This window comes from Cryptomeria japonica, chromosome 9, assembly GCF_030272615.1.
Source record: "Cryptomeria japonica chromosome 9, Sugi_1.0, whole genome shotgun sequence".
In the NCBI taxonomy this organism is placed as follows: Eukaryota; Viridiplantae; Streptophyta; class Pinopsida; order Cupressales; family Cupressaceae; genus Cryptomeria; species Cryptomeria japonica.
The window spans coordinates 537,397,327-537,685,684 of record NC_081413.1 but is presented as its reverse complement, the minus strand read 5'-3'; the positions used below and the strand labels follow the sequence as shown (position 1 = coordinate 537,685,684).

The 288,358-nt window shown below is 37.2% G+C and overlaps 1 protein-coding gene, 1 long non-coding RNA gene and 1 other non-coding gene across 3 annotated transcripts in view; 2 read left to right on the top strand and 1 right to left on the bottom strand.

The window, feature by feature from the left end:
- Positions 1-118,300: 118,300 nt before the first annotated feature.
- LOC131077104 (uncharacterized) lies at positions 118,301-238,602 on the bottom strand. Its single transcript, XM_058014533.2, has 7 exons — positions 238,275-238,602; positions 212,892-212,965; positions 198,810-198,909; positions 120,367-120,489; positions 120,212-120,263; positions 119,180-119,659; positions 118,301-118,980 (listed from the first exon to the last, which is right to left on the bottom strand). Exons 1-7 carry the CDS (start codon positions 238,473-238,475, stop codon positions 118,874-118,876), a joined length of 1,137 nt encoding a protein of 378 aa, XP_057870516.2. The 5' UTR covers positions 238,476-238,602; the 3' UTR covers positions 118,301-118,873.
- Positions 238,603-252,850: 14,248 nt separating this feature from the next.
- TRNAS-GCU (transfer RNA serine (anticodon GCU)) lies at positions 252,851-252,932 on the top strand. The gene has a single exon. It is a non-coding gene; the product is annotated as a tRNA-Ser (tRNA).
- A 34,325-nt stretch (positions 252,933-287,257) lies between these two features.
- LOC131077103 (uncharacterized) overlaps positions 287,258-288,358 on the top strand; it is a 2,340-nt gene continuing 1,239 nt past the window's right edge. Inside the window, exon 1 of the long non-coding RNA XR_009113545.2 lies at positions 287,258-288,358. This exon is cut by the window's right edge and continues 801 nt beyond it. This is a non-coding gene — a long non-coding RNA (uncharacterized LOC131077103).

Below are 288,358 nucleotides of genomic sequence, written 5' to 3'. Positions count from 1 at the left end.
CTTCATTTTCCTTCGTAGTTTCTTCAAGTTCTCTTGCATAAAAGGCTTTCCAATCCGATTTGTCAAATGATGGAGCAGATGATGTTGATGCTTTAAAGGCTAAATCTGTCTTTATAGTAGCAACAGGACCAAATTCCTCAATTTCAAAAGCTGAAAGTTTTCCAATCAATGTATCCCTAGTTACTAATGTATTAGGCATTGTTCTCAACTCATTTATAGCAGTAACCTTCATTTTATATGCCGGTGGCAATCCTCTTAAGATTTTTGAAACAATTTCATCCTCACTCAAGATTCCTCCACAACATTTAATACCCAAAACAATTTCATTTACTCTTTCCATAAAGGCAAAAATCCTTTCATCTTCTTCCATTTTTAGATGTTCATACTTGACTCGGAAGCTTTCAAGTTTTGCAATCTTGACTGTGGAATCTCCTTCATTTAGTGTTTCCAAATGATCCCAAATAGCTTTAGCAGTAGACCTATCTGACAATCCCATGATTTGTTGATTTGATAAAGCACTTAAAAGTGCTTCTCTTGCTTTGCAATCATTCTCCTCATCTTTAGCTAAGGTAGTTGGAGTAGTCTGACCAGCTATAGCAGCAGTATAACCATTCTTTGTAACTTCCCAGATGTCCTTACCAATGCAATTCAGATGTGTCTCCATTCTGATCTTCCATATCCCATAGTTGGTTCCATCAAATTTAGGACTGTCCTTCCTGAAATAATTAGTAGACATTGGATCTCCTCAAGTTGTTAAACTTCTGCAAAAACAGGACTAAGCTTTGATACCAATAGTTAGGTCCCAGAGACAACTGAGAAGGGGGGGGGGGAATCAGTTGTCTAATAATTCAAACCAAAAACAACTTAACCAACTTAATGCTTAATACTGGTAAACCAGTTAAGTATGCCGGTAGACAGTGTTAACAGTTAATTGCTATACCGGTAAAGATTAATGCATGAAACATAAACATAAAGTCATCCACAACACATAACACCTATATTTGTACGTGGAAACCCTGTAAGGAGAAAAACCATGGTGGGAAACCTTACCCACAATCAGATGATACTACCGCAGATAGTAAGTGTACATAAATGGGGTCTGCACATGCAGAAAGGCCAACAACCTAGAGCTCATTGCTCAATCACAAAATGGGAGTCACACTGACTACAGTTGGATGGTTAAATCCAATAAGAATGTACTGCACAAAATAACATCTTCATATGCTGGATTCAGTACCGGTGTAATGCTAATATGCTTTCACAAAAACCTAGCTTCACCTTCAAATGATGTCTTCATGTATACCTCTGCTTAATCTCGCATATACCTTCACACAATTCTTTTTCGCATTCCACATTCGATCTTACATTTATACCATAACCTAAGACCAATTTTAGTAGGTCGGCTCTATAAGATATTACAATAAAATCATTTTACAATCAATATAATATCCGATGCAATAACCGATTAAACATGTCGGCTTAATGCATTTACAACAATAATAAATCATCTTCATAGCATGCCATGTTGATCTGGAAAAGATAAACCTGCCGGTGTAACCCTAGGTAACCCTGGACCTATTTGCCGGTAAAAGAAAATATGCAAATATGATTATACCAGTGATTAATTCTTCAAAGCAAAGTGTCCACACGATGTCTTCGATATTACCAGGTGTCTTCCATATCATTCCAAGTGTCGGTGATCATTATATCCTGCCAGTGAACTATATACCAGTAACTGTGCAATAGTTACTTGCTTGTCGGTGAATGCTGTTGGATCTCCAAAGTGCTAGTGTTTTAGTAGGTGTTGACATCAATGACAAAACCATACCAAAATACCAACAGTTTCAAATTGAATACTTTACCAATAATTTAATTGATGTTGAGTTCCAACATAAAGTGACTATATATGTTTTAAATAAGCAAGCAATGATAACAATGTGCATGTCATTGGAATGCAGCCTGCTAATTGTGAAACACCACCTGCACATGAAGGTCTAGATGTGCATCCCAGTAGTGGAGGTATTCATTTTCTATTCAAATTTATTTATTTAGCTATTAATACAATTAAACATCTTAATTTGTAATTAGAGTAGTAATTAATGTAACCTTTTTTGTTAATATTTTAGAGCATGTAGTCGGTGGTGAGCAAGTGGAGCATGATCTGGGTACACAACATCAAGAACATGATGTTCCCCACTCAGGTAAAGAGGACCGCTGTTATTGCTTTAAACAAATATAATTGCAATTGGTGTTCAACATCAATGTAACCTTTAGTATTTCAACTCCAGATGATCTAAAGGGTGTTCAACATGTTGAGGTTGAGGTTACACAAAATGATGTGGCCCCATCAAGTAAATAGCACAACAATTATGTTCTCTAAATTAATGAAATACTTGTAACAATAATAATTATTTTTTTTGAATTTAACCCATTTCTTTGTTATTGCAGAGGACCCCCCTTCGCTTCAGTGTCCTCATCCTCAGTATAGGACTAGGCATACATCGAGATCACGAGCAGTTGGTGGAACATCTGCAGAGGGGGGAAATGATGAAGAAACCGATGTTCCACTTAGTCTTTTCATAGCTTCAAAGAAAAAACAAAGAAATAAGTGATTGTAATCTAACTTATTTGATAATGGCTGATTTTTATGTGTTAGTGAATGTAATTATGTGCTAATTAATGGTTGTGGATGATATGTGTTAATTAATATTGATGAATGTTGCATGTTAATTAATGTTAATCAATGTTATGTGTTAATGAACATTATGTGATATTAATGAATGAATGCTATATTTTATTAATGGTAGAAAGAATGAATGAATGAATGTTATAAGATGTCAACATGGAATTTAGAGTGATGTTAGGAGCGGGGGAGGGGGGGGGTGGGGAGGGGCCAAATGAGCTTCCACCTTCATGTGGTTGGCCCTGTTAAGTAGAGAATATTAAACTATTCTCGAAACCAAGCGAAGCTCAACAAGATAACATACTTTTCAATATTTCATTATGTTGCACAATTAATCTTATTGAATAATGTATATTGAATCTTAATTGCAGGGTCCAACAAAGTCAACGCGAACAACAACACCACAAGTTGCTGGGTATAATGAACTCCCATATTGTCTTGTTTGTACACAAACGATATGAGTTGCTTCTAGTGTTGATATCCAAGGTAGGACTGCAAAAGTTATGAATATACCTCATCCTTGTAAGTTTTTTTATTACTTGTAAGTAATGAATATGCCTCATCCTTGTAAGTTTTTTTATTACTTGTAAGTCATGAATATTGCTCTTTAGTTGATTAAAATTAAATGAAAATCTTTAATGAATACACAAAACTATATACATATGTAGGCGCACCATGGTTGAGATGGTCCAACTCCCTAGTCTCACTCCACGACTAAGCTCATGCCATATCTAAATCAAAGACATCTCAAATACATCGTCGGTGGAAAGCTGCAAAATGCCATTTTCATACATAAGAAAGACATACACAATTGGGCACAATCACCAAGAGAACGGTAAAAAGTGTGTTTGAGATTGTATCATGGATGCTTTTAAGGATTGTATCATGGATGCAAAAAATCTCTTCATTAATCCTTGACTCATGATTGCTATAATAATTTTTTAGATTTCTCATGTCATTTGTTGCACTTCTTCACTATTTTGGACTGAGTTTCAACTATGTATTTGCCTTGACTTATGACTCTACCTAGCTTTGTCCTATCTTTGTAAGCTTCCTCTTTGAATTGTGGTTGTATCTTTGATAATATCTTTTTAATGTTGCACTATTTGTAAGGAGGGCAACTCCTAATGCATGTTGCAAATTGTGTTCTAGTGACTGAGACTAACCTTTTTGTACTTGATGTTTTTGACTAGTTGTCATAACCTCTGACTTTGATGCTTGTGCCTTAATAGAACTAGATGTTTCTTGTATGCATACTTGGTCAAGGACTTCATTATGATGCTATAGGGCTACAAACTAAGATTATTTATTGTATTGAGTTGCACATTTGACATGAGTTGCCCTATGACTTCTATGCCTCTTGAGGTTATAAGGTGTTGTTCTTGTCAAGTTTTGACAATGTTGCAACAATAACGCGTTATTTGTTGTTAAGGTTTGAAAAGACCTTTTAGAAACTTATACCCTGCTCTTTTTCACTCAGTAGACTTGATTACTGTCATTTTATTTGGTACTAGGTATGACTGCCTACTGGCTTTACTATAGACTGCAATCTCTCTAGACAGTATTTTCTGAGTGTTGTTGTTCTATACTTGACCATCTATTAGGAAAACATAGCTGGAAATGTCCAAAACAATTAATGAATGACTGCACTATCACCAATCTATCTTGAAGATTTGACTACTCTTTAGATTATGATTATGACTGTCATGAGACTGCTCTATCCCCATATGAAACCCTTTGTTCCCACAAATCAATGCTTTGAACTTGACGGCAACTTTATAGTGATCACTGTCTTTGTACAGTAAGCTTGCTACTTTCTCAACTTTTGATATATTGGAGGCTCCTAGGATGGTTTCTATCTTATAGTCACAATACCTTGCTATAATTTGCATTTCAGATCACTGCTCAATGATCATATGATGTCTTTGTCTTTTGAATTTAACTCTCGAGCTTGCTCTATTTCTTGACCTTTTGAATAATTTTGGGCCACTATTCATTACTTTTATTACCCTATATGTAAAAGACCTTGCTCACTGCTTCCTGTACTTGATCTTTATCTGGTTTGTGTCAATCCTACTATTGCACCTTTTCTATTTATGATTGAGATTTGTTTTGGGATTAAAAACTCTTGATGATTTCACTAAATGACTTTTGCATGACTGTACTTTCTAAGCTATCCTAGGGAACAAAACAGACCTAGGGATTTGCTCACTCCAAGGAAAAAGAAAATCTAGCAAGACAATCAACCCTTTTAAATAATATGTGTAACCCTTATGGTGAGCAAGAAAGCATTGACAAACTTATAGATGTTGTCATAACACAAAGCTAAAACTATATTATTTTTTTATAGATAATCAGATTTCTCCTTTAACTCGACTTTTGCTTGAATCATTACTGTAGGCATATCCAATGCATGATTTAAATAATAAGATACTAAAAATTCTAAAATAGGGTTCTGAAAACCCTACCTCCAAATGTGGATATCTATTGTTATGACTATGACAATTTATCTCCAGAAGCTTTGATGCTAACTTCTATCACGCCTAAACTCTACATGTGGTTTGCATGGTGTTGGCATGAGGTGCTTTGTAAATGTCCTTATGGATTCTCTTCATATTTTTATGAAACTCCTTCATCGAAGAGGAAAACCTCTCATTCAAACTTTGAAGTAACCCCTTGACTGTTGCATGCAGTCTTTTTCTTATAAACCTTCCTCCTTGCGGTGACGTGCTAGGACATAAACTGAAGGTGTAGCTTGTGGAACATATTGAGCATCAAATCTGAATTAAGTAAAATATCTTGATTTGAGAGATTAAATCATAGAAGCCATCTATCTTTGGAAGAAATCATCATTTTCATTGATATCGTAATAACCCATAAGTTATCGAACAAGTCTAATAGCATTCTATCAAAATATCCAAAATTCAAATAGTATCGATGAGACCCAGCGATGTCTCATCGATATAAAAAGGGTATCAAAGGAAAGATAACACCGATGAACTCTAAAAGGGACTCATCAAAAGCAATGATTCCACCAAAAGAGGATGTCGAAGAAAGCAAAGATGGTTTTCATCAACGGGAAAAGGCTTCTGAGGAAATAATACCATCGATGCAACATGAAGGAAACTTATCGAAAGAAGCGTTCTTATCGAAAGAATGATATCGATCAAACAGAAGGAAGCTACATCGATAAAAGATATCGATAAGGATATGAGTTTCGAGGAGGCTAAAAGACATGTTACCGATATGTGTGGTTTTACCGATGCAACTTTATCGAGGAAGATTACTAATGAGCTCATCAATGAAAGATGATAGTGGAAGAAAATCATCAAAAGAAAGATGGCCTCGATGAAACAATAGACCCATTCATCGAAGGAGTGTAGTGATGTTGATAGAAAAAGTGTTTCAATGGAAGGATAAAGGAAGTTATCGAAGCCCAAGGTTTCTTCGACATGAAACCCAATGGACATCATATATATATCGATGAGGAAATAGGTTTCAAGGAGGCTAAAAGGCATGTCTCTGATATGCGTTGTTTCACCGATATAACTTTATTGGTGGAAGATGACAAGAGAGGATAAAGAAAGGCTTCAGTGAGACAATAGATCCATTCATCGATGGGGCATAGTGATATCAATGGAAGAGGTATTTCGGTGGAAAAATAAAGGAGGTTGTAGACACCCAAAATTGTCCAGTCTAATTAAATAAATATTTTATTTATTTAATTATCTAGGCTTAATTCTTCTATTAATTAAATAAATCTTTATTTATTTAATTAATTCATTTATCCTCTTCTAGCCTTATTTCTCATTTAAATAAATATTTTATTTATTTAATTGATCCCACTTCTTCTCTTAATTAAATAAATCTTTATTTATTTAATTAATTCATTAACCTTTTCTACCCATGACACATGTCATTCATCTCTTAATTCATACACTACTTACCCCTTTCATTATTTTATTATTTCTTTTACCTACCCTCTAATCATAGCCGACCTCCTTTTACACCTCTCAATCTTATCCCTCCATTTCATATAGTGTCTTCTATATAAGGAGATGCTTCCTTCATTATCAAACCCCTAATGAGCTAATGAGCTAAGGAGCTAACTACTTGATCAATTGACTACACTACGATCCTACTTGCAACCACATTCCGTTCTTTGTTGAGCTCTTGTGCACATAAAATCTGAGAGCAAATATATCAAGCAAGATCAATGGAGATAGGAAGAATGGAGATCAAAACCCTATTGGACATATGATGGTATAATCTTTGTGATTTCGTTTGATTTGCATTGTCTTAGGTAATCTTCATATGTTATGGTGGATCTTTGTTGATTGTTAGGCTAGGGTTTAGTGGTTGAATTCATTTAGCCTTTCAATATCGTTATTATCGTTATCCATTTTCACCATATACATTTTGGCACGCCCGTTGGGACTCTTGTCCCTTTTGCATTTAACCTTTTGTTGTAGATTTTGTGTTTGAAGTTGCAGATCAGGCATTTCCGACAACGTTTTCGACATTTTCGCATCTGCATACTTTCGGATCGCGTTTTTAATTTTCTGGCGCGTCTGCGACATTTGGAATCACGTTTTTGATTTTCTGGCGCATCTGTGACATCTTGAAGCGCGTCCGTGTCATCAACAAAATTTTATTTTGTAGGTTTCTGAAAGGCGCGTCTGTGGTACGGAAACGCGTCTGTGTCATTTTTATCCGCGTCTGTGTCTGGGAAGCGCGTCTGTAGTTTTTATCTGTGTCTGTGTCTCACAGAACTGCGTTTGTGTCACAGAGTCGCGTATGTGTCAAGGGTAATCGCGTCTGTGTATCACCTGTTTCAAAATTTTGAAATTTTTCATTGATTCAGTTTTCGGATTTTGCATTTAGGGTTTCAGATCTGGTTTATTTTTGGACTAACATTTTCAGATCTAGCTAACAAAATTGGTGCAGCTTGTCTTGGAAGCAAAATCGTTTGGTTGAAGGCCCCTATTTTCACAAAGTATTTTGGGTTTTAAAATTTACCTAACTTGTGTGCTTGCAGGAAGGGGTGATCATTTGAAACAACACAAACTACTAACAAATCTTTGGTGCAGGTCCTTGGCAAGGGTTTTTGGATTTTTATTGTGTGCCTTGTTTTCATAGACTAGCAAACACTTCCATTGGTGCACTAAAATTGAATCATTGTCTTTTGTGTCTTGAGCAATAGGCTCTTTTTGTTTAATCTTTAGAGGGCCTGTCTTCCCGTGTGGTCATTAGGACTACTAGTGAGAAGAGGACGACCCAAGTGGTAGCGAGGAAAACCCACGTCATCCGAACCACTATAATCAAATGTATTCATGGTGAAAACTATGAATAACGTGTGCTGATTAGTTCATACCGACACTATGTCTCCCCATAAACCCGTTTGATCAAATTTATTTGATCAGTTGTAGGGCGTAACCCCTACCGGCTGGGAGCCTTCTGTATTTACAGAGCTGAAAGTGCCGCATTTATGGCCACACGAGCGGATGCCCTTACTAGCACCATTTTGTTTTAGAGGCCCAAATCCTTCTAGTTGTTGGGACAGGAGGTCGGACCTCTGGTAGCGGCCCACACACATACGGTTCTTAGTAGAAATACAAAGTTCGCCATGGGGAGTTTTCATGGGGACTGATGCTTGGCTGACCCGAGAAGTGAGTGCCGAGGGTGGAGCCAGTGAGGTCAAGCATCTAAGTATCCGCTCTGAATAGCGTAGCCTCGGGGGTAAAACCCCATGTGGGATCAACAACTATTGTCTTGGCCAGCCATAAGAATTGTGCTTGACTTATGTTAAACATTCAAAACATTCAAGACCAAACAACAAAACATTGTGTCTTTTGTGTCTTCAAGTGTATGCAAAACATTTTTACATCAAACAACACACTTTTCTTGGAGTCATTTTGAGTCTAAACACTTGCAAACATTGGGTCTTCATCAACACTGTGTCCTCTTGTCATGAAAACAGTCAAACAGTCAGATTGGGTCGCAACAAAACAACTTCACAGATTGGAAAAATTGCACAAAATTTGCAGAAACGCGTCTATGTCGGGCATAATAGCGTCTGTGTTGTCTGGCCGCATCTGTGACGGACAGAATTGCGTCTGTGTTCCAATAGTCAACATTGCATTTGGCAAACAAAAAAATCTCAGAAGTGCATCTGTGTTAAACAGAGCAGCGCCTGTGTCGGGAAACCGCGTCTGTGAAGTATACAGGCACATCTGTGTCCAGAATTGAAAAACTGTTACAGTCCAGCAAACGTAAACAAAAAAATCTCAGAAGTGCGTCTGTGTTAAACAGAGCAGCGCCTGTGTCGGGAAAGCGCATCTGTGAAGAATACAGGCACGTCTGTGTCCAGAATTGAAAAACTGTTATAGTCCAGCAAACAAACACAGTCAGTTTCAGAATTCTTGAGCTTCCTAAGTCATTTCTCCAGGGTTTCATTTAGCATTCAACCTATCTTTGGGTCTCACAAAGTCCATCATTGCTTTACACCTTACATTACATTCACAATTGTCTAAACTTGAGTCAAAAGGTAACTTGCTTGTCCTCATCATACTTTGTCAACACACTACATACAACAACACTTTGCTAAGTGGTCCCTCATCAAGGTTTCTTACCTTTGGGTCTCATTTGGTCTTACTTAGAGTCAAGGTCAACTTACCTCATCAAGAGAAACTATCCTCTCTTTGGAAGTCACACCTACTCTACTACATACATACTTGGTCTTACACTTTGGACATTGCAAGTACACTTCAGACTCATTTACATTCCATTCAACTCTTGGTCTTCCATACTCTTTCCATTTTTCATCTAGTCTCTCACATCTTGGTCAATACCTAGTTCATGGTTGAAACCCGTCTTCAAAAATCTAGGAGAGAAACTAAAGAGGCTCAAGAGTCCGCAAACATGAGTTCTTATGAGTATGACAATGATATCTTTTTCAATTCTGATCATACTACATTACCTGACATGGATGTCTATAGAAACAATCCAAATGTGGAGAACATGGACACTATAAACAACAATGCTACACACAATGACAATGTGGACAACTTTTCAGTACATTCAGCAGATGTGGAAGAATCCATCATGAATCCCCATTTCAATTGATTGGTTGAGGAAATAATGAGGAGGGATAGACAATACTTCTTACAAATGATGGCACAAAGTGGAGCCAAGATACCTCATGATTTTGACATGTCTCAAATAATGGAACATAGACCTTTGCAACAACCTCACTCCAATATGGATCAAATGAGACCTAAAAGTGGAGGAAGTAGAGGACCACATATGGTACCTGAATCACCATCAGCTTTGCTTCAAAAACTAGAGGTCCCACATACACATGGTCAAACATATGATACTCACCTTCGCAGACCATTATGGAAGTCTTATGGAGAAAAATATGCTCAATCACATATCAATGCTAAGGATCAACCACCAAAACAATTGGATGTTCAAAGGCATGCTCAAAATTTGGACACAAGGAAACCTCATGTCAAATTTGGGGGCAACACAATGGAACATGACATGCCTGTAGAATATGGTATACATGCACAAAATAGATATGGTGTTCCTCAACATGAATCTATACCAAGTGGTCCATATACGCAACATCATTATAGACCTCCTCCATATGAACATGTGTATGATCAATATCATCCATACATGCAACATGCACCTCCTCCAATGGGTACCTCAAACATAGGATATGGTCCAAGAAGTCGATCTCCACCTAAGAGCAGTTTGGAACAACAAATCAGGGCCTTACAAAAGAAAATGGAGGACATAAATACACCGAAGCCAACATACACAATGAGAGACATATGTCCTTATCCATTTGACAAGAGCATTCCAATGCCTCCTTTTCCTACACACTTTGTGACGCCTAAATTTGATAAGTATAGAGGAAAAGGGGATCCTAAGGCACACATAAGATAGTTTTTCACAGCTTGCATTGAGGTAGCAGCATAAGAGACATATTTGATGAGATTATTCCCATAAAGCCTAGGTGATCAAGCTATGGAATGGTTCTCCCAACTTCCACCTGGAATTAAGTCATGGGGTGACTTAGCAGAGGCATTTATTCAACATTTCTCCTACAACATAGAGACAGACATATCAGTCACTACTTTGTCAATACTAAGCAAAAAGAGGGAGAGTCTTTTGCATCATTCTTACAAAGATGGAGAAATCTAGCCAGCAGATGCTCTTGTGAAATTCCACAAAAACAAATGGTAGAAATGTTCACCCAAAACGTTAACAAAGAGATTGGTTATGACTTAAGGAAAGCTTGTTTGTCCACCTTCAAGGACGTCATTGAAAAAGGCTTAGCAACAAAAAACGTCCTAATTGAACAAGGAGTCATTAAGATATTCAAGGAAAACAAAGATGACTTTAAAGGAAAAGACAAGCCAAGATTTTGGAATAAAAACAAGAACACAATCAATGATGGTGTTGTCGATGCCAACACAGTGTGACCCAAATTCATTTTTTCTGGATCAAGTTCTACAAACAATCAAGTGAATACTCAAACAACTTCCAGATCACGAAGGAAATACACTCCATTGGGAGAACCACTTGAGTCAGTCTTCAAGAAGCTTGTGGCAAACAAGGTAATCACAGTTCCAGATTTTCCTCCATATGAACCAAAGGTTAAACCAAATTGGTGGAATGATGATGAATATTGTGAATTTCATAAGAGCAAGGGTCATAAGATAGGAAATTGTCATAGACTGAAGAACATCATACAGGATCTCATTGATAGAGGTGACATTGAGATTGAGGGACATTCGTCTAATCAAGAACATGAGATGTTTAAGGAACCATTCCCAAAACATGACAAGGGAGAAGCTAAAGTCACAGATGATCAACCAACTATACCAGAGCATCTTACAATTATGATTCAACTATTAATCACATTTCAATGGACAATTATGTCTCTACCATTATCATTAAGGACAAAGCGTCCGAGAATTCTACTCAGAGACCCAGGATTGTCCTAAAAGGTGTTGGATCTTCTTCCGAACCTACCTCTGAATGTCATGTTACAACTCGTCGAGGCAAAATCACTTTGCAAGGTGCTCCAACTAAAAACACAACCTCCTCATCAACCAAACCTGAGTATGACCTTGTAGAACAGTTAGGGAAGACACCCGCGCTCATCTCCATTCTTGAACTATTACGCATATCTCCCGCACATAAAGCTATTCTTGACAAAATCTTGAGAGATACTGCTGTTCCTACTGATCTAAACGTGGACCAGTTTCAAGCCATGGTGGGATACCTTTCCATTCCACACTCCCTTAAATTCACAGAAGCCGATGACACCTTCGTAAATCAGCCACATAGTGCACCACTTCACATTGAAGCCTTCCTACACAAACATAGAATAAAACGAGTCCTGATAGATGGAGGAGCAGGTCTAAACATTTGCACATTAAGAACTATCACACAATTGGGATATTCTGATAAAGCTGTGAATTCTACAAACAAGATCACCATTAAGGCATATGATGATGAAGAGCGTTCATCCAAGGGTACAGTCATCTTACCTCTCAGAGTTGGACCAGTTACAAAGGATGTGGTCTGTCAAGTCCTGGATTTAAATCTCACTTAGAACATATTGTTAGGACGTCCTTGGATCCATGAAATGAGGGCAGTTCCATCCACATATCACCAATGCATTAAGTTTCCTCATAATGGAGTGGAGGTAACAGTTAACGGTGATCCTAATCCATTCATATATTGCAATAACCTGAAATCAAAGACTGAGACCATCATTCCTAGTAATCGGGAGGTTGTTCCTTCATCGGCATACATTGAGCCTGAGTCATTAAAACCTTCGACATCCAAACAAGGTGAGCTTAGAGGCAAGTTTCAGGACAAAGGCATGGGGGAATATACTTTCAATCAGACCATGTACTTAAGACAAGTCATGAGTTCCCCAAAAGAATATGGAAGACCACATCCTAACAAGCAAATCTCCATCATGACGCTCAAATGGGACCCTACTACCTTTCAAAGATGGGGTGAACTAGAAGAGGAAGATTTATACCAAATGCTTTTCAGAGACAATGAAGAGGAAACACAAGATCATATCAATCTACCATGTGAGAAATATGGCAAAGGCTTCAAAATTCTACAAAAATTCGGGTATGATGGAAAAATCCCTCTGGGGTTACGAAAGGAAGGCATCATTGAACCTTTACAACCTGAATTGACTTTCAAGAGGGAACGCTTGAAAGGACTTGGTTTCTTAACTCCTAAGGTCCACACCCAAAGGACAGAAGAAGCCTTGCAAATCAAAGCTGCCAAAATGCAACAAGAGGATTGCTATTCCAGAGATTCCAATGAATGGGAATGGGGTTCCGACAAGTCTTCCAATGACTACGAGCTCACCGAGACATTCAGAGAGCTAGAGGAACCCACAGAAGAAGAGAAGTTTATAACAAGTTCAGAGTTGGTCAAGAAACAACCCACGAGGAGTCCACACAGTCCTCGTCTCAAGGTTCTAGGTTGAAATCACATAGGATGAGAACACTTGTCTCAGAGTGCACTACTAGCAATGATAATTTGGATTCGCTCGCGATCGAGACTGATGAGGAGAGTGCCATCGATGACCTCGATAATTACCTTGAAATACCCGAATATAACTGCATCTTCACTCTTAGCCCCGCTAACTTCAAAGACATTAACGGCCTTCCCCTTCTTCACCACCAACTCATTGACTGGGATCATGAAGGACCTACACAGTTTGACACATTCCAAAATGATGAAGCTTTTATTGACTATCTGGGCATACGAGATGATCTTCCCCCTGGAGACCATAAAGTGGGATACACTATAGAACTCAATAGCGTGGCATATTTTGGTGAGGGTGTCGGACCTTCCAGTCGCAAAAATGTGAAAATAAGAACAAATCAAGGGTCTTATGGTGAAAACCACACTGTGGCGCTGTCTAACCCCAAAAAAGTAAAAAGAAAGGACGTATCTGAGGGTGAAAACCTCTCCGAGGCATCCGAAGATGGAAGGCTCAACATTCTCCCCGCATCATATGAGGAAAAGTCATCCATGTTGGTAAAGGAGACTATCAAAACAAACATTGGTACAGAAGAGGTTCCACACAACATATTCCTAGCTCAATCACTGACAGAGTCCGAAAGGTCAAAATTCATAAGTTTCTTCAAAGAACGACAAATCAACTTCGCCTGGTCATACGCTGATATGCCTGGATTAGATCCAGATTTGGTAATGCATCATTTGACAGTCAAACCGGGGGCAAAACCAGTAAAACAGAAATTAAGAAAAATGCATCCACAGGTGGCATTACTAGTCAAAGCAGAACTTGAGAAGTTATTGGATGTTGGATTCATACGCCCAATCGATTATCCTGAATGGATCTCCAACTTAGTACCTGTTAGTAAACTAGATTGCAGCATCAGAATTTGCACAGATTTCAGAGACATCAACAAAGCTTGTCCAAAGGATGACTTCCCATTACCAAATATTGACTTGATTGTTGATCTTACAGTAGGTCATGAAATGTTATCATTAATGGATGGATTCTCTGGTTATAATCAAATAAGAATCGCGCCCGAGGATCAACATAAAACATCATTTACTTGTCCGTGGGGAACTTTCTGCTGGAATGTCATGCCTTTCGGGCTAAAGAATGCAGGTGCTACATATCAAAGAGCCATGACTACTATCTTTCATGATCTCATGCATGTAACTGTGGAAGATTATGTTGACGATCTCTTGGTCAAATCAATAGACATAAATACACATTTGGACATACTTTCAGTTGCCTTTGATCGGTTGGAAAAATACAAAGTAAGATTAAACCCTAAGAAATGTGTCTTTGGAGTAACCTCCGGGAAGCTCCTAGGATTCATTGTATCCAAAAGAGGAATTGAAGCGGATCCAGCAAAAGTCAAAGCTATCTTGGAAATGCAACCACCAAGAAATATCAGTCAACTTCGATCCTTACAAGGCAGACTCCAGTCCATCCGAAGATTCATAGCACAACTGGCAGATAAGTGTAATCCTTTTCAGCACCTGCTAAATAAAAACATCAAATTCAAATGGGATGACAACTGTCAATAGGCTTTCCAGACTCTCAAAGATTATCTTCTAAATCCGCCAGTTTTGATGCCACCAGTTCCAGATCAACCACTGTTACTATACATATCAGCTACTCCAACAGCACTGGGGGCACTCTTAGCGCAACAAATCGTTGAAGGCAAGGAAAAAGCAGTATACTATATCAGTCGCACATTGGTGGGATACGAGCTAAACTACACACCAATTGAGCGCGTATGTCTTGCTGTGGTCTTTGCTTCACAGAAATTACGACATTACATGCTTACTCATAAGACAAAGTTAGTTGCAAGGATAGATCCGTTGAAATACCTTCTCAATAAGGCAACGCTTACTGGGCGACTAGCCAAATGGGTAATGATACTGAGTGAATTCGACATCGAGTATGTGGACAGAAAAGAAATAAAAGGACAAGCCATCACAGATCAATTAGCAGATGCTCCCATGATAGATGATGTTCCTCTAAGTTCAGAATTTCCAGATGAATCCATTTTGACAATGTCACACGCAAAGCCATGGCAGCTATACTTTGACGGCTCATATACATAGCATGGGGTAGGAGCTGACATCCTCTTTATAACTCCTCAAGGGGATTCTATACCAAAATCATACCACTTATCATTTCCTTTCACTAACAATATAGCAGAGTATGAGGCATTAACAACAGGATTACGAATTGCAGTTCAATGGAAGATCCGGGAACTTCATGTTTTTGGGGACTCCCAACTTGTTATCCGTCAAGCAACTAGTGATTATCAAACAAAAGATGAAAAATTAATGCCTTATAAATAAATGGTGGATGGTCTGAAACAACATTTCACAAAGATAGACTTTGAGCAGATACCAAGAGAGCAAAATCGAGCCGCAGATGCCATGGCTACAATTGCTTCATTGATCGATTTACCTCCAAACGAGACCTGCTATGAGTTCTTGGTGGATAATCTTTTGGTCCCTTCATATGAGATAATGCCTACTGAGATGATATGCGTTGTCGGTCCCAAATCCCAGTTATATGGTTTCATTTTCACATACCTACGTGACAATACTTTACCTCCTGATCTATCAAATAACCAATGTCGCACTTTCATTCGCCAATCCTCTCGATATGTCATTTTAGCTGATATCCTATACCGGCCAGGTCTAGATGGCACTCTTCTTAGATGTTTAGAAAGCAACGAAGCTCAGATTGCGTTACGGGAAGTGGATGAAGGGATATGTGGTCCACATGCTAGTGGTCCTACCTTGGCCAAGAAACTCATCAGGACTGGATATTACTGGCCCAATATGGAGAAAAACTCATATCAGTTTGTCAAGAAATGTAAGCAATGTCAAATTCATGGAGACCTCATACATGCGCCAGCACAAGAACTTCAACCACTTGCGTCTCCTTGGCCCTTTTGTCAATGGGGACTCCATCTCATAGGCAAGATTCACCCTCCTTCTTCCAATGCTCATAAATTCATTATCACTGCCATGAAGTATTTTACAAAATGGATTGAAGCTGTGCCTCTTACACAAGTTACTAGAAAATAGATTGCTACATTCATCCTCAACTATATCATTTGTCGATACGGTATTCCTGTTTCCATTATCACTGATAACGGGCGTCCCTTCAAAAATCAGGATGTTCGTGAACTCTGTGATCGCTTCCATATCTCTCATCGTTTATCCACACCATATTACCCCCAAGGTAATGGCCAAGCTAAGGCGTCTAACAAAACAATCCTTAAAATCCTAAAGAAGACAGTCGATGATGCTGGTCGTAATTGGCATATTCAACTTAATCCTGCACTTTGGGCCTACCGCACAAGTGTCCGTACACCTACAGGAGCTACACCCTATTCACTAGTCTATGGTTCTGAAGCCATCTTGCCTATCAAGGTCGAGTTACCCTCTTTATGGGTCTCTTTGCAAAACATCATCAGTGCTGAAGACTACAGGGTCTCTCGCTTACAAGAGCTGGAACTATTGGATGAACGAAGACAAACTGCTTATAGTCATCTCAAGGCTTACCAACAACGAATGAGTCGCAGCTACAATCACAAGGTCAAGCCTCACACATCTGAGGCAGGTGACTTAGTCCTCAGAGAAAATCCTAAAAATCAACAAGATAGAGAGAAGAAGGGCAAGTTCGAACCAAACTGGTTTGGTCCCTACATTATTACAGCAGCATATGGATCTGGTGCATATCAGCTTTCAACTACAAAAGGTGAACCTTTGGAGGATCCTATCAACAACATGCACCTTCGCAGGTTTTACACATAGCTCTTCAGAGTATCCTAATTCAGAAAATACAAAAAAAATCAAAAATTTCAAAAATACAAAAAAAAAATTATAAAACAAAAAAAATCGTTACTTGGTGAAAACCTGGCAAATAGGCACCTTGTGACACAAAAAACATTGAAAAATCGAAAAAAGTAAAGAGAAATAATTTCGTCCAACGGTGAAAACCACTTCGGTGGCGCCCTGGGCAAGTACCATGGTGAAAACTGGGTCACCAGTGCCATGCGTAGAGACATTGCTCCTCCCTCCTTCAGAATTCCACTTTCATCCTTTCACTTTGCACACACCCACAACCTATTCGTCCATAATAAACTTACCCATTCCCATCATGGCTTGTTATTGATCTCCCTAAGATTGGTTAGCCATTCATAATAAACCTCCCTTTTCATCCCTTTCCATCCATAATAAATTAGATCCTATCTGTGGCTAAGGCAAATCCTACGTCTAGTAATGGGTGTGGAACTGAGAACATCACATGTTTCAAGGAGTGCAGTTTCTTCCAGCTTCCTTCAGTCTATCCGCGCACAATCCGCAATAAAGTAACATTTGCATCGCAGATCCGCAATAAAGTTTCATCTTCTCCGCAATAAAGTATCAGTTTCATGGATTTAGTCAGTTTCAGATGAGACACAACAGCAACAATGGGCTTCAACAAATCAAATCTTTCAACAGACTCAGACAACATTATGGTTCAGTGCTATTTAGCCTTTCTGTGAAAGTAAACATTGTGACCACAATCAAATAAGACTTATAGAAGTGACAAGAGACACTAAACTTGAGGACTACAGTGGGTGTTGGTGTCGAGTCTTGGTTTTCTTTTGATTTCATCTTTTTTGGTGACATGTCTCTTAGCTTTTCCAGGATGTCTCTGACTAGAGATTCTATCTCCAGGATGTCTTTGACTAGAAAGGCGACGATGGGGTATCGTCACCTATTTGTGTTTGCTGTCTGTGGGTTGTCTCTTAGTAATGCTATGACTTGTCCAGGGATATGAGGACACTGTGAGTCTAGTATGAATTGGGGCATTCCTTGTTTGTGACTATCTTATCTCCATGCAAACAGGTACAATGACTTTCTGGGTCGAACATATGCCTCGATTGTCATAACCTACTTGCCATAATAAAGCTCAATGATGATAACGCACAAGAAGCTCTTTCACTTTCATATCTTCTGTCTTCCATCCCCCTTTCTTGATTGACTTCCATCATCCTTCTCGAGTCCGCATAGCCTGCTATCACATGACTGAGTATAATGACACACCAAAAACATTTGCATTTCATGTAGTTGCACCTACATTACCACATATAAGCATTTCATACATACATATAGATATCACAACTGCATCACATCCTGCACACAACACCTGTTAGCACAATAATCATTTGCATTATCATATTCATCTGCACTTCATACGTTTACATTTGCATTGACATACACATAAAAATAAATAAAAAAAATAAAAAATATTGCATTGCATCATATACATATTTGCATCCACATCATAAGCATCACATAAGAACATCTCATCACATAGGTACACATGCATATAGCTGCCACAAAGATGAATCATCTCATATATATAATCAAAAGTGTCATGATACAATGATGTCAAAATCATATGGCTACAAAAGCACCCGCAGGTGTCTACAATACAAAATGGTACAAAACTGATATATAGGGAGCCCTCTAAGGCTATGATGAACTCCCTCCCTCGGAGCCGCCTGGCCTTGGTGGAATCTGAGCCCCTGAAGGACCCGCCCCAGAATCATCCCTCCTGTCTCCTCTATCTGGTGGTGGTGGAGGACCCATGACCCCACCACTCGATGCCTGTCTCCTCTGACTCCCTCCCGTAGTTGTCGTTGTACGCGACGGTCTATGGAAGCTCCTCGCCCACTGATCTGTTGACACTGCACCATAGTAGAGGTCCCTCCAGTAGGCTATCTCCTCTCCTGCCCACAGGACATAGGCATATCCGGCCCCTGTGTCCTCTGTTGCCTGCCTCCCAGCCCTCAGTGCTGTCTTAGCCTCTATGTAGCGCTGGATAGCCTGATCCCACTCTCACTCAGTATCCCTGAGCCTGGTCCTAAGCCGATCCCTCTCCCTCTCCCTCTCTAGATCTTGAATCTCATCTGCCTGGCCCTGGCAGATCTCCCTCAGATCCAACAACTTAGCCTCCAATGGGTCAACCCCCTCTGCCTCTGCCCCTGCCTGTGGCTCCTCCTCTGTGGGTGCCTGCCCCTGTACCTACCCCTGTGCCTATACTGGTACCTGTTTCTGTCCCTGTCCCTGTATCTGCACCTGCCTGGGACCCTGTGCTGCTGGCACCTGTAAAGGCAATCCACCGCGACCCCTCACCACCCGAGCCTGTCTCTCCTCTCCACCCTCCCTCCGAGGAGCAACTCACCTCTCTCCAACTACTCCTCTCCTCCTCCGTTGGCCTCGACCCCCATCGCCTCCACCATCATCCTCGTCACCACCACCATCTCCCTCCAGTGCCTCTCCTGGATCTGTCAATCGGGGGAATGGATGCTCTGCCCAATATGCTGTATACTCTGCATCCATCCCGGCGTCCTCGATCTCAGGCCACATGTCCCAAGGCAGAGGTATCATCTCCACTAGCTGAGTCACTGCCTGATCATATGACAGTAGTGGCCCAAATTGTGCCTGATCTCTGACTGTGCGGGCATACATGCCTGATCCCCGGGGCATCCTCTGAATCCGACTAAACTGTCGGCCAATCCTGTCTACCAGCTGCCTCTCTAGCACATAGGGCATCCGCCCAATCAGGTACCTGCTCCGAAAGGTGTACGGTAGCTCAACTGCATCATCCTCCCACTGCTCGTAGCCCAGATATGGTCTCCATGTGACCTCATCAATGTCATCAATTACTCACTACCGGTACTCTAGCCTGCCAATCCGCGGCTGTGATGTAATCATGTCATACAAATGTACAAAGCTGCATCTATAACCTCTGCCCTTGAAGTGTATCGGTCGGGTAACCGACAGATGCTTGTAGGCCCATACCTACAGCAATGTCACTCTGTAGCCCAATCCCACTGATCCATGATAAACAAACTGATGCAGCTCGTAATACAAGTGTGCCAGCACACACGGTCCCCAGGCATATCTGGTATGCTGTGTCATCAGCGTCTCCAGTGCTCCCCCCCAGCCCACAGCCAATCCCCGTGTCGCCCTATCCGGACATAGGAACCCATTGATAGCTCCTCCGATCATTACCAGCAATGCTAACCCTGTGGCTGTCATGGTGTCCCATGCCACGTGTCCTGCCCTCATCTCCAATCCAGGGTCCTGAAATACCCGTCTCAATGCCTCCCTGTCTCCATCTCGATCGTATGGGATCAACTCCCCATCGATCGACACCCGCAGAATCCTGTATACATCCTCCAGGGTGACTGTCATCTCACCCATAGGCAAATGGAATGTGCATGTCTCAGAGTGCCATCTCTCAGCCAGCGCAGTCAGCAGTCCCATGTTCGCCCGAAACTCAGGCACATAGAGTACATGTCTCAAACCCATCTCCTCGATGGCAGCTCTGTCCTCGAATGACAACTCAGGTTGCAACCTCTGCGTTGACGGAAATCTCTCCCGTGACTCTAGCATCGACAAATACTCCTGCAATCAAGCAAATCAATCATGTCAGTTATAGTGGCATTCATTGTTTATCACAAAATGCTACTTTTTATCTAAATGCATATTGCTATCTATTCTAGTGACACTCACTGTTCATCACAAAGTGTTGTTATTTATCCTAGTGGTACTCACTATTCATCACAAAGTACTACGTGTGTGACACTCCCTGTTCATCACAAAGTGTTACTCACATTTGCACTCCCTGTTCATCACAAAGTGCTGCTCATATTTCAGTACTCCTTGCTCATCACAAAGTACTCTATCTTGGTACTCACTGTTCATCACAAAGTGCCTTGATCTATCCTAGTCTTCCTAGAGGACCTGCTTGAGTGTATCCCCTTAGCAGCTTATCCAATCGACAACGTATGTTCATCACAGAACTGCCGATTTGACCTAGAAGATGCAAATTCATACTTTTCAAACGCAAACGCGCTTACATGACATAAACGCGCTCAAAGACTGCATAGACGCGCCTGAACAACACAGACGTGCCTGCCTGACACAGACGTGCCTATGCTCTGCATAAACGCACCTAGTTGACATAGACGTGCCTTCTTAGCACAAACACGCCTGAACAACACAGACGTGGCCACAACAGAAGCAGACGCGGGTCCAGACATAGACGCGCCTGGCACAAACATAGACGTGCCTAGCGAACACAGACGTGCCTGACACCAATGCAGACGCGCCTAAACATTTTTTGACACTTTTTAGACCCTAGTCTAAGCGCATTTATTACCCTATTCGACATGCATTAATGACAAAATTAAATGCGTCAAAGTACGAGGAGGTTTGGTGGTACTTACCGGCTCTCCTGCCTCTGCTGGCCTCTGAAATCGGCGAACGCGGTCGAATCTGTGAGTGAAAGCCATCGCTGCTGACTGCTCCTGCTCTATTTTCTCTCTACAATATGCTCTTGTGGATGCGTGGATGACAATGAGGATGTATTTTCCCCCGTGGTCTATCTTATAGACTACCCCTAGCCTTCGTTTCCCGAGTCAGTCTTCATTATCCCGTGACTTTGTCACTTTATCCGGTCAATCCATTCTAGCCTTTCTTTCTTATCGAGAGATTGTCTGCAATCTTTTTAGACATTTTCATCCAATCTCTCGAGGGGGCATATCATTCCCATCCTAGGGCAACTCTGTATCAGTTCATCTTATCTTCTTTGAAACAACGCGACAAGCCGCATTGTCTCAAAGAGGGGCAAAATGTAGACACCCAAAATTGTCCAGTCTAATTAAATAAATATTTTATTTATTTAATTATCTAGGCTTAATTCTTCTATTAATTAAATAAATCTTTATTTATTTAATTAATTCATTTATCCTCTTCTAGCCTTATTTCTCATTTAAATAAATACATTTATTTATTTAAATTATCCTTTTCCTAAATTAAATAAATATTTTATTTATTTAATTGATCCCACTTCTTCTATTAATTAAATAAATCTTTATTTATTTAATTAATTCATTAACCTTTTCTACCCATGACACATGTCATTCATCTCTTAATTCATACACTACCTACCCCTTTCATTATTTTATTATTTCTTTTACCTACCCTCTAATCATAGCCGACCTCCTTTTACACCTCTCAATCTTATCCCTCCATTTCATATTGTGTCTTCTATATAAGGAGATGCTTCCTTCATTATCAAACCCCTAATGAGCTAATGAGCTAAGGAGCTAACTACTTGATCAATTGACTACACTACGATCCTACTTGCAACCACATTCCGTTCTTTGTTGAGCTCTTATGCACATAAAATCTGAGAGCAAATATATCAAGCAAGATCAATGGAGATAGGAAGAATGGAGATCAAAACCCTATTGGACATATGATGGTATAATCTTTGTGATTTCGTTTGATTTGCATTGTCTTAGGTAATCTTCATATGTTATGGTGGATCTTTGTTGATTGTTAGGCTAGGGTTTAGTGGTCGAATTCATTTAGCCTTTCAATATCGTTATTATCGTTATCCATTTTCACCATATACAGAGGTCACCGAAGCCCAAGGTTTCTTCGACATAAAAACCCGATGGATATCAGATAGGTATTGGTGAGGAGACAGCCACAGTGACCGAATACAACATTTCGATGAAGGGAGAAAATACCTAGTCGAAGTAATGTTCGAAACAAAAGTGTTAGTTGACGGTTATATGTTGAAAAGCCATGATGCTTGGTGATAATGTATACTCTCATATAAAGGAGGGAGCTTTTGTAATATGGAGGAAATTTAGAGAAAGGAGTAGATTATAGCCTCAGGCTTACCACTGTACTATTTTGGCGAATATATATAATATAATCAGTTGTTTTTCCTTTGCATATGTGAGCTTTTAGTAGTGGGGAAAGGAGGAGGAAACAAAGACTGTTCCAGATTCTCTTCTATCATAGTCGTGCAAATGTTGCATTCGAGGGGTATTTCCTTCCTCGTTTCCTCTCACATCAGGTATGTATCTATTTCATATCCGATTGAAATGCAGAGGTTAATCATGTATCACTAATTGATTGTGGAAATATTACTCATAGCTTGAAAAGAATCTTGCTCTGATAGCTGTGAACATACTATCATGCCTAACTGTGATTATTCTATCTTGCATAGCCATGAAAATTCCGCCTTGAGTAGCCGATGTATAACTATTGCATGTTCATGATCTTTCTTGTTAAGATAAATTGTAGAGCCTAAATGATTTACTCATTCATTATCAAGTCTTGAACTTAAGGAAGATAAATTTATTCACAGATATAAATCATGACGATATTCTATTACTTTTCATCAAATACACTGTCTTACCTTATTCATAAGAAAATTGAATACTGCATTCATATCTTGTGCATAGTATGGTTGAGTAGCAACCTTAGAGCATTCACTATAGAATATGATTCCTAGCCCACAAGGGCATAATAGCCGAATATTGCAGCTATTCTATGTTTATTTGTTTTCCACTCTTAACTCATAGTTCAACCGAATATGGTTCATCTTGGAATCAATGCATATCGGTTATAAGCAGATTATAACCAGTCTCCATGGTTGCAAGACCTGAAGAAGGATTCTTCTCATCGATTAGATGCATACTTTTGGGAATATACAAAGACAAAAAAATATATTAGAACCGTATTTTTTGTTGAGTCATAATATGATGTGTTAATTTAACTAAATAAGGGAACCAATGTTGTATTAGGTTTAATTCCATGATGATAGTTGAAGCTTGTTAGAGATAGGGGATTTGTAGCAGTTGGCTTGTTAGGTTATGTCACAATCCCATGAAGGTCCTTGTAAACCGTTAATGTTAGTAGACATGAGACTGTTATGTAATGAATTGGATCAGCTAAACCTAGAAGTTTTGTAACCAATGAATCAACTGACTCAAGTGTATGTTAATTATCTTATGATGGTCATTTATGACCGTTATTCTTAGTAGACATTAAGCAGTTCATTAGATAGTTGGTTAGTAAACCAGTGAGTTAGTTGGCTCAAGTGTATGCTATTTATCATATGATGGTCGTTAATAACTATTATTGTTAGTACACATTAAGCAAATGGCTTGTTTAGATGGTTGGTAACTAGTGAGTTTGTTGAGCTCAAGAATTGGATGTACAAGTCGAGCAAGGGAGGTGAACACTAACAACGCATTGGTGCTTGCAATGTTAAAACCTTGGCCAAGATGGTGATTCTTTATCTAAGTGATTGTTAGATCACATGAACTAGATACACCTACTAGTTAGATGGTCATAGTAGTTAGGGGTTACCTATAGTGTGTGACTGACTAGTTGCGTGTAGGTTTTGAACACCAAAATCAGATGGCCAGATGTAAACGAGACCCAATCCTTAGAATGCACCCTCATGAAGGGTTGGGTCTCTTCCAATTGGAAGGGGCATGGGAGACTGGCAAGTCTACGATTGAATGGAGAAGCCCTTGATGATGCTCTCCCTATTCCAAACTATGTTGAGGCTTGATACAAAAAGTTTCAATTGGAAAGTTAAATGAATTGTAACCTCTGAACCTTTATCTCTTCCCTCAAAAATGAAACTTGCCATTTGAATTCCTTTCTCATATTGATTAGCTTAATAATATTTGTTCAATGTTTTTTATCGTTAAAAGATTACCTTCCTTTTAGATAAATTAGTTAGATTCTTATTATGTTGAAGAACATTTAGCTAGTTTTCTCCTTCAACTGAAGTAGTTATGTTTTATTTTGAAGTGCTCAATTTTTTATCTTAATATAGATCACAATTTATTTTCTTTAGGTATAGAATTAATGGAATATTACATATGGTATCAAAACAACCAAGTTTGACATTGAACCTCAGGCTTTCCACCTATAAACAATAAGGTAGAAAATTGAAATGAAGCATTTTAGTGAATCCTGGAAGTGGATTCGAACCATTGCGGATTACTGCATTTTTCTGCAGGCAGTTGCTTGTGATATTATCTAAAGGAGATAAGGTTACTTGTGTTCTTCTAGTAAAACTCTGTGTTTCATATTGTAGATTTGAATAAAAGATTTACTTGTGAATTGTAATTGTTCCTCATATTTCTTCCTTGGTTGGTCTCTTAAGGTTAGAGTTAAATTCATTCAAGCAATTTACAATAAAGACATCGAAGTAGAGCTCATAAGAAACAATAATTGACAGACTCATCGAGAGGGGGTGGGTTTAAAAATTGTCTCATAAGTTTACACAATAAGTCCTAAAGAAATATAAAGACTCTATAGCCCAAACAACAAAGAAAGGCACTGGTCATCTATAAAACACAACCCATCAATTCATACTTTCACATAAAGAATAATAGGAGTAGTTGAGTAGGAATTCTAGGGTAAATTAGCAATAGTGTATATATAAATTTCAAGCACCAAGATCGAATAGCTTCTACAACAAAAATCTTGAACTCATCTGCTATATCTCCATTCTAGGAACTGATGCCATTCTGAGATAGGGGGAAGTCAGATCAAGACACTAAATCTGCTATAAAAAGCATTAGTTGAAGGAACAACTAGTGAGTAGGTATACCCACCTAGGTCCTGCAGAGCCTAAAGTGAGAGAGTTAGTAACCAAATAGGTTCACTCTATAAGTTGGCCGAGTCAATTGGAGGGTTTGATCATAGGAATTGGCATTTCCTTAGAACCTATCCAATCTGTTGATTTGAGACCCAACATAACCCTAGCATAACTTCTAAAAACTGGCTATAAATGGTTCTTTTCATTTGAAAAAGAATGCAAACCCTAAAATCACATGAAAGCTTATACTTTTAGCTTTCTATTTCCCTCCAAGCTATGCATGAAATTGATTTTCTTGATAATCACGTGGAAGGAGGCCTTTAGAAAACTTTTGTAAATAAATAAATAATTTTATTTGTCTTTACATCTTTTGAATTAAAATGCCTTTTCAAGTGAATTATTTTCCCTCCAAACCTTGCATTGTGAAATCTCATCCTTTTAAATAAGGTCAACCTTATAGACACCTTCAAGGTATTTAATAAATAGACATGAGGTATATAATAATTCTATTTTTTATCTCTTGAAGTCAAAAAATTGGTAACAAAGTCACGCCTTCAAACCTTAATTTTTAGATAGTTAAATGTCCATTTTACATTTCTAAAAAAATTGGAGGTCTTATGATATTCCACGTGATGGCTACATGTTGACAAAGTTACCCCTCACAACTACTGGTCCCTCTCCCTAATAGGGTATTTGCATGAAAACCCAAGTCCAGCTATGTCAAACCCGAGTTTGACTCCTTCAAACTCAAGTTAATCATTGGTCACATGTAGAACATGCATTTGAAGACTTGACTGACCTTCCCTCCAAAGTATTTTCTTTTGGAAAAAACTTTTTCTTTCATGAAGTCACATGAATGTGCTTCTTTTCTAAAGTTTTTACAATATAATCATAAGAATATAGCCCTTCTTTTCATTTATAAGGTACATTTGAAACATTTTGGAGCCTTTTAATGAGATTTCCTAAACAACAAGGACCTAGGACCTTAGAAAAGACTGAAATAAGCTTTAGGATATTAAAATTTAGACTCAAAGTATGAAGATGATAACAACAAAAAAACCCCTATTAAATGCAATTGACATATAAATGAAAATTGGATAACAAAAATAAATAGGGATATAACATTAGGTATTATAATAATATCATATGTGAAAACAACCAATAATAAAATCAAACCAAATGATATATAGGATTTGGTCATATATGTATATGTAGATATATAGATATATACATAATATGTATATGTATATGATGCTCTGGAAAAAGAAGGATAGTTAGAAAAACCTATTTGATTGCTACACACACAAAGAGAAGCACAAGAAACAAATGTTAGTCATTAGGGTTAGCAAATCAAAGATTAAACACTATCCTAATCAAGCATATCAAGAAAGACACTACACAACAAATAAAAAGCTTAATGAATCTAAGAAAAGCTTAACTCTGTGGTCTAACTACTGGAGATAGCAAGAAACTCTCCAACCAAAGCAAGGGAGACAAAACCAACAATCTTTGCTTAGGGAGGAGCTCTAGACCCCAAATCTAAAGAAAGAAACAGAGCTAAAGTAAGTGAACTAGATAACAACAAGAATGTAAAGTGCACCCCTGATTTGCTAACCAAAATGCTCAAAATTAAATAAAAATCTTTAATGAATACAAAAAACTATATACATATGTAGGTGCACCATGGTTGAGATGGTCCAACTCCCTAGTCTCACTCTACGACTAAGCTCATGCCATATCTAAATCAAAGACATCTCAAATACATCGTTGGTGGAAAGCTACAAAATGTTATTTTCATACATAAGCAAGACATACACAATTGGGCACAATCACCAAGAGAACAAAGTGTGTTTGAGATCATTGTCCTAATTGTGGTGTGGTCATGAAGAGGTTGACAAATTTATGATGATCTCTTCGTGACCACACCACAATTAGGACAATGATCTCAAACACACTTTTTACCGTTATCTTGGTGATTGTGTCCAATTGTGTTTGTCTTGCTTATGTATGAAAATGGCATTTTGCAGCTTTCCACCGACGATGTATTTGAGATGTCTTTGATTTAGATATGGCATGAGCTTAGTCGTAGATTGAGACTAGGGAGCTGGACCATCTCAACCATGGTATGCCTGATCATATTAGCTTGAAACCATGTGCCTCATATTAGCCTCAAACCTATGCCCCTACTAGTAGGTGGGGGGGATAGAATATCATTCGCTGTACATATCAATGACTGGATAATAATAATTTTTTTTTAATAAAAATTATCATCGTCGGAATTACGACGAATACCAAGCTTTTGACCAATGATGTAATCGGCGGACATACAACATTCTCGTTAGTGAAATGTTCTTGAGTCGTCCCACTTCTGACTCAAACCACACAAACATCCGACGAGGATGTTGTACACGCGACGACACTTCGTAGTTGGACGGTCATCGATGTCTCCGAATGGACCAATGACACAAGCATCAGATAAACAGCATCACCGTCAGTGCGAAACTCCAAATCGTCGTCGGCTTTGCGACGAAATCTACTGATTTCGATGACTTCTTTGACCATTGACAGAGTACATTGGATTTTTGTATTTCTGAGGGGCATGGCATCGTTGACCAATCTGACGTTGAGTTTTCGATGGTTGATTTTGTCAGCACTTCGATGAAAATTCATCACAAATCCGACAAACGGCCGTCGGAAATCAACTCCGAATGTACTAGTGACACATGCAGATTTCATGCCCTATGATGATGATACTATAGAGGAGCTTGAGTATATCAAAGGTCTTCCATGTTCTAATGGACCAGAGGCCTATCTTCATGTTTCTACTCCTCACATTGAGATCCCATCTCAATCATCTTCATCTTTTGTTGCTCTTGATCAGGTTGGCATTGGCTCATGCATATCCCCCATTCATTTAGTGCAATAGAAAATTGTTCTTCTAGACATAGCTATTTGGGATTCTTATCTTACAAACATATCATCCTTCTTTGTGGAGTCTCATATTTCAGATCTAGAGGACTATTTTGAGGATTTTCATCTCCTTTTTTACGATAGCCACATCAATGGTGTCAACTCATCTTTGTCGCCCATGGATCTTGTTCTTCATCAGGTTTTTGTAAAGTCTTGATTCGTCACCTCTTATTGTGATTGGGCATGCATCTTATTGGTTTTTGGAATCATCATCTATTATGGATATAACATCATTTGAGTAGTAACCTGAGGCACATACAGTCTAGGTTTGGATTCCTGCATCTTCCAGTTTATGGGAGTGGATTCTCATGCTTGCGGGGAGTGGATCATGTTCTGTCTTCAAGCATTCATCATTGGCACAAGAGCTACTTCTACATTGGGGGGATTCTTATCCTCATTATCTCTTAAATGGGGGGGATATTTATTGTACTTCTGTGACCGACTCTGTACTCGGGGGGTCACTTGGAGTCCTTCATCTTAGTCACATGTAGTACCTTTTCATTGCAACTCTAACTTTTGGAGAGGGGTTTTTTCCCATGTTTTTTTTTCCTTTTCTCTGTTTAGAGAGACCCCATTGGTGTGAGTTGCCTTATTTTGTACATGAGTACCTAATCAGGCCTTAGTTTCTAGGACTCATTCATGCATGCATTTTGCATTCATCATTAGCTTTGTAGCTTATCCCTAACTTAATCTTAAGGGGGGGTGTTGTAGTAATTTTAGGACATTTATCTAATTATTTATTAATTAGGTCCTTTAATTTTTTTTTCACTTAAGCTAAACTTAGGTATTTTATTTTATCTAGGTGTTATGTGTTTTTAGTTTGAGCTCACTTAGAGGCATTTCTAGTTAGCTTTTTTAGCTTGTAGTTGAGCTTAATTTTTCTCCTACTTTGCATTGCTTTAGTTCTTCTAATTTACGATTAGGGCATCTCTTGCTTTCTATAAAGCAAGTCATTCATTCATTGTAATTGTGCCTCATATATTGTGCCTCCAATATTGTACCTCCAATATTGTGTACCTTCAATTCTTTTGTGCAATATGTAACGTCCCACCAGGATACCCCGAAGGGATTAAACTAAAACACTAGAAATAAGGGCAAATAATTATTATTTTTAATCTTAACAAGTTTAATTAGACAAAGAGTTAAAAATAAGTTTAGATTACACAATGAAAGACTTAACTTAACACCTAAAGGGTTTCCCAAATTGGTTAACTTGGTTGAACACTAACTTAGATTAACATTAATTAATCCAATTGAGTTGATTAAACTTAGAGAACATAATTATACTCAATCAATGGTTAATTCATCCAATAGTCTAAAATATAGAAAACATTTCTAAGTTCATTCATTAGGAAACTAACCATTACATCACATCTAATATTCACATGAAACATATGCATTACATTAAATTTCCATACATACATTGTTTGCATCAAAGGATAATAATTACACTGCATTCCATTAATCACTAAGTTACAAGAATCAGATAATGTTCACATCACAATTTACATCTTGCCATGAAGGCATACAATTTAATAATTACAACGACCATAAAAGGTCCATGATATACAAAGAATGATCCATGACAAAAGGGATACAACTGGATAACAAGACAGTTGAATCCAATCTCAACTAGTACACCTATGACGCCAACTCCACAAGAAGGGATAAACACACTCGATGGAAAGTGGCACTACCACCCGACCATGTGACTCAAAAAGAACAACCCCACCGTGCTAGGAGATAGAGATAAGACCCACTAGCAACCTATAGGTATGCACACACACATGGTCAAAATCACAACATCGAGAAGACTCACATGAAATAAAACTTGCAAAACATGACTCCACATCAAAACAGGTGAAAAACAACAAGACTACACACTAGTGACCATAAGGGAAGAGTGTCATCACATAGCTTGGTATGGTTACCCTAGTAGGCCTCCATAGGTCTCGACCCCCATCTTAGGTTACCCTGGTAATCTCTCCCGAACCCCCGGCCCCATCCAAGTCTCATGTGGACCCAAACAAACCTTTCATGAGGACAAGGTTGTTGGTTTTCCATTCCAGGCCTTCTCACTGCACCCTGAGTCTGTATTAGCACTCAAGCATGTGCGAGGTAAAATTATCTTACTTAGTGTTTTCATCTACGAAGCCCCCTAATGAATTATTAAGTTATCACTTACTTAAGTAAACTTTCAATGGGTTACCTTGCTAACTACTTTGGGTGCGACCCCCAATCGAAAGCCACTCTCCCTTATGACACTTAACAAAAAATCATACGAACTCCCAAAACCAAGGTATAACATGAAATTGTACACGAAGTTCAAAACGATAGAAAACCACTTTGCCAAATAACACCCTTATACAATGTTAACCAACTGACAATTCCTTGACTCAAGACATGAATAGTCATGAAGACCACCACATGACAACATCTAACAATCTGACCAAGGACTTGCAGTTTCGAAAATAAATGTGAATACAATAATTAAACATGCATCTTCACTAATCTAAATTGACAATAATTTTCCATTTCGTTTAAAATACAAGTCAACCAAGGTTTTCTAATTCATTTATATTTCCAATTACATCATAAAAAATATCACCATCTCACGATAAATTAAAAACCAAAATTTCATTTATATAATTATACATATTTTCCAATACATATAAAAATATAAATTAATTCAACTAATATATATATATATATATATATATATATATATATATATATATATATATATATATATATATATATATATATATATATATATATATATAGAATGAAAATATTATTCAATTTCCAACCAAATCTATTTTTCATTTTCCATTTTTAAAATTCCCCAAATAACATATTATTTAATCCACTAATATATATATATATATATATATATATATATATATATATATATATATATATATATATATATATATATATATATATATAATGTTTATTAAATAATATTTATTAAATTAAATATTAATTAAAATAAAAATAAATAAAAAACTTTATTAAATAAAAACTTTAAAGAACCCCCCCACGTGGCTTTTTACAGCCACGTGGACCCCTTTACATAGGGGTGGCCTGGCTATGGGGACCATATCATGGTCTCCCCACAACACATGGTTGTGGAAGGCCATGACATGGCCTCCACCGCCATGGCTCCCTTCCCATGGCTTGGGGGAGCCACGACTCCCCAACCATGGGTCGTGGGGCCCATGACACCCCAAAAACCCCCAACAAAAAAAATTATATTTTATAATTTTTTTTTATAAATTTCTTTTTTAAAACTTCAAAACCGTATAGCCCAGAAACGTACAAAACTCAGAAATTTCTGAGTCAAAAATAATACAATAAAATTTAATAATTTTTTTTTAAAATATTACTTCTCTTAAAACAAACCCCTAAAACAAAGTAAACTCAGAAATTTTTTGAGTTAATAAATAGATGATGAATATATATATTTTTTTGAAACACAACAATTTCCAAGCAGCCAAATTTGGGCAAATTTTGCCAGCATAACCCCATACGGGGGTGAATTTCAACCAATTTTCAAACTTTCCCCAAATTAAAACACAGTATAAAAACTAATTTTCTATTTTATAAACAAATGGAAAACTTCAAAAATGAAATCTTTTTTCAAAAACATAGTGAACAACCATTCACAAGTTTCAACTTGAAACTAATTTTTCAACAAATAAGAAATGATTTGGTGAAATGAAATGAAACTAAAGGGTTTAAATTCCAAATTTGAATGCTATATTTCCCTTTCCAACAAAACTAAAATGAGTTTGCAACAGATGATTTCAAACACACAAAGATTTTCTTCAAATTAATAAACTTGGAAAACAGAGGTTTAACAAACACCAACCTTAATAAGAAGATAATCTGAGAAGAGATAAATCCTACAACTGAACAAATTCCTCAACTAGAAATAAAGACCAAATTTCCAACCAAAAATTTGTCCCCTTTTCTACCTGTGAAAAACATAGATAAATATAAAAATTTTAACCTAAAAGTCTATTCTATGTTAAAATTATTTCTAACCAATCAAAACTTTTCTCATAAAGTGCATTTCCAAAAATGCCTTTCTCCTCAAAATTTCATTTTTCAAATATAATTAAAATCTCAAATTCATTTCAAAAAGTCAATGATGGAGATATTTTCTTTTTTCCAATTTCTAAATAACTTTTCAAAAATGCATACACATTTTAATTTCACAATTTAAAATAACAATTAATCAAATTCCCTAATTTAATGAATTGAACCAATTGATTTAACAATTTATAATACTAAGGGGTCCTAATTGACTTTTATCCCTTTATTTAAATATGCAAATCAAATATATTTACTAATTAAATACTTTAAGATTTAATAATTAACTTCACAAAAAGCATAACACGCAACTCAAGTAAACCAAATAAACACATGACCCACATACCAAACATAGGGAACTGATGAACGACTGACGATGCTCACTTTGAGCAAGACTAGGGTTAATTGTAGGGCCTTACAACTATCTCCTCCACTTCCATCAAGTCAATAAGGTATCCTCAGACCTGTGAAGCCAGGTGGAGATGACACCTCGTACCTACACGGTATTTGTACCTGCAATTTCCTGCATCGACGAACCACATGTGCATATATATACAAACACAGTAGACACATTGGTGAAGGAGAATCATGACGTTCGTTGTCTCACTAAAGTGAGTGAAGGAAAATCACCTTCTCGCACCCCATACACTTACAAGTATGAAACATGTATATAACGCATCACACACATAAAATAAATGCATTAGTCCATGTTAGTAATCCAATAAAATAACATTTAACTATCAAAAGGAAATGTTGCATGAACAACATACATTGCAACACAAATTAAAGCATAACACATCATAGCATAATGTCTGAGTAAAATATCACAATATAATGTATCCACTAATATCCACTAAAAAGTCAACTGAAGTCAACACATGAATCTAAAAAGTCTGATCAAGGGAGGGGTACTACACAATAATAGAGAATTATCCAGGGTTGTTATAGAGCATGCAATCTTTGCTTGATTTGTTTTGTTTTGTGTGACATGTGTTTTGCCTTTAGATGATTCTTGGCTCCTATGGTTGATCGTCAACCTCTACACATGCAAGGTAATATCTTCCCTTGGTTGTGGTTTTTGGGTGCCCAAATTATAAATTGAAAATTTTTCAATAAAAAATTTGTAAGAATTAGCTATGGAGGTAGCCACACAAGATCTAGAGGCTAAATGGAAAGCACAACAACAAGAGATATAAAATATGACAAGAATACATTGTATTTCTATCAATGATGTAATCGAATCCAATACATGTACATAGGAGACCCCTTGGTGATATAGCCAAGGTGAGAACATAAGAATGAATGAGATAATGACTGACAGAGTAACCTAATTGAAAAACTGTCATCTCACCCAAAGTGGATAGGTGATACTTTAATAGCACCATAAAAGTTGGATCACCCACCAAAGGTGGAAAAGTGCATCCACAATAGGTCGATATGATAAAGTAATAACATGATAAGTCCATCAAAAGTGGAAATACTCCAACAACTCCTATGTAATTCCCTAAGTAAGCTTAAGCCAAGTGTAATTAGAACCAAGGTGAGAAACCACCAAGGTAAAATACCTTAATTACATCAATACCCCCCGTTAAGTACAACTTAGTGAGAATGTACACAAAATCCAATAATGCAAGATGGGTCCCAACTATTAGGCCATGTTAGGTACCCATGAAAAAATGCAATGCAATCTCTCAAAAATAGAGAAAGGGAGAAAATAAAATGTTGAAAAAACTGCCCCCCCCCTCCCAAAAGAGAGATGAAAATATAAAAGAAATCTCAAAGAAGAATGATAAGGACAAAACCTCATGTGAGGAAAAAGTTCCCCCCGTAAGAGAGAAGAAGAGTGACCAAGTATCACTAGCTCAATGTAGAATGTGAACTAATTGTAGATGCTCCAAACTACATGAAGAAGCTTCTCCATGAGTGTCGAACAACGTTCCTCCCCTTAGGAAGAAACAAAACAAACGATGTATGTATGAAGTCTCACCAATCCTAAAAGGAAGATATATGAAGAAATCACAAAATGTACGGAGTCTCTGAAAGCTACTCAAGTGTCCCCATGTCGATGCTAGAATTTTCCCCTTCCAAATCAAGTATACTAGGCCACACTACTGAAAAAGACAATCTAGGATCTAGTGAAGATGAATATAGAACATGTTCCTAAGACTCAAGTGTCTCCTCTAAAGATAAAGCGACCTCCTCCAAATGTTGTACATAAGTATCCACAATCACATCAAAGTCGAAAGAATGATCATGTAGAGAATGAACAAGAAGGTTAGAGTGCTCCCTTGAAACAACTAAAGAAGGATCATCTCCATGAAAGAGAAGATGAATATCATCAATGATGTATTTCAAATATACAATGTAGGACTCCAAAAATAAATTTGAATTGTCTATCAAGTAATCATCCCAAGAAACTATAGCTAGAAGACAATGTATATCCTACTACACTAAATCACAAGAAGCCAAAACTGTAGCAACACAAGCATCATTAGGACCAATAGTAGATGTGATATAAATAGGAGGAAATGGAATACAAGGATCAATAACTAGATCACATGTGAGAACAACCAAGTTCAAGTAACCAAAGTTATCCTTAATATCGGAATTCACACTAGAAGTATGATCACATCTAAAGAATCAAAGTCATAAATATGAGCAAAATCTAAAAAAGGAGTACAACTGAGATGCATGATCCATCATCTTAGTAGCAATGATAGATATACTCTTCAAGTCTCTAATGATAACTTGATTAGGAGTGAAATCCATAGTCTTTCTTGTTTCACCATGAGTGATTTGATATATGGAAAAAATATTATTTGTCAAGTAAGGTACACATAACACATGATTGAAGGTGTTATCCCCAATATCAATAGATCCCTTCCCAATTATATTCATATATGTATGATTGCCCATGAAAATAGTTAGCATGTTGTAAGGCTTAAATGAAGAGAACATAGATTGTGAAGATGCCATATGATGAGAAGCTCTTGAATCTAGAAGTCATCTCCCTGAATCATGACTTATAGTAGCGCAAAGAGATTGTCCTTTGTTCTTACGTTTCTCAGAAGTGTGACTCTTGTACTTATCAAATTTTGCTTGTTTGGAAGAAGAAGCTGAAGTAGACATTCTAGAATAAAAATTGATTCTATTCTTCTCAAGAAGATTCTTCAATTCATCAATATCCTTCTTGTAACAATGGTGTTAATCATGTCCTAACTTCTTGCAATATGCACAAGAAGGCTTTTACTTCTTGTTGGAAACTTTTTGATGACTAGTCACCAAAGCACGTGTCTTGGATGACTTGATAACACCCATTGTGTTCAACTTTGCTTGTTCAAGCTATAACATCTCAATGAATGAATCAAAGTATGGTGTATTATAGGCACTCCCCATTGTCAATCAATGAGTGTGGAAACTAGAAACAAAATGTTCATACTCAGAAGGAAGCTTGCCCAACAAATTGAATACCAACTGTGCATCCTTGTTCTCAATGCCACAATCCTTGGGTCGTGCTCTTAGATAAGTTTCTCTAGTGACATAGTCTTGGATTGTATAAAAATACTTAGGATCCAAATTTAGGAGATCAATTTCAAGTGTGTATTGTCTAATCTCATTAGCTTGACCATACAATTGATCAAGTTTATCCCAAGCTTCCTTGATAGTCTTACACTTTTCAATATGAAAGATAAGATCAAGTGATATATATTTTCTCAATAATCCAAGAGCGATGGAACTTTTGATGAGCTATTCCATTTTTAGATTAGGATCAACTTTAGGATCTAAGGGTTATCAAATTATTCCATAAGCATAATTATTTAAGCCTTTTCCCATTAGTTTACTCCATGCATCAACTTTCCAAGTTGCATAATTATGTGGAGTTAAAAGTGGAAATTTAGGAGAACCAAAAATTGAAAACCAAAAGAGCACCAAAGAGAGAGATCTAGGCACAAGCACACAAAAAGACACCCTTAAATTCACTCAATCAAAGACCACCCCCCATCCCCCCCCCTAAAAAAATAAAAATAAATAAATAAATAAAGAAATATAAAACAAAAAATAAAAATGATGATTTGGAACTTTATACTTAGTGTGATTATAATGGCTACTTGCAAAATAAGGAAAAGTGGACTTCTGATTCTTTTCCATTCTTTTGTATATACTTAGTGTGTCCTTTGTATATTGATTTCTTATTTTACCATTCTTTAGAGCCTATTTCTTATCTGAGCATTCTTTAGAGCCTATTAAACATGTGAACAAGGAAGATCAAGAATAGGATGTTGAGGGTTTCTAGGTGTACTAAAGATGGGATTAATAGTTTCATCATGGTGTAGTCTCACACAGATTACCATTTGTAGACTATAATTGTTTCTCAATGTTTCAACAGTTTTTGTAGGTTTAGTTGAGGGCTTGTGTGAGTTTATATTTCTAGTTTTTTTTGTATCTTTCATGACAGAAAAGAGGATTTATTTTGATTTTATTGTATGTTTAGAGAATATATTTTATTATTACAAAACAATTCTCCAAGTATTGTGAAGTTTCATTCAAAACTATGCGATTTTAGTTGTGCCTGCTAGCACCTATTTTGGAGTATTTTGGGTTTCACATAATCCTAATTTGCAGAAGTGTTTTAGCACACATGAGTTTGTGTTTTTTTTGTATGTATGCATTTTTTCATGTACACCTTCAATAAGAATTTTAGTGCGAAGTTTAATGAGTCATCTAAACAATTGTTGATGTTTTATTGTGTGTATTGGCTTCAGTTTTAGTCATTGTTTTGAGTCACGTTGCAATAGATATATATCAATGTTGTGAGACTTATTTAATAGAAAAAATATTGTAAAATCCACGTCAAAATCTATTGTAAACATTTTATACCATTTGCACAAGTTTTTAGCTTCAATCTAGTGTAGTTCATTATACATGTTTATTTACTCAATTTGTGTGTTTTATCTTTATTGCAAATATGATTTAAAGATCATTGAAGGGTTTTAAATCTGATCATATTTAGTACAAGATATACTATGGAGGTATTAGAGCTAAGTTCTTGCTATCCTGGGGGTTTCCACCACACCTAATCACCTAAAACTTACTCTAAACTAATAATTTTGAATGGAAAAGGTGAAGAAGTGTCTAAAAATGAGCCTAAAACATGAAATGAGGTGATGCACCATAAATTTTAATGACTTGCATTTTATTGAGCATACACAATGTGATTAAAAATCCAATACACCATACGCAACTCAAAAACTAACATATTTTTGCATGTGTTTCATAGAGAAGTTTAACATTCATGACAATATTAGAAGGAAAGTTTTCATAGCTGAAAATTGCATAAATCTGATAAACATAAATATGACCTAGAAAAAGATGCACCATTGTATAAAGAAAAAGAGAATGAGATAACAAATTGAGGATAAAAATATTTTATCACAAGAAAAGTTCAGACATTAATAATATTACACAAAATACAGCTTATGAGAAGGCAATAAATGACCCTAAAACATAAAAAATGAGGTGATACACCATAAATTTTAATGACAAGTACATTTGCTTGAGCATACACAATGCAATTAAAAATCCAATACACCATACACAACTGAAAAACTAACATATTTTTGCACAAGTGTTTCATAGAGAAGTTAAACATTCATGACAATATCAGAAGGAAAGTTTTCATAGCTAAAAATTGTATAAATTTAGTAAACAAAAACTATGACCTAGAAAAAGATGCACGATTTTTAAAAAGAAAAAGATAATGAGATAAAAAATTAAGTATAAGAAGCTTTTATCACAAGAAAGGATTAGACATTAGTAATATTTCACACAATACAACATATGAGAAGGCAAAAATGACTCTTTATTGATCAAATAGGTATAAAGATTTTGTACAAGTCTGAAAATTATTCTACTTCTTCATGAAATATAAATTACAATATAGGTTCTTTGCTGAAATAGATTTTTAGTTAAAATGCATGTCAAAAGAGATGTAAGAACTAACTAAAAAAAGGCATGAAAGTTGTGCTTTATAGAATGCAAGAACCTTCTACATCTCAAGAGAATGTGATGAATAAATAATGACAAGAAGGACGTGTTACTTGAGTTTGCTAGGTCAAACTCCCTTGGACATCCAACTTGCTACATTAAAACAATACTTGGTGTCTCTTCAACTTAGTCCACTTACACTTTAAGGTATTTGGTCAATATTTATGCAAAGTAGACCATCCTTTCTCATTCATGGGTCTGCTATAGACCTTGACCATGTTTACCATAAAATTGGCTTAATATTAATAGAGTTTTATGATTTTTATTTATCTGTCTTTCTCCTTTGCATTTAAAGTAATGTGTGTTTTAATCTTCTTTCATCTACTTACTCTTGTATAATGCTCCATGTAGTTGTTTTCTATATCTTGGATGCTCATAGGACTAAATGTTGAGTGGACCATTACTACAATGAGTGCAAGTGGACTAATCATCCATGCCAAATATTGCAACTAGCTTCCAAACTCAACATTGATAGTCTCTAACTCTACCATACTGCTCACTACATTTATTCTTATCTATATGGAATGGCGATAGCACATTCATACTTTATTGGATAAAACTTGTAAATCAGTTGTATAGAGAATTTTACAAGAACTTCATTGTTTCCCATTAGTTATTGCATGGATCAATACAATAGATTCCCCTTGAGCAGAAATAAGACATAAATACAAAATGTTTTACCCACATGATGACTATAATCTCTTCAAAACATGATGAGGGTTCTTAAGAGTGAGAACAACACACCTATCCTTTTTATGTGCATGAACATGCATGGGCTTTGTATAAAAGGATTTTTTATGATGTTTAGGGATTCCTCAATTGTTCCAAGATCTCTTTCACTCTTCACCAATGCATTCCAATGAGCAACCACTAAAGATGTACATCCTTCATTGCTGAAACTAGAAATGATGTTGTAGAAAACTAGAAAAAACCCTTTCAGAACTCCATTGTAAGCCTTACAATACATTAGCTACCATGATAAGTCAATTTTTTTGTGCAAACTAAAAAAAGCTAGAAAACCTAATAAGAACCGACCTATTATAATAAAAACTCAACTTTCTCTTTTCAACCAACTCCCTCCAAAATCGAAAATGCATGGAAAAGACACAACTAAGATAATAACAAACTAATACTCCTTCCATGTAGGCATTAAATGAGATTAAATAATGAAAAAGACTCATTATTTCATCCTTTTTCGGTCTTTTTCAATATTTTAATCACTTTTAAAAGTTCTAGATCAAGAAAAAGTCATAAAATTATCCTATTAAAGGCTACTTAGATTATTAGACAAAATAGGCTAACAATTATAAAGGTCATGGTGGAAACTATAGAGTGTTTGGATAAGGTATACATACCATAGATATGTATACTCCTATGTAGAGTGTTTTATGCCACTATTGAAATTTTTATGACACTTATTGGAGATATATAACTTATCCTTATGTTATTGCAAGTATATGGAAGGTGCTTTGGTTTACCACAAATTATCGTGATATTTATATAGTTACTATAATCCATGAGAATGGTCATGGTTTTATTGCAGGAACCTTGTTTGGTAGATCCTCTTAGATTAGTAACTCCTACTCATGAAAGAATGGTCTTGATTGCATTAAGTCTAGAAAGTAGGTTTAGATCCTTGACTTATAGCCACTATTTGGCTAACCATTTAGCTATTTGTGGGAGCTAAACCTTTGTAAAATTGTGTGTAGGTATAGAATAGTTCTACATAAATATGATTTCTTAAATGTAATCTAACAATAGGTGTATATTTAGTCAAAGTAGTGAGATTTACTTGTATGGTGACTAAAATATAGGGAACTAGATACCAATTTAATTCTTTTGGGATATTGACCACATTATCCTTTGTTTCTACCCATATAAGAAAAAAACCACACTTAATTTGAGAGTGACTTTCAATTTTGTTAAAGAGTTTACCTAATGGATGATTTTGACTTGTCTAAATAATATGCATGTATTGGTGTGAATATTATTTCCCAATTATCCTTAACACATGGGAATCCATAGGCTTACTTGAAACCTAGATGGACTATACCACTAGAATGTTTTCTTGATGATGTGGTTGATCCATAAATACTCATTCAATGAGTTCTAAAAATTAGTTGATCAAAGATCTCCATTATGCTTCTAAATTAGCTATTCATTGTCACATGTATCCCCACTCACATTGATATGACCATTTGAAACAAAGAATTGTATTATGATCGTTCTTGAAGCTAGATGTTGAGGCTCATATAATATATCATTTTAATAGGTCATTCAAGATACAATATGGAGATGAGTGTTTTTGATATATCGGTTTCATTATTATTAAATTGATTCTCATACTAAGGATACCTATAAATGTTAGGGGATGTGTATCCTTATATTTTACACTAGGAAGAAGGGTGTATATATCTAGCTTGAATACCTCCTTAATGGATGTGTGAAGAATATGTGTACATGAGAATGAATTGTAGAAAGATTCACATGTGAAGAACACAATAAATTTTAAGAAAGTTTACAAATGTGGTTGTGGGTGGTGCAATGTACAAAAATATTTCATACCCTATGCTAGGGCCCAAGATGATACCTAAGGGATAACTCCTTATATGAGGATCTTGTCGAAGTAGTAGGTACTATGTGATTTTGGAATCTTATGAGATCATAGAATGGTGAAAATATTTTGATAGATATAATTAAAAAGTAAATGTATTTTAATTCGACTATTCATTATGTACATGATATATCCTTGAGAAAGGTGTATGGATACCATATCCTAGTCTAGTTTTTTTGTCTTCTACTTATTTACCTAGCTATTAAATTATAAATATGTACGTTTATAATTTACATAGATTCATGCCATGAAGCTTGAAAGTCATGTATAAAATTTAAACCATTTCATGTGTGACTCTTCATCTCCTACCAACTAACTGGTGCGACATTGAACCATTTTTTTGTTATACAATATATTGCTAGATGATTGGACATATTATAAATGTCAAGGGTACCACCTAGATTACCGCAATCCTAAAAATGTACCACTTGGAACACCAAAATAACTACATTGCTCATTGATATTTGTTTCATGCTCAAAATCATGGAGTAAGAACGTATGAACTACAATTTGTAGTTTGGATTTAAAATGTATTAGACCCTACAAAGGTCATGGTCAAATTATAGTGTTTAGATGAGCTATGGTTGCTATAGGTGTGTCTAATCGTATGTAGACTATCATGATCTAGACTATTGGAGTTTATGCAACAATTTCTAGAGATAGATGGATGGTCCTTGAGTCAATATAGGCACCTAGAATATTCTCTAGTGTATTATTTAGCATTATGATGTTCTTATGGTTATATTAAGCCATGATAATAGTCATCATGTTATAGCAGGAACCTTGTTATCTAGATCCTCTTATATTAGACCTAGATCCTTATAGATTAGACTCAAATTATTTTAGATGAGACCTATATTCTTGTATATTAGACTTAATTCATCATAGATAAGATCCAAACTCTCCTAGATTAATCACCTCCCCTTGAAGATTAATGTTACCCATTGCTTCAATTTATGGTAAGAAATATAGAAATAAATTAGTAAACTACATCTTTGAGAACTTTTTTATTTGGGAAGGTACACAACTTATTTTAACAATCTAAAATTTATCCAATTCCATTGGAATATTACATTTTATATTGATTTGCAGTTTTTGAGGAGTCTCTACAATAATGAAGGTATCCAATAAATGTGAATAGTAATGGCACAAAGTTATGCATGTAAAGGTTAGATGTAACCCAAGGTAAAAATATAGATTAAGATTGAAGGTATTATCTCCTACTTGCTTAGTGATGGTATTGGGCATGTACCAAAATGGACGAAGCTTATTGCAAGGTCCTATCATTCTTTCCTTTAGGTGTAGCTAGACTTGATCACATACCTTAAAGTCTTGTCATACTCAATGTGTGTCATGACACTACTTGTAATTTATATTATCCCATATACAATGGTTTAAACTTGATAAATATGTTGATATATATTGTAGTGTCATAAAACTGCGACCCTTACAATTTTCGATCACATTAGGGTCTTCATGTTGGCGAATTGAATTCCCAGGCCTGATTGGACACCCGAGACTTGCTCAATCCCCAAAATTGCACTTTTTCTGCCCTCTGCACTGCCCAGAACCTGCTTTCTATCCTGGATAAGGGCCCCTAGGACAGGGGTGTGGCACCCATGTCCCTGCCTTATTTTGGGTCTCCCTCTGTCCTTTGCATTTTCAATAGGAAAAATTTCCCTATGTCAGCCTATGATGAAAAATCAGTCAATTAACCCTAATTGACGAATATAGAAGTTGCATTTTCCCTCCTATTTGCATAAAAAAGGTGGGAATACATGAGATCATGCATTCAATCATTCAAAAGAATTCAAGAATTCCTTTCAAGCATTGAGCATTCTCAAGTCTCCCTTCAAGGATAGGTGTTGCATTCAAGTCAAGGATTCAACCATTGAAGAGGAGATCCCTTTCAACATTCAATTTCACAAAAGCAAATTCTATATACATTCCTATTGCAACCTCCCTTGATGTGATTTACATTTTAGTCTTTCATTTACATTTACTTGCAAGTACTTTCTTTCATCATTTGGTTAATTCCAAAACTGGGGTTTGACCTGAAGGTAAACCCCCAATCCCAACCCCTTTTCCTCTCTTTTCTGTGTGTAGGTTGTAGGTGCGCAACTGTATTTGCAGGTTTGGACTCCATTCACAAAGGCAGAAAACCCATTCGTTTCGCGATTTTTCGGAGGACCATGTGTACTTTCAGCATGTTCTGACAACTTTTCCTCAAATTCACAGGGCAACTTCGTCTCGGCATATTATAGCTAGATCCAGGTGCACAACTTCATCTCACGCTTCTATTTCAAGTTATAATCAGTTCTTTACTACTTTTACACTTAGTCTCAAAACACATAATTCAACCATTACTCATTCTAAAAGAGGGGTTAGCTTCTCATCTTCACACCATTTTTAATTCATTTAGTATTCAATCTCTCTCCTAGATTGGATCTAGTGAATTATCCCCCCTCTTTTAAATTTAATGTGCATGAGGTGATTGAAGGGAAATCCACAGTGAAACTTGTTGGTATTATGGATGAATTGATTATGTGTTGCATTGATGTTTTGTCATTGATGTCAACACTAGCTGTTATGGTTGGTTACAGGTAGACAAGTTTTGGTTACTGGTAGAAGATCTAGTGTTACCGGCAGAAGAGACTATTTGTTGAACACTTCCGACATGATTGGATCAATAGAGTATGTATGATTTCATGTGTTCCTTGAGCATATTTTGGTCAGTTGGTATTGAATTGGTAATCGGATCCTATCATACACTCTTGTAGACCCTTACCGACATTGGTTTAAGGTTTTACCGACAGAGCTTTTACTGAGGAATCTTGACAGGATGCATAAGTGGTGTTGGTGCGGCTTCTACATGTATTTCAAGATGCTGAAGATGTTCTTTGATCATGCTTCAACTGCTTGAAGACATTGCTTTGGCGTGGTGGACCCAGAATAGGTATGGTGTCTATGTAGGTTATGGATCGGTATCATGTTAAAGTGTACTCTACACGTTACCGAGATGTTTCAGAATGTTCTATGGATTGGTTATTGTTGTTTTGGTCTTAAGCCGACATGGCATATCATTGTAATATGAATTTATGTAATGATCTTATTGTAATATCTTTAGGTGGCCGACCTAATTGGTTTAGGCCTTAGGGTTAGTATAAAATGATGTAAGATCTCATTGTAGATCATAGGATGGGAATGTAAATATATTTGTGGTCTTGAAATGCAATATCATATACGAAGGAGATTTGGTCGATGATAGGTGATTGAGTTGGGATTAAGGAAGAGGTCAAAGGCCTCCGGTATTGAGCTTAACCGAGACTGTAATCAGGCATGGTAGATGCTATCTCTGGCAGTTCATTATTTTGGATTGTTGTCCATTTATCTTGAGGTGGTTTTAACCTCTCTGTAGTCAGTGATACTCTTTTGTAATGAGAAGTACGCTCTAGGTAGTGTGCCTTCCTGCATGTGCAGGCCCCTCATTGTATCACATACTTTCTGCAGAAGTATCATCTGATTGTGGGTAGGCTTCCCATCATGGTTTTTCCCTTTCCGGGTTCCACGTACAAATCATGATGTTATGTGGTATGGTTCCTTTGCATTGATTATCTGTTTAATTTTTAAGTTGTATTGTTTACCGGTATCTGTTTCTGCTTTATCGGTACTTAATCGGGTTAATGGTTATTAAGTGGATTAATTGATATAATCTGTTAACAACTGATTCACCCCCCCTCTCAGTTGTTCACCGGTTATCCTAACAAAACTTTCATCTCTTGGAGGGAAGAATTTTTTTCCTCTTTGTCTTTCCATCATTCCCTTTTTCCCCATTATATATATATAATGAATTAAACTTTCTTAACTTTTCTTTAAGATTGAATGAATGTTGTTGATGGTGGAATAGGATAAACTATGTCAATAGGTGCTTGATGTTAGAAAGCATATCAAGCATAAAAGGAATGTGTGTTGTAGAGTTATAACTACATTTTTGTAGCTATGTTTAATGAAAGGAATACTATCATACCAAACATGTTGCTACTTCATGCATTATCATCTTGTTTATCACTTCTATCTAGCCATTAATTTGTGGAATTATTCAACTTTATGTCTAGCAGAGAAAAATAATATTTCCAAATATTTCTTAAAATAACCTTGTAACCGTATATGAAAAGATAGATTTGTGGTTTTCAAAATGGATCCAAAGATGTTGAAAGTAAAACCGAGTTGCTTCTATATCTATAATTACTATCTTGCAAGGAATCAAAATTGCCCCTTTTGAGAATCTATCAACTACTACAAAAACACAACCATTACTATGCTTAGTAATATCCTAAGTGAGATTCCATGGCAATAAATTCCAATGGTCTCTTTAAAATTGTAGATAAAAAATGTACAAACCTTTCTTCTTGTTAATTGATCTAGAAATTACACATGTAATAGAAGACCTAATGTATTTGGTGATATCAAACCTAAGATATGGTCAAAAGAAGTATTTTTGCAACACTACATGAATCTTTTCAACCCCAAAATGTCTTTCAATCTTGCTAATATGATCCTTCCATATTAATTTTTATCTTCTATTAATATGGAATATTTTTCACAAGTTCCTAAAGTGTTATAGAAGTCCATCCCACAAGTAGAAATATGAAACTAAATTATTGTGAAGAGAATTTTGATAGTTAAATAAAAAAGCCTTATTAATGTGATATAATTATGACCAATCATTGAATTCATCTCCACATGTGTCAAAAATAGAATGGAGAGATTGAATCAATAGATGACCTAGATGATATTCAAATAGACTGATACTTTGCTTCTTATGGTTGATGTTAAAATGGAATTGTTGAAGATAAGGGGACAATTTTTTTTATAGCACTCTTGTTGTAACTTATTTTCTATCTATAATAATTGAAGAAACTTGTGATTTGTGTGCATCAAAATATCCTTTCCTAAGCTATGATGTTTTCAATACTCACATGCCTAAATAATGACATAAATCTTACAATCATATGTTGCATAGTTCTTTACTAGTATGGTTAACATTTAACCATGGTAGGAAAAGGTATGATCATGTTGAGTGAGGACTAATCCAAGTGCATATTTTGATACATTATTCTTGATCTTAAATTGTTAATGAATATATGGTAACGCATGTTATCTTATAGAAATTACTATTTTCAAGATAGATTCTTTAGTTGTGGCCAATATTGAATAACTTGAATTTTGATTAGGTCCACATGCACTCCCCATGCATCTACTATGAATCATATATATTGTACCTCTCCTATAGAAAATGAGAATTTCTTCATATTTACATACAACTTATATTTATGTGGAATGTCAAGCACACGCTCTAGATATGGTGGACATGCTTATTCCATGTTTTTATTGAAAATTTATATGTCGTATAGGTAGACTACAATAAATGAAGTGGTGAATGACCTAAAAATATCATTGATTATCAACATAAATATAGTTATATCATTGTTTAATCCCAAAGGCATGAATAAATACTCAAACAAACCACCTCTTTTCTTGATGGTTATCTTCTAGATAAATGTAAGATTAATAAGACTTTGATGATACCTAGGTTTACAATCAATTTTGGTGGATAAATTCGTATTGTGGAGATAGTCCAACATGTCCTCAATCCTAGAATAAGGTAATGGTTCTTTGGTAAGAGCTAGTTGAGAGATATCTAATCAATGAACAACCTCCATGTTTCATCCTTCTTCTATGTATCTTGAGCAATTAGGGGAGTACAATCCAATGAGATAAGCTTGTTATTTCCTTTATCTATTTGTTATATAAACATGATCTAATTAACAAAGAGGAATTAGGTAGAGGTACCTCAATAATTAAATCAATAGCATGTCTTATTGCACAATGTGTAGGCACTCCCTGTAGTGATTAAATGGTATCTTTTTACTCTTCCAACTTGCAGTATATTTGTGATAAATGTATTGTTGTTGTAAGAGGAACTAAAATATGCTTTGATGTAGCAAGGATTTTCTTATGTTAAATTCTTGCCATCAAGAGAACAAACTTCTTACTAGAACTTTCTAGTTTCTTAAATTGTTTGCTACTAACAAGTGATAGTTTTGGAACTAACTCTATTATACAATATATCTTATCACTAATATCTATTATATCAAATTTTGGATTTAATTCGTAGGATACATGTCTATGGTAAAGATATAGTTTCAAAAGTAAAACATGGAATGCCTCTAATAAAGAAATATCATAAGGATTGTATCTTGAAAAGGCACAATGTTGTACAATAATTGATATTTTTAAATGATGAATTTCTTAAATCCCACATTGAATCCTACAATTTAGAGTATGGTTTTTGGTAGGACTTAGTTAAATTTTTTATATTTAAATAAATTCAATATAAATTAGGCTCTTCTAACTTCCATCATCAATAATGAAGTGCATTGGTTAACCATTGATCCACATCTAACAATTTGGAACAATAATTCTTCTTTCTCTTTGTCTACAAGGGAAGTACAGATGATTATCAATCATAGAACTATGTTTAGATTCTATACTTACATTTTTTTAGTTACATAGAATTGCTATCCACGACTTCAAGCTCTGCAAACAGATTCTTTTAAGAGCAACATTCTTCTATGGAATGAGACTAGAATCATGAAATCTATACCACTTTCCAGTCTTAAAATACTTATTTTGGTCATTCTATAGCTACTAATTCCTTTATGAATAGCATTTAGACTCATTTCCTAGTTGTAATTATAATTGGAAGGTGTAGGATAGGTTCTAGTAAACTACCTTGAATCTCCCATCTTGATCTTTACTTTAGCCTTTGCTTCAAATCTGTGCAAATTGAGGAGATCTATAGAAACTTTGTATCCAATTGAGTATATGTTCTTAAGTTTGATTAGTACAAGTCAAAATAAGATTTTTATTTGAATTGTGAATACTCATTTTTTACACTAAAGTATGAAAAGTACTTGTATATTCATGCATGGCCAAATGAAATCAACCCTACTGATGAGCACATCAATCCCTAATTAAAATTTATGCAAAAAAGCTTGCACACAAACTCAATGGATAAGATATCTACTAATTAAGTAACCACTCGATTCATGATGATGGTTCATTTAAATGTCAACCTAGGGAGATGTATATTGACACAACATAAATAATGTATGGACAATATTCTATTCTTTAGAAATTGAGATTCTGGTGTTACCTATGTTGGCAATTGACACTCATCCGATGAATTCTAATGCATGGATAATGGATTAGGGTTGTCATTGATGGCAAATCTCCTTGGAAATCCTATCTGGTAGTCATGGTTCTTGGTAACTGGCGGAGGAAGTGGTTTGGTAATCTGTCTCCGGTATTTCAGGATAAGTAGAGCAACACTTTTGGTCCGAAATCTTTGCGGTGATTAGATTCGTTCATGGGGTGATAGGGACAACATGTAGGAATCATTTTGATATTATTTGATTGATCTGCATATGTTTTGGTGATCCGGTCTTAGCCGACACTCAATTACACCTTACATTGCATATTGTGCTTGGTTGACTTGATGAATGTTTTATTTTTGATTGCGGATATATATGACCGATGTGGAAGATATTTTTGAGGTATGGTATTGCATGATATGAGTGAGTTGTAATCGAGAAACCTTTTTGGCGCAGTTTCACGTGCATATTCTTGAATTGGTAGTTGACTGAGAAGTAGAACGAAGCAGAGTTGTAGAGGTGTTACAATCAAACTTCTTGCATTTAACCGGAACTCATCCAGGCATTGTTTGGTGCTATTTTTGAGTTCAACAATTGAAGTTATCATTGCAATTGAACTGTAAGTTAGTGAGACTTCCATATTGTAATTGAACCTTTGGTTCTAGGCAGTGTGCTTGAATGCAAGTGCATTCCCCTTATGTAATATTAATGTACTCCTGATCACAGTAAATGAATATTGTGGGTTCCAATACCACTGTGGTTTTTCTCTTTCCGGGTTTCCATGTAAAAATCTTTGTGTTATGATTTTGTGGTTGATTATCTTGTGTTTTTGCATTTTACTTTCTTGCATCTGCTTCTAGTGGTTTGTGAATAAGATTGAAAATGTATTTACCAGTAGAACACTGATTCATCCCCTCTCTCAGTGTTCCTTGATTCCAATAATTGGTATCAGAGCCTAGTTCCTTTGAGGAAACCTAACTTTTTGAGGAAGGTCCAGGAGATTGAATCAATGGATTATGGTTTGCAGAGACAACTTTGTGTGGCTCTTGAGGGTCTTGATGTAGCAAGAAATAAAATAAGTTCCTTAAAGAGAAACTTGAATGCAACTGAAGACTTCATTAATGATTTGAAAGATCAAGTAAACACTTCAAGAGACAAGAGGAAAAATTTGATGGACAAGATAAAGGAGAAAGAAGAACAAACCATGGAAAATCAAGACAAAGTTGATGAATGTGATAAGCTTGCTAGAGAGAATATTGTATTGAAGAATGAGATGCAATCCATTGTGATAAAGTTGACTAAGGAGATTGAAGACCAGAAGAAGAATGAAGAAAGTTTGAATCAATCATTGAAAGAAAGATTAGATGAATGCTTCAGGCTTACATATGAGAATGATCAATTGAAGCTTGAGTTGACACAATCAAGGAATAATGGTCAAGAACTTGAAAGACAGATTGATGCCCTAAGAGATGAACTTGCCATTGCAAATGAATACAAAGACAAATTCAATGCTGGCTCAGCAAGGATAGATGAGATGCTGGAAAGTTAGAGACATGGAAAAGACATGCGAGGACTCATATTTGATAAAGGTGAATCCTCCAGATCTGGACAAAGCAATGCAAATCCTAATCATAAGAAGAGAAAGAATCCTCCGATAAGACAGTCTAATGCCTATAATTTCAATGGTAGATGTTTTACTTTTAATAAATTTGGTCATATGGAAAATCAATGCAAAAGTAGGATGAATAATGGAATGAATAATATGAACAATAGTCCTACCTTTATTGGTCAGTGTTTCATATGCAATAATTTTGGTCACAAGTCAAACATGTGCAGAGTAGTAATGGACAATTTTTCAGGACAAAAGATGTTATGCTTGTGGGATGTTTGGTCATATCTCTAACCAATTTAGGATGAGACCAAATCAAATGAATTTCTGACCTATACAGAGAAATGTTGTTTGCCATGCATGCAACAAAACCAATCACATTGCAAAGTATTGCAGAAGCAAGAATAATGATCTAGTAAACAAAGACAAATTAGATGAGAAAGTCCAAGCAAAGGTAGAAGAGATCTGGAACAAGCATGAGAAGATGTGGGTCAGAAAGGATGAATCCAAGACTGACAGTGGATCTGTACTTGAATATGGTGCAGGATCTTCATCCAGTAACTAAGGCATTTGGCCTTAGGGGGTGGCATCTTCAAGCATAATCTTGCAGAACCCCCTGGAGAGATCTGTGATTGATCAAGGTTGATTGCAGATGCTTGGAGATGTGATGCAGGAGCATCCTCGGTCGATTAGCAATCTTGCATCAACCACAAATATTTCCTTTCAGTTTAGTTCTTATTTAGTTAAGTGTGCAGTTTTTTGTGTTCTTACCAGTTGGTACCAGTAGTTGCTTGCTTTTCGTGGAAGATCTTATTTTTGGTTTCTAGGTTGGTTCATGTGCTTAATTCCATATTTTCAGTTCATTTGGATTCTTTTCCGGTCATTTATCGCTTCTGGCTGACTGTTTCTCAGTTCCGGGATAGTTCTTGTACTTACCGGTTGGTTTTCCTTCATTACCAGAGTGATTCTTGGCGTGTGGATCTATTTTGGGTCTTGCCTGAGGTTCTTTGGCATGTGGCCGACCATCTTGCTGAATCACACTTCTTGGTTGTTATTTTTTGGAAAGATTTCTTTAATTCTTAGGGCTGACCTAGTTACACGTTTCATTTTCTTGCATTGGTAAATGTAATCTTCTGAGGCTGACCCAGATATGTTCTGATGGGTATATATGATATTATGTAATCATTTAGAGGGGAAGAGGAAGTATAATTTAGAATAAGGATTGAGATTCACATTTAGTGATCCGGCTAATTCTTAGAGTCCCGGTTGGATTGTATCTGGTTGATAGCTTGCATGTAACTGGTTAAATACCAGATGTTCTATGATGATTGTATGATGATAACCGGTTGTTTACGAGAAGTTCTAAGGCAATGATATGATCTATTTCTGTAGCCTTGCTATATTTCTTGTTGCTTTTGTTGTGTTACTCTTGTTGCATAAGCCGGTTGATTCTCTTTGAGGGATTTATCGGTTATGGCTGCATCAAGTGATATCAGAGATGGTTATGAAATGGCTAGTGGAATAGTTGTTTGCAAACATTCGGGCATTCCATTTGGGTGGACAGATCATCAATTGGAGGTAGGCTAAGCGTGTGTTCAATAGATCGCTGAGGGGAGGCAATTAAAACTAGTAGTTAGATCATCGAGTTGAGGCAGTTCACCGGAGTGGAAGAGGAGATTTTGCTTAGAAGGACAAACCCCCAGAGGGTAGAGCAAATGATGGAAGACTTCAAGAATGAAGTGAGGAATGAAATCCAAAATGCTTTGGCTGGTTTGCAGAGAAACCCTGAATCTGAGGATGAATATGAAGAAGCCGATGAAGAGCTTGAAGAAGCTGAAGGTCCAGAAGATGAAAGAGAGGAAAGATTCCCGAGAGCAGTGGTGCAAGCAAGTAAAGTTCATAAAGTTGAAGTTTCCAACTTTTCCGGAACACTGAACCCGGAGGATCTAATCGATTCGATCAGAGAGTTCGAGGATTACTTTGAGTTTGAGGATGTCAAGGACCCACAGAGAGTCTAATTGGCACAGAATAAGTTGAAACAACATGCTTCCTGATGGTGGAAAGAATTGCAGAATGACAGAGTGGAGAATGAAGATCACCTGGTGGAGACAGATGGTTGCAAGATTGAAGGCCAAGTTCATACCGAGAGACTATGAGTTGGAATTGTTCAAGAAGTTGCAGAACCTGAAACAGAGAAACGTGACTGCGAAAGAGTACACTAAGGAATTCTACAAGGTGATGATTAGATCTTTACATAGAGAGATGTACACAAAAAAGGTGGAGAGCTACATAAATGGACTTGAATTTAACATTCAGGATGAGATGAGTATGTTGAGGGTTTCTACAATTGAGGAAGCTTACCAACATGCTTTGAAGGCTGAGAAGAAGATGAGAAGAAGACAACCGAATAAAGGGAAGGAGAAATTCAAGGGACATATAAGTACAAATATGCAAAGTGTTGAGGAAGAATAAAAACCTAAGTGGAGTAAAGAACCGAAATAGAAAACACAGAGGAAAGACAGTAGCAGTACCATTAGAAAATTCCTCAACAAATATTTCAAGTGTGGAGAAACCAGACATAGATTGTATGAATGCAAGCAGGTAATAGCAAGAAGTTGTGTGGCAAATGAGGAACTAGAAAGTGAAGTTACCGGATCTGAATGTATACCGGAGTAAGGAGAACCCCTTATGTTTAGAAGAAAGGATATCAGATCTACTCAGAGGAAGAGTCTTTTCCAGACTGTGTGCAAATTAGGTGGTAAGTATTGCAAGGTTATTATGGATACTGGGAGTGCTAGCAATTTGGTATCTAAGAAGATGGTTGTGAAGCTTGGATTGAAGAGGCTTGAGCATCCTTGTCCTTATGAGGTAAGTTAGTTACAAGATGATCAAAAGATAGAAGTAAAAGAACAATGTTTGGTGAATTTTAATATTTGGCCTTTTAGGTATGAAGTTTTGTGTGATGTTTTATCTATGAGTGATTGTCATGTCTTGTTGGGAAGACCTTGGCAATTTGATAGAGGAGCTATTTATGACTGTAGAAGAAACCTAATCACTATTGAGAAAGATGGGAAAAAGTTCACATTGATTTCTTTGAAGGAGAAAGAGAAGGAGGTGAAGAATCTGAACCTTGGAAAAAGTTGTAGTACTAAGAAACCGGTGGCAGAGGTTATACCATAAGGTGACTTGAAGAAAGATCTGATAGAACTGGTTGCAAATGTTATACCAGGAGGGTGACAAGAGTTTGTAGAAGGACCTGATAGATAAACCAGATGACAGAGAGCTTATGATGACAAGAGTTTGTAGAAGGACCTGATAGATAAACCAGATGACAGAGAGCTTATGATGACAAACCGGATGAAGTCTTATGGCAAAAAGAAATCAGAGTTGCAGAAGAAAGAAAGCGGTAAATAGAGAATGTGCAGATTTGAAGCAAAGGAAGAGAAACAAAGAGAGTCAGGGGTTAGAGAAGTTGGTTGAGGCACTGGAGGAGATAAAGCAGAGGTTGGCAGATAAAGAAAATGTTTGGATCAGAAATGAGCATGGGGACTTTATTCCGAATCCTTTTAGATGTTCATGAGTTGCCTCTCATTGAACATCTTCTTTCTACCTGGGGTGTCTGATGCAAGAGCATCCCCGGTTGATGAGCAATCTTGCATCAACCAAAAATATTTCCTTTTAGTTTATTTCTTGTTTAGTTCAGTGTGCAGTTTTCTATGTTCTTACTTGTTGGTACCGATAGTTGCTTGCTTTTCATGGCAGATCTTATTTTCGGTTTCCAGGCTGGTTCATGTGCTTAATTCTAGATTTTTAGCTCATTTGGATTATTTTTCGGTCAATTATAGCTTTCGGTTGACTGTATCTAGGTTTCGAGATAGTTCTTGTGCTTACCAATTGGCTTTCCTTCATTACTAGAGCGATTCTTGGCATGTAGATCTATTTTGGGTTTTGTTCGATGTTCTTTGGCGTGTGGCCGACCTTCCTACTAAACCGTACTTCTCTGTTGTTATTTTCTGGAAAGATTTCTTTAATTCTTAGGGCCGACCTAGTTACACATTTCATTTTCCTGCATTGGCAAATGTAGTCTTATGAGGTCGACCCAGATATGTTCCGGTGGGTATATATATGATATTATGTAATCATTTAGAGGGGCAGAGGAATAAGAATTTAGAATAAGGATTGAGATTCACATTTAGTGATCTGGTTGATTCTTAGAGTCTTGGTTGGATTATATCCGACTGATAGTCTGCATGTAACCGATTAACTACCAGATGTTCTATGATGATTGTATGATGATAATCAATTGGTTGTCGAAAGTTCAAAGGCAATAATATGATCTATTTTTGTAATCTTGCTATGTTTTCTTGTTGTTTTTGTTGTGTTACTCTTGTTGCATAAGCCGGTTGATTCTCTTTGAGGGTTTTACCAGTTATGGCTGCATCAAGATGATTATCCAAAATTCTTCATATTGATCTTGGAATCTGGTTGAATGGATTATGTTGAACAGGACATCCGGTTGAACTTTATAGTTGCATTTATTTCAAATTAAAGTTAGGGTTTGCGAAGTTAAAAGGGGCAAAATGTGAATCATTTCTCACATTGAGAACGAAGAGTTGAAGCTGCAGAGTGAGGCAAACCAGTTTTCAAGGCAATCAGAAGGCTTGAGGTGATCCAACAAAGAGTTCTTGTGCATCCAACAAAAGAAAAAGGTATTTATCGAAGCGTTTAAACCCTAAATTTCTTGAAATGGCGTCTTCTTTTATTGATACACCTTTGGTAGTAGAAGTTTTTGAGCGAGCAAGGCCGCAATTCAAAAGACATCCTTTTAAGTCTGTTGAGGATGATCCCAATGGTGATTTTTTGTCTGTGCCATACAGAGTTTTGTATGTTGATGATGTGAGGGCATACATTCACTGTTAAATTGAGGAAACCAGAAATAAGGACATCTTAACCCTATATACCGACCGCATAATGGATGAAGTTAAAAATCCCAAGCCGGAATATGCACAGTTGCAGAGGAAGGGTTTCACGCAGTTTGTTCACTTTTCAAAATTTGATGAAGATGAATGGGTAAGATACATTTTGAGTCATGTTCACGATGAATTCATATGGTTGGACAGACCCTACAAGATAACCAAGTAGGAAATCCATGGAGTCACATGTCGACATCAAACCGATGGAAAACCTAATTTGAGGAAGGTAACAAATCCAATCGTCACAAATCTAACTGGTGCTCAATTTCACAACAGATCAATAATAGTTGATGATATCTTGGAGAATGATATTAAATTTGCATAAATGATTATTGGGTACAAATTTTATCAATCTAGCAGATTGAATTTTGTCTCAGGTACTACAATATATGCAACCTATCAGATGGTAAAAGAGGACATGCAGTATGATTTGTGCACAGTTATTCTTGAAGAGCTCCTGAGAAATCTGAAGAAAATAAAAAACTGACAAGAAGAATGTCTTCAAATTTGGTTCACTGATTGTTTGTCTAGCCCTGTACTTCATGAATGAAATCCCCGTCAAAGGCAGAGTCTAATGGGCATATGAATTACCGATAGCTACTCAGATCAATCAAGGTTTGCAGAGATTGAGAAATAGAGAGAATCAAATAGCTTCCCTATGGAGCTTCTTCAAAACCTTCCAAGACAGAATGAAGAATAGAGTAAGAATCACTAAGGAAGTGGTAGACAAATATGCAGACACTATCTGCTTCATGGTCGACAAGGATCAATGCCATATGGAGGCTGTAGAGCCTAGGAAAATATGGATAATACCAATGGGTAATGAGGTTGATGCTCAAACTCATGAAGGCTATGCTCAACATCTTCCGAGCAAACCGATTGACCCTCAAGAACCAAAATTTGGCACTTTCAAGGAAAAAGATATGGAAATACATAAGAAATTCAATCAGCCTGAAAGGAAGAGAAAAGTAACAAAGATGGCCGAGGTTGTGGCTGAGTAGATGGGCTTTACTAAAGAAGCTATTAAGAAGGCTAAGGAGAAGAAGATTCAGATGAAAGCAGATATGGAATCAAAGAAGCCTAAGATTGAACCGATTCTGTCTAAAGCAAAGCCTAAGGAGACTAATTCTTCTCCCACTCTAGTGAAGGCGTCGACAACTCAAAGCTCATTTAGAAAAGGAGTGTTGAAGAGAAGAAGAAGCCAAAAAGAACCTATGTCATTGTATCTCTTGTTGTTTTTGAGACAGTGTCAAATAAGGAAGCAGAGAAAGCAAAGAAGAAAGGATAATTTTCCAGAGTAATTAGGAAACCACAGTCTGATGGTGAGCCAAGTAAGAAGACAAAATCTGAACCCTCTCTAACCGACAGGCCTAAAAGAGGAAGAAGGCTAAAACATAGTTTGATACGGATCTTGAATCCGGCAAGGTGGAAGGTAAATATACCTTTATTCCCCCATTGACTACTAAAGAATTGATTGGTGAAATAGTTAAGGATGGTAACCTCAAGAATATTAGTGAATACTATGATGATCTTGATGAGAATGAGTAGAGGGAAATTGAGGAAGCTGATGTGTTGCATTTGCATAACTTCAACAAGTCATTAATTGAGTTAGAACATAGCATTCTGAAAGATTTATATAACATTCTTGATGCTAGAAGCATAACTGCAAGCAAATTTGATAAAGAAATGAAAGAGCGTGAATTGATAAATATCAGTGCTTGCATTTCACAAGAAGAAGTTGATAGACTCATGGAGTTGGCCAATAAGAAAGAATTCAGAAGAAAAAATAGACTAAACAAGCTCATGGTTGGCAGGATTGAAGAAGTAAGAAAAGAAACTAAAGAGATATGGAAAAAGTTTCTAAAGATCAATCGATTGCCAATCAATGATGATGAATCACAGAAGGAAGATAATTCTCATCTAGAATTCCAGGCCGATGTAATCCTTGATGTAGTAGACAGTCAAAATCCTTCAGTTGATCATGTGAAGATAGTGGAAATGAAAGGTGATGAGGCCCAAGAGACACCTAAAGATGATACTGCACCAAGTGGTGACACCGGTGCACAAGAAAAGGATAAAGAAATAGTTCATACTGAGTAGGTACTAGAAAAGGATGCAGAAAGAGAAGAGGCAGAAAAGGACAAGGCACAAGATAAGGAAGAAGAGGGTGATACGAGAAAGTAGAAAACTGACAATGTCCCGGTAGTCATGGCAATTTGCACTCCTAAGGACAAAGGGAAAATAATTATCTCGTAGATCTCCAGTAATCTTGATAAATTGCTTGATATTGGGCAGATGTCTCTAGCTGAAAGGCTGGTGGTTGTTGCAGTAGTTCAAGCTCAAGCTAGTTAGGACTTGGTGAAATCTGATAATGAGGACAAGAAGCTGATTGAGATGTATGTAGGTGTTTTACAAAAGTTGGTACTAGAACTGAAATTAGATCCAAACTCCAACCCCTCTGGTAAGCTGCTACAGTTAATTAACAATATCAATACTAATTTTGAATCAATAGAAAAACCAACCACCGAGAAAGTATTGGACAAATTCAAGGAGGTGCATTTGCTAACTTTCTGGAAGATGATTGAAATTGATAGAGTTAGAGTGAACAAAGGACTGCAAACTATCTCTGAGGCATTGAGTGAAGGAGGTAAGATATACAAGTCATTCCATATACTACCCAAATTCACCTCTAATATAGATAAGCAAATCAGTGTTTGCCAGTGAAAACTTGATAGTATATCTCACTTATTTGATTTCAATGTAGCCCGTGCGAGTAGTGTAGAAGGTCAGGTGATGGCTCTAATAGATCAAATCTCAAGCCTAAACTTAAAAAAGGATAGGATACTGAGGCGGGTTGGTGAACTCCGAAACCTTATTGCTCCCCGGATGGACACCATGCTGAGCAACAAAGTTGATTTCTTGAAGACAATGGATCAACCAAAACTGTCAAAATTGAAAGATGTGGAGATATATGCCTATGTTTTCAGTACATTCATCACAATTTTGGACAACTTGAAGAATGGGTGGGACACCCACTTAGGATTTTTGAAGACCATTTTTGCAGATATCTTCAAGTATGTATAGAATATCTGGTATGTACCCTTGTATGTAAGTTTTTGAGAAACACCCCAGCGTTGGTATTGTTTTCAAAGAGGGAGAGTAGAGTGAAAAATGTACAAAATGATACAGGATTTTGAGTTTTTGGTCTAAGGGGGAGCCTTAGAAATTTTGATCCGGCATAATGGTCTCAACACTTAATCATTTTTCATGAGTGTTTCCATCAATGCCAAAGGGGGAGATTGTTAGCAATTGACACTCATCTGGTGAATTCTAAAGCATGGATAATGGATTAGGGTTGTCATTGATGACAACTCTCCTTGGAAATCCTATCTGATAGTCATGGTTCTTGGTAACCGGTGGAGGAGGTGGTCTGATAATCTGTCTCCAGTATTTCGGGATAAGCAGAGTACTTCTGGTCCATAATCTTTGCAGTGATTGTGGTGGTTAGATTCATGCATGGTGTGATAGGGCCGAAACGTAAAAATCATTTATACATTATTTGGTTGATCCACATATGTTTTGGTGATCCGGTATTAACCGACACCTGGTTACACGTTACATTGCATATTGTGCTTGGCTGACTTGATGAATGTTTTATTTTTTATTGTGGATATATATGACCGATGTGGAAGATCATTTTAAGGTATGATATCTCATGATATGATTGAGTTGTGATCGAGAAAACTTTTTGGTGCAGTTTCACGTGCACATTCTTGATCTGGTAGTTGATTGAGAAACAAAATAGAGCAGAGTTGCAGAGGTGTTATAGTCAGACTTCTTGCACTTAACCGAAACTCATACATGCATTGTTTGATGCTATTTTGGAGTTCAACAATTGAAGTTATCATTGCAATTAAATTGCAAGTCAGAGACTTCCATATTGTAATTGAACCTTTGGTTCTAGGTAGTGTGCCTGAATTCAAGTGCATTCCCCTTAGTAATATTTATGTACTCCTGATCCTAGTATATGAATATTGTGGGTTCCAATCCCACCGTGGTTTTTCCCTTTTTGGGTTTCCAAGTAAAAATCCTGGTGTTATGATTTTGTGGTTGATTACCTTGTGTTTCTGCATTTTAATTTCTTGCATCTGATTCTGGTGGTCTGTGAATAAGCTTGAAAATTTATTTATCGGTAGAACACTGATTCACCCCCCCTCTTAGTGTTCCTTGATTCCAACAACCTATAGGGAAAAATAAAACATAAAATACAAGGAAATAAATGATTTTTGAAATACATCAAATAGATCTAATCTAGAATTAGAATGCTTCTCAAGATAAATTAGAAATTAAACCTTACAAATATAAGTTAAAATCTATAAGGTGATGAATCACACTAAAATCCTACAACAATTGTATGCTAGATTTAAAATGTAGGAACCTACACTATCTAGGATTGAGACGTAGCTATAGTCCACCTTAAGTGGACCCTTTCTTGGACAAAATCAATTCTTCCTCCCTTCCTTTGTGTGTGCCAATGACTAGATCAAAGTGATTCAAATGCATACAAGAAATAGGAAGTGAAAAAACTCATGGGATGAAAACTTAACCTTCGATTGATCTCATTAAGCTCTATTACATTCTGAAACTATATTCAATCTCCAATATTCACTATATGTAATGCCTGCCAAAAATACCCTAGAGAAACTAGCCAACTAACAAGGAAATAGAGAAAATAATATTTTTTTAGAAGATCTATTACAACACATACACTAGCTAAACACGATCATATGAACATACATACGAAAGCAAAATTAACTTACATCACATAGATTAACATTCCCTAGGGTACCTCAACATCATTACTTAACATAACATTAAGACATGAAGAACATCATATAATTCCATCACATCATTTCCTTCAATAATCCTAATATTTATTTCATCTAAGAGCATAGGAAAGCAATCATTTAACTACACTATAACGCATACATGAAATATATCCCATAATTACTGTCAATACTTTAGGTTCATTTTAGTGCACCAAAACCAAATGTTCCTAGCTACTATATTTCTAACAATTAAATATTCCATAACAACTCTATAACATAACCAAGTCATTTTAATAAAAGAATCCACACAAGTCTTTTCATATTACACATCTCATAATACAATTAATACAAATGTGATTGATACCAGTAAACATCCTCTATTCCAATAAGGAATCATAAACTCTATCTACAAGAATAATAGTCTAAATTACAGATCTTGTCTTACACAAAAGGATCATCACCAATATACATCATCCTCTACAATAATGAATCATATACTCTAGCTAAAAATATAATTATCCGAGGTACATGATTACAATGATGTCTTATAAACACAATACATACATGATAACTACTTCAAGAATCCATGCACAATTTGAGGAGATAATGAATCCTCAATCTCGCACATGATCATCCAATTAAGAAGATCCCAATGGAATAAGGCATCAAACCACCCAACCATGTGGAACCAATAAGGTCCACCCCTTGTGCTTTGGAGAAAGACATAAGGTCCCACACACACACTAGACCTAGGCTGACACCTAACAACCATGGAACTCTAACAAGATTAAACATAACCAAAAGATCAAGAAAGACTTAATCATAAATCACAAGGATACAAAACCACCCGAGGCTGCCACCAAAACAAGGCTAAGGTACTAGGATGCATATAGGGAAGAGTGTCATAAAATGCTATCACAATAAGGGTTTTCCTTCTCTAGACCTTGATGCCTAGTGATATCCATGCAGAACAAACTCAACCTTCGAGAGAAAAAGGAGTATGGTCATGCCAACCAAAGGCCTTCCCAATCTCATCTTGAGCCTAAAATAACACTTTAGGCCATGAGTGGGGCTCCACGAATCATATTATTATATTTTTAATGTGAAAGCTACTACCCAACCCTCTTAGATTAATTAATTAGGGTTATCACTTGTTACTGAAAAACCTCCAATGAGATTCCTTGGTAGTCCCTCTCAAGACTTCAACACTCATTTGGAAGCAACTCCCCTTATCATGTTCTTAAACCTTGGGGTATAACATAAACATACATATAAGGATCTCCAAAAGAATCACATAATATATCCACCCAAAGGATCCCTATCCAAATCAGAATCAATACACATATAATTTTATATTGCCATATTACAATAGCCTCATATAATAATCTTTCCATGAACCAATAACCTCAAGCATGGTATATCCAAAGTATAATTCCAACAATTCACTGCAAGATAAATCAATCCCTCCAAAAGACCATATACAACACATATTCATCTCAGAAACAAGCAAATCAATACTGGAACATAGGGAATCACAAAAAACCCAAATACCAAGCGTCTAGTCTGACAGACTACACAAAATGACACAAAAATTAACTGACATAGATAAAATTAAAAAACGATGCTTATAAATGATTAACTAGCGCATTCACATAAAACTCTAGCGCTTTTGTAAAATATTCTAGCCCATACACAAGACTGTCTAGTGCATTCAACCCAATCAGTGACACATATACAATAATTCTAACGTATTTGCAAGATAAACTAGCACATATGATACACAAAATGATGCATATGACAGATTAAGTAGTGCATACAACTAGAGAAATAGCACATCAATTCACCATATTATCACATATGTGACAGAGACTCAAATACGACTGAGACACAAATTAAATTAAATGATTAAGTTCAAAAAAGATACATACATAGATTTCCACTTCAAATATAGGTATGGAAGGACACTTGCAACCAAGATACATAAACAATAGCATGAAATAGGAAAGCCAAAATCCATAAACACCCAAATCAAAAGCAATAACGACTAACTAAAACCTAGAACTTCATATACCCCACAACTAAAATGAAGATGTTAATTATCAGGAAGGTAAACACAATATAGCCTTCAAGACAATGAAAATCAATCCTTTTCTACAACAACATAAATAGGGAGGAAAAGTATAGGTTCTCAAATGGAATCACGACAAAATAATTCTCAGAATCTCAATAGTACCGAGAGCCAAAATAAAGGATTTTAAAAAATCACAATACTGCAAAAGACACATAAACCTCCTTCCTACATACAACAATCATAATTTCTCTTCCAACAAGCGTGGTGCATACAATCTTTTACTTTCAGACACAAAATGCATAACAAATCATATTAGAATCACCGACTTGGTAAATGAAGAAATGGTCAATGAAAAAATTGCAGTGGAGAAAACACAACCAAGCCAAATTATCCACAACCAACCAATCCTTCCAACACAATCACAACCAAAATCCCAGCTTTAAAATTCAATCTTCAATCCTCAAGAATTTGCAAAAAATCCATTCAAAAACCAAATCTAGAAATCCAATATTTTTCCAACCAAAAAGAACCTCCCGACAATCTCAAAACTCCATATTTAAAATTAGCCAAAAACATACCTCATCATTGCCAAAATAAAAAATAAATGATGATAATAATAATAAACTTACCAAATAAAACTCTCAAAAGCCAATAGTAAGAAAGGGTAAGTAAACAATAAAACACACAGATAAAAAGGTTAAACAATGCAATAAGCCAATAAATAAATAATTAAATCAAATGCACAAATGATATAAATGCTCGACTAAATATACTTCCCACAATATAAATATTAATTTATTATAAATTGCAATTAAATAAATATATTTATATTAATACCAATCATAATAATTAATTTAACACCAATAACTATATAAATCAATAAATTAATAATTTAATTAATAACCACAACTCCACAAAGCATCTCTACACATGATTAAATAAAATACTACATTACTTCTAACAAGGCAACTCTACCCGAAACACTAGGACTGACAAGATACCAACTAAGCCTAGAGTATGTGATAGGGTCTCATGTCACCTTCGATCAACTTGCCATTGGGATTAAAGACGCTCAAATATGTGAAACCAGGTGGACTCAATGTCTAGTACCTACAATCCTACATAACACCAAGGTCTATACACGACTTATACATTACATATACAATAATCAAACAGGTGAAAGAGAGTTACGACATCACACCTTGCTCATGAATGAGTGGTATAACATCATCCCTTTCATGTCCACAACAATAGCACAAACAAAGCAAACATGACATCGTCAATATCCTTAGCATATCCAATATAAACATGAAGTAAGGTTAGCACATAGAAAGCTATCACCATAAGTAAATATAAACCACCATGTGCATATAATGAGTGCTCATAAATAACCAAGCATATGTCCAACCGTCATAATAGTCCTGAATATATCATCATCTACATAAAATCATAATATATCAACTATCGATATACAATGTCTAGCATCAAACTAAAAGCATCTGAAATATAAATAAAGCCATAAGTATCTATCAAGAGTGCCATAAAGGAGTCTAAACTAGGTCCACAAAGTCCATCGATACATAAAAAGGAAGATGAGACATGGAGGGGCACTACACTATATGATATATATTTTGTTATTGTTGCTATATAAAACTACTACTATTACATTCAACATATTAATCCCAAAAATATAGGAGGAGGGTGATTTACTTAGAAAGTAACAATTAAATTAGAAAACTTGTTCATGGATAGGTAATAATTACATTCACTTTGAGATAAAACAATAATAATTACACATGCTCATAAAGAAAAGTGTTGAAGAATATATTGAGAAGAACAAGGATGAGTCTATTGACTTATTAAACTTTATGTGCAAGCTCCATCCATCCATCCATGAGAAATTTTGACTTGTTCACCATCTACCCAAATATTATTTATTCATTTCTTTGTTGCAATCATACTATATGCAAGCTACAACCGCAACTACATTGGTAGTAAATACTAGTTATTACACGCAAGTGGCTAACTCTATTGAAAATATTTTGCTACACTAAAAATAATTTGTGAGCATGATAATAATCATAATTAAGACAAGAAATGTTATATTATTTTAAAAACACCATATTTAATATATAACATTCAATAAATAAGATCACATTAAAATTATGGTTTACTAAGGAGTTCAAGTCAAAAAAAATATATAAACATGTAGAATGTGTAAGTCAAAATAGGGGATAAAAAGTATTGATACTTATTACCAACTATAGTAATGTTCAAAACACTAATGTTGGCCTCACATTTAAGTTCTGAATTTTTATCATCCCGCTAGGTGGAATGCTCCAATTTTTGTGCTTCATTTGGAATGTTGGTCACTTTTTCCTCATTGCTCATATTGCCATTATTTTATGATTTAAGGGATGTTGATTTGACCTCAAGGTTTGAATAGAATTCTTCTATCTCATCCCATAAAAGATCTTATTCAAGCTCTTCTTTACTTTTTTACATGAAAGGAATGATTTTGATCTCATAGCAATTATCTTGAATATTTTTTAAAAACATCAAATATCATCTCCTTCAAGAAAGAGTTTTGATTTGATATCATGTTCAACTTGATGAACAAACTCATGAATCTCATGTTCTTTAAAATCTAAAAATAGGACTATCTTTGTGTTCTTCTTCAAGATTCAAGGCTTCAATCTCATACTAATTTTCATGGGCCATTAACCCATCAAAGTCTTTAACATCTTCTTGTTGCTCTAAATTTGTTGTTGATGTGAGAATGGTTATATTGTTCACAACCTTGTCAACAAAGTGAGGCAGCTGATAAAACCAAAAGACCAACTCTTAATTTTAATTATCACGTTCAAAGTCTTGATGTTCTAGTTGATCATTCTACTAATGTTTTTGTGTGTACCTTTCAACGTAAAGAGTCTGTAAGGAATTATCATTATCATTATTTTCATTTGATTACATCCCCAATAAATTGTGCACAAGTTGTCTTTGCAATTGAAAACTCTCACCACATAGCTTTTGCACTCTATTCTTTTTCATCCCATCAAAAGAATGAGAAAAAGGAGTCAAATAAATCAAAGTTTAAAGGATTCAATATTGGGCATGAGTCAGCATCCTCTACATGTGCATGATGCTCATTGTCAAATTAAAACACTAGACAAACAACAACAACCTCTTATTCTTCTTGGAGGGGAACAAGCTTTTTCAAAGGGTGAGGACTCCTAAAACTTAGAATTTTGAGCTGAGGAGACTTACTTGAAGATTGAAAAGTCTTATCTTGTTTGAAACTTTGAATTTGAATTTAGAAATCTCCTCTTTCATAGGTTGATCCATTGCTGTAAGACTTGTTTGAAAATAAGAATGTAAGAGATTGATTAGATTTCAAGTGCTTTTGTGCATGGGAAAGAAATAGTTTCATATGCTCTTCTTTATGCCTTTCTTGTGCCTCCAAATATTTTGTTGATATTGGCATTGGTTAAATTTATTCATCCTTATCAAAAAATAAGTTGTCAAAGAAGATTGCCAACTCGTTTTTATCACCTGCTTGTTTAATATATTACTATCCCAATCGATTATGACAATCTTCCTCTTGTAGCAAGTCAAATTTTTTGATCTTCATTTTTACATAAGGACTCAAAAACAACAAGATGTTCAAGTCTTTTTCCCCGAACACCTCCTATTTCTCACTAAACCAACTTGCCAAATAATAGGTCCTCCTTTGAAAATAAAAATAGTGCTAGGAGAAGAAAACTGAGTTAGTAAAGGAATTTGAATGGTTTGAGTCTTTGGAAGAGAAATAAGTTTTTGACGGGGTTGTTCTTGAGGGACAAGAGGATTGAATTTTCATAGGGATATGCTCTTGCAATGAAAGGCTACATCTAAAACTTGGAATCTTAAAACAAAAATTGCAAGAGAATTATTTCTCTATTTCCTTACATGTTCTTCCTTATCTACAACCTTCTTAGCAAGATAATCTTCCTCATATATTTTTTGTGTCTCCATCTCCGACTATTGGTGAAGGTAATATTCAAGCCAACTCTTCCTATTACAAGTAAAAATCCCACTATCTTTCAAGAGCATATAATTATTCTTGAATATCCAAAACCATATCCTTAAGGTGCTTATTTGTATCTTAGGATTGAATATAAGGACACACATGTTTTTTATATTTAAAGAAACAAAAACAAGGGTGTTGACCCTTAATACAAAACCTTTAGGCAATGAGAAAAATTAACCAAGGGAGAAATCCCCTAACAAATGGTCAGATAGGAAAACAAGAAAGCCTGTAAGACCAAAAAAACTAGCCAAGCCCAACTCAAGGAGGGGTAGAGACACCCAAGCTTTGACAGGGAGGGGTTTGAACAAGGGGGGAGGACTTCCCCTTCTGCCTTCGAGGAACCATAGTCCAAGTGATACAATCATTAGGACCGTCAAGAGAGAGATCAACCGAGAGTGACTTTGCAGGGTTGTAATAAGGAGCAACAATAGAGTGTTGATGTAGAATCGTAATAGGCTCATGTGAATTGGCGACAAAACTATTGCAGAGGAACAACATCAAGAGAAGAGATGGTAGAAGTGGTAGCATTAGGAGCAAGTTCAGTAGGGGTGGAACGAGGCTGCAAATCAGGATCAATAGGAGTTGAATACTCATGGGTAACAACAACAACATCATCATCGTTGGTATTGAGTGGCTCACTAGCCGAGTCGGTAGCGTAGACAGTCAAGTGATCCAAAGTGGCATCCTTCCACCAAGTAGCCACACCCTTGTGATGCGAGAAGGAGAAATTCGATGCTAAAGGACCCGTGGAAAAGCATTTTCTGTTGTGAAAGGGGAGACCCTCAAAATATAGCGGTTGAGAACAAGGCTTATCCCTGACCATAAGGACCACATCCCCAGGGAGGGGCGAGGAGATGTCAATATCCACCAAAATGCGAGCAAAGGTGGAGTGGCATCATCAACCAACAAGAAACGGTCAATAGAGTTGTTGATTGCCTCGTAGAAAGAGTGCTCCCAAAATTGAAGAGGAAGAAAGGACACACATGTTGATTGGTCATAAAAAAGGATTTTTGAGGTTGATCAAAGTCATATGCAACCTACCAAGAATGCTAATGAAGGGTGGGAGGGTGGTAAGCATATTATGAATGATGGTACTTGATTTAGCAAAGGTATTTGACATAAAACTAGGAGTAGTCCTAGTTTGAGATAATTGATAGAGAGGCATATAAATCAAATTTTCATAAAATAGAGAAACTGTACAAGACGTATATCCATGAACATTTGACACGATGAAACATTCAAAGAAGATATAAAATTATTTAAAAACTTCAAAATGATAGCAATCATATTTTCTCTTTTGTAACTAGATATATAACATAATTTGAATTGCTTAAACTAGTAGATTTGAACTTAGGGTCACTATGGTTGTTGAAGATAAATTCCTTGACAAGAAAGATGTCCTAGATAAATCACCAAAAACCCTCAATGGATGATGCTAGGATCATCAATTGAGTCCCATCAAGGTGCTAATATTTTTGTCACATTGGAATGCAGCCTTTGGAGGATTGGTTAAGTTGCTTCTCCATCTAGTTGGTACAATGGAGATATACCTAGGTTGTGTGTGACCTATGAGTTGGAGTGAATATCTAAAGAGGTTTGGTTCCCCTAGTGTAACACCTATTCTACTACTACTGCTACTACTACAAGGAAAAGGGATATAAACTATATTTGAAACTAAACTTGAAACATAAAAAGGAGGTGATACACCCCCCTATTAATGAAGTTGAGAAGATTGATCTTCCCTTTGATTCCCAAGATGGTGTGAAATGGTCTGCCCTTGTCCCAAGATAGATCAAAATAAATTTTGATGGGGCCTCTAAAGGCAATCTCGAAGTGAGTGGAATTGGTTCTATTATTAGAAATGATTTGAATAGGACATTGGCAAATAAGTATGTGAATATGGGATTAACAACAAATAATGAAGCAAAATTTAGAGCAAAATTGATTGGGCTAGAATATGGATATGACTTGAAATTCCTCAATTAGCATTTGGAGGACGATTCCTTGATTGCAGTCAATGCCATTAGGAAGAAGTTACACCAAACTAGATGTTGCAAAAATGGATATCAATCATATGGGATGTAATTGGGAGCTTTGAAAATTTTAATATCACATATATATAGGGAAGGAAACAAGGAGGCAAATGGGCTAGCCAATGTGGCCGCATTGTCCACCTGAGTTGATAGGTTTGCTGAAGTTGGCAGGGGGTAGTTTGTTCCTTCTTGTGGCATAAGGTGTTGGGACGATCTCATGTGAGCTTTATGTCATCTTTCATGTTGGTATCAATGGATTGTACCTCCCCAAATTTGCTATCACTACATTTAGTATTTGTGACGGACACACGACATCCTATCGAGATTTTGAACTTTGAATGATGTCCAATTGTGTTTGGTCTTGGGTGATGACTAAGTATGTTGGAGTTGGATACTAAAAAGATGATGAGTTAAAGGTTGGAGTGCTTTGGATATGATACCACTGCAAGGTCTCTTAGCAGGATGTATTCGCCATTTTTGCTAGGGATAGAATGTGATCATCACACTTCATGCCCCTAGCTTTAAATGGATTCTATGGCTCCTTTTCCTACACTTGGTTTTTTTATTTCTCTACGGAGTAAGGTGCTAGGTGGATTTGAGAAATGGATACCCCAATTTGATTTCTATGTAAGAAGCGATAGATGACCTTCCTTGGAGATGTGACAAAGAAGAGATTGAAAGGGGTGATTAGGTTGAAGCCTGAGTTGGTGGCTCATGCAGTTAAAATGGTATTAGAGGATGACTTTCTCAGGATCAAACATCAATAAAGGGTGGATAATGATATATCATTGATGTTTTTGGCCGCCTTTCTCAATGTGGGTGAATCCTCAGAGATGGCAAATTCAATTTGCCAAGGAGTGATACAAAATAAATTCTTAGGTGGAATTGGGGATGTTCTAGAGAATGTGATGATGGGAATACTATGTGATTCAAAGGCAAGGTGGGGAGGCGGTGAAATATCATTTCATCTCCTCAACGTGCCTTGCATCTCTCTCTCATAAGAAATTGGTGGTCGAAAGAAGAATTTTATTTCTGAAGCAACAGTTGGACTTGGTGCTAGAGGAGGATGGATGGTTTCACAAGTATATGATGGATGAAGTCCTAACGGAAGAAGGCACAATGAGTGTTGGTGGTGAAGTGGCATCTTTAGTGACTGGCAACAAGGGACTTCTAGGTGGGCTTGGTGGAGCAGAAGTTGCATGAGGACTATGGGCCCTCATGCCTGGTTAAGGCAATATTCGCAATCAAATATGAGTTGTGAAAGGGGTAGATGGCTCTATGTTGTTTTTGTTTTCCTTTTTGTCAGTTAAACTTTGTATGTAGGCTTGGTTATTAGGTTGTTTTTGGTATATTCCATAGCGATGAAAGTATGTTTGTACTAGGGTGTTGATAGCATATATTTGTACTAGGGTGTTGATAGCATATATTTAATATATATGAGTGCAACCTCAAAGTTGTTTTGATCAATCAAAAAGAAAAAGAAGAAAAAGGAGGTGATACACCAAATATTTACAAGATTGTACTTGTTTTAGTATGCTGAGTATGACTAAAAAGGCCAAATGACAATGCACAATTAAAGTTTCAACCTATTTTCATAATTATTTCATAGAGAGTTTTTGAATTTATGATAATTTTTCAAGAGGAATAACATTCATAGCTAAACTTTTAAACATACAAGTATAAACAAAACACAAACTATGACTTGCAAATGAGTTACTAGTATATAAAGGAAAGAAAATGAGACATAAAACAAGGATACTTATTTTTATAATAATACAGAATCAATTAAATTACAAAAAGATGCACACTACACAACTTTGAGTAGGCATCAATGGCTCTTTATTGATCACGACAACATTATTCAACAAATATACAAGTTTGTTACAAAAAATGTTTCTAAAATAAATCCACTGAAAATACTTGATAGATCTTGATTATGAATTGTCTCTACAAATCTTATAAAAAAACCCTTGTAAAGTGGTGAAAAATTAGGGGTTCACCCAATAATGTAGTAAAACCACTAATTTTTGCTTAGGGACCATTACATTAGGGAAAGATGGAATTTGATAGATCTGTTTAAAGGACCAAAATTTTCATCAGATTCCAGGGGTTTTAGATGTGCCTCTTCTTTACATTTAGATTGAATTGATTTGATTAATAATTCTCAAATTAGGGTAAATGTATGTAAATTGAAGCAATTATGCATAAACAGTGAGCTACAGTCGTCAAACGGAGCCACAAACTTGCATTTGAGCAATATGTGAAAGTTTGGATCTGTTCCCAGAAGGTTGACCTGAATCGTCGAGATCGGAATTCCTGTCGCTTTGTTCCTCCGAACTTTTCATCATTCAAAAGGAAACCTATTCATCTCTATGAATAACGCCGATCCTGAAAATTACAACTTTGTACCTGTTCTTGCACATAGTAGAGAATGGAAAATGGTAGGGAATAGGGGTTTGCCTTAGGTCAAACCCTGGTTTTGGAATTAACCATGAAATAGAATTGAAATGTAAATGAAGTACTACAATGGAAATGATTTCCTTTTGAGGGAAATGTCGAAAATGTCTGAAACACTAATGTTAGTCCATTTTATGAAGTTTTGTTTGTCTTCACAAGGAATTAAGGTTTTATGTAGAGAGACTTCATAAAACATAGAACATGTGTAACATGCAACAACCTATGCAAATTTGAAATAACTACTTTTACATCTTTGTAGCAGAAAAGGAGGGAAAAACTACCTTTTTTTTTAACATCAAATACCTGAAATGAAACTAGCTCTTAACTAAAAGCTTGAATTAAACAAAGATTTATGTTGTAAGCATGAATAGAAGATACAAATGTAGCTTTAAACATTTCTATTAAATTGAAAAGAGAGGTTTAGAAAATACATTTCTCTAGATGCCAATATTTTGAACTTTCATAACTTTATCAATTGACCAATGAGAAGGGAAAGTATCATCAAGGCGCTTTTTCTCCCAACCACGGACTTACTAGTCCCTCATTCCATATCTGACTAGATTGGCCCGACCCTTTGTAGGGAGGTAATGAAAAGTCTAACTCATACCATCTGGTCTGGAGGGTATTCCTACATAGATCTCTAGTCAGTCATACACTATAGGCTACCCCTAACTAGTATGACCTCTGACTGAAATGTGTATCTGGATTAACAAATTGGTTGATGCTTACAAAAGTAACATCACCTTGGTTGAGGGTTTCTATGTAATTGCATTCACACTAATTCGTGAAGTCAATTATTCATCATCTTGCTTGGTTGAATTAAATTCCTGAAGGTATTCAAGTCCTCATATATGTCTCTATGCTACTGCATTCTGACTCTTTTAGGCTCATTAGTTGTTGTTTATGTTTGGACCGAAGTTTCCCATGCTAGTCAACAAACTTGAGGTGACTTTTACTCTTATAATGTAAATTATCTTTTGTCAAATCCTAGATTAATTTAATACGGAGTCATACATGTGCCCTTGAGCTAGCAACCTGCTCTCTCACAAGTACAACAGTCGAATAGGTTATATTTCACAGAGTCTCAATGTTGTTTACACAAAATAAGTAGCCCATACTTGGCCTTTATTAATTGGTATCTACCATTAAGTTGCAAATGATTAACATATGATGCCCTTTTTCACATATGAATGTTACATGAAATACCAAATAGTCAATACATGTCCATAGTCTGGCTTGTTTGAATTTATCGACCATTACTCTACCTCATCCTGAGGTTAAAGACCTTATTTTATTTTAGATGTAAATTGTTCCCTTCTAGTTTTATTGTAGCCACGGTTTAAACCGTTAAACTTACCTTCGTGTGGAAAAGATGAGATAGACAACAAGTTGTTGTCTCTTTCATCATCTTTAGCTTCTATGCTTTGTATGTATTATGAGCATTTGTGCTCCTACTATATCTTTTAACGAAACTATATATATTTTTGTATGAATACAAAACTTCATTAGGAAGAAGTGAAGCTATGTATTTCTATACATACAACTATCTGCATTAAGTAGCATTATAATCTCCCTTGTCTATCAAATATTTTCACACTATAGAAGGTTTGCTAAATGTCTAAGTGCACCTGTAGCATTATTATGACCAACTGGATAAATGAATACTGAAATACTAATCTTGCATGTCGTTTCTTCCAAACTGAAGATAAATTAACCATCTTGGTAGATGCCCTAGTATGAGAACCTCCTTGTCCCAAAGGTTTTCAAATAGCTGCAATCACGCTTAAGTGTGGAATCAAAGTTCCACCCTTCTCGGCTGCAACTTAAATTTCTCGGGCATAGGCTTGTTTTAGGATTTTAAGTTTTTGGTTGATCATTATCACAACCACTTAGCGACCAATTGCCACTCATGAACAAAACAAAAATTAAGCAGACATACATTAATTCATAAGTAGTTTCCTATTTTTTTCCTTTCTCCATTTATGGCAACATGAGTTTAATTTACAATAATGCCTTAGTTGTAAAAAGGTAAGATAGGCTATAGAGATACCAGCTCTCTTGTACCCTTATTATTCATAAATTTATCATTCATACCATGACTCTACTGTCACTACAATGTCTACGTGCTCTGTTATACTGATATGCTAACTACAGTTTTTCAGTCCAACTAAGGAGAAAATTAGCCATCTTATCAGGCAGGGTTAAACTCAAGTTCTAGAACAACTTCTTAGTTGAAGAATACTATTCACCTATTGTATTCCACACTGTTACTGCTAAGAATGGAATCTAAATAGCTTATTCATTTCCTTCTTACATAAATTTATGTATTAATGCAACCTCAATGATTATAAAAGTTTAATTGAGAAGCCAACTGAGGTTCCTAAAACAAGACCACAAAGACCAGTTTACAATCTAGGCGAATAGGAACAAGACCACAAAGAACAGTTTACAATCTAGGCGAATATCTTTCTATTCCACCTAAGAACTAAATTTTTCCATATAGTAAATGCACATCCATACTACAAATTCTTAGCCATATTGTGTATACATAGTCATGCTGTAAATGCTCAGTCATACTGTGTATGTACAGTCATGCAAATTACACAGTAAATGTGATTTTTCTACTGTCCCAAGAATCATCACAACCTTACCTTACAATGTGTAGTGGAATGTATTCTTCCTTTACAGAAGAAATAACCCCAGCCAAACAGTATAAGGCATGGTGATTATATTTTTGTAACAACAAATATAAGCTACAACCTCCGTGTAAACTACACAGTGAATATTAATCTCTTTTGTAAACAGAATGATAATCATGGCCATATGTTCTAAGATACTAAAAATGTATACATTCTTCCCTTATCCAAATGATTCAATTCACAACCATCCCATAAGGAGAAATTTTGAGTGTATTATTCTACTCTTCAAAGGAGGCCTTCACAACCATGTTGTGTATTCACATCATGTTCATATACATATTTCTTATGCCAACAAGAAAGAAGACAGCTATACATTTAATAGCACTGTGAATGTAAACTTTTCCTACTTCCCAAGGAATCATACACAACCATACTTAGTAAAACTTTACAAATTTACTTCTATCATTCTGCCATTTGCTCAATACAGAGTTAAACTAAATCTTTGACACTTTCTTTCAACCCTTATCCTTTCAAAAATCAAACTCAAGAAAAGAATGTTTGCACAAAGCCTTGCTAGGCTTGGGTATAAGCTACATGACCTGGTGTAAATAGGTGAATGTGATCTCCCTGTGGTCTCCTACCGATTTTTCTAGCTTCCACGGTAAGTTCTGGAAGTCGCCTCTTCATCTTTTTGCTTTCCCTCACTTAGCAAGGAGAAATCCTTCACAAAATGAATGCCCGTAGGTTTTGGAAGTCGCCTCTTCATCTTTTTGCTTTCAAGGAGAAATCCTTCACAAAATGAATGTCCATCTCCTTGTTCCTCTATTCTTTGCAAAAACCACGAAAGGTGATTGTGAGGGAGGGAGCAAACTCTTCACTCTCCCAAAATATGTCTCGTTCCAGGAATACCAAAAAAAATGCCCCTATTCTTTCCTCGTATCCTCCTTTTCACGCCCAAAAGAAAAATATCTCCTCCCCTTCCCACACCAAAATCATGCCTAAAAACCCTCTACTTCGTCGCCAAGATAATGGTCTCCCAATAATGCCTTTGGTTATTATCCTTCTAGAAGGTTCGGGTTTTCTTTTACATTTCAGTTGATTAATTCCATTGTCAATGAATCTCCAAATAAAAGGAAATACATGTCGATTATAATTTTGCCACTAGGGTGGTTCTCTTGCACATATCACTCATATTATGCCTGATAATTTTCATGAAATGCTAATAATATGGGGTGATAAAATATTTTGCAACTTCCTTAAAAGTATTGAATTTATAGAATTACCAAGCCATTCGATACATGGCTTGGTGCCAAAATAATAAACTTTCTTTGTTTAACATTAGCATTAAAAAACACACACACACATATGAATTTATATATTCCATGTAAACATATCTATGCGAGAACGTATACCGATGTATTCATTTTGATTTTGATTACGTACATATACATACTTTCGTATACAAGTATTCACATATGATATATATATATATATGCAAACAAACACACACACATTTACGAATAGATGCCAATTGCAATAATAATAATAATAATAATAATAATAATAATAATAATATTATTATTATTATTATTATTATTATTATTATTATTATTATTATTAAGTGAATTAATAATAACTTAGCTTGAAATACCCATTCCAAGACAAGATACGAAACCTAAAACACCTATTCTAATCAAAATAGGGTTACCTGATACAACAGGTTGACGAAAAACATGATCAAAGAAAGGCAACTTGACTCAGCTTACAGTCATGGTTTCTTAGATGGCATGAGCTCTCTTTCATTTACCTCTGACCTTATGATACTTCCCCTCCCTTCTTGGAGGACGGTGAATTCCTACACACACTTGGCTGGTTCAAACAATTAGCCTGAAATCTTGTCATAATCTTGACATTTCAAAAATATTATCAACCAAAGTGAAACATCTTAAATGTCATCATGCTAAATAGCAAAACATCAATTTTAAAAAGTAGTGAGTCATCATTTCATTGTACGAAGCACAAATTCCATCTAGGGCATCATCATTAAGTTATAATATATCTAGGGAATCATCACTCAATTATAACATGAAACACCTAGGGCACAATTAACATCACGTAAATATTGCATAAAACAACTAGGGCACAAACAACATGGCGAAAATGTAGTATAAAAATAACTAGGGCACAAATGGGATGCAACAACATGAATGTCATCTCCATTGCTTGAATCTTGACTTTACTTCTACTCCAATGCTTCAAAGAAGATTGACTACTTTCTAACTTGAATTTGAGACCTTGAATTCGAATTATGAATGCTTGATTAATAGATTAGATATCAAAATGAGAGGGGTAGACCTCCTTTTATACATGCTAGGCGAGAAACAAATTAATCTATCGACATGAGCCGATATGAGATCTAGGTTTCTGCTCAAATCATGTTACCATTATGAGGCCCCAAAATGACCCCTTTTGGAGAGGACTAGGGCGTTGGGTGCTCTGGTCCTAGACTTCATAGTCCCAGGATCTTGGGGAAGGAAATGCATATGATGAAAATTTGAGTGAAATACATAGTGTGAGCAGAATTAGGGCTTCAATCAGACCTGATGCCCTCCTAAATGGCACAAGATTAGTCCAAGATCAATCAACACAAAAACACACAAACCATTAGTGTTAGTCAATCGAAAACTAATCTAAAAAGGCATACCAAAAGAGAGACTAAAAGCATGCAAGCATATTTAACTATCAAAGCAAACATGATGAGGCATCTCCAAATACCTCCTAACATACTCCTAGCTTCTTCTCCCTTGTTCCTCTCCTCTCCAAGTTCCAAAATAGTGTAGCTCTCAGCAGCTTTTTGCACTATGGATGCTTATGGAGGATTGAGATTTATAGAATAGCTCTAAACATGAAATGAAAAGCTATTTTTATGCTAAAATGATGTGTTTTAACCAAAAAGACAATATTTAGTTATGCTATTGCTAAATGCTCTCTAAAATGGCTATAGTCTAAATGCATACAAGTTTTCAGGATCTGGATTATGAAGGAATGGGCTCTATTTATAGAAAAAATGGAGCAATGGATGGTTGAGATTGAGTAATCTCAACAAGGGTCAGGATTGAATGATTTCAAATCCATGTGAGGGCTTTCAACCCAATCCCAGGATGACAAGTGTCAATGTGATATAGGTTGAGAGGAGAGGGAATAAGCATTAAATGCCTGACATGACTCTGGAATTTTAGAGTCAAGGTTGGTTGAATGAATAAACTCTTTATTCAAAGAATAAAGCTTTTATTTAATGGATAAACTCTTGTGCAAATGTGAAATGGATGAATATGGTCAAAACAATAAATGTTTGGGGAGACAAGTTTGAAATAACCATAAATGGTTATGTAAGAGACATAAATGGTCATGTAAGAGCCATTAGTGGTCTTGGAAGACTTTGGGGGGTTAATTGGTTGAACACACAAAGCATTAAATGCTTTTCAAAGACTTTGGAGTCTTTGAGAAGTGACTCCATTTTGCTTAGGAATGTGACAATAATTAGGGGATGGATTAGGCTAATCAGGAAGGGGTTAGAAGAATCTAGAAGGGGATTAGATTTTGCAAGTGGATTTGGTGGGTGAGGGACAATAGGATTTTATTAAAATAAAAATTCATTTATTTCAATAAATGTGTGCAAGTTGCATTTGTAGGAAAATGCAAGTGGGGGGGGTTTTAAAATGATTTAAATAAATGTTAATTTATTTAAAAGAGGAAAAGGGGGATTTAATTAAATAAATTGATTTTATTTATTTAATTGATGGGAATTTGATTTAATGAATTAATTAAAATAAATTGAATAATTTATTTAATTAATAGAAGAATGTTTGGGGATGAATTAATTAAATATTAATTTAATTAATTGATGGCTAGTGGATTTTTAATCAAATAAATACAAAATATTCATTTAATTAAAATGGACAGATTTATGTGACTACATTTGCCCCTCTTTGAGACGGTGCAGTTTATCGCATCGTTTCAAAGAAAGAAAAACTGGTGTGAAGAAATGCCCCATAAAATGTAAATTTAATGGGTGGTATGCCCCCTCGAGAGATGGGCCGAAAAATTTTGAAAAATCGGGCGATCTCTCGAAAAAGAATGAAAATTGGCGAGGTGATAGAAGAGAAGAAGTTAGGTATACTGGTTAAAAATAGAAGAAATCGGGGGAAACATGGAGAAATGGGGGGCTCGGGAAGTTCACGGGGACCACGGCGATGAGCGGGGCGAAGTTACGGTGACGGCGGGGGGTATAAATGGGGTGAAAGGGGGTAAAATAGGATCATTTGTGACCGCGACCAGTTGAAAACTATAGCTCTGACAGTGACATTTGGAGGAGCAAGGAGGAGCGACGATGCCGTTTCCGATCACCGAGCACCGATTTGAGCGAGTCCGCCGGTACCAGCGCCCAGCCGACTATGGACCAGCGGTACGCAAATTCGAAAACTCACTTTTTTATGCATTTTTGGTATGTTTTTAGCTAAGTCCAAGTCAAGTCGGAGCAAGAGCGCTGGAACTAGGTTTTTAGCGCTTTTGCTCCATGAATTAGCGCTATTGTGCCGCAATAGCGCTTTTGTAGGCTAGTTGTAGCGCTTTTGCATGAAGTTAGCGCTTTTGCAAGCAAGTTTGAGCGCTTTTGATAAATTAGCGCTACGGTAGGGTCAATTGAGCACTATTGATGTTTAATAGCGCTATTGTATAGAGGTTTTAGCGCTTTTGATTAAATAGCGCTATGGTGTAGTGAATTGAGCGCTTTTGTATTTTAATAGCGCTATTGTAGAGTGGTTTTAGCGCTTTGGTTTTTGTAGCGCTATTGTAGGGCTTTTTGAGCGCTATTGATGTTGTTGTAGCGCTATTGTGCAGAATGAGCGCTTTTGTAGATTAAATAGCGCTTGTGCTTTAGGATACAAGATGCCCCAGTTTCGAACAAAATAAGACTCCGGATGCCTAACGATTGATGGATGACGAGGTGAAGTGGGAGTTGTTTTGAACCAGAGCAGCCTGATGAGACTTAGGTCATTTGTTAGGAGAAATGCCTGTTGAAGTCTAGGCGGCCATGATTGCTTACCTGTTGAGACCCGAAGATACTTGATCAAAGTATCTGATGATAGTCTAGGTTTAAACTTAAGAAAGTTTGATAACAAAACAACTGATGGTGTTTGGATGAACGTTTATGTGCAGGAGGATCTACGCGTGTTGCAGTTACGCGAGCGCCACCCTGCGACACAGGGGTTGCGAGATCGTTTGACTCAGATCGAGATAGATTGTATTGCGGCTACTGGGCTCTATGAGGTGATGCATATGCCCGTAATTCGGATGAATCACGACCTGATTACAGCTTTAGCAGAGCGATGGCATAGTGAGACATGCACGTTCCATCTGGCTCAGGGCGAGATGACGGTGACTTTGGAGGACGTGTGGCGTATTCTTCGGATTCCGATTCGAGGGCAGCTGGTGACGTATGATCGATCCTGGGGGACAGTGTCTTGCCAGAGGATTTTTGATGAGGACGTATTCATTGATGATGGGTTGATTGCCTGGGAGGATATAGCGGCACTATATGAGCCCCTTCCAGCAGTATTGTCAGGGATCGTGGGAGGGCTTCTGTGTCCAGACAGGCGGTCACATGGATTGGCGGTCGGATGGGGACAGGTTATTGAGATGATGGTGACAGAGGGGACCCGATATGCCTGGGGGCCGTGCGTGCTAGCGCACATGTACCAGGAGCTGCACGAGGTAGTGTACCGGGGGAGAGGTTCGCTTGCAGTAGGCATGACGCTGCTGCATGTGTGGGCATGGGAGCATCTACCAGTGACTCGACCAGTGAGTCTGAGATTCCGAGCCGTAGACCAGCCCTATATGTTTATGTATAGTGGTATGATGAGCCAGCCCCACTTGGGGAAGCTAGAGTGGTGGAGGCGAGCATTAGATGACCTAGATGCAGTGATCTGGCGGCCATACTTGGAGTGTGAGCCATGGGAGGATGATGCGGAGGCACTACCTTATGTCTTCATGACCCGATTCCTCATTGGGAGGACCTCTTATCACGTAGAGAGACAGGTGCCAGGACGGGTTATGAGGCAGTTTGGACGGCAGCAGGGTCTGCCGAGCGGATCGGGAGAGTATGCTTGAGTGATTCGAGAGCGGTATGCATGGGGTCCAGTGCTACCGTATGATCAGGCATTGGCAGAGTTCCGGACATTGCAGGCGAGGCCATGGGATCTACGACCGAGGGTCGTTGATGCAGGGGTTACAGCAGAGTATACCCAGTATCGGGCGGCGCACCCGATCTGACGGATATCAGATCCAGCGGAGCCGATCCCAGCGTTTGAGGATGAGAGGGGACGGGGACGGAGAGGAGGGCGAGGAGGTGGTGGTGGTGGAGGAGGAGGTGGAGTAGGAGCAGGAGGAGGAGGTGGAGGAGGAGGAGGTGGAGGTGGAGGAGGTTTGGGGATGCCGAGGCAGCGGAGAGGGAGAGGTGGACTACCTCTGCAGATATCACAGGGACCATTGATGCAGGGAGGAGTGCAGCTGAGTGGGAGGGGGATGGAGAGAGAGATCCCAATGGATACAGGTGCAGGAGAGGGTGGTGCAGGGGAGGGACCTAGTGGAGGGGGTGATACAGGTGCAGCAGCCATGGATATAGGGGAGGGAGCTACTGGGGATCTGCGGGAGCACATGATAGGTTATTTGCAGACCCGGGTAGAGAGATTAGAGGCGGAGATAGCAGCTAGAGATGTGCAGCTATTTGCACGTGAGACAGAGCTGACAGTGGTGCTGCGGGAGAGAGATACTGCGGTGGAGAGTTTAGCGGAGCTGCAGGAGAGAGTCCGGACTGGTGCGCAGGGGCCGTCAGGGGAGATTATGAGAGAGATACGGCGAGCACAGGCGGAGATAGAGTACTGGCGTGGGTTATATGACCAGGTGGTACCGATTAGCCAGCGAGCTCTCAACTATACCCAGATGCGGCAGGCCAGATCCGAGCGATCACAGAGGATGCAGAGCAGTGGGGGAGTGATGGGTCCTTTACGGCAGGAGAGATCAGGGGATGCAGGAGGGAGTGGGGGTTCGATGAGGCCTCCACGGAGAGATGGATCAGGTGGGGCCGGTACCAGCGGTGGAGCAGGTAGGGGGGGGCAGGTACAGCATCTGGCCAGAGCGGCATCTGAGAGAGCATTTTTGCATACATGTTTTGTATCATTGTCTATGTTTTGGACTGTATCTTGGATGGCTCTTGGTAGCCGATTTTGTAGACTTCATTGTACTCTGATATATGAGATGATATATATGAGGAGATCCCATATTTGTGATGATTATGCATGTGATTATGTATGGACGCTTATGCATGATGATGATTTATTGCTTAGAGGTATATGTGTTCATGGATGCATTTGATGAGATGTTTCTTTTATGCATGTTTTTATGATGAGTCATGATGTGAGATACTGACATATGAATGCAGGATGATATGTTCTTATGATGAGTTATGATGTGAGATACTGACATATGAATGCAGGATGATATGTTCTTATGATGAGTTATGATGTGAGATACTGACATATGAATGCAGGATTATATGTTTATTGATGTTTGTGAATTTTGATGTGCTTCATGTATGGAATGCTATGATGATATATGCTTATGCCGGATTTTATGAACAGGTTTTGATGATGTTTCCTATTGCAATGTAATGATGAGATGATTTATTGCAATGGTTGAATAAATGATATTATGTATAAATATACTAGGATATATATGCTTATGTTTTTGATGGATGAACAAGATTGTATGATGTTTCCTTTTGCGATGTAATGATGAGCTGATTTATGTGATGATGTCAATGCAATGGTTAGATGAATGATTTTATGTATGGATATGCATCTAGATGTGTTTAGATGAATGTAATATGGATAAACAAAATGTTAAGTGAATGCATATGGATAAACAAAAGGTTAAGTTCAAATGTTGATATGATGATGTTGAAATGAATGCAGATGGATAAACAAATGTAAAGTGCAAGTGTTTATATGATGATATTAAAATGAATGTAGATGAATAAACAAATGTAAGGTACAAGTGTTTATATGATGATATTAAAATGAATGTAGATGAATAAACAAATGTAAAGTACAAATGTTTATATGATAATGCCTAAATGAATGTTTCTAAATGCGTTTTAAATATGTTGGTAAGTGCAAATGATAATGGGATGATATGATAACTAATGGGGATAATAACTGCACCTTAATGTAATGATAATAAATGCAATGTGAATGAATTCTAAAATGAACATAATAAGATGCTTATTAATGAATGAATGAATGCACTGTGTATCTAAATGGATAAATGGATGTGTGTAATAATAAGTTGATAAGATGATAATGGATAATTTACACTGGATGAAATGTTTAGTAAATGATTTAAAACAATCAAAGACAATTTGATCCCATGAATGAATCTAATTATTTATGATTGGTGCAATGATGAAAATGATTTTGTTTAATGAAAACTAATGGCAACAATGAACTATATGCAATGTTTAAGTTTAAAAATGACATGAATGGTCGCAATGCAAGATGCACCTATATGCAAGGATGATATGATTATGCAAGGTTGTTTTAAGACTTTGCATAATGCATTGATGATGTATCAGAGTACTCGGTCGTGATTGTATCCAAGACCAGCTTTTATTAATCATTTTTACATGTAAAAGCCTACATATGAATGAATGGATGGGTGATATGCAACGGAATGCAAGATATAAATAGATGAGGTGAAATGACGATCCATAGTGCTCTATTTTCATCATTGAGCTTTAAAATGTTGGAAGAGAATACAAGCATCTTGACACAATGATTCAAGATGACCTGAGTATTTCTTTCATGGATTTTAATATAGCAAGTTAATACAAACGACTTGATATAAGGGTCAAGTCGACCAGAGTATTGCTTGCGGAACAGACAAGGATTATCTCCTTTCGTGCATGACTTGGATCGTCCTCCTTGATCTTAGGCTTGATCAGATCCTGAGACAAGTACATACCGTACTAAAAAATAAAACCTTTATCCAATTTGGAGGAAGAGGAATCAAAGGATGAGCATTGTACCTGCAACCAAACAGTATATACATAAAGAATAAAGAATATGGATCCTTGGTAATGGTTCATGTTCATATGGTCGAGGTATACGCTGTAGTCAGCAAGCCGTAGTGATCTATGACTGCATTTTGCATAAGATCACGTAGCTTAGTGAACTTCCCACGTAGACACCATTAGTACATGCCCCAGAACTTCATCGGAAATAATGCGCAAACGATACAAAACAATGCTGAAAGATCCCGATACAGATAAACAAATGAATTACTCACGAATCAACCAAGCATTTGATAGCTTAACAGAATTTTCTTGTCAAAGAAAACGTCATCTTGTCTTTGTTTTTGATAAGGAAGGATGCATCCTTGTGTTAAAGACAGTTTGGTTTGTTGATGTTGATTGTGTGGTTGATTGGTAAATGGTCAGTGTGTGAGTAGTTTGTCAATGTTTGTTTTGGTATCTGCATAGATGGGTATGTACAAAGTTTTGTCATGTTTTTGTGTAATTTTCAATGTTTTCTGATGTTTTTGGATTTTGTGAAACAATTTTGAATGTTTTTGGTATTTTGAGAGTCATTTTTGAATGTTTTTGGTATTTTGAGAGTCATTTTTGAATGTTTTTGGTATTTTCTGATGATTGCCTGAATGAAGAGCGTAATGATATATAAGACAATGTAGAATCCACTTCCATCACGAGGGTAAGAGTATTGCCCCCAGTTTGTAGACCTGACTATGAAAAGGTGGAATGCTAGATGTATGTGTGCATGAATGTGATCGCAACAAGCCTGAAAGATACTGGAGCCATTGCCTTTACGAGTGGCGCCTGTTTGCCAGGTTTTCACCATCGTACTTACCCAAGGTGCCACCGGAGTGGTTGTTCACCGTTTGGATGCATGATTTTTCTTTACTTTTTTTTTGAATGTTTTTGTATTTTCTTCAGGACATTTTCTGAATGTTTTTGGTATTTTTCTGATATGTAGGGGAGCCTGATGCTCTGTATACCTTAGGTATAAAACCGTTTGAGGTGCATGCTGTTGATTGGATCTGCGAGCGGTTCTCCGTCTGATGTAGCCAACTGATATGCCCCGAACCCGAATATAGCAGTGACAACATATGGGCCCAGCCAGTTTGATTCAAACTTACCCTGATGTTCTCTGTTTGGTTGGTTGCGAGGATTCTCTCGTAGAACAAGATCACCTACCTCAAATGTACGAGGTCTAACTCGATGATTGTAGCTTCTGCTCATGCGCTGCTGATAGGCTTTGAGGTGATTGTATGCAGCTTGTCGTTTCTCATCAAGTAACTCTAAGTCCTGAAGACGGGATACTCTGTAGGTTTCATCATCGATGAGATTATGCAAGGAAACTCGTAATGATGGTATCTCAACCTCAATAGGTAAGATAGCTTCTGCACCATAGACCAATGAATAAGGAGTTGCACCTGTAGGGGTTCGAATGCTAGTTCGATATGCCCATAGCGCTGGATTTAGTTGAACATGCCAATCACGGCCGGCATCATTGACTGTCTTCTTTAGGATCCTTAATATGTTTTTATTAGATGCTTCGGCCTGACCATTGCCTTGTGGGTAATAGGGAGTGGAAAAGCGGTGTTGGATATGAAATTTCTCACAAAGCTCACGGACATCCTGATTTTTGAAAGGGAGACCGTTATCTGTGACAATAGACATGGGTACACCATACCGACAGATGATGTAGTTGAGGATGAATGAGGCGATCTGCTTGCCGGTGACTTGGGTAAGTGGAACAGCTTCGATCCACTTGGTGAAATATTCGGTAGCGGTAATAATGAATTTATGGCCGTTGGATGAAGATGGATGGATTTTACCCACAAGATCAAGACCCCATTGACAAAAAGGCTATGGTGTTGTGATTGGTTGCAGTTCTTGAGCTGGTGCATGTATTAGGTCGCCATGAACTTGACATTTTTTGCACTTCCTGACAAAGTAGTAGGAATCCTTTTCCATAGATGGCCAATAGTATCCAGCTCGCATGATCTTCTTGGCTAGTGATGGACCACTTGAGTGAGTCCCGCAAATTCCTTCATGTACCTCTTCCAAAACCTTTGTTATCTCAGCTTGTTCCAGACATCGAAGGAGAGTACCATCAAGACTACGTCGGTATAGGGTTTCGGCAATAATGGTATATCGAGCAGTTTGGCGAATGAAGGTTTTTCGTTGGTTATTTGATTGATTGGGAGGAAGGGTGTGATCGCGGAGATAGGTGTAGAACTCACCATACCATGGGGATTCTGAACCGACAAGGCGACATATCATCTCGGATTCAGGGATATCATAAGCGGGAATCCAAAGCTGTTCTACCAAGAACTCGTAGCGTGTTGAATTCTGTGGAAGATCTTGGAGAGATGCGATAGTAGCCATAGCGTCAGCAACTCGATTCTGATCTCTTGGTATCTACTCAAAAGTGATAGTAGTAAATGATGTCTTTAGATTGTCCACCATTTGCTTGTATGGCATGAGTTTATCATCTTTGGTCTGATACTCATCTGTTGCTTGTCGAATGACTAGTTGGGAATCGCCATATACTTGCAATTCTTTTAATTTCCATTGTATGGCTAATCTGAGTCCCGTGATCAAGGCCTCATACTCTGCTATGTTGTTGGTGCATGGAAATGTGAGCCTGTAAGACTTCGGGATGCTATCACCTTGAGGTGTGATAAACAGAATGCCTGCCCCCGAGCCGTGCCTAGTGTATGAACCATCAAAGTATAATTTCCATGACTGTGCTTCCGTAATCATGAATATCTCTTCATCTGGAAAATTGGAAATGAGAGGATGATCACCTATGAGGGGTGCATCGGCTAACTGATCTGCAATAACCTGACCTTTGATAGCTTTACGGTCCATATACTCAATATCAAATTCACTTAGAATCATCACCCATTTGGCCAAGCGACCTGTCAATGCTGCTTTGCTGAGTAAGTACTTGAGTGGATCAATCTTTGCAATGAGTTGTACCTTGTGTGTCAACAGATAGTGTCGCAATTTAGTGGCTGCTAAGATTACTGCTAGGCAAGCTCGCTCAATAGGTGTGTAATTGAGTTCATAGCCAACCAGTGTGCGAGAGATGTAGTAAACAGCACACTCTTTACCTTCTGCATTATGTTGTGCTAGTAGTACACCCAATGCTGTACTTGTTGCTGAGATATAGAGCAATAATGGTCTACTTGGATCTGGTGGCATCAACAATGGTGGATTCATGAGATAGTCTTTGAGTGACTGAAATGCTTGCTGGCATTTGTCATCCCACTGAAAGCGGATGTTCTTGTGTAGCAGATGTGTGAATGGGTGACACTTATCGGCTAATTGTGCAATGAATCTGCGGATGGATTGAAGCCGTCCTTGTAGCGTCCTTAGCTGACTGATATTCCGTGGAGGTGGCATGTCCATTATTGCCTTAACCTTTGCTGGGTCGACCTCAATACCTTTGCTTGAGACAATGTATCCTAGAAGCTTCCCGGAGGTCACTCCAAAGACACATTTCTTTGGGTTGAGTCGAACATGATATTGTTCCAGTCTATCAAAGATTTGATCTAAGATATGGAGATGTCCTTCTCTTGTGAGTGATTTTGCTAGTAAATCATCCACATAATCTTCCATCATAGTATGCATCATGTCATGGAAGATGGTGGTCATTGCTCTTTGATAGGTCGCTCCTGCATTCTTTAGACCAAAAGGCATTACATTCCAGCAGTATGTGCCCCATGGACATGTGAAGGCTGTCTTATGTTGGTCCTCTGGTGCGATCTTTATTTGATTGTATCCCGAAAAGCCATCCATGAGTGAAAGCATGGCATGTCCTGCTGTTAGATCCACTATGATGTCAATATTTGGAAGGGGGAAGTCATCCTTAGGACATGCCTTATTCAGATCTCTGAAGTCTGTACAAATGCGGATGCCCCCTTTTGGTTTGCCAACTGGTACAATGTTGGAGATCCATTCTGCATAATCAATTGGTCTAATGAAACCAACATCCAGGAGTTTCTTGAGTTCTGTTTTGACTAGCACTGCAATCTGGGGATGCATCTTACGAAGCTTCTGCTTGACAGGTTTGGCTCCTTTTGCTACTGTGAGATGATGCATGACTAAATCAGGATCAAGCCCAGGCATGTCTGCATATGACCATGCGAAGTTGATTTGATGCTTCTGGAAGAACTCTATAAATTGAGGCTGTTCCTTTGGAGTGAGAAGAGATGCCAGATGTATGATATGAGGGTTTTCAAGAGTCCCCACATTGTATTCATTGGTTTCCTCGATAAGAATCGTTGATCGTTCCTGTTGTGTACTAGCAGGGAGAATGTCAAACCCTTCATCCTTAGGCGCCTCAGAGAGGTTTTCACCATTGGATACGCTCTTGCTTTTTACTTTTGTCGGATCAAACAGCGCCATAGTGTGGTTTTTACTGGAAGATCCATGTTTTATTGTTATATTTTTGCAGCTGAAAGGTTTGGCATTCGCCCTGAAGTATGCTGCGCTATTAAGTTCAATGGCGAATCCAGCTTTGTGATCCCCGCTTGGTAGATTATCCCTTAATTCCAAAAAGTCAATGATAGCCTCATCGTTCTGGAAGAGGTCAAGACATGGGGGATTTGGTTGGTTCCATTCAATGAGTTCAGGGTGGATAATGGGCATTACTTCATCGATTAAGTTAAGTGCGGGAGATGTATCAGTGAGGGTTAAGACAGTGTGGTGAAGGTCGTTGATGGTACTCTCCCTGTCAGAATCAGGCGTAGGATGAGACGTAGGGTCTGTGGAAGATGTTTCCAGCTCAGGTACCCAAGTGGTCTTTATCTGTGCTTCTCCGTAAATAGGGATGTCTTTGCGTGGCGGAGGTGGTGATGTGTCTTCCTCATCTGAAGTGTTAAGCTGTACAGAATCAAATTCCCACTCATGTGAGTCGGTCTCTGAATCACTTTCCAGCATCCGATTGCTATACCATACTGGGATGTCTTTGGAGTTAAATACTGCAGGCGTGATTGGTTTATGTACCTTTGTGGTGATCGATGCTGTAGGAACCGTGATGGGATTTAAAAGATTTGTCACTGGAAGTATCGGCAGTGTTGATTTAGTGGCTTCTGTGGGAATGGCTGGTGCCATAGATGTTGCTGTAGGTTTCCATACAGTTGTTGCTACAAATGGTGTGGCTGATGGGATTACTGGTTCATTTGGTGGGATGATTGGCATTGTAGATGGTTGTGGTAGGTTTGTGAGCCTCGATGGGGCAGTGGGGATAGTGTTTGATGGTGCTTTGATTATGAAAGGTGTCCTCTTTGCAGTAGGTGGGCAAAATGGTTTGCTGGGTTTTCCTTTGAATTTGAGTTTAGGAAGGATCTCTTTTTCAAAGCCTAGGCCTGTATTACCTTTGGGTTTGAATTCTGGTAGCAGAGGTTCATGTCGTCCTTGTTTGCAGGATCCCAAAGCACTTTGACCATCATACCCCATTCTTTGCATAATGAGGAGGCCTTTGCCATATTGTTCCGTAGGAAGTGTAACTCGCGGTATGTCAGTGGTGATGGGATCTTTGTAGATCCAGTCCGCTAGGTCCTCATCTTGTGTCTCTTCCTCTTGACTCTTTCCAAGGATGAAAGGCGTTAAGGCACATGCAGGCGTGATTAGTGGTTGCTGGAGTAACTGCTGTGGTTTACCATGTGTTCTAGGAGAAGTGGGCATTTGTCCCACACAAAAGAGTTGACTCAAGTTGTATTCTCCAGGACCTTCCTCTGCTACTTTCATTTTAAGCTTTTCTTGCTTGGGTATAGGGGTGTTTGAACTGGCAAGAGAGGCGGGATTTACATATGATGTGGAGGAAATGGCTTCCCTATTATTAGGAACAGTAATCTCTGGTTGATGGCTGATATTATGGCAAAATGCAAAGGGATTTGCATCGCCCAGGATTGTGATCTCTGCACCATTATGTGGGAACTTGATACATTGATGGTAGGTAGATGGAATGGCTTGCATGGCATGTATCCAAGGTCTCCCTAATAATAGATTATATGGAAGAGGAAGGTCCAGAACCTGACAGATGATGTGCTTTACCACAGGGCCTACTCGGATTGGTAGTACCACAGCTCCTTTGGATGAACGCTCTGCATCATCATAGGCCTTGATGGTGATCTTCTTGCGAGGATCCACTGATTCTATTGCATATCCCAATGCTGTGACCAATTGTAGTGTGCAAATGTTTAGGCCTGCTCCATTATCGATCAAGACTCGCTTGATCCTGTGTTGGTTGACAAAGCCTTCAATGTGGAGTGAGGCGTTATGAGGTTGTTGGAACGAAGAGTTGTCACTTTCGGAAAAAGTGAGACAAGGTGATGACTTTAGACTTCCAACCATGGCTTGAAATTGGTCCGTGTTCAGGTTTGCAGGGACTGACGCCTCTTGGAGTGCTTGATCCAAGATTGTTTTATGAGAGGGTGACAGACGTAAAAGCTCCAAGATGGATATAAGCGCAGGGGTTTTGTCTAATTGTTCCACAAGATTGTACTGCTTTGGGATGGAGGTAGTGCCTTGTGGAGCTGCCTTTATGGTGACCTTGCCACGACGTGTAACAACATTGCAATTTGAGGTGGGATTTTTGAAGGTGATAGTTGCAATTTGTTCGCTGGCATCATACAGGTGATTGACAGTGTAATTATACGCAGCCTGCGTATAATCAGTGGTATCAGGACTTCGTCTGGAAGTGGAAGGACCCCTTTGATCTTGTGATGGAAGTGGATTCTTGAACATCTGATGATCATTATTGGTTGTTTTTGGGTCATGCCCTTCAATTTCAATTTCTCCTCGGTCAATAAGATCCTGAATGAGATCTTTCAATCGGTGACAATTACTTGTCTTGTGTCCTCTTCCTTGATGGAATTCACAATGTTCAGTATCTCTCCACCATGCCGGTTTGACCTGAGGCTCATAATTTGATAACTTAGGTAGAGTGATCAAATTCTGAGAAATGAGTTGTCGCATCACTGTTTCAATGGGTTCCCCTAAGGGAGTGTATGTGCGTTTTTGTTTTTGTGGACGAGGTCTTGGTTCATCCTGAGATGTGATGCGACCTTGATTAGGAAGGACATTTGTGTTATTTTGAGGTGGAGGATTTTGTCCTGCAAATCGAACCACAGGTTGTGCATTTTGGATAGTTCGAGCATCCACAACCCCATCGTTGACGATATTTTTATTCTTGTTCCAGAAGTTTGGTTTATCGCTATTGAAGCGCGGGCGAGGACCATCTTTTGGTTCATTAAAGATTTTGATGAGTCCTTTCTTGATGAGTGCCCTTTCACATTTTAAACCCTTGGTGATCATATCGTTAAAGGAGTCTGTGTCTTTGACATCCAAGTGAAATTCCATTTCTTCGTTTAAGTTGGAAATGAAAATTTCTACTAGTTCTCGTTCAGGTAACTGAAGAGAACGTCTGCTAGACATTTGGTGCCATCGTTGCAGAAATACTGAGAATAATTCACCTGGTTTTTGTTTGGTGTTGCATAGATTAGCCATGGTGATGTCACGTTCAATATTATAAGAGTAATGAGATAGGAACTTCTGGATGAGTTCCTCAAATGTTCTTATGCCACCTGGTAGTCGGGAAAACCATGATGTGGTTGTTCCTCCCAAGCTTTGGGGAAAAAGGCGCATTAAGTATGTGTCTTCATATGCGACTTCGAGACAAGCGGAATGAAATTCTCGGACATGATCGCGGGGATCTCCCTTTCCTCTATATTTTTCAAATTTGGGTGTTTCAAACCCGCGTGGAAAGGGTGGCATATAAAGATTCCTATCAAACGGATAGGGACAGATGTCATTGAGTGAGAATTGATTGGTCTTAATACCACTATGAAGTTGTTGGGCGAGATTCTCGACTTGTTGCCGCAACATCTCTATTTCATTTGGAGGAGGAGGTGGTGGGTTACCTCGAGGGATGTTATATCTGATGGGATCTCTACGCCTTTCCTCCTCATGGCGACTTTGTCTTTCTGATGCTTGCCTTAATTGGGCGAGATCAAAGTCAGAGGGGAGTTTGGCTCCTTCTTGAGCAAGTCGTAAAAAGTGAGCATCCGCATTGCTCCTTAGTATTTCATCAAATAATCTGTTAAAATGAGGGTTATGCTGAACCCTTTCGATTGTTGAAGGAGTGGGTGTACTTGGGTTTTCATCATTCCCAGTTCCTCCAAGTGCTTCTTGAAATTCATTGAGGTTGTCCTCTTCTTCCTCAATTTCCATTTCTCGTTGCCTTGATCGTGATCGGGTTTGAGCCATTTTGTTTACAAGTTTGGTTTTGAAGTTGATTGAAGATGATGATGAGTGGTGATGAAATGCAAGATTGATTGGTTGATGATTTGTGTTGTATGGGGATCTCTAGCACTTTTAAGGTAGATGTAACCGAAATTCCTTTCTTTGAATTGCTTGTTTGCTTGATAAGTTTGGATGTGATAAGGTGTAGAGAAATCTGAGATGTGTTACAGATTTTGACTACCTAGCAATGAGAGGATTCACTCATGAACTAGTTTTAACCTGCGTAGATGTGTCTCTTAGGATGAGCTTATCCTAGATGTAGAAACAATCTAAAAGTGATGTGATGTGTTTGATTTCAAGCAATATCTAAAAAAGGAATCTTGGGACAAGAACCTCTTAATGTTTTGAGAGTTTTGGGATGGATTGATGATGGAATGATAATGTATGAGTAAGATGATGGATGTTTTGTTTTTAACTTCAATAAAAACTCTGTGTCACAAATGGGACAAACTCTGTTTCTTCCCTTTCAGGCATTGGTGGCACTTCTCGAGCTGTGTTGTAGGTGATACAGATGTTTGGGAAGAAGTTGGGATCAATCTTTCCTCCTTGATTTTTGTGATAACTCAGAGCTCTATATTGCATAAAAGCTCTGCGGTTTAATGATTCAGAATCAAATTCGTTTGTTTTACCTTGAAGGTATAGACGCATGCGATGTAGAAAGACTCTATGTGAGACAAAGATTTGTCTATTGAGATAGAAGAATTTCCTCCTTTTGATTAAAGCTTTTGAGCTTAATGGTCTTCTTTTCAAGGTAATATTCTGATGACACTTCTTCTTTCGCAAGATGTGAAGAATGGTCATAAAAGTTGTGACTCTGTGTTGTTTGTACTTTGTTTTTGGTATTTTTGGTTGTGTTGACAGATGTTGGATGAGTACTTTGTTTTTGAAAGTGATTTTCTGATTTTTCTTTTGACAAGAAAACAAAGCAAGCACACAAACACAAGATTGTAGCCTCAAAGGCACAAATGAGTATGGGTCTAGATCAACCCAATCCTTGGACTTGTTTTTGACCCTTCCTTTAGATTTTTTTTTAAGGTGTAATTCCAAAGCCTGAAGTCGGCTCAATTTGCACTAGGTCTGTAAAACGAACACACTTCAAACACTCTTTATCCCTATGGTCAAATGGCCAGTTGTGATAAATTTAGCCCACATCTTGATATTTCTTCGACTTTGGTACTACATACCTTATGAATCCCGCCGTGGCAGGTAAGGATGTGATATACTAAGTCTTGCACGAGCATAACAAATAGATGATCCCTATGATGGGGGAGTCACCACTTTTATCAAGCCACAAGTGACTTTTCAAAAAGCTATGTTTCTACTCAAGGAAATATGTATGGTGAGTATCTTGGGAGCAAAACCATCTATGCTCTTGCACTAAATTATACCTCAAATATCCTCAATCAATAGAACAGGTGGGATACTACTTAAAGGTGTTTAGTCATGTTCGATGGCTTTGGACATAAGTTCATTCTGCAGTGACTCACTTAAGAGCCTTGTAACTGGTGGTGGGGCCCATTTGTCCTTTCGGCCAGTTACACTGTAGGAACAGCTATACCCAAGGCTACAGCTTTTGCTCTCACCTGATTTCTATAGCGGCTCGAAGGATTTACCGCTCGAGGTCGTTCCCAAGAGTATCGATCTCTTGGCAGGCCTCTCTTAAAAAGATAAAATTTTGAGCGTTACTAACACTTTTCTCTTGCACCTAGGACCACGAGAGCCAAGGGAGAGGATAGTGTGTGTTAGAAGTAGGACCACTCGACTGACTTTTTGTGCACAAGCGTGCCGAACACGTAAAACACTTGTTCCTTTTAATCCAGCATTTGCAAATGTGATCTAACTATTTGGAGATGATGCTCCAACAGCCATGGTGTTCTTTTTAACTTCAAAGCAATATGTTTTGTAATCTAGAAGTTGAAAGTCCTGGTCAACTTAATGAAAAACACGATTGCATGAAGGAAAATTTGTTTTTGCCAAAATGAAGACAAGTGGATTGTTCTTTTTACTGCACCAAAAAATTTGAAGTGTGGATTGTGATTTTTAAGTCCCAATTGATGCAAGAAAATGGAATTGTTTGGTTTTAAGCACCAAGTAAAGTGTGTTTCCTAACTTGCAAGAAAACAAATGTTTGAATTTTGTTGTTCTTTTTACCTTGCAAATAAAGAAAGATGAATTTTGTTTTAAGCACCAAAAACAAATTTGAGGTTCATTTTATGCACTCCAAAATGAGATGTGAGGTTTATTTTAACTTTATGCAATAAGGGAAAAATGAATTCTTTTTAGCCAACTTTTTAAAGAAAGTAAAAAAGAAAGATTTTTTTTTTAGAGCATCTACTAACTCCTTTCCCTGCACACAAAAAGATTAGAACCTGCACCTGGTCAATAGTCAAAGCGTTAGTGTGGGCTTACACAAGCCTAAATGCTGATTTTGGGTTACAAAGCGAATTGGACAACACTCTGTCTCAATAGCGCTATTCTGTTTTTTTTTTTTTACAAAAGCGCTAATTAATACAATAGCGCTAGTCTGCGGTCGCAGAAGCGCTATTTTACACAGTAGCGCTGAAATAATAGAAAAATCCGGAAAGTCAAAAGCGCTAAAATAGTTGCAATAGCGCTAGAACTGTGACAAAGGCGCCAGAATGGAATCAATAGCGCTAAAACTTTTTCATTAGCGCTATTATATGGACAATAGCGCTAAAAGAAAATTTTGCAATAGCGCTAGAACGTGTTCAATAGCGCCGAAGCGCGACCTGTGTGGCAGTTTCAACAAGCAAAAATGTTAATTTTCAAAAACAACAATCAGAAGGTTGCGTGTTCGATTCACGTCGGGTTCACCAAATGATGCCCTCCTAAATGGCACAAGATTAGTCCAAGATCAATCAACACAAAAACACACAAACCATTAGTGTTAGTCAATCGAAAACTAATCTAAAAAGGCATACCAAAAGAGAGACTAAAAGCATGCAAGCATATTTAACTATCAAAGCAAACATGATGAGGCATCTCCAAATACCTCCTAACATACTCCTAGCTTCTTCTCCCTTGTTCCTCTCCTCTCCAAGTTCCAAAATAGTGTAGCTCTCAGCAGCTTTTTGCACTATGGATGCTTATGGAGGATTGAGATTTATAGAATAGCTCTAAACATGAAATGAAAAGCTATTTTTATGCTAAAATGATGTGTTTTAACCAAAAAGACAATATTTAGTTATGCTATTGCTAAATGCTCTCTAAAATGGCTATAGTCTAAATGCATACAAGTTTTCAGGATCTGGATTATGAAGGAATGGGCTCTATTTATAGAAAAAATGGAGCAATGGATGGTTGAGATTGAGTAATCTCAACAAGGGTCAGGATTGAATGATTTCAAATCCATGTGAGGGCTTTCAACCCAATCCCAGGATGACAAGTGTCAATGTGATATAGGTTGAGAGGAGAGGGAATAAGCATTAAATGCCTGACATGACTCTGGGATTTTAGAGTCAAGGTTGGTTGAATGAATAAACTCTTTATTCAAAGAATAAAGCTTTTATTTAATGGATAAACTCTTGTGCAAATGTGAAATGGATGAATATGGTCAAAACAATAAATGTTTGGGGAGACAAGTTTGAAATAACCATAAATGGTTATGTAAGAGACATAAATGGTCATGTAAGAGCCATTAGTGGTCTTGGAAGACTTTGGGGGGTTAATTGGTTGAACACACAAAGCATTAAATGCTTTTCAAAGACTTTGGAGTCTTTGAGAAGTGACTCCATTTTGCTTAGGAATGTGACAATAATTAGGGGATGGATTAGGCTAATCAGGAAGGGGTTAGAAGAATCTAGAAGGGGATTAGATTTTGCAAGTGGATTTGGTGGGTGAGGGACAATAGGATTTTATTAAAATAAAAATTCATTTATTTCAATAAATGTGTGCAAGTTGCATTTGTAGGAAAATGCAAGTGGGGGGGGTTTTAAAATGATTTAAATAAATGTTAATTTATTTAAAAGAGGAAAAGGGGGATTTAATTAAATAAATTGATTTTATTTATTTAATTGATGGGAATTTGATTTAATGAATTAATTAAAATAAATTGAATAATTTATTTAATTAATAGAAGAATGTTTGGGGATGAATTAATTAAATATTAATTTAATTAATTGATGGCTAGTGGATTTTTAATCAAATAAATACAAAATATTCATTTAATTAAAATGGACAGATTTATGTGACTACAAGACCTTAGGGGACGAATGCCAAGGTGAGGGCCCAAGTGAGGACTGCAACTAGGTTATGTTGCATCTACTAGGCATGCATGAAAAACTAATTCAAAAATTGGTGAAGAACATATGCATAGAGAAAAATGAAGCTTGCCCTGAAAAACTACTAGCCCCCTTGGCATGTGAGAAATCAAACTCCCTATTTTATCGCTAAAGTTGTTGTATCTAGGTGTTGACGGAAGAACACTTTGACTATAAAATTCTATGCCCTTGTATGCAACTATAGAGCCTCCAATCAAAAACCTCAATTTCTCGTTTCTTGCCAATGTTGTAACCAGTGTTTTGGGTGTCTTAATTGCCCTTTAATGCCTTAAACAATTACTTGCATGTGTATGTGACATGCCTTGAATGCATTTAAACTAAAAATAACTCTTTGTGGCATTGGATTGGATTCTTGAATGATTGCAATATTCTTGGAATCAGTCGAGATGAACCATTCCTTACCTCTAAATCTCTCAACCTTGTATTACCTTTCTCCTCAATTTATTACCCATTGAGGGTTGCTCCTTTGTTATTCTTCTATTTTCGTTTCATAGGCTCTTGCAATATCCAACCAATTAGAGGTTGTGGGTTCCTTGGGAATCTAGAAACTTATTAGAGGTTCATGAGATAATTAAAACCTAAGATAGCTTCAATGTCCTATTTTTATTCTCTACTCTCTATCACCCTTTTTCTTCCTTTAACAGGCCTCAAAACTTTCATCTACTTTCTATCACCCATTTTCTTTCTTTATCAGGCCTCACAACTTTGCTTTGCTCATTATTAACCCTTTTCTTTCTTTGTTAGAACTTTATTTATCATATGGAGCTAGGAATATTTTCTTTTGGAAAAAGTTGGAAATTTATGCCTCCTTTAGCTCTTATTAGGTGTTAAATTTAACATTGTTAGGGAGTTTATCCTTTGTGGAAACTAGGTATTGTGCACAAGATGGAGGGTTCCTACCCCAATAGGAACTATGCAAGTGTTCAACCCCTCTTCTCATGTCATGACATTTTGCTTCATTAAGAACCAAGAATCAACTCCTCATTGAGGGTTCCTTCACCTTCAAAAAATTTGAAATAATTTTTCAACTTACCCTTTATTGCCTTTTGTCGGGGGTGTCCATCTCGATGGTAACTAATAATCATTCATTTCAAATCATCGATCTTTTAGTTTCTTTCATCAAGGTTGATTGTGAGAACTACAACCATCAAAGGGTTCTTGGGTTCTTGAAACCCACTTAACCTCTAACAAGCTTCTATCAAAGTTTTTTTATTGATTGGGAAGTTTCATGAAACTTCCAATCGTTGGAGTCTTCAAGTTTTGGCATTATCAAAATTTCATTGCCACTTATGATGTTGCACAAAATCGAGTATAAAGTCGGTGTTTTCCTCATTGGCAAAACTAGTCCATTCGAGAATTGCAACACTATTGGGGGTGCTGTTGAGTAAAGGATTTAAATGAACATGACTAATTTCAAGGTTGTTAATTTAAATCAAAACAACTATTAAATTAGTTATTTCTCATTAAATAATTTTTGAGGCCACTGCATAAATAATTTTCTTCTAATAATTATATGATCTATAAATTTAATTGTATAATTTTATGAATAAATATTTGCATGCCTTCTCTCATGGAATACTCTAAAGATAATAACTCTAAACAAGATATATCCTAAGTTTTCATCGACTTATTATTAACTTAAACAACAACACCATCACATAACCAACACACTATAGTGGTAACCCCATCTGTAATTCTATTTTTTCATCGATTAATAGCAACTAGGGGTTGCACCCTTAAATAGATAACAAAAAATATTACACAGTTTTGCCATAAGCTGGAAACCAAAACATCATTAACTCCCCTACTAACCACTAATAATACCATACAGTCATTAAGGCTTTCTACTCCTATCTTAACTAACATAACATACCAACCCCCAATTTTTTCACTAAATGCCAAAATGGTGACCCTGCTATACACACTATGGCAATACTATAGACTAGAATAGATATACTGGGACTATTACTTATATCTTATCCAGACTGAACCTGATGACACAACCTTCTAACCTTTCTTTTACATCTTCACACTGGACTTCACAAGGTACCTCGGGTCGCAATCTACATGCACTGCTAGTTCTTCCTCCTTCAATATCTCCAAATTAACATCACCTCTATCTTCCTTGATGATTGGTCCAAACTCTTCCTCCCCCTCCACATCATTTATGAAACCTTCAACCTATTTGTAGTTCTATATCCAACCCTCTTGTTCATTGAGTGCAAAACCTATAACCTTTTTAGGAAGAAGATGTTGTAGGGAGATTGCATCCTTCATATCCAAGAAGAGTGAAGGCTCCATTTAGAAAATCAAAGGTAACATCCCCACTTCCCTCCCTCTGCTCAAGACCACATAATAAACTTTTGGGAGTGGGATGCACTTGTCTACATCAAAATTCTCCAAAACATCTTCAAGCTCACCAAGAAAAGGTTTTTTGATCAATTTTTAACACATTAACCTTGCCATTTCCTAATGGATCATTGCCATGACATCAATTCCAGGCCGACGCCGTCATATCAAATCCTTAATGCAATTGGGTTCCTCACACGAATGCATACACTTTTGGGGCATAAAAATAATTACATCTTGATGTGTTGACCAAAGGATCTACCATCACATTAGCCTCATCTCAAAGGTTTTAATCACCTATCAATTTGATTCCTTCAACACTCACCAACATTGAGATCCCAAAATTCCAGCTTTAACCATCTGCTAAGCTTCTAGTTAGGAGTCAAGCTTTGACGAATAGCATTAATCATAATTGGTGAATCATCTTCCAAATGCAAACATTCTACTTTCAAATCTAGACCACATTCTAAGCCTAATAGAGCAGCTTGAAATTTAGCGATGTTTGTCATTACTCCAACAAATTCTGACCTCTCTTCGAGGACTTTGCCAGTATGATCGTGCACTGCACAAGCAACCCCACTTGGGCTAGGATTGCCCTTGGATGTCTTGTTAAAATTAACCTTTACCCAATCAAACTCAAGCTCCTTCCATATGACATCATCCCAAGGATTTTGAGAAAGGTCACCCTTTCTCAAACCATTAATGGGGAGCGTTTGTAATTGTATTATACTTAAACTTTTAAATTTAAATTATAATTTAGTTATGCCTATGTTAGTAGGTGTGTATTATAAATCATTAACTATAAACATTTACAGATCTTTAAGTTTATCTCATTTTCACTTCAGAGTAAAAAGGGAAACTCCATTATGATATTCAAAATGGATCCTACATATAGGTTTTGCAAATCTATAATCAACAAATAAAATGAGATTTTTATTGTTCAAATAAAACTGTGTTGCTAATATGTTAGGAAAAATGTGTCTCAATTTTGTAATTACATAAGGAGACTATTGATAGGTGAGCACAAGAGGTGGAGGGTGAGGGGGGAAATAGGTGGGGGGTTGTAGGGGAGATATCCCCTATTGGGTTTGGGGGGTCTAAGTGAGGGTTTAGAGGCAACACCCTCAAAAGCCACATTTTGTGTATATTTTATTATTTTAAATCTACACCAATTATTACTAGGTCTCAAATCTAACAATTAATATTATGTTGTTTTTGTTTCCCTAGATGGCAAACCAATTTTTATGAGGGCATTGTCTAATGGCTGTGCACTGTGATGTATTCTAAGAGCTTGATAGTGGTTGCATTGCCTTCGGATCTATGATTGGTGATACTCTTGTGAGAATCTCATTCCACAAGCAAATTGTAATCTTTGTGATGCTTGAAAAATATATTGAGCAACTTTTGGAGTGTGGAATTTTTCTCCTGAAAGAGTTTTCTCCACATAAATAATTGTGTTGTGGTACACATGATATTTATGTTTATTTTTTATAATTGTTGTAAAGATTTGAAAGGTTTTCCATTACCATCCTCTCAATATTAGTGTGGGGAGTTGTTTGACTACCTTAACTTCTTTACATCATTAGTGTTGAATATATTGAATGGAATCCAAGGATGAATAAACATAATCATTTTTTACTTTCAATATGCCTTCATAAACTTTTTATGTCCAAAATATTATTGGCTTCTATTTCACTATACTAGTTGATTCAATGTGCAATATGCATGAAAATAATTCCTAATGCAAATCCAACAAAAAAAAAAAAAACTAAACTAAACATGAAAAGTTAATCATGGTGACAAGCCTAACTTGATGTAAATAACAAAAATTAATTCATAAGCAACAAATTCAATATAAATGTTCCATAAATAGAACAAATCTTATAGAGTATTATAATATAGGTCAAGGTTTAACTTTTCCTTTATTTAACTTTGGATTTGCCCTCCCCTAATGTATTTATATCTTTGACATAATCATTAGCCTAACCCACTAAACTTTGAGATTGCTCCTCCTCTAATGCAATTGGTTCTTTCAAATTATCATTATCCTTCCACACTAAACTTTGTAACAACATAGGGCTTTCTTCAGCATGCCATGCCTCCTACATTTCAGCCAAAAAAAAATGAACACATCCACAACCAGTTTCAATTAGGAAAACTAATCATTTTTTTCAATAATACAAAAATGACATACTATATGCTTCATTTGGTGATTAAAAATATCCTTAGCACAACTCCACATGGAACAAGCTAAATTCAACACACCATAATCTAGTCAACATGTGCATTAGCCAATGAAATGCCCAAGCTTGATGTTTAGCTTATTGCAACTTTGACCTTAGTCTGCTTCGATCTTGTGATAATGTGATGGGACAGAAAATTAAACAAGTTTTAAAATATTTGCAACAAATGTGAGGAAAACAGTTTTTTTAGACACTCAATCCAACTTAGCAAATGAAATGGACCAATGAAAACCTTAGTGCACAAATCTTTCTCAATGTAACTTCTATCTTGACTTTCCCTGCAACAATGTGTTATTGTTCTTTTCTTCCTTGATTGAAAAGATCTACAACTATTTTGTCATGAGGTGGGGATGGAAAGATTTATACTCATTGCAAAATAGATTTAAAAGAGCTAAGCTAAGGGACTAGAAGACTAAGAAAACTCTTTTTGGGCTTCTAGTGATTTTGATGGTACTATACAGATGTGATGTGTGGGGTAGCAACACTTCAATAAGAAAGTAGAGACAAATAGAGAGACTACAAAAACAATTAATCACAACTAGCCTCAATATTCATTCAACTATTCCATATGAGATTGTCTTGGCAGAAGCCAAGACTTTCCCTGTTGAAGCATCAGCTATGTTTTGGTTGTTAAGTTCTCCAAGAAGATTAGATAACATGGAGACTCATCATTGGCCAAAAATGGAGGCTGGAGAGAAATTAGATAGAAGGAAGAGCACGTGGATAAAACAAAACATCAAGTGGATGAAAAGTGAGGTTTTAACATAAGTGAATGTCCAAATAACAATGAGAAAATAATAAATTATGTGCAAGAAAAATTCAAAGAAAGCAGGTGGAAAGAGCTACTTGGGAGGAAAAAGGAATAATATATCAAACATTTCAATCCTACATATGAAAATACACAAAACACCTACATAGGAATGGAAAAAAAAAGGAAAAAAAAATGTTAATTGCTCAAATAAGAACTAGTTCGCACCAACTTAGACATGAAATTGGAAGATGGATGATACCTAAAGAGGAGTGGGAAAACAAAAGGTGTAGTTATTGCACTCAAGAAGTGGTAGAGACAGAATGGTCTTACATCATGAAATGTTCAGCTTACAAGGATATCTGGATCAATTATATTGAGACACTAAAAGTGAATAACTTGAGCACTTTGTTTGAAGAAGAGAAGATAATAAGAGTTGTAGATTTATTGGTCAAGATACATACCAAAAGATCCAAGATGCAGAATGAAAAGGAGATTTAGGTGTGATGTTTTGAGTTGTGCAAACTTTTCTTAGCCGGCTAATCATGGGTTCCATAGGCTACTTGGCCTCATGGATGTGATTAAAAACATTCATTCATTCCATGTGTCCAATTACCAATTACCTATTGATATAACCATTATTTACCTTAATCACATCCTATCCATTGTCATGGTTTATAAGCCAACAGAGAATGGATCAAAGTTTAAGCATGGTCTTAGAATTGGTTGAGGGTTCTAGGTGTTCTTGGAACACCCAAAAAATATCTTTTTATTTTCACCTTCCTCACTATCATTTTTTTTCAATGTTTGCCTTTTTTTCTCTTCAACATCTTCCTTTCATTTTTGTCAGGTGTTCATTGGAAACTAAGAACCAATTAGAGGTTCTTAGGTTTCTAGGAACTACCTCAAGTTTTGACCTACACCAATTAGCCAATTCCCCTACAGGTTCTTATCTCATTTATGTTCTACATATCATCCTTAAAATGAAAGGATAAACTAAGGTTGTTAATTAGAGCTTGGGAAATCTACTGAGGTGCTTGGTTGGTGACAAGCCTAAGCAATGGTACTTGGTACTACCTTAGGCTAAATTTGCATATGATGACACTACTAATAAGAGTACAATTAAGGGCCTCCTCTTCAATTTGTTTATGAGAACTTCCCTAGAGGCTTTTCAAAACCAAGGGAGCTTGCAAATACCAAGACCATGTAAAGAATGTTGAAGTGAAGAGTTTGACAATTAAATGAAAAATTAACTTGGGGTAGCTAACAATATAAATAGAAAGTGGATCCAAAAAGGAGAAGAATTCTAAAGTGGGAAACATTATGTTTTCACTCTATGGAAGTAAAGATTCTCAAGTCACACTTATAACAAAGCTTAATTGGAGGAAATTTAGACCTTACAGAGTTGTGAAATTTGTTTTACTAAATGCATGAGATATAATTGCCAATAAGTTTACACATCTTCAACTTTTTTCACTTTTACACATACTACAAAGAAGAGATGACACAACAAGAGAAAGACTAAACAACACCAAAAAGGTAGGTGGTACAATTATCTATAAGAGAAAGAGAAGAGATTGAAATAATTTTAGATTCTAAAGTGATAAAAAAGACTAGAGGTGGAGAATAGAATGAATATTTGGTGAGATGGAAGAATGAGTGAGAAGAGCATGCTACTTGCTTGAGATCAATAGAGATTGAAAAATTTGTTGTAGTGATAGAATTGATGATTTGCAACAACATGAATTTTTGGTAGTGAGCAACAACTCACAAATTTTGTTACCTACTTATTTTTGTAGGGGCATTGCATTCCCACCTATAGAAAGCAACGTTGATTTCATATCTTAATTGTTTAAATATTAGATTTCTACAATCGTTGATTTTTTAGAGCTAACTCAACATCCTCCCTAATCATATTTATAAATGTAGGAAAAGAAGAGAGAGAGAATTTGGTAGGTTTAAGTGAAATTTGGTTAGAATCAACATTTAATATAAGATTTTGGTGCCCAATTGTAGGAAGGTAGGTAAAAACTATGAAATATTGAGTGATTTAAGAGGGAAGGAGTTTAAGAAAAGAGAAGAAAAGAAAACAGGGGAGCAAATTGCAAGGCTCTATGTATGTGAAGAAGGGAGAACTCTGCATACTACATGAGATTAGCTACCATTCTTCCCAACAAAAACTAATATTCCTCCCTATACAAGATAAGAAAGGGGCCCTCATATGGAGAGAAAAAAGAGACCATAGGTGGGCTGCCACTCCAAAGATTCCAATATTTTGTGCAAAACAACTAAAAATAGGTGAGATCTAGAAAGTAAATAGGGAGAGTTAAAAAATTTCTTTAGTGTTTGGGTTATCCCAAATCTATGTATGTAATTGATATTTACTTTTTGGTTACTGAAACGAGAAATAGTTCATTCTTCATCTATCTCTTTTATGTGTTAATCTTTTCTGAGCTCAATTGATTTTCTAGTTTATTTGTATAGTGTCGTAATTGTAACCGATACAATTCACATCTCATATTTGTGCTCCTACTTTAGCGTGTCCTATCTCCATTCCCCCCAAGCTCGTTTTGGCCCCTTTTACTCCGAACCTGATCTCACTTGTATACATAGCTAAGTGGACCCCATCCTAGGGTTGTCTCTCCTTCATTTATTAGTTGCATATCTTACTTTTGGAGGACAAGGGTAGTGTGGTTCCCTTGATTGGACCATGACACCATGGTGCCCTGATCCTCCTTAAACAAGATCCATTTTAAATGTGGGTGGGCATTCCCCTTCCCTGATGGATTTTGGTCCTCATGCCTCAATGTGACCATTGGAGGTCGGCCTAATCCATAATTTACCTAGGGAACCCTATATAAGGACATCCTATCAACTCATTTTCACCTAGAAGACTCCAATCACTCTTATACCCCATCATTTGTGCATCTGTCATCAAGCATTCAAGGTAGAATTTCATCTGACCATATCCTTCAACCATCATGGAGGAAAGTCATATCAATCTTCGTGCAAGCATGTGTGTTTGATTAGGTCATTCATGTTCATGTGTTTGTCATGTTATTGCATTCAACATTTATGATCACATCTAAAGAGCATTGCATCATCAATCTTCTATATACCATTACAGATCTGAGGTATATCTTCCAACATTTACTTCAATATTTATTTTTCATACTTTAATTCAATTCAAGGTCAATTCCTAATCTGGAGTTTGGCCCAAGGTAAACCCCTATTCACAACCCTTTTCTCTCTTTCTGTGTGCAGGAAATTGATTCAGGAGTTGCGATCGAAGATTTCGATTAAGTAGAGGATGACAAACAAGTTCAACTTTTACAAGAGAGAAAAGAAGAGGAAAAAGGTGACCTACCACCACTCGAGAATATTGCTTGATCTTCCAAAAATGGATATTGTGCATCTTCTCAACCCAGAAAAGATCCCATTTGCCTATCAGAGAGTTACATGATCAGAGCAACCTACCAGACTAATTCCGACAATTTAGCTCAAATTTCCAGCAATAGGTTTTGATTATCCTCTTCTTGTCAAATATATGTCTATAACTCTATTTGACATCTGCATCATTTTGTTATTGCTATTTCACTTTAATTATTCATTGCCTTGCCCTAAACTTTACAATACAAATCCAATTTCAACTCAAAAAGGGGAGATAGCCTATAGGTAAATTTAATTGATATCTCAACCCTTTTCCCTAATTGAATTGTAGCTAGATCTATTAAATTTCCTCCCCCTTTTCAATGTAATGGTTTATTAGGTAAGATTAGTGGTTTTATTATCTTAATTGGTGAAACCCTAATTTTACCACCATTACATTTTGGCGAACTCGACTTATCTTACATTTCCATCTTCTAATTTAGGGTGTTTCATAATGGAATTCCCTAAATCTAATTGGTTTTCTATTTCACATGTGATTACATTTCTTCTTAGTTATATTTATCAAAACCATGTGTTGGATAATCGTTTCTTTCACTTTAAATTATTTATTTTCATTCATAGTACTCTTGCATATGGCATCATTTGAACTTCAAAGATATTCCTACTAGCAAATCATCTCTTAAAGCTTTTATACATGTTGTATGTTGTTTTATGATGACATTCTTAAAAAAATGCATTACATATGTAGGTCACATAAAAGCTTTCGTAGATAATGATAATCCTAGAGATGACATTGAAAAGGCTAACATGTGTACCTCTACTAGAGTATCTCATGTGAATGAGGAAAAAATCAATACTCCTATCAATGATCTCTCCAATGGAGAGAAAACATTAAAGAGAAACATGCCACCATATTTTTATCATACACATACTCTAGTCCAAGGGGGGCAAGGTCAAAATGTTGGTGTATCAATCTCTCTAGATCCTCCTTATTCTCCTAGAACTTATATTAACCATCAACATATTTGTAGGCAAGATGATGTTATTCATTTTATTCATGATCTATCTCCTCACATAACATTAAGCAAAGATGAAGTTAGATGATAAGGACCCTTCTTCCCAACCTACCAAAGAGGACATGAGTAATGATGATAGATATGAGAATTTCCTTACAAAGGATATCCCTTCATCTAATTATCCCTTTGACCCTTCTGTGTGCCCTTTCACTACAAATTTTGAAGAAATTCATAATGAAAGACATTCTCCTTCACAATTGAGAACATCTTATGAAGTTGGATATGATATGATTTCAAAACAAGGCTATAGAGGACAAGGACTTGGAAACCATGACCAAGGAATTAAGATCCTTGTAGACCATCCCATGCAATTTACTAAAGAAGCCTTGGGATATCCCAATTCTCAAACATCTATGGAGGATGCTCGTAAGGTTCAAATGCTTAAAGACTATTTTGCATGACATAAAAACTATCGCCCACCAAAACATCCTTCTACATCAAATAATCCTCCTCCTTTACCATTTTTATTTGCCTCAAGAAAACAATCCTTCTCCTTCCACTAGCACACCTTGTCCTACATCTCAAGAGACAATATCTAGTCATATTGACAATAAAGAAAAAATAACTACTAGAATATTTTGGAGATTGAAGTATGATAAACATGTTGTATTTCCTTTCATAAAATATAGTAATAAGAACAAATATGGTGATGAGTATTGTGGTTTCATCTTTGTTATTCTCATTCTCTTGGAACTTGTAAATCTTTTAAAAAAATTGTTCAAGACCAATATGATCGAGCTCACATAGCTCTTACACCTGATCTTGCAATTTTTTCTTGGTGAAGAGGTATTTCTTTAGCACTCATTCACCTTATTATGTTGCTCCTCACCTTATGATATTAGTAGTTTAACTTTAATGGGGGCTCTTTGTTGTGTGTGGTGATGCATCTTCAATCCCAATCATACTTGGACAACAACATAATTCTTTCTTGCCTCCTCACTTAGGGAGCAACAATAGTATATTCAACTCTATCCTTTTTTAAGATTGCCTCTTCTTTTAAGTTGTATTTTTCATAACTTGATGTCCTTTCTCGCATTGAATTTTCCTTTGTGAGAGTACATGTGTGTTCCTTGGTTAGGACCTATTCTTTGCTTGAAGTGGTACATCTTTTATGTACAATCTCTCTTTGGAAGGAGTGTAATTCTTCTCTTTGTCGTTATGCTTGGTGGACATTGATTCTATCTTCTATCTCTCATCCTTTCTATGAATCCAATTTTCCTAGGATGAGTGGTGTTTGCTTATGATACTATATTATTCCTTGTGTGAAGTTGTTTGTTTGCTCAAGGTTTGTACCCTTGAGAACAACCTCTTCTTCACTTGATAATGTATGTCTATTATAAATGAACCCCTCACTTTGGGTCAAAAGTGTGCTATCCTTCATCAAGATTCCATTTACCTAGCAATAGGGGGAAGGTATGAATTCTTGCTCTCCTTCCTTTCTTTTGGTCAATGATGTTATTTTTGTTCAAAATCTCCTCTTGGAGGTAGGTGTCTTTGAGCAAAGATATCTTCCTCCTCTTCCAAAGGATTCCCTTTACACTTGTTGCAAGATATCTCTTTTTACAATTGTGCTGCTAAAAATTAGTGTCAATTGTAATAAACAAGCACATAGATGAGACAATAATAAGAACTAGGAAGCAAATTGAAAACTAAATGAAAGATGCAAACCAATGGCCTCATTTAAGATGTCCCATCTTCCTCTATTTTTGAGGACCTTGAAGGTGTTGGATTGTTGGCTCTCAATAAGCAATGACCTCCAAAATGTCAACTCAAAAGTTGAGTGGCTACATGATCATGATAATGCAAATGCATGAGGCTAAGATGATTTGATGCATGATTATAACTAAGATGATTGATTAAGCTACATGATTTGATATCGAAACTAGATTAACATGATAAACACTATGTTAAACATGATCTAATTGCCAATTATGCTAATTGATTAGAATATAAATTTCTATAATAACTATGATGTAAGGGATTTCAAGAGGATTGATTGATGAAAATGAGGAGTATTTATAGGATTTCCAAAACCAAAGCTGAGGTGGTAGGAATCGATGGTCAGGATTCGATTTGGAGATATCAAAGGCTAGGATTGAGGAAGTTGGAGAAGAGGTTGGAGGGAGGGACACATGTCATCTTTGTGGTGACAAGAGTCAAGGAATCTCTAACAAATTGCCCACAAGAAGGCAAGTGTCAAAGGGGAGAAGACATGTGGCAAAGGTGCCACGTGTCTCCAAGAGGGAATATCCAACCCACATGAGGTTAGGGTAAGGAAGTTAGGATTTGCAATATAGTATAGGGTTAGTTAGACCCAGGATTAGATAGAATGGGTTAGGTTAGGGGGTGGTTAGGCTAGATGGTTAGAAGTTAAGAGCCATGTGCTCAATTTGAATTTAGAAATTCAAATAATTAGGAAAAGGGATAATTAAACTCAACAAACTTGGATTTGTTAATTTTAATTACGAGATTAGAAGAAATGATTTAAATGGAGGGAATTAATTAATTTAGAATTAATTAATCAAAGGGGAGACATGAAATGAACTAAATAAATCAATTAATTTATTTACAAGTAGATGAATAGGGAAATTAATCAAATTACTTGTGAACTCAATTAATTGGGAAGGGGGATTAATTAAATAACTGCATATTTAATCAATTATCTTTAGGCCATTTTTAGGTGTATACAACAACTATCTTTTCCTTGCTTATAAGAGTCGTGTCTCTTTAGATTGGATTTATGTACATTGTTGCCTAAAGGATATCTCCTTGGTGATGAAGGTGTGTATCCTTGTTTCCAGCTTCCTTAAGACATCAACACACTATATTCACATCTTAAGGGGGGTAGGAGTGGAGGAGGCATACATCACACCCTCCTTGTACCATATTTTTAATTTTTTTATGTCTTATACGGGTTGTTGCATGCTCAAAACCAAACCTCATTCTTAGATGAGATGCTTCATTCTCAACGTGGTCCTTTTATATGTCTTATACAGGGTGTACATGCTTGAAACCAAACCTAACTCTTAGACGAAATGTTCTCGAAACCAAATAAGAAGCAAGGTGTGCATAAACACCTCCTAAACTAGTTTTTATGAGGAAAGCGTTTTGCAAATTTAAAATCTTTAACAATCACAAAAAAGTAGAAACACATAAACATAAAATAAATAATATACTATAACACAAACATGTAAAAAATCCTTTTTGGGAAAAACCCCCCACTCCGAAGTAGCCCAATGTATTACTCAATAAACTTAACAAGATTACAATACATTTGTAAAGAAAATCTTCAAAGGAGATTCACCAAAATATGATTCTAGAGTGATTTCAGCAACATAATGGTACTACAAATTAAGCATACCAACTACAACTCCAAGCACCAATGTATAGGCAAATTACAAACTACAAGCAATTTACCAAAAATAAGTGCCAAAACCTTGACCCCAAATTGGCACAATTTCCAATGTCGACCGTTAGTAAAAGATCATTTGGCTATTATTTGCAATTTTGCATATTCTCTTACACTTACATTTGTCATAACTTATCATAGCAATCTCCTCAAGTTGGACATTTACCTTCAATAGAAAAATGCTTATGAGTGTTGGTTGAAAATTTTGTACACTTGGGAAGGCATGCAAAATTATGGTTTTAGCCACAACGTGTGAGTTAAAAACTCTCCTAATTCTAAGGGAAGGCTCCCCCTTTCATACTATCACAAATTAACTATAACATATAAACACTAATCTAACTTGGGTGAGACAACATCCTTTTCTCTTTTTTCAGAAAAGATGATACTCTTTTCTCTTTTCAGAAAAGAAACTGCAACTAGAGTAATAAATACAAAAACTTAAGAAGTTTCAACAACTACAAAGATGCTTATATAAAAGGAAGCGAAGTTTCAATGAAAGTGCAGTGTCTTTCGTCACTTCCTCAAGACAAGAATGTAGAAGCTCAAAGTCTTCACTCTTCTACTGTCCTATCAACCTTCCAAAATAATAAATATGAAAACAACGTATAACATACAACAATTCAATGTTTATTGATATGATGCACCTCTAAACTAATATAAATATGAACAATTACGAGCACAAAGTCTTATAACTTCTCTCTATTATGAGCACTTGGCTACGATAATTTAATCCTCAATATTTGCAACTCAAAGTCTGCAAGAAATTAGATTAAAACTCCTTTCAACAACCTCACTATGATTTCAAGTATATGCAGAAAAGTATATCACTGAAAAATAAGAACATAATAGATATATGAACAAGGCCTCAACACAAAGTTTGAAACTCAAATGTCTTCTTTATATTGTTTGAGAATCCAATTTACAACTATAAAACATAGCCTTTATCGTTGTAAATTTCTGCAAAGTTTTCTTGATTGTCAAAAAGATAAAAATTACATAGAGCACCCTCCAATATATATATATGAGAGGGGCTGAAAGAAAAAAGTGGGAGAATTCCAACTAAGACTTATTCCACAACTGACTATAACTAACTATGACTTATTCCAAATTACAGTCCTATTGTCTTTCAACTTGTAATTTGTTTACATGTAATTACAAGTTAGAAGAATACAAGTAATGTGACTACTTGTAATTACAAGTTTTGATATTACATGTAATTTGTCAAAAAGGGAAAAACATTCTACAACAAAACAAAGACATAAATCAAGTGTCATGAGACACTTCTTGTTCTTCTCTATTCCTAGCCATGAAAGCTTGAAACTTGCTAATTGATTCATGCAATTCATCAAGAATTGGCTTTGATATATTCCTTGCAACAACAGTTTTGATGATGACATCGAAGTATCTCACCGTTGCTATTCTATGTTCTTCAAGAACATTCTGCATCTTATCAAGGAAAACTTGGCAATTCACAAATTTATTGATTAAAGTCACTGTAAATTGCTCGGATTCAAACTCCTGATGAAGCCTTGACACCAACTCAGAGAGTATCACATTTTCAGGAAGCAACTCTTCATCTTGACTTACCATTTTGCAGGACATTTTCTCAAAATTGGAGATAATATCATGTCCCACTTCAGTACTCATTTCTAGAGCAACTTCTATATCTTTAATTAAGTCCTTGATAACTAATGATTTGTTGATCATAAGTTCTTCAAATTCAATGTACCTTTCTCTATTTGGTATCACAATGTTGTTGCACAAGATTTCCAACTTTACTTGATCCATTTCATGCCAAACTTCCAAATCTTTTTCAATGAATTCCAAACTTTTCTTAAAAGCTTCTAAAGTCTGGTTTAGCTTCATCTATGTTGCCCTTACATTTCCCAACACCTATAAGGCTTTCTTCACCACTTGAGTAATTTGATCTACTAGTTGATCTACCCAAGAATCAATAGCTTTTGCCTTTTGAGCAGCTCTTTCAACCTGTTTGATGGATTCCTCAGAAGTAGAAGAAGTCAAGGGATCAACCTTTTCTGAAGAATTGGTGATATTTTGGATCACTAAGATGAGTTGTGCATTTTCTTCTTTGAGCTTATCCTTCTTTGCTAAAAGCACGTCATAACTTTGAATTAGTGAGGCTACCAAGTTATGAGCATCATGCACTATTCCAACAAGTGTTTGCCTCCCCAGTTCCACTCTTGTGAACCTATAGTTAGACAACTGCATTTCTCCCTGTGGCTTATCGGTAAGAGGTTCTGCCACTTCTGCATACTTTATCTTGTTACTATCTACAACCACTCATAAAATCGTTTTGGCTTTATTGGCAACCTTTGGATTGGATTTCTAAGCTGCTGAAAATCAAAGACATCAGGAGAAATCTCTTGCTTTTTCCTCTTTGGAGTGATTGAACTCAACCATGGGGGCAAATCTAATGAGCTTGCATTTGTAACAACAACTACAGTTTGTGTAGAAACAGGCTTTGCCTATATCACAATTGTCATTCTAGGGGAAGCTTCGATCTAAATAGCAACAAGTGTTTTCTCAAATGACACATCATGCCTGGCTTTAGTCATAAACTTATTGAAGTTTACGACAGAGGTATCAATCTTGTGAAGTGACATACTCGATAGAATGGTATATAAAGGTGTCATATCGAAAACATTCTCCAAGTTGTCATTTGAAGCATCCATAGGTGTCTCTTCTAATGATGATGTTACAATGGTACAAATAGATGCACTTGGCACAACAAGATCAATGTGAGCCGTAGAAAAAGAATCCACATTTGTGTCTATTGGAGACATAGGGACATCCAAAGACAATTAGGGAATGGTCATATGAAGAGAATCTAAGTTCAAAGTAGTAGGAGATTCTAGAGCATTCTCCTCTTGTGGTTCATCCTCAAGGTCAATGACTTGAATTTGCACCTGGGGTTTCTCTTTTCCTTTCAATGATACTTCTTCTGGTGGAATAACCAAATCTCTACTAACTCTTAGCTTGATTCTAGTATCAGAGGAAGAAGCACCCTCTTTGGATTTAACTCATCTCAAACTTGTGCCCAACTAGTCTTCTTCAATCATCCTCTACCCCAACCTTAATCTTTATGGTTTTAACATTACTGATTTTCAGCCAAGCATTGGTGTTAGCAAGGATAGACTAAAATCTATCAAAGATTGAGGTACATTCCTTCTACGAACATTAGACAAATTGAAGAGGAGTCTCTACAACCCTTTGTTCTATATACTTTGGATCAAGTGTTTTCCCATCATCTACCATGCCTTCTCAAATCCGGGTCAGATTCAGATCTACAATTTTCTCCAAGGTAAGTTTGTTGTAGTCCATTTTCCTAATGTCTTCCTCTGTACGAAGATCAACCCAGATATCCTCAAGGCAATGGACATCAGTGAAGGCTCTCTTGATTTTATCTTTCATCCCTTGATAATAAAAAAAAATTCTTGCTTTGAACTTCTTCAACTTGATTTCTTGAAATTTTCTCTCCATTGCCTTAGCCCTTACTGAGGTGGTCAAAGAATATCGACCAATCTACAGTGGATTATGTGAGGATATATTGATACCTAACTTATGTTGAGCTAATTGGATTGCATGAACTATCATCAGCTATCTAGCCAATTCCATCAGGATGATCCTATCAATAGGATATCTTGGAAGCATATATGGATGACCTTCAAAACAACCAACTCTCATATAAGTGAAGGTTGGGAATTGAAAGAAAATGCATCCATACCCATTCACTTTATTCTAGGCTACTTCAGACACTCTTTTGTTCTTAAGTGTCTTATCAAACAAACACATGAAGTGACCAAATAAGGCATCCTCCACCCTCCTGTAGTGAATCCTGCTAGGCCTCAAGGTGAGTTGATCATAATATTTCCATATTGGTACCAACGCCCTGTCACCTTTGGTAGAATGACTTGGAAATTGTCTTAGTGGCGCATATGCATACTAGGTAAGAGTTGCTCACATAGGTTATCACTAATCACTTCACCCCAGAAGATATGAGACTAAGCTTTTATCATGACCACAATGTATTTATAAATCCATATCTCAAACACATTAGATTTTTTCAACCCCATTATCCTGCTTAAGAGTGTGATCATGTCACTGATTTCTTCAATGAAATCGGAATGGTACAATTTAAGCCATCGAGAGAAACATGTATTGAGATTCGTAAGCCACTTCGAATTGATATGCCTTGCAATCTAACCTTTTCTAGTTGTAGTGATCAAGAGCACCCTTCATGGTAATGTCTGCATCTATTGGGGCAGCAAGAACCTTAAAGATTTTATCAATGGTTTCCGCATCCAATCTGATGACACTATTCTCATCATCATCCTTGATCGTTCTAGATCCCTTGTCAAAATGAGCAACACAAGTAGGGACAAATTTTGGTTCCAAGGCAGCCACTTGGAAACTGGAAACCAAGTGAATATGACTATTCAAAAGCAACTACATGCTATGACTTAGTGACCATTCTGCTCTCTCAAGGAACTCAAACACATCAACGTGCCCAATCTCCCTATCTTTAATTTCATTGACAAGAGAGCTCACTTGAGAAGGAGAAATCTCATTTTGGTACTTGCCATATTTGTACTTCATCTTCTTGTTTGAAGGAGACACTGGTTCTTCATTGATCAAGAATCTGTAACACTGCAATGAAAACTCCAAAGAGTTAAGACATCTTCACAAGCTATTGGGGAAGCCATAATACCTTCTTCAAATGAAAGAGCTTACAAAACAATGCTAAACCTTGACTTATCATGAGAAATTGTTGGCATTGTGTTGTCATTGATGTCAATGGGTATAGTTTGGTACCGATATAGCAGGACAAATGGTATGGGAGAATAGTTGATATGCAGTCATTGATGTCAACTGGTTTGCATGGAGTAACCACCAATGAAGTGACATGTTGATTCTGATGAAGAGACAAAATGTTAAAAAATCACATGAACACTGGAGGGGAAGTATGTGCAGGCCACCGGTATGCTATTGGATGTCAATTTGCAAGACTCCCACCAGATTAAGAGATGTCTGACAGTGAGTGTGCTCAATCGGATCATGTGTGTCTGATTGAAGATGTATGTGATCAATGTCAGCTAAGGCATGCCAGTGCAATTCCGGAAGCAGAATGAGATGACAAGGATCCACTCCCACCGGTAAGTGGTAATACTGAGCTTATCTCCCAATATGCATGGAATGTAGCATATCTCTCTGAGATAAGACAAAAGAATTAAAGACGGGTTATTGAAGGCTCACACCAAATCAACCAGTGAAACACTAAGTTGCCTTAGGTGCATGAGATCAGAGATATGCACTGGATCAGCCAGGTAGACATGATGAGTTACCGGTACAAAGATTGAAGGATGTGTTTGTCACTTTGACAAACTAGTTGATAGGAGAACAGGTCAAATGATGAAGAAGCCAAGGTTGAGCAGTTGCAGATAGAGAGTGCAACCAGATTGAAGATGGAGTTTGTTGAAGGTTGATGACATGGTGTCATCAAGGTGGTTACCGGTAAGTATGTCCACCGGTAAAGCTAACAAGGTGTAGAAGTGAAAGGCTCTCATTGATTGAAGATATGCATGAGGTAGGTTGGCAAGAGTGCTGATTTGTCTAGGTGCTCCACCAAAAGAGAAGCAAAGTGTAAGGTTGAAGACAGACCGGTTAGGGTATAACTGACAGGGTCTGTGAACCAGTAGATGAACCCGGTTGTGTGGTTGGTTGGTGATCTTGTCTGGACCGACACAGAAGACTTAGCAGAGGTGGATGCCGACGATGATGACACGTAGAAGATAGGTGTCATGCACACTATGGTCGATGAAGAGTTGTGTGTGAGATAGGTGGTGACTGGTCGACATTAATGTCGATAGCGTGTTTCACAGGTCGAGAGTAGAAGAGTGTGGCTCGAGACTGATCAGAGGACAAATATCTGATTTGATGACTTCATGATCGAGGTCGAGTGTCCAAGTGCTAATCAGGGTTGGTGAAGCTATCTGTGTGATCGTTTCATAGGTGTTTGACAAGTGCAAACTGAAGAAGGTATCGTGTTTACCAAATAGGGCAAACATGTTTTGAATGCAGCAAGATTGGCGGAGTCTGATTGATCCGTTGCAGGTGGTCGATCTCTGGACAGAGATCTAATTGGATTTGGTCTGCCTCAAAGTCGATGAAGAAACCCTAGCGGGTCAGAAGTTTGAATGTCGGTCATGGCAGGAAAACTCAAGTATAAGTATGCCGACTCATGATTGAAGATGATTGATGATGTTGTTGCATGAGAGAGTGAGGCTAGTGAAGGAGAGTCGATCAGTCAAGTACTCAACAACAATCTGAGAAGAGATTGAGTTTGAGAGAGAAGAATCAGTTAGAAGAGTTCAACCGACAAGAGGAAGGTAACTGGGAGTCTGCCATTAAGTCTGAAAGAGGAGTGCACCGGTGGTGATTGAACCGGCCAAGAAGAGCCTGAGAAGATTGCAAGTAAGAGAAGAGCACAGTGAGAATCAGAAGAGAACCGGTAAGTTGAGAACCGACAGCAATCAGAAAGCAAACAACTGACTGAGTGAAGAAGACTGGTGGTGGCTAGCAGCAGTGTGACAAAGAGGAAGGAAAACCGTCAGAGAGAAAAACTAGCAGAGAAGAAGAAGAGGCTAAACCGGTAAAGGTGCAACAGAGAGAGTTGTAGCAGGAGATAAGGTTGCAGCAGTGAGAGGGTGAGCAGAGAACCGATAGAGAATTGGAGAAAGGAGAACTGGTGGAGAGTTGAATAAGAGTTACAAAGTTCTTTTGTAACGAGGATATTACTTTTGTATCTGATATATGTTTATTGTAGATCATTGAGTTGGAGCTCAGTGCAGGGGTTGGTGCTCCTTGGATTGGTGCCTTAAAGAAAAAGTGGTACTCCTTGGGTTGGTGCCTTAAATGTTGCAACCAAAGTTTTCATTGTGAGGCTGGATTGTAGCAGTAGTCCCCAACAACATTTCTCACCGAGGTTTTTCCCATCTTGGGTTTTCCTCGTACATCTGATGTTATGTGATGTCCCTTTTATGTGTAGATGCATTTGTGTCATTCTCCCATCTAACCAGTATGTCTGCTTTATGATAGATCAGTTAATCGATATATACACATAGGATAGAAACGGGAAAAGATTTGGAAACTACAGATTCACCCCCCCCTCTCAGTGACATCTAGTGTTCAACATATATAACATGGGAAAGGGAAAATGAGTGGACAAACTAGAACAATGTGTTATGGACAAGACATTAATGGTGACATGGGCAAAATTTTGGATCTTGGAAAGCAGAATGCAAGGGCAACGAACTTGGAATGTACAAGTGGAAGAGCCCAAGTTGGGGAAAATATGTTGAAACTTTCACTTGCAATCGAGTCTTGGAGACTCGAATGCAACTGAGCTTGCAAAATAGGTATAAGTTTGCAATCGGGTTTTCAAGACCCTATTGCAAATGTGCATATAAGAGTCTTAGCAAGATAGATACAAACTAGCAAACAAGGCTCTAAGATCCAATTGCAAGTAAGCACATAATGGAAAAATCATATAATGATGACTTGCAATTGAGTATTGGAACCTTGATTGCAAGTGCAATCAAATAACACAAACAACGAACTTGATAAGCATGCTTGCAATCGTGGTCTTGAGACCCGAATGCAAGTAAAGGATGAGCACATTACGTGACAAACTCACAATGGAAGGATAATGCTTGCACACTTGCAGTTGGGGTTCTCAAACTCAATTGCAAGTGTGGTATGATAAATAAGCACAAATCAATGCAAGCAACTGGCGAAGAAACTATGGAAAGGAGGGACAAGATACTTGCAATCGGGATTTTGAAACCTAATTGCAAATGAAGAGCAAAGATGAAACAAAGACTTGCAATCAGGTTTCAAAATCTTGATTGCAAGCATCATCTGAAAATCACAGGAGAAGACGCAACCACACGCACTTAGAAATAAGATGAAACACAATGCATAGTTAGGTTGCAAAAACACTTACCCAAAGCGTTCGAAAAAACGTAGAGACAAGAACACAACAAAGGCAAAGAGAAAAGAACACAGCAAAGGCAAACTCACCATAGACATGAAAGACCAAGAAAAAGGAACAAAAAGAAAGCATCACAAGAAACATACCTGGAAAAGAGGCGAAAACGAAAGGGAACACCCAAATCTCAAACATGATTTCTACTTGAGCAAAATGAAGCAAGAACATCCCTTTCAAAGACTCATATAGGTGTTTGCAGAAGAACACACCTTTTGCAATGCAAACACATCTTAATGAGGCTCCCTTGAAAATCGCAAGATCAAAGTGACCAAAATGCAAACATGAAGATGGAAGGGTGAATTGGGTTTTGACAAATACGATACAAGCAAGAAGATTTTATTCATTTAAAGTAAGGTAAACTTGTAATCGGGTCTTATAAACCTGATTACAAGTGAAACACACTTTATAAAAAAACTAACTTGTAATCAGGTCTAACTTGTAATTGGGTTTTTGAGACCCAATTACAAGTAAACTTACAAAAAGTTACTACTTGCAAAGGGGAACTTAAAACTTGATTTTGCACAAAAAGCAAGGAAAACGAAAACAAAAAAACGACAAAAACACCCAACAACAAAAATACGCAAACAAATACGAGTTTCGAACCCCATAAAACATGCTTTAGCTAAGAATACTACGAATTTTGAGCAAAAAAAGTAGGGTTTGTCAATTTTTGAAAATTAAAAAATTAAGACAACAATGACATGCATAATAATGCTGGTCAAGATTTCAATGTAACCTCCTGCATCATAAGAATATATCATATGTAATTCCCATCATGATAACCTTACACACACCACAAGGTGCTGACACATGGCCAAAATGCCACCTTAATATGGGAAACCTACCTCTTCATGTGAGGCAAAATCCATATCACTTCCAAATGGGATGCCAACTCTCCCACATGAAAAAAAAAACTCCACAAGACAAAATAGTGAATGCAAACAAAATTATTAAATTTGGATATTAGGAATGTAAAGTTGACACCTTTTCGCAACATAACTGCTTCAAGAGTGTGGCAGACTATGCCTTTGGTGCTGCACATTGTGCAACACCATCTTAAAAGCTTCAAAATTTATCATAAAAGTTGAAGCAATTCACTTACAAGTGCAAGGTAAGCTCAAACAATCACAAGCAACGTAACAGGTTGGACTTAATATAAGACTAGCACAATCAAAGTATAACTGTACTTGGGGAAAGATGGGCTCCATAGGAAAGCAAGAAAGCTTCATACCTATAAGGTATGGTTCTTTTGAGATATGAGTTAGTAATAGAAGCCTCCATATTGTTCTTTTGAGATATGAGTAAGAGACAAAACGTTTTGAGATTAGACCAACCTCCATTGATGAGAATATATATAGTAGTAAATGTGGATAACTTAGGTTTGTTCGAGGCTGCAATGTTGGACAAGGAAGAAACAAGTCTCAGGTTGCCTACGCTAGAAGACTTGACACTTAATGCCCTATAATAGTTTAGTTGCAAGAAGCAATCATACTGTAGTAGAAAGTTTGGAAAACAAGGATAGGAGCATAAATATTAGCAAGTTGGGCAGAAGAATCAGCTATGAAGCAAAGCCAACTTGTATTCCAAGAAAAAAAATGGGGGGAGTAATTTCCTTGTCTCGTCAAAATATAAAGTTTTGTAGATCAAAAACCTCCTAATAGGATGGTGTGATCCTAACTGGATTGGTTGCAATTTAAAATAGTTAGCATCTCCATCCCCCTTTTCAAAGGATGCAATAATAAATCCTAGTGCCTTAGACAACAAACATTCCTATGAAGCTACACCAAAGGAAAAAAAAAGTGCAAAACAGTTCTTATATACTGCCGTTATAATAGTAATAAAATCTTCTTAACTTGTGCTTCTTGGAAACAATATCTGAATATAATTGCCACTGCCAAAACATATACCTTTGAAATATCATGGGGAACCCTATTATTATCATCTCAATGAATTTGGTTTATTGAGAAATTTTTCTCACTTATTCTAATCGCTTCTCCCCTTTGGTACATCCTATTACTTTTCTTTTTCATAGCCATAACTCTCTCTCTTTCATAATGAAAAGTTAACACTAGAAGGTGCCATTTTTTTGCCAAGATCTGCTCTTATATGTCCAATATCTCTTTCTGTTTCCAGACAGTGCCTGTCTACACACTCGTTCTCCAACCTAGAATAAACTCAGTTGTATGCAAAAGTTATATGATAGAAATAATAAAAGATACACACCAAGGAACAAATCTTTTGATTTTTCCTTGTTTTCACATTATCTCTGTCGAGCTTCTAGTTTTTATAGAAACTTTTGTTCACTTCAGTAATATTTTTCTACTCTTTCTCCCAGAAACTATTCAACAATTTATAAGACAACAATGACAAAAATGTTCGAAGGGTATAAGCATCTGTGAGGTGCTCTATTCAAGTTTAATCCAACACTGGGTTCATTGCATTCAGCAAATTTGTGGTATTCGAATGTAGTTTTCAAATCAGCCTCGAATCCATTCACGAGGCTTGCAAAGAACCTGTAGCATTTCAGCTTCTGGGGATCCAGAAATTGGTTTTTTATCATACTTCCAGGACACAAGAGGAGGTGCTGCAAACAATGTTTATAACTATCAGTTGGGTTCTACTCCTTTTGCAATAGCTTCATAGAAATGGTTTAAATATAGTCCTCTGATGAACATATCTTCTTATTTAGTTCTTTCCTATCATTCCATTTTACTTGCATCTTTCCTTCTTTAAATCTTTATTATTTTCTCACATTTGATTTAAACAGATTAAGAATCATATACCTGAAACCATAATGGATTCAATTCTTCCACCATCAAGACCAAACTTAATGCCACGGTCATAAAGAAGATTAAATTCCAAATATCTTCCACGTTGAAGAAGCTGCCACTCTTTTTGTCTCTTGCCAAAGTCCCGAAACCTGGATTTGTTAGCAATGGGCAAAAAACTTGATGTAAACCCTTCTGCTAACTCCTTTATGAACCTAAAAGCTTTCTCCCTCCCACTTATTTTAGTATTATCCTGAATATTGGCTTCCTTTCTATCCGTAGCCAATAATGATTTATCCCCAGCACCACTCTGCTCCTTAAAATATTCCAAGTCATCAAAAAATATCCCCCCAATGCCACGGTGCTGCTTCCTTACAGGAATATAAAAGTAAGCATCACATTTAGATTTGCACTGTGAATAAAAGGATGGATCATATTTATCACAAATTTGCTTGAGGAAATGGTGGAAGTATTCTGCATCCTCAATATCAAGGTCTGCAAAACAAAATATCATCATCAATTTATCAGAACATATTCAGTGTTTTGTACATTTTTTTTGCCTCATATCAAACAAACTCAGTAGAAATCAATTTAGAGATAAATTTCATTTTTTCTTTTTTATATGATAGTTCAGAAACCCTGTAAGGTGTCAACTACTAGAAGTGCAGTAAAGATTTCTAAAAAACTATTCCATTAAAATGTTGCATGAGGCCTGTAACATATGCATCATAGTTCTGGTGTAGTTTATTCATCTAAAATTGCCCAAAATATTTCTCAATCACATTCTGTTCTATGGAAACCTTAAATTTTAAAAAGGTTCAATTTATCACAAACAGAATGCGGTCATAGAAATTTACAAATCTATAGTCAATATAGGCAGTGAAACCAATCGAAACACACACAAAAAAAAGAGTGCATATTACTATTTTATTTCAGATCTAAAAGCAGAGAGCTTTATTATGCAAATTTCTGATTAAAATACTTTCTAAGAAATATTTCAAAATTCTATGCAAATGCTTGCCTGTTAAAACCCACAACAATACTTACAACAAGGGGTAAGATCAGCACCACCACCAAACCAACCAGAGCCTCCATCTATCTGCACATTGTTCAATGTCTACATAGACTGGATGAACAGAAAAAAAAAAACTATACATAACACACAGTTACATAAGGTTTACTTCTAGAATTGTGCACACAACCTCAAAATATCGCACATCTGCTCGAAATGTTGGCACATAAGGATTTTGGGGGTGAAAAACAAGGGAAAGTGCCCCAGCAAAATAATGACAACCAGCTTCGATTTGTCCACGAGCGCTCATAGCCTGCACAGATTGAACTCAATTTTTAAGTCATCAATGGCATTTGTTACTTTGTATGGGCTTTGCACTTCTAATAATTGCTGTTTTCATGGATATTTAATTCATTCATATCCTAATATTCCAGTTGTTGTTTCATGTGTGCACCTATCTCATACTATTTTAGTTTGTGTAATGATATTCCTAGTACTAAAGTATTATGAAGTGCTTACATATTTCCAATATCCTTAATAGAATCTCGTAATGATTTTCATATTACCTACCACTACCTTACCCTTTACCCCCCACTACCACTTCCATCTCCTTTATGAAGAGCACACAGTTATACTGAGGGAGTGAATCAGTATAATGAAACTTTTCAATTCAATATTTTATATGATAGAATCAATCATTAAAAATAATTTTGCATATGAACACAATAACACAAAGATTTAAGTGGAAACCCAATGCGGGAGAAAACCACTGAAAATGAATGCTATATATTTATGTTCTTTTACAATTTTGTGAGCACCAACCCATTGGAAGCACCAACTCCCTAACTCTGTTTTGTGATAACTCTATTTTGTGAGCACCAACCCACTGGAAGCACCAACCCCCGAACTCTGTTTTGTGAGCACCAACCCACTGGAAGCACCAACTCTCTCTGCTTTGAAATTGTGAGCACCAACTCACTCTTCACAAATCTAATTTTCCATCTTGAACATGTTGCTGTAACAATGGATGATGGACAATGGTAACACTCTTTAAATCTGCATACACATCTTCATACAAATATGTCACAATTTCTTTCTTAAATCTGCTGTAAGCTGATCATAAATCTGCCTTACTCTTCATTTCAAATCTGCATGTGCTAAGTTTATATATCTGCTATTATATTCTAAACTTATGCTCTTGAGGACTGATTGTTCATGTTTCTCTTTGCACACCTCTTACTTCACCTACATGAGGTATACTTTCAAAAATCCACAGTTTTATACAAAGTATATATATCCAGCATATCAACATCCTTCTCAAAGCATTTTTAAAAATTCATATATATATGTGCTAGTTCCACCGGTTGCAAACCAACATGACTTTTAGTTTGAAAAGTCATATCCTTCAATATTTCAATAACTTCTTTTTGTTAAAATCTATTAATAAACTTTTTACGGGAGTATTTGTTTGCCAAACACTTTTGTTTATATTAATAAACTCTTATGCCACTATACCTTAGACAATACTTTTCATAATAAACAAACCACCGAACTTAATGAAGCCCGATAATATGTATTGTAAAAATAAGGTATGTAATTTATTTACGATATTATTTTCTCCCAGCCGGTATTAAGTAAGTTCCACAAAACACAAAGTTTAATAGTTTTTGTTGTCGAGATTTATTTTTCATTTTTAATTTTGCCGCTCCATATCTATCTCCGCTTTAATTAATTTAAAGTGTGCCGCCGATAATATTGTTCAATATATTAACGCTGATGAGGTGCCGTAAAAAATACTTGGTTAATACATCCGCCGTCAAAACATTTTTTCGCTTTAATAAACTTGCCGCTATATTAATATATTTGCCGATAATTATAAAGTCTTTCCATATTATATATCGGGTAATAAATATATCGGATTATTTATAAAGTCTTTCCATTAATAGTTTTCATTTGATTTTTATTTTTGCCTTCAGATAATGATATAGATACGAACCATGCTCACCGTAATCTTCTGCTTCATCGTGCTGATTTGCCAGGAAATTTCCAAACCAACACCCGACTCTAGGATATATTTTCGATACTTTCATTCTTTCTGTGATGTCATTTTAGATGCTTCCTGCTTTCAATTAATTTGACATCAATGACAATACTTGCATCACTTTAGCTTCCATCTCCTTCCACTTCCTCTACCTCCCTACCTTCACCTACCCAGCCCTCTTCCCATCCTAACATACCCATCCACTACCCTTCACCTTCATTTACTCCTACCTCTACCTTCCCATACATTCTCTAGACCTCCCTTTATTTCCTTACCCACTACCCTTCCCTTAGCATACCCATCCACTATCTTATTCCCCTACCACCATACCCTTTTCCTTTACCTACCACCCTACCCAATCCTCATTCCATCTTAGTCTACCCCACCTTTACCCTTTCCACTACCCCTTATACCTCCCACTCCACTTTACTCCCCATATATCCTTATCCCTTATACCTCTTCCATCTCCTTCCACTTCCTCTACCTCCCTACCTTCACCTACCTAGCCCTCTTCCCATCCTAACATACCCATCCACTACCCTTCACCTTCATTTACTCCTACCTCTACCTTCCCATACATTCTCTAGACCTCCCTTTATTTCCTTACCCACTACCCTTCCCTTAGCATACCCATCCACTATCTTATTCCCCTACCACCATACCCTTTTCCTTTACCTATCACCCTACCCAATCCTCATTCCATCTTAGTCTACCCCACCTTTACCCTTTCCACTACCCCTTATACCTCCCACTCCACTTTACTCCCCATATATCCTTATCCCTTAGACCTCGCACATCCTGAATCTACCTTCCCCCACGTATCTCCTACTTCCATCCTCCATATCCCTTATGTCTCCCTCTCCCCAACATCCTCTACTTCCCTTTCACCCGTGGCACTTTCCCTACCATTCTTCACTTCCACATCCCACTTCACCTCACATTTCTCTTCCCCCATGTCATACATGTTTGGGCCCCACCAACTCTAGGATGGAGATTTTAAAGTTTTTTAAGACATTGTGATTTCCTCTCCCTCTCTACCGTACTTGGGCCCCACAAGCTCCTGAGGTGGAAATTTATACGTTTCTTTTTTATATTAACAATGCTGTTTTGTATGCTGGATCCCACCAAGTTCTAAAATGAAAGAAGAAAAAGGAAATATTTTTTAAGGCATTTTAAACAAAAGGGAGCATCCACCTCACCATTTCTTTTGACCCCTAATAGCTCCAACACATGCCACGATGAAACACAAGGCAAGAGGTGGCAGCATTGAATAAGGAATGCTGGCCTTTGAAGTAAAAGATGTGTCATCTAAACAAAAACATTGGGGTGATTTAAATTCAAAATTCAGATCATAAAAGAGCACAAGTAAATGACAAGGCAAAGATACGAATCCATATTTGAAATAAGATAAATCAGAAGCAGAAATTTGATCAGAACAAACAAAAACATTGGGGGGATTTAAATTCAAAATTCAGATCATAAAAGAGCACAAGTACATGACAAGGCAAAGATACGAATCCATATTTGAAATAAGGTAAATCAGAAGCAGAAATTTGATCAGAACAAGGTGTGAATTCCAGAATTGCAGAAGCTCATTTGAGAAAAAAGGCGAGTTTGAATCACAAATTAGATTTCAGATAAAAGTGAAGGACTCAGAATAAGGATGAAAAGTCACATTCAATCCTACAGAGGCAGATCAAATCAGAACTCTGTCTGAAGCATGAAGAACTAAGAAAAGAAGTTGATGTTGTTACAGGATAAGAAGAGATGGTTTTGAAAGAGAAAAGCTAGTAATTTACTTTTAAATCTGAACAATTTCCTTGCAAGCTTGATGCATTTCAAAGACCTAAAATATCGTTTACAGATTTGAATCCTTTTCAAAGTTTTTCATAATAAATTTAGAGTGTGAGGCTAAGCTCTTGATTTCCCCATCATAATTTGTTTGCATTGACAATCATGATTCATAAGTGTTTTTCTTTTCAGGAATCATTACAAGGGAGATGAGAATGAAATGGTGTAAGGATATCTCAACAATGCAAGGAGTTGCTTTACGATGAGGAATTCCACAAGGACATCAAAACACACAAAGACAAGCATAGATGAAGAACATTCAATAAAAACGGTATGAGAGACGAAGGACTCTACAATGCAATGAAAAATAGTTCAACCACTTGGAGGTCTTCACAAGGCACGTGATCAAAGCTATCAATAAAGATGAAAATGCCGATGTGCTGATGTGCATTAAGGACTAAAATTCCGATTTTCGCTGTGTGGAGAAGGCTTTTAATCCCGACAAGTCATTGTGTTTGTACAAACCAGCCTGCAAATGCCGATCATGTTGTGCAAATAAGCATCTAAAGGCCGATTTGGTGGTGCAATTAAAAGCCTAGAGTCTGCTCAAGAACAAGTTGTGCTAATGAGACCCCAAATACCACCTCCCTTGTGCAATTGGATGTCAAAATACCGAAATTCTTGTGCACATGAAGCTCAGAATGCCAGCTTGATTATGCCAACAAGAGATAAAGTTCAGTCATGAGGAAAATTTTGTACAAGGATCTTGAAGGTTGCTGGATGCTTGTGCATTAAACACCAAAATTTTGACCCGTATGTACATAACAAAGGTTAATTGCTGCCACATCAAACATGATCCAGGCAAAGGTTTTTATCAAGTCCAAATGAAGATCAAAGTCCCTCCGAGTTGATCAAATCCAAACAAGGCTTGAAAGGCCGCCATAGTAATGAGATGCAAAGATCTTCAATTTGGCCGATCAAGTCATAAATTGCAAAGGTCTTCAATTTGGCCGATTCATTTATGGATTGCAAAACTAGTTAAATTGGCCGATCATGTTTTGGTTTGCAAAGGAACCTAATTTGGCCGATCAAGTGGAGAGGTGCAAAAGGAGTTGATTTGGCGCAAAAGGAGTTGATTTGGCCGATCAAATTCATGAATTACAAAGCAATACAATTTGGCTGATCACACCACCAACTGCAAAGGAGGTCAATTTGACCGCTCATTGCCTTGAATACAAAGGAACCCCAAATATCCGCCAAAGTTGTCTATTGCAAAGGTGCTATAAAAAGCCGCTTCTAAGCAAATGTTGCAAAGGTGCTATAAAAGACCGCCTTCAATCAAATATTGCAAAGGTGCCTTAAAAGGCCGCTTAGACCAAATGTTGCAAAGCAAGTTCAAAAACCCGCCAACATTGTTAGGTGCAAAGGAAAGCTAAAAAGCCGAAAGTGATGATCAAAGTGAGGAGGTCGGCCTTCAAGGATGAGCGCTCCCCCAAACAAAGAACGAATTAAAATGTTTTTCTTTTAGGATGCAAGTCGGCCTATGGAGAGTTGAAATAAGACACATCCTTAGCCCTCAGCTATTGAAATAATAGCTAGTTCGGATCAAATATAAGTATTACTTGTATTGGGCTGGACCCAAACGCATTATGTAACTTGTAACCATTAAGGATGTTGATATGTGTATGTAACTTGCAAATGTGAAAATTGGGCGTGACCCATAATGTAACTTGTGGGTGACTAATTGGCCTATCGGCCTTGGTCACATTAAATGTGCAAAATTAAATATAACTTGTAATTTGGTCTGGCTCTATAATGGGCGATGTAACTTGTGGATAGGGCTAACCCTATATTGAACATTGTAACTTGTAAATGCAATGGGGCTGACCCTATATTGGACGCCAAGTTTAGGTCATCATATTATTATTAATTGATTATCTTTGTGAGCCAACCTAGGATGAATTAGGTGGCTAAGATCACATATATATACAAGGTTCATTCATTCATCATTACACACAATTGAAGACATCGAATTACATCCTTGATCAACAGCGAAATTATCCAATCAGCGAATATAACTACAAGGACAGCAAATTGCATCATAAAGATCAACGAGCATATCCCTATGGCAGCGAATTCATCTTCAAGAACAGCGAACTAATTCTGGAGCAGCGATTATCATTTATGGTCAGCGAATTGACTTCTTGATCAACGAATGGTCCTATGATCAGCAGCAACAAATCATTTTCAGTCAAGTATATTGCATATAAGTTCATCATACTGCTGTGTATATGCTGATGTTCATATTGCTTCAAGTGTTGAAGTAGACTTGTAAAGTCACATATTGATTATTGCCTAATATAAAATGAGATTAATTGCTGGGTTTTTCACCTCCAAGAGGGAGGTTTTCCCAGGGTACTCTTGTAATCTATGTGTTCATTGTGTTATTTCTGATTATTGTTATCAATCTGATCTAAAATTAACATGGTATCAGAGCCAGGTTCCTTCTATAAGGCCTAACAGCTTGAAGGAAGAACCTGTACTTCTTCTTGTGCACATTAGGGTTGAAGAAGTCTACGGTGAATCAGAAAGTTCAACAACAATGTTTGCTTGACAAATTGAAGGCATCGATGGGACGATAGCAAGAATAAGATTTCAGGTGTTCTTATTCCTCCATTCTCAATTGTAGGGTCCGCTTGGTTTGGAGATTTGCATCTGATTGCCTTATTTTTATTGGTGTCTTATCTAGTGCACAAGGTTCTCTTTCTTATTAACTACTTCATTTGAGGGTGCTTTCATATGTCGGTTTGTGCACTTGTTTTTCAGATCTTAGTATTCCTTTTATTCCTTTAAGGGTTACATAACTATCTTCCTAGGGTTTGTAGCAATCACCCTAGTTCGAGCTTTGTTCTTGTGTTAAGAATTTATTTTAATCCAGTTTGAATTATTGAAGTTAGTATTTGGTTATGCCCTACTCTCTATTTTGAGTATGTTTATCTCTCAACCTATTTGATGTGGTTTGCTATGAATATGTAATGATCCGAATTGATGCATTGATCTAAATACATCATTGGCACTTAACATTTCAGCATGTGTATTCAGATATAAAACTAGGAGTACTATGATGGATATAACAGCAAGCACAAATAGGAATATTGAAAGCTGAATAAAATTATAGGAGATTCAGAAACATGGAACCTTAGTTGAAAACATATAATGTCCTCTAATCATTGGTGTGGTAGGCATGTAAAGGTAATATGTCTTAGTCATCCTATTTAGTATCTATGCCCAATGATGACCCTTCTATCTTCTTCTGATGATACTTGCTGCATAATTCAGATGCATCATATTCTATCTAAATCTTGAAATGCTTAATAGTCTTGCAGGTGTGTCTCCTAACATCATACGGACTATAGTCTTTGTTCTATAATAAGGTTGGCATGTAGGACTGGGACTGTGTAACACTTGGTTCTCTTCAGCTCTTCATAAAAGGTTCTCATGTTCTTTGTTATATATTTATTATAACCTTGCTCTGCTCTTCTTGTGTAGAGGATTGCCTTTAGCTCTAATGCATTTTTTGTCATGGCTTTCACTATCCTCACATAATATTCATTGTGATATTATCTCTTCAATTTGAGCATACTACCTATTACATTTTTGAAGTATTCTCTTGATGATGAACCTAAGATGAATGAGGTATCTAACTTATTGAAGTTGTCTTTTGATCATACGCTTGTGCTCAACTACAATGTGTATCCTTTTCAGTGGTTGATTCTCATATCTGATTTTACGCATTGGCTGGAAAGAAAATTTGGCTTATATACCTTGCTTACGGATTTTGTAAAATGTTAGATTGTCAAAGTTTTCTGAAGTCATACACTTGCCTTAGTTTTCTTAGATATGATCAAGCACAGTTAACTCTCTGTTATTCAACTATGGAAAAACAATTTTACATTTAAAGAATGTTGTGTAGCTTTACACTATGATTGAGGTTGATCATAGACTGGCAATATCCTTTTGAGCAATCTTGGCATATGTTGTCAATGGTGGAAGTCTAGTCAATAAAGAGATATTTAATCATGTTGATGCTTCTCTTCAAGATATTCTTGAATTACCATACCTTCAAGCTTAAGAGGGAGCGATGTAACTTGTGGATAGGGCTAACCCTATATTGAACATTGTAACTTGTAAATGCAATGGGGCTGACCCTATATTGGGCGCCAAGTTTAGGTCATCATATTATTATTAATTGATTATCCTTGTGAGCCGACCTAGGATGAATTAGGTGGCTAAGATCACATATATATACAAGGTTCATACATTCATCATTACACACAATGGAAGACATCGAATTACATCCTTGATCAGCAACAAAATTATCCAGTCAGCGAATATAACTACAAGGACAGCAAATTTCATCATAAAGATCAGCGAGCATATCCCTATAGCAGCGAATTCATCTTCAAGAACAGCGAACTAATTCTGGAGCAGCGATTATCATTCATGGTCAGCGAATTGACTCCTTGATCAACGAATGGTCCTATGATCAGTAGCAGCAAATCATCTTCGGTCAAGTATATTGCAGATAAGTTCATCATACTGTTGTGTATATGCCGATGTTCATATTGCTTCAAGTGTTGAAGTAAACTTGTAAAGTCACATATTGATTATTGCCTAATATAAACTGAGATTAATTGTTGGGTTTTTCACCTCCAAGAGGGAGGTTTTCCCAGGGTACTCTTGTGTTCTGTGTGTTCATTGTGTTTTTTTTTGTTATTGTTATCAATCTGATCTAAAATTAACATCAGCGCCTATATAAGAAAGTATTCTTGTTCATTTCAAAAACATCATTCAAGGCAATCAACAATATTCCAGGGAAGCAATGATCGGCAAAAAATCGCGATTGATCGCGATTAATCGGGAATCGCGCTGGGTCCCGATTTTTTCCCCGAAAAAGTTGTGAAATACGCATTGACCGCGGGTCAACGATTTTTTGCCGTTTAAACACGATTAATCGCGATTAATATCTGGCGATTAATCCGAAAAAAATAAAATCGCACGAAAACCCTAAAAACACGAAAAAGGCGCCAAAGTTTTGCAGAAAAATCTACAAATGGACGCCGCCTCCCTATTGTTTTTCGTCCAAAGTCTGTAGGTCGAAAATTTGAAGTCTTTGTTCGTCATTAACAAGGGCCAAAGAAGATCACCAAGCCGGACTGCGCAGAGGGATTTCTTACGGTGATTGAAGAAGATCACCAAGCGGACTGCGCAGAGGGATCACCAAGCTGCAAGCCAGCACTCCATTCATCCAGCCTTCGAGGTATTTACAAAATATATTTTTGTTTTACAATTTTTTTTTTTATAGAATTTAATTAATATTATGTTTGTTTTATTTAATTTCTTAGTTTGTTTTATAGAATTTATTAAATTTAATATACTGTGTAATAATTTAACTGTTAAATTTATTATACAATATACAGTATATTTAACTGTTAAATATATTGTATATTGTATAATAAATTTAACAGTTAAATATATTTAACAGTATATTTAAATTCTTAACTATATAATAAATATAGTTTAATTTAATTTATTAGTTTGACTTTGTTTTATAGATAGTATAAATTTAACTTTTAAATTTAATATATTGTTATATTAAATTTAACTGTTACACATATACAGTTAAATTTAATATACTGTTAAACATATACAGTTAAATTTAATATTAAATTTAACTGTATATGTTTAACAGTATATTAAATTTAACTGTATATGTGTAACAGTTAAATTTAATATACTGTTAAATTTAATATTAAATTTAACATACTGTTAAACATATACAGTTAATTAACTGTATAATATTAACATACTGTTAAACATATACAGTTAATTAACTGTATATGTTTAACAGTATGTTAAATTTAATATTAAATTTAACAATATATTAAATTTAACCGTATATATATTGTGAGTTAAATTTAATATAGTATTAAATTTAACTGTATATATTTAACAGTATATTAAATTTAACTGTATATATTTATATACAGTTAAATTTAATATACTGTTAAATATATACTAATAAATTTAACAGTTAAATTTAACAGTATGTTAGTATATATGTAATAATATAACAGGTTAACTAATCAACCCCTAGCCTAAGCACATGGTCAAATAAAATTACTTATTTAACTAATTCACTTAAATTTACTAGTATAACTGAAGTAGTATGAAATTAATAACTAAAGTTGGTCTGTAGTTGGTCTGCAGTTATTTCATACTAGATTTCATACTACTTTAGTATTACTATTTCTAGAGACCAACTTTTGAATCAGAATTAAAATGCAATTATTATACACAAGCCCAACCCTAGATCCCTCAAAATTTTAAGACTTGAGTGTAATGTTTTTACAGATCTGATTCTTGATCAGAATGCCGCGTCAAAAAGACTTTGCGTGGACACATTGCACAACAGTTCTTGGTAGCACGAAGGTCAAGTGCAATTGGTGTCTAGAAGAGATCAGTGGTGGAATTTATCGTTTCAAATGGCATTTGTCCAAAGAACGAGGAAATAACACTGTGATATGTAAAGCATGCCCTGCAGATGTCTCGTATCAGGCAAAGCAATCTCTTGACGGGATTGCTGAGAGCAAGGCCAAAAAGGCAAGAATTGGGGTTGACCTAGGTTCTAGTTCTGCAGATCCCAGGACGAACCATTTGGGTGAGGAGGATGGCGAAGATGGGAGTTTCAGGGAATGTGGGTCAACTCCTAATTCTATAGCACGTGGACTAAACACAGGTGGAGGAAACATTAATGCTTTCTTCCAACCTCGTACTACACCAGGATCACAAACCACTTTGGAGAGTACAGGATGGAGGAAAACTGTCACTGAACAAGCAAAGAAGGCAATTGCTAATTTTTGGTACTCCTCTCACATGGCATTCCATGCTTCCAGAAATCTATATTGGCAACCCATGGTAGATGCTATTGCAGCTGTAGGACCTGGGTTTCAAGCCCCATCCTATGAGTCATTGAGGGTTGGTATGTTGAAAGATGCAGTAGAGGATGTTCAAGATGTTGTTAAACAACATCGGTTACAGTGGGCTAGAATTGGTTGCAGTATCATGTCAGATGGTTGGACAGATAGAAGGAACCGAACTCTCATTAACTTCCTTGTCTCTTGTGAGATTGGCACTGTTTTTCTAAAATCTGTGGATGCATCTAATATGAAGAAATCCACAAATGCATTGTTTGAGATGTATGACGTGGTAGTTATGGATGTAGGGCCACAAAATGTGGTTCAATTTATCACAGACAATGCTGCTGCTTGTGTTGCTGTAGGGAGACTTCCGACAGATAAATACCCTTCTGTGTTTTTTACACCATGTGCAGCACATTGCCTTGATCTAACCCTAGAGGACATTGGAAAAATAGAATGGGTTAAGGCGGCCTTTCAGAAGGCTCACAAAGTTACCAAATTTGTTTATAATCACACGAGGGTTTTGGCTATAATGCGCTCTTTCACAGAAGGCAAGGAGCTAGTTCGACCAGGGGTGACAAGATTTGCAACATATTTCCTTGCATTACAAACATTATGTGAACAGAAAGGTAATTTGAGGCGAATGTTTGTTTCGGCTGAGTGGATGGAGTCTGGCTTCACAACTCAAACAAATGGCATAGCAGTGGCAAAGTATATGTATTCTACCACCTTTTGGGAATCAATTGAGCAGATTGTAGAATTTTCAGAGCCTTTAGTAAAAGTCTTGAGACTAGTGGATGGGGAAAAACCCCCCATGGGATATGTGTATGAGGTCATGGATAGGGCCAAGGAGGTGATAAGGAGTAAGCTGCAAAATAACAGGGATAAGTATATGCCATTGTGGGACATAATTGATAGGAGATGGGATGGACAGATGCACACTCCTCTCCATGCTGCAGGATACTTTCTCAATCCTTTGTTATTCTATAAGACTGACTTCTTGGAAATTGATGCTGAGATCAAACGAGGATTCTTCAAGTGCTTGGAAAAAATGTTTCCTGACTTGGAAAAATTTGATGCGGCTACGATAGAGTTGGAAGTGTACAAGCATGCTAAGGGTTTTCTCTCTTCTAGGGCTGCTATACAAAGCAGAAAGACTATTCAACCAGGTAGACTATAAACTTTTAACAATCTCTTTATTTTGCCAACGTGCTCATTAAGCTCGTTAAGATTTTAAGATATTAAATTAGTCTTACAATATCATCTCCATATGATGTGTTTTTCAGCTGCATGGTGGGCTTCTTTTGGAGACGAAATACCAAATTTAAGGTGGATGGCAGTGCGCATTTTGAGCCAACCGTGCAGCTCATCATCTTGTGAGCGTAATTGGAGTGTTTTTGAACACATGCATTCCAAAAAACGCAACCGCCTATCACAACAACGGCTGAATGACTTGGTATTTGTTCATCACAACCTTCGCTTGAAGATAAGGAAAGCTCAAGGTGAGAATATTAATATATAGTTGTAGTTTTTGAAATTCTATTCACTATTCACTTTTCATTGTGTTTTTCACTTGTAAGGGAAACACTAATTTGTACATGGGCAAAATCAGGAACTATTGAGGATGGCTTGCCAATTGACCTCGATGAGATATATCCAGAGTGTGAGTTGATTGCTGCTGAAGATGTTGATGATGATGATGATGATGATGATGTTTATGATGATGATGATGTTGTTGCTGATCGTCCACTTGAGACTGAAGATTTTGATATCATGAGGCAATCCAACTTTGATCCTCAATGGATTGATCGAATTAGGACAGGCTCTCACCCGGGAGCTTCATCATCAGAGCCTCCTGCCCTCTAGCATGCCATTGCCTACATTTGACATTTTGGAATTTTGTACTTAGTTTACAAGTTGACTTTGTTCAAAGTCACAAACTATATTGTAATTGACATTTTTTTTGTGCAACGTAATCGGTGATATGAATATAAACAACGGAAATCTATTTCCTGCAATTCATGTGTTCAAGTGTCTATTTTTTTTGCCTACAATATCTCTATGCTATGGAAATGCCTTAATATATATAAAAAAAGTAGTTTTTGATTGTTTTTCTACAATTTTTTACGTTTTTTTGTAAATCCGATTTTTTCCCCATTTTTTGAAAAAATCTTATACTTTTGATTTGCTGATTAATTCCCCAAACGATTATTGCTTCTTTGCAATATTCTGCTCTGCAAATTCAAGAGACAAGCAAACTACATCTTCTAAGAGTAATTTAATTCTGATTTGCATCTCTAAATCAACAATTTTGAAAGGTGAATTCTACGTATATCAGCATTTTTAACAACAGATTTTGATCATTTCATTGATCAAAATACATTTTCAAGGAGGGAGTGATTAATTTGAGGATTTTTTAAAACTCGACTTAGAAGTATTTTCAGTTCAATTGAGGGCAGACAAGAGGCAGAATTGTGTGAAAATTCACGTTGCATCAGACTTATAACAAGCACAAAATCAGACATATAAAAGTGTAAGGTAAGTGAAGTTAATATGTATTTTATGTATTTGACAACTTTTTGTTTGCCTTGCACACGATTAAGTAAGAAATCAAGGACAAGTCAACATCAAGATCAAGCTCGAGTCATGCAAAGCAGATATCAAAGTCAAGGCCCTAAAGCATGGAGGAGACAACTTATTGGACGACGATATGTTTTACAATCTTGAATTCCTTTTTGGAATCCAAGAATCAAAGTCAGTACAAGTGAGGAGTCAAGTAGATCATGAATAAGGGAGGATCGATCATCATCGTCACATTGAGCAAACAGAATGATGTTGAATATCAAGAGGTAATGCTCAACATTCCTTTATGATGACATATCAAGTCTACAAGCAAGTTGAGATGGCATCCTAGTCATCATTACATGAATCAAGAGGTTCCACATCAGCATGTCCAGATGCAATGCACTTGACTCATCTTATGGAGACAAACTTTGAGCTACCTAACCTCATATTTCTTTGGTTCACCTTCAATATTGAACCTAAGTGTAATTTTCTCATTGGTCGAAAAGGAGTTCATTGTAACAAACCCTAATTAGGGTTTCCATTTTGTAATCTCAACCATCAATCTGAGCCATTCATTGTAAAGGGCTATCTATATAAGGCTTAATTTTCTCATTTGTTAATAATGAATAGTGAATAGAGATTAATAGCAAGTTAACAATAGTAGAAGAACAGAAAATAGTTAGCAATTAGAATAGAAGTTAGATTAGGAGAAGACAATGCTTGTTGCCAAAATCTTGTTGTAAAGAACATTTGATTTCATTGAAGCTATGGTGAATTAATGTGTCATTTCAATAGGTTGCATGGTCTTTACTTTTCAATTCATTTACTTTCATTGTTGATTAGATGAATGATGGGAGTTGTGAATGATTATGGTGAAATTCATTTATCCATACCACTAGCAATTTGCTGATTGTAAGTGTTGGGTCTCAAATCAACAGATTGGATAGGTTCTAAGAAAATGCCAACTCCTATGATCAAACCCTCCAATTGACTTGGCCAACTTATAGAGTGAACCTATTTGGTTACTAACTCTCTCACTTTAGGCTCTGCAGGACCTAGGCGGGTATACCTACTCACTAGTTGTTCCTTCAACTAATGCTTTTTATAGCAGATTTAGTGTCTTAATCTGATATCTCCTAGTCTTAGAATGGCATAAGTTTCTTAAACAGACTGATTTCAGATGTGTGTATTGATCTATGTATCTTACAAAAGTATATATGTTACACTTTGGCTAAATTACCTACTATACCTACTCTACTAATCCTAATGCTTAAAAGTAAAGGGTGATTGGTATGGTTAAAGGGTTTGTTTACAAATGATCAATGCCTTTCCTCTTATTTGGGCTACAGAGTCTTATATTTCTTTAGGACTTATTGTGTAAACTTATGAGACAATTTTTAAACCCACCCCCTCTCGGTGAGTCTGTCAGTTACTGTTTCTTATGAGCTCTACTTCAATATCTATATTGTAAACCGCTTGAATGAATTTAACCCTAACTTTAAGAAACCATCCAAGGAAGAAATACAGGGAACAATTACAATTCACAAGTAAATCTTTTTTGATCCAAATCTACAATATGAAACACAGAATTTCACTGGAAGAACACAAATAACCTTATCTCCTTTAGATAATATCACAAGCAACTACCTTCTGAAAATATGTTAACTCTCAACACATATGAGAAAGAAAATGCAACTGGTTATTTTTGATAAAAAGTTTAAAAGTACAAAATTGCCTCCACTTCTTGTATCTCTATTCTCCTCTCTTTACATTTTACATCACACATATATATGTGGTTGAATGGTTTTCATACCCCTTTGGGTGAAAAGACAGCCCCCTTTTAAATTAAAATAATTCCAAATCCCGAAATTGCCTTAGTTTATGTAATTAATTGTCACTTTACAAGTTGTTTAGGCATATTAGAGGTATTTTAAGGCTATTTTATGGGTATATAATGGATAAATGGTCTTTAAATGATGTAAATACCCCCTTTGGTGCTTCACACTCCATTTTTTATGCCCATTATTGTGTTTATGTTATGGTTTCATATTGTGCAACAAATATAAAACATATTACTTGTACCTTTTCAATATATATATGTATATATATATATATTTAGAATTTTTCTTATTCCTTGTCTTGGAATTTGGAATTCTAAAAATTGCAAAATTTAGGATTCCAACAGTAAGTTTGCCTTGTGTGGTCAATTGGAATTCCTAATGAGCTTAACTTCAATTCCTATTCACACTTTGATATGCATTGCCTTGATGGTATCCTTGTTGCTGATAGTAATTTGAATATCATGTGCTTACCTTAGGAGATTGCACTAAGCTTTGTGAAGTTGTTGCTTTGCATGTAAAAGCAAAGCTTAGTTGAGTTTCAACAAAGATTGTCCATCGTTCTTACATTCTTAGACTTCTTAAACCCTATGTCTTTTGCCATTTTTTTAAGTTCCAGAAATTCATGCATTCATGTACAACGTAAGGCCCATTGGAGAAACATCAATCACAACAGACAACTGTGCTTATCCACACGTCGACCTGGCATTTGGAACCTTGGAGTTGTCTCATTTGATCGCAAAGCATAACATTTGAGAGACTTTGTTCAAGAGAAAATAAGATACTTTTGGATATTTTATTTTGTGTTTGATGGTGCCTAAAAAACACATCAACAGGTCCTAAGGGGTCATCATTGTCAATCCTTCTTTTCTCCTTTTCCATGTCATAGGTAGTTCTTGGTGGGGTTGCCTTTCTTTTTTAAGCTTTTTTCAAAATTTCTCTTCATAGTATCTGATCCAGCAGATTTGTAGCATATGGTAGCAGTAGTTCTTTTGATGGTTGAGTTTCATGTTTCATTATTAAGAATTTGAATATATGTAATCATGCTTTCATCTTATAGTGAGTCTATCTAGGATATCGGGTATATTTCTCTAGATCTAGTTATTACTCTTCTTGCTTGTGTGGACAGAAAAGTGACTCTCTTGATTTGATAAGATATCCATACAGGTGTCTTTGACCAACTATGACATTTCCTTTATTATTTTTGAATGTTTTTGGCTGTCTGATCATTTTTAGGAGTCACAAGATGCTCATTGTATATTGAATTTGGTTTGTTTTGATTCTTTTTTGTCATAATGACAACTAACATAAAAAAAATTCGATAGCAACATAGATATAGACAGTTGACTGATGCCTTCCAATATTAAGGGGGTAGAGTATTACTTTAATATTGTAATAAAGTGTCTGCGTATACTTGACAATTATTTTAGTTTATAATAAATTGTGTACACTCGTCAAAATCAGAATATGGAACAATAAAACACTTGATGATATTATATTTTTTCAATAGTAAACTGCAATACATTTTTATACATGCAAAAGATCCAAGTTTCCAACTATGTTCCTACAAAACTGCGACAGATTTTGACAGATAACTGTAGCTGATTGACAGCTAACTAATGATTATTGATAGCTCACTAAGAGATGAATGACAGTGAACTAAGACTCGTGACACATTTACAAATTTCATTAACACCTAACAGTAATGTTGGAGCGTAAATGCCAATTGCCAACAATCAATTACTATAGTTAGTTGTTAATATGCGGTAACTACGTCTATATATAGAATGTAACCATTCACTATTTTTAGCATATCATAGTTAATATAATCCACATGAAAACATACACCAGTTTCTCACATCTCATTTTTTGATTATATCTACACAATGGTCAAATTGTTTCCACTCTTGAAGACGAGTTTAAGAAGGATGCTCACAGTTAGTGGTACATCTATGGCCAAACATTCCAACACCTACAATATTTTATAGTCAAAATTTTATCACAATTGTTTATTTTTTTATCTAGATGACCATAGTTGAAAAACTTGGAATTGGCAATAACTCGACAAATTTATCAAACATTTGAAAATACACAATTTTTTATAATATTCTTCAAAAACATACATATATATTGAATGTGTAGAACATAATACTGATATCCATCATATATAAATCAAAACTTATGTTCAAAACATATCATAGACCACAAAACAAGTACAACCTCTGAGTACATATTACTTTCAAGTTTTGGTATCAATGAAATTGATAAATCTACAACTAAAGCTCAAAAAAGTTTGTTGTGGGTATTACTGAAGTAGATGGTATAGCTGCAATATCCTCAATAGGTGCCTCAACAAGTGCTGCATCCATAGTGATAGGATCAAGATGTGTACATGAGGAAACTACCTCTGTTGGCTGACCAACCTCGACTTCGACCTCCTCATATGCTGCCACTTCTCATTTAGCTGCCTCCCTCTCCAAATCAGCTAAGTCATCATTAATTAACAATGGAACCACATCACCATCATCATGCTCAACAATCTAATCTGAATATGGAACAATGCCATTAAGGTTGAGTTCTTCATGTGAACCCTGCCCTTGTAGCTTCTTTTCATGCAACTGGAGGTTGTAACACACATACACGAGGTCATTCAAGTGCTTTTGATTCAACCTATTACACTTCTTTGTGTGAATGGCCTCGAAAAAATTCCAATTGTGCTCACAACTAGCAACGCTACAAAGCTAAAATAAAATGCGGATGGCAAACTTTTGAAGATTAGGCGTTGTGGCGCAATAATCTACCCACTACAGAATTGCAAGGATAACAATTGTCATTTATAACTTGGTAACATAAAAATTGAAATAAATGGTAAAATAAAATTAAACACATGTTATTTTACTTGGTAGCAAGGTGTCTCTCCTATGAGTGCAATCGTTTGAAGAAAACAGGACTCCTTTGGCCCTCTTACAGCTTTGCATCTCATAAAGTATGATGTCTTGAAGATTAACATTATCAACCAATTTCTCAATACATGTATTGAGACCAACAAGAACATTTGCATCTGCTTTGAAAGGGGGCGACTTTCAGCATTGACATGGGAACACTTGAGCAGAATTCAGAGACTCCATACATCTCCATTTTTCTTCCCTCTAATTCCTATTCTGAATGGGACACCTTCCTGAATCTATACTTGGTTTTGTTTCTTCCCAATGGGAGGAATGTTGTTTGTAGGCATTGAATTATCTTTTGTCTTCAAGCACTCACCATTCTTGCAAGAGATTACACATTATGGGGGGTTACATAGTCTCTTCTTCTCTCTTATACATGAAACTTTTTCCTCACATGGGGTTTTGTCTTTATCCTCTTCTTGAGGGCATTTTTTTTTTCTCTCTTTTGGGGAGGAGTTTTGTCCCACAAGGTTTTTTTTTTAAGAAATTGCATTTGCACATAGGTACTTAACATGGCCTAGTAGAAAAAACCCATATTTGCATGTTTTTATGTTTGTTGTTCTGTGTTGGTGTGAAAAGGGGTATTTGAAATGTCCACCCCTGATTTCTTTTTTCTGAAACATGTTTTGGCAAGTTCATGGAACCAATGAAAGTTGTTTGTTGTTTGATACTTTCAGATTTCATTCATGATGAGGAACATACACAAGATGATATAATTGTAACATAATATATAAAGCAATGAGCTGATAGAAACTAGTCTTCATTCAATCAACATTAAACTCATTTCAAACATTACAAATCAGATTCAATACATATTGCAGACCTGCTATAGTCTTCCGAACATGAAAAATAACACTTGGAAAATAGAACAACACCAAATAGGCGTCCAAGTATGACAAAGACGATTCTTGGAATGATAATACAAGCCTTCCAACTCAGTCGAATCTGCTTCTGCAATTTCTATCTGCAATCAGCAATGTTAAACTCCAATGCTCAGAAATGCATATTTAGCTCTACCTCCAATAACCATGTACTAGCAAGGCAGAATGGTGCCTATCTAAAGGGCAATTTGCATACAAATTCAGTTCATCAAACCCAACATATGAATGCTCAAAAGGTGGCACCTAGCAATGAGGAATGCAATGAAATGGTACCCAAAATGAAACCTTTGTCAACCACCAAGTTATGAGCATAAATATGAAATCTAGTTACTCTGAAAAAGCACACCAACACATTGAGAAAGCCTCTAATCTCAACAAAATTCAAACCACTCCAAGAAAGCACACACCACACCAAAAACCAAACACCCATATCAGAAAACTTCAAAGATCTTCATCTTCTTCAAGCTCACAATCACCCACCACCAAGCCAAAATCACTGAAAAATCTCAAACCAAGAACACCAACCAGCTAAGGTGGATATTTCACCATCTAGACCAGCAACCAAGAAGAGGGTTTTCGTCCTTAATTAGCAAAATAACTCCCTGAGCTCATTCTAGCAACATCTCCTTAACTTGTCAATTCATCTATGTCCAAATGAGAGCTCAAGCTCACATTTATAAAGTGCAGGAAAACTTAGGGCAACTCACATTTGAATTTGAATTAGTTTCCCTCCCATTTCTCTTTATGAAATGTCATGAAATTCACCCTAAGAGGTTTGAGCCCTTTGAGCTCACATGAAAGGCATTTGAAAACACTTTATTTCATCCTCCAATCTTGGTGTCACTTTAGGAGGCAAATTAAAAAACCTTTTAAAATATTAAAACATCTCCTTGCCTTGGCATCCTGTTAGGAAATCTAACTTGCATTTTAAAAACAAATTGTAGAGACCACTTTCCTAGGTGTTAAACAAGGGGACACTTCATGAACAAATCACCCTTCACTTAAGTTATAAAGTAAAATAACACTTAGTGAAATAAATCAAATATCAACCTGTCAACCATAGAACTCAAGGCATTGAACTGGAAAGCATTGCATTGAGTTCTTTTGAGTTAACCTATTAGACACATACACAAGGTCATTCAAGTGCTTTTGAGCCAAGACCAAGTGCCAAAAGTAGCACTTACTAAAAATAGCCATATGCTAAAAATAGAAAATTTGTTGGAATACTCAAAACACATCTACTAGAGCTCTTCACAAGACGATGAGTCCCTTAACAACATCCACTTAGCCTACAAGAACCTGGGAATAGGCTAATGGAAGCCTCAAACCAGAGAAACGGGACTCGCCCGGACTCGCCCAGACTCGGCGAGTCCGAGTCCGAGTCCGAGTCAGGCCTGCCGAGTCCCAGGGGCTCGGACTCGGACTCGCCGAGTTGGCGAGTTTGGCCCAAACTCGCCAAACTCGGCGAGTCCCGAGCCCTGGACTCGGCCGGCGTTGGCATAAGTTAAAATGCAAAAAAAAATTAGTTTGCAAAGTTTTTTTAAATCCGTTTTTTAATGTTAATTGTCTTCTAGCCCTAAAAGTGACTTTCATTTCATTCACTTGCAAAAAAAGGAAGAGTAAAGTGAGTTGGGAAGAAAAACAAGGGTGCATAGAAGAAAAACCAACAAGGAGGAAGCTCAAGTTTTCTTCAATTTGTCACATTGGAGCTGCATTGTGTTTCGATTTGGTGCATCAAGAGTTGGATAGGAAAAGTTTGCAGCTCATTTCAAGCTTGTTGTAAGAGGTAAGATTGTTTTGTTTCTTGTATGCAAAAATTCCATTTTCTATTCATTTATTTTGAAAGTTTTACATTTTCTTGTATGCAAGATATTTTGTATGTTTGTAATTTGTATGTAGCATGTAGTATGTAGTTGTACTATGTAGGGTTGTATGTAGGGTTTGTAAATTTTTTTTTTTTAAATTGTAGGGTTGCAGCAAACTTCACTTTATTATTTGCCTCAACTTCAAGTTTCACAAAACTATCCTAAAATGTCTACTTCAGCTTCTAGACCCCCCATGAGAAAGGACCCTGCTTGGAAATATCATGAGGATTTTCCAGGGCAAGGAAAGGGGCAAACAAAATGTATGTTTTGTTGTTGCAAAACAATATTCCATGGAGGTATATATAGGCTGAAATACCATATTGTTGGTGTGCGTGGACATGATGCCGAACCATGCCTAAAAGCAGTCCCTGAGGCTGTACGTGATTGTTATGTAATGGTTGAGGAGATTGAAAGAAAAAAGAAACAAAAGGAGGATCGAGCGGCCATTGGGAGAGAGACAGTTTTAGGAAGAGGGACACAGTTAGGTTGTGTTGGAGGCCCTTCTTCCTTACGTCCATATCGTCCCACTTAGTTTGCTACTACTGGTGCTTCCGTTTCTGCTTCTGCTTCTATAAGTGGCAGTGCCACCACCAGTTCTCATGCTCCCACCACTAGTAGTTGTAGTGGGAATGTTACCATTGGACCTAGGATTCGTAAATCTAGGTTGGATTCCTTCTTTGTGCCTCACACTACTCCTGGGTCCCAACCATCGCTTGAGGGCATGGGTTGGAACAAGGAGGTCCATGATGCTGCTAAAATGGCAGTTGGCAGGTTTTGGAGCTACAGCTGTATTCCATTCTTTGTAGCCAGGTGAATGTTTTACTAACTTTTATGTTTGATAACTTTGATTGTTTTAATTTTTATACTTAACTTATCTCATTGAATTTTTATACTTAACTTATCTCATTGAGTTTCTTTGCGACAGGTCTCCTTATTGGCAACAAATGGTTGATGCCATTACCATATGCGGGGCGGGGTTCAAAGCCCCTAGTGAGAGTGATTTGAGGGGACCCATTTTGTCTCAAATAGTGGATGATGTGAAAAAGGATTTAGATGAACAATGCCACATATGGAGCACTAAAGGTTGCACCATCATGACTGATGGTTGGACAGATAGGAGAAATAGAACTCTCCTTAATTTTCTTGTTTCTTCTGCAGGTGATTGATTAATTTTAGTTTCATATAGTTTTTAATTTTTAATTTTTTATCTAATGGTTTATTGAATGATCATTGACCTAGCTTTTTTTTTTTAATTTTAGGGGGCACCGTTTTCATCAAGTCCATTGATGCCTCCGCCCATTGCAAGAATGCCACCTACCTATGTAAGCAGATAGAGGAGGTGATTGAAGATGTGGGTGAGGAGAACATGGTACAGGTGGTGACCGACAATGCAGCAAATTATGTTGCTGCGGGTAAACTTTTGATTACAAACTAATTTTGTTTGCAAATTAATTACTATCTTGTAGTTTGTACGTCCATTAATTACAATTTACAATGCAACAAATTATGTTGCTGCAGGTAGACTATTGATGGAGAGGCACCCATCTATAGTTTGGACTCCATGTGCTGCTCATTGCATTGACCTCATGTTGGAGGATATTGGAAAAATCCCATGGGTCAAGAGATGTATAGAAAGGGCAAGAAATGTCTGCAAATTTGTATATAATCATTCATGGGTGTTGGCTCTTATGAGACAATACACAGAGCAGAAGGAGTTGCATCGTCCAGGAATCACAAGATTTGCCACAAACTTCCTCACATTGCAGTCCATGCTTAGGCCTAAGTCTGCCTTGAGACGTATGATTGTTGGTGAGAAGTGGTCTTCCTCATCCTATGCTACCACCCCTGTAGGGATAGAGATGGCAGACTGCATTTTTGATGAGCAAGGCTTTTGGGTCCCTTGTGATGAGATAGTGAAGGTAATTTTTTTATAAATTCTACAATTTAACTTCATGTTTTATAACTTATTATATGTATTCTCTTATTTGTTCATTTTTCTAAATTACACAATATTTTCAATTTTGCAGTTTGTTAAGCCCTTGGTGGTTTTGTTGCGAGTTGCGGATGAAGATAAGCCCGCAATGGGCTATATATATGAGGGCATGGATAGGGCGAAGGAGGCCATCAGATTCGTCTATGGAGCAGATGAGAGCAAGTATGGTCCCATATGGGAGATCATTGATAGGAGATGGCATCATCAGCTTCATAGGCCCATCCATGCGGCAGCCTATTATCTGAATCCGGCATTCCGTTTTATCCCTTCTTTCAAGGCTGATGCGGAGGTCCTTAATGGGCTATATGCAATCATGGAGAAGATGGGACCTACTGGTACTTCTCAGATAGACCTTTTTCGAGATCTACAGATGTTCTCAGATGCACAAGGGGAGACCTTCTCTCGTCCTATCGCCAAAGACGATAGAACAACTATGATGCCAGGTAAAAATAAATTGTTAGGCTTAATTTTAGTTTTATTCAATACTATATTGTAACTTGTTAAATGAGTTCATGAGTGAGACTGATTTTATTTATTTTTCTCATTTCAAACTCAGATCATTGGTGGAACTTTTTTGGCCCAGAGACACCAAATGTTCAGAAGTTGGCCATTCATATCAGCGCATCAGGTTGTGAGCGCAATTGGAGTATGTTTGAGCACATACACTCCAAGAGGCGCAATAGATTATCTGTGGAGAAGATGAATGATCTCGTCTTTGTTCACTACAACCTCCGCCTGAGAATGAGAAAGAATGCAACAGTTGACATGTCTCCTATCATTCTAGATGAGGTTGATCTTGAAGCAGAGTGGGCCAATGAGAATCAGACAGCTCCTGGGACTCCTACAGCTGTATTTAGTGATGATGACATTGATTGGATCGACCAGGTAGATATAGAGGCTGAGGCTGTAGCCATGGCAGAGGAGGAGCAGAGAGCACGAGCAGAGACAGGAAATACTGAGACTCAGAGTGACACAGCTGTTCCTGATGTTGGTGAGCATGACACAGCCGTTCCTGATGTTGGTGAGCATGGCATGGTGTCACGGGGAGTGACTATGGCTGCTGAATCATCCAGGACCTACTTTAAACGCCTTCGCAGGGGGCCAAGGCGAGAGGGTGCACGGCCCTCTGAGCCATAGGCTTGTACACTTGTAGTTGTATTTACTATTTACTATTTACCTTTGGTATTTGTATGAAACATTTGATGATGATCATATGATGACATGGATTTTTTATTCCATGAGTTTTGTAATATTGTATACATTTGACAATATTTATATATCTATGTTTGTTATTTTCTTCAGCTACAATTTGCGTTTATGCTTATGTGATTGATGTATACTTGTGTATGTAATCAAATGAGCCAAGTTTAATGATGTTTTTGTGTCTTTAAGGTGTATTCAATAAAGGGTGTCTGAAACAAGTTTTAAATCTTTAAAAATCTCTAAATTTCTTGAGTTTTTCACTTTCCCGAGTCCAGCCGAGTCTGGAGCCAAGTCTGATGCCGAGTCCCGAGTCCTAGTCCAAGTCGGCCTTGCCGAGTCCGAGCCGAGTCTGAGTCCCGTTTCTTTGCCTCAAACTGAACTAGGTGCAAGAATGGGACAGTAAAGTCCTCCCTCACCAAGATTGCTTGTCCTCAAGCAATGGCAAATTTAGATGTTGTAAATTCTTCTCATTGTCCCATGTAGCATCCTCCACTACCAAGTTCTTCCACTTCACTAAGCACTCCCTAATAACCCTCTTCCACAAAGTACAATCCCTAAAATCAATCACTACCACTAGAATCAATATCAATTTGCCTTCCTCATCGAAAGGAGGCAACTTGTAGAGGGAATCACATTGCATCCAAGTGCCTTTTTAAGGTGAGATACGTGGAAAACATTCTGCACCTTGCTACTCTTAGATAGCTCAAGATAATAAGCCACCTCTCCAATCCTCCTACGGACTTTGAATGGTCATAGAAGCGAGGCTTAAGATTCTTTGAACCACTTCTTGAGAGTGGACTGCCTATAGGGTTGCAATCTCAAATAAACCATGTCTCCAACCTCCAAAACTCACTCAATATGGTGCCAATCAATGTACAAATTTTGCTGATTTTGAGAATGCTGTATATTATCCCTTAGAGAACTCATCATGTCCTATGGTCTCTACAATCTCTAGAAAACAAATCAATGAAGTTGGGAGCTTCATAACCATACAAAGCAAGGAAAGAAGACATCCTAATAGTCATGTGAAATGTAGAGTTACAGGAAAACTCCCCAAATGCAACCACTTAATCCACACTTTTTGTTGCCTTGAAACATAATTGCATAGGTAACCCTCCACCCATTTATTAACAATTTGTGTAAGTTCATCAATCTAGGGGTGATAGCTATTGCTAGGTGTTAACTTTGTACCACATAATTTGAACAACTTGTGCCAAAACAAACTCATTAACTTGTTGTCGCTGTCACTAATGATGTTCCTAGGTGTCCCACAAAGTCTAAAAACCTCTTTAAGAACAAATTTGCCACGTGTACTGTTCTATACCTTGCTGAAATGGCAAAAAAATGAGCAAACTTGGTCAATCAGTCCACTAACACATTCGTACAATTCTTCCCTTGCACCTTGGGAAGCCATGTAATAAAATCCATTGAAATGACTTTTGAGTAGGAATAGGTAAGGGCAGCAATAGACCAGCAGGGTAAGTATGTTCATTTTTATTTTGTTGGCACACTTAGAAATCGTGAACATACTTAAGAATGTCATCCTTCATCCCTTTCCATAAGGAATCTCTCACAAATCTGCCTATATGTCTTATAATAACCAGGGTGACCAGCCATTGGAGTGTCATGAAATGTGTTGAAAATCTTTGTTTTAACCTTGGACTCAAGAACTAGCAACAATATTTCCTTGTAGAAAATAAGACTATCCCTTACCTTGAACCTGTCATCTTGTAAGGAACCATCTAGAATTCTATTAGCAAGGGCATTCCTCCAATCCTTACAGAACCTGTCATAGTAAATGAGACTATCCCTTCCCTTGTACCTTTCATCCTATAAGGAACCATCACTACCTCTAGAATCAATATCAATTTGCCTTCCTCATTAAAAGGAGGCAACTTTGTAGAAGGAATCATATTGTGTGCAAGTGCCTTTTTTAGGCAAGATTTGTGGAAAACATTGTGCACTTTGCTACTCTCAAATTGCTCGAGCTAATAGGCCACCTCTCGAATCCTTCTAGTGACTCTAAATGGTCATATAGAAGCGAGGCTTAAGCTTCTTTGACCCACCCTTCTTGAGAGTGGACTGCCTGCAGGGCTGCAATCTCAAAAAAACAATGTCTCCGACCTCAAAAACTCGCTCAATACGATGCTAATCAACATACAACTTTTGCTGATTTTGAGCATGCTATATATTATCCCTCATAGACCTCATCATGTCTTGACTCTCCTGAAAAAGATCTTTGGTTCTAGGTACTCTACAATCTCCAAAAAAAAATCAATGAAGCTGGGAGCTTCATAACCATACAAATCCATGAAAAGAGACATCCTAATTGTCAAGTGAAATGTGGAGTTGTAGCAAAACTCCCCCAAATACGATGACTTAACCCACACTTTTTGTTGCTCTCAAATATAATTGTGTAGGTAAACTTCCACCCATTTATAACAATCTTTGTCGATCCATCAGTCTAGGGGTGGTAGCTAGTGCTAGGAGTCAACTTTGTACCACATAATTTGAACAACTCGTGCCAAAACAAACTCATGAACTTGTTTTCCCTATCACTAATGATGTTCCTAGATGTCCCATTGAGTCTAAACACCTCTCTATAGAACAAATCTGTCACCTGTACTGCTATATACCCTACTGAAATGGCAAAAAATGAGCAAACTTGGTCAATTTGTCCACTACCACATAAACACAATCCTTCCCTTGCACCTTGGGAAACCATGTGATAAAATCCATTGAAATGCTCTCCCACTTCTAAGTAGGAATAGGTAAGGGCTGCAATAGACCAACAAAACTTGGCATTCACAAACATACTTAAGAATGTCATCCTTCATCCCTTTCCATGAGAATCTCTCACAGATCTGCCTGTATGTCTCATAATAACCAAGGTGACCAGCCATTGGAGTGTCATAAAATGTGTTGAAAATCTTTGTTTTAACCTCGGATTCAAGAACAAGCAACAATATTTCCTTGTAGAAAATGAGACAATCCCTTACCTTGCACCTGTCATCCTATAAGGAACCATCTAGAATCCTATTGGCTAGGGCATTCTTTGCATATTTAGCTTGTATTTGTTCCTTCTAATCTGCTGCTATCTCTGAAAAATGCACAAATGTCGCCTTCTTTGCAATGCATCAGCCACTATATTCCTCTTCCCCTTGACATATTCAATGTCAAAATCATGGGCTTGTAATTTGCTAACACATTTTTTGCCTTTCATTGAAATCTTTCTAATTTAGGAAGTATTTGAGACTATTGTGATTTGTTTTAACTTTTAACAATAAACCTCCCTCCAGCAAGGTATTGTCTGAATTTGGCTAAGGCATGCATTATAGCTAACATCTCTTTGTCATAGATACCCCCTTTCACTACCTCTCAACTTCCTACTCTCAAATGCAATTGGGTGTTTGTTTTGCATTAGGACAGACCCGATACCTTCACCTAATGCATCACACTCAAGCTCAAATTGCTTAGTAAAATCTAGTGTAGCTAAAACTCGACTTGTGCTCATCAAATACTTGAAGTGATCAACAATTGTTGCATTATTTTGGACCAAGCAAAGGATCCTTTTTTAGTTAAATCTGTAAGTGGGGAAGCCAACTGAGAAAATCCTCTGACAAACCTCCTGTAAAAACCACATAGACCAAATAACCCCTTCAACTGTGTAAGATTAGTGGTGGAGGCCAATCAAGGATAGCTTTGATCTTCTCCAAATCAACACTAACTACCCTACAGCTGATTATCTGTCCAAGATATAATAAGTTTGTCATCCCAAATTCAAACTTGAACTCCTTAGCAAATAAAGACTCACTCTCAAGGATACCCAAAACCTCATCCAAATGCCTCAAGTGCTCTTCCCATGATCTACTGAAAATAAGTATAAAATCAAAACAAACTTGCATAATTTCTTACGAAATATCTTGTTCATACATGACTGAAATGTAGCAGGTGCATTAGTCAAACCAAAGGACATAACAAGGAACTGAAATTGGCCAAAGTGACATTTGAACGTTGTTTTCTCTGTCCTCTTTGACCCTACTTTGATGGTATCTAGATCTCAAATCTATCTTAGAAAAATAGACTGCTCCATGTAGCTCATCAATGAGCTCATCTATCTGTGGGATGGGGTACCTATTCTTAATGATTTTCTTATTCAATGCCCTGTAATCTATGCACACACGCATAGTCCAATCCTCCTCCTTCACCAACACAACAAAAGAAGCAAATGGACTCTTACATGGTCTAATATGTTCCATATCCAAAAGCTCTTTAATTGCTTTTTCTATCTCATCCTTGTGCCTCTTAGGATGCGTGTATGGTGTGGTGATAATTGGTTAAGTTCCCTCTTGTAACTCAATCACATGCTCAATGGCTCTATCAGGAGGCCTACTTGGACGAATGCCATTGAAAACCTTGCTTCGCTTGGAAAACAAAGGTTGAATGTTTGGAGGATATGATCCCTTCACCTCCTTTGTAACTGTGGGCAAAATAATGCACTTCACTGCCCACTCTACTTGGTAAAAAATCCTCTCCATGTGTCGTAAAGATACTATATGTGGCCCTCCATCAGAGATCCTCCTCAAGACCACATTCTTACCTTTTGATATGAATTTTAACTCCACAATTTGAAAATTTAAGTGTGATCTCACCAACTGATCATAGCCACCACATTCTCAACACTACATATGTATCTCCAATGCTCACCACATGGAAGTCATCCTTGTCTTCATAGTTACCCAATTATTTACTCAACTATGGAATCATCCTAGTGAAAGTAACTGGTAAAACCATCTGCAACCATCACCCTGAAACCATCTACCTCGTGTCTAAAGTCCCCTAAGAGCTACAAGTCCATCTATGAAATTATGAATGGCACCTATATCTATCAAAGCAATCAATCGTTGTCCACCTAGGACTCCACGAATGCGTAGGGACTCATTCTTCTCAAACCATGAAGTTGGGCAAGCTTCCCATCATTCTCCTCTTTCTTTCCAAGATTTTTTGAAGTCTCTTCCTCTTTTTCATCTGAATCAGATTTCTAGTCTGATTTTTCTGATGAAGATTCTTCTACTGAATAGTATTCTATCTTGCTAACTTTCCCCTTTGATGCACACTTATGTCCTAGGTTTCAAGGCTCCTTTCACAAGAAGCATAGATTCTTTTTTTTGTATTCATTAAGTGCCTCTCCATCAAGATAGTGATTGATTTTTTCTGCTGATTGGAGTCTTTTATGAAATGATTTTTGTCTTTCTTGTTTGGGAATGATTTGGATTGAAATTTCTCAACCACTAGGCCAACTCAGGAAGGAAAGTGGGTTGGAAAGGCCTAAGAATGGTGTTTGACCCTACTACTATAAGTTGCCTCTCGTTTCCACTTTGTCGATTTGTGCAATTACTTTCTCCATTAATAGTTTGACTTCCCTATGAGTTTCTTTGTGTGTTATTTGGTGTTATACTTTGTCCAATCTTTCCCAAGAGTTGAGACATCATATCCATCATTTTGTCAAACTTCTTTTCAATCCTGGTGTTAGAGCTAATGGATCTAGCCCTTCCCTTACATCTATCTGCCAATGATTTTTCCTTTGTTCTTCGTGAAAATACCTCTGTTCCCTACCACTCATAGATGTATAGCTGAAAGATGTCTAACACAGGCTAGCAAGAAAGTTAAGCTCTAATACCGCTGAAATATCCACCCCTAAATTTTTTTTTTAAATCTGTTTTTGGCAAGATTATGGGACTAGTGAAAGTTATTTGCCATTTGATGCTTTCAAATTTCATTCATGATGAGGAACATACACAAGCATGATATAATTGCAACATAATTGTGATGTCCCCTCCTCATTAGACTTCATCTCTCAGCCGGATTAGCCTATCAATTGACCCTCGTAATAATGGGGTTGGATAGAGGGTCCATTGTGGCAAAGACCTAGTCAATGAACGGATTATTTTCCTACTCTAGAGCTCAGTAGTTTCAGACTTGGCATTTGCAGGGGTTTCAGGGCTCAATTTCTCATACTTACTATTTATAGTAAGTCAGGGGATGATTGAGAGGGACCCTTACTATTTTTAGTAAGGCAATCGAATGCACAGTGGATGCAGCGGTTTACTCCCTGGTTCAAACGGAATCAAGAAATAATGAGTATTCATGGATTTATGTTATTTTAATTATTGATAAAGTAATACTTTATTAATAATTAATCATTTAAGGCATATTATAAAATAATGTTATAATTGCACTTTATATGAAGGGGTCAAGTCATCATTAAAAGGGGGCCATAATATTTAATTAACTGTTGGGCACCTAGACCAAGGAGACTTTTATAAATGCAAACTATAAACATAATAAATGCAATTTAATGGCCTTTTAGAGGGATCGATTTCTTAACGAATATATATGAGGCTGCCAGGGAAAAGTGATCTCATTATTTTGTGCATTTGATAATTTCTTTGGAGACTTCATTGGGCATGGAGAACAGAGACAAGGGTTTCTGCAATTTCCAAAGCTTTTTGGCATTGGAGGGCATAGCTTCTTCATTGCAACAGCAATTTGAGGGTGTGAGATTATCATCTGAAGTTGCTATACAGTTGGCTTCATCCAGGAGTCAGGTTTGTGCGAATTGCAGGAAGAATTTCAGAATTTTCAATCAGTTTTAAGGATCTGGCATAAGGAGGAATTAAGTCAGCATTTGAGGGGAATATTTGCAAACATATCAAGGCTGTTCGACCTACTTTTTGCAGCCATTATTGCAGAAAGGAAGGCGCTAATGTCTGAAGGGTGATTTTGATCAAAGAAGGCATGATAAATTCCGAGAAAATTAGAGAGAGGGCGTTGGACCTTAAGGAAGACACTGGCATCGATTTCGAAGGGATGCACATCAGATTTTGGGAGAATCAAATCATCTTGAGGCTTCTTTTTACCAGCAGAAGCACAGAAGTAATTTGCTCATCTTTTAATCGAGTATGCATGTGTGTGTAAAGACTTCAAAGATAAATGAATAATTGAAAATATATGGTTTCTGTAGTCATTACTTTTTGTATCGATTTAGTTTTCAGTTTTGAGTATTCCTATGTTTTTTATTCGCATTGCTTTTTATATCAAAAACACAAAAAGAGTACAAATTCAGAAAAAACCAAAACAAAACTTCATTAGTTTTCATCAGAGAATTTGAATATCACCGTCAGAGAGGACTTGGGGTTTTCATAGTGGTATAAGAGCGGTTTCCTGCCATCCTTTAGGTTTAAATCAGATTGTTAATGCAACCAAGTGGCAGGGAAAGAAGATATTATCAGAGGGAGTCCCGAAAAACTTGGCAACCGCCACAGGTACCTGTAGGAAAAATAGTATCTAGATTGATTGGTACTCATCAAGGGTCATCTTCTAGTGATACTGGACAGGTTGCAGGTGTGGGTGATAGAAGGGAAAATAGTCCAGCACGGGATGAAGCCAGAGAAGTGAGAGAAACCTTGAGAGGTTTACATGATGGACAGCAACGTGTAGCTGATACATTACAATAGCTCACTGCAGCCATACAGCAGTTGACTAATCCCAGGAGACAAAATCGTTACTAGGATGACAATAGGAGTGTGGTTGGGACTCCTAGAGCACATAGAGCACCTACTCACACCACTGATAGGCCTACACAGCCCACCTTCATGAGGAATGAACCAGAAGAAGGTGTTGGGGAAGAGAACAATGTTTCATTTGCTGATAATGTCATGGTAGTGCATGATGAATGGAATTTACTTCCCCCGGAAGTAAGGGAACATTTAAACTTTGACCAATTCATGAGTCAAAGGAGGGAGCACCACAGGCAAGGCAAGATAGAAGGTCGTGGAATCAAAACAAGAACCTAGAATATGCTACCAGTAAACTCACCTTACCAATGTTTGATGGCATCGAGAAGGTCACAACACGATCGTGGATTCATAAGTTGGACACTTACTTTAATCTACGGCCTATGACAGAGAGGGATGTAATCAAGTTTGCGACATTGCACTTGGATGGCATGGCTCATGACTGATGGTACAACGGGATAGTTACCATGCAGCATAACCTCATTACCTCATCTCAGGAGTTTGTTGATAGGTTGATTGAACACTTCGATAAGAAAGATCCGGAGACAAATTTTAGAGATCTAGCTCAGCTTAAGCAGGTTGCGAGTCTGGAGAGTTACATTGGAGATTTTCAGAGGCTATCAATTATGGTTCCCAACATTTTAGAGCGAAGATTAGTTATACTATTTATTGAGGGCCTATTGGAGCCTTTGAGGGGATGGATAAAAGCTTTTGAGCCACTAACACTGTAGAAAGCAACGAAGAAAGCTAGAAGTATGGAACTTGCAGCCCCACAAAGCAAGTTCTTGTCTAAGGGATCCTCTTCATATAGGGAGAGCAAGTCTTTTCCTAAAAAACAAGGAATATCAGATTTTAAGGGAAAATCTACAGCACCATTTGACCGAAAAACACTCAATGATTTGCGTAAGAAAAAGTTGTGTTTTTACTACAAGGGCCCCTATGATGCAAATCATGATTGTCCATTGAGGCCTAAGGGCAAGGCTAATCGTGTAATGTGGGCATTCTATGAGGATTCTGAATCTGAAAATTCGGACCAGCAATCTGATCAAGAGGTATCCGAGCCAGAAAGGTTTGAACATGAGCCTGAAAAGTTAGGAAAAATGGATGCAAATGACGAGGAAGTAAAGCTACAAGAGGCACGTCTCACTAGCATACAGTAGGAGGGTTCATTCAAGATGTGTGGGGTTTTAGCTGGTCAAAAGGTTATCACCTTGCTGGATACAGGTGCCACACATAACTTTATTGATGCTAGACTGGTTGAGAGGCATGGGATTCAAACTGAAGAATTCGAGGGTATAAGGGTGACAGTTGCAGATGGTTACACTCTTAAGTGTGACAGGATGATTACAGGTCTTCCTTTGCAGTTGAATAATTGTGAGTTTAAGGCAGATTTTTATGTAGTAACTATGGGAGACACTAATGTGGTTTTGGGAATGAGATGGCTTCATGATATAGGAGAGTTTACCCTTAATCTTTGTGAGATGGAGATGAGATTTAAAGTGGATGGAAAGACTCATGTGTTGAAGGCCATCAGAGATAGTAGTTTCAGGATGATATCATTTAGGAGGATGGAGAAACTTATGCGCCACGATATGGTTGAGTGGGAAGCAGAGTGTATGTTGATGCCATCATAGGTGGAACAGCAAAAACCAGTTTATCATAAGGATACAAAAGTTGAGAATTAAGCATGCTAAGTTGTTCAGTGACATTCCACCCGGTAGACCTCCAAACAAAGGGATTGAGCACATAATAGAATTGGAGGAGGGTGCCAAACCAGTGATGATCACTCCTTACAGGCACCCAAAGCGGCTGAAAGATGAAATTGAGAAGACAACTAAGGAGTTGCTAGCTATGGGGCACATTAGGCCAAGCAAATTTCCTTTTGCTTCATCCGTAGTTTTGGTGAAGAAAAAGGATGGTACCTTTTGGATGTGCATTGATTACAGGGTCCTGAATAAGAGGACAATTAAGAATAGATATCCCATTTCCCGGATTGACGAGTTGATTGATGAGCTTCATGGTGCTTGCTTCTTTTCGATAATAGATTTGAGATCGGGATATCACCAGATCAGAGTTAGAGAGGACATTGAAAAGGCAGCATTCAGATGCCATTGTGGCCATTTCGAGTCTGTGGTTATGCCATTTGAGCTAACCAATGCCCCTTCTACATTCCAGGCTACTATGAACAGGGTCTTTTGGCCACAGTTGAGGAGGTTTGTACTTGTCTTTTTCGATGACATTCTAGTGTACAGCAAAACATGGGAGGAGCACCTTAGCCATTTGGATACAGTGTTGGGTATTCTTGATAGGGAATCCTTGTATGCAAAGGAATCCAAATGTGATTTGGGTATGGCAGAGTTGTATTTGGGCCATATCATTAGTGCAGAGGGAGTGCGGATGGATCCTGACAAGATCCAAGCAATTATTGAGTGGCCTACCCCAGAGAACCTCACTCAGCTCCACAGATTTTTGGGTTTGTGTGGTTTCTACCGCAGGTTTGTCAGTGGTTACTCACGACATGCAGCACCACTTACGAATTTGATGAAAAAGGGGGCGTTTGTTTGGACTCCTGAGTCAAAAGAGTGTTTTGAGAAATTCCAACTTTTGATGACTACATGTCCAGTCCTCGCATTACCTGATTTCACTAAGCCCTTTGAACTTCAATGTGATGCCTCGGGTGAGGGCATTGGCGTAGTGCTTATGCAGGATAAGCACCCTATTGCTTTTGAAAGAAGGAAGCTTAGAGGACCTGAGAGGAGCTTCAGTATTTATGACAAGGAGATGTTGGCCATCATGCATGTGTTGGCCAAATTCAGGCAGTACCTTGTTGGCAGTAAATTTAGCATTAAACTGATCATAACAGCCTGAGACATTTCCTAGGACAATGAGATCACAATGATCGTTAGCAAAAGTGGGTTAGTAAGTTGTAGTTATATGACTTTGACATTGTCTATGTCAAAGGGACACAAAATGTTGTTGCCGATGCTTTACCTCGCCGACCGCATTTGAGTTCCATGGTTGAGATTTCAGAGGATTGGAGACATCTGATCATAGAAGAGTATGTCGAAGACACTTGGGCTTCGGGCATTGTTGAGGGTTCAATGCAGAACAGCAAATACACAGTTGTGAATGATCTTATAATTTACAAGGGAAGAGTTTTCTTGACTCCAAGGTTAGAAATGAAGTGCAGAGTGTTGAGGGCCTTTCATGATGCGCCCATGACAAGACATCCTGGATATTTTAAAACTTATAAGCAAGTACGGGAGCGTTTCACTTGGAGAGGTCTTAAGTCAAATGTTCTTCGATATGTGAGAGAATGTCGTGTTTGTCAGCAAAATAAACATGAGCATACTTATCCTGCAAGGTTACTCCAACCACTTCCAATTCTTGATAGGAAGTGGGAATGTTTGTCTATAGATTTCATTACGGGCTTGCTGAAGACCCAAGGTAGAGACTGCATATACGTGGTTGTCGATCAGCTAACTAAGTATGGCCACTTCTTCCTGATTACAACCACATATTCAGCTGCACAGGTAGCAGAGTTGTTCTTTCACGAGGTAATCAAGTTACATGGCTTACCTCGAAGCATTGTCAGCGACAGGGATAGTTGGTTCATGAGTCATGTCTAGCAAGAACTCTTCAGACTTTGTGGAAGCGAGCTTACTCTGAGCACTAGCTACCACTCACAGACAGATGGCCAGACGGAGATTCTAAACAAATGGGTGGAAGGATACCTCAGGAATTATTAGGAATTATATAGCTGGACAGCAAAAGGCTTGGGTGAAGTGGATTTATCTATGTGAGTACTGATATAACACAACTCACCATATGTCGATTCAAATGACACCATTCATGGCACTATATGGGTATGAGGCGCCTAGTTTCCTTGATTTACTATTGAGTGATGGTAGAGTGCCTAGCGTTGGGGTCTTTTACAGGAGAACCAAGACATTATGAGGACTCTTAAGGAGAACATTCAGAAGGCACAGAATCAACAAAAGCAATATGCAGATCATAAGAGAGTAGAGTAATCCTTTGAGATAGGGGATATGGTGTATCTAATGCTACAGCCCTATCGCCAGTCCACTCTCAAGAAGAGTGGTGCAAAGAAACTCAAGCCACACTACTATGGACCATTCAAAATTATCAGACGTGTGGGTGAGGTGGCTTATGAGTTAGAGTTACCGGCCGACAGCAAAGTACATAATGTCTTTCATGTGTCACGCCTCAAGAAAGCGTTAGAACATTGTGTTGTTCCTTCTGCAGTTTTACCACCCCTAGATGATGAGGGGAAACTGATTTTAGTACTTGAGGCCATCTTGGATGTCAAAGAGAGGCAGTTGCGGAGGCGGGTCATCAAGGAATATTTGATTAAGTGGAAGGATTTGCCAGTAGAGGATGCTACTTGGGAGAGTGAGGCAATTCTGTAGCATCCCGAATTGAGATTGCTTAGGGACAAGCAATTTCAGGGAGGGCGGACTCTGATGTCCCCTTATCATTAGACTAAATCTTTCAGTAGGATTAGCCTATCAGTTGACCCTCATAGGCTAATTGGGTTGGATAGAGGGTCCATTGTGGTAGAGACCTAGTCAGTGAATGGATTATTTTCCTACTCTAAAGCTCAGTAGTTTCAGACTTGGCATTTGCAGGGGTTTCAGAGCTCAATTTCTCATACTTACTATTTATAGTAAGTCAAGGGATGATTGAGAGGGACCCTTACTATTTTTAGTAAGGCAATCGAATGCGCAATGGATGCAGTGGTTTACTCCCTGGTTCAAACGGAATCGAGAAATAATGAGTATTCATGGAGTTATGTTATTTGAATTATTTTTGTATCAAGCATCATATAAACAACAGTTACAAAATTCAAGAGTTTGGGCTGGAAACCTTACAGCCAACTAAAGAGTTAAAACTTAAGATCCAGGAGCTATATCAGGCAAAGACTCAATACATGATATACGATCATTTACATAGGAGCTGAATTTACAAAATTACACAAAATGATAGACATGATCAAGCATCTCGGGGAATACAACTAATTGAACACAAAAGAGGAAACAGGGTCGTTGTTGTCGCCCACAGGGGGGAGCCAAGTAGTCCAGCCTAGCTCTCCATTGCACCAAACCAGCACATTCCCATCAGCAAACTGATCTCTGTAGGGGTGAGAGGGTAGTCCTTCCAGCTCCAGTTCAATGAAGTCTTCTCTCTGTTGCCGTGCCTCCATCTCTTGCATGAACCTCATCAGCCCTTGCTCAAAGTGAGTCTTATTGCTTCCCATGCGATCCCAAGTGAATCCATGTGAGAGTTCTCTTATGAAAACTAGAGTAGAGCCATTCTTTAACCACCTGTCAAATTTGTCTTCCTCCAGTCTTAGTACCACTATGACCTGCATAGCAACAAGGTATCGAATGAGTCTCCAAAGAGACTCAGTGAGGTTCCTACTCAAGAAATAATGAGTATTCATGGATTTATGTTATTTTAATTATTGATAAAGTAATACTTAATTAATAATTAATCATTTAAGGCATATTATAAAATAATGTTATAATTGCACTTTATATGAAGGGGTCAAGTCATCATTAAAAGGGGGCCATAATATTTAATTAATTGTTGAGTGCCTAGACCAATGAGACTTTTATAAATTATTAAAGTGCAAACTATAAACATAATAAATGCAATTTAATGGCCTTTTAGAGGGATTGATTTCTTAATGAATATATGTAAGGTTGCCAAGGAAAATCAATCTCATTCTTTTTTGCATTTGATAATTTCTTTGGAGACTTCTTTGGGCATGGAGAACAGAGACAAGGCTTTCTACAATTTCCAGAGATTTTTGGCATTGTAGGGCTTAGCTTCTTCATTGCAACAGCAATTTGAAGGTGTGATTATCATCTGAAGTTGCTATACAGTTGGCTTCATCCAAGAGCCAAGTTTGTGCGGATTGGAGGAAGAATTTCTGAGTTTTCAATCAGTTTTAAGGGTCTGGCATAAGGAGGAATTAAGTCAGCATTTGAGGGGAATATTTGCAAACATATCAAGGCTGTTCGACCTCCTTTTTGCAGCCATTATTGCAGCAAGGAAGGCGCTAATGTCTGAAGGGCGATTTTGATCAAAGAAGGCATAATAAATTCCAAGAAAATTAGAGAGAGTGCGCTGGACCTTAAGGAAGACACCGGCATGAATTTCGAAGGGATACACATCAGATTTTGGGAGAATCGAATCATCTTGAGGCCGCTTTTTACCAGCAGAAGCACAGAAGTAATTTGCTCATCTTTTAATCGTGTATGCATGTGTGTGTAAAAACTTCAAAGATAAATGAATAATGAAAACATATGGTTTCTGCAGTCATTACATTCTGTATCGATTTAGTTTTCAGTTTTGAGTATTCCTATGTTTTTTATTCGCATTGCTTTTTATATCAAAAACACACAAAAAAAGTACAAATCCAGAAAAAACCAAAACAAAACTTCAGTAGTTTTCATCAGAGAATTTGAATATCACCGTCAGAGAGGACTTAGGGTCTTCACAATAATATATAATGCAATGAGCTGATAGCAACTAGTGTTCATTCAATCAACATCAAACTCATTTCCAACATTACAAATCAGATTCAAAACATATTGCAGACCTGCTATAGTTTCCCATCATGTAATGACTCTTACTATAAAGGCCACTAATAAACCCCAAATCTGAACTGAGACAATTTGTCAAACACTTGGCATGCACTGAATTGTTTTGTTTGTGATGTAGTGTTTCAATATGATAGTTGTTTTGAGCATCAAGTACAATTGAGATAACAATACCAATATTGAAATGTAACACAATAAACAATAATGAAACTCTAAATATTCATGCAAGGACTTCAATGCTAATATATCATGAATTTCCCAAATTCTGATTGCATTGTTCAGTAGACTAATTTTCTAAAAATGTATGACTGTTACAAACTCTTACACATGAGCACTGAATTTATGACAAGAGAATGTATAAACTATCACACATGAACAATGACCTTGCAATGCACCTTCTCTACTATATCAATCCAACTACAAGATAGCAATGTCTGATTACAATGGACTGTTTTCTGAATACATATATGACTGTTACAACTGTGCACTTCTATCATAAAAATTGACAACAAAAAACCATGCAATGGAACCTGGAAATCGCTCCTTGAACTCCGATTATGAAATGCTGATGAAAGGAGGACTGGACTGTCCCAAGAATGCCCTGCTGTCACTACCGTACTGTCCCTGCTGCAGGTCGTACCTGGGCCGTACTGTGCGGCTGCAGTACCAAATTTTGAGCTGGGATGAATTCAAAACCCTTATTCACCAAATACAAGCCCTCAAATCAACCTTCAATTGAAATCCAACATGAAATGGCTGAGTACCATCTCCAATAACGCAACCCTTCAGAAGATATTTCACTTCCTCAGTTATGCTAATCTAAGGGAGTTATCGTTCCCAAAGATCAATGATATTTGCAGGCCTTCAAGCTCCACAAATGCTCAAGTAGATGCACTAGAGAAAATAGACTTCGATGCCAAATGAGAGACCCATGGGGTCTATTTATACACATAATAGAATCTTCTAGAAGCCTCTTAGTCTTTCTAGAAGTATCCATAACTTTCTAGAAGTATCCATAATAGAATCTTCTAGAAGCCTCTTAGTCTTTCTAGAAGTATCCATGACTTTCTAGAAGTATCCATAATAGAATCTTCTAGAAGCCTCATTGCACTTTTTAGATAAAAAGTTACTTCATAAAATAAAAAGTGCACCTCAATAACATTTTGGCCCCAAATAAAAAGTAATAATAAATATAATGTCTCCAAGAGCATAATGAGCCATCCAATCACCAAATAAACGCCAAAATGACTCTCTCATCACAACCATCTGCCTACGAGAGTCTGGAATAGGCAAATCCACGTAAAGTGTCATGTCATACTAAAGAGGGGACATGACACATCATGAAAGATAACACTCAAAAAATAGAACACCAAGTAGGCATCCAAGTAAGACCAAGGCGATTCGTGGAATGATAGTACAAACCTTCCAACTTAGTAGAATCTGCTCCTGCAATCTCTATCTGCATTCAGCAATTTAAACTCCAATGCCAACCACTTTTCAGTGCTCAAAAATGTAGATTTAGCTTTACCTCCAATAACCACGTGCTAGCAAGAAAGAATGGCACCTGTCCAGAGGGTGATTGGCATAGAAAATTCAGTTCTTCATCAAACCCAACATACGAATGCTCAAAAGGTGGTTCCCAATAATGAGGAATGCAATGAAATGATACCCAGAATGAAATCTCTGTCAACCACTAAGTTATGAGCATAATTATGAAATCCAGTTACTTTGAAAAAGCACACCAACACATTGAGAAAGCCTCTAATCTCAACAAAATTCAAGCCACACTCCAAGAAAACACACACCGCACCAAAAACCAAACACCCATATCAGAAAAATTCATAGATATTCATCTTCTTGAAACTCAAAATCATTGAAAAATATCAAACCAAGAACAGCAACCAGCTAGGGTGGATGTTTCAAGTTCAACATTGCAACCAGCAACCAAGAAGAGGGTTTTCGTCCTCAACCAGCAAAAGAACTCCCTGAGCTCATTCCAACAACATCTCCTTCATTTGTCAATTCATCTATGTCCAAATAAGACCTCAAAATCGTAGTTATAATGCAAGGGAAAAGCTAGGGTAACTCACATTTGAATTTGAATTACTTTCCCTCCCATTTCACTTTATGAAATGCCATGAAATTCACCCTAAGAGGTTTGATCCCTTTGAGCTCACAAAAAAGACATTTGAAAACACTTTATTTCATTCTCCTATCTTGGCATCACTTTAGGAGGCAACATAAGAACCTTTTAAAATATTAAAACATATCCTTGCCTTGGCGTCACATTAGGAAGTCTAACTTCCCTTTTAAAACAACTTGAAGAGACCGCTTTCCTAGGCATTAAACAAGGGGAACACTTCATGAACACATCACCCTTCACTTAAGTTATAAAGTGCTTTGTAAAATGATTATTTAAGTGTATCAAATATCAACCTATTAACCATAGAACACCAAGGCACTAAATTGGAAAGCATTGCACTTTGAACTAAGAGGAGATAGAAACCAAGACAAGTGCTAAAAATAGCATTTACTAAAAATAGCCATATGCAAAAAATAGAAACTTTGTTGGAATACTCAATAAACATCTACGAGAGCTCTCCATGGGACACTAAGTCCCCTAACCACATTGACTTAGCCTATGGGAACCCGGGAATAGGCTAATGGAAACCTCATGCTGAACTAGGTGCAAGAAAGGGGCATTACAGTATTACCTAACTAGTTCCACTATTAGGTCCCTTTCACATCTTACCACTTAAATTGTTTCTTTGCAAATCAATTAATAGATTTTGACATATTGTTCTAAATGCCTATCCAACCAACAACGAAGCCTAGCTATGATCTATGAATGAAATCACCATTAATCTCCCAGATTGGATCTTTCACCAATGTAGAAGATGTTCCTTGCAAGAGTTTTCATCCTCACAAAGCCACAAGATGAACAAGTTCAACCAGCAAGAGAAATCTCCAAAATATTAAATCCCAGCATAATGAAATGTGCTCCAAAATAACACTTATATAGCCCCTTCAAAACCCACGCCCTAATAGGGATACTTTTTAATTTTATTTAAAATCCTTATGTTTCCCATAAGTGGCACCCATCCCAACATAGTCTTTTATTTAATACTTGCACCTTAATTTATCACTTGGGACCCATTAAGTCAACAATTAAATAAATCAAATAAGATAAATATTTAATTTAACTTTATAACTTAATCGTTAATTAAAAGCACTATACTATATCAATATTAACTGCATCCATTGATAAATCTATAAATAGTAATATTAACTAGCTTAGTCAGTGCTCCGACTTGACTTACTAAAAATAGTATGGGAAAACTATCAAAAACCACTCCAAAAAAGGGCATTATACAAGTTTCAACCACATTAGCTCAATCAAACACCTGTCATTGCCAAAAGCTGGATCAAACTGTCAACATGAGTCCCCTCACCCTAACTCATTAGCGTACGGGAACCCACTAAATAGGCTAATGGTCCACCATGTTGAAGTGCTTAGGAAGGGGACATTACACTTCGCCCTCCCCAAATTGCTTGTCCCCAAGCAATTCCAACTTTGGATGCCATAAAATCTACTCATTCTCCCATGTTGCATCCTCTACCAGCAAGTTGTTCCATTTGACCAAGTACTCTTTTATGACTCTTCTACAAAGTATGCTCCATGTACTCTATAATGGCATCGAGAATCAAAATTAACTTCCCCCCCCCCTCATCCAATGGTGGCAACTTTGATGAGGGAACCACATTATGCCTAAGTGCCTTTTTGATAAACACATTATGCATTCAACTACTAGCCGGTAACTCTAGCTCGTAAGAAACCTCTCCAATCCTCTTGGAGACTCTAAAGAGACTATAGAACATGGGTTTTAGCTTCTCTAACCCACTCTTATTGAGAGTGGACTGTTTGTATGAATGGAGCCTGAAATATACCACGTCAACCGCCTCAAAACTATGCTCTATCCGATGTTGATCAGCATTATACCTTTATCTGATTTTGTGCCTATTGCAAGCTCTCCTTCAAAGATTTCATAATATCTTGACTCTCCTGCAACAAATCTCTTTCCTATGGAACTCTACTACCCCAAAGAACAAGTCAATAAAATTAGGTGCCTCATACCCATACAATGCTATAAATGGTGACATCTTGATAGACATGTGACAAGTAGAATTATAGCAACATTCTCCAAGGTGTAGCCATTGCACTCATGCTCTCTATTGTCCTGAAATATAGTCCTTGAGATACCCCTCCACCCTTTTGTTCACTATCTCTGTCTGCTCATCTATCTACAGGTGGTAGCTTGTGCTAGAAGTGAGTTTTGTCTCACTCAATCTGAAAGGTGTTGGAAATATTGTCATTGATGTCAAAGATACAAAAACCAAGTTCTATGACTAATATTAAAGGAAGAATAAGGAGATTGTTGAAAAGTTGTCATTGATGTCAAATAAATAGACAAATTGTCATTGATGATTTGAAAAGAGTTAAAGGAAAAGATACTACAATTACTAATGCAGAGATGTTTGAAGAAATACAAATATGTAACATAATTACCATTAAAGGGTCAACTAACAAAGAGAGCGGTGATTTAATCAATATAAGATGCAGCAGTTAAAGACGATAAATAGCAATCATCTTATAAACAACAAATGAATACACAACAAACTGGTCAAAAGAATTCCTCGGTAAATAAACAGCAAATTCAGATCCTTATAAAGCAGCAATGGAAAAGAATAAAGAAGAAAGAGTAATATAAGACAAAAGAAAAGAGAGAAAAAGACAAAAATCAGAAAAAGACAAATACGAATAAGACAGATTAATATGCAGCGATCCAATATGCAAATAGTTAGTCAACAACAGAAACGGCTTACCATATGACAACATGCGATTAGTTTGGTTATCTCTAAACCAATCTTTAGAGTCAGCGATTCATAAAAGGATTATTCTGTAGAGGGTGCGATTTACTAAACTCATGAAAAGGCATTAAATAAACAATTATTATGTTGAAGAGTCAACTCTATGTTAATTAAAAGGGCAGCAATTAAGTAAAAGATAAGTAATGTCTCTTCAAGGGAATAGCTATTCCAAAAGGCATAACCTTTAGGGGACGAAGGTATAAATGAGAGAAATATTTGAGTTAGAGAGTGTGTAGAATCTGCACAAAAAGAAGATATATCTGATCATATACACCAGCAAAAGAAAAATAACTATAAGTATTAAGAAGATTATAGGCAGATTTATAAAGAGTTTTTGAGCAGACATATATGTAAGTAGTGTCTTTAAAGATAGAACAAGCAAATACACCAATTCTTGAAGAGCAGACTTGTGAGAAGGATAAGTGTATAGAAAGATTGTGAGAAGCATTATAGGCAGATTTAAAGATAATATAAGAGCAACATTATAGCAAACTTGTGAAGAGAGTTTTGTGGCAGACTTGTGATCAATTTGAGAAGGTGATTATAACAATTTGAAGAAGAGAACTATAGCATCATTTGTGAAGAATAAGATCATCCATCATCCATTGTAGAAGCAACATTGACAAGGTAGAAATTCAAATGAGAGGTGGGTGCCTCTAAGTGAATGAGGAGTTGGTGTCTCTAGTGAGTTCGTCCTCACGAAGTGAATGAGGGGTTGGTGCCTCTAGCGAGTTAATGTTCAAGAATCGAATGAGGGGTTGTTGTCTACGAAATTTGTAAAAGAAGTATTTATAAAAAAGTTAAGTTGCCGGTTCGGGTTCAAGAACCCGGTTCACCAATTCAGCAAAATCTATAAACAAGATAGAATGTCACATAGCATCATATACATCAATTTCAATATCAAAATAAAAATATCGAGTTCAATTATCATAATTTCAACAATTGGAACTTTAGTTTTAAAGTTTAATCATCAAATGGATTCTCTAAATCATCAACATCATCATTCTCATCATCCTCATCATTGACATTAACATTAGATGAACCAATGCCAATGCCACTTGCACTTGCACTATTAGTGTTCTCGCTTTCCGAGTCCTCAAATGCAACAAGTTGAGAAGTGACAGCATCCAAGTCAGTATGCTCCGGCTCTATATCCCACATCTTTGACTCCCCTTGCTTGTAGTCATGTTGCTTGTGTTAAAGGAGACACAAGTTGGAATGCACATATAGTAAGTTCTCCGCTCTTTTTGATTGCAATCTATTGTGCTTTACTGAGTGGACGAAAGAATATGTGCTCCAATTTCATTCTAATGCAGATGAACTAGCAACCTATGAAGACAAAGTAAACTATAAATAAAACTTGTGATAGAATAAATATTCATTTATTGTTAAAAACTTATTTGTGATACAATTTTGATTGTGAGGGGCTGCAGGTTTTGGAAGCATTGGCCATGGAAGTACCACCAACTATGAGCATCCTTCTTAAACCTATGACAAAGGGCGTCAACACTTAGACAATTTGCGTTCACAAAATCTATGAACTCGGTTGTAATCAAATCTCGCAAATCATCTTCATGGAAGAGTCTAAGGAATGCTGCCTTGTACCCTTCTAACACTTATGAATCTCTCCATGGTGTAAGCCTTCTTGGCATATCAAGAAACTGATTTCTATAGTACTTTGGTGTCAATGCATAGTCTCCTCAGGGTCTTGCTCTTTTGCACTTATGATGCACTTCATCTACTCAAGCATTGAGTCAATGCCATCATAAACCTCTCCAATGAAAGGCCTATCCATGTTAGTGCAACAAATCATGCCCATAATGGGCTCGGTGAAACTAAGGAGATACTTCACACTATCCCACCATGAGTCATCCAATATCCTTTGCCTAATTCTTGTTGCCCTCTCAGTATTGCTTTGCTTCCATGTAGCCCAATTTTGACTGATCACCATATTACAAAGTGCCACTTTAACTTTCACAAGTTGTCTCAAGACGATTGTGTTAGATGCAAAACGGGTCTCTGCAACCTATAATAGAAATTAAAGCCAAAACGATTAAAACATAAAGACAAACTCTAGAGAAGAATACACATTACACAATCAAATTACGAACATTGAAAATAAAAAAATCAGAAAATGTAAAATTAAATTACTACTTCACTTACCTTCAATAGCTCCAAACTTGAAAAAGATCTAAAAATCCCTCGAGACATGTGGTGGTTTGTGATGAACATCTGGATGTCCTCAACCTCTAAATACACCTCTTTAATCCAATCAATTTTATTCCCAATCTTTTGTAGCATAAGATTGAGTGGACTGCATAAGGTGTCCAAAAGATATGGTGACAACATTCGTCAACCAACAAACCAACAACTCTACAATTCTTTGTGTTGTCTATTATGACTTGAACAACATTACGGGGTGCCACTACCTCAATGGCAGAGATGAGAATGTCTACAATAAATTGCCCATCTTTTACCAAGCCCTCACAATCCACTGCTTTCAAAAATAGTGCCCCTATAGGGGACATCACTATGACATTGATCAAGGGACGATTTTTGGAATCTTTCCACCCATCTAAAACAATGGATACACCTATCTCAATCCATGAATCCTTTACAAGCTTCAATGCATCTTCGACCCCCTTGACCTCTCCTTCCAACAAGGTGTCACGTACCTTCTCATAACCTGGGCCCTTATACCCTCTTGGAGCTTCATTAACAATTTTCAACATCCTTTCCAATATGTGGAGTGAACAACATTGAAAACCAACCCATTTGCATATATGCATCTTGCTACATCTTGGTCAACAATGTCTTGACTCTCATTTTGAAATACACTTTCGAAAGGCCCTTTTGATCTGTTGCGTACAATGGGTGCTTCACTTTCAAGCTTAGCTGCGTAAAAAAATGGGTGACTTTCTACTATAATAATGGGATTAGATGGGGGTTGCATTCCCTTTGAATTTTTTGAACGGATTGATTTTATCTACAGGATTCTCTCTTCTTCTTCTTCATGCTCCCTAATATATTTTAAAATTGTCTCTTGTAGTATAGGCACACTTTTTTTTTTCAGGGCATTTTTTTATGCCTCTTCCTCGTATTCCACACAAATGACCTACCCCCAGAAAATATGAATATTACATTCTACATCACATCCCTAGAATTTCCAAAAGAATCCCCCACCTCCTAGAAGCAGTCGTATAATATCAAAATATTTCCATAGAGAAGAATTTAGATCTAACTTGTGTTGTTGTTGTTCATTTGTGCCTATAAAGGAACAGGTAGATGCCATTCTAGTTCTTATGGAAATAAATTTTATGAACACATTCAAAAACAAAAACAAATGAATGGAGAAAAATAGGTAAACTAAATAAATAATGTTTCATGTTTGTGAAACAAAAATGGAAAAAACTAACCTCTTTCAGCCAATGGAAGCTTGCAAATGAGTAGGAATGAAGCTACAACACTTGATCAAGCTTCAAAAATCAATCTTCAACTCCTATTTGATGCTAGAAGCCAAAGTTTGTTCAACTTGCACAACTTCTTGCAAAAGAAATGAGAAAAATAAACCTCCCTAAGTGTTTAAAACTCACTTTTAGGTTTCATTTTGCTTTTAGGGCGAATTGAACTTCAAAAAATCAAATTAAAAATAGTGCGCGGATGTCTAGGTTCACCCCAGACGAATTTACACACCTAGGCATGCACCCTGCCTAGACCCACTACTGGACTCGGACTAGTACCCAGTTCAAACCAGACCGATACTAGGGGTGCCAAGGGCCGAACCTTGCAACTTAGTATAAAAGCATTAATTTGCCATGGTTTTCTCCAATTAGGGTTTCCACGTAAACATTGTGTTATTGTGTTCTCGTGTGCGTGATTGTTGAATTTTAGTAATTGATGCTATGATTGATAAAGTTTAAATTGGTAAAAATTGTTGTTATACTGATACCCCCCCCCCCCCCCTCTCAGAATAACTGCGTGCTCAACAAAAAGTTCCCACCAAAAGAGGCTTAGGAATTTGTTATCCTTGTCACTCACTATGCTCCTAAGCATCCCATGAAGTCTGAAAATATCCTTGAAAAATAAATCAACTAATTGTGTTGTAGTATATGTTACAGAAATAGAAAAAGTGTGCAAATTTTATCAAACTATGTTTTACAACATATATACACTCATTGCCCTATATCCTAGGAAGCCCAATGATGAAGTTCGTGGAGATACATTCCCATTTCTAATTAGGAATGGGCAAGGTCTGAAGGAAACCAGCTGGATAAGTGTGCTCATTTTTATTCAAGACACTCTTTGACATACTTGAGGACTTTGTTTTTAAGTCATTTCCATGTGAACCTCTCTATGATTTGCATGTAAGTCTTGAAGAATCTTGGGTGACCACCATAGGTGCATCATGGAAACTCTTCAATATATTCACCTTAAGCTGTGAATTAGGCACCAAATAAATTCTCTACTTATAAATGATTAGCTCATTGAGCACTGTGTACTTATCATCATGAATAGTGCCCTCAATGATTCCTGTTTCCCAGCAATTCTTAGCATACTCTACTGAAATCAACTCTCTCCAATCAGCAATTATCTCAACCAATGAACACAAATAAGGCCTCCTGGAAAGTGCATCAACAACTACATTTCTTTTCCCCTTGACATAAGCAATGTCAAAATCATATGCATGAAGTCTACTTACCCACTTCTATTGTATATCGTTGAGATCTTTTTGGTTCATGAAATTTTTGATGCCATTGTGATCCATTTTGATGCTGAATTTGGCCAAAGAATGCATGATGGCCAACATCTTCTTGTCATAGATGGAGTATCTCTTCTCCACACCTCTCGACGTTTGGCTCTCAAAGGCTGTGGGATGCTTCAACTACATTTATTTTCCCCTTAAAATAAACAAAAACAATCTCCTCTCTTGAAGCATCACAATCCAACTCAAAAGGTTCTGAATCAGACCACTCAAAAGCTCCCTTCTTTGTCAAATTTGTAAGTGGGGATGTAGTCTGTGAAAAACCCTTAACAAATCTCTCATAAAAACCACACAGACCAAATAATCCCTTAAGCTAAGTGAGATTCGTAAGTGTCGGCCACTCAACAATATCCTTGATCTTCTCGGGACCAACTCTCACTCTCCAATATGCTCTAAACCTCCTAGAGATGCCTCATATGTTCTTCCCAAGTTTTACTAATTACCAAGTTATCATCAATAAATATTAACACAAACTTTCTTAACTACTTCTTGAATATCTGATTCATGAAATTCTGGAAAGTAGCTAGCACATTAGTCAATCCAAAAGGTATCAACAAAAAATCAATGTCCAAAGTGGCATCCAAACACTCTCTTCTCTATATCCTCTTTCAATATGATCTGATGGTAACTTGACCTCAAATCAATCTTCGAAAAATAACAAGCATCATGCAACTCATCTATCAACTCATCAATCCTAGGAATGGGATAATTATTTTTTATTGTCTTTTCATTTAGAGCCCTATAATCAATGCACATCCACATTGCCCCATCATTCTTCACCAAAAGTAAAGTTGAAGCAAAGGGCTCTTGTTGAGTCTAATGTGCCTCATCTCTAGTAACTCCTTAATAACTTTCTCTATCTTATCCTTACTCCTCTTAGGATGTTTGTAAGGTGTAGTAATCACTGGTTTGGCACCCTCATCCAAGTCTATCACATGCTCTATCCCTCTCTTAGGTGGCACTCCTTGTGGAATACTCCCAAACACTTTGCTATGCTTTGATTGCAACTTTTGGATCTCTAGATGATAGTTGTTCTTTTGTTGATCTACAACTGAAGGCATGCTAATACACTTTGCTAGCCACTCCACCTGATTGTGTCTAATCAAACGTTCCATTCTCTTGAATGATACAACTTTGGGACCCTCATCTAATAACCCTCTCAACACTATCTTCTTCCCATGCGATTCAAACTTGATCTCTATTTTCTACAAATTGAATAATTCCACAAAGAGATGGAATCCGATACATCCCTAAGACCACATCAGTGTCCCCTATATTCAACACATATAACTCATCCTTCAACTCATAATCTCCTAAATGTATGGTCAAATTGAAAATATTATGAGTACAAGAGATCTTGTACCTCTCTTAGCCACAAAGCCCTTGTTAGGGGTTAATAACACATGTTAGTTTATAGTTGGTTGGAGTGTTTTATGTTTTGTTATGTATGAGTTGCCGAGAGGTTCTCGTGGGGTAGTTGGTAGTTGTGACGGTTGGCAGCTTGCCAAACTGTCAGGTCTATATAATGTATGGATGGAACCTCGGCAAGTTAGCATTGTACTAGCATATTTGGAATACAATAAAGATATCATCATTCTGCCATAGCTGTTTTGTAATTGTTATCTATGCTTTAATATACATGAATGTTCTTGTTATATGAGTTGTTGGTACGTGTGGAATATCTCTATTTATCCGTGAGTTTACCAACCTCACCATAGGGACTAAACATTTTGGCACCATTGCCTGTACGAACCTGGAGATAACCATGGCTGCAGGCAGAAGGAATTAATGGATCGGCCATTCAACCAGCAATTAACTGTCGTAGATAGTGACACACACGAAGAAAGAACTGAGGAAGAGGCACGATAGGATCAGTTGACAGCAGACTTGGTAGAGTTGTGGGACATGTCGGTCACGCAGTACGTGCAGAGGGAGGCTCGAGAGAGAGCCGTCTCTGAAGGCACAATATGTGGCGAATTCACCGTCAACACTCCCGTCTTTGATCTGCTCGGGAGCATTCCAAGGTTGCTCGCCAGAAATCTGATTGCACTCCAAGACTGAAGGGAGGAAACTGCACGGGAACTCCGTCGGCAACAAGTACTGCAAAGGTACGAAGAGTGGAACCGTAGGGAGGAAGAGAAAAGGGATACAAGCCGACGTCGTACTCCCGGCACTTAATGCCCCTATGGCCAAACAAAGACAAACGTACCACTACCACCGAAGGAGTAGACGAGGGAGCTGTACGGAGATCCCTCCGCATAAAAGAATAGGCCGAGCTGTAAGGAGTCTTGAGAAACGTAGAAGAAGTCGGAGTGTGATTCGGAGTCGTAGTCGGGAGAGACAGAGACCGTGTACATGGAAATTGTTGGAGGAGGTCGCCAAGAACCTGCCACTTCCAGACGTAGCAGAGGAGGATCTCGCCGACCAGGCCCCACACTCGACGTCGAGTGAAGACTCTAGAGCCGAGTCGCAGAGCAATCCATCGGAGTATTCTGAACAAGGAGAGGAGGCGATATGGGATATGCACGAAGAGATTGCCAATATCTTTGAAACGACATTATTCCGCATCAGGAATTTGTCCTTGACGGAGGAAAACAAAAGAGGGTCAGACACAGAAACCCCGAGAAGTAGGGACTATAGGAGGGTGACCAAAGCCCTGAGGATAGGGGTGGACGCATAGAAGGCTCATGGACGGAGCAATACAGTCCAACTTGGTCAAACGTGTACGGTACCATCCAGGCACAGAATACCTTCCAGGCATATAATAACTTCCAGGTGCTACATAAAACCCTCCAGACGAAGACAATGGCACACACTCCAGAGCAACAAAAGCTTCCAAAGTTCATGGGCGACGGGTTGGAGGACCCCGTATGACATTGTAAGACATGCGTGACCATCTGGGAGGCAAATGGCCAAGATGACCGGGATTATTGGTTGAAGGCATTTCCGGCCACCCTGCGAGGAATAGCAATTGACTGGTATACGGATCTGGATGACCAGTATTAAACATCATCGAACAACTTGAAGAAGGCCTTCCAGGAGGAGTTCAAACTCCTACGTGATGACAACGAAATCGTGGCAGAGATTTACAATACCAAGCAGGGAAAAAGTGGAAGTGTGCGGGCTTACAACAGAAGGCTAAGGGAACTACTGAACAAAATGGAGAACCAATCGGCTGATGGCTTGAAGAAGAGATGGTTTGTCAAAGGACAGGTACTGTCCCTCAGACGGAAGATGAAGGTGGTCCCTCTGCCCTCATATGACGAAGCATACAACCGTGCGATGGATATTGAAAGTGAAACTAAGACATCCCAAGGGAAGCGTCGAGTGAGTGATGGTGATAGTACGAATGAAGACAGCAACAGGGAATCTAAGACCGTACAAGCACTCTGAAGGGATATGATGAGAATAATGAAAGAACTGAAGGCTAACAAAGAAAATGGCAAGGAGAAAAAGGAACTATGGTGCATCGACTGTAAGACAGAAGAGCACACTAAGGGGAGTTGCCCTCGAAAAGCCTTCTGTGACATCTACCAAGTAATGAGACATTCCATCAAGGAATGCCCGTACAACCTGAAAGCACGGAGCACCCAAGTGCTCTTCATCCAGCCCGACCAAGTCACACCGCCAGCGACACCTCCGAAGCCGCCAGCAAACTCGAACGCCTCTCCAGGAGGGTACCGAAACAACCAGCGGGGTAACAATAGGTCCAACAATAACACGCCAAGGAGTAGAATTCAGTATGATGCAAAAGGACGACCCATGATCCAATGTCGGAAATGCAACGAATGGGGTCACTTTGCACAGGAATGTCAAAATGGAGATAGTGCGGGGAGTTTGTTGTGCAAATGGTGCGGTCTAGGAAATCACGAGGAAACAGAGTGTCCAAAGCAAAAAGGGGTGAATATGCTGGAGGTAAAGGAACTGGAGGAAGGTGTACTAGCAATCACAAGATTGCAAAGTAAGAAAGCCACGTACCTTGACCCTTGCACGGAGAAGGAAAGACTCCGGGAGGCCAGGGCAGACATTGAACGTGAAATGGCAGAAGAACGGAGGGCCTCGCACCCGACTACTAATACTCCACTTCGGTTGAGACAGGAAAAAACTATTATTAAGCAAATGTTACAGACCACTATACCCGTACGGGTATTCGACCTCCTACAGACCATGTCGCAGTTGAGGATGGCCTTGACAAATGCAGTTGGTGACACCACTACCGACCAAGAACACCGAACGGCAACAGAACCATCTAGTATGGCTCCAGTGACGGAACCTAGTATGGATGCCATAGACCCTATGCTGCTCACAGTAAGCATTGGACGAAAACCTGACGTGGTAGAGATGGAGATAATGGGGCAGAAGCTCACAAACACCATTGTGGATGGTGGGTTTGGCGTCAACGTGCTACAAGAAGAAACTTGGAGGGGTCTTGGCAAGCCTACCCTCTAGCCACCAACATTCCACCTTGTTGATGCGGATCAGCACGACATCAAACCCCTCGAGACTCTCATGGCACAAAGGTGGTGAATGGTACACAACAATTCTTTCTGGACTTCGTGGTCATTCCACTGGAAAGGAAAGCGTACAACGCCCTCCTCGGAAGGGGATGGCTGATTATGGCCAAAACCAATCATAACTAGAAAAAGAATACACTCTCGATTGAGATTGAGGGCCATAAGTATGTGATTGACCTGAGGAACCAGGCCGTCAATGAAGAGCTTGCATTGTCTGACTCCGACTCGGATGACTCAAACAGATGGGAATGGGGTTCCGAAGGAGACAAAGGAGGGATGGAACCCAACGAGGAAGGAGTGTTGGAATTGGACGGATGCTCTGAAGATGGAACCAGTTCATTGGCCGGACTCTTCCATTGGCAAATGGAGAACTATGAGGTATTCCACCCGGAGTGCCACATGCTGCAGATATGCGAGATTGGGGAATCAAGTGGCAGTATGGAAGAGCAGTCATTTCCCTCGGAGTACGGTAGGTACCAGGAAGGGGTGGCACAGGTGGATGACACACCAGCCCACTGGTTTGAACGGGACAAACCTATCAAGTACGAGGAAACTAATGTGAAAAAAGTCAATCTAGGCAAGGACGAGGACCCGCAAGTGATACTCGTAGGGGATGATTGGAACCCCGTACTAAAAGCGGCGGCTTTTAGGATATTCTTGGAGTACAAGGATGTCTTTGCCTGGACTTACAAGGACTTGAAGGGGGTACCCCTGGAACTGTGCATACACCGCATATCCCTCGTACCAGGATCCCAACCCGTACGGAGGAGGCCGTACAGGATGAACAAGAACTACGCGGCTAAGGTGAATGAGGAAATCAACAAAATGCTAGAGGCTAGGATCATATTTAAGGTGGAGACAAGTGACTGGGTCTCCCCAATCGTTATTTCCCTCAAAAAGGAGGCCAACCAGATAAGGATATGCGTGGATTTCAAGTACCTAAACGTAGTAACAATCAAAGATCCATTTCCAATACCGTTCATGGACACCATCTTAGAAGTAGCCAGGGACGAGATATACACATTTCTGGATGGGTTCTCCGGTACAATCAGATAAGTATTGTGGAAGAAGATAAGCTAAAGAGTACCTTCATGATGGAAGATGGGGTGTACGCCTACAATCACATGCCCTTCGGGCTATGTAATGCACCGACAACCTTCCAGAGAATAATTCTACACATCTTTGACAAAATGTCAGTAGGGAATTTCAAGGCGTTCTTGGATGACTGGTCTATTTTCAGTGACCAGGACACTCATCTGAAGGCACTCGAAGAATGTATGGAGAGGTGTCGGAGAGCCAGGCTAGCTCTCAACCCGAAGAAGTGCAGGTTCATGGTGTCGCAGGGAAAGCTCCTCGGCCACATTGTTTGTAAGGAAGGACTAAAGACAGACCCGAACAAGATAGGAGTGATTATCAATATGGAAAGCCCGATGGATGTAACAACGGTGAAGTCATTCCTAGGCCACATTGGTTACTACCGGAGATTCATTAAGGGCTTTGCACAAGTTTCCTGCCCCCTAGACAAGCTGACAAGGAAGGGGGAGTCATTCGTATGGGGTACGAAGTAGGAAGGAGCCTTCAAGGAACTGAAGGATCGGCTGGTGAGTGCACCAATCCTGGTGTACCCGGATTGGAATAAAGAGTTTCACGTACACGTGGATGCCTCCAACTTTGCCATTGGTGCCACCCTCGCACAAGTGGGAACGCAGGGATTGGATCACCCTGTCTTCTTCGCCAGTCGACTTTTGTGGGACTAAACAGCCCTCATCAATGACATTATGAGTGGCACCTGTATCAATAAGTGTTATTATTTGCTGCTCTTGTAGCACACCTCTAACCTTGAATGTAACTATTTTTGGGGCACTAGAGAATTAGGCAATCGTACCTCCACTCCTTTGCTCTTCTTTTGATGAGCTTTCTTCTTCATTGCTTTTCGAACTAGATTGCTGATCTCATTTTTCTAATGCAGATTCTTCAGCTAAAAAGTACTCTAATTGCTTTTCTTTAGCCTTTACATTGCATTTGTGAGATGGGTTCCAAGGGTCCCTACAATGAAAGCACAATTTCTTCCTCCGAAGATCATTTAGCTGCTCATTATCCAACCTATTAGACTCATTTCATGACTAGTTTGATTCCCTATGAAAATATTTCTTATCTTTATCCTTCTTGTGAGGGAATCCCTTAGACTGAAACTTGCTTCTAGAAGTAGAAGCCTCCATGTGTCTAGCCTTCTTGATGGCTTCCTGCAAAGTAGGTGGATTGAGTGCCTTAATTCAACCTCTCAAGGGATCTGTAAGGCCATCCATGAAAAGAACCATAAGCCTCATCTCTAAAATATTTGTGAAAAACACTGAAAGTCTCTAAAAATCAGCCACATATGCATCTATACAACCCCATTGTTTCAGCTGAGCTAATTCTTTGAAGTGCAACTCCAGGTCCTTCTTGTCAAACCTCTCAATAAGTATTTTCATGAACTCAAAATAAGAAGTGATATGGTCATGACCCATAGTGATCATCCCATGATGCCACCACTTGTGTGCAATACCATCCAGGTGTATCGCCGCATACTTGATTGTTTCTTCTCCTAGCATGAGATTGAGCTAAAAATAAGTATCTACCTTCTACACCCAAGCTCTAGATGAAGTCTTCCCTAAGCCATCATAGTAGTGAAGGGTTAGTTTCCCAACCTTCTTCTACAAGTTATAGTTATTTGCTCTTCTTCTAGCATGGAGACTATGCTTCATTTTGAGGTCAATGTAGTCTCTGACTGATATAGCAACTTGAAAATCTGGACATCCATCTATCCAATCCTGCATAAATTGATTCTGCAAATCTGTGACTTGAAGTTTATTTTCAGCTTGTGGTTGAACCTTGGGTGGAAAAATAGGCATAAGGGGCCTGGAATTAATTGTTCTTGCCCACTGATTTGCATTTATGTTATTGACTAAGTTATCCCGCTATCCATTGTTACCACCTTGTTTTCCAATTGCCTCCATTAAAAATCATCCACATTGTTATTGTTGTTATTATTCACTCCCATTTGTTTGAGTCATTAATTCAACTAGCTGTACAAGACGCTTATTTGTTTCTTGTGCTCTTTGTATTTGCACCCTATTGCCCTCTAAGAAGATTGTCTAGCATGTTCAAGAATAGTTCTCCATCTTTCACTGACGTAGATGTTCTTTACAAGGGTTTTCGTCCTCACAAAGCCATAGGATGAACAAGTTCAACTAGCAATAAATCTTCAAAATATTAAATCTTGGCATAATGAAATGAGCTCTAAAAACTCACTTATATAACCCCTTCAAGACCCACACCCAACTAGGGACACTTTTTAATTTTATTTAAAATCCTTGTCTCCCATAGAGTGGTGCCCATCCCAACATAGTATTCTATTTAGTATTTGCACTTTAGTTTATCACTTGGGCACCCATATAGCCAATAATTAAATAAATCAAATAATGATGAAGTTAAATATTTAGTTTAACTTTATAACTTTATAACTTAATCGTTATTTAATTTAAAAGCACTAGATTATATCAAATATTAAGATATCAATATAAACTGCATCCATTGACAAATCTAAAAATAGTAATACTGACAACTGACTTAGTTAGTGCCTTGGCTTGAATTACTAAAAATAATATAGGAAAACTATCCAAAACCACTCTAAAAGAGGGCTTATGCATGTCTCAACCATCTAAGCTCAATAAAACACTTTTCACTTTCAAAAGATGAATCAAATTGGCATCATGAGTCTCCCAACCCTAACTTATTAGCCTTTGGGAACCTGTTGAATAGGCTAAAGGTTCACCATGTTTAAGTGCTTAGGAAGGTGACATTACAAAGACTGTTACTTAGATAAATTAACGATTGTCAATTATCTTAGAGATTGTCATCATAGGATTTCGAATAACTTTTTTACTAGAGTATGTATTTAAGATAAATAATTAACAAGTTTTTGTCTAGACGACAAAGAATTTATTGAATCAATATTTCCGTTGGTGGGTAGCAGTTGAAGAGGAACTATTTGGGGAAAAGTGACCTTACAAGGTTGTGCACCCACTCTTTGCAATTCCCACTAAAACTATATATGCTACACCTTGATCCTATGGATAAGCGTATGTAGATAGTTGAATATATGAAGGAGGTTCCTAGTACTCAAGTTTTTTGGAGTGCAGTTGGTATTTAATCAAATTTCGATAGGCCAAGTTGCATTAACCTACTTAATGAAACTAGAACATAAATACAAGATTCACTATATAGTATTTACTCAAAAGCATAGTTGAAAAACTTAGACTCGGCAATAACTCGACAAGCCCAAAAAATTTTAAAACTCGGGACTGGGCAAAAACTCGAGAAAAACTCAGCAATAACTAGAAAATTTTATCAAACATTTTTAATACATAAATGTTGGAAAACATTCTTCAAAACACACATTACTAAATTTGCTGAGCATATTACTAATTTCCATCATATATAAATCAAAATTAGAATTTAATACATACCATAGACAAAAAAACAAGTTCAACTCTAAATTAGTTATAATGCCACTTCCACTAGCCATGTCATATGTAGAAGTTAGCTCATCTAAAGAAATTTTCGGCAAGTTGTGTAATAATAACATCAAAGTAGGCACACTCAAGATTTATATCCCAATTCCCTGTCACCCCCTCATCGTAATCAAGTTTTTAATTTGACAAATTCCAATAACTAATGGGGATTTGGGAGTGGAGAGCCCAATGAGGTTGAGGGGTAATGCCCCTCATGGGGGTCTAGGGGCAATGCCCCCAGCGTGGTCAAGGGGCAGCACCCATTGTCAGGGTCGAGGGGCAGCAAACTAAGGCCAAACCTTTACCACCAATAAAAATCACATTTTTTTAACTACAAGCAAGAAAAAATAAATTATATGAATCTGAATGAATTTTTAATACAAAACTCAAGATATTTTGCATTTACTTGCAAGTTTTATATGAAAAAATTGCCGTGAGTTTTTCAAAAACTTGGAGAGTTTTCGGGCGAGTAACTCGCCTGGCATTTTGACTCGAGAATGCTTGCTAGTCAAAAGAGGTTTTGGAGAGTTTTTCAACAATTCTCAAAAGCATTCTGGTTGAAATTTTTGCATCCTTGGGGCTTTAGGATGAATTATGAGGTGGGATGCAAAAATAGTCATATAATTTTTAAATCTTAGTAGGTGGTGATCTTAGCGTTTTTCCATCTGGGAGAAGTAGTCTATCATGAAGACTCAAGATACGGATTGTGTAAAATTCTTCAGTGAATTTTTTCCAATATTTTCACTCTTTCCCCGTGGACATTATATCAAACAGTTTGCATGAATGCTGGTTAAAATTTTCAGATTGCAACTATGACAGTGTACGCCAATGATTTGATCCTTAATGGTCATTATTTGCATTCATGATTCACTACTTACAACATTCAGACCATTGTGTGTGTGTGTATACATATATTTGACTGAAAGTAATGTTTACACAGTATTTTTTGTTCAAAAAACTGCTACAAATGAATTCACCATACAATTAACATGCATGTAAAATTCTGACATTTTTATAACAGAATATGATGACATCAGACTGTAATTTTGAAAGATCCCTGATGGATCCTCTTGCTGATCTGCTGTAGTTTTTAAATTAATAAACTATATCTTCCTGTGATGCCTTTGATTTGTTTTAGAGAATAGACATTAGTTGCAGAAGGTTTGTTTCTTTTTGTGTATTTTGATAGTTTTCAAACAAGTAATCAATAATGAACAGTAAACATGAAAGGAGACTGAAAATAAATAAGAACATATAGCCAAATTCAGAATTGCTACAAGCTGTACCAGACAGATTTCTGATTTGTAAAACCAAATAATAATTCCAATGCAGATCCAAGGAACTTACATCCAACAATGATGCCAAATTGAAAGGTGAATAGTGATCATGAATCAAGAATACCTCTAAGGCTGAATACATGCATTCCTTACATTCCACGTGGGATGTACCTGCTGCAAATGGCGGCCCTAAGGCTGCAAGGATCACGCCCAAGCTGAAGAATCAATCTGCCATGCTGAAACCCTTACTCTGTAACCTGAATCCACAATGAAGAATGGCGTACTCAGTCTCAGTCAACAATGCACTCTGCCTGAAGAATCCAATGCCAATAACTGCTGAGGGCTACGTCCCAGCCAGTCCAGATCTTGGGGTTTGCGTCTGTTGTGCGTTGCACATGCTCCCTGTCGCTGACAGGGTCCCCCTTCCCTTTTTTTTTTTTTTTTTTGAGCCTTTCGTCTTCACCCTATTGAGTTTCGCGCAGAGCCTCTCGCGTCCTTTCGAGCGAGCCCGCGTTCAATCCATAAGACAACATTTTTAGCAAAAGAAGCCAGTGATTCCATTAGGCTAGTCTAGCCCTCAGACGTGAATTCCAAGAGATTGTTCAAAATTGTGAAATCGCCTTGAATAGGCGTAAGATGATAGAGGTTGGCGAAGCCCGCCAAGCAAAGGACAGCGCGTCTGAAGGTTGCATGAGGACCCAAAGTTGCCTTTTTTCGCGTAAGAGCGATGAGATAGATTGCATGATGTTTGTTCTTAAAGAGTTTACAAGATTTGAACGAATGACGATTTTTGCCAGCTAGTGGAGAAGGAGGAGCGAATTTCCTTGCAAAATGCCAAGGTTGACAAACTCGCCCAAGCTCACACTTCTTGAGGAGAAAAGTTAAAAATCGCCAAAATACCCAAGAAGGGCGAATTTTGGACTTTCGGGCCAAACTGAGAGAAATTCGTAAAAATTGGCAAAATGGGCCTAAGGTCCGAAATTCGTAAAAATTGGCAAAATGGGCCTAAGGTCCGAAATTCGTAAAAATTGGCAAAATGGGCCTAAGGTCCGAAATTCGTAAAAATTGGCAAAATGGGCTTAAGGTCCGAAATTCACTTAAAATTCGCAAAAGTGCCTTAAGATCCGAAAGTAAAAGTTGACGAAACTCCTAAAAACGCCGAAATTCGGACCTTAAGGCCGAAATGCAAAGAAAATGAAGTTGGCAAAAACGGCAAAGGGTCCGAAGTTCGCAAAAGCCTCGTGAGTGCCGAAGTTCGCAATTTAGGAGGTAAAGGGAGAAAGTAAAGTTTTCAAAATGCCCCCCAGCCCCCGAAGTTCGCATTTCAGAGGAAAGCGCATGGAAAATGAAGTTGGCAAAGTCCTCCAAATCGCCAAAATTGGCAATCCACCCCCCAAACGCCGAAGTTCTCAGGAGCCTCCCACTTACCGAAGACCACGATTTAGGGGATAGGTCGCAGAATTATAAAGTTGCAAAGTTTAAAACGCACCCAAACTGCCGAAGCTGCGAAATCCCTAAACCCCGAAAATCGCTAACAGTAGGAGGGGTGTAGAGTGCGAAAACTATAAGTTTGCCAACCATATCGTTAACCCGAAATCGCGCCATACAAATTCGCATTTGGGAGGCCATCAAGAATCACGTGGAGCTCATGCACTCGGCAAGAGGTTTCAAATCGCCGAGGTTTTCAAAACGCCTATCTTTGACGCAGTTTGAAAAGGCACGCAAAGGGTTAATTGCCCTTTCGTCTAAGGTAAAAAAAAATCGCTTAGTCTAAAACTCAAAATTGCAAATTCTTTTCCAACCGCAGCCGCGAAAATTTGAATTAGAGAGATAACCGTTGGAATTCAAAATTTGCAGAACTATCCATTCGTTTTTGCAGAGCAATCGAGCAGTTTCTCGCCGTCCATTTTCACCAGGTAAGTACACTTTGTCTCTCTCTTGATCATCTGAAATATTTAAAAATTGGATGCATGTCTGTGCAAAATTGATTAAAGTGCTTAAATCTTCAAAATTCGCATCTTTTTTCCGATTATTAAAGCATCATGCAAAGCAATCGAAATTAGAATCTGCTCCTAAGGATCAGCTAGAAAATGCATTTTCAAACTTAGGAAAATTTTTCGAGCTTTGTCCCTTTTGAAAATTAATCCCGAAAATGCTTAAGTGTAAATTTGCGATCAAAAGCTTCATAAATACTTTGGTTTAAATCAATCAAGCTTTTAGCTAGCAATATCACTCTGTTTCCAATCTAATTTTTGAAGTAATCCTTGAAAGCTGGCATATTCTCTATCTAACCCGCCTTACTTCTTTTATATTGCCTCGTAATCCGCATCCGGCTGTGCAGGATAAATGCCTAAATCGGCGGCAAAGTCATCAAAGACGCTTGCTACAGCCGAGACATCGCAAGCATCTAAGCCAGATATTCCTCGCAAGGTCAAAAGGATGAAGTACCAGTATCAAAGAGGGGGATTGAGGGAGTCAAAAGTTCAGAGTGTCTGGGACAATGTCGGTGATACTGACCTAGGCCATATCGATATCCAAGATTTCAGGAGCCGAGTCTTCTCCCCTAATGCCTACGGCAGGCCTAGGCAGATGATGGAAAGTGGCATCGCCCAAGCTGCAGGATTTCCTCCAACAGTGCAGAACTATGAGTTAGTGGTAGAGGCTGCCCGGCATTATCAACCAGGTTCTAGATTGGTGCTCCTCGAGAATATGACCCTCGCCAACTTCACTCCTGAGGCCATTGGCGACGCATTCGACATTCCCTTCCCAAACAATCCCACGGCCACGACTATAGATGAAGCACAGGGGGTGTATGATATGAATCCGTCCAGATGCAGAACCCTGATCAACGAAGAGTGGTACAAGGAGAGAAGACCTCCAAGCGTTAGGATTGGGAAAAAGACCCCAAGAAGTGACTTTCACAATGAGCATGGGGACATGGTCACATTGCTCAGCAGGGTTATGGGACTTCCTAAATCCAACTACTTTGAAGAGTGGATGTTTTATTTCACAAAGCAAGTCTTCGCTGGGAAGTCTAACTTTGACTAGGCCCAGATTATAAGCGACAACATCCACACTCAGCTAATTGAACTCAAGAGCAAAAAGTACTTCACTATGACCTCTTATTTGGTCTACATGTTTGCCAAGAACGAGCCACTGCTAGGTTTAATAATGAAAGGAGAAATCGGGAATGGGCCTGGTCAGGTGAAGGTATATGATTGTTACCCACAGCTTCACTATCAGGATATAGCTCAGAGAGAAAAGAATAGCCCGGCTTATGCAGTTGGCCAATATGAGTGCATCAATGACGCCTTCACAATGCACCTGGTCAGGCTAATGCAGGGAGGATTACACATAAGGCTCTCGAAGCAAGCTACTATTCTAGTGCAGAGATACGGAGCCTGGTTCATCCAATTCCCAAGGTTCTCCTATATCCGAATAGCGGGCTTTGATGGTGCCCCTCTTCGACTTCCATGGTACCCAACCGACAAGATAGTGCTTATGGAGGTCGCAAGGCAGTCACGTCCGGCCGACATCTTACTCAGAGACAACAAGCAGGCTGGATTCGCGTTCCCCATGATTATAGGCAACCAGGATGTCCATCTGAAGACCCCCACCCTAGCAGAGGAATCCTTCGCAGAGCTGGCTTCCTATGGCCTACAAGAGCATTTTCCAAGGAAATGCTTTGATCACGATAATCTGGCAAAGAGAGCCTATGGCAGGCAGTACAGAGCAAAGGAATCAGATGAAGATTATTGGAAAAACTACTTAGATGACTATGAGGTCCGAAGGCGTGAATATTCTAGGCTGAGTGTGCAGCAGATGCGACTCTTTGAATACCGCCGGGTCCCAGATCAACTCGCAGATTCAGGGAATTGTCTGCAAGTCCGGGAATTTGAGGCAGTAAGGCATCTTTTGCTAGGCGTTGATTGGTCACAGGACCCGATCACTGATTTTGAGGCAGTCATGGCAGCCCCAGCAAGATATACAGACCAATGGTTGCATCAGCAGATTGAGCGACTAATTCATGAAGGAGTCTAGTTCACCTACCACCTGATGGGTAGCCTCGATTCTCAGTCTTCCGAAGATGAGGGAACTTCCAGTGCACCCAGAGAAGAAATTGAGAAACCTGAGAAGAGGAAGAAGGCTAAGGCTTGCAAAGGGACTCGGACGTCCAAGAGAACAAGAAGGGAAAAGATTCCCATTAGGAGGCCAAAGGTCACTTCATCGTCAAAGGACCCCAGTTCGTCCGACGATGTAGTAGAATTGGACTATATACCTGCTCCTCCTTCCCAGAGTGACATCGATGCATTTGGAGTTGATGATCCTCCCGCACCCGACACGCTAGACACCGAGCTGAGAGCTATTGAATCAGCCGAGCCGGGTAACCAAGTTGAGGAAGGAGAAATTCCATCCATTCAGGGGATCGAAGTGCATGAACCCACGCAACAGAGCCACCATGAATTGCTGCTCCACAATACAACCAAAGATGACTCTACTATTGAAGGAGAGCAAAAGACAGAGGAGACCCGCGAGCTTGAAAAGACTGAAGAGCTACCATCACACGAAGGCATCAAACAATTGTTCAGTGAAGTAGGAGAAAACTCTGTTGCAAGCAAAGAGCTTGACACCTCCTCCACTCCTCCGGTAATGGAGCAACTGCAAATTTGTGGTGAGACGGCTGAAAACATGAAAGAACAGAGTGAAAATTTAACCATAGCATCAGCCCAGACAGTACCTCAAGAATGGTTAATTGCCAGAGCCTAGCGCAAGGCCGCCACCAAACCACCTATTGATTTGGAGGACATCTTCTCACGCATGGACAAAGCTAAAGCTAAGGGGAAGAAAAAGCCCAAGGCATATTCTAGAATGACTAAAGATGATCAAAGGAACCGTATTCTTCACATCGCCACCCCGCCTATAGACAAGCCAGTAGATCAGATCACACTGGCAGATTATAGCATCACGACTGTGCCCATCGGACGAGCCACTAAGGAACGGGAAAAGGAGGAATTCAAGGATTCAGTGCAGAACATACTCAGGCAACTTGAAGAAATAATAGCTAAGAAGGATATGTATCGAGCTCGTGCTGAGCAGACCGAAGGATACATCGATCAACTCCTAAGACCATTACACAATGCTTCCGAATCCCATATTCCCCCGACAGCATTAGCACAGAGGACCACAACAGAATTTGAAGGAGTGTGAGACACTGCAAGGGCCGTCAAGGAATGGATACAAGGCATCAAAGGAAGGGGAGAACGAATCCTTGAAGAAGTAAAAGAGATGGCTCAGCATCGAGAGACCACCCTAGTCCGGCTATTAGAGGTAAAGAGGGAATCCCTTCGAATGCATGAAGTGGCTGCCACTACTCTTCCCCTCATGAGGGCTCTCTTCTAGACCCATGCACAGATTCCTACATTACGCACCATCCTAGATCCTTATAACATCAGCACTCTTAAGGAATGGTACTCGACTATCACCATGAAGAATGACACAAGAGAAATCATTGATAAAGAACACGATGCGTGCGAGACAATTCTGAACACCATGCAAGAACTCGGCAAAATGATCCTCCGATCAATGGTCTCGGGATAATAAAATGCCCTGTCCAATAAAGTGATACGGCTAGACTGGGAAGAAAGACTAGGGACGGATAGGATCACCTATTCCGTTAAGGACCTAAGTTTTGCTAGTCAATTCCAGTCAGACATGTTGTGCTTCAAGCGTAATCGTTCCAGCTGGAAGGATGGTTTGAAGCACGTGGACCAATATCTCGAGGGCATGCAATATAAAATTCGTCATCCTCCTATGCCTCCATTCAGTCTGCTATTCCAATTATGCACCAGGTTCCAGGAGTATGTTCGTGAGGAGTGTGCGGCGGGTCGTGATCTTTGGCAGGAATATTTGCATAGTGAAGATGAGTTCTTGGAAAAGGAATCTACAAATGGAAAAGAGAAAGTGCTTTCCTAGAAAGTGCTTTTTTCCTTTTAAATCTTGAAAAGTGCACTTTTTGGCCAAAGGGTCATGTTTGACTTCCTAGTCAACTAAATGTAAACCTTTATGTGTATGCACCTTTTTGGATTATTTTTGGATAAGTTCTAATTACCTTTTGGGGTAGTTATTACTCCCTTTGGGGTGGTTGTTGATATTTGCCTCCCATTTATGGGTATGGGAAGCCATGTTTTATGGATGAATCTGGGCCACTTGTTTAGATTAAATCTCGGCCATTCATCCATTTTTGAAGCCTATTTAAGGGACTGGTTTTCCCTCATTTTGTGAGAAGTTCTTGGATTGTTGCAGAAGCTCTGGCGAAATTTATAGGATTTAATGCAAAGTTAAGACTGTTTCAAGTTTCCTTGTGAGTGCATGGTCTCCTTCTTCATTAATTTAGAATTTTCCAATTATGCTTCTTTCCTTTATATAGCATTTTTAAGTAAACATCTGATAGAATCCTCGTTGTTCATACCATTAGGGAATGGCTGATTGTCTTTCCTTCTGCATGGTTAATCTGAACCTTTCACATGCTTAGTTCGGTTGTTGAATGCTCACTGAATGAATGTCAAAAAATTTTGATGTTGTATTTAATAGCATGAAAATCCAATTTTCCCTTGAAGATCGCACTAGATTGATGCAAGTATTGTGCTTGAAAGGCTGGTAATGATTAATTTAGTTATTTGGGGGTGTCCGTCTGTTTACTAAATCTGCTATCTTAGTTAAAATTAATATTTTCTGCATCCCTCTCTCTCTCTATCCCTCTTTTTTCCCCTTTTTATCAAGAGAATTCGCAGTTCTATTGAAAACAGTATCAACTCAACTTAAACCATTTGATAAGTAAGACCATTAAAGTTTTGGGGAACTCATCCAGCAATTACCTATCCTACCGTAAGTCCCCCTTGTGTTTCCAGCAAAGACACATCAAACCACTGAGCAATCCCGCAGTCAAGACCTGACAAACGAAACCTTGAGGTTGTCCCCTTTGATCAAACGAAGAAAATAGCAATAGGGATTTCCTTATCTCAAGAGAGGATAGGATACTCAGCAAGTTTATTCTATTTTGCGTTGGCCGTATGGAGTTTGCAGCAATGCGACTTCAGACATGTCAACAACGTCCCAGATGAAGAATCGCCCACTCAGAGCTAATTCGCAAAATAAGTTTTCAATATGTAAAAGATAATGAACAATTTGGTCTTCATCTCCTTATATCTCCTTTCCTTTCCAAGCCAAACCCTAAAAGGGAGTAAAGTTGGCGCATTATGAAAATAGTGTTATTTTCTAATTATGGCGTCAACTATAGGAAAATAACACTAATTGCAAATAAATAGCTTCAGGCATCCAAAAAGACTCTGAAAGGTGAGAATCATGTAGCAAAGTTCAAGACCTTTCCAACGAGCTATAACACATAGGCATATCAACCCAGATGAAGCCAGAAACCCCTTATTACTCTGAAATGACTAAATACATAGTCTTATTTTAATTTATTTAATCGCTAACTTAGGAAATATTTAAATATATTAAAATATCTCCAGATATCCAATAATAGCCCAAAATGACCAAACAATCATAAATATAACTTTGTCACCTATCTGTGACCGATGCCGGAAAAGCTGAGCTAACTGGCAGTCCCATCCCTGAAATCTAGGGATGCTCCTAGAAACTAGGAAACACGCCCAATCTTCCTGAAACTGAAACCATGGTATGGTCCCGTGGAACCTCAAATATGGAAACTGCCACAACCACTTAAAAAGTAGGGAATCTCCCTAAAATCAAGGAACTGCTCCCAACGGCCCACAAACTGCCTGAAACACCAACTCCGGATATTGAATACCTTGTGTGAGTCTCTATCCACCACTTCCAGCCTACGAGATCCAAATAATAGACCATCCCACTACTCTTCTCCTATCACCTAGAAAGGGGACATTACAAATTTATCAGTTTGAAAGACATACTGATTTTCAATGTACAGACCTGTAGATGACTCCCAAAAATACTCTATATGCCATGACTGGTAGTATTGTGTTGTTGCAGCGACAACACATGTTTCAGACCACCTGCAAACTACACAGGGCAGTACCTTCAACTTCTTGCAACCCTTTTTATTATCTCATTTGACCCTCAGTCTCTATTCCTCAGCTTTTCACAGTGTTACTTGTATATGGCAGCCAGGAATAAGTAAATTAACAGCCCAAGTCTAATGTTCCTCAGTAAGGCAGCCCAAAAATCCTCCTAACACCCCATAGAAATGGATATTCTCAGTCTGCTACATCTGATTCAGACTTAATTCGCCTATCAGGGATTTAGTAATTACTCAGTGACCACCCAGCAATGGTGAATTAACCACATTGGAGCCTGCAAGTAATCTCTGATGATGAACTTCAGGTCAAGACCCATGAACTACCTGGAGTAGCTCACACCCACTTCTAAACCTGCTCAAACAAATGATTCAACCTTCAGAAGTTTATCAAACCCTCATGCCGATCATGAAAAATTGGAATCCCCATGCCCATATACACAAAGAATGATCTTCATATAAGCGCTGAAATTGTTCAACTTGGAAGAGAACTTTGTTGCCCAACATACACAAAAAAATCCAGAATACAATCATTTGCTGAAGAAAAACTATACGCCCTGAAATGGAACATTAGATGCCCAGCCAAATTACACCAATCCTCTATTAATATCGCCCAACCAAACTAGAAGAATGGCATCCATGTGTGTAGCAAAACTCAACAACCAATAGCTGCAAAAATCTTCAAACCTCTAAAATTTGTTTTCATAAAAAGACTTCACAAATTCCACACAATGAAGCCCAATGTGAATTCTACAATGAACCCATCAAAAGGATGGAACTGGGTTTTCGGCAGAGTTGCACGGAAACGGGAACGGTATCGGATACAGATACGGCTATTTTTTGAGACCTCTCATTTGGGAACGGCAAGATACGGCATTCATAAAAACACATACATATATATATTTAACATAATTTTCTAAGTTAATAGAGAAGATTTTCATTATTGTGAAAGCAATATGGACACATAATTGGCGACATATTCTAAAAGACTATGCTTATATATAGTTTTATTATTAAAACAAAACTCAAATACATTAATAGTTTGGTAGAATCACATGCTATCAAAAATATCATCACTATTCTCCTGAAACTGGAGATCTAGATCATCAAAATTATCGGAAGAGTTAGGATAGTTGGATCGAGTGCGGCCACCAACTAGACTCTCAGAACGCACTGAAGATTCACCAGAGGATCCTCCTACTATGTCAGAATTATCAACACTGGGATTGAGATGAGTCAATGAATTTACAGATACATCAATGTCACTCATCTCAGGTTGTACATCCCAAAGTCTACTAGGTCCTTTCATGTAGTTTTCGGAGGAATGCGACAGGAGGCGAAGATTGGAATGCACGTATACAAGGTCTTCTGCTTTGCTGGCTGCCAACCTATTTCGTTTCATAGAATGGATGAAGCCATATGTACTCCAATTCCTCTCAGATGCAGAAGAACTTGAAACCTGAAAAAAAGTTTATATTATAATTTATAAGGTTACAAAACAATCAATTTATCAAATAAAAATTTAAATAAAAAATAATTTAAATTACAACATAATTCATATAAACTCAAACCTGTGATAGAAGTTTGATAGCCAGCTTTTGCAAATGTCTAGTTGTAGCACCATGGAAGTTCCACCATTTTATAGGATCCATTTCTTTTTTATCAGCCATTGCATCAACATCTGCATAAGTTCCATCAGAGGATGCAAATGTCCCAAACTCATCTCGAATCTCCTTAGCAATTCTAGGATCTATAAACATTTTTTTGAAAGCTTTTCTATAGCCTTCAACAACTTCAACATCCATATTTGGTGCTGTCCTATTTGGCAATGCCAACATATCAGCATGGTAGTACTTGGGATTCAAAGCATATGCCAAAAGTTGCAAAGGAGTCGTCATTTTATCCCATCTCTTCTTGATGATCTCATATATTTGCCTATAAAAAAATTCAGAGGGATCTTGCTCTTTTGCTATAATGATATCTCTGACTTGTTCCACCATTGTATCTATGCAATCATAGATGTCACCCAATATTGGTTGATCAGTATCACAACGACGAATGAGGGTGTATATTGGCTCAGTGAAGGATAGTAAATAATCTATTTGAGCCCACCAATCATCATCAAGAATATATCTTCTGATATTAGTTGCTCTATCTGTTTGAGATTGCCTCCAAATTGCCCAAACATCATTTATCACCGTACTTTTCAAGGCTTGTTTGACATCCACAAGCCTTTTGAGAACAATGTAGTGCGTGGCAAAGCGTGTCTCAACCACCTTTAATTAAATAATAAAAAGAATTAGAAACATATAAATCTTACAAATATTTCAAATTTAAAAAAAAAATGTTAAAATAATTTTAATACAAAACATACCTTTAGCAACTCTAGCTTGGCGAACTGTCTGTAAATGGCCTGTGACATATGATGATTACAAATGAACATCTGAATTTCTTTGGCTTCTTCATAGATTTTATGTATCCATTGAATTTTGCCAATTTTTTGGAGCATCAAGTTCAAAGAATGAACTACACAAGGGGTCCACCAAATGTTTGGATACCTTGCTTCAATGACCAACCCTGTTGCTCTACACACTTTTGCATTATCAGTGATTACCTTAACAACATTTTTTGGTCCCACTGACTCAATTGCCTCAATTAGAATGTTGGCAATAAATTGGGTATCTTTCTCTTCTGCATTGCATTCGACTGCTTTCAAAAACATAGCCCCCTTTGGGCTCATTGCAACCACATTTATTAGTGGCCTATTTCTAACATCCTTCCATCCATCAGAAATGATAGAAACCCCTGAGATTTTCCATGAATTTCTAATCACTTGCAATTTTTTGTCAATAATATCTTTTTCTTTAGACAAAAGGGTTGTACGAACCTTCTCGTGCCTTGGACCTTTGTATCCTTTTGGGGCTTCATTAATTGACCTAACCATCTCCTGCCAAAATGGAGAGCGAACCACATTGAATGAAATTCCATTCGCATACAAGCAACGTGCAATATTCTGATTTGTATCCTCTCGACTCTGCAAATTAAATGCCTTTTCAAGAGGTCCTAAATTGGTCCTCTTGTGACCAATAGATGTTCCTGAAGCTGGACACAAAGGGGTCTATTGAGACTTAGACTTGGTCTTTGATTCGATGTTTGAGCCCGAATATTAGCTTCATCCTCTTCTTTCTGATATTTTGCAGTCTTCTCTGCTGACAATGCTAACAATCCATTCCCTGGATGATTACCAATATTTGGGCCAGGACATACTTCATATCCTGTACCTTTTATGTGGCAAAGGTGCCCACGAACCCTAGTATAAGAACCATTGTAATCTTTTAAACATTCGTGACACTTCCATTTAAAACCTCCACCACCTTGAAATTTTTCAAGGATGGTGACATATTTCCATAATGGAAACCTAGGGTTTGGTTTGATCCACTTGTCGTTTTCGGTTGATAATGATGATGATGTCGCCATGATTATTGTCCTACAAAAAACATAATTTAATAAAATTACAAAATATAAATAATTATACATTAACTTTAATATAAAACACAAATGATAATTTAAAAATCGATTTAAGAATGTAAAACTAAATCTACAACTATTAAAAAAAAATTACTAATTAATAAATAAAAATAAATATAAATTATGTTAAATAAATTTTAAGTAAATATTAACAAGTCACACTAAATATTTAATAAACTAAATATAAAAAATTTGAGAATGTAACTTAAATAATATTATATGCTTATCTACTATTTAAAAATTAATTTTACAAAACATATAATCTAAAAATTATAATATTATAATTATATATTGTGTACAATAAATTTTAAAAAATCAAGTATAAAAGTATTGTTAAATAAAAAAAATTAAATCTACAACTATTAAAATTTAAAAAAGTTATAAAGCTAAATATAAATTATGTTAAATAAATTTAAATAAATATTAATAAATCAAACTAAATATTTAATAAACTAAATAAATTAATAAACTAAATCAAAATGTGAATCAATTAAAAAAAGAAGAAGTAAAACTAAACATTAATATATAAATAAAACTAAAACTAATTTTAAAAAAATAAAATGCATTATGCAAGTCGATACATTAAAATATAAAATATAAATTTATAAAACTTAAACCAAAACTTCAAAACATCATAAATTTATAACAGGCATAAATATTTTCCTACCTGCGAGCTGGGTGTTGTCGGCCGAGTTGAAGCTGTCGCGCGAGTTGAAGTTGTTGCCACGCGAGTTGAAGTTGTCGTCGCGCGAGTTGAAGCTGTCGCTGCGTGAGTTGAAGCTGCTGCCGCGCGAGTTGGAGCTGCCGTGCAAAGAAGTGAGTGAAGCTGCAGAGAAACTCCTATCACCGCAAGTGCCCCTGTGTAAACTCCTATCACCAAAATCTGGAAAAAGAAATTTACAAGCCAAAGCTACAGAAATGAGAAAATTCAAACTAATCATGTAAACTGGGTGAATTACAGTGTTGCCCGACCATGTATTTATAGGAAAAATATCTATAATTTGTGCATTGCATCTGCTGTTTACTGTAGTTTTTTTTAGAATGCCTATCCAAACGAATCTGAAACGCTTGGAAAACGAGTAAGTTTTTTGTGACACGGCAAAAAAAAAATAGCAAGTTTTAAAAACGCCCAGTCACGTTTTGAGTACGTATGGCAGCCGTATCGTATCCGTATCCGTATCAAATACGCCGGAACGGGTATTTGGGGGGAGGAGGTGTCGTTTCCGGTAACTCTGGTTTTCGGCCAATCCAACAAAGTCCCAAGGGTTTTCATCCTAGGGCATGCTGAACCTGCAAACACAAGCTCTCCAAAAAATTCTGAAACATAAGAAATCAAGAATGGATACCAAATGACTTGCCAACATCTCCTTTAAAGACCCAACTGATTCTTCTAGAAGAATCGGATTTATCCTCCACAAGGCTTCTAGAAGAACACTTTACTTAATAAAGTGACTTCATAATATTTTTTTTTAATTTGAGCCACTTTAATTAAATTAATTAAAAATTAAGTTGTTCTTAAGATTTATTTTAATGGGATAAATTTATAGATAATTAATTTTATTTTATTCCCTTATAATCTCTCAACATAGCCTATGGGAATTAAAGTAGGCTAATTGCCATTGTTGGATGATCACTTGGAAAAAGGGGACATTACAAATTGTCTTGATGAGTCAAAGTCTTTAGCCAAAGAAAAAAATACCCAACCCATTTGGATAGATGAATGCATGTCCTATATGAATTAAATATTATTTGTCCCATAGGGATATATGAATGTCTATCCTGTATGGAGAAAAGAATTACTTGAGTTTCATTGCCCAAGCATATACAAGTAAAAGAATATGTTGAACTTTCTTAAAAAGAAAAATTGGTACAACCTGTGGAGTTGTTACAATCTAAGATGTAGATTTGAATGTGATATGGATGCTAAGCATCCTCCTTAAAGGTGTTTTGAATCTTTTGGTCTTGTGCATTTTTGTCTTTCAATTCTGATTTCACAAGATTTTAATAGTTATTTATAGTTATTATGATTTAAAAGTTATTATGGCACCAATTAGCATTAAATTCTCCTTACATGCAAAAATAAATGTCAATTTGGTAGGAGAGGAAATGGCATATTTATATTCTAAAAATCAGGATGTTTCTTAAATTATATAGGTCATAGTTAGATTTTATGAGCTAAGAATGAAGTGATAATCCCCTAGAAAGGTCATCAAGTTGAGATTGCATAGTTATCTCTAGTAAAAATCGATCTATCCAAGTTACCTCTATTTGTTTACCAAATCACTCAATAAACAACTCAATTTATCTATTTCTTAATTTTCTTGGTGACATAGTATAATGACGCATTCAGGTGTCAACCATTCAATTTTGGTCCACAACTGAATATAGACATATCATAAATGGTTGAAAGTTCTTGATATCTACTTCTCAAAAAAGTAAGTTGCAAACTATTTTGATGTCTAATGTGAGCAATATGAAATTTGTTATCCGTATTAGGCCTTTTGATCCTCCTATATTCTCATTATGAATTTGGGGGATTTCTTAATCATTGACAAGGTTGTCGTACATCACATTCTTGCTTATTTCAAACATGTAAAGGCCTTTGTACCTTCATTTGTATTTGATATTTTCTTTCATGCACAATAACTGGTTATGTAACTATACTCTTCACAGCAACCTTCTAGCTTACCAGATTACCAAAAGTTGCTTGAAGAATGCTTACATCTACAATACAAAAATCCATAAAGGTTAAGAAGTTAGACCCAAATTGTCAGAAATAAATGAGGATAAATATAGTTGAATCCATATATACTATTTAATATATTCACATGTGAAAATATCAAAACTTTTTGCTCTTACATCCTCGTCCAAAAGATAATGATCTTATCACATAGAATGGACTCAAAAACATATATACTATACCTCAGTTTGTGGCAGAATATCATGAAAAGGATTACAAATAATGACTAAGAAAGTGCTTTAAAACTGGACTTATCCATAAACTGGGCATCTAACATATTTGTAGGCCAATATGTAAAGCTTGCCATAATTGACTTACTAGAGACACGTGAGGCCTCAAATCACTAGCTTTTCAAAGGTTTTGGGGGGTCCTCCAGTGGGTTAAAATCAGAGAAACGGGAATTGCCCAAAATCGTTGAGTTTGGGCGATTCCCGAGTCGAGTGAGGGTCGCCGAGTCTACAAGGCTCTGACTTGGACTCGGAATCGGACGAGTTTGGCCCCAAAAATCGCCCAAAATTGCCATCTTCCAAACTCCCCTAAAATCGCCGAGTTTGGGAGTCAAGACTTGCCAAACTCGGCCGGCGTAAAGCAACTTAAAAACAAAGAAAAAACATGTTTTAAAATGTTTTTAACTTCTTTTTTTTTTGTTTATATTTCGCTTTGCCCCTAAAAGTGAACTTCATTTCATTCATTTGGCAAAATAGGAGGAGAAAAGTGAGTTGTGAGGAGAAACAATAGAAAAATAACACCCAATGCCTTTATCAAATAATAAGAGTCTTTTGGCCTCGTGGGGCGCTGCCCCTTGACCCCAACTTGGGGGCACTGCCCCCAAACCCTCATCATAAAATTAGGGGGGAAACTGCGCCGATAAAAGTAGGGAAATTTTAACCTCTGAGTCTAATTAGGCTCCATATAGCAACATATACTTTCATTTGGTGATGGATTTTTTATTCCATGAGTTTTGTAATATTGTATACATTTGACAATATTTATATATCTATGTTATTTCCTTCAGCTACAATTTGTGTTTATGCTTATGTGATTGATGTATACTTGTGTGTGTAATTAAATTAGCTTCTATTTGATGATATTATTGTGTCTTTAAGGTGTATTTAATAACGGGTGCATGAAACAAGTTTTAAATCTTTAAAAATCTCTAAATCTCTTGAGTTTTTCACTTTGCTGAGTCCAGCCAAGTTTCGACTCCGAGACCCGAGTCCCGAGACAAGTAAGTCTTGCCGAGTCGGGTCCGAGCCCCAAGTCCCATTTCTTTGGTTAAAATGGTGGCTCAAGCCAATTTTAAAACTGAGGCTTATACTAGCACACAGACATATAAGTCAGGGCCTCATACTCCCATTGATACTGATGCTATGCTTTTAACTCTCATGGCAATGGAGTTTAATTTTCCCTTTGGCTCTTTCCATAACCCTTGTAAAACCCTCTATTGGGAGTGTCAACCAATGGATGGATTGGCTGATCTATCTCCAGCTTTTATATTTTCCCATTAGTAAAATCTACACAGATCCTCACTAATCCCTTGCCCAGTTTTCCTTAATTCAACTATGTTCCATTGCTTTGCTAGGAGAAAAGACTTATTTCTATGTCTTTTTAAGAAAGCAAACTATACTAAAGCACTTTTTGGCAATGGCAACAAACATATTTCAATATTACTGATTTTCAGTAAGAAAGATCTATTATGATTTTGCAACAAAAAGTGTGGAATATTTTAGCCATATTGCTGATCAAGTTCATCTTGCGCATCTAGAGTTAAAATTTGAAATTTGATATGGTTGAATGGGAAGAGGACCTAAGTAATCAAAAGTCTTATGGTGGAGCCACTATTCTTGAATCATCAAGGTTAGAGACCTCGACATATAAATGCAATTGTAATATTGGGATATGGTTGTGTTGGTGTGTTTTTTATGCACGCACAACTCAGAATAAAATACCCTAAGATATCCTATTCTCTCTTGATCAAAATCTTCTATGTGCCAAACAGACGGACTGTGTGATCACAAAGAAGACTCCAAGGTTCCAGATTCATGCAGATAGTCTCACTTGGTTCATTGTGATATGCTAGTAATCTCAAGGGGGACTTACACAATTGTCCTCGGAGTTAATTAATCTAAAGATTTTACTGCTTCCTGACTTACTTTTTTTTTTGGAACGATTTTCAATAAGTTCTAGTTCAATACTACTTCTACTTAGATTTGGAAAAAAAAAAGGCAAAAGATGAGGGTTAAGGAAGATAATTCTAACCCTCAGCTAAACCTGTGAACTTGGGAGACAGAAATTGCAAATGCGGAATTAAAACCCAATTCTTGCTTTGCCAAATTCAACAACTACACAAGAACAGTGCAATCTTCTACAGAATTCAAAAGATTTTCGTATTACTCATATTCACCAACATTTTGAACAATGAATAAAGCAATAGAAGTTAAGTTTTCTTTACTAGTTCAAGCTAACTTTGCACAATAATTGAAAAATCATCCAATTATCAAAAGTATGAACACAACATTCCACATTGAACAATTCCATCAAATCCTTCATGCAATCTAACAACTTGAAAATAAAACCTACTCTAATGAAAACAAAGAAACCATGCTAACTTGCAAAAGTAGACAAGATTCACCAGCAATTGAACAATGAATTATGTCTTGGCACTTAAGAAGTATCACTACAACAATATCTCCGAAGTCTCTCATATAAAAATGAGGGGAGGAGCGTTTATATAGGCACCCCATTACAAAGCAACGACCCAGATTGATCCAAGATCAACGGCCAACATTAACAGATAAAACGCTAATTAGGGTTAACTGCAAAAAATACTCCTTCTGGCCAACGAGAAAAATACAATACTTTGGATAACCAATGAGAAAATAGGAGCCATTTACTATCTTCCACTTGTTGAGTCTGGTTCATTGCACCTAGACATGTCTGACTTGGAACCCTTGGATTGGCTGATTGATGACTAGGATGCCACCTCAGCTTGCCTTGCAGAATTGATTCCCCATCATGAAGAAATGTTGACCTTACTCTTGGGTTTTGAAGGAAATTCAAAATGATTAGAACATTTTCTTCATACTCATTGTGTCTTGAACTTATCGCTCCTTGGTGACAAGCTTTCTTTTGATTTTGGATTTCCAAAAGAAATCCAAGGCCGATGTAGGGCCTTTCATCCTTGTCTGAAGTGTAAGTCCTTTGTTCCATTCATCTTTCGATTCCACCTTGAAGCATGAATGTTGTCCCTCCATGCGTTGTGGAATCATCTTTCCAACCGGTTCCTTTGTTTCATCGACACCTTTCTGGAAATCCCTTCCTAAGTTGACATCTACAACCTAAAAAATCATTAAAAATTCCAAGTTAAAAACAAGAAGGGGGTTGGATGTTTGTTCTCATTCTAGAGTGCAAAGTTTGAAGGAATTTTCAAAGGATAATTCTTATCTAACTTACAAAAATTTTCTAAAATTGAAACATTTGCCCCTAAAAAGCATAAAAAAGCAAGATAATTTGAAGTGAAAGCTGTTTTGCAAATTTGGAAAATTGGAAATCCCGACCGAAGGTTATCCTAAGATCCAAGGAAAATTGGAAGAATTTGCCTTCAATCCTTTGTGAACCTGAGAATTTTGATGAGATTTCTTAAATTCTTAAGGAATCACTTTAACTATGACCTCAAGCGTGGAACTTGACTTTGAAATTCTCTCAGAAGATGTCTTGGAAATTTGCAATTTCGAACTTTTTCAATCACTTAGGCATTCCATATTCTTGGGTGAACTTGATGTTGGGTCAAAGAATTTTTCTTATTCCCAAGGCAAAATTAACATTTGGAAAAGGAATTTTGACTATCCTCGGGCAAACTTGGCACTTGATTTCAACTTTTTTATCAATCCACCAATAGTTACCCAAATTTTCCTTTATCTTTCTTGAACGGATTTGCTTCTTGCTTGAGGAATTTCCTTGACACTTAGCCAAACTTTCCTAGGAGGCATCAACACTTGAACAATTTTCTGAATTTTCTCCCCAAGGTACATAGTCAATTTTCTGATTTTTCCTTGGGCGGACTTGGACTTGCTTTGGAAATTTTGCATTTTGATTGTACTACAACACTTGGGCAAATTTCATCTTGATTTTCAGACTTGTTTTAATTTTTAGCCAAACTTTTCAAACTCTTTTCCTTCCATGACTTAGGAGAATTCTTTTGTGCTTTATCTTTTTTTTTCTTTAATTCTTTTATCTCCAACTCTTAGGCGAATTTTGTTCTTGCCTTTCTCCCTTGCTTTTCTTGTTTTAATTCATCTTAACTTGACCACATTTCCTTCTCATGTTGGGCGAATTTCTTGCTTTTCTTCCTTGATTTAATCCATTTCACCATCAACAATTTCTTTTCTTCATTTAAGGTGGACTTTGTACATGGCTAGGAATTGATTTCTCACATGGTTGGGCAGACTTGGTGTGAGCATAAGGAACTTATCACTAGCCATGGGCAGACTTGGTCTTAAGTTGGGATTATTACCAAGGGGGGGCGGGGGGTGGACTTGGTTTGCTTTTGAGGAATTTCCTCATACCTTGGAGCAGACTTTGCATCAACCCCAGAAATCTTTGTCGCGAGGTAGGGCAGACTTTGCATGAGGTGAAGGAAGTCTCTTCCCTTCCAAGGCGGACTTTGCTAGTGCTCAAGGAACATTTCATCATGACATGGGCGGACTTCAGCTTTCACAAGGATTTTTGCTATGTCTTGAGGGCTGACTTCATGTCTCTTCAAGGAATTTTCCATGTTGTTGCCACACTTAGCCAAAATTTCTGACCTTTTCCCTTCAAAATGCCAACACTTAATCATCTTCTTACCCACTCCTTTGGACGGACTTTGCACATGACTAGGAATTGATTTCTCACATGGTAGGGCAGACTTTGCTCTTGTCCAAGGAACTTTGGGCGGACTTTGCTCCTATCCAAGGAGCTTTGTCATTTGATCAAGAATTTTATGCTTTCCTTGGTTGGACTTCACATGGAATAGAGAAATCCTTCCATGGATAGATTTTCTTCATGATCCAAACGAGGAATTTCTTGATCCAAGTTCCCCACTTAGGCATTTTTCTTGAGATCTTCAATTAGCTTTTTAGAAATTATTCTCTGGATTCAAAAGCCATTTCACACTTGGTTTGTTCTAGACGCGCTCTTCTGATTAGACTCTTCTCCTGACCCTAAAACCATCCATGATCCTGAAAAAGAAAAAAGCAACTTTCTATTTTTAGAAAAAAGTAGATCAAAAAAGTAGGTCTCGGATTAGCCCCAAAATGCCAAAAACAAAACTTTCTAAATTTAGAAAAAAGCAAAAAAGCAAAATTTCCTAAAAATAGGAAGTTGTTAGAATTGGTCCCAAGAAATTGCGATTTTACTCCCTTGACCTATCTAAGCACATTCATAGCATCAAAACACTCTTTTGACCATTCTTTCTCCTTATTGATTTTGGTGACCACCACCAAATTTCAATAAACTTGACTCATTTCTAAGGCTTAGAGACCAGAGACAAAAATGCTAAGACGTCAAACCCTAACCTAAAAAGCAAAAAGAGGGGGTCCCCATTTGCAATGGGGCGATGTGTGATTACATCACAACAAGTTGTGTGTCCACCATTCAGGTGAAAAAAAAGGCAATAATTGTCCATGGTAAAGGTAAAGGAAAAATTCAGGTAGTTGATAATTTACAAGACATAAAAATGGACAAAAAAGATGTATGTACATCTCTTAAAATATTATGGGTAGAATGAGGAGATCTATAGAGGTAAAATGTAGGAAACTAAAGTGAAGAGATTATAAATATATGGTATTAGAAGTTACTTACAGTGATTCAGTAAAGCTTGTTATTTCTAACTTTCATCTCTAACCTTTTTTTTGGACAACTTATAAATATAAGAAATTACAATCCTAGTAAAGGGAACGCATACTCACCTTAGCCCTTGCTTCTGAAAGTTGACCATGCACTATTGAGACATTGACAGCTCCTTTCTCCAATAGATTGCCATCTTCAATTACCCTTGTAATACCATAACTGCATCACTTGTCCATTTAGTCAAGCAATGTCAATATATGGTTCCATGTTCTAAAGAACAACACACTTTGCATCCTAATGCTGAGAGAGAATGTATATAGTATGATGCACATTTCGTTTGGATTCAATAAACCAACCTAAGAAATGATACATGGAAAAGAAATATGTGAAGTATGAATATGTTTTTCAAGCTTGTGAAAATTTTAAAGCAGGTGGAAACAAACTATTTCTAAAACCTACAAAGATACTTGCCTCCCACAAAAAAATGTCCAATTATATTTGAATTCATCGACAACGCTCCCCTAAGGGAAGGTAGGAAAGTCTGTGAGTAAGAATGATTCAAATGTAATCATTAAAAAGTATACGTGATTTCCTGGAGTTGTCTTTTTTATGACTTTCTACATCAAATCAATGTTAATAAGATTTACCAAAATGTTGGAGAGAATGATCCTCTTTGTTTTTACCTGAATACAAAACAATAATTGCATAAATAGGTGGGTTGTTGGGTTACATTTATTCCACTATACAAAACAAGAAAACAAAAAAAAATTATGTGAAAACAAAATTCACATTAACCACATTGATAAAAGACCTTGGGAGGAAAAAGGCAGTCGTACCTCATCAAATTCAAGCCAACTAACAGATGCTACTAGAAAACTTACAAATTGGAGAGTAAGCAAGAGAAGGCACAGGTGGCGGCTGGATGGGAAGTTAATGAAACAAATAGGTGCTCATAGCCCAATTGAGGACCAATTCATATTGTGTAAAAAAAATGGGCATCACTTAAGGAGGATTATGAAAAGAGGTTTTGTGTATTTGGCAAAGTAGAGGTAGTGGGAAAAGATCTCAACTTCTAGTGACATACAAGCCAAATATACTGACACATTAGAGGTAAACAGTACTTCCGAATTAACTTAAGTGTTCAGAACAGAAAAGGCAGTAAAATTCCTCATCAAGATCAATAGCAAAAGAACCACCCTTAAAAAGAAGTCTTGAACTTTCTTTCAATTCTTGTTCACTTCTCTTTTTGCAATCATGTCTAGAGGCACCCATATGGGGTTGCGGTTTTATAACCATGGAGTGCCAACAGTGTAACGGGACTCGCTAAAACTCGGCGAGTTCGAGGCAAGTCAAGCTCACCGAGTCTGGGGACTTGGACTCAGACTCGACCAAATCTTTCTTAGACTCACCGAGTTTGTGGACTTGCCAAACTCACTGAGTCTAGGTGAGTCTAGGCCTAAGACTTGGGCATTTTTTTTAATAAAAAACACAAAATTTCAATGCATTTTTTGGTTCATGAAATACCCATCTAGGATTTTTTTTAAAGTATGAAAATGATGTACGCCATGAAGGTTTGTGTGGTTTTAAAGGTCTTCATTTGGGTTTGGTGGCGAGGGCTCTGCCCCTCGACCCCATCCTATATCACGATAGGGAATGCACCAAGGGTGTTGCCCCTCGATCCCACTGGGGGTGTTGCCCGCAAACACCCATAAGGGGCATTGCTCCTAGACCCCACAAGGAGTGCCACCCCTCGACCCCACTGGGGTGGTCTAAGAAAGTAATGGGCCAATGATGAATCGTGATGTCATAGCCCTAATCTGACAAGCGAATCTGAAAGAGAAATTGCCTCACGATAGTGAGACTTCACAATTTTTGCTCTTCACATCAATAAGGAATGCAACAATAGTCGTGATTACCAAACAGATCGCAGGGAACCAAGATAACATGCAGGGAAATAAGATAACAATCACCTTATGAGTCGATCCTCTAGCAGTAGTTCCCTCCAATGCGAACAAGGTATTTGTTAAGACTTAACAATAAGTTATGGAAAGCGATTAAACCATGAAGGGGTGTGTTTGCCAATAGAGATCTCATATCAAAAGGAATTCCATCATTTAAAGAATCCATATTGTTTATGTGTTTTTATGCACCTCGAACACAAAATAAAATACAAAGGTATTCTATCCTCTCTTGAACAAGGAAACCTCATATGCTATACAACATGATCAAATGAGATGACTCCAAGGTTTACAATGTGAACAATCGACTTTAAGCTCAGGATAGAACATGGAAACTAACTTAACTTGGAAAAAATAAAAAACAAAAGGAAAGGGTTAACAAATCCTATACTAATCCTAAGAATGTAAGAAATGATTGTTGAACTAGTGGCACCAAACCAAGTTGTGCTTCCCATGCAGGAACAACTACACAAAGATGGTGCAATCTCCTAGGGACAAGCGAATAATTTTCATATCACCAATGCACACCAACAACATGAACAATGAGCATATAGCGATTGAAGTTAAGCTTTTGAATAAGTTCAGTCTAACCACACACTACAATTTACAATCAACAAACTCCAAGTGGTATGAACGTAGGTTCACCATTCATCAACAATAAAATCTTCCATTCATCTAACAAGCATTTACACTATAAGAAGTAGAGACCAAGCCACAAGTTGAAAAAGCACAACAAATTCACCATAACTTCAATGAAGAAAGTTTGCTTATTACAACAAGCCTTGGCAACAATCTCCTTTCCTCCTACTCTACTCTAGCTATCAACCGCTACTAACCGTCTAATTATTAACTATTATCTACTAACTATCTCTTAACCTTTACAAATGAGAAGGCTAGGATATCCCCTTACAACTCAAGGGCTAGGATTGATTCCCAATTCAATGGCCAAGATTGCTACAACAAACTCCCTCTTGGCCAATAAGAAAATTACAATGAATTGGACACATGTCCTTTGAGTGCCTAACCAATCAGAAAATAGATTAGGTATGTGAAATAATATTTGATGAATCACCATGTGTCGCTTGCATTTTCCTGATATGAATCAGGTTCAATGAACTTGGACATCCTGATGTGGCACAAATTGATTAAGTCGATGATGACTAGGATGCCACCTCAATTTGCTCATCTTGTAGATCATCACAAAGTGTTTGTGGTTGAGCAATATCTCTTGATACTCAACATTATCCAATTTGCTCAATATGATGAAGGTAGTGGGACATATTCCCAAATTGTATCATCTATGTAATCAAGCATCTAACTTTGCTTAACTAATCCGAAACTATCTGCTTGATCATATTTCACCTTCCATCTTCATGTTTGGGAATCTTCCTCCTTGTAATGAATCTACACCCTGATGATGTTTGATGTAGAGCTTCTGATGTTCACACAATGTTGAATTCTTTGTATGATGTGCCTGACCTTGATCTCTCGGAGTTCTGACTTGAATACCTTGCCTCGATGTGGTGGGCATCTCCACTTTGTACTAACCTTGAATATCTTGATGTACTGATTGTAACCTTGGATTTCCGAAGGAAATTCTAGGTAATTGAAAAAATATCCTCACCTTTATGGTGTTGTGATGCAGAGGATACTGGTCCACAAACACCCCAATAGGCTATACTTGTTGTTTTGTCAAACTGTCCTTGGAATCCCTCAAGGTTTTCTAGTCTTCTCCTTCAACAAAGAACTCAAATTTGGATTACCAACTCAATCAATCAAACTAACATCTCCTAGGGTCACGACTCAGCAACCAACACATACCCATTTTTTGGGTTTATACAAAATCTTCTTACCCGGATGCAACCTAGGCTTAATCCTAGTAGCCCTGCCAGACCGGTTTTTCAGACTTAATTCATTTTTTTCCCAAAACACTTAGAAAAAAAATTGGACTTCCAGATACCCTTTTGGAAGTTACATAACATATGTGAAAATCAACTATGGTTCTTTTGGACGAAATATTCAAACCAGCACCCTGCTACGCTCCAACTAGGGCCCAATTAGCCCTCTTTTACAAAGCAAATACCAACAAATGGTACGACCAAAACTCCAAACCAAAAAACAGTCTTGACAAATGTTTCAAAACAATGGATTTTCCAGGTTTCAAGACAAGACACACTCATTTGATAGGTTAGATACTAAACCCCCCTTTTTTAGGCCTTCTAACCTAGGGCTTCCTTGTTCAAACCCCAAAACTCACTTCCAGAACTTGCAACTTGTTATTCACCGTGCATTTACCATCCCCTAACATTGTTTCACATAAAAATACTACCTCCTTAAGGTAGATATTCTGCTGCTATACTCATGCCTCCATTTTCATGCTTTTTCTCACACAAACAATCACTTTTCTTGATGATCACCAACTAATTCTCTTTTCCCTGCATTCTTGTTATTGGGTTAGTTGAAAATACATTGATAGGGTCTCATTCCTCAAGGAACAACAATTACATAAAGAGGAATGAGCCCTACCTTATCATTTTGACACCAAAATAACACAAAATGTGCACCTACAGCAGTGTTCTTTGGGACAGTCAAAATAAATAATTCAAAACAGATGGAAAAAACCTTCAAAATGGATTCAAATGCTCACTAACATCCAAGGTAATCACCAGCAATCCATTACCAATCCAAAAATGAAAGGAAACAAACCAAATATGCAATTGACAATACTAGACATAATACTCCTAATTCTAATTTATCAACACTAACCATTGGGTTTCAAATTTGCAATTGACAATACTAGACATAATACTCCTAATTCTAATTTATCAACACCAAAGGCTTTATTTGACCTTTATTACATCAAAAATTACTCAACACGACCTAATTAAACTATTTAGACATCCTTTGTGCCATTTTTACATATTTAGACTTATTGACCCCTATTAGGTCCATTTGCACTCAAAACTCATTTCATTCTTCCTATTACATTCAAATGCCTTAATAGGCTTTATTATATCATTTTTAGGTCCTTTAGACCCTTGACTCCATGTTCTATACCAAAATGGCTTCATGTGCCTCCATGTCATAGGATGTGCTCCTGCACCATGTTGTCATGAACTAGTCTCCCCTTTGTCTTGCAATGTTGATCTCCTCCTAGCATGTATAAGTGTGATCCCCCTTTTACTCACCAAAGCCTTGACTTCCTTAGGTTGCAAAGCCAGCTTTTGAATGTCTTGATTGTGATGCCCTCCCTCTTGTGTAATCTCCTTTATGCTCGAGATAGTCCTCATCTTGACCTTGATATTGTAATGCCTTGAATCCTTGAGGTTATGATGTAATAGAGTGCATCTCCTTGTGTAATCTTGTGAAGTTTTCCTACCAAATCTCCTCCTCCCTGGCCCTCTAGCCTTGCTTCAAACTTGATGCCTGACATACTCCACTTGATGGGTTGGGGTATCCCTTGAAGTCCTCATCACCTAAGAGAAAGAAAATCATAAGAATGCAACACAGCTAATAATAATCAATAAATCTGATTTGATTCTTTATGTTCACTAGTGAAAATTACGTCAAAACCTAATCTGAACTACCACCTAATTCGAACATTTTTCTGCTCCCCAAAAGCATACTCAGGTCTGCACCCAAGTAATTTGCCTAGGAATGACTTTGTTCAATATTTAAAATAATTGCCTTGACTATGTTTTATAGCACTCCTTCACTCTTTGAATCATTTTACTCCCCCCGTATGCCAATTTAACGTCACATTAGACTTCATTTATTTTGCCCTTATAAAAAAAATCATCCTTCAATTAGGGCCAACCTAGGGCACCTTCCATCTGAGTGGGATTTTAAGGTCAATATGCATAGCATGCACGCATTTAGAGCCCTTGAATGCATAAAACATGAAGCACATTTTATGTATAGGCTTGCACAAAATGAAGTCGGCCACATGCATCAATATAGTCGTGTTGTGACCTTTTCACACATCGCCTCATTGAAAACAAGGACCCCCTCTTTCTTGCTTTCTTGTTTTGTTAGTTTAGGAGTTTTGGCAATCAAGCGACAATTTTGAGCTTCAATGTCTGAGTCTCGTCCTTGGATATGGTCATGTTCAAAGGTCTTGAAGATGTAAGCAATGTCAAAAATATTTAAGTTTTGAAGTCATTAAGATCAAAGTGTTGAAAGGATGTCAAAATGTTTAAATGATCCTAAATTTTTCTAAGCGTTGAAGATGCAACTTGCCTTTAAATGTGAGCGAAAATGTTAAAATGTTGCAAATTGGTGTGAATTTTGTGCTAAAGTGTTAAAAGTCCCTAAGGAGTTGTTTTTCCACTCCTAGAAGGTAAAATTAGTCAAAAATGCACAAAGTCCCAATGGACTTCTATTTTCCACTCCTCCAATTTTGATAAAATGTTAAAAGTCCCTATGGAAATAGAATTTCCACTACATAAATTGATGAAATTGGATAAGTTTAGACTTTTAAGGTGTGAAAATTAACTTAGTCCCAATGGAAAACGTTTTTCCACCAAGCAGTTAAGTCATAAAACATAAAGTCCTGATGAGAGGCATTTTTCCATTGAGCAATGAAGATGAAAATGGACAAAGTCCTGATGGAGCATGATTTTCCAGTCCATTTTGAACATGAAAGTGTTGATTTAATGTTAAGGATGATGAAAGTCCTGATGGAGGTTGTTTTTCCACTCTAGAACTGAGTTTGCAAGTGATTTTGTGGAAAGTCCCGATGACTCAGGAATTTCCACTCAAGACAAAGAATGTGCCCCGATGGAGGTTGTTTTTCCACCAGGCCCACAAGAGTGAAATGCATCAAGGAAGTGAGTCCCGATGACCCACGTTTTTCCACTTGATGGTGAAATGACCAAGGAGAAGTGAAAGTTAAGTGTCCTAATGAGGTTCGATTCTCCACTTGATCGCGAAATGAGAAAAATAACAATAAATTTGTGTCCTAATGGAGGTCAATTCTCCACTTGGGTAGAAATGCAAAGATTTGACTAAGTTTATATGTCTTGATGGACATCGATTTTCCACCATGAGGTATTTTGCTAAGTTTGATGAGATTTTAAAGGGAAAACTAGTCCCGATGAGGGGTGAAACTCCACTTGGTGGTATTTTGTCAAGATTTGATTGAATTTGTGAGTCCAAATGAAGGGCAAATTTCCACTTATGACATAATTGCATTTGGTGGACAAACAAAGTTAAATTTTATTATCCCAATGCAAGTCGATTTTCCTATGTGGCTAGCCAACACGTTTTTTTATCCCACATTTGCTGTGTGGTGAAAAGTCAAGGTGAAAGATTGAATAAAAACGCATGCCCAGCATTATAATAATATTATTGACTGATCCAATGCTTGGAGAGCTGGGAGAAAGCATACTGAAGTTCTCCATTGCTAAAGAAGGGTGCGATTTTGTTTAAGGCACCGAATGCCTCTCCATTGGAGGTCGCTAGGGCTGAGAAGTGCGACTTTAGAAGGCATCATTGCTGATTGAAGAAGCTATTAACAGACCTGCAACAATTTTACCAGCCCTCATTCTCAGACCACGACGTCATTCCCAGCCATTGATTCAGCAAAAGCGTGTTATTTTCAGCCAGGTGGGGCAGATCGCTCCAAGTATATGAGGTGCGACATGGAAAGGATCACTTCCAACCATTGAAGTACAAGTTACAGGGGTGTTCTAAGACATTTACACTCAGAAATCAGAACTAAGGCAAACATTTGATTGCAATTTCCTCCATTTTTTGAGTTTGGGAAGGTATATTCAGACTTAGATATCAAAATCAGACTGAGATTCGGGTTTTTCAAGGGTGAAATGTCCATCTTTTGATCAAAGATCTCCATTATTTTCAGAATTTATGTTATGCAATGAGCTTACAAGTCTGAAAATTATTAAAAACCAGAACTTGAGCAATTCTGAAAATTAATTATTGAAGTTATTTTACAAAGTTTTTTTGTTTTTTTTTTTGACAAAGTTATTAACCTCTAGCTTCATACAAGTACCATGTCAAAGGCGGGGATAGCTACAAGGAAGACTCAATTGAAGAATATGCTCAAAGGATATTATCCAGGGTCATAAATATCTCCCAAGTGGAAGAAAGTTGGAGATACAAACATGGAGTACCTAGATAGTAAGAGGATGAAGCGGAGAATGTATGGAATGAAGAACCAACTACCCTCTCCCTTGGCGGTCAACATCATGAAGAGATACCATGCAGCTGGCTTCTCACCATCAATATAATGAAACAAGCTTATGGTTGAGTGTGCAAGGCACTATGACCCACAAACCAAAACAATCAAAACACCTAAGGGGTTGGTGCTTGCATACCTAGCTGAGTCAATAAGGGAGGAATTTGGAATCCCTAGATACCAAGACATGCAAGAAAGAACCAAAGAGGATACTCAAGCTATATTTGAGAAAAGGTTCGAAACATGTATGACACTCATCAAAAATGAGTGGGTTCTTGAGGCAAGGCATCACCACTCCAAGTTACCTAAGCAACTCCTATGTTCAGACTTCAAAGAGGAGTATAGCGACTTAATATTTCTACTCAACCGGATCACAGGAGCACCTCAAGGAGCTCTATTTGAAACATGGATGTTCTATTTCATTGAGGAGATATCGGATGGAACAGTGATGATCAACCAAGCGAAGATTATAAGCGACAACCTAGACATCCAATTGAGGAGTTTGGAGAGAATGAAGACTTTCTACATGACTTCCTACCTAGTCTACATGCTAGCAAGGCAAATTGTATATGAAGGATTTATATGCTGGGGCGAAGTTGGAAACAGGTCTGGACAATACAAGGTGTATGAGTGTTATCCACAACTCCACCTTCATGAGAAAGAACAATATAGAAGGGTGAACGATGCATTCACCATATACATCACACGGTTGCTACACGGTGGATTACATAGGCGATTGTCCAAGGAGGCAATGTCATTAGTAGAGAAGTACGAATCATGGTATATTAAGTTTCCTACCTTCACATACCTAAGGATTCAAGGATTCACTTCCGGGCCATACAAGCTTCCTAGGTATCCGACCGACAAGATGGTGTTACTTGAGGTAGTGAGGCAGTTGTCAAAGTTTGATTGCATCCAAAAGGGGAAAAATAGGCAAGTTATTACTTTTCCTATCATGCTTGGGAAGATGATGGAGATATGCCCCACCGCAGCAGCAACAGAGACAGTTAATGAGGAGCTAGAGTTCTTCCATCTTGGGATATATAAAGCCAGGAATCGATTTGATCCATTTCAAAGAATATCAACAACTAAAAGAGAAAAGTTTACACACAAAATAGACATCGAGGACTATTGAGTGAATCTTACTAATGCACCATTAAGGTTATCAACCCAGTGGTTTATGGATCAGTTTTCTGAATTAATATTTACATAGTCGGGGACTATATATATAAGCTAAAAATCCTACAATGAAATTTGTTGTTTCTAGTTTTCTACGTAACCTCTCCAATTGTTCCAGCTGACTTTTAATTCATTTTAATTTGTATTTTTATAGCTGTTCCAGCTGTCAACAACTTTATTTCCAGCTACCTTTACAATTGTTTTAATTATTTTTATTTTTATTTTATTTCTATTAGCCCTCTTGCATATTCACTAGAGTAATTTTCTTACTCACGAGATGTCCTCATCATTTCCACCCTGCTTGGAGGAAATTGTCCCCAATTTTTTCAAATAAATTAAAACCACCCTAAGTCATGAGTAAATGAAATCTCACAGTTTGTAGACTGTATGTTAACCACAAACAAAAACGAGATATTCCTCAAATGGATATAATCAAATTGTTGAATGAGGGGAATTGGAAGACATGGGATTGAAGCATCCAAGAAACCGAAATGCTTTGTTGATGGCAAGATTAGAATGCCTACAATTGTTGCCACTGGTTAAGTACCACTTGGATGAATAACTGCCCCAAGTCTGGCTTTAGATATAACAGTTCAGGACCTGTTGAATTAATCATCATATAAAATAAAAGGATACAAAGCATAATGAGGATTTTTTTTTAAAGATTTGCTAAAACTATATTATGACGTCATAAGCAGCAAAAAAATAACACAATTAACATAACTGTCAAAAATTATGCAGCATAAAATCGGCAATAAAAAAAATTCAGCAGAAAATTTTCAACAGACAGCACACAATGAATCAACAATTTAACCGCAGACAATGAATCAGCAATTTTAGCAAATACTCAACATCCCTTGGATATAGACAAAAAGAAATCTAGGTGCCAAATACATGATAGTCAATAAGTATATTGAAACTGAATCAAAATCAATACCCAAAGAAAGAAGAGACTGTTCAAAAAAGAACCAAAAACGTAGAAGAGGCATGATCGTCAAGCTGTGAATAAGGGGAGCCTATATACACAAGCTAAAATTCTCTCAATGGATTTCTTTTATTCTAGCTGTCCACCCAACCTTTCCAGCTGTTCCAATTCTCCTCCTTCTTTGAGTTTACAACTTTCCATCTATCAACTATTTTATTTCCAGCCAGTTTACAATCATTTCACTTAGTTTTATATTATTTCTCTCATCCCACTTGTATATGGACTAACTATTAAGAAAATGTAGAAATACATATTATTTGCACAAAATGTACAGAATTAAATACAGAGCACAGCTGATAATTGATTATTCAATATCAATTGTCAAACATTAAAGGTAAATCAAAATGATTTATATTAGTGCATTGCACATGTAAAATCAATATAAATCATCACATTGCTCATCATTGAGAGCATTGATGTCATCAGATAGTTTGTTGGAAGGACAAGCAACAAATCACATAAATGCTCTATCCAATTTCTGAAGAGTAGATTCATTTCAAACTGCAGAGAGATCTCACCCCAATCGATCATGGAAAGACTAGCTATAAGATGGGCCTTGTCCATACATCATTTATGCATCCCAAGGCTTAAGTGAGGTTTTGAGCTGGCATGGCAATTAGGCTGCTTGAATGGGCTATAGATCCAAATCTGAACCAAGCCTATAGGTCCGAATTTGAACCAAGCAGCTATAGTTTGCCCCATATTTTCACTCTCCCTACTGCCTATCCCTATATAGGGGAGCATTAATGCCCTACCAATCAACTAAGTCAATGCTCCCATAGATATATAGAGCTGATAACCCCTCAACTAGGTGACTTATACTCTGTATAGATACAATTCTGGTGATGCAGTCCATACTCCCCTCCCCTCCCCTTTATTGGAATCAGGAGTGGGAAATGAGGAATGCAAATGTAATCCAGACTACACTGTACTTAGTGACGAGGATGAGTGCCCATATTTAAATAAGATATGGCGATTGTGGAGGATGAGTGCCTCCCTGTTGGCTTGGGGCAGTTTGCTATGGCTAGCAGCAACCCAAATTGATATGTATTGAACAATGGACCATGACCCCATAGACATTAAGGCTCCTCCACCATTTCTCATAGACTTCCTTCTCTAGATCAACTATATAGGTATAGTATAAAGATAAGGCTTCCATCAACCTATTGACCCATATAGATAATATGTCCCCTGTATGTGTATATATGACAAGGCTTCACTTCATGAAACAAAGATTCCTTCATCCCAACTTTCCACCACCTCTATCCCCAAATTGATTTATTCATATTCACCATCATCCGCTAGCTCAACTTTAGTCTATATTGTTAAGTATAGATATGAGTTGTGGATAAGGGTATAGTATAGGAAGTTAAGCAATCAATAAAGCCTTATATCTACTCTATCTAATCCAATATTAAGGTAACTTGCAAGGCCTTGCCTTGCCATATAGATATAAGGGGGGTGAGGGTTGGCCAATCAATTCATTACCACCGCCACCACCACTAGAGAACATGGCTTGGGCAATCTATCCACTAGGAGATATTTGGGAAGTCACTACACTATATGGGATTGGAACCTTGACCCAAAGTTGGGGTTAGGTTGTTCCCTAAGGATTGGGTCCTTGTAGTTGCCCTCAACCATTGTGTAGTCATTGGAGATCATTATTTTTGGGGGGTTGCAAATTTGGTTTGGTTCCTTTCTTCCCTTTGGCTCGTTCTCTATTTTCAAAGCAAGTAGGGGAGTTCAAGAGAACCTCAAAGACTCTAAAAGGATTTAGAGAATAATAGAGGAGAGATGGGCAAGATCACCAATTAGGAATTGAGCTGGTGGTGTTTCGATGTACTATCCTCTCCACTCTATGAACAAGACCCGATTTCCTCATCTCCTTCGCCTATAGTGGGGGGTCCCCTTTTGATATTAGGGAGTTCAATAGGAAACTATAGAACAGGGAGGGATGGGGTAGGAGGGTCAAACCACCTTTACTATAGTAGGCCCCAACCCCTTTACTACCCCCCTTGCCATTAAATTAGGGCCATTTCAATAGTGGGGGGGAGGGGCTACCCTATTAAACTGAGAGAGGGGGAGAACGAGTGGCCCTCGCACCCCCCCTTTCTATAGTATATTAGGGACCTATTAAATGTCATGAGGGACATGGAGGGGGATGGGGAGCAGTGGAAGTGAACAATAGCAAACTAAAAAAATCCACAAAAGGCCTATCTGTAGTAGGGGGCACCCCCCACCTTTATATAATAGCTATAGCTAGGGTGACCTAGAGTAGTAGACTGAGGACTTCCCTTAACCAATAGGGGGAGCAATGGAAGTGAGCAATAGCGAACTAACAAAATACATAAAAGGCCTTTCTATAGTAGAGAGCACCCCTACCCTTCTATAATAACTATAGATAAGGTGACCTAGAGTAGGAGACTGAATTGCAGCAAACAACCAAGAATGTGGAAACAGTTTAATAATTCATTCTTTCCTCGATATCCACTAGAATATGGGGGTTCCTTTCCAAAAGATAAGTGAATCTAGGTTGCTTCAATGAGGGGTCAATAGCTACTATGCCTCTTATTTGAAGCCATATAGATCGCCCTATATTTATCGATCCGTATTTCCCCTTTCTTATTTGAGGGGGCACTATCTACAAGTAAAGTTTGATATAGATGCCTAGCTAAATTATTCCCCCACTCCCACCAACTGTCCCACGTAAATGATGTTGTAGAGCAGCATCATGCCACTCATGCTTTATGGAGACAACGGAAAGTTACTAGTTAGGGTTGAGTTTTTTTTCATTAAAATATTATGCTTTTAGGTCCCAAAGGGATTCATCCTAGTATCACCCAAGGTCCTTCCTTGGACCTCTAGATTTGACCTAGGCATGTTCAGATGTACCCAGACCAAGTCTAGAGGCCAACAGCAAGACCTTGGATAAACCTAGACAATACCTATACCAAGATTAAAACCCAAATCAGACCAATTTGGATTTGGCTAGGGTTCCTAAAAACTTGGTAACATATGGACTATAATTAACTCTCTTACTAAATGGAATGTTCTCATCATTATAATATCACTAATTGCTTATTTCATTTACAACATTAATAGATATAAAAAAACGTGATGGTTAAATTCCATCAAAATGTGGATGCAATCATTATCCACAATATTGCCTTGTTATCACCTATTATCCTAGATTCCTTATTTCATTTACAACATTAATAGATATAAAAAAACGTGATGGTTAAATTCCATCAAAATGTGGATGCAATCATTATCCACAATGTTGCCTTGTTATCACCTTTTATCCTAGATTCCTTATTTCATTTACAACATTAATAGATATAAAAAAACGTGATGGTTAAATTCCATCAAAATGTGGATGCAATCATTATCCACAGTGTTGCCTTGTTATCACCTTTTATCCTAGATTCCCCAGCACTAATTTTCACTAGATTTCTTTGTTATAAATATATCATTTTTCTGTCACGCCTACTCTAAAAATTCACTTGGTCATTGATGTGTGGTCTATTGGTAAGTTTGATAAGATGTTACACAAATGACCTTCACTTCCATCCAGCAAACTCCTAGCTTAGGCCTTAACTACAACTAGTAGGAATATTAAAAACGCTAAGTTTTAAAGGTGTGAAACTGCTGTCTCAACAGATAATTCTAGCAAGTAGATGATTTTGGTGAGAAACATTATACCCTTGATCATGTCATCCTAGTTGAATGTGGAAACTAAAATCACAAAGTGAGGATAGTTCCATATAAAAATGATATGCAAGTGTAACATCGAGTACTAATAAACATAATATAAAATTACAAATACATACTCATAAATATATGACAATTGTCTTTTACAATATTAGAATGAAACACTCACCCGTTTGATGGATCTTGTCCTCTTAACCATTTATCAGAACAGAAAGATCTGCTACTTCCATCAGCAATAGTCACCTGCAAATATTCAAAATGACCGATTGTATTTGAATAACATTTGTAAAACCTAGAAAAAATTGAACTAATGTTAGCCAATAACTACAAAGTGTACATTGTTGGAATTTTGCTAACGATTTTATATAACTACAATTGTATAATAGAATAAGAAATAATTTTTGCTAACAATGCTTGGTACATTTCCTTGTTCCCATTCTTCAAGCATCGCTTCCAAGGATTTGGTGCTCTAAAGTATAAATTTGGTTAAAGGAAATAATAAGCCACTCCACTTGATATGGATGATTGTCAATGATTACCACCCAAATTCATAACAATTTTTATCTTCATGAAACAAGAACTGAATTTGTATGTGTCAAAGCTTGGAGAGCATCATACTTCGGTGAAAATCCTAATGAAATAGCATACCTATATTTTGAAAAATCTATGTAAAATGCCGAGAGATATCAAATTTTGAAAATATTTAAACATTCCTAAATATGAATAAATCACGAGACCTTCTATGTGAAAGCGAGACCTATGCAAAAAAATTCGTGCAAAAATCAAAAGATTCACTATAAATATGTTATTGATATTTAAGTAATATTGTAATATTTAGCTATAATGGTCATTTAAGTCATTTATTTGGTTTTTAGTAACTTTCTATTCAGCAAGTCAATCAGTTTGTATTTAGAATCTTTCTATTCTACCTTTAGTTCTCAATCATTTCCGTTATAGAAAGATCTTTTGTAATTGCTTATAAAAGGAGTGTTCCTCTCCTTTGTCAATTATTATTTCATGGTATAACAGCAGAGGTAACTGTTTGACAATTTTTTAATTTGTGGTTTCATTACCTGGAGTTTATTTCCAGAAGTTTTTTGAAACTATTTTTAATAAAAAATCGTGGTTTTTCTTGAAAAAATTTGTGAAAATTTTTCAGAAGATTTTTCGTTCGATTTTTTCAATAAAAGTCGAAGGTTTTTTGGGGGGGAAATTTTATAAGTGTTTCTTCAAAAGTGAGGGTTTTCTGCTGTGTTTTTCTGCAACAGTTGGGTGCATCTTTTGCACGACTTTTTGGAGAAAAATTGTGGGTTTTCTGTTTTTCGCGGCTAGGGTTTCAACACAGGAAGATTTCCTGTTTTTGGTGTTTTTTTTTTATACAAAAAATCATGGTTTCTACTTTTTCAAGGTTCTTTTGTTCTTGTGATAGAGTGTTTTTGCAAAACTGAAAGGTTCTTTGCTGGCAGGTTTTGCATGATTTTTCAAAAAAAATTGAGGGCTTTTTGCATTATTTTTTCCCAAAAATTGTGGCGGGTTTTTCAAGTTTTTTTCCTAAAAATCATGGTCTTCTTTTTCTTTTTCACAATTTTTTAAATGGCAGGTTTTTACCACTTTTCCACAAAAAAAGGTTTTCTAACATTTTTTCCACAAAACGAAGGTTTTTGCTATTTTTTCACAAAATCATGTGTGATTTCAGCATCGCATCGAGGGTTTAACGGTTTTTTCACAAAATCGTAGTGTTATCTTAAAATAGCTTTTTTTGTTTTTGGACAAAATTGTAGGTTTCAGTTTTTTTGCCAATTTTTTATCAACAAAATCGAAGTTTTTTGAGAAGTTGATCTCGGTTTCCATGTCTCTAGATAATAGGAGGGATTGCTTCGTTACCCAACATCATGTTGGAAGGCACTCAAAGGTTCAACGGAAAGTACTACAATACCTAGAAGCAAAGGATGCTCACTATTTTTGAGTACTGGTGTCTAGACCAGATTGTTCTGGGTAATTCTACTCATCCCATAATAGCAAGCAAAGCCCAAGGCAAGTTTGATGAGAATAACCATGAAGTGGTTATGTTGCTCAAGTTATCAATCACCAATGAGATGCTTCCAAAAGTGTCATCTGGCCAGATTGCTACACAAATTTGTACTCACCTGAAGGATCTACATGAGATGTTAAATAAAGGTGGAGCTTCTTTAAAAATATGTTGTTCTTGATTATGATGGATGACAAGATGTCTTTACAAGATCATCTCATGAAGATCAAAGACATTTGTGATCAACTGGACACCATTGGTCACAAGATGTAATAAGAGGATATGGTGGTTATCATACTCAAAAGCTTAACATGATCCTATAAGAACTTCATCAAAACTCTCAACATCACATCCACTAATGTTGCCTAGAAGTTCGATGAGATGTGCAATAAGCTCTTGCAGCAAGCTAGGTGGAAACAGTAATTTGGTAGTAGCAGTGATACAACCAGTGTGGAATAGGCGTTTACTGCCAAGAACAAAGGCAAGGGAAAGTCCACTCAGCAGAAAGGCCAAAGTGCACCTATTGATTCTTCAAAGAAACTAAAATATATCACATGTCATTATTGTGGTAAACTTGGTCATGTACAGAAAATTCTACCAAAAGCGGTTGGCTGATCAAAAGTCCAACTAGGGAGGGTCTCAACAACAAGCTCATGTCACAAAGTGTTTTGAAGAGGAGTCGGCCTTCTATGCATTCATGGTCAAATGACCTGCAAATTATGTCAAGTCTTCTATAGGATAGTTAGTAGAATGACCATTAAGGGAGCGTATTAAAGTAATATTGTAATATTCGGTAACTTTCTATTTAGTAAGTCAATTAGTTAGTATCAAGAATCTTTCTATTTTGACTTTAGTTCTTGATCGTTTCTATTATAGAAAGATCTTCTGTAATTGCTTATAAAAGGATTATTCCTCTCCTTTGCTAAATCGAACAATCAATTATTATTTCAATTAAAAGCATCATGCAAGAAGATTAAATTAAAAGAACAAAGTCTTTAGGGAATCATAAGAATCAACACTAATAACCTTGTGGCATGCCAGGTCTTTCTAAGGTGTTTTCAAGTAGTGTGTAGACGAAGAGTTCCTATTTTTACATTAGAGATGGCCTATAAAATCACCCAAAACATATTTTTTATAGAAATAATAAATTTAATTGAATCATCTACGCTTAATCATATTGGAATTGAATAACCATAAAAAATTTGACCCTATTCATATCCCGATACTAACCATCAAACAACAAATTTACTATAAAAAATGCCTAGATTTAATTTACAAGAAAGAAATTGTATGTGTCAAAGCTTGGAGAGCATCATACTTTGGCTAAGATGCAGGGTTTGCCTATGCATTCCCCTGGTACCGGTCCAATTCGTTCCTGGTCTAGGTCCGAGTCCGGTCCGCCTGTGGGTTCGGCCAAAGTCTGTGATTGGGAGGGTTGGTTCGGACCAAGGTGAACCTGGGCATCTGGCAGCCCAAAAGTTATTTTTTTTTGCAAAATTTCATAATTTTTTCAAATCCACCACTTAAAAAATAAAAATAAAACCCTAAAAGTAAATTCTAGCATGGTGTTGGTTGAAAATTTTGTACACTTGGGGAAATATACAAAATTGTGGTTTCAACCTGTTGTGACGTATTCACACATCGCCCCATTGCAAATGGGGACCCCTGCTTTTTGCTTTCTAGGGTTTGTTTTCTAGGTCTTTTAGGGTTTTGTCTGTTAGCTTTTAGCTTTCGAGTGTCGCCAGGGGATCAATAGGATGGTAGGCTTTGCTTGAGCTAGGGTGAGTCCACAGGGCCCCAGAATTAGGGTTTCTTTGGGAGTATTCCTTAAGGCCTGGTTTTGCTCTCGTTGCTAATTGTGTCTTGCTTTGTGAGTGGATATCATTCTTGAAGGTCTGAGCTAGGTCGAGTTGGTGAGTGATGAAGTCTGGAATGTCCTGATCCTGAAATTTGACTAAGTTTGGAAAAGTGAAGAATCCTCCAAAAACTAGATTTTGCAATATAACTCCTGGAGGTCTGAAACCACTCTCAAACATCCTGAAAGTATATATGGAATATAACTTAAAGTATAAGAAAGAAGAAAGATAGAAGGAAATGTCACTTAAAATGTTATATTCCATAAAATTATCCTGACGGAGAGTCTAAAAATGTCAAATTTCGCTCCTGACCCTTCCAAAGGGTCCAGAGCAAAAATCTCCATAAGACATTCTAGTTTGACCCAAACTTAGAACCAACTTGTTCCCAGGCATCTTTGAGGGCAAAACACTTGTTTGGATGGAGAAATGTGAAAATGAAGTCAGGATTTTGGCCAAGATTAGGAATTTTGCTCCTGACCCTTCCAAAGGGTCCAGAGTGAAAATCCTTATACACCTCAATTTATCACTTATCAAGACCAAGTTCCTAGTTTCCAAGGCACATGTGGAGGTGTTTTTGAATGTTCTTGCCTTGAGAGGGAGTTGGATGATTTCAAAGATCAAGATTTTGCTTAAAAAGTGATTTTCGCTCCTGACCCTTCCAAAGGGTCCAGAGCGAAAATCAACCTGGGACTCATTTCTTGCCTTATTTGGTCAAATTGAAAAGTCTAAGGTATGTTGAAAGAGAAAATGGGCATATTGAAATCTTTAAGGACGTTTGAAGGAGTTAAGGAATGAGTGTTTTAGCCAAGGAAGGAAATTTCGCTCCTAACTCTTCCAAAGGATCCAGAGCGAAATTCCTTGCAAGCCTATATTTTAAACCTTGCTTGAGCTTAAAACCTTGTTCCTAGGGCGAAGAAAGATGAGAATTTACCTTGCAATAAAGATTGGGTTTGAAAGAATGATGATTTTGGTCTAAAAAGGGAAAATCGCTCCTAACCCTTCCAGAGGGTCCAGGGCGAAATTGAGCAAAATCTATCTTTTCCCTTAGTTTCATGCCAAATCTAGTGTGGATCATGATTAAAGAAGGCCTTAGGAATGACTCCAAATTGCCAATGATTATCAAGATTGAAGGAATTGAGCCCAAATGAGAAAAATCACTCCTGACCCTTCCAGAGGGTCCAGGGCGAAAATTCTTCAAACACCTATTTTCCCTTGCAAAATCAAGTGAAACTTGGGTTGAACGTGAAAGGGGAAGTGTTTTTTAGCCTTGAAGGTGAATTGAAGTTGAAAGGATGGAGGAACATGCTCAAAACTTGAAAATCGCTCCTGACCCTTTCAAAGGGTCCAGGGCGAAAATCCTAAAACCTATCTTTTCCTCCAAAGTTTGAGCAAGGCCAAGCTTAGACATGGGTGTAAAATGACATTTGAATTGCCTTGAAGTTGGGTTGGATTGCTAAGGATGCAAGTTTTGATGCCAAGAGGAAAATTCACTCCTGACCCTTCCAGAGGGTCCAGGGCGAAATTTCCAAATCCTCCTATTTTCCTTGCATTTCAAGATGAGATTTTGGTTTTCATGACTTGAAGGGGAGTAAGGCAAGATGTTTTATGCCATGGAAGTGATTTGAAGATGAATGGATTGGAAAATAGGCCTAAAACCTAAAAATCGCTCCTGACCCTTCCAAAGGGTCCAGGGCGAAAATCTCAAAATCCCCTATTTTGCCTTGCAGGAACGAACCAAGCTTGGATGGAGTGAAAGAAGAAGACCTTTGCCTAGCCTTGAGGGGTGGATTCAAGACAAAATGATGAAGAAGTAAGCTCAAGCAATAAAAATCGCTCCTGACCCTTCCAGAGGGCCCAGGGCGAAATTCACATTTTCACCTAATTTCCTCATAAAAAATTGAAATGCAAGACTTGGTTAGGTCAAAACAAGCATAAGCTCACCTTCTGAGAGATTTTGGAGTGAAAGAAATGAGATATTCAAGACCTAATTGGAAAAATCGCTCCTGACCCTTCCAAAGGGTCCAGGGCGAAAATATCAAAAAAAATCTATCATTCAACCTTGTTTGATTGAGTCTAAGGCAAATTGCAAGATTGAGAATACAAAGACATGGAAATTTGCAAATATTGGTTGAGAAAATTTCAATTTTATCAAGTGAGCAAGTCTAGACAAGGGGTTCAAACCACCACTTTGGATATTTTGATGCTTAAGGAGGAAACAAGTTTCATTAAGTCTTGATCAAACCTTAATATTCCTAAGCTAGCCCACAATTTTCACTAAATTTGCCAAATTCAAGACATTTGGGAAGCTAAATCAAGTTCGCATGAATTAAGGCCTTTATAATTTAATTAACTAATTTCCAAGCCTTGAAACAAATGAAAAAACCCACCTTTGAAGCCTTGGAATTAATTTTAAAACTCAAAAAATCAAGGTGAGTGCTCAAAATTCATTTCTTTGCTTTTACAAGCAAGTCGGCCTCCTTCTAAAAGGAATTTTATTTTATTTTTGTTTATTTGCTAGGTTGGCCTCATGGTTGATTAGGGTGAGCGCCCTATATAAGAGAGGAGTGTTGTAGAATTTTCAAATCATTCATTCATTATTCCTCTCATGCGAATTTCAAGAGCAGATTGGAGAAGCAAATTCTAGCAGATTGGAGCAAATTTCTTGCTAAGATTGGAGGCTAATTTCCAGAAATTGTTGAGTGGTTGGAGGCTAGTGGAAGGCGAAAAGGCTAATTGAGGCATATTTCATCCAAAAGAAGGCCAGAAATTCAATCTTTTTCCAGCAAATTTTGATCTTCTTTCTTCCATTTTTTCAAGGTTCATAGTTAGGCATTCAAGGAGGAGGTATGAAGAATCATTTTTTTTTTTTTGAAGTTCTTATTCAAGACTTATTGTGATTTCATAGCAATTTTGTAAAGTCTAAGTCTTGAAAATCCAATTTCCATTCATAATTAATTTGAAAATGTATAATTCCTGATTTATCATGTCTTTTTCAAATTAATATCTTAAGTTATACCCTTGAAAGGTCTTAAATTTCATGCTTTAAGGTATGATGCTCAAAGACTAATTTTAAGTTTTTGTGTAGGTTTCAAATAACCACCCAAAGCTGGAGGATCTATTACTTAGCAGACTCTCAACAAAGAAGATCGGGCAAGGACAAGAGCGACCTCCTCCCGTCTAGCATCGACAAGGATGGCCTTCTTCGGTCAAGCATCATCAAGAATAACCTCTTCCAATCCAGCATTCCAAGGCGAGGTACATCATCATCCTGCACATCAAAGACAAAAGAAGTCAGAGCAAGGGTTCGTTGAAGAACCAGATAGTTTCAAATGAATTAATTAAAGCTAGCTTCTCAGCATCATCGAATTGGATATCTACCAAGTTGCAAGTATCAGACAAGGTGGCATCCTAGTCATCACTCCTCCAGTCGGGTTGGTCCACCTCAGCATGTCCAGATTCAATGTACCTGACTCATTAAAGGTGGCACAAACTTCGATGTACCTACCCCAGCTATCCATTGGTCGAATATTCCAAAGAAGACATGTGTCCAATTAATACAATTATTTCATTGGTCAGAATTGAGTTTGTTGTAACAAACCCTAATTAGGGTTTTCATTGTAGAATCTTGGCCATTGATCTTAGCCATTGAATTGTATTAAGGGCACTATATAAGCCCCGGCTCTTCATTTGTAAAGGCTAATAGAAAATATTTAGTGAATAGGAGTCAACAATAGTTAGTCAGTAGTTAGAAGGTGAATAGTTAGAAATAATGAATAGTCAGTTGATAGAATAGCAATTAAAGTAGAATAGAGAGAGAAGGCAAAGATTGTTGCCAAGATGTTGTTGTAAAAGACTTGTAAAACTTCATTGAAGAAACGGTGAAATCTATGGGTCGATTCAACAATTTGCATGGTCTCTATACTTCTCATATTTGATTTCATGTTATTAGATGAGTGGAAGAAATGTGTTTGATTGATGGTGAAATTCGTATATCCATACTACTAGCAGTTTGTTGATTGCAGACTTGCCTTGTGTAGTCAACTGGAATCGTTCAGCTTAAGCTTAACTTCAATTGTCGCTTCTTCACTGATATGCATCAGCCTGATGGTGTCTATGCCTGTAGCGATGATCTGAATATCATAAAGCTTTTCCTCCGAAGATCGCACTAACCTTGTGGAGATGGTCCTGGGATGTCAAAACAAGACTTAGTTAGAATTTCATCAAAGATCATTCATTGCTCCTACATTCTTAGTGTCAGAATTAGATCCTTTCCTCGACTTTGTCCTTTTTCCTTTTTTTTTAAAATCTAGACTAGTGAAATCCTGTGATTCCAGCAAATCAGACGTTTAGGTCGTCAAGTGTAAGTCCCCTTGTGATTCCAGCAAAATCACATCATACCACAAAGAGTTTATCCGCGAGTAGAGATCCTACATAACAAGAACCTTGAAGCTTCTCCAATTGATACTTCTGCGATATCTTCAGCATTCGGGAGCTTTATTCAAGAGAGGATAAGGTACCTTTAGGTATTTTATTCTGTGTTTGGTCGTGTACAACATACACATCAACACAACCACAGCACACGAGTAAAAACTCTCCTAATTAAGGGAAGGCTCCCCCTATCTAACTACAACTTTGGAAATAAAATAGGATGGGACAGCAATCTTTCTTCTTTTTTCAAGAAAGACAATATCATTTTCTCTTCACAGAAAAGGATAGCGATTGAATATGAACAGCAGTAACCACTTTCAAGTGAAATAAGAGAAAGGAAATGAAGTTTCCTGAAAGCACAAAGACTTCCGTCACTTCCTTCGGGATGGGATAGCAATATCAAGCTCAAAGACTTGATTATGTGAAGTCCTATCTACCCTTTGCTATACTAAATTTTACAACGAATAAAAGACAACAGCTCAAAAACTGGAATAATCTATTCTTTCAACACAAAGACAAGAACTAATGCAAGCTCAAAGACTTGCTGCTATTTCTTATCAGACACTAATTTTTCCTCAAGAATAGACACAAACTCAAAGACTTGCTGCTCTTTCTAGAGATTTTCCTATTTTAATTAATCTTCTCTACTTGCAGCTCAAAGACTTGAAATCAGATTAGACTAAGCTCCTTTTAGAAACACTTTGCATAGAAGAAACAAAAAGATTCAAACTCAAACATGTAGCTCAAAGACTCAAAACTTGAGTAATCCTTCTTTATTATTCTTCAAAAACTTTCAATTCACATACATAAGCTCAAAGACTTCTTGCTGTAAATTTGGCAGAGTTTTTGCTTGCTTTCCCAAAAAGATAAATATTACAATAGACCCCTCAAGTATTTATAGAAGAGGAGCCTTGAGAAAAAGGTGGGAGGATCCTAACTAACTTGAGAGATTCTCCCAACCACCAAGACTTATTCAATAACTAGCTAAGACTTCATTAACTAACTAAGACTTAATTAACTAACTAAGACTTATTCCAACTACAGTCCTAATCGGATACAACTTCTAGTTGCCTTACATGTAATTACAAAAGTGCAAGTAATGTGTAACTTGCATTTTACAAAAAATACTTTTACATGTAACTTGTCAAAACAAAATTACAACTAAAGATTACAAAAGAGGGAAAATTCAACTAAGTGTTGAAAAACACTTAAGTTGCATTTTGTGAAGACACAAATCCTTGAAATTTTTGGATGCTTATTTGTAGTTCCTCGGGATTCGGTTCATTGGTGTTCTTGGCAACAACCATGGTCTTCACAATAGTGTCATGACACCGGAGGAGCGTAGAATTGTTTTTATCTAGGATAGACTGGATTTCATGAAAAAAGGCTTGGTGTTTCATCAATGTCTGAATTGAAGCGGCTGAGAATTGTTCGCTCCTCCATTCATTATGAATCCTCATTTGTAAATCAGCAAGAACTTCTTCTTTTGGAATCAGCTCTCCATCCTGACTTACTATGTTGCAAGAGGCCCTTTCACAATGTGAGACAATATCTTGGAAAACTTCGTCCCGGAATCTCTTTGCATCACCGATCTCCTCAATGAGGGATTTAAGAACAAGGGTCTTGTTTTCCAGGAGTTCTTCAAATTCCAAGTACATGACCCTGGAAGAGATGATGGCATGCTCCTGCAAAACACTCAGCTATTGTTGGGGCATGGTACGCCAGATTGTCGAACTTTCTTCAACACTTTCCAAATTCTTTTTGAAAGTATCAGAAGTCTGATCCAGTTTCTCCTCAATGGCCTCTAACTTAGACATTATCTGAAAAATGTCTTTCATTACCTGTGCACATAGATCATGAAGCTAATCAACCCAGGAATCCAGTGCTTGTACCTTTTGAGCAGCCCTTTCCACTCCACGAATTGATTCTTGGGAACCAGAAGAACCTATGGAGTTACTCCCTTTAGCAGCAAGTTTTGTGATTTTATGAACGGCTGCCATAAGTTGACGGTTTTCCTCTTCTAGCTTATCTTTCTTTGCTAGAAGCTCAGCACACCTTTGCACCAATGAAGCAACAGAAAACTAAGCATCATGTTTAATGACCTCATGCGTCTGTTTTCCCAACTCTATTCTTGTAACCTTATAATCAGCAACTGACATTTTTTCAAGTGGCTTTGTAATGTCCCCTACCTGATCTATTTAAATATACTAAAATTGATGGATTTTCTTCAATAAGTTATTAACAAGTGCTTGTCTATTTTCCTCATTAGCTGATTAATTTCATTATTCATAGTTCTTAATATAGATATCAAACCCTGCTACTACTTCAGTTTTAAGGGAGAAGGGTTTACATATGTTACCAAAGCGCTTAGAGACCAACTACAAAAGGTTCCCTCAAAGTTTACAGATCCAAGCCCTTACCTATCTTGGGTCTATACCCTCGAGGCTTATTGGTCACTGATCCCCACCCTATCTTGGGACTTAACCTATTGCTTGGATTTAGACTGCCCCTCTTTGGAACATCTCAATCCCATCTTCTTAAATATGGCAAGTAATAACATGATTTAGACTATAAGTATATATATTTCTTATGTATTATGAATACATATATGAAATTAAGTATGACTATCATACATATTGCAGTCCATATTAGTATTACTATTAATTCTGCATAAGAACATTATTGGGCTTCATATATTAAGGATACTTATTAAACACATCCCCATGCATACCACCAAGAACAAGGATGTTACTGCCTGTAACTTAATAACAATTCTGATCTGATCTAATCCATGGTGCTCTTACTAGATGCTTTTGATTCCTTTCCTTTATATCTCTCAATGTGAGGGAGAGGTCACACCTCTTCATCATGTATGCCCTTTGGCAAGAGACACACCCTTTCACCATTCCCTTTGATAGAGTGCAACTCTTCATTATTTCTGCCCTTTGAAAGGGACACAACCTCTCATAATCAGATCTACACTTTTTATTTAAATTAGATCTGCACTTCTCATTTCCAAATTATCCCCCCTCTCATATGAGGTTCTCTTCTCCCTTTTATATCTCAATTGAGGGAGTCACAACTTTTCCTTTCATGTCTTTTGACTTTTCATTAACTTAATTAATTTTTAATTAATCATATTTAATTATATTATTTTATATTTTAATTTAATTTTAAATATTTTAATTTTATTATTATCATTTATTATTAAATTTTATTTCAAAGTGAGGACATTACAGGCTTATCTGCAATAGGTTCCACAATTTCAGCTACCTTCATCTTGTTGTTGTCAACAGTTACTCTGGAGATAGTCTTAGCCTTCTTAGCAACTTTGGGTCTGGACTGTTTCAGTTGTTGGTAATCAAAGGCATCAGGTGAGATTTCTTGCTTCTTCCTTTTCGGAGTAAAAGAACTAAGCCATGGAGGCAAAGTCATCAACTCCCCTCCAGTAGTAGTCGTAGGCAAAGGAGAAGCAATTTCTGTTTGAATCACCGTGGTCATCCTAGGAGGAATATCAGTTTGGACAGCGACCACGGTTTGCTCAGTTACCAATGGGCATGAAGATTGCCTCATGAATTCTTCAAAACCAGAAGTGGAAGTATCAATTTCTGATAACTGGATGCAAGTAGGAATATCCTCAGGAACTTTCAACACACTCTCTTGTTGAGGATCAGGAGATGGCTCGTATGCTGAAATGGGAATAGCATTCTAAGGAGACTCATCCACAAGCAAATCAGGAGGAGAAAGAGGCATCTCAATGGAAACTGGAGGAATGATCTCATGAGGCGAGTCTGAAACTGGAGACTTGGGAGCATCATCAGATTGTTGCCCCTCTTCTGGATTATCCAGATCGATCACCTAAACATGGAATCAAGATTTTTCCTTCCCACGAGCTATCGTCTCCTCAAGAGGAAGCACTACTGCACGACTGACTCGCAACTTGATCCTTGTGCCCGAAAATGATGCACCCTCCTTGTTGTCAACCTGAATCTCAGACTTACGTCCAAGAGGCCCCGTAGAATCATCTTCTTTACCAACCTTGATTTTTATAAGTCTAACAACATTACTTTTCAGCCATGCGTTGGTGTTGGCCAAGATAGGCTGAAATCTCTCAAGGATGGATATGCACTCTTTGTGCGACCATTGGATCAAAGGAAGTGGAGCTTCCTCAACCCTCCGTGAAATGTATTCAGGATCAAGTATGTGCCCATCATCAATCATCCCTTGTGGGATATCCACCAAGTTCAAATCAACAATTTTCTCAACAGTGAGCCTGCAGTAATCCATCTTTAGAACTTCAGCTTCTGTGCGGAGATCTACCCAGATGTCCTCAATGCGATGCACATGCACAAAGGATTTCTTGATCTTCTCCTTCATACCCATATAATCAAAATCAGCTCTAGGTTTAAACCTTTTGAGCTTGATTTCCTACAGTTCAGTCTCCATGGGCTTAGCTTTCATAGATGTGACAAGGGAATAGTGGCCAATTTTCAATGGGTTTGTGGTAGAGATCCCCATTCCAACCTCGTGTCTAGTAGACTGAAAAGTGTGAACAGCCATGATCTGTCTTCCCAACTCCATAAGAATGATCTTATCCGTTGGGTATTTGGGAAGCATATATGGCTGACCATCATAGCATCTAATCCTCATATAGGTGAAGGCGGGAAACTGCAGAAACAAACATCCATACTCGCACACCTTATCCCATGCCTCATTTGATACTCTCTTGTTCTTGAGATTTTTGTCAAACTGACACATGAAATATCCGAAGAATGCATCTTGGACTCTTCTGAAATGCAGTCTGCTGGGTCTCAACGGCAACTGGTCATAATATTCCCAAACTGGTATAAGCGAGCGATCACCCTTGGTAGAAAGACTTGGAAAGTGTCTAAGTGATGCTGCCAAATATACCAAATATGAATTCATGAAGAAGGTCATGGTGGTAGGAACTCCTGCGAGTTGTTCGCACAAGGCATCGTTGATGACTTCTCCCCATGAAATGTGATGAGACTGCCTTATGAACATGATGAACTAGTACATCCATGGCTCAAAGACATTGGAATGCTCAAGGCCCATCATCCTGCTGAGAAGAGTTATGGTGTCTCCTATCTCCCATTTAAAATCACAGCGGTACAACTTTGCCCACCTTGAGAAGGAGGCTCGTGGCTCTTGGATCCACCTATTGATGTGTCGCTTGCAATCTTTTTCCCTCTTCACATAATACTCCGCTGCACTTTCTTTGGAGATTTTCATATAAACAGGTGCAAGAGGTATTCTGAAGACCTTCTCGATAATATCTGCATCAAGACGGATTATAGCTTCGCCATCATCATTTTTGATGACTCTTGACTCTTTGTCAAAATGATGGGCGCAGGCAAGAACGAACTTAGGTTCTAGGGCAGCCACTGGGAAAGATGATGCATGGTGGATATGGCTGTCCAATAGCCGCTGCAAGCTATTATCCTGTGGATCTTCTACCCTTTTGACGAATTTTGACATATCAACGTGCCCTATTTCCATGTCTCTGATGCGATCCAAAGGAGAAGAAACCTAGGAAGGTGCTACCTCATTCTGATACTTGTCATATTTGTATTTCATCTTCTTTAGAGCTGGGGATGCTGGCAAATCTGACATTGATTGTGAACCTGGAATACTGTGATGAAGACTTAAAAGAGTTAAGGCAACATCATAGTCAACTGCAAATATCATTCTTCCTTCTCCAAATGGGAAAAACTTCGATTCTTGAACTTCACGGTTTTGTGAGAAGAAGAGGGGAAATATATGGGAAAATCTTGACTTTGACCAATTTCGGATCTTGGGGAAATTTTCGCAAGTATACAAGTTGGAAAGAACATACATGCAATCGGGGTTTTAAAACCCGAATGCAAGTACACTTGTAAAATTGCAAATGGAGAAATGGATGGAAAATGAGAATTTGACTTGCGGAAAATGACGGAAATGGAAAGTACGGATATGGGAAACATGAATGGATAGAAATGGGAAATCCGGGAATGTCATTTTCATGAAAATGGGAAGAACTCTTCAACATGCAATCCGGTTTTTAAAACCCAAATTTGAAAGGGAGGGGTATTTCACACTTTTCAACTTGGAATTTTAACCAAAAATGGTTAAATTCCTTAACCGTGAGGGAAGAACAAGAATTTCCAGCGAACTTGTTATCAGGATTAAAAATCCCAAATACAAGCAAAGAGGGAAATTTGGGAAAAACAATGCAATTCGAAAATTGCATACCAAGGGAAAGATTTTTGGGGGAAGAACAACACATTTCCAAAAATGCAACTAAGAAAGAAAACTAAGAAAACAAGAAAATAATAAAATGAAGGAAAGAAAGGAAAGAGAACATACCTTTCTTCAAACTGAAAATGCTTCTCCAAAAATGCAACAATCTTTGGAATGGAGAAGACACACCAATAAATAGAGACAAACTGAGATGCCAAACCCTTGCCACGTTTTTAGAAAAACGTCTTATATGAAAAAAACGTGGCAGCAAAAGCAAATAAAATGGCACAAATAAAACTCCAATCTCCACGCCTAGGAAGGAGAGTTCAAATCGATTTAGGAGAATGTAGTTTGATGAAGTTTTAATCCCCCAAAATGTGGCATTTTGGAAAACGTGGTTGCTGATTTGAAGCAAAAAACAGTAAATGCAACCTCCAAATGGCGTGAAAGGTGTCCAAGAATGCATGAAAATAGGGTAGAAACCAAAACGCCTCTCCTTCCTAGAAGATCTCCACAAAAATTTGCTTTGAATTCTTCAAAAACCGTTTTTTCTTGCAATTCAGGTTTTTGGAAGACAAGTGCAAGTTCAAATTTACACTTGCATGTAAAAATCGGGTTTTTGGGAGACAAATGCAAGTTCTAATTTTCACTTTTACACTTACAAAGCAAATTCGGGTTTTTTAGGACAAACTGTAAGTTTTATTTTTCACTTTTTCACTTACAAAGCCAAAATCGGGTTTTTTTAGACAAATAGCAAGTTTTATTTTTTACTTTTTCACTTACAAAGCAAATTCAGGTTTTTTAGAATAAACTACAAGTTTAAAATTGTCAAAAATGCACTTGCAAGGCAAAATCGGGTTTTTTGGAGAGAAATGCAAGTTTTAAATACTTGTAAAAGGGAAATAAAATCCCTACAACAAGTTATACTTGCTTGCACATATGTAATGGGGATTTAAAATCCCATTTACATGTAAAAACCATTAAAGTAGGGGTTTTTAAACCAAACTACAAGTTTACTTGTAAGCTAGCCAAAAAATCCCTATTTTAACTAAACAAGACCAAAAACAATAAAAATGATAAAGCAAACAAAGGGGAAATTTAAAACAAATTACAAGTAACATCTTTTAAATAAAAGTGCACATGTAATAAGCCAAAAATTCCCCTACAAAGACCAAAACAATGAATATCATTAAAACTTACAGTTTGAAGAAAATTCTCCACCTGCAGTCGGGGTTTTAAAACCCGAAATTGAAGGAAAGACATAACAAACGAACCCAGAATTTGACGAAATTCGAAACGTAGTTCGAGGATGAACTGAGGATTAAGCCAGTCCAAGGTTTAGTTGAAATTGTACCTCGGGAAGCGTGCCATAGAGAAAAAAAATTCATTTTTTCATAAAAATTTTATGTAGTGGTCCTTCATTTTTGGAAACAAAAATGAGGACAACACATGGCAAGGGCAATCCAAGGAACTTGACACAAACGGGACATGAAAAGATTTATTATTCTTCGAAGTCTCAAATCCAATTTTTGAAAACAAGCAATGAGGAGCAAACAAGCTACAGCCTATGTAATGTCCCCACCTTTTTAGCATCTCATTGGAGTTCTTAGCCTTTACATTCTCCGAAGGCTAAGTGGAGAAATAAGGAGAAATTGATTAAATTAATTTCTTATTAAGTCATTAAATAAAATAAAATTAAAAAAGGTGACTTTATATTTAATTAATTTAATTAAAAGTGACTTAAGTGATTTATTTAAATATTTTAATGTTATTATAAAGTTATAAAGTAACTTTATAATAATAAAGTCACTTTAATATTATAATGTGTGAATATGTCTTTAATCCCACATTGGTCAAGAAAGTGTTCGAGCTCTCATAAGAAAGAATAAGAAGGGACTTAAGAGCTCATTTTATATCATCCATCCAGAGAATTGATATTTGTTTGTTATGAACTTGGGAGAAGAAGCCAAGGGTTTCTGATTCAGTCAGCCATTGGAGAGCGACAATTCTTCAGTGTTGCAACCATTTGAGGTGGTGAAATATCCACTAAATTTGGCATTTCAGGAGAGCTTCATTCTGGAGTTCTATTTGGGCTTTAAAAAGAAGGGAAGACATCTAGGGTATGCAGATTTTCGAATATATATTAATTGCAGACCTACAGTTTCATTTGGCAGCCATTAAAAATCAGAATTGAAGCAATCATTTCAAAATACAATTGCTGCTACAGTACCCACGCTACAGTAAACGCTACAGTACCGCCGTACGGACTGCTACAGTGTCGCGTGAACAGTACCGCGTGAATAGTGCCGCCGTACGGATTGCTACAGTACCGCGTGAACAGTAATTTTTTCAAAAAAATTAAAATTTGCAGTTGGCAGATTTTTTTCAACTACTGGGACAGCAAAAATCAGGTTTTTATCTTACATTGTAATGAATTTGTTTTCCAGGCATATTGGCCATAAAACAGAACAAACATTCCCTTGATAGTTTCGTAAATTAATTCCAGCAGTAATATTATTGTTCCAGTATTATTTTAAGCATAGGAGTTTATTCCAGTATTGTTTCATTGCTCATTATTACCAAAAAAAAACACAAAATAAATCTATAAACATTCAAAAACCAAAACAAATTCAAATCTATTGCATTCAAAAGAAACAGTCAGCAGAGGAGAGCCAAGTTGGGTTCTTACATTGGTATCAGAGCTAAATCCTGCCATCCTGAGGGTTTAGCAATCACATGCAGCCGCCTGAGGTTGGCTCTCACAGATATTACACTCGCAGGCGAGCTTTGTTTGACAGGGAACAAGAATTTGACAGGCAGCCGGGCACCATGGGTGACAGGCAAGGGGGTAGCCCACCCAGAGGCGATAGGAATGAGGAGCAAGAAACAAGGGAATTTTTCAGAGTAATGGCTACAGGACAGCAGCAGATGGCTCAGGCCTTGCAGGCACTCACCACCATGATTGAGCGCATGAACCCACAAGACAGACAGAATCAGGAGCAAGGGGATAACAGGAGTGCAGTGGGGTCACCTAGAACTCATAGGACTCATTCCAGGACAGCAGACAGGCCTACACGTCCTACCTTCATTAGAGATGAGCCTGAGGTAGCACCTACAGGAGAACCAGGAGAGGAGATGTTCGCAGATATCCTCATGGCTGCGAATGACGAATGGGATTTATTAACTCCACAGGTACGAGAGAGGATGACATTCGAGAGGTTTGTAAATCAGAGGAGAGAGCATTACAGGTCACTCAGACAGGATAGGAGGCCTAGAGGTCAAAATAGTGAGCTGCATAGAGTTACAGGCAAGCTTACTATGCCTACATTTGATGGGAGTGGTAAGATGACAGCTCAAGCTTGGATTCATAAGCTTGACACATTTTTGGCACTGAGGCCAATGACAGAGATTGAAGCTATCAAATACGCCACTTTGCATTTGGAGGGAGTAGCACATGACTGGTGGTACCATGGTATGGTAACACTTCAGCATAATCAGGTGACAGAGTACCAGGACTTCGTGGATAGGTTGGTTGAAATATTTGACAAGAAAGATCCAGAGGTTTACTTCCGGGACTTAGCACAGCTAAAACAAACAGGCAACTTGGAGTATTTCATTGGTGAATTTCAGCGGTTGGCAGTCATGGTGCCAAACATTTCAGAGCGTAGATTGATAGTTCTTTTCATTGAGGGCCTATCCGAACCACTGAGAGGTTGGATAAAGGCATTTGATCCTATTTCTTTACAGGAAGCTATGAAAAAGGCAAGAAGTATGGAACATGCAGTCCCAACAAACAAATTTCAGTCCAAAGGAGCATCTTCTAGTAAGGATAACAAACCATTTTATAAAAAACCAAAGAGGACTGATTTTAAAAATGATTCTAAAGATAAAACTCCAGCACCTTTTGACAGGGAAACATTAAATGATTTGAGGAAGAAAAAATTATGTTTCTACTGTAAAGGACCCTATGATGCAAACCATGATTGTCCTCTTAGACCAAAGGGCAAAGCTAACAGAGTTATGTGGGCATACTATGAGGAATCAGAATCAGATAACTCAGACCAGCAATCTGATATAGAGGAAATAGATGGTGAAAAAGAGGAAGACAAGGCTGAAAACTTGTCTAAAATGGAGTCCAATGATGGGGAAGGAGATGGGCAACTTAGGGAAGCTCGTCTCACAAGTATTAGGCAAGAAGGGTCATTCCGAATGAGAGGAGTGCTTGCTGGACAGCGAGTCATAACTTTGGTTGATACAGGTGCCACTCATAATTTCATTGATGCTAGGATGGTGGAGAAGCGTGGCATACAAACAGAGGAGTTTGGGGGAATTAGAGTGAGGGTAGCTGATGGCTATGTCCTCAAATGTGATCGTAAGATCACTGGACTCCCATTGAAAGTTAATAATTATGACTTTAAGGCAGATTTCTATGTTGTGCCTATGGGAGATACAGATATAGTCCTTGGGATGAGTTGGTTGCATGATATTGGGGAGTTCACTCTTAACCTCAAGGAGATGGAGATGAGGTTTAAAGTGAATGGGAAGACACATATTCTTAAGGCAATCAGGGACAGTGATCTCAGGATGGTTTCTTTCCGGAGGATGGCTAGATTGATTCGACATGATCAGGTAGAGTGGGCAGCAGAGTGCATGTTGATGCCATCACAGGAGGGACAGCAGAAGATTGAATATCCTCCTGATATTCAGGAGCTTAGAGTTAAACACTCTAAGGTTTTCAGTGACATTCCACCAGGTAGACCACTAGATAGGGATATTGAGCACATCATTGAGTTAGAGGAGGGGGCTAAACCCATCATGATTACACCTTACAGGCATCCGAAGAGGTTGAAGGATGAAATTGAGAAAACCGTAAAGGAGTTACTTGCTATGGGCCACATTAGACCAAGTAAGTCTCCTTTCGCTTCTTCAGTGGTCTTAGTGAAGAAGAAGGATGGGACATTGAGGACGTGCATTGATTACAGGGTGCTTAATAGGAAGACAATTAAAAACAGGTACCCCATTCCTAGGATCGATGAGTTGATAGATGAGCTTCATGGAGCTTGCTTCTTTTCAAAGATAGATTTGAGATCAGGTTATCACCAGATCAGAGTTAGAGAGCAGGACATTGAGAAGACAGCCTTTAGATGTCATTGTGGCCATTTTGAGTTTGTAGTTATGCCATTTGGGCTAACTAACGCACCCGCTACTTTTCAGGCAACAATGAATCGGGTTTTCCATCCTCAGTTGAGGAAATTTGTACTTGTCTTCTTCGATGATATCTTGGTGTACAGTAGATCTTGGGAGGAGCACTTGGTTCACCTTGACACGGTGTTGGATATATTGGGCAGAGAGTCCTTGTATGCAAAGGAGTCAAAGTGTGATTTGGGCATGACAGAGTTGTTGTACTTGGGTCACATCATCAGTGCAGAGGGCGTACGCATGGATCCTGAAAAGATTTGTGCCATTGTGGAGTGGCCTTCACCGGTGAACCTTACACAGTTGAGGGGCTTTTTGGGATTATGTGGTTTCTACAGGAGGTTTGTGGATGGATATTCTAGGCATGCAGCACCCTTGACAGATTTGATGAGAAAGGGAGCTTTCTTGTGGACTCCTGAGGCACAGAAGTGTTTTGAGAAATTTAAGGAGTTGATGACTTCTTGTCCAGTGTTAGCATTACCAGATTTCAGCAAACCTTTTGAGCTACACTGTGATGCTTCCGGGGAGGGCATTGGAGCTGTGCTTATGCAGGAGAAGCACCCTATTGCTTATGAGAGCAGGAAATTGAGAGGGCCAGAGCGGAGCTTCAGCATTTATGATAAGGAGATGTTAGCCATTATGCATGCTTTGGCTAAATTCAGGCAATATTTGGTAGGTAGCAAATTTTGTATCAAAACCGACCATAATAGCCTAAAATACTTTTTGGAGCAGCGAGATCTCAATGATAGGCAGCATAAGTGGGTGAGCAAGTTACAGTCCTATGACTTTGACATTACATATTTTAAGGGGACACAGAATGTAGTTGCTGATGCCTTATCACGTCGGCCCCATTTGAGCTTATTGACAGACATATCGGAGGATTGGAGACACTTGATCCTTGCAGAGTATGCAAAGGATACTTGGGCAGCTAGATTCATAGATGGGACTATTCAGGACAGCAGATACACCCTTGTGAATGAGCTCATCATTTACAAAGGGCGAATATTTTTGGTTCCAGGATCAGTAGTGAGGAGGATGGTTCTGAAATCTTTTCATGATTCACCTATGGCAGGACATCCTGGTTTCTACAAGACATACCGGCAGATTAGAGAGCGCTTCACATGGAAAGGGCTCAAAGCAGAGGTACTTCAGTATGTTAGGGAGTGTCCCACCTGCCAGCAGAATAAGCAAGAACACTCCTATCCAGCCGGTTTACTTCAGCCACTTCCGATTCCTGATAGGAAGTGGGAGTGTTTGTCTATGGACTTCATCACAGGACTGCCTAGAGCCCAAGGCAGGGACTGCATATATGTGGTTGTGGATCGCCTTACGAAGTTTGCACACTTCTTTCCAATCACTACTACATACACTGCTACACAGGTGGCAGAGTTGTTCTTCAAGGAGATATTCAGATTACATGGCTTACCTCGGAGCATTGTGAGTGACAAGGACAGCAGGTTTATGAGTCACTTTTGGCAGGAGCTATTCAGGTTGTGTGCGACAGAGCTCACTCCGACTACTAGCTACCACCCTCAGACAGATGGTCAGACAGAGATAGTGAACAAATGGGTGGAGGGATATCTCAGAAATTATATAGTAGGGCAACAGAAGGCATGGGTAAAGTGGATTTATCTCTGTGAGTATTGCTACAATACCACTTATCACGTGTCTATTCAGATGTCACCCTTTATGGCCCTGTATGGGTATGAGGCACCCAATTTTATGGATCTGCTTTTGAGTGACAGTAGAGTGCCCAGTGCAGGTGATTTGTTACAGGAGAGTCAAGACATTGTTAAGACTCTCAAGGATAATATAACTAAGGCACAGAATCAGCAGAAGCAGTATGCAGATCAGAAGAGGACTGAGCGGACTTTTGAGGTTGGAGATATGGTGTATCTTATGTTGCAGCCTTACCGTCAATCCACTCTCAAGAAGAGTGGTGCCGAGAAACTTAAGCCACGATACTATGGTCCATTTAGGATTATCAAGAAAGTGGGAGAAGTGGCTTATGAGTTAGATTTACCGGCAGAGAGCAAGGTGCACAACGTTTTTCATGTGTCACGCCTCAAGAAGGCGCTAGGACATCATATTGTGCCTTCTACAGTACTACCACCCCTGGATGATGAGGGAAAACTTGTTTTGATACCGGAGGCTATCATTGATTTCAGAGAAAGGAACTTGAGGAGACGTAACATCCGGGAATATTTGGTGAAGTGGAAGGATTTGCCAGTAGAGGATGCTACTTGGGAGAATGAGGAGATTTTGCAGCATCCGGAGTTGAAGTTGCTTGAGGACAAGCAATTTCAGGAAGGGCGGACTGTAATGTCCCCACCTTTTTAGCATCTCATTGGAGTTCTTAGCCTTTACATTCTCCGAAGGCTAAGTGGAGAAATAAGGAGAAATTGATTAAATTAATTTCTTATTAAGTCATTAAATAAAATAAAATTAAAAAAGGTGACTTTATATTTAATTAATTTAATTAAAAGTGACTTAAGTGATTTATTTAAATATTTTAATGTTATTATAAAGTTATAAAGTAACTTTATAATAATAAAGTCACTTTAATATTATAATGTGTGAATATGTCTTTAATCCCACATTGGCCAAGAAAGTGTTCGAGCTCTCATAAGAAAGAATAAGAAGGGACTTAAGAGCTCATTTTATATCATCCATCCAGAGAATTGATATTTGTTTGTTATGAACTTGGGAGAAGAAGCCAAGGGTTTCTGATTCAGTCAGCCATTGGAGAGCGACAATTCTTCAGTGTTGCAACCATTTGAGGCGGTGAAATATCCACTAAATTTGGCATTTCAGGAGAGCTTCATTCTGGAGTTCTATTTGGGCTTTAAAAAGAAGGGAAGACATCTAGGGTATGCAGATTTTCGAATATATATTAATTGCAGACCTACAGTTTCATTTGGCAGCCATTAAAAATCAGAATTGAAGCAATCATTTCAAAATACAATTGCTGCTACAGTACCCGCGCTATAGTAAACGCTACAGTACCGCCGTACGGACTGCTACAGTGTCGCGTGAACAGTACCGCGTGAATAGTGCCGCCGTACGGATTGCTACAGTACCGCGTGAACAGTAATTTTTTCAAAAAAATTAAAATTTGCAGTTGGCAGATTTTTTTCAACTACTGGGACAGCAAAAATCAGGTTTTTATCTTACATTGTAATGAATTTGTTTTCCAGGCATATTGGCCATAAAACAGAACAAACATTCCCTTGATAGTTTCGTAAATTAATTCCAGCAGTAATATTATTGTTCCAGTATTATTTTAAGCATAGGAGTTTATTCCAGTATTGTTTCATTGCTCATTATTACCAAAAAAAAACACAAAATAAATCTATAAACATTCAAAAACCAAAACAAATTCAAATCTATTGCATTCAAAAGAAACAGTCAGCAGAGGAGAGCCAAGTTGGGTTCTTACAGCCTACAGCTGAGCATAGCCTCAACACGATTGGAAAATAACTCTTTTGTAAGGTTTTGCACAGCGACAAAGGTGGATCCCATGCAAGGTACAGGCCATGCCAACCCAATCTTTGAGCATGCTATTAGGGGGGACCCTACCCACAAAATATCCAATCAAAGTAAAGTTTCTAACTAATGGCATGCATTATCAAATTCTTGAATTGGAAGAACAACATCCAATGGGATATTTGGGGACATACCTCATGAAAACCTTGGAAACAAATTTCCAAGGTCATTTGGGCAAGGGTGCCATTGCTTGTTGCCAAAAACCTTCAACTCCAACAACAGCAGCTGCTGCAAATAATGAAAGGTTGAGACCATTTAAAGGGGATAAAAAACATCCGCAAGCTTAATGACAGGAAAGGGTGCTGCAATAACTGCAAGAAAAAGCACAACACTCCTGCTTTCAAAAGCAGTATGATATCAACACAAGCAAACACAAGAAACCCCAGCCAGCCAAGAACCCATAAGGACCACCAGCAGCCACAACGTACATATTTAAGTTACATTGCAGTTACAGCCATTCAACTCTTCACATTGTAACTGCCCCACAAAAACCTATTGTGACCACCTAGGATTTTCCACAAATGATATCAGCATGCCATGCACAGCTAGTATCCTTTGCAGCATTGCAATTGGGCTATTCGCATACTACATCACCGCACTTGATGACCATTAGAGTTTTGCACTCAAGCTTTTAGTGTACTGCCACATTAACACACTTGATGAAAAGCCACTTCTCCTAGGGCTTTGGGCCATTATGCTTCCTTAACAGTGCATCACCATGATTTGACCTTAATACTATTTTTACAAGCCTGCAGAAATTATCTTATGAATACTACTTTTATGAGTTTGGAGAAGCATAAACTGTGGTGCATGACTACAACACAAGACACTTGAGCAAAAAATTTCGTTTCACAAAACAGCAAATACTTAAAATACCCAATATATAACAAATATTACAAATTGTAGACTTATCGCACCAACAAGCATAGCATAAGGTTAGAACTTTTACTGAATTTGACGTTTCAAGTTTTGGGTGACAATTTAAATTTTAGAACAGTGTAGTCTGGTTACATTCTAATGGCAACAGTATTCATATGTGATTTTAGGTCACATAACGTAATGGTATCTAGAAGTGTATAAGAACTGTAAAACATCCTAATTGGAAATGTACAAACCATAAATCATGCATTTCAAGGATTTGAGACTGAAATAGATAATCCCAATAAGTGGACGTGCACATTGTGGGAAACAAAACGTAAGAAAATCTTGCAATTATAGATGGAAGAAGAAAAAGAATTTTATTTACTCCCATGACACTAAAACAGTCTATTGGACCACAAAGGAGTAACGGCATTGTGATATGTTACAAGAGTAAGAGAGTATGCAAAAAACTGTATTAGAACAGCAAGTCCATATACAAGCTGTTGCCGCTTTTTTCTGGAGGGTGAATCTTCTGTTAATTTAAATCAAAAATATCCCATCCTTTGCTAAATTTTCTCCATTTCAATGAAGGCGTGCGGCCAGACTTAACCCTCAAGATATCAATTACCTATCTTGGAAGTCGCTATCAGCCGAGCACACTCATGTGTGACGCCCATCTGTTTCCCCCATCCCTGAGGTACAAAATAAATATACTCTCCTCCTTTCATCCTTAGGATTTTACCATCTGACCATTTTTTGCATTGAGATATGAAGTTCAAAAGAAATGTACTTGTATAATTCTACAAAAAATTAAGACAACCAAATGAGAAAGATAGAATTTCTAAGCAATTCTTACAGTTGGATTTGTCTGTAAGCGAGGAACCCAGTAAGTTAGTCAAAATCGCGACTACCTCATGGTTAGAGGATATTATTCCACAACGAGTGTGTAAATCATAGTATCCATTTCTGACTTTAAAAGTGCTCAGATACAACAACAAAGTAATGGCACTCAGCTTTGTGGAGCATGTGTATGGAAATAAATTTTATAGATTCATAATTTCCATTCGAGGAGAACACATTACATAACTTTCAGTAGATAACCTTCAAATGAAGGCTATATGCAGAGCAACGGATAGTTTGGAGTTGAATTTTAATAACATTCAGGAGATCAAACAGTTTTATGAGACCAAGAGCTATAGTGAAAGTGTTTCAGGCTAACACATCTAAGATCTGTTCTATTAATCTTCAAATTTTCGATTTTTTTAATGTTAATTTTTTTATTATGAATATTTTTAAAAATTACTACTTTGTTTAGCCTCATCTCCTCAAACATGGCAGATAGTTATCCATTGATTAAAATTTTAAATTGACAAAGGCAAAGTCCAAAGGCACAAACCTCGTTGCAGATTTGTCCCTGTGCTGTAAGCAAAAATGTTTCATACTCCTCCCTGCTAAAAGAGCAACAAAGCATCAATCTGCTGAGATTCACATTCCGGTTCACCTGCACTGGCTTTTTCTTATAGCCAATGCTCCACTTCAATGGAGATGTAGGATGAGGTTGGACAAGATTAACGTATTTGTTGCTCTGCATTATCATTTCAAAATTGTCAAGGATTTGGCTAGTGACTACTTTTTTTGTTATACACCCATAGAAACGCAGGAGCAGAGTATTTTTTCTACTTTGTGCCTTGGCATCCTTTTATACTAATTAGCCATAGCTAAACGGATTTCAACGTCGAGGTATTTATATGCGAAGGACTAATCAATTATGTGTGTTTCTGTGTTTTCTAAATAGAAGTAGTTTGACATGTTATTCAAAGAAAATTATTTTCAAAATTGTGTATATTATAGCATGGAAGTTAAAGAAAATAATTTTACTTTACTTAATCATATTTATATGTAGTTTTAAGAATCTTTTTTTAATTTTATGTTATTCAAGTCTTTATGTTAAACTAGATTCATAGTCATGAAACTAAATTAGTATAATTATGTGTGTGTCAAAATGATCTTAAGACTTTCAAATTTCAAATTTAGATATTGGCCATTATCTACCCCCTCTAACTAACTATTGAGATCTAGTAAAGTAGATTCATAGTCATGAAATTAAATTAGTTTAATTATGTGTGTGTCGAAATGATCTTAAGACTTTCAAATTTCAAATTTCAAATTTAGATATTGGCCATTGTCTACCCCCTCTAACTAACTATTAAGATCTAATTAAAGAAAGAATTGTCATTAATGTGTGTGTTTGGGTGTTTGCCTTTAAGGATAAACCTAATTCATTATTATACATCTATGAACATCATATGAGAGCTCTTACTTTTGACTTGTATCATCACATAGAGAACACATTCTAGAGCATCATTGTTGCATCATCTACTTATAACAACATTCAAACATCTTTGCAAGTTTGCATGTTGTCTTTGATATTTGTTTTATATTGTTGACTTAATACTATGGGTATTGATTGAGGGAGAATCCCCTAGCCTAGCAATCCCTTTTATTTTGTCCATAGACACCACCCATTTCAAATTCCAATTTAATATCTAGGAAAAAGTGTATTATACACCTCACATAATGTTAATAATGCAAAATAAATATTTATTTATAGTGCATCTAGAGATGTGGCTACCACATGAGATAAGCAGTCTTGCTCGAACATGCATGTTGTGTGGGGCATTAGACAAATATTTTAATGTGGGAATCACATTGGAAAAAATATTTAATTTTGGGGTCATGGTTTAGTGACGGCATAGTTTTCAACTCATGGTTTACGTAATATAATTTTGTCATTTTTTTTTTTTTTTTTTTTTTTTTTTTGAAGAGTTTGTTTATGTAATACAACTTAGTGGTTTTTTAAGCCTGCACGGGTAGGTGAGTTGGCTTGGGCCATGGGTTTGCTCCCCATTGGTCTCGGGTTCAACTCCCCTCCCGAGCTTAAGAGGGGGGATTGCTTGCAGGTTGTGGATCCTCCCCACAGGGGATTAGTCTCGCCTCAACTTGCCCCTTGGTTGGGTGATGGGCTAGGTCGCGGGGATACCCCTGACATATCAAAAAAATATATATATACAACTTAGTGGTTTTTTGCAAGATTATTTATAAAGGTGTAATATGCACCTTTTTTTGTCTTCTATTTGAGTTTGTTTTAGAAAAGTAGACGAAGATGTAGAAATAGATTTTACAATAATATTATTTGCAACAATTAAACAATGGAAACAACTATTCAAATATAATATTTCAAGATACCCACAGGTAGCAATAATTTTAGAATTATTTATAAAACTAAAAGTATAATATAGCATTAAAAAATTCGATATTTAGATAGTGAAATCTCATCACAATGAAATATCAAGCATACCCATTTGACATTTTACAAGTAACTTTGAATAATGACTGGAAATTAGCAAACTAACAACATAGATTTGGATGCCATACTTCAAGGTGAGATCTAAAATTCATAAAATGAATTTCAATGCAATGTCTTCAAATTGTCCAAGAACCCTATATGTCCCTCCTACAAACTTAATCACCCCTCCTCAATCTTGTACGACCAACAAAGGAAGAAGGTGTAGTTAGAAAAGAGAGCTAACAGATAATGAAAATCTTAACTCAAACCTACTCTTCTTGCTCCCAAATATGTTCTTGAATCTTCTGATATTTATGAGTAAATAATCACAAAAAATTATGTATAAATGTGATTCGTGAATGAAACCAACATTAGTCTTCCAGGTTAGATCTTTCACTAACGAAGAAGATGTTCCTTGCAAGGGTTTTTGTCCTCGCAAAGCCATGGGATGAATGAATTCAATCCAATGGAGTTCTTAATCAAATATCAATCCCATCATATTAAAAAATGAGCTCCAAATGCCTTTATAAAAGGTCTCCCCATTTCCCACCCCACTTTAGGGTTACAATAGTTTAAATAAATTAAACTTCACCTTATGTCTCCCCTTTTTGGGCACCCACACCTAGAAACAATCCATTAAATAAAAACAACTTAATATTCCCTAGGCGCCCACTTAAGCAAAAGTTAACTTTATTTAAATTAAATAATGCTAAAGCAAAATCTTTAACTTAACTTTAATATTTTAACGTTATTTAAATTAAATGCTCTAGACCATATTAATTGCCAAGATATCATTATCAAATGCAACCACCAACATTCCCATAATAGAAATACTACCAACTAAGTTAGTGTCCAGCCTATCACTTATGAAAAATAGTAAATATGAATAAATTGCCTGAATCCACTCTAGAAAAGGTCATTATGCAAATCTAAACTAATTGAGCTCAATGCAACACCAATCATCGCCAAATAAACTGGATTGAATTGTCACAATGAGTCTCCTAACCCTAACCTATCAACCTATGGGAATTCATTGAATAGGCTAACGGTCTCCTAACTATAAGTTCTTCAGAACAGTACTTTACAAAAAGCAAGCACATTAGTAGTTGTTTGGATTGGTTGGATTAAGCATCTCTTGTAAGTTATATTTCTGATTACAAGAAGCATGGAATGTGATGAGGACTACATGATTCTCATTCACAAATTCACATATTCACATAGAGGAGTGCAACTAAGTTGTTTGATGCTTCAAATGCATTATACTTAGACTCTATAAGATGCATTCTAATTTTATTCTTAAAATAATACATCGAGTTATGTGGGTGTTTTTGGAGGCTAATTTTTTCTTGAAAAGTTATTTTGAAAGTACAACTTGTGTTATCTTGTGGGTATACCTTGTTATTTTTTTACATATTAGATTATGAATACCTATTTAACATTTTTTTCATGAGATTTATATGAAATTGGTTTTTGTATAACCTACTTTCATTTGATATCAAAGCGTAACTTTTAGTTTGTAGGAAGAGACATCTTTCTAGTATTATTAATCATTTATTTGGGTAGAACTTGTGCATAGTTGAAATAGTAATCATGCAAGAAAATATTGAACACATTTCAAGGTTTTAAATGTGTTTGTGAATTTGAAATTATTATACACCTGGCCTCTCAAATTAAAATAAACCTCACCATTGAGTCCAAAATACCTAAAAAATTATAAATCAATAAGATTTGGACTAACTACAACACAACCATTTTGGGGGTTTCACAAATTTGTGGATCACACTTAAATATGTATAGTACATACTATTATGCACAGTTGCAAGCATCAAATATGTAACTAATATAAAGAACATAAATCTACATATAAATCATCCTACATCACCCTACATATAATTGGCACATGAAATACTTTCTAATTGGTTGTTGAATACATTAGCTAATTTCACTACTATTACAAAAGGTATGGTGAACTCCTAGTTTGTTGTCAAGTATGGGTCTACCATCAAATCAATCATCATCACCTAAAATAGAGTGTTAAGGATTAAAAGTAAGTTAAATTGATGATCAAGGACCATTTGGATTCCTTGATCACAAGGGGGACAAACCTTATTCCCAACTAGAAAGTGGGGTACAAGGCTAGCCTAGTTGGGTTGTGTCTATTCTAGCTCCAAAATGAACCTTTCGTACAACGTGTTAGCGACAAGTTAGTCAATCGCAATCATTAATTGGAAAATTGATGGTGTAAAACACGCAACTAACACGCATGTTAGTCAATCTGTACTGTCATTTTGGAGTCATAATAGACGCGTCTGCCTAGTTGTACCACCATGGCCATGGCCTTTTGCCTTCTAAGTTGCTACTAAATTTCTCTTCTTATTGCATCAAAATTTTTATTTAATATTATCATGGATTGTCTACATCCTTTATTCCAAAAAAAGGTAATTTATCAAATTAATTTTAGAGGAAATATAAGATTGGTTAATTAAATATTCAAATTATATTTAACTAACATTAAAAGGATAATTAAATGAGTTAATTTAATAAAATTATTGTTTTACTGGCAGCATTCTCACATATCCTTTAGCAAGTCCTCTAGATGGATCTAATTAGTGAATGAGAAGAGTGATCAAATTAACATTTATGAAACTTTGAAGGACATGATCTAAAGGTTTTCCCAATCTTAATAACTTGTCTAGTAGTTTGAATATTTCAAAAGAAAGAGTATTAAAAGTAGTAGCCATATGATTAGCATTAGGTTTGGTTGTTTTATTTTATTGCACCATTAAAAAGTATTAGAGTTTTGAAATTTGAATTTTGAAAGGGTAAGAAAGTGTGAAGGATTTATGTGAGGACCTATATTCTATACCATTGGAAACAAGTATCTTGGATTCATGATTCTTGGCATGAGCAAAAAGGTTCGTGAAAAAAACACAATTGTTCAAACAGACATAATCTTGAATTAGAGATAATTATCCCTTAACAGAAATAGTTTGCAATAATAATGAGGTAGGTAGTGTTTAAATTTATCAAATAAAAGATTAAAATTAAATGATATGATTATTGATGTGTTCATAAGAAACTTGAACACACAAAAATGAATTTGAAACGTTACTTCAAGTACAACCCATACTCACCCAAATAAGGTTAAAGAAAGTTGTAGCTAACTTATCAAAAGGATGGATAAAGTTGGGAGTTAAAGAATAGAACCATTGCATAATATAATCCCAACAAGTGTAAGGAAATATCTTAGATAAGATCTTGTCATCATAAGCATAGTCTAGGCATGTAACATTAAAGGCTTGCATTAGGGTTGCCTTTACCATGTTACAATTCAAATCAAGTTTCCATAAAACCAATTGATAGTCGATAGGGCATAATTTAAAATGTAAGGGGCATACAATGTGCTAGAGAATAAATAATAACATTTTTCTACCAAGCAAAAAATTAGTTTTCTACTCAACTCTATCCAACTTTTACAAAAGTACATCAAGGAAGAAGTCATGAATAAAGGTAGTAGTACTAGCATGAGTAAAAGTAAAGAAATTATAAAGGGGGTTGGAAAAGAAAGGTAATGCTATGGATCTATGAGGATAGAAGGCAAGATTATGAGGTAAAAAGGTGGGTATGATATTAATAAGATGAGATGAAAGGATGGAACTAGTAGGATGAGAGGTATTTATGGAACATTAGCAAAGTCTTAAGAACACTATAAGAGGATGAAAAGGGATTATTCTAAAAATGGTAACATGGGAAGTGAATACAATGAGGGGATATATTTCATCATGAGAAGAGAAATGATCAATGGAAGAAGAAAGGAGTAGCTAAGGGAGAAGATGCAATATGAAAAGAATTGATAAGGGTGTACTAATCTACTAAGGGTGCACTAGTGAACAAATTATCAAGAGATGCGACTAACTATTGAGAAGTACATAAAAAGATGGAGCAGAGACCAGGTCAAACTTTAGGATTTTTAAGAGGTTTCAGGGGATGGAATGGAGGTCTGAACTAGGGGCGTAGGATGCAAGGTTATTGGAATACTGAGTGGAGGTTGTTGAGTAGGGCATGGAAGGATCTGGCAAATGGGGTGTATGGTTTCTCTCAGATTCATATCAATGGTGAGGATAGAAGCAACTCTTCTCAGAACGTACAGATGGGATCATGCAAGGATTCACAATGAGGCAAAGGTTGATTTCAAAAGCATTGAAAGGAAGTTTTGGTGGCTGAAACACCAAGATGATGCACCACCAAATAACAAAAAAATAATAGAGTGGTTTCATTGAATGTTGATAATACTGAATAGAGGGATTCAATCAAATTTTTGAAAGAAAAGGCCTTTTTCATGAAATGGGTTGGGGATTGGCCGACTTTCTCAAGGGTTAGGAAATGGTGTGATGAACATTAGGGAAAATATTTTGAGCTTAAAACCCTCCCCAATGACATTTACCTGGTTATTTGTACTAGTGCTCAAGAAAAGGTTGGATTATGGAAAACGGTAAATTTATGATGGGAGGGATGGGCTTTTACATTAAATACTTGACTCCAAATTTTGATCCAAAAAACGCTTCCATTGAAGAGGTTCTGGTATGGATAAGACTATACATTCTTCCTCATGAATATTGGGACATGGAAACCCATAAGTGCAATAGAAATAGGATAGGGAAATTTCTAAAGGCGAACAAAGCTCTAGATAAAAAGGAGCATAGCATGTATACCAAAATTTGTATTTTGTGGAAGCCCTTTCCTCCTCTTTTGAAAGTAATAGAGATAAGATCTAGGGAAGGCTTTTGGTGGCAGGATATTGAAGTGGAAGATATTGTGGAGACTTGTATAGTATGAAAATATGTGGGACATTTTGCAAAAGATTGTGTTAAGAATTAAAAAGGCAAAGGAATCCCGAAGGATAGTCTGACAGATAGACTAGTCAAGATCAATGGGGATTTAGAAGACAAAGTAGCTCAAAATGATCAGAATGATAGAGGTAGGGTCCCAAACCAACCAACAACAGAGCATTCTACTTTGATTGGAGCAGAAATATCTAAAATCATTGAGGGTGGAGTGATATTGGAGAAGAGTTTAGAACACACCTTAATGCAAAATAGGAGTGAGATGGGGGATAACTCTCTAGTGGCTTCTCCAGACTGAGAAAAGGATGACCAAGTGAGGATGCTTATCAAGAATAATGAGGTGAGAATTAAGGAACAACAGAACAGGACAAGTAATGGACTAGCAGGGAAAGTAACTCTGGCACCAATTTGTGAAAGAGGGGAAAATTCCAAAAATCAGGCCTTGCATGACAATGAACTTAGACATTGGGAGGAAGAGGTGGGATGTGATAGATGGATTGTGGAGTCGGGTTTTCAGCATGTAAAGTAGGACCATTCTCTGGAAGATGCTCCATTCAAAGACATCCAAATCTCTCCTATTAGAAATATGGGCATGGCTCTAGAAGAAAATAGAGATTCACAAGTTTCTCAGAGAGAGATGCCCAACAAATGTTGGAAATGGAGGGCGACAAGGAGGAAGATATTATGGGCCTTCAAGTTGAAGAAGGTATTTTGGAAAAATGCACTTTGTGCCAGACTAAATCAAGCAGGGACAAAGTGACGATCGAGGAAAAAAGCAGAGAGGTCCTAAAATGATTAAAATGAGGCTAGAGTTGGCAGGGAGTGCGAAGGGGAAAAGTAAACTCAAATTGGAAAAAAGGTTATGCCTTTTCCCAAGAGCCATGAAGGTCCTATCTTAGAGTGTCAGGGGTTGCAATGCCCCTAAAAAAAGGTGGTTCATCAAGAGGTGTCTTGATCAAGCTTGCCTTTATGTAATTTTGTTTCGGTAAAATGAATTAAAAGGTGAAGAAATCAATATCTTTGTTAAGAAGTTTTTTTGGGAAGGCTTTTATGTGAATGCAGAGGGTGCATCTGGGGAATTGGTGTATTGTGGATAAACAATGGTGGAATAATTGGTGAAGCAAGATAAATAGTCACAATTGGTTAATTTCTATTCTAACGCTCCCCTCAAAAAAAATTTCCTCCTCAATATTTATGGCCTAACTAGCACAGATGGAAAAAAGGAATTGTGGAAGACAATCTTCGGGGTGCTTTAAGAGTATAGAAATGACGTTCTCATTTTGGGTAGTGATTTCAATGCCATGCTTAAACCCTCAAGCAAGAAAGGAGGCAAAGGTTGTTTTGGCCAAGTCCAAAAGGACTTTATAGCTTTGTGAATTATAAATTTGGTATCATGGAAGTCAACTTCAAAGTTAGGAATTTCACTTGGACTAACTGTGAACAAGGTTTTTTTAACATCCTTGAAAAACTTGATTGTTTCTTAGTGGCTGAAAACTGGGTTGGGAATCCATGGGTGTTTGAGGCTAAAATTCTCCTTGTCACAGGCTTTGATCACTATCCCATCAAGTTAGTGATTCATGATGATGAGGCCCTTGCTCGATGTCCATTCAAGTTTGAAAAGATATGGTTGAGAGTGGAAGGATTTTGGGACCTTATTTCTGATTAGTGAGATAATGGTCCGAAGAGATATGGGAGCTTGGCCTTTATTTTTTTCAAAAATCTACAATTTCTCAAGGAGTGTTTGAAGAAATGGAATAGGGAACAGTTTAAAAAAAACTGCTGAAAAAATCCTTCTGGGAGAAGAGTTAGAAAGGCTCAATTCAAAGATTATTCAAAATGGAATGGAGGAGATGGATTTTGAGGAGGAAAAAAGATTAAAAGAAGGTTATTCAGAGATTCTGACTAGGGAAGAGATTTATTGGCATAAAAAATCCAGAGAAACGTGGCTTAAAGAAGGTGACAATAATACAAAAAATTCCCATAATTTAGTCAAAGCTAGAAGTTATTCTTAAAGAGTAGAAAGACATTAATGATGAAGTGGTTAGGTACTTTAGCAATCTTTTGAACGATGAAGGCTTAGAGATGGTATAGGTTGATGATCTGTGGGATGTAATTCCAAATTTCATAACCAAAGAGCATAATAGAATGCTGATGGAACTTGTGAAAATTGAGGAAGTTAAACTAGCATTGTTCTCTCTTGGTGGGGATCCAGGGCCATATGGTTTTCCTACAAGTTTTTACTAGAAATTTTGGGATATCATGGGTAAGAATATCTAGAGCGTGGTGGAAGAGTCGAGAAGAAGTGGGTTTGTTTTAAGGGATTTGAATAATACCTTTATTTTTCTCATTCCGAAGAAAGAAACAATGGAGAATTTTGAGGAATTTATACCTATTTCATTGTGTAATGTGCTATATAAGATTATTTCTAAAGTCATTGTGAATAGACTAAATTACACTCTTGATTAGGTTATTTTTGAAGAGCGGAGTGGTTTCTCTCTGAGAAGATCAATTGTGGAGTGGATAATCATTGTACATGAAGCTATCAACTTAGTGCGTCTTGTTGGGACAGAGAGGATGTTGGTTAAACTTAACATTAAAAAAGCTTATGACCAAGTCAATAGAGATTTCCTGTTGAAGGGTGCTTGACCAGTTTGGCTATTTCCTAGAGTGGGTGAATTGGATTAAAAATTGTGTTATCAACCCTAGATTTTCAATTTTGGTAAATGGTAGTCCACATGGGTTTTTTTAATCTTCTAAAGGTTTGTGTCAAGGGGATCCCCTTTCTCTTCATCATTATGGCAGAGGCTCTTGGAAGGTTGATTTCAAGGAAAAGGATGGATGGTAGATGGAAAGGTATTAGAGTTGCTCAAGGAGTGGATCCTTCATTTTATCTTCAATTCACTGATGATACCCTTTTGTTGGGAGAAGCCTAATTAAGGGAGGCAAGAGAGATGAAGGCTACAGTTGATAGATATAGCAGAATTTCGAGCTAATGTGTAAAGTAGAGAAAATAAAATAAAAAATCTTCAACACCCCTATTAATAAATAGAGGGAGATTTCCCAAATTTTGAAAATGAAATTGGGATCTCTTCCAGGAAGGGATCTTGAGACCACTTTTTGGGAGTGCATGTCAGACAAGTGTGTGGAAACAGTTGGTTGAGTGTTGTTTCAGTAGAATGGATGGATGGAAGGGAAAATGGTTTGCTTTTGCAAGCTGCATTATGATGTTGAAATTTGATATTTCAGCGATCCCTATTTTTTCAATTATGTGCTTGAAAATTCTCCAAAATATTAATAAAGTTATAGAGCAAAAAATGAGAAAAAAATTATGGAATGGAGCCAATGAATAGGATTAAATTCCATTGTTAGCTTGGGACAAAATTGTACTCCAAAATTTGTGGGTGGGGCAGGTTTGAGGAACTGGTAGGTTATGAATAAAGCAATGGACGCCAAATTGGTTTAGGGTATTTATTTGAATCCAAACCAATTATGGGTAAAGATTCAAAAAGTTAAATATCTAGATAATCAAGCAAGGGATAGAATTATGATAATTCAAAATCCCCCAAGCGGTTTGATAATACAAAACTTCATTGTATCGTGTAGAATTGTGATTTCAAATCATGTCACGTGGCTATTAGATAATGGTTTGTTGGCAATGTTTTGGGAGATTCTTGGGAAGGCTTTCAAGTGTTAGGTGATGATTCTAATCTTGATGATTTGAAGTTTGTGATGAGGCAAAGATGGGAGTCAAGAGTGATTGATTCTATGGAAAGGGTTTTAGTAAATGTGAGTTGAGAATGGATGGTTTAAAATTAATTTTGATGGGGCTTCCAAAGGTAACCTGAGCCCTTCAGGGGTTGGGTTTGTGGCTCAGGATTGGGAAGGAAATATCATTGTGATTGGTGCAACCAAGTTGGCGAAAGAAACAAAAATGAGGCTGAAGCCCAAGCCACGATAGAGGCTCTGAAATGGCAAGGAAATTAGGTCTGCAGAAGATACACCTTGAGGGTGATTCTCAAATAATTATCAATGCTATTGATAAAAGAGAAATCCATGCATGGAAACTTAATAAATTCATATCCATCTCCAAATCCATATTAGAAATATTTGAAGAATACAAAGTCAATCACATGGTTCATTTAGGGAATGAGTTGGCAGACAAGCTAGATCTAATTGGGCACTTTCATTAAATGATGAGGGGAGGAGTACAATTGAAGTTTTCAAGGATCTCATCGTGGATTGAGTCAGCCAACATATGCCGCCATTTCCAGTGAGCATTTATGAATGGGTAAGGTGGCATTAGGATGTGATGGGGGTAGGAGTGTGAAGGCTTTAATTCCCGTGAAGTTCACAAGGTGGTGATTAGTTGTTGCATCAAGTGGTGAGTTTCCCAAATTATGGAGGTGCCTTTATCTCTCGTTACCCTGAGACAATAGCTTACCTTTGTGGGGCATATTTCAGAAAAGAGGATGAAGGGCTTGTTTAAATTTGGAGAGGATATTTTTTTGTAGATCATGGAGGTACTGTTCGACAAGGAGTTTATGAATATGGAGCACAGGTATAGAACCAACATCGACATTGTTTCAATATTGGTGGCCTAGGGACTTGAGGTGGGGAAGAAGGAAGAGGTGGAGTGGGTGGCAAGAGGCTATGTAAAGGAGGAGTGGCTCTATGGGTTACAGTTGGTGCTCGAATGGGCTATGATAGGCATTGGTTTTCTCCTTGCGGAGGCGGAGCAAGGTGTGAAGAAGGAGACACCACAACAACTAATGCCCTTCATTTGATGGCCAAAGGGAATGAATAGGGACAAGCGAAGGGTTGAGGCCTATATGAGGTGGGACTCCCTGAAATTCTTCATCCATGAAAAGTAACGTGATCATATGAAGGGAAAAAGAGTTCAGAGTCAGCTTAGGCAACAGAGTCTGGGTTCGAGCTCAAGGACTATTGGAACAACAAACTGCTAAAAGCCGTGAGAAATCAGTGCAAGAAGTTGAGTCCACTTTTTGGCCAAAAAGTGGAAGTGTTTTCCCTGATTTTCAGATTTTGCCACATTTGAGCTGAAAATTTGAAGCACTTAGAGATTGAATCTTGAAAAAAGTCAATAATACAAAATATATCACTTGGAGTCTAGTTTCCAAATATGTAATTTATTTTAATACCCATATAATAGAAATTGACTTTTAGAAGGGATTTCTAAAAAGCACTTTTTAAAAATGCATGTTTCAAGACCATACCATGCACGTGTACGACGCACACTTTTTGACACAAATAAAAGTTGCTTTTCAAACCCTCTTGGAAAATGATTTGTAACACACTAAATATTGATGAACATATTTTTTTGTATTTTTCTTTTGCATATTTTATTTTTTATTAATTTTTTATTGGCCCTAATTGTCGTTTTAAAAACTCGTCGTGTATGACCCACATAATTAGACCTTAACTTAACATTTTTTTAATTTTTTTTTAAATTGAAAAGAATTTTGTGTATATTGATGACATATTAAAAAAAATTAAAAAAACAAATGTAAAACAAAAAAGTTATTAAATAAACAAGATAAACTGATATTTCAAGTTAATGGACCAAATTTAGTACAATTTTTTTTTAAAATAGAAAAAATAATCAAATCTTATATATATATATACAAAATCTACATAGTGTAATCTAAAATGGGTTTTAATTTGTTGAAAAATTCTATGATAATGGGCATCAAACATATGCCAAAAGTCAATATTTCACCATGTCATTGATACAACCTTGTACTTGCAGGTCCAAGGCTAAGGGTTGGGCATTCCATGCCTTTCCTGAACAAAACCCCGATGCACATGGTAGGATCCATTTTCAAAATTTAGGAAACGAGGCCCGTTATTTTTTTGACTTAAATAACGAGGCCCCGTTATGGTCTGGGGCCCGTTAACAACGGGACCCCGTTTTTTATTTTCACCTCGGGTACCCGAAGCATAATGGGGCCCCGTTCCTAGCGGCACGCTTTCCAATGCACGCACTTCCCCCAAAGTGAGACTCAACTTTGTGCACTTACCCAATTTAAAGTAGATTTTTGTCAGTTTGTTTGGAATGTTGCTTTTTTGGGGATAGTTTTGTCAAAAAAACTTTGGATATAGAGATGGATGATCTTGGATAATCGATGAATGAAATTTTTGTTTAAATGTAGAAGGTTTTATAGATTTAGTTTGTTACGAGTAGATATAGTATAGTAAAATGGTGACGAATGTTTAGTAGATTCAAAAAAGTGTGTTATACGGGGTTTGAACAATGCTCATGATAAATGTAAATTTTGAAGGGTGGTGGCATACTAGATATGAAATATGTAATTTTCCAATATATTAATAAAAAATCATTATTATCGACCAAAAAAAAACTATTGAGAAGTAACATTAGCAAGATATTGAAAAAGTAATCATCTATGAAAGAAATATCTTTCTAATCCACATGTGTGTGATGATTAAAATTAAATTGTTCGTTATCATTTTCTTTAATGAGGATCTCTTAATCCATGGAATGAGAAGACATATGTGGGTGTAAGTAACCACTCCTCCTCAAATAATGATATGATTTTGAGCTAGTTGTTGACATAAACAAACCCTAGAAATATAACTAATTATAAATCAATAGTAGCTATGAATTAATAAGATAAAAATTAATAATTCAAATAAAACCATGGGATAAATAAGACAAACAATAACAACTAGATAATTACCCTAGAATTAAAATACCTAGGAAATGAACCACCTAGAATAAAATGTTGAAGTAATGTGGAAATAAAACAAAGGTAAGTGCGGTTTATCTTAATTTGATGAAAATATGATATGATAGATCATTGGGATGATTTATTAATATGCAAATCAATTAGGAAAGACCAAAAACATACATCAAAATATAAAATCACTATTTTTCATTATGATTCAATTCCATGATCGTAGGAATACCTTGATACATAAAAATTAGATTCGACTCCATTGATCTAATCTCCTTAAAGTATTTGTTGTTTACTCTTATTTTGCCTTAATGCATGCATCTTTTCCTATGTAAAAAAATGGTTGTGTGTGGTCAAGTGTTTGCTAATGAAAGGTAATTTATCTTCTCTTAGTCAAAGCCTCGAGATTCTAAGTCTACAAATTTTGGAAATGATTGAAGACAATAGGTATGTAAGAGATACCTTAGATGATGATGCAAGTATGTAATGCAATAATAAATGCTTTAATCATGCGAATGCATGTATTCTCAAATGCTCAATTTTTTATGATAAAAATGAATTAGAGTTAGTCCTTAAATACATCTCCATGAGTGACAACTACAACATTTCACACATAGAATGAACACACAATGACTAATAAAAACGGTTAGGCCAACCTTCAATTTGAATTTGAAAAAAACAAAAAACTTTAGATTTATTTCTTCAAATTGTATGATCAACTTAAATCATTTATATAAATTATAATATTAATCTAAGTGAAAATTTGATAAACTCTTTAAGAATAAAGACTTATAAATTAAATAAAACTTAAATTTTATGCTTTTTAAGAAAAGTCGGGTCAATTATACACTTGTATTTCTTCACCATTACATGTATTTCTATTGGATTCCAAACATGGGTATTATGTGCCTTATATGGCCATCTAGTGAATAAGGTATAATTTAGAGCTATGAGAAACGTTGAATTACGGGGAAAAAAAGTAATGTGATTAAATGGATAAACCGTCAAATTTAATGTCTATTTTTTTTTTAATAATTAAATAAATTTACTCCAAGTTATTTGTCATCTCGTCGCTTTGGCCGAGTGGTTAAGGCGTGTGCCTGCTAAGTACATGGGGTTTCCCCGCGAGAGTTCGAATCTCTCAGGCGACGATCAAATTTATGTAATTTATGTAACTTGAACTTTTCCTCTGGTGACCATGCGGTTTTATGATTTTAGTAAATACCATGTTATTTCCATCATGTTTTCAAATGTAACTTTTTAAAATATTGCTTTATTCTTATGATGTTCCAATACATGTAACCTTATTGGGTGGGTTAATTTATGCTAATTAAATAAATAAATAAATAAAAAATAACTAGGTAAGTTTGATTTTAATTAATTTTGAATGTAGATTAATTTTCATAATTATTTTAGAAAAACATATATGATGGATAAGGTTATTTAGGTTTACAATTGAAGAATGAGTATTATTGGATAAGTTCTTAGATATTTTTTTGGTCTTTTAGTGAATGTATCAAGACGTATGTTAGATTTGTGTTTTGTTTGAAATCAAGTTTATTGTTTTGCATCAAAAGCTTATAGTTGTAGATTCATCCTTTGCATCTAGACTTAATCATGCACAAAGAAAAAATGTACTTTGTTATTCACTTTAATGGTCTTTGTCTACTTTGATGTCTAAAGGGCTAACGATATTTAAAAATACTTTGGAAGAGTTGTCATTATGTTGCAAGGAGACTTGTTCTTCTAAATTCCCTCCCTACAGATGTGTAGAAAAGTTCAAACACATCATTCAATGGTCCTATAATGACTGAATGTAGATTACTTATTTCTTTTAGTGCACCAAATATGAATGTTTCATTATTGATCTCTCTTTTATTGCTCTAGGATGCTTGATTTGTGTCAAATGGTTGCAATTAAATGCCTTTAAATACTAGTATATGACATCAAATTCTACAATATATGTGCTTAGCGAGCTTGGGTTAGAAAAATGGATGCTAGTTCACCAAAATTGAATTATAAATTTTAAAAAGAAATTTTTCATGAATGTGACCCGACCAACTAAATTTGAATTTTAGAAAGGAAAAGATCAAATTTGTGACTACACGAATGACTCTAGAATTTTGGAAATGACCCTAGGTGGTTAATGGTTATATCAAGGTCCATGTATAAGTAAATGTGATAAATGTGTAGATAAGGTGAATGCATTGGAGTATATATACACGAGGATAAGGTGGGATCTAAGAACATGAAAATCCATGTGTCTATGGATTAGTAAAAGGCTATAAGAATGAGCCCAATTTCACACAAGATTGCATCATTATACATAAGTATCAAGTTGTTTCCACAAAATTAAATGGAATATGCCATAGGCATGCTAATTTACTATTACATTTTTCTCCCATTTTGAAGTGCATTTGAATCCTAATATGATCATGCATCTCAAAGTATATAGCACTCACAAACATGAATGTAAAGTAAATACTTAGACATCAAAGGATACAAAAGGATCCATATAGATTAATGGACCCTACGAGATGATATCATGTGAGTATGTCTTTTGGTATGTCCTCTCCTTGGAAATCTACAAAATAGATTGAAAAATATGCAATGAGTGAATTTTGCATCACAAATAAAAATTAGATTAAAAAATAAGAGCTTGCTAAATATCTAGGAAATGAGAAGAATATGAAATGAATAAAGTTAGGAAATCATACACCTAGAAGACGATAATGGTACACTTGGCTTAATGGTCATACGATGACTAGATAAATGGAGCATAAGCCACATCATGTGAAAATGATATGTATGGTCACAATAATGAGTCTCTATAACACTTTCTACCATCTAGAAACATAACATAGGAATTTGGTGACATATATGTCTCTCTTTCTAATGTTGGAGCATTCTAGTAGGTGCATGGTATAATTTGGTAGAGAACACTCAAAGAAGAGAGAATGCATGAAAGGGAAAAAGGAAGAGACAAAACTCATTAATTAGAAAATGAAGGTTGAATAAATGAATGAATGCTTCTAATAATATTCATGAGGCCAAACAGCTTATGGGACCCATGTATAGCTAGCAAATTCGATGAGCACAAAGGAACCACGAAGAAGAGACTAGCAATACTATGTCTACTTAATTTATTTTTCCTTTTGTATCTTACATCTTCTACTATATATATTTATCAAGAAGTCGACAACTTTTATTATCCTTTCTTCCTCAAACAGATTAGTCAAGGTGCTCTCATTTAAAGTCTCAATGTAATTGATCCAAATATCTTATAAACTGAATAAAAAATGCACAACAAATAAAATTACAAAATAAAAGAAACCATAATAATGCAAACAGAGAGCGCACAACAAAGTATGAAGAGACAAAGGAGTTAGAGAATGAAACTCCATACTCAGAATATGAAAAGAAAATGAGCTCAGGAGATGAAGACCACACGTGAGTCAGAGGAGAAATGAAGGGGCGCCACAATGGGGAGATGAAAAGAAGAGAATTTAAATCATTTTCAAGAGAAAGATAGTGCCATGATGAAATAGAGAATAGAAGAAGAGAGGAGTGGGTGCCAAGAATCAAACAAAGAGAGTAAGGCGCAACAGATAAGGGAAGACTACCCAAAATTGAATAAAAATGGCAGATTGATAAAACCCCATGATGAGCGCCAAAGTAAAGTGGAAATGATAGAGGGGGCACTTAATTTGATTGTAGGTATGATTTTATAGCAGATTGAAAAAGAAAAAGTGAGGAGTGGCAATGATTCATTGAAAATGGAGGAGGTATACAAGCACAGTAAATAGCCAAGTGAATTCTTTTTTAAGAAAATTGCAGATTTCAAGGCAATGGGAACAGGTGTGGTGGAAGGCAAGAGTTCAGAAGACTTAAATAAATACAATTCAATTGCAAGTAGGGTGTGTGGATGAGAGAAAAAAAAAAGCAAATCTCATAAGACAACGCCAAGGTGTGAAGGAGGAAAGAAGAAGAATGCGATGGTGAAAATTTTGGAAGGAGTTGCAAAAGGTAGCAAAATGGGTGCAAGGAATAGTAAAATGAAGAGGCTGCAAATAAAAGAATGTGCAAGGGCAAATACAGAGGCGTAGGGGGTTTGAAAGAAATGTAGTTGATTTTGTTGAAAACGGAGTGAAGATGTGTGGGATAGCAATATATATTCAAAGACATTTGATATCAAAGACTTAACTAAATACAGAGAATGGGGAGAGCACAGTAATTTGCAGAGTTTTGTGTTAATAATTTTTATTGTGTCTTGAACATGGACGAATATTGTTTCATTTGTATGTTGTTTTGTTTTGAAATACAAATATAGAGTAATGAATATTTGTTGAACAAATTTAAAATTTAACTAGCTAATTTAGGAATTATTTGCACAGCTGCAAACCAAGACAATTTGACAAAGCTCTCTTGGTTTGGTTTGCATCATTTGGTATCAGAGGCGGTTGATCACTGGTATAGTGAAGATTATAGAAGGAGAAGAGTTTGCTGGAAGAATGGAGAATAGAAGTTGGAAGAGATGATCCTTGAATCAGACAAATTGCAGAGTGGGTGAGTCTAAGTTGTAGCCTCCAGCAGCAGTTAAAAATGGGTAGAAGGTGCATGAGAGAGGAATGTATCTTCTAGAACCAATCTACTGGATAGAGGAAAATAAGAGTTGAGTTTTTTATAGGGAGGATTCGTGACTACTGAGGGATGAACAAGTCTCTAAGTGAAAGATGATGTGTTCAAGAAGGAGGATGAGATAGTTCATGAGGAGATCCATGATAATCCCATTTTGGGAAGAACAAGAAAACATAAAGCTATGTGAAGAGTTGAAACCCTTGGATGGAAGGAATATGAGAGGATAAATATATGAGAGCTGCCCACACAAGTGCAGAAAGAACAAGAAAGAAGAAGAAAGAAAAGAAGAGAGAAGAGAAGAAAAAATGGTCTTTGTGGACCATCAGTTAGTAAGTGAAAGCAAGAGTGTAATGAAGATGATAGTACCTCACAAGGTGAGGTAGAGGAGGAAGAAGTTTTAAGAGAGGACTTAGAGAGTCATAGATTTGATATAGGAAAGGAGATGAAAAGAATAAAAAGCTTTTTCAAGAGAGGAATGATAGAAGAAACCAAGGAGACAGCAAAGTGTCAAGTAGATGAGGAATAAATTTTAGTAGTGGTCAGTACTCTAGAGGATAAAATAATGCAGCAGAGTGCAAGGAAGAAAATGAGAATTGTTTGTTTCGATGATTATTGTAATGATGACTTGAGCACAGATTGGAGTGCAGATGCGGCAAGAGGTAGTATAGAGACAGAGGCAAAGAAAGGTGATTTGCATGTTGTAGAAGAAGAGGAAAATATTGCAGCAACAATAAAAAAGAGATTGTGGAGGTAATGCTTCATATTAATGTTATTGAATTGCATATAGATGAAAATATGAATATAGAATTGTCACAAATGCATTCTGCTAGTGCATACTTGTATGAAGATGCTGTAGAAAAATAAATGTATATTGATGGAGCGATAGTGTAGATGTAGATTGGAGGAGGTGGTCGGTATGTGTTGGGCTGTATTCCACAAGGTTAGAGAGAATTGAGGGTTACAATTGGTGGGGGAGGTTGGGTCATGGTGGAACTAATTCCATCTTGAGAGAGAAAAGTGCAGAGAAAAAATGTTGAAGAAGAGTAATGATTGTTCCAACTAGGTGCAAGAAGAAGAGGAAGAAAAATTGAATTTGTGATAATTGTTTCAATGATAGGGGTTTGCTGCAGATTGTTGGCAATCCGAAAGAATGGTTCAACCATTCAACCTCACTTTTGTGAGCTATACTCACAAACTTCTTACCCTGTGTATTTGATGCAAGAGAATCCCATGTAGGCGCATGGTATACTCTAGAAGAGAATAGTCAAAGAAAAGAGAATGCATGAAAGCGAAAAAGGAAGAGACAGCTAAGTGAAGGTTAAAATGGAAAAATGAAGAAATAAAAATATAATGCAGACAGAGAGCGCAGAACGTAGCATGGAGAGGCAAACGAGATAGAGAATGAAACACCATAGTGAAAATAGGAAAATAAAATACATAGAGGAGAGTAAGACTAGCGTGGGAAGGAGGAGAAATGAAAAGGCACCACATTGGGGAGATAAAAAGAAGAGAATTCAAATCATTTTCAAGAGAAAGATATCGCAAAAATGAAGTCAGATAAGAATCAGAAACAAAGAGAATAAAAAGGGGTTTGCGTATAAGAAGAATAGAGGGGGCATCAAGGATCAAATAGGGAGAGTGAGGTGCAGTAGATAAGATAAGATTGCCCAGAATTGAATTTAAAATGACAGATTGATAGAGCCTTACGGTGAGCACCATAGTAAAGTGGAAATGATAAAGGGAGCACTTAATTTGATTGCAAGTATGTTTATAGAAGATTGAAAAAGAATAGTAAGGAGTGACAATGATGTGTTGGAAATGGAGGAGGAATACAAGCACAATAAATAGTTGAGTGTTCTTTTATAGAAAATTTCAGATTTCAAGACAATGGGAAGAGGCATGGTGGAAGGTAAAGAGTTTAGAGGACTCAAATAGATGCAAGCCAGTTGCAAGCAGAGTGTGTGGGTGAGAGAAATAGAATAAGCAAAGATCAAAGGACAAAGCCAATGTGTATAGGAAGAAAGAAGAAGAGTAAGCTAGTGAGAACATTTGGAAGGAGCTGCAAAAGGTAACAAAAAAGGTAACAAAATGGGCACAAGGAATAGTAAAATGAAGAGGCCACGAATAAAAGAATGTAGAGGGGGTTGGAAAGAAGTGTAGTTGATTGGGTTGTAAACAAAGTGAAGATGTGTGGGATAGCAGAATATATTCAGAGACATTTGATATCAAAGACTTAAATAAATGCAGAGAAAGGGGAGGACACAATAATTAGCAGAGTTTTGTGTTCAGATTTTTTATTGTTTTTTGAACATGGACAAATTGAGTTTCATTTGAGTGTTGTTTTGTTTTGCAATATAAATACAGGGTAATGAATATTTGTTGAACAAATTTGAATTTAAGTAGCCAATATAGGAATTATTTGCACAGCTACAAACCAAGACAATTTGACAAAGTTTTCTCGGTTTGTTTGGTCTGCATCACTTTCAAGTGGTTGTATCCATAGGATGCAAAAGGGAAAATCATACATGAAAATCTAATCTGCAAGTAACCATGTAAGCATATGAATTATATAAAGTAATATGAATAATGAATACATTATGTGATAAAATGTGTGACAATTAGAATGATATACTTCGATAATATTGCATGGGTTGTGTTGGGTTCCAAAACCACTACTCCAAAATCCTAAAATTCAATTCAGCTATCTAGGCTACACATGTCTTCAAGTTACTAAAATTAGGGTTCATCCATAAATAATGGAGGATTGAAGGTCAACTGATTGAGAGCAGATTATCTCTCCTATACTTTGACTTTAACTTAGACTTAGGAGGGCATTCGTAGAGGTATACCTAAATACTCCCTGATGCTCTGCAAAAAGGATTAGAAAATCTGTTTGATGGCAACACACACAAGAGCACAAGAAACAAACATTAGTGTTAGCAACAAAAGATTATCCTAAACAGGCATATCAAGAGAGATATTAAGCATGAAATAGAAAGCATACAAACATAGAATAAAATAGCTAATCAAGATGCTCATAGTTGCTCCTCCCTTGTTCCTCTCCTCTCCAAGTCCCAAATGAGTGTAGCTTTCAGCTTTTAGCACTAGCCATGGATCCCATATGGAGATTCAAGATGGTTGAATATGATAAGCAAATACTATGCAAGAGTAGATAGTGATGCTATGAAAAGGCTCTATGCTAATGCCAGTATAACAACAATACTCTAATGCTTCTTTCTTTTGCTTGAGGAGAAGGGTTCTATTTATAGAAGAAATGGGGAAATGAAGGGTTAAGATTGAATGGTTTAATCAAGGGCCAAGTTTGAAAGTTGGGGATCCATGTGCACAATTGGCACCAATAAAATGGTGACAAGTGTCAACATAGGATTGGGTTGAGAGAAGAGGTTGGAGGCATTAAAGGCCTGAGAAGACCTCATGGTTATCTAGAGGCTAAGGGTCAAGTCCAAATTAAGATTACCCACTGGATTAAGAGTTAATCCAAGGATAAACCTTTGTGCAAATGTTTAAGAGATAATCATGGTCAAAGCATTAATGGCCTGATGAGACCTTTGGGTTGGGTAGAGGTTGAGTCAAAACAAATGTTTTAACCATGTGGGAGGGTTTGAGGTAACCATTAATGGTTATTGGAGACTTTGGGGATTAAGTGGTTGAAGGTTGAAAGCCTTCAATGGTTATCAAAGACTTTGAGCCATTTAGTGGTTGAAGGTTGAAAGCCTTTAATGGTTATCAAAGACTTTGAGGGTTTGAGAAGTGACTTCCCTTTTGCTTAGGAATGTGACAAAGTTTAGAGAAGGGGTTAGGTTATTTAGAAGTGATTAGAAAATTCTAGAAGGGGTTTCGGCATGCAAGTGGATTTTGTAGGAAAATGCAAGTGGGAGAAATTTTGGTATTTTCAATTAAAATAAAATCATTTATTTCAATTAAATGGTGTAATTTGCATTTGGATAAATATTCAAATAAATATTAATTTATTTAAATGAGAAAAATGAAGATAAAGCATTAAAATGCTTGAAGACGTTGAGGGAAACCATTAAAGGCTTGAAGACTTTAAGGAAAACCATTAAAGTCTTAAGAAGACTATAGAAGGAAGCCATCAAGTTTGAAGACTTTAAAGCCATCAAGTTTGAATACTTTAAGGGAAACCATTAAAGGTTTCAAGTGGGTGAGGATAAATAGGATTTTAAATAAATAATTTATTAAAAATAATTGTGCAACTTGCTTTTGTAGGAAAATACAAGTGGGTAGAGGATAAAGGTGATTTAAATAAATGTTAATTTATTTAAATGTGAGAGGTGGGATTTTGGGGGATTTAAATAAATATTAATTTATTTAAATGTGAGAGAAGATTTAATTAAACAAATATGATTTATTTATTTAATTAATGGTCTGAATTTGGTTAAGTGAATTAAATCAAATAAATTGAATAATTTATTTAATTAATAGGAGAAGAGGGTTAAGATGAATTAATTAAATATTAATTTAATTAATTCATTAATTGATGGTTAAATAATCAAATAAATACTAAGTATTCATTTAATTAAGTGGACAGATTTATGTGACTACATTTGCCCATCTTTGAGACGGTGCGGTTTATCGCGTCGTTTCAAAGAAAGAAAAATAGGTGTGAAGAAATGCCCCATAAAATGTAAATTTAATGGGTGGTATGCCCCCTCGAGAGATGGCCGAATTTTATTTTTTTATTTTTTGAAAAATCGGGGGATCTCTCGAAAAAGAATGAAAAGTGGAGGGGAGGTAGAATAGAAGAAATTAGAACTAATGATGAAAGAATGGGAGAAAATGGAGTGAATATGAAGAAACAACAAGCCAGTGGGTACCCTGAGGTCATGCAAGAGATACATAGCAGATGTAGTGTGGGGTTTGGATTGATGCTATACAATTGATCAAAATTGGTTAGACAATCTGGTGCAATCGGTTTAATTGCCCCGGTCAAGTCAAAGCGTGACAGTTGATGTCAGTTGGTCGCTTGGACATGATAAAGTCTGAGTAAGTGAATCAAAGTGACCTGATGTGACTTAGACAATTGATGTAATTGCCCGATGAAGTCAAGGTATATGAAGCAAAATACTCGTTGAGACTTAGACAATTGATGTAATTGTCCATTGGATTGTGTTTGATTGGTTGATCAATTGATAGTGTGTGCGTGTGATGGATGGTTGTGGGGAATCATGACAACCCCATTGAGACTAGGTCATTATGATAAATGCCTGATGTAGTCTAGGATTACCATAATCGATTACCTATTGAGACCCGAAGATACTTGATCGGAGTATCTGTTGATAGTCTAGGTGTGTGTGAGTTGATGTACCTATGCAGACAGAGTAACTTGCTGGGCTTATTGGATGACTTAGCATAGGAAACACAATCCCTCCTATTTAGAGATGGATGGTGATGAACGTGGCTTGATTAGGTTGATTGGGACACAATGTAAGGTATGTGATGTTGATTATCGTGATGGGGAGGGTGAGGGGGGATTTGATGTTAGATAGAAGATATGGAGGACTAGGATCGAGTCCTATGGAAGAAGCTGAGTAAAATAGAGTATGCATTATTATGACTATGTATGCATGATATGCATCTATTATGAATGTATGGATGGGTGGAACGCAACAAAATGCAATATATATAGATGAGATGAGATGACGATCCATAGTGCTTTATTTTTCATCATTGAGCTTTAAAATGTTGTAAGAAAATACAAACAACTTGACATAAAGATTCAAGATGACCAGAGTATTTCTTACATGGATTTTGATATAGCAAGTTAATACAAGCAACTTGATATAATGGATCAAGTTGACCAGAGTATTGCTTGCGGAACAAGCAAGGATTATCTCCTTTCATGCATGACTTGAAACATCCTCCTTGATCTTAGACTGATCATATCCTGAGACAAGTGCATACCGTAATAAGAGATAAAACCTTTATCCAGTTTGGATGAGGTAGGAGGAACCAAAGAAAAAGCATTGTACGTGCAAACAAACAGTATATACATAAAGAATAAAGAATAAGGATCCTTGGTAATGGTGCATGCCCATATGGTCGAGGTATACGTTGTAGTCAGCAAGCCGTAATGATCTATGACTGCATTTGGCATAAGATCACGTAGGTTGGTGAACTTCCCACGTAGACACCATTAGTACATGCCCTAGAACTTCATCGAAAATAATGCGCAAACGATACAAAACAATGCTGCAAGATCCTAATACAGATAAACGAACGATTGTACTCACAAATCAACCAAGTATTTGATAGCTTAACATAATTTTCTTGTCAAAGAAAATGTCACTTTTGTCTTTGTTTTGGTAAGGAAGGATGCATCCTTGTTGAAGATAGTTTGATTGTTGATGTTGATTGTGTGGTTGATTGGTAAATGGTCATTGTGTGAGTAGTTTGTCAATGTTCATTTTGGTATCTGCATGGATGGGTATGTACAAGGTGTTGCCATGTTTTTGTGTGATTTTTCAATGGTTTTGTCGATGTTTTTGGATTTTGAATTGTTTTGAATGTTTTTGGTATTTTTGCGAGATATTTTTGAATGTTTTTGGATTTTTGATGATTGTTTGAATGAAGAACTTAATGAATCATAAGACAATGTAGAATCCACTTCCATCAATAGGTTAAAGGCATTGCCCCCAGTTTTAGACATGACTATGAAAAAGCGGGATGCAAGATGCATGGAGTACTATCATAATTGCAGATGAATAAAAAGCCATGGTTGATGGATGGATGGATGTATGTGTGAAATAGATGTGATCGCAACAAGTCTGAAAGACAAGGGAGCCATAGCCTTTACGAGTGGCGCCTGTTTTCCAGGTTTTCACCATCGTACTTACCCAAGGTGCCACCGGAGTGGTTGTTCACCGTTTGGATGCATGATTTTTCTTTACTTTTTTGAATGTTTTTGTATTTTCTTCAGGACATTTTTCTGAATGTTTTTGGTATTTTCTGGTATGTAGGGGAGCCTGATGTTCTGTACAGCTTAGGTATAAAACCGTTTGAGGTGCATGTTGTTGATTGGATCTGCAAGCGGTTCTCCTTCTGATGTAGCCAACTGATATGCCCCGGACCCGAACACAGCAGTGACAACATATGGGCCCAGCCAGTTTGATTCAAACTTGCCCTGATGTTCTCGGTTTGGTTGGTTGCGAGGATTCTCTCGTAGAACAAGATCACCTACCTCAAATGTACGAGGTCTAACTCGGTGATTGTAGCTTTTGCTCATGCGCTGTTGATAGGCTTTGAGATGGTTGTATGCAGCTTGTCGCTTCTCATCTAGTAACTCCAAGTCCTGAAGACGGGATACTCTATATGCTTCATCATCTATCAGATTATGCAAGGAAACCCGTAATGATGGTATCTCAACCTCAATAGGTAAGATAGCTTCGGCACCATAGACCAATAAATAAGGAGTTGCACCTGTAGGGGTTCGAATGCTAGTTCGATATGCCCATAGCGCTGGATTTAGTTGAACATGCCAATCACGGCCGACATCATTGACTGTCTTCTTTAGGATCCTCAATATGTTTTTATTGGATGCTTCGGCCTGACCATTGCCTTGTGGGTAATAGGGAGTGGAAAAGCGGTGTTGGATATGAAATTTCTCACAAAGTTCACGGACATCCTGATTTTTGAAAGGAAGACTGTTATCTGTGACGATGGACATGGGTACACCATACCGGCAGATGATGTAGTTGAGGATGAATGAGGCGATCTGCTTGTCGGTGACTTGGGTAAGTGGAACAGCCTCGATCCACTTTGTGAAATATTCGGTGGCGGTAATAATGAATTTGTGGCCATTGGATGAAGATGGATGAATCTTACCCACAAGGTCAAGGCCCCATTGACAGAAAGGCCATGGTGTTGTGATTGGTTGCAGTTCCTAAGCTGGTGCATGTATCAGGTCACCATGAACTTGACATTTCTTGCATTTTCTGACAAAGTAGTAGGAATCATTTTCCATAGATGGCCAATAATATCCAGCTCGCAGGAGTTTCTTGGCGAGTGATGGACCACTTGAATGAGTCCCGCAAATTCCTTCATGTACCTCTTCCAAAGCCTTTGTTATCTCACCTTGTTCCAGACATCGAAGGAGAGTACCATCAAGACCACGTCGGTATAGGGTTTCGGCAATAATGGTATATCGAGCAGTTTGGCGAATGAAGGTTTTTCGTTGGTTATTCGATTGGTTGGGAGGAAGGGTATGATCGCGAAGATAGGTGTAGAACTCACCGTACCATGGGGATTTAGGACCGACAAGGCGACATATCATCTCGGATTCAGGGATATCATAAGCGGGGATCCAAAGCTATTCGACCAAGAACTCATAACGTGTTGAATTCTGTGGAAGATCTAGGAGAGATGCGATGGTAGCCATAGCGTCAGCAGCTCGATTCTGATCTCTTAGTATCTGCTCAAAAGTGATAGTAGTAAATGATGTCTTTAGAGTGTCCACCATTTGCTTATATGGCATGAGTTTATCATCTTTGGTCTGATATTCATCTGTTGCTTGTCGAATGACTAGTTGGGAATCGCCATATACTTGTAGTTCTTGTAATTTCCATTGTACGGCTAACCTGAGTCCTGTGATCAAGGCCTCATACTCGGCTATATTGTTTGTGCATGGAAATGTGAGCCTGTAAGACTTCGGGATACTGTCACCTTGGGGTGTGATAAACAGAATGCCTACCCCCGAGCAGTGCCTAGTGTATGAACCATCAAAATATAGTTTCCATGGTTGGGCTGTTGTGATCATGAATATCTCTTCATCTGGAAAATTGGAAATGAGAGGATGATCACCTATGAGTGGTGCATCGGCCAACTGATCTGCAATAACTTGCCCTTTGATAACCTTACGGTCCACATACTCGATGTCAAATTCACTTAGAATCATCACCCATTTGGCCAAGCGGCCTGTCAATGCCGCTTTGCTGAGTAAATACTTGAGTGGATCAATCTTTGCAATGAGTTGTACTTTGTGTGTCAACAGATAGTGCCTCAATTTAGTGGCTGCTAAGATTACTGCTAAGCAAGCTCGCTCAATAGGTGTGTAATTGAGTTCATAGCCAACCAGTGTGCGAGAGATGTAGTAAACAGCACACTCTTTTCCTTCTGCATCATGTTGTGCCAGTAGTACACCCAATGCTGTACTTGTTGCTGAGATATAGAGTAACAACGGTCTACTTGGATCTGGTGGGATCAACAATGGTGGATTCATGAGATAGTTTTTAAGTGTCTGAAATGCTTGTTGGCATTGGGCATCCCACTGAAAGTGGATGTTCTTGTGTAGCAGGTGTGTAAATGGGTGACATTTATCAGCCAATTGTGCAATGAATCTTCGTATGGATTGAAGCCGTCCTTGTAATGTCCTTAGCTGACTGATATTCTTTGGAGGTGGCATGTCCATGATTGCTTTTACCTTTGTTGGGTCGACCTCAATGCCTTTGCTTGAGACAATGTATCCTAGAAGCTTCCCGGAGGTTACTCCAAAGACACATTTCTTTGGGTTGAGTCGAACATGATATTGTTCCAGTCTATCAAAGATTCTCTCTAATATGTCCAAATGACCTTCTCTAGTGAGTGATTTTGCTAGTAAGTCATCCACATAATCTTCCATCATAGTATGCATCATGTCATGGAAGATGGTGGTCATTTCTCTTTGATAGGTCGCTCCTGCATTCTTTAGACCGAAAGGCATTACATTCCAGCAATACGTGCCCCATGGACATGTGAAGGCTGTCTTATGTTGGTCCTCTGGTGCGATCTTTATTTGATTGTATCCTGAAAAGCCATCCATGAGTGAAAGCATGGCATGTCCTACTGTCAGATCCACTATGATGTCGATATTTGGTAGGGGGAAGTCATCCTTAAGACATGCCTTATTTAGATCTCTGAAGTCAGTACAAATGCGGATGCCCCCTTTTGGTTTGCCGACAGGCACAATGTTGGAGATCCATTCTGCATAATCAATTGGTCTAATGAAACCAACATCTAGGAGTTTCTTGAGTTCTGTTTTGACTAGCACTGCAATCTGGGGATGCATCTTACAAAGCTTCTGCTTGACAGGTTTGGCTCCTTTTGCGACGGTGAGGTGATGCATGACTAAATCAGGATCAAGCCCAGGCATGTCTGCATATGACCATGTGAAGTTGATCTGACGCTTCTGGAAGAGCTCTATAAATTTAGGCTGTTACTCTGGAGTGAGAAGAGATGCCAGATGTATGATATGAGGATTTTCAGGAGTCCCCACATTGTACTCTTTGGTTTCCTCGATGAGAATTGTTGATCGTTCCTGTTGTGTATTATCAAGGAGAATGTCAAACCCTTCATCCTCAGGTGCCTCAGAGAGGTTTTCACCATTGGATACGCTCTTTCTTTTTACTTTTGTCGGATCAAACAGTGCCACAGTGTGGTTTTCACTGGAAGATCCATGTTTTAGTGTTATATTTTTGCAGCTGAAAGGTTTGGCATCCGCCCCGAAGTATGCTGCGCTATTAAGTTCAATGGCGAATCCAACTTTGTGATCCCCGCTTGGTAGGTTATCCCTTAATTCCAAAAAGTCAATGATAGCCTCATCATTTTTGAAGAAGTCAAGACATGGGGGATTTGGTTGGTTCCATTCGATGAGTTCAGGGTGGATAATGGGCATTACTTCATCGATTAGGTTAAGTGCGTTAGATGTATCGGTGAGGCTTAAGACGTTATGGTGAAGGTCGTTAATGGTACTCTCCCTATCAAAATCAGGCGTAGGATGAGACGTAGGGTCTGTGGAAGATGTTTCCAGTTCAGGAACCCAAGTGGTCTTTATCTGTGCTTCTCCGTAAACAGGGATGTCTTTGCGTGGTGGAGGTGGTGATGTGTCTTCCTCATCTAAAGTATTAAGCTGTACCGAATCAAATTCCCATTCATGTGAGTTGGTATCTGAATCACTTTCCAGCATCCGATTGCTATAACATACTGGGATGTCTTTTGAGTTAAACACTGCAGGTGTGATTGGTTGATGTACCTTTGTAGTGATCGGTGCTATAGGAAGTTTGATGGGCATAAAAGAATCTGACACAGGAAGTATCGGCAGTGTTGACTCAGTGGCTTCTGTGGGAACTGCTGGTACCATAGATGCTGCTACGGGTTCTGATACAGTTGCTGCTGCTAATGGTATTATGGATGTAATGGTTGTTGCGAATGGGATTACTGGTTTGATTGGTGGGATGATTGGTATTGTAGATGGTTGTGTTGGGGTTGTGAGCCTCGATGGGGTAGTCGGGATGGTGCTTGAGGCTGCTTTAATGATGAAAGGTGTCCTTTTTGCAGTAGGTTGACATAATGGTTTGCTGGGTTTTCCTTTGAATTTGAGTTGAGGAAAGATTTCTTTCTCAAAGCCTACGCCTGTATTACCTTTGGGCTTTAATTCCGGCAGCAGAGGTTCATGTCGTCCTTGTTTGCAATATCCTAAAGCACTCTGACAATCATACCCCATTCTTTGCATAATGAGGGGGCCTTTGCCATACTGATCCGTAGGAAGTTTAACTTGTGGTAGATCAGTGGTGATGGGATCTTTAAAGATCCATTCCACCAAGTCCTCATCTTGGGTTTCTTCTTCTTGACTCTTTCCAAGGATGAAAGGCGTCAAAGCACATGCTGGCATGACTATGGGTTGTTGGAGTAACTGCTGTGGTTTACCATGTGTTCGAGGAGAAGTGGGCATTTGTCCCACACAAAAGAGTTGACTCAAGTTGTATTCCCCGGGACCTTCCTCTGCTATTTTCATCTTAAGCTTTTCTTGCTTTGGTATAGTGGTGTTCGAATTGGCAAGAGAGGCTGGACTTATATATGATGTGGAGGAAATAGCTTCTCTATTATTAGGAACAGTAATCTCTGGTTGATGGCTGATATTATGGCAAAATGCAAAGGGGTTTGCATCGCCTAGAATTGTGATCTCTACACCGTTATGTGGGAACTTGATACATTGATGGTAGGTAGATGGAACGGCTTGCATGGCATGTATCCAAGGTCTCCCTAATAATAAATTGTATGGCAGAGGAAAGTCCAAAACCTGACAGATGATGTCCTTTACCACAGGGCCCACGCGGATTGGTAGTACCACAACTCCTTTGGATGAACGCTCTGCATCGTCGTAGGCTTTGATTGTGATCTTCTTACGAGGATCCACTGATTCTACCGCATAGCCCAATGCTGTGACCAACTGTAGTGTACAAATGTTCAGGTCTGCTCCATTATCTATCAAGACTCGCTTGATCCTATGCTGGTTAATAAATCCTTCGATGTGGAGTGAGGCGTTATGAGGTTGCTGGAAGGAAGAGTTGTCACTTTCAGAAAAAGTGAGACAAGGTGAGGACTTTAGATCTCCAACCATGGCTTGAAATTGGTCTGTATTCAGATTTGCAAGGACTGACGCCTCTTGGAGTGCTTGATCCAAGATAGTTTTATGAGATAGCGATAGACGCAAAAGCTCTAAAATGGATATAAGTGCAGGGGTTTTGTCTAATTGTTCCACAAGATTGTACTGCTTTGGGATGGAGGTGGTGCCTTGTGGAGCTGCCTTTATGGTAACTTTGTCGCGACGCGTAACAACATTGCAATTTGAGTTGGGATTTTTGAAGGTTATAGTTGCAACTTGTTCATTGGCATCATACAGATGATTTACAGTGTAATTATACGCAACCTGTGTATAATCAGTGGTATCAGTGCCTCACCTAGAAGTAGAAGGACCCCTTTGATCTTGCGATGGAAGTGGATTTTTGAACATCAGATGATCATTATTGGTTGTTTTTGGGTCATGTCCTTCAATTTCAATTTCTCCTCGGTCAATAAGATCCTGAATAAGATCTTTTAATCGGTGACAATTACTTGTCTTGTGCCCTCTTCCTTGATGGAATTCACAGTGTTCAGTATCTCTCCACCATGCCGGTTTGACCTGAGGCTCATAGTTTGATAGTTTAGGTAGAGTGACCAAATTTTGAGAAATGAGTTGTCGCAACACTGTTTCAATGGGTTCCCCTAAGGGAGTGTATGTTCGTTTCTGTTTTTGCTGACGAGGTCTAGGTTCATCATGAGATGTGATGCGACCTTGATTGGAAGGAACATTTGTGTTATTCTGAGGTGGAGGATTTTGTCCTGCAAACCGAACCACAGGTTGTGCATTTTGGATAGTTCGGGCATCCACAACCCCATCGTTGACGATATTCTTGTTTTTATTCCAGAAGCTCGGTTTATCACTATTGAAGCGTGGGCGAGGACCATCCTTTGGTTCATTATATATTTTGATGAGTCCTTTCTTGATAAGTGCCCGTTCACATTTCAAACCCTTGGTGATCATATCATTAAAAGAGTCTGTGTCTTTGACATCCAGGTGAAATTCCATTTCTTCGTTTAAGTTGGAAATGAATATTTCCACTAGTTCTCGTTCAGGTAACTGAAGAGAACGTCTGCTAGACATTTGACGCCATTGTTGCAGGAATACTGAGAATTGCTCACTTGGTTTTTGTTTGGTGTTGCATAGATCAGCCATGGTGACATCGCGTTCAATGTTATGAGAGTAATGAGCGAGGAATTTTTGGATAAGTTCCTCAAATGTTCTAATGCCACCTGGTAGTCGGGAAAACCATGATGTGGTTGTTCCTCCCAAGCTTTGGGGAAAAAGGCGCATTAGGTATGTGTCTTCATATGCTACTTCGAGACAAGCGGAATGAAATTCTCGGACATGATCGCGGGGATCCCCCTTTCCTCTATATTTTTCAAATTTGGGTGTTTTGAATCATCATGGAAATGGTGGCATGTAAAGATTCCTATCAAAAGGATAGGGACAAATGTCATTGAGTGAGAATTGGTTAGTCTTGACACCACTATGAAGCTGTTGGGCGAGATTCTCGACTTGTTGCCGCAACATCTCCATTTCATTTGGAGGAGGAGGTGGTGGGTTACCTCGAGGAATGTTATATCTGATGGGATCTCTACCTCTTTCCTCTTCATGGCAACTTTGTCTTTCTGATGGTTGTCTTAATTGGGCAAGATCAAAGTCAGAGGGGAGTTTTGCTCCTTCTTGAGCGAGTCTTAAGAAGTGAGCATCTGCATTGCTCCTGAGTATTTCGTCAAAAAGTCTGTTAAAGAGAGGGTTATGTTGAGCCCTTTCTATTGTTGTAGGAGTGGGAGTACTTGGGTTTTCGTCATCTGCATTTCCTCCAAGTGCTTCTTGAAATTCTTTGAGATTTTCCTCTTCTTCTTCTTCCCTTTCTATTTCTCGTTGCCTGGACTGTGATCGGGTTTGGGCCATTTTGCTTGCAAGCTTTTGTTGAAGTTGATTGAAGATGATGATGAGTTGTTTGATGAAATGAAAGATTGATGGTTGGTGATTTGTGTTGCATGTAGATCTCTAGCACTTTTAAGGTAGATGTAACCGAAATTCCTTCTTTGAATTGCTTGCTTGTTTTGATAAGGTTGGATGTGATAAGGTGTAGAGAAATTTGAGATGTGTTACAAATTTACCTACCTAGTAATGAGAGGATTCACTCATGAACTAGTTTTAACCTGCGTAGATGTGTCTCTTAGGATGAGCTTATCCTAGATGTAGAAACAATCTAAAAAGTGATGTGATGCGTTTGATTCAAGCAATATCTAAATAGAGAACTTGGAGCAAGAACCTCTTAATGTTTTGAGGGTTGGGACGAATTGATGATGAAGTGATGATGTATGAGTGAGATGATGGATGAAAATGTTTTCAACTTCAATAAAAACTTTGTGTTACAAATGGGACAAACTCTATCTCTTCCCTTTCGGGTGTTGGTGGTATTTCTCGAGCTGTGTTGTATGTGATACAGACGTTTGGGAAGAAGTTGGGATTAATCTTTCCTCCTTGGTTTTTGTGATAACTTAGAGCTCTATATTGCATAAAAGCTCTGCGGTTCAATGATTCGGAATCAAATTCGTTTGTTTTTCCTTGAAGGTAGAGACGCATGTGACGCAGAAAGACTCTATGTGAGACAAAGATTTGTCTATTTATATAGAAGAATTTCCTCCTCTTGATCAAAGCTTTTGAGCTCAATGGTCTTCTTTTCAAGTTGATATTCTGATGACGCTTCTTCTTTCGCAAGATGTGAAGAATGGTCATAAAATTTGACTCTTTGTTATTTGTACCTTGTTTTTGATGTTTTTGGTTGTTTTGACAGATGTTTGGTTGGATGAATACTTTGTTTTTGGGAAGTGATTTTCTGATTTTTTTTTGACAAGAAAACAAAGCAAGCACACAAACACAAGAATGTTGCCTAAAAGGCACAAATGAGTATGGGTCTAAATCAACCCAATCTTTGGACTTGTATATGACCCTTCCTTTAGATGTATTTTAAGGTGTATTTCCAAAGCCTGAAGTCGGCTCAATTTGTACTTGGTCTTTAAAACGAACACACTTCAAACACTTTTTATCCCTAAGGTCAAATGGCCAGTTGTGATAAATTTAGCCCACATCTTGATATTTCTTCGACTTTGGTACTACATACCTTATGAATCCCGTCGTGGCAGGTAAGGATGTGATATACTAAGTCTTGCACGAGCATAACAAATAGATGATCCCTATGATGGGGGAGTCACCACTTTCATGAAGCCACAAGTGACTTTTCAAAAAGCTATGTTTCTACTCAAGGAAATATGTATGGTGAGTATCTTGGGAGCAAAACCATCTATGCTCTTGCACTAAATTGTATCGCAAATATTCTCAATCAATAGAACGGGTGGGCTACTACTAAAAGGTGTTTAGTCATGTTCGATGTTTTTGGACATAAGTTCATTCTGCAGTGACTCACTTAAGAGCCTTGTAACTAGTGGTGGGGCCCATTTGTCCTTTCAGCCAGTTACACTGTAGGAACAACTATACCCAAGGCTATAACTTTCGCTCTCACCTGATTTCTATAGCGGCTCGAAGGATTTACCGCTCGAGGTCGTTCCCAAGAGTATCGATCCCTTGGCAGGCCTCTCTTAAAAAGATAAAATTTTGAGTGTTACTAACACTTTTCTCTTTCACCTAGGACCATGAAAGCCAAGGGAGAGGATAGTGTGTGTTAGAAGTAGGACCACTCGACCAACTCTTTGCACAAGTGTGCCAAGCACAAAAAACACTTGTTCTTTTTAATCTGTCATTGCAATGTGATCTAACTATTTGGAGATGTTGCTCCAACAGTCATGGTGTTCTTTTTAACTTCAAAGGCAAAATATTTTGTAAACTAGGAACTTTGAAATCCTAGTCAACTGAATTGAAAACACGTCTTGCTTGAAGTAAAATTGTTTTGAGCTTGAAGGAAAAATGGCTTGTTCTTTTTAGATCGCCCAAAACAAAGTGTTGATTGTAAATTTCTTTTAAGTTGATGCAAGAAAATAAATTTTGTTTTGTTGATTTTAAGCACCAAAACGAAGTTTGTTTCCTAACTTGCAAGAAATAAAGTTGTTTTGTATAAGTTTGTGGTTCTTTTTACCTTGGAACAATGAAATTCTTTTTAAGAGCCCCAAACAAATGTGTGATTCTTTTTTAAAAGCCCAAATTTGAAATGTGAAGTTAATTTTAAACCAAAATAAAAAGTGAATTCATTTTTAAAACCAACTTAAAAAACAAGTTAGTAAAAAATATAAATCTACTTTTTAATCTAATTTAAATATGCACAAAAGAGAAAAATAGTTAGTAAAATCCGCCTATTTAGTGGGCTTCTACAAGCCTAATTTTTTTTTTTGGTTTTTTTGGTTATAAGGTGATTTGTACAACGTTCTATTACAATAGCGCTAGTCTGCGTTTGAACAGAGGCGCTATTTAACACAAACACACTAAAAGAAAGGGAAAGACAAAGAAGGCAAAAGCACTGAAATAGGGTGAATAGTGCCAAAATAATGTCAAACACGCCAAAACAGTGTCAAAAGCGTAACCTGTGTGACATTTTCAACATTCAAACATGTTATTGGTTAAAAAAAAAGTTGATCTTTTTGGTGTTTGGATTCACGTTGGGTTCACCAAATGATGCTCTGCAAAAAGGATTAGAAAATCTGTTTGATGGCAACACACACAAGAACACAAGAAACAAACATTAGTGTTAGCAACAAAAGATTATCCTAAACAGGCATATCAAGAGAGATATTAAGCATGAAATAGAAAGCATACAAACATAGAATAAAATAGCTAATCAAGATGCTCATAGTTGCTCCTCCCTTGTTCCTCTCCTCTCCAAGTCCCAAATGAGTGTAACTTTCAGCTTTTAGCACTAGCCATGGATGCCATATGGAGATTCAAGATGGTTGAATATGATAAGCAAATAATATGCAAGAGTAGATAGTGATGCTATGAAAAAGCTCTATGCTAATGCCAGTATAACAACAATACTCTAATGCCAGTATAACAACAATCAGAAGGTTGCGTGTTCGATTCACGTCGGGTTCACCAAATGATGCTCTGCAAAAAGGATTAGAAAATCTGTTTGATGGCAACACACACAAGAGCACAAGAAACAAAAATTAGTGTTAGCAACAAAAGATTATCCTAAACAGGCATATCAAGAGAGATATTAAGCATGAAATAGAAAACATACAAACATAGAATAAAATAGCTAATCAAGATGCTCATAGTTGCTCCTCCCTTGTTCCTCTCCTCTCCAAGTCCCAAATGAGTGTAGCTTTTAGCTTTTAGCACTAGCCATGGATGCCATATGGAGATTCAAGATGGTTGAATATGATAAGCAAATACTGTGCAAGAGTAGATAGTGATGCTATGAAAAAGCTCTATGCTAATGCCAGTATAACAACAATACTCTAATGCTTCTTTCTTTTGCTTGAGGAGAAGGGTTCTATTTATAAAAGAAATGGGGAAATGAAGGGTTAAGATTGAATGGTTTAATCAAGGGCCAAGTTTGAAAGTTGGGGATCCATGTGCACAATTGACACCAATAAAATGGTGACAAGTGTCAACATAGGATTGGGTTGAGAGAAGAGGTTGGAGGCATTAAAAGCCTGAGAAGACCTCATGGTTATCTAGAGGCTAAGGGTCAAGTCCAAATTAAGATTACCCACTGGATTAAGAGTTAATCCAAGGATAAACCTTTGTGCAAATGTTTTAGAGATAATCATGGTCAAAGCATTAATGGCCTGATGAGACCTTTGGGTTGGGTAGAGGTTGAGTCAAAACAAATGTTTTAACCATGTGGGAGGGTTTGAGGTAACCATTAATGGTTATTGGAGACTTTGGGGATTAAGTGGTTGAAGGTTGAAAGCCTTCAATGGTTATCAAAGACTTTGAGCCATTTAGTGGTTGAAGGTTGAAAGCCTTCAATGGTTATCAAAGACTTTGAGGGTTTGAGAAGTGACTTCCCTTTTGCTTAGGAATGTGACAAAGTTTAGAGAAGGGGTTAGGTTATTTAGAAGTGATTAGAAAATTCTAGAAGGGGTTTCGGCATGCAAGTGGATTTTGTAGGAAAATGCAAGTGGGAGAAATTTTGGTATTTTCAATTAAAATAAAATCATTTATTTCAATTAAATGGTGTAATTTGCATTTGGATAAATATTCAAATAAATATTAATTTATTTAAATGAGAAAAATGAAGATAAAACATTAAAATGCTTGAAGACTTTGAGGGAAACCATTAAAGGCTTGAAGACTTTAAGGAAAACCATTAAAGTCTTAAGAAGACTATAGAAGGAAGCCATCAAGTTTGAAGACTTTAAAGCCATCAAGTTTGAATACTTTAAGGGAAACCATTAAAGGTTTCAAGTGGGTGAGGATAAATAGGATTTTAAATAAATAATTTATTAAAAATAATTGTGCAACTTGCTTTTGTAGGAAAATACAAGTGGGTAGAGGATAAAGGTGATTTAAATAAATGTTAATTTATTTAAATGTGAGAGGTGGGATTTTGGGGGATTTAAATAAATATTAATTTATTTAAATGTGAGAGAAGATTTAATTAAACAAATATGATTTATTTATTTAATTAATGGTCTGAATTTGGTTAAGTGAATTAAATCAAATAAATTGAATAATTTATTTAATTAATAGGAGAAGAGGGTTAAGATGAATTAATTAAATATTAATTTAATTAATTCATTAATTGATGGTTAAATAATCAAATAAATACTAAGTATTCATTTAATTAAGTGGACAGATTTATGTGACTACACTCCCTAACTATAAGAATGAATATGAATGCATAGAATGAGTTTTATTGTTAAACTAATGGTCTATGTTTTAATATTTTTAAGAGGGAGGAAGGTTGAGTGTTTCCAAGATAGGAACAATAAACAGTATATTTACATGCACAAAATATGGTGATATCAACAATAGAACATGCTTGCTAATCCATTACAAAATTGCATAGTTTCATGTATGACATGGAAAATACTATTACAAGGTTTGTAATACATTAGAATATTGTCAAATTCATCAAATCTATTGTTACACTTGTACCAAAAAATGTGCAAGGAAGAAACCTTAGCTACGACTAAGAGATTCCTTCGAAATCATACAAAATGTCACAGAGACACTTCATTACAAATATAGCTTACAATATTAATATCTTTTATTTATTTAATTCTTTTTCTAATTCTTTTCTTATGCACATGATTAAATAACTTTTCATTATTTATTAATTCTTTTCTTCTTCTCTTTTAATTAAATAATTATTTTAATGATATAATTAGCTAACTAAGCCTTTTATAATTAAATAAATCTTTTAATTTATTTTATTATTCAATTTTTTAACATATCCCTTCTCATACACTCAATTAAATAATTTTTAATTATTTAATGCTAATTATATCTTCACTTCCACCTCACAACTACCACTCACATCAAGTTCAATTGATTAATCAATTCACTTAACCAATCAATCAATTATGTCTATCTCCTTCATACAATTAGTTAACTTCGTAAGTATCTCAATCAAATCTTCTCATCGAATCTCAATAATTGATCTTCAATATTTTTCATCAAATCTCTACCGCTGATCAATATCAAAAAAAATATAAAAGCAATATTCAATCATCAATAATGGAGAACCACAATCTTGAGCTTTCATGCGATCACACTATGATAATAGTGCTAAGATATAATTTTGAGAGTAACACTACCATACATCAAGAAGGTCAAGAAGAGAAATGGAGGTAACATTAATGCATGCTTAAAAGATATTATTGTTTTACTTCATTTGATTTTATTGCATTACATTTACATATTTCTCTAATTGTTTTGAGATTTAGAACAATAGTGTGTTTCTTGGGGTTTGTGGTTTCTCATTGATGTTTCACATTGATTTCTCATTTTTTATCTCATATAGTTAGTGTGAATTGTTCACATTATTGTTGGTCACATTATCACTTGACCATTGGCAATTTTCACAAATAGATGGCTTTAAGCCATGGGACCATAAGCCCTTAGTGCTAGGCACCTCCATAGGGTTTTAAACCCCTATGCATTAAGTGCTTATTAACAAAAAGTTAAAACAGTATTTTCAACACTTTATATATTTTAATTTTTTTGCCTCAATTTACATGTTGGAGAGCCATATAAGCCTCCTAACAAATAATTTTTTTCCCATGTCCTCCCAAATTGGAAAGTAGGTAAATTTTATGACAAGGTATTTTTGGCCTAAAAACATTCTAATTGAAAGTTGTCCTCCAAATCCGAGCTTTAAACTTTGTTTTGAAAATTGATTTTTTGATCTCTCTCTATATATATTTTAGGTAAGTAATATCTTTATGGGGATAGCTCCCTATATTATACACCAAATGTCCACGAGATTACAAAGAGATGCATTGCTTATTCAAAACAAAATGGCAGTGATATCTAACTATCCACACCCACCCTAAAGATTCATCAACATAACAACAGTCCAACCCTCAGATCTACTCCTCTACCCATCATTCTAAACTATGCCATATCTAAAGTACATCAGATCAAATTTCTACAAAAGAATGCAATGCCTTTGCCAAGCAGTAACGGTTTCCTTGCGTGGCTCATAGAAAATGGGGTTTTGTCAGAGAAAATGGTTGTACAAAGCTTGCTAAAGTCCTATCGCTAAATGCACCCTTGAAATATCCTCCAAATAGCTTTTGTTGAAAAACTCTCCACTCCTCGGTTCTGAACTTCATCACCTTCTCCTTGCTAATTTGACTCCTCATTTTCTTCTATCGAATGACCAAAAAACAAAGATAAAGGCTTTCTCAGATTGCTTAATCCGATTTAAAAAATCTGATCTGCCACTTTGGGCTAGAAAACTTGGGCTATAATTCATTCCCCACTTGATAACCCATCTCTGCAGATTAAGTGGCTTGCACTATCGCATGGAAGAAGACACTTAACACCTCCCCATCATGATGATGGTCAACACCCATACATGAATCCATAATCATTTGTAAGGCTTTAAGCATATAGTCTTCACCTATCATGAAGAGCCTTCTATATTGATCCTCCTGAGACTCTTCTTCGCATTTGCAACCAAAAGCATCGAAGGCCATCTCCACATCTATCAAACTCTCCCTTGGGAAAAACCTGTATCGAATCTAGCCTTATATCTCCATCCTCCTCCAATCCTTATCTCAAAAAATCGGACCCTGATGGTACTGCTTGTGAAACTCCTGTCGGTCGCCTACTCAAACCCTATTGTTAACACCATTACCTTTCGGCCATACTTACTTTGTCAACCAGGAGAAGATCCTACGAAAGATATTTTTAGGAATGAGTTCTTATCTGACCCCTTGTCTTGGGAGCGATGAACTAGCTCCTCCCTCTATTTCGATAATTTCTTGTAATTGTACCCACAAATTGTCACCTCCAATAATGACTTCTTCCTCTTGACTGTCCACCCCTCGATTTGCTAAAAGATTCGCTGCCTTATTACCTTCTCTATATGTATGGGATAAACTATAGTCTAAGAGTCTATCAAGTCAAAATCTTATATTTTGGATCCACTACCTCATCTTCCAACTATCGGCTTGCCCTTTACTGATAGCATTAATACAAACCTGTAAGTCTCCTTCTATCTCTACTCTTGAGTAGCCCTTGGAGATGCATATCTTAATACCTCTCAACATCACTTCCATCTCTGCATTATTATTAGTAGATACCCCCAAATAACCAAATGATGCCCATAAATAATTACCTGTCTCATCTCTAATCACACTTTTGAACCTGAAGTCTCCCAGATTTCCCCTGGTCGCACCGTCAAAATTGAGTTTCACCCATCCCTCTCTTGGCCTCGCCCATCGCACTTCAGTCCTCTCATGCTTCTTCAAAAGTGTAAAGCTTGCTAGGATTAAAAGATATTCCCATGCTTTTTGAATGTGTCTGTCCCACTTAGAAATGAAGTTCACTTTTTTGGATCGGACTTTCGCAACTACTACTTCGCATATACTTTTCTTCATGTCTTCAATAACACCCTGGACCGAGCGAGGCTTTTCTCTAAACACTCGGTTGTTTGTTTCTTTCCAAATTTTTCAGACAATCATAGATGGGCTCGTAATCCAAATATCTCCCCAAAGCAAGTGTTTTCCAAATGACGGCCAACCGCTGAGAAAATCGAACAAGCTTCTGTCATCCGATTGATTCTAGAAACCAATCCCAGCATAAGGTTGCAAAGTGACATTCAAACAACAAATGATTATTGGTCTCCTCTGCATTAATTCATAATGGACAAATGCTAGGGTCTGCTATATCAATCTTTTTTAATCTCTCCCCAATAAGAATTCTATCATGTAGAGCCACCCACAAAAATGCTCCAGCCCTTGGCGCCACCTTTTTGTTCCAACATAAATCTGTTGGCCACCCTGCCACCTTTTTGTTCCAACATAAATCTGTTGGCCACCCTGCCACCTTTTTGTTCCAACATAAATCTGTTGGTCACCCTGCGCCTGGTCTCCTCTTCATAGGCTTGTATCCAAGCTTGACACTGTATTCCCCTGAAGAAGCAATGCACCAAATTATCTCATTATCCTGCTTTCCCAACACTATCCTTCTGTCCCAAAGCTCTAAAAACAACTTCTCACAGTTCGATTCACTCATAATACCCTCTACATCAAAGTGCCACATAACTAATTCGCCAATCTTAGAATTGGCTTGGAAATAATCTGCCACCGCCAAACCAATAGATTCCTCAAAAATTGGGATCACATCCTTATTATCTATAATCTCCTCCAACACAACTCCTCCATTCCATGAATCGTGCCAAAAGGTAGCTTTCCTTTCGTTTCCAATCTTCCACAATAAATGGTCAGTGATGATCCCTCTGCAGTCCCACAAAAACTTCCAAACGGGAGATCCACCGTGAGAATTGACAATTGTAAGAATCCTTGATGGGTCATCCACATCAAGATACTTAAGTTTCATGATCCTACACTACATTTTTTCCGAAGATTTGAACATTTTCCAGGTAAGTTGAGCCCCTAAAACTGAATTCTGGAGCGTCATACTTCTTATGCCCACTCCTCCGTTTGCTTTATTTATACAAACAGTTTCCCAATTGATCAACAAAGTCTTCTTACTCACCTTGGAACTCGATCACATAAATATTTTCAGTGTGCTTTCAATTATACTAATCATATCATTATTAATTTTGAAACACGACATAGCATAAATTGGAATGGCTGATAAAACTACTTTCAACATAACAATCCTTCCTACCTGGGACAACCATTTGTTCTCCCAACTACCAGCTTTTGTTTGGCACTTTGCAATCATCTCTTCCCAATATTTGTTTCTTCCACAACCCTCAAAAAGCAGCACTCCCAGATATTTAGTGAGGAATGATCCAACTTTGAATCCCAAAATGGACGCTATTCTTTTTTGCATTCCTTTGTTGGTATTAAAAAAGAATATTTCAGACTTGTCCTTATTCATAGTTTGACCAGATGTCGTAGAATACAAATCCAGACTATCTCTGATAACCCGAGTCTCCCGAATAGATGCTTCCCTAAAGAGCATAGTGTCATCAACAAATTGAGAATGAGTAACCGGATCCAACTCCTCATGAATCAAAATACCTTTCCAATTTCTACAAAATCTATTCACTTTGATTAGCCAGCTAAGCAACTCTGCCATAATCACAAACAAGAAAGGGGATAGAGGGTCTCCTTGGCATAGACCATTATGTGATTCAAAAAATCCAAAAAGTGATCCATTGACCATTATAAAAATTTTAAGACAAGAAATACATCTTTGCACCAATCTAATCCATTCTTTGGAAAACCCAAATATATCAAGCACTTCTAATAAAAATTGCCAAGATACTCCATCATAAGCATTACTCACATACAATTTGATCGCCATACTTTTGGCCTTGCTACTTTTAGCAGAATGACATATCTTTGATGTGAGAATAATGCTATATGCAATATCCCTACCTGGTGTAAAACCATTATGTTCTTTTGCATTAATCAAGGGGAAAATATTTTTAATTCTATTCACCAAAACTTTAGTGAAGATCTTAAAAATGGTATTGCATAGAGAGATTGGTCTAAAGTCGATCATGTACTCGCACTCCATCTTTTTAGGGATCAAAACCACTATAGTATTGTTCAAATTCCTAATAAATTTCTTGTGCGACCAAATATCTTCCATCAGTCTAAAAATGTTCTCTCCCATAAATGTCCAACAATGTTGGAAGAAGTAGGCTGGGAATCCATCTAGGCCCGGTGCTTTATTGGGGTGCAATTGAAATAAAGCATCTTTAACCTCCTCCTAAGAGAATTTCCACTTAGCATCTCGTTATCCTCATTTGAAAAAAGTTTTGGAATCCCATCTAGCACTTTACTCACAAGAGATCTATCACATATCTCCTCATTACATAGAACTGATTTGAAGAAATGAACCGCCTCTTCCCCAATCAACTCTGAATCCAAACACCACTCCCCTCTGTTGTTTTTTATCTTGTCAATCTTGTTCAAACTTCTTCTAGCTTTGACCGAGGCATAAAAAAAGCTCGTGTTCAAATCACCTTCCTTGAGACAAGATTCACGAGCTTTGTCCCTCCAATATAATTCTTCTCTAACCAAGAGTTCCGACAACACAACTTTGAGCACTTTCTCTTCTTTGAATTCGGTAGCCCCCATCCCAAAGGAAATGATTTTTTCATTTAACTTCTCAATCTCCTCCTTGATTTGTGCTTTCTCAACAAAAACGTTTTGGAAATGGGAAGCATTCAACTCCTTTAACTTGCTCTTAATATAGTTGTGTCTTCTTGAAAAACAAAAACCGATGGTTCCTCTAAAATGGCAGCTCTCCATCCACCAACACTCCAAATTGGCCACCAAAGAGCTATCCTGCCACCACATTGATTGGAATTTGAAGTACCCTTTCGAACTCTGATCAAGGAGATCTATCTGCAACAAAATAGGAAAGTGATTTGAGGCTGAATATGATAGAATTGACGAGGAAAAGGTAAGATCACTCTCCACCCAGGATTTGTAGATAAGAAACCGGTCAAGCCTCTCCATGATATTAGTGAATCCTTCCCTTTTGTTAGTCCACGTGAATCTACCATTGCTTGGCTCAATATCACACAACTGTGAGTCAAGAATAAACTGCCCAAAATCAAACATTGTTTGACAATTCCTGATCAAACCACCTGATTTTTTCCTGCAGGTTAAGAATCGCATTGAAATCCCCACCCACAATCATCTCCTTCAGTCTCTAATTCCTCATCACAACTGTTAAAAGTCTCCATAACTCGGCCTTCTCCTCTGGTTTGGATGGCCCGTATACATTGAAAAGAATGAAGGAGATGGAGGAATTGAGGTGTCTACCCTCTCCCATGATCCAGTTTTTACCTTTACTTGTGATGGAAAAATGAATGGAATTGGGATTCCACAAAATCCCCAATCCACCATATTGGCCACAAGCTTCCTGAAAAACACCTTCCCAGAATCTACAATACTTTATAAAACATTCACCACACTCCTGATTAAACTTCGTTTCTTGAATCAGGATGATCTCCGGATTCTCCTTTATCAAACAACATTTAACCAGCCTTCTCTTGTCAGGGGCCGAAATACCCCCGACATTCCATGACAGGACTCTCATTTCCTTGCAAGGGAGTCCTTGGCTCCCTTGGATAATTTGAGGAAGTCGAAGATACTCAAGAAGCGCTTCTCCATGGCATCATCCTCCCTGTTTTGCATGTTGGTCTTCCTGCCCCGCCTTTTTTTAGAGATGCCCATCTGAGAGGCCGAAGATTGACTAAGGCATCTTCTATCAATAATGTCCAAGACATCCTCCCCTGTCTCATCTTCTTCAGATAACCATGCTCCTTCCGAATCAGATTCCCTTGGAACAATCCTTATTCATTATCATATCTTTAGTCTCAAGGACATTCTTTTGGAGAGAGGTAGAAGGAAGAATATCTTCCGACTTCGAACCAAGACCCTTTGATATGTACTCATCTTTCTTGGCAGCCACCCCCACCCTAGGAATGGGAGAAATTTTTTGAACGTCGCTCTCCTTATTGGGACAACTTCCTCTGTCCGCCCCTGAAGAAGCGACATCTTTGCCTTTGCCTTCCTCCATAATCGTATTAACTGCCAGAGCAGAGTCGGTCCTATTCGCACCAAGATTCCCTTTGGGCATCCAGTGAGTATTGTTTCGAATCCCCGTCTTACAATCCTTCTCGTTGTGATCTCTACATCTGCATTTGAGGCAGAAAAGTTTATTCTCCTTGATTTCTATATCTTGCAACCAAGGCCGCCCATTGACACATATGCAAACTTTCCTGGGCACTGTTCTTACCGCCGCGATCTTCATTCTAGAAAATACATAAAGATCTCCATCATAAATATCTTCATTGACCTCCAACAACGTACCGAACGACCGACCAATTTTATCTAAGCATTCCTCATTCCAGTATTCAATGGGAAAATTATATAATTTGATCCAGATTGGGGATTCATAGGGTGAACTTAACAGCGGATTAAAACTCCTATTCCTTACAACACTTTATCTCTATCCTCTTCTAAAGCAAAAACAACAGTGAAGAATTTTTTGGATAAAAAATTGATAATGTAGTCCACCTTCCAATTGCACCCTATCCACCGCTTAATAACTGCCCTGGTTCTCCTCTTACCAACAACCCCACAAATAATTGCCTGGTTTTTCATTAATTCCCTGTCAATTTCCAATTCCTCTGAAAGATCAATGGAAAGACTCGCAATCAGGCCTGGAATTTGACGGTCACCTCTACCTGTCATATGAATTTTTGATGACGGTTTAGTCATTTCAATGCCTTTCATTTGACGTTTTAAGAAAAATATTAACTGTAAAAAAATATAAAAGTAGAAGATTGAAGCAATGAAAGTCAATGCACATCTTTCTTGGGAAGAAATGAAAATCATTATCTTAATGAGAAAATAATGATAAATTAGTAATATATGCAAAAATCTTGAATTTACTAAATAAGTTTCTAAATTAATACACTAATATATATATTATATTATATATTAACATTAAATGATAATCAATTAATACTTACTAATTTAGTAATAATAAACATATAAATTTTAAAATTATATATATTATGACAAGTTTCTATAAAAATCTTATTAAATATATTTAAAAATTAAATTGGCTAAGTTTCTAAATTCATATATAAAAAAATAGAATATATTGTAAAAATTCATATTAAAATATTTAATCAATTATATTCTATCATTTCAATTATGACAAGTTTCTAAATTCATATGAAAAAATAGAACTATTCTAAAAAATCATATTAAAATATTATAAAATTAGAAACAACTACATCCTTCCATATTATAAATCCTTCCATTTCAAAATATTCTAAATAAATTTGTATTTTTATAATAAACATCCTAAACTAATATATATATTACCTACTATATTTTTTTACGGTTTATTTATAATTTGAAGTGTCATCTATACGGTTTTAGAAAAAAATAGCATGTCAATGCATACGTTCCACTAATTTTTTAAGCTGTCAAATACGGTTCAAAAGTGAAAAAAAGGGCAATTTTGCCTGTCAAATTCCAGGCCTGCTCGCAATAGAATCTCCATGAAGGTCGCCCTCTCTGTCATCCTCTGCGTCCTACAAATCCTCTTCTGCACTCTACAACTTCCCCATCGTTTTTTGATCTCTATATTTTGTTAAAAAGAAAATCATATTTAACTTTCTTAAAGACTTTTGAATGCTATGGAACAACTATAAGAACCATCAAGAATGTCGCAAACATCCAAATTTAAAACCATACAAGTACAAGGGGTTAGATAGGAGCATAGGATGAGGTCTGAAATTCTCGGCTAGCCTTCAATGGTTGTTTTAAAATAAAAAAAATGTCAATCATGGCTAGAAATCCTTCCCACTTGGTAATTTGTAGGCTCGAAATGTCAAGTGGCAGGAAGGCTCTACGATAACTTTTACAAATTCTTTTTCCTATACAAGGTCCAATTCACTTAGCCTTCCCTCACAAAAGGACAAAAAAATGAAGAAAATAGTTAAGTTAACCTCTATGCGAGAATCCAATGTCCATCAAATCGTTACTTTCCAAAATCCATTTCAAACCACTTCCATTAACGTTTATTACATGGTCTACTTCACTTATCTTTCCCTAGACTTGATCAGCACTAAGCCAATGTTGTGTAAGTAAGCCAATGTTGTGTAAGTATGAGGCTCACTTAACCAAATCAATAACCTTATGTTTCCCCAACCAACTAAACCATACCTTTTCTAAAGTCTTTGTAAATTGGTCTGGTTATTTTTTCTTGTAAACCTTCTCATGTTCATGCTAACATCACCAACCTTTGATAAAGATCAATTTCCCATCTAAATTGGATCTTTATAAGGCTACATTCCAAACTAGATCACTTGCATTTTTTGTAAACCACCTAATGCTAACATCATGCTGTTGTCATCATGATTGCAGTCCATCTTGAGAAATCCAACCCCTAGAATGATGTCATGATGGCATCATCCTTTGCTAATGACATTAGTGGAACTTTCCATCCGAACTAGATATCAAAGGATAATTGGTTGGTGGGTTCAATTTTGTAGGTCTTTTTTGTAGATCTAGTTTCAAGTGACTTTCCCACGTCTCTGGTTATGATGGAAACTCACACAAATTGTCCAATTATACTCCTTGGACCCAAAAAGTACCAAAGTGATCGAATTTCCATCATTAATTCTTTCCAATGCCTTCAAATATTTTGATCCAACATAGCTTATATAATGGTTTTAAAAGCATTTTAAGATGAAACCAAAAAAGGAAATGGTGTCCATGCCTCAAATATTGCTTATACAAGCTATAGTAGATAAGGTCATCTTCAAGTTGTGTTTTGTAATAATATTTGTGGTAATTTTCCCCTCTAAATTCAAACCCACAAATCATTAATGCCTAGGTATGGTAGGGGTGCAAAGAACTTTCTTTCACGCCTCTAATTTGAGTAGATTAGATTTGTAGAGGACACTTGTCTGCAACCCATTGATAAAGTTTGTGGCCCTAGGGTTTCTTTTGTGGCATTATGCATTTTCCCACAAGTATTAAGAACCTAATTTTATTTCACTCAAAAGAGTTCTCTCTTCTTCGAGAAAAGTACACACTAAATAGACATCTATGTAACCTTTGTTGTCATAAGTCTAAAATGTATAATGTACAACACCTCTGAATTAATAAAATTCATCATTTTTACCTCATCTCACTTTTTGATGTATTGTGTGATCCCTACTTACCTTCACATGTAAATATTTTATTGCTTTTTAAGACATATATGCTAAGTATAATTATGGTCTTACAACATATTTGTCATTAACAATTGATGAATAGAGTTTTGTGTGAATTTTGGTAGTTTTGTTCATTCCCTGTGTTGTGTGAGCAAGGATATCTCATTTATAATTTGGTGCAACACTACGCCTTTCCCTTTCTTGTGATTTCTTCTATCCCTTTCCTTGGCAAGCGTGTAGAATATGATTAGTTTGTAGGTCTAATTTGTGGGGTTGAACAAACACACACTTAGATTTAGAAAGGAGCCAACCTTCTCTAGAGTTTTGATCTCATCTGCAAGGGTCCTACATTTTATTATTATTCACATTTTGTCATTGGAATGTTGAACTGTGTTAATCAAAGGGTGATATTTCAAGTGACAACCAAACCTAAACTCACAAAAGTGAATTGATAGGGATGAATGACAATAACACATTAATATCAACTCATTTTACCTATGTTTAAAGTGGGTGGTGTCTATAGACATTGTTTGTAAGCTTGCTAAGTGAGGATCATGTTCTCCCTAGTCAAGCCTCTAAGCAATCAAATTCAACAACAAACCAAGATTGAAGACAATAAGCAAACATGGAGCATGCCTAGAATGATGATGCAAGTTGATAATGTAATTAGAATGCTCAATGACGTTCTTATGTGAATGTTCTTTTAATAGTTCTTAAGTGATTTTTGCAAATAAATTAGAAATATCCTTAAATACAATAACACAACATACGAATCTACACAACTTTACTCTAAATTGTCTCACCATAACCATTATAAAGGTCAATAGAATTTATATTAAAATTTTAGATTTTTAAAATTACGATCCGTATTAAAAAATTAACTCAAATTACTTGAATCGTTTCTACACTTAAAACTTTATTCATTAATCCATAATGAATAAGATCTAAAGATCATATAATTAATTTAAAAAAATAAATCCTAATATCATAAAACAAATCTCATGCCTAAATATATACTTACAATCTTTTTTATTCTATAAAGGACACTTACTAGAAGTGAACCCACAACATAAAGTGTAATTTTCCCCCATCACACATTTTGAATACTTATTTGCCTAGTTTATTATTATTATTTTATTTTATTTTCAACTAGGGTTTGCAAACGAGGGGTTTGTGCGATTAGGGTTTTGTAGCAATCCACAATAAAACTCCAGAGGAAGTGAATGCGCCCTTGGTCACCATTAATTCCGCCTAAATCTTCTTAGCATCCATGGATGACCAATGCTTTTTAATTTTTACAGTACGTTTCCTGTACAAAGCACATATCGAAGGCTCATTGCTGGTCATCATAGAGACCCTTTTGGCTCAAAAATTGTGCAATAGAAAATGTCATTGATAGTGGGTTATGGTATTTCTTCAAATATCAGAAGCTCAATACGGATGACACACATTTTTTCGTTTATTTGTAGGAAAAAGATTAAAATAAATTTGCAGAGCAGAGGTTTAGATTAGTAACCAATGTTCATGGGATCGGGGATAAATGTTTTTTTGATTGTTTGTTTGCGTTTTTCTTCGTTTTGGTAAGAAAGACAGGTATGCAGGTGAGTAGCTGGGCCATTTGAAGCCCGCTCAGGCTATTCTGTAAGTGTACATACTATTTTAAATTTATAGCGTTCGGTAAATTGTGTTGAGCGGGTTGGGATTGTTCTTGTTCGTCAAGTGCTTGACAAAATGTGTTAACCTATTTTGATGGACTCTGAGCATGGATCTCCGAGCAGTTACATTTACGTAGGAAAGCAACATCTTAGTTTACACGAGATCTGCACGGTTGATTAGATGAAAAGGAGCTAGATAAATTTTGTGAATTTAGTTTTCTGTAATATTTTGGATATCCATTAAATGATTAGCAAGAATACAAGGATTTGCACAGATTCGTTAATTATATTCTGCTATGGTATTTTACAGTCCGTAAGATTAAAAGGAACTTCCAAGGAAAGCTCTGTGAATTTAACTTTCTTCCATATTTTAGATATCATCAAAGGAAATAATTTTAATTTTTTTAAATAAAATTGCTCTTTAATCACTGAAAGTGTTCCAAATCATTTGATGAAATCTAAATTCGCAGTATTCTATCAGATTCTGCCTTGGCATTGGACTATATAATATGTTGATTTTTGAAGCATTGTGCACTGGGAACTCCTAATATA

Excerpts from the sequence above, each read along its gene's own strand:
- LOC131077104 (XM_058014533.2), bottom strand. The coding sequence starts at position 238,475 with ATGATAATGCAGAGCAACAAATACGTTAATCTTGTCCAACCTCATCCT. Across the intron at positions 212,966-238,274 it reads AGGGACAAATCTGCAACGAG|GTGACTATTGCTGATGGAAG; the intron begins GTTTGTGCCTTT and ends GAATATTTGCAG. Across the intron at positions 119,660-120,211 it reads TGCTGATCTTACCCCTTGTT|ACCTTGATATTGAGGATGCA; the intron begins GTAAGTATTGTT and ends TTTGTTTTGCAG.